This window comes from Telmatherina bonti, assembly GCF_933228915.1.
Source record: "Telmatherina bonti genome assembly, chromosome: 7".
Lineage (NCBI taxonomy): Eukaryota > Metazoa > Chordata > Actinopteri > Atheriniformes > Telmatherinidae > Telmatherina > Telmatherina bonti.
In genome coordinates, this window is record NC_136625.1 from 14,641,692 (window position 1) to 14,922,653 (window position 280,962).

The following is a 280,962-nucleotide window of genomic DNA, read 5'->3' on the forward strand; positions in this document are numbered from 1 at the left end:
GTTGTGTGTTGCGTACTCAGGTGCTTTTAATGTGCTACTATCGAGCCTTCACACACTCTTCTCCTAATTGCCCATGTCACCTGCGCCACCTCGCTGAGCTGCTCAGAGGAGGGAGAGACGTCTCAGGCATATGCGACACAAAATCCTTAAACACACCTCCTCATCTCCGAGTCCACACAGCTCCTGCGCGTCTTAAGTCCAAATTCTGATATCATAGGTGCCGCGCAGAGAGACTTGCATCCAGAGTGACGCGCAGTCAGTGACAGTGCAGGTAAATCTCGCTCACACATCTTTTAATGAAACACACGGGTTGCTGGCGTGGTGAAGCCCACTTCCAGTGTTTCCCTCCACCAGGAATCCACCTTTCCTTCATCTGCAGATATCTGCTTAATTCTGCCTCAAAATGGATGACTGTTGTCTTTTTTCTGCCTGCCCATGTTGAGCTGGGAGATTAGAGCAATCAGATTAGGAGTGCTGCTGACCTGCAGGGAGAGAAAAGGAGAGAGAGAGAGACCGAGTGGGCAGCCGGAGTCATCTGAAGCTCTTCTCCTCCCTGCTTAATGTTCCCTATTACTTCAGCTTGTTTGTGAACCTGTTTCTTTAGATGTTCAACTTGGTTACCGTTTGGTAAAAGGTAAGCGTCAGAATTAACAGTTATTCTTTCTCTTTGCAGGTAATTAGCTAATTGCCAAGGTTGGCATGATGTGATGACAGAACCCAGGAGGTGCTTTTTAAGGGTTTTTACTGAGCTACTTGTAGAAGTTATTTAATTGATACTAATCTTCCACAGAGCAAGATGTTTACTACTAAATTACTGCATTAATGCTGCCAGTCTTACACAAGAACATGCGGTTTTATGAAATATTTTGACATAATGATTGCTTTTACTCTCCTGTTTTTAGTCCTACTGTTGCTCTTTGTTTTGTTTTTTTTGTGTGCCTGTACCCTCAGTCTGGCAGTCTGTTGTAATCCACTGGGAATATTGCTAAAAACAAATGACTTTTCATATCCTGCATTTGCTGATGCGCCACCTGCATGTCACTTGTACATGTTATTGACTTTTAGCCGGTTCTCGACATCTAAAATTAATTTGTCTTTTGGTATAAATCGGCTTGACAGAGCAGCTCCAAATTGTTATTTTCCATCATGTATTTAGGGGTGGTGTGCGTACACACTTGATGTACTATTTGAAGATGAACATTTGTGTAACATAATAGTTTTTAGTAATGTTTACCAAGTTGCTAGTCCCATTGCGAGGAAATTGTGTCTGTGTCTTCATAGGCCCAAACAATAAATGAACTGATGTTTTATGGATTGCTCAGGAACTAAAAGTGATCTGAATGATGTCCATTCAAAAGTTTAACTCCAAACTACTACAAACAAAATCTCAGTTCTTATCTGGGCCACGTCTGGTCAAGATTGAGTCAAAGACAAAGGAAGTTCAAAGTCAGAGAAAAAATAACTTAAATGCCTAAAACTCAAATAACTCAAGTTATTTGTGTTGAAAAATTGCTTAAATGTATAACAATGAAATCTAGGTGGTCATTGCAAATGAGTTGCAGGGATACTTGATGCTTTTCATGTAAAATCTAGTTATTAACAGCCTCACCTTTATGCAAATACACAATTATATCATCTAAAATCAAATTCATTTCGATTTTTTTTTTTTTTTGGTTTAGTATATCATGATCTCTTAGACCTTAGAAATTGTGCCAATCAGCTTTCTAAAACTGTTGAAAGGATTAATGCAAAATATTGTTTTATTATGTATAACGGTTAAAGCATTATTTGTTAAAGTATCTGACATTTTATAGCATTAAAAATATGCATTCAGACAAACTCACTTTTTTTTTTTTTTTTTTTTACTTATACTTCCTGATAAAGTAACACAAAAAAAAACAACAGGTAAAAGTACAGACATGAACATAGCAGTGATGTTCTGTGTGTGTGTGTGTGTGTGTGTGTGTGTATACTACATGTTAATATGTTGTGATGATGTGTGTATATAAACTCCATTTGACCATAAATAATATCGAGTCAGCGAGCAAAGGAAAACAAAAGGAGATGAATAAAGGCACAAATACATTCAGGACCATATAACCATGACAGTAACCTCGTAATCAGCTGATCACTAATCTATCGTTCAGACATGTGCACAAAAATAAACAACGAAGTGGCCTGCTTCAATAAAGTTGGTCAACAAAAACCTAAATTAGTAGAAAGAGAGGGAAAGTGGATGGATATGTGGGAGTGTAGGATGAAATAAGACGCTGATGGAGTCAGATTGGTGATAAATGAAAGGTTTTGCCGTTTCAGATTGGCTCTTGTAGACGGGTGTCAAGTTGTGTTACTTTTCTGTGGTAAGAGAAAAAAAGCTTTTGTGCAAATTCCTGACGTGATAATGTTTGGGTAGAGAAAACCTCTTTTTCAGCTTCCTTCTCTCTCCTTACTGTTCTATTTTTAAGTGCTCTAGCTGACAAACAATCTATGCTGCAGCTCCACAGCAGGTCCACCACAACATGTTGAAAACACATGAGCCAAAGAAGAAACTGCAACGCTGCACGCTGAGCCGCCATTCCATTTAATCACTCGATCACTGGTGTTTGTGTTTGTATGAGCTGCCCGGTTTGTCCAGTCAAAACAAACCAGTATTGGGTATTATAAGATTAGTCCAAGATCTAATCTCTGCAACAGTCTCACAATAAGGCAAGTCCAGATCCCAGTTGTGCTGGGTCTGTCTGATCAGCTGTAATGGACAGCTGACTGTTTCATTAAAGGCGTGATTCACCCACAGTAGATCACGAGTGTCTTTACATTTTTCAGCACGTTGGTGCCTAACCCATTAAATTGTTTATTTATTTATTTTTACGATAAGGTGATCTGCATTAGTCTGATGTTGATAAATAGATGTGATCACTAATGCAGTTGTGCTTCTGCAGGTTTATTACAGTCTGATGACCCCTTCCAGGGGCAAAGCTGCAAAGCAATGAAGACAGGCTCTCAAATCCGCCTGTTACTATGGAAGAACTGGACTCTTCGTAAAAGACAGAAGGTAACAGTGTCTTCGTAAACTGGGTTGGACCAAACCCACAAGATACTGCACCGTAGCAACCCAAACTGCTGCCTCAAAACAATATCCAGAGTTACATATTAATCTGTTCGACACAGCAGTCGTAAGATAAACTGGATGTATTCATGCTGAGACTAAAAGTCTTACTTACATGCATTTAATATTGGTTTGTGCCAATCTTCGTCTTCCTCTTCCTCCTTGAAGTTGGAGTATGTAAGATTTTCAATATTTCTAAAACAAATTAACTAAAAAAATGACTACAATTATAATTAGATAGTTTTTTTTTTAAACATGTAGGTTCCAGTCTGTCCATATTTGATGTGTTATTAAATTACAAGTTTAATTAAAGACAAAGACCCTTCTTAAATGTTTGCCTACCAGTAAAAAAAAGTGCTTTTTGTCATTTGTCATTAATTAAACTTGTAATTTAATAACGCATCAAATATGGACAGACTGGAACCTACATGTTCAAAAAACTTTCTAATTGTGATTGTAGTTATTTTATTAGTTAATTATTTTTGAAAATATTGAAAATCTTACATACTCCACCTTTAACTGTACGTGACTATTTCACCTGGTTCTTTCCAGATCCGCTTTCTGGTGGAGATCTTCTGGCCGGTCTTGTTATTCATCGGTCTGGTGTGGCTGAGGAAGGCTAATCCACTGTACCAACAACATGAATGTAAGAAGATGTTCCTGGGTTTAGATCCATCATCATTAGCTCTCATAGCTTGAAGGCATAACCAGCTTCATTCAGCTGGAGGGAAGAATAACACTTTATGGGAAGTCTTTTACAGTTTCAGAGCCACTCACATGCCCTCTAATATCAAATATGTTTGTTCAGGTCACTTCCCCAACAAGGCCATGCCCTCAGCAGGGATTCTCCCTTGGATCCAGGGTATCTTTTGCAACGCAAACAACCCCTGCTTCCGATATCCAACCCGAGGAGAGTCACCCGGAGTTGTTTCCAACTATAACAACTCAGTGTAAGCATCGCCATCACAGTCCTGTTAAACATGCAAAACTCAGTAACAGAATTAAAAGCATAATTTAAATCCTTTTTTTTTTTTTCTTCTCTCTTAAATTTGGTTTACTTCAGACTGGCTCGGTTTTATGTGGATGCCCAGGAGCTTCTGCTCAATGAGACGGAGGTCCACCAGCTTGGCCGGCTTTGGCGCGAAATAACATCTTTCTCAACCTTCATGGACACTTTACGCAACAACCCCTCTGCAGTCTCGGGTAAAAGAGAAACATGAGAATGTATGATGAGCTCAGGCAGTAAGATTTCTCTGTGGAAACAGGTCCATAAAGACTACTGAGACCAACCAGCTTTCAGAAAAGATGCTGTGATTGATGCTTATCTTTGCCTGACATGTTCAAAGTTGATTTTCACACTGGATTTTGAGAAAAGAAAGGATTAATATTTTGCCCGCCATACATCTGCTATGAAGCATGTGACAGATTCATGGAGATCATGTAGAGCAGTGTTGTATAAGCTCTCTTTTCCTTTCTCTGTCATCCTGTTTGACTCCTCATTCCAGCACAATATTTGTATTATTGTGGTCATTCACATGCAGAGGATTTTTTTATGAACAGGCCTTGAAGGCACACATAAAAAAAAAAATCCTGTTCCCAGTGTTACTTCCAACTATATTAACTTTAGCTTTTGGCAGGGATATTTGTGTAAACACTGCTCTTTCCTGCCAATCTGTTTTGCTGTGAATCATTTCCTCTGAGCAACCCAATACTGCTCAGGTTAATATTGTTCTGCGTGGCTCTGACCTTTTGCTATCCGTGTGTACAATTTTCCGTCTAGGCCGTGGGCTGAAGGTAGACGACATTCTGAAGGATGATGAAGTCTTCACGGCCTTCTTGTTGAGAGATGCCGGCCTTTCCGAATCTATTGTTTACCAGCTCATCAATGCAAAGATACGACTGGAGCAGGTGAAGCTGCAATCTAAATTGAGTCAGATTGACATATTTACAGAAGTTAAGATAAGTTTTTGTCGTGCATTTGCCTGAGAGATCCCTAAAAACATTGCTTTTCTCTGAAGCATGCGTGGCATGATAACATAAATAACAAATTCTGACTTTTTTTTTTTTCTTGCTAATCGTATTGTTTAGTTTGCATTCGGGATCCCGGACCTGCAGCTTAAAGACATAGCATGCAGCCAGGCCCTGCTGGAACGCTTTATCATCTTCCCCAGTCGCATGGGACTCCACGGCGTCCGCAACGCCATGTGTGCTCTCAGTCAGCAGAGGCTGCAGAGGGTAGAGGATATCCTGTATGCCAATCTGGACTTCTTCAAGATCTTCAAATTGGTTAGTATCTGTTGTTTTTCACACAACTGCTCAACAGGACATGATCATTTAGTTTTTCTGCATGCTCATATAGAAGCCATTTAGAGCTCTATGTTTGTGTTGCTTTAATTTGTTTGGGAAGATACTTTGAATTCTCTGAATTGCAGTTTTAAAGAATTTCACAAAGCTTTTTGTCTCTTAGTCTGGAAGAGTCTGATCTCATGCCAGCAGAGACCAACGTGGCTTCACACTAGGGTCAGCAAAGCCTTATCTCTGATTCGGCTCATATTTTGGATTTAAAGTAAGGTGTTGTTGGACTGGCGACCTGTCCAGGGTGTAGCCTGCCTCTCACCAGATGATTACTGGGATAGGCTCCAACTTCCACGAGACCCTGACTGAACTAAGCAGTATAGAAAATGAATGAATGTTGCTTCTTATGGTTTGCACTTAATACTGCACAAATTAAATGAAGGTTTTTTTGTTTTTTTGTTTTTTTTTTTGACGTAATTTCATTCAAGTGAAGTTCTCATTGGAGATTTGTTGTTTATGCTAATGCTGTGTGTGCAGCTAGAAGCTCACTCTGGCTTACGAGTGTTTTGCCACATCTTAGCTTTAAGTACACATGCTCTATCACAATCTATTGACATTAAAAGCAAAGGGGGAAAACAGCATCTGTCATCACCTGCATTCATTTTTTAATGACAAAATTCCCATTTATTTATATACCTGAATCCTTATTCCAGTTATGAAATTTATAAGAAGGAGCTATGCTAAAGATATCACGACGAACCGAATTAGCTCTAAATGAGATCTAAATTGTGTTATATTCTTTTATCCTCTTTGACACCCTTTAGTTACTTTGCTATATGTATGAGTTGAAGTTCGGGTTGGGTGAATCAGCTGACTGGCTCAGGGAATTCATATGGCATTATCCGTCTTGGCCTGCTTTCTCTAATGGGCTTAGCTGAACCCTGCCTACAGCCTGTGAGGTATTCTGTAAGGAAGGATGCTGAGTCTCACGCGGTCACAACCTACATGTGTTACTCTGAGGAATTAGTTCAGTTAGCGTACAACAGCTTCTGGCTATCAGAAAGCCTACCTTTAGGGCCGAGTACAAGTGGCGGGCTTCTCTTTTTTACCCTCTTTCTTGAAGACATAGTCAATATTTAACAGGAAGCTGGTATAAAGGGTTTGTAAATGAGGTGTAATAATGAACAGATGAGGGGAAGGTAGCTGCATAACTTTAAGAAGCAATATATAGGTGAAATCTTGTATGTTGAGTTAGTTTTTGCTTGTTATATTTGCTCAGCTCAGCTTTATTTGGATATTTGTAGATCACTTCAAGAGATAGTCATGTCATTCCCAATTCAGTCAAGTTAATTGTGGTTCAATCATGATTCAGATAAAACAAATACATTGTTTGCATTTGTCCAGTTTTTTGAGAACTTTTTATATAATTCAGTTCATACAAACATAATTGCTTGGCTAAGAGTACCTATGTATTATTCAAATATTTATTATAATGTATTGACTTGTTTATATTCTATTGTGCAGCTCATGTGGAAACCATGTTGATCTGTTCCAGTCAGGCTCACGCTTAGACTGGAATATCTTAACTCCAACTAGTTGGATTATTATATTATTTGGCTCAAACATTGCTCCCAGATGATTTCCTACTGCCTTCCAGATTAATTTAAATAAATCTGAATATTAACATTTTAATCATTTGTCTGTACCTGTAACCTCTTATGCCTCTTGGCCAGAACACTCCATTTAAAAAGAGGGTTTTAATCTCTTTGGGGTTTTCCCGGTTAAATAAAGGTCAAATAAAAAATAAAATTTGAAAGAATTATTTAATGACTTAGATTTAAATGCTTTATTTAATAAATAGTGTTTCAGTATTTTGCATCTTGTTGGTGACTATCAGTTCTTAGCATGGCTTGTTTAGACTTATGGAGAAATATTCTCTTACTCTACAAAGTTTTTCAGCTGCTCTTTGCTAAAGTTGTGGTGTTGCGCTGCGCTTCTTTTAGAAATTTCCCAGAAGTACTCTGATTCAGGTCAGACAACGTGCTTGGCCAGCTCTTAGCTTTTATGTTTCTCTTCTTTAGAAACTTCAGACTCATTTGGATTATGTCATAAAACCCGTTCTGTGCCAAGCTGTAGGAGACTCCAAGTTGACTTGTCAGTCTGTATTTTATATCTGAGTTTATTCATGATGTCATCTAGAAAGGAATCACTTCCACATCTTGCGCTGACTGCATCATCACACTCGCCTCCGTGTCGGGACTGCATTCACTGTGGAGGTTCTGGCCACATTTTTAAAGCTGAATGGCATCTGAGTCAATCAAAATGATCGGCTTATCTGACCAAATAATCCACCCATCCATCTTCTATGCTTGCTTATTCCAGTCCAGGGATATCCCAGCATCTATAGGCGAGAAGCAGGGAACACCCTGGACAAGTTACCAGTATAACCAGTGTGCTGTGGTATTCATCAGGTTTCTTTTGCGCTTTTTTAAAAATTTAGTTTTGTTTCTGTCATGTTCTTGGGGTTTTGTTTTTGTAGTCATGCCATGTTTAGTTCTGGTTTCTTGTTTTATTTTGTATTTTTTCCCCTCTTGTGTATTCTGTTTTACTTTCTGTTTCCTGTCATTACTTCACCTGGTTTCCTTTAGCTAACCCACTTCACGTGTTTCTTGTTAGTGTTGCTCAGTGTATTTATATCTTTTTATTGCTCAGATTATGTCTCATAGCCTTATAATTAAAACCGCACCTCCTTCACCATTCTGCCTCCTGCCTTGTTCAGCCTGCACTTTGGTCCCGAACCACTGCTGCACTCTGATAGTTTCTTTGTTTTTTTTAAAATAGAAGTTTAATCATCCAGTTTTGTGCTGCAGAGAAAGCCCCCCTGGCCGGACTCTTTGTACAGGGTTTGATGCTACGCAGTGTCTTTTAAACAATCTGAGCTGTTACAGAAACCCTGACTTCAGCCGATAAGCCCTGTGCAGTCTGGAGCACAGGAAAATCACCTCCACATGTTTTTTTTTTCTTTACAAATTTTTGATTTTTTGTGTTTGTTTCTATCGCTTCCCTGAGAGGAATTATCCATTAGCTTTAAAATTAAACTCTACTATAAAAAAAAAACTATAAATAATAATAAAAAAAAAAAAAGTACAAAGTTTAAGTGTTCCTTTTTATTTTTTTCGTGTGTCTAGTCCAGCATTTAAGCAAGCAGAATGATGGTCTGGATGCTGTTCTGCTGAGCAAATTTACTTTGCCAAGGGAAGCTTTACTGGTATAATGATACTCTTGATTTTTTTGGATTCTGATTTTATTTCTCTATTTATTTTGCGTAATTGTTTGTAATACAGAGTTTATACTGCTGGACCGGAGCGGAGAGGATAGAAGAGAGACAGAAAGACAAAGGGAAAAAGGGAAGAGAAAGAAGAGAAAACAGGTCATAGAGAAAGAAAGAAAGAGAGAGATAAAGAGAGAAAGAAAGAAAAAACAGACAAATGCACATATATACGCATATACACCCATACACATTCGCCTATATAAACACATATATAAACACACATATACACAAACAAGCCAACCTTAGATTCATATTCCCCCTGCGGAGGACTAAGCTAGCAACGTTAAAACTTTAAGTGATCCTTTAAGTGTTTTTAGACATTAAACTGCCTTTCTTGTGTCATTCTATTCTTCAATGCTTCTTTTATTTACATTTCAGTAAATATGAGAAGGTTTACTGATAACATTATTTGCCATTTGAACAGATCCTCTCCATAGTTTGTATGAGCAAGAACAGGAGCATCTTAGTTGTGATCTCATCAGTTAAATTCAATTTGAAGCCCATTACTGCGTTGACCTTTGCCTTAACAACCTTTCTCCCCTCTGTATGCTCCTGACTCCCTTCTTTTCCCAACACCCTCCCTTCCTACTCACTTGCTTTTTCTCTTCCCTTCCTCATCAGACCGCCTCTCTCCTTCCTTCGTTCATTGAAATGCAGGCACTAGGAATGCAAGAGGAAGGATATCTCATGCATGTGTTTGTCTTGGCACTCAGAGTTTCCTCACCCTCAGCACTTTGCCATGACCGTGGGTTTTCTAGCACCTTCTGCTAATGCTTTCCCAAGAAGATAAAGTCACTTTAGGAGTTTTACAGTGCTCTCATGTTTGAGACAGGTTCAACGAAGTGCATGATTTATTTTTTTTTTATTTCCAAGAAAAGCATGTTAAATCTAAAGTGCATTAAAATGGACTGGGTGGTATCACCCAGTTGGCTGTTCATTGTAATTCCCATGAAGTCTTTGTTAGAAAGGGTGCAAAAAAAATCCTATCTTTCCTAAGTAACAAACACTTCTTGGAAAGTTCTAGCACCTAAAAGTTGTCGTTCAACTGGTTTCTTGCTACATATGAATGTGTTGATCTGTGTGAGCTTATCATGGGACAGGACTTATAAACTGCACAGATGGGTTTGACACAAAAGAACAAAGGAATACTTGTGTTCCAGTCTCTCATATTTATCTGTGTTCATCTCATTCATTCTGTATGAATATTTTCCTTGAATGCATCTTGTGACTCTGTTTCCACAGATGCCTCAGGTTCTGGACAGCAGATCCCAGGGGATTGACCTGCATTTCTGGGGTCGAGTTCTAAAGGCTACATCGGAGAACGTCCAAAGAGTAAGTGCTCCCAAAGCCATCAATCCTCTGCACTGCTGCTCTTCCACTTTCCTCATCTCCTTCTCCGTCCTGCAGGATCAGAGGCACTAGTATTTTTAGTCGTCCAGGAAACTCGCCTTTTCCGCTGCTCCCTGTTTAAGAACTGGTCACAAAGGAGACTGAGTGATGGTTTTAGCAATGTAGGAGTTACTTTTGTGTGTGTGTGTTCTACATAAGTCCCCATATGTCTTTGTCATTTCAGATTCATATTTGAGGCCTTGTGTATGTTGCTGCATGTGCAGTACATGTAGAGTATTGCATCTACATTTATGATAGAAAAATACACATGGACTGGAAATAACAGTGGAATAAGTTGGTAATGAAATCCTACTGAAGAGATTGTTGTAGTTATAGTAGAGTCATGAAAAAAGACAGTGAAACTACTGTATGGAGTAAATTCAAATAGATATCACAAACAGCGAACACTGAATGCTCTGAATAGAATAAAATAAAGTCTACAAAGTAGCAAAATATTCCACTACATTACTGTACCATTACATAGAATAGGATGAGAAAAAAAATAATATGAGCTACTGGTCATTAATCCATGAGAGAAGAAAAAAGAAAAGAAAACATAAAAAACAGAAAATATCTTATAATCCATGATATTTCTGTCTCACTAAATCTGAACAATAAATAAATGAAAATTCAATGAAGACAAGATCAACAACAAAAGAGGCCCGGAAATGTTACTGCAGCTGTCTGTCGCACGCTACATGTGTTTGCTACATGTGTTTGCTACATGTGTGTGCTACATGTGTGTGCTACGTGCCATGACATCATAGGCTGCAACAGGAGCCTCAGCAGGAAATAACTTCCTCTGTATCACTTGTTGTGATGGTTATTTTCCTGACAAAGTCTACCAACTGCTAAAATGTAGACATAATGGCTACAGGAACATTTTGTTTGCAGCTCAGCTGTGCAGGAGAAGAACATCATTGGAACATTGTTTTTTTTTTTTTCTCAATGCAACCCGAGTTCTGTTTCTATACTTGGCTAATTCTAACTGTTGGAGAAGTGCTGAAAAAGCAGCTTTTCCTACAAGATTTCCCTGCGCTATGTCAGGCTTTACAACACCTCCAGGGATGTTGCTTTGGTACCTGTGTTTAAGGAATTCCATCTTTCTGAACCTGTGATTGGCCAAATTCCACCATTAGAGTTTCTAAAGCTTGTAAACCCAGCAAAAACTTTCAAATCTCTCTCAGATCCCTCAAATTCCACTACCCTGGAAGGTATTCCTACCCCAGCTTTAATGCATTTGTGTTTATGAACTCCTGTACACACACTCACACACACAAATGCCTGCGACAAGATGTGGGCTTCGGCACGTTCACTGTACGTCCCAGGGGGAGCGTATCCCATCATCACCTTGGTTGGGGATAACAGAGAAAGAGAGGGGTGGGAGGCACACAGAGAGAGAAGAAGGCGAGGAAAAAGGGACATTCCTTTGAGGTGACACATCCTGTAGGTGGGACCTTTTTTGTCACCGTGGTGACAGAAAGGCGAGCCAAATATTCTCATTACCCACCTCAACTTCCTCTCAGCTCTGTGCGTGTATGCGTTTGTGTGTGTGCCTGAGGAGTAATAAATGAGAAAAATGAAGGAAGAGGGAGTAAGCTAAGCAGAAATTACGTGTGTGTTGTTACATGTTTGAAAAGTGAGAAACATTCAAGCAATGAGTCATTATAAGTGTAAAAATTCAGTGTAATTATGACTGCTGAACTGCGCTAAACAACAGCAATTCTTCCTGGAAGGATGTAACCCCACCTAATGTCTGTTCCTGAAGGAGATCATCTAAAAGATTTAAATTCACCTTAATTTGGTTTCATTACTGCAACGTCATATCTGAAACGATGCCTTTTTGTCCCCACCAGCACCCATTCTTGGGACCCTCCTTCATATTCCTTTAAAGAGGGAAATCATACACACTTGGGAGAGCTGAACTTGCATGAAACTATATTTATCCCGTCAATAGGAGGATATTTAGTCCACCCTGCTACTATCCTTATTATGTGAGGAGCGGCGTCTGTCCAACGTGTTTGCTTACCTTTCAATCTATTGTTTTCATGTGATCGTTTATATTATGAAATTCGCAGGGTATGAACGAATATGATAGATGTAAATATCCCTGCCCTGCATGCAATTACCAGTTAAAGGTCAAACAGCTCAAAACTAATTGTTTAGACTCCCGAGCAGCAGCTAATATTTATTTATCCTGTTGGAACTACTGTAGGTCAAAGGATATTTAGTCTTACTTGGCATGGATGACAGCTGGATGTGCTGTGGATTAAAGAGGCTGATAGCAGAGTGACTGAAAATAGGCAGTAAAAATATAAATTTAAGTTTAAGTAAAGCAGCTTTAATGTAAATAATTGATTTATTTAAAACTATTTTTTTTAGAGTTGCTATAAATCTGAGATAGCTACCAAAGGGTATTCTGATCCCTGAGAAGATGTTTTCTTTACGTCATTGTTGTGCATTAAGTGATGTGACTTGCATTAAAGAGTAGACGTGTAGCAAACGTGATAACAAAAGAATATTTTTTGTGTTGTGCAGCTGATGGAGCGGGAGAGTTCTCGAGAACTCCTGAAGGCAGTTTTCTCTCTGTTCCAAGCCGGAGGTCCATCCTCCTTTACTGAATTGATGTCCAGCGTGTCAAGCCTCTTCTGTGGATATCCAGAGGGAGGGGGTTCCAGGGTCCTGTCCTTCAACTGGTATGAAGACAACAACTACAAAGTGTTTCTGGGGGTCAACGGCAGCAAGAGTCGCGACTATGTGTACGATGACACCGCTAGTAAGTAAAAAAGCTGTCCTGAAGCAGTCCCAATGTTATGTACTAAAAATGATTTCAATAAATGTATGAAATCTCAGCTACTACAAGAAATTGGTATATTTTTTTAAACTCTTAGAAGAATCCATACACAGACACGCTGTTTTCTCTTGACAGGAACTGAGCTGTGAAGCACATGATATTCAGATGATTCAGTTTTCCCACGTTATGTTACTAGAAATGTCACTAGAAACTAGAAAGTATTTCTCTTATCTTGATGCAAAGCGTTGAAACATAAAGTGCATCACTGGAATTCACAGTCACAGGTCCAAGCTGCTTTTAGTTGTAGCTTATGATTGTGCCATGTTTTTCACTAGCAAGTTTAGCAAGAAAAGAGAAGTCAGCTATTCAGTTAAACAGAAAAAGAAACAAATTTGTGTATTTCCTTATGAAACTGAGCTATCTTGCTACTATGAAACAAATACATGTGTGTGAAGCCTTCGCTTGGGTTTATTTGCGACGTTTGCACAAGATGATCAAAACTCAGTGAGTTGTTCACACATAAGACATCATGAGCTAAATTAGGCGTCACAAGTGTGAGGTCAGACAGCCCTAATGTTCCATGGAGGACATTGTAGAAACCAATCCTCACTAGTAGAACCAGTTCTCACCAGTAGAACCAATCCTCACCAGTAGAACCAATACTCACTAGCAGAACCAATCCTCGCTAGTAGAACTAATCCTCTCTAGTAGAACCAATCCTCACCAGTAGAACCAATCCTCGCTAGTAGAACCAATCCTCGCTAGTAGAACAAATACTCGCTAGTTGAACCAATCCTCACTAGTAGAACCAATCCTCACTAGCAGAACCAATCCTCGCTAGTGGAACCAATACTTACTAGTAGAACCAATCCTCGCTAGTGGAACCAATACTGACTAGTAGAACCAATCCTCACTAGTAAAACTAATCCTTGCTAGAAGAACCAATCATCGCTAGTAGAACCAATCGTTGCTAGTAGAACCAATCCTCACTAGCAGAACCAATCCTGTCTAGTAGAACCAATCCTCACCAGTAGAACCAATCCTCTCTAGTGGAACCAATACTCAGCAGTAGAACCAATCCTCAGCAGTAGAACCAATCCTCACTCACAGAACCAATCCTCGCTAGTTGAACCAATACTTACTAGTAGAACCAATCCTCACTAGTAAAACTAATCCTTGCTAGTAGAACCAATCCTCGCTAGTAGAACCAATCCTCACCAGTAGAACCAATCCTCACTAACAGAACCAATCCTCGCTAGTTGAACCAATACTTACTAGTAGAACCAATCCTCGCTAGTAGAACCAATCTTCACCAGTAGAACCAATACTGACTAGTATAACCAATCCTCTCTAGCAGTGGGGAAGGCTGTACAGCTCATCTGCCTGGAATGTGAGGAACTGTTGAAATGAGAAGCTACACACAGCTATGAGGAGAAGTCGGCCGATTGTTCTGAGGAGCTGCTATCAGCCACAATAACAATACAGGTGGAAGGACTAAAATAGGATTTTTATTGTCATTTTGTCTTTCTTGTTAAAGAAGATTAGGAATGGACCACTTATTGGCCCGATGAGGAAGAGAGCAGCCATCTTGGCTCAGGGCAGCTAGTGGCAGCTGGCTCGGGTCTGTCCAGTCCAGCCGGCCTGGCAGCTCTGCCGTCCAGTTTAGCCACGAGATTAGCATAGTTAGAAAAATGTCATTCTCTGTGTAACGAAATAGTGCAAAGTCATAACTCAAGCTGTTTTAGGAAATGACAGATAAAATTTTCAGTTTTGAGGAAAAAAAAAGTCTGATCATTGTGAAATGAAGCTTTAAATAGGAAGTTTCCAGAACCTTGTTTTATCATTTATTAGAATATGTTCTTAATAAACTGATTAATCTAATTCATCTAATTTTATTTTGAAAGTGTTGAAAGTATTTTTTTTTGGTATTTTCCACTCGTAGCTCCCTTCTGCAATGCTCTGATGCAAACCTTGGAGTCCAACCCTGTCACAAAAATTGTGTGGAATTCAGTCAAGCCCCTGCTGATGGGAAAGATTCTGTACACCCCCGACTCCCCTGCCGTCCACAAGATATTAAAGAGCGTAAGACAGTCTACCTCCAATCCGACCCTTCACCTCTCACTTTTTCTCTACTCACCCTTTCTCTCTTTTTCTGTCTTTCAACACACACACTATGTCTATGTACTCTCACTCTCTGTGTCGACAACGTTCCCTCCACCCTTCTGTGGAATGAGCTGACTGCAGAGGCAAAGGGGAGCAGAGGGATGGGGTGGGGTGGGGGGGTCTGTAGAGGAACGGGAAGAGCAGGAGAGGATTAAACAATAAATTGAATGTGTGAGTGCAGCTGCTGAAGGACAAGGAGATCTGTCACAGCTCTCTCCCTGCACCTCACTCGCAGCACATTTCACTTGCAAGAAAGTAAAACTTGAAATGAAAATGGATAAATTTGAGTTTCCGAGATCTCATCCTTACCATCCGACACTCATGCTGTCATGAACAGGACCAGAGTGGGACCAGTTTTTAACTTGAGCCGTTCACATTCAAAACAAGTCCACTCCCGTTTATGAGGAGAAAAAAGAAATTAAACTAAAGTTGAGTCGTTTTTTTAGGTTTTTATTGGTGACATGTTTCCAAAGCAACAGTAGAGTTTAGAAAAGACCTACTCTTTCATTTGGGTTGAAGCTAAACTGAATTACTGTTGCATTGTTAGTGAACATGAGGATTTCATTTTGAGTACACAAAAGCATGAAAGCCTCAAGTGGTCTAGAGCAGAGTTTCCCAAACTGGGGGTCCCAAAATAATTTCAAGGGACCACCATATTGTTGTAAAAAAACAAAAACAACACAAAAGAAATAAATAATGGTTGGCAAAGAATAACGAACTTTAGTGTAAGGAAGCTGTCCCCATTTGAGATTGAGATTTTTTCTCTGTAAACAGCTCCTGCTTGAAATTTCTTTTTTTTAAAAAAATCTTTTCTCTCGAGGTCGCGTTAAAAGTAAATCTGCAACTGGTGATTTGACATTTTACTGGGCATCATGTCTGACAGCATGACAGTAATTACCACTCATTATCATCTCTTTCATTACCTTGTCCTTTTGCTAAATATTTCTTGCTTCCAAGCATTTCAATACCATCCAATTAATTAATTAATTAATTAATTAATTCATTCATTCATTGCTGGTAAGTAGTCAGTGTAAGTTTCGATCTGTTTTGACTGGCTATGAGACCCACCTGATGTATTGCAGCCCTGAAGCTGAGCAGCTACTAGTGTGTAAAACTAAAACAGTTCAACCCAAAGTTGCCTTTTTTTCTTTTGTTTGTTTTTTCCCAGTCAGGTACTGGTGAAATGGGACAGCTCCATTTCATCATTGTTACCGCAGGATAACAACATTGTTTCTTCTTTTCTGTTGTACAGCCTTGGTTGTATTTTTAAGTTTTAATAGCATGTATGAGTGTGTGTGTTTATGTGTCCAGGCCAACACTACCTTTGAGGAGCTAGAGAGGCTCCAAAACATGGCCAAGGCCTGGGAGGAGGTGGGACCTCAGATCTGGACTTTCTTCCACAACAGCGTCCAGATGAACATGATCAGGGTATAAATACTGTGCTATGCTGTGCATGATTTCCTGTCTATCTAAACTTATTTTAGTCTATTCTTATACAGTAGCACTTGTGTTGTATTCTCACGTGTCCGCTTTCTTTTGAAACCAGGATTAAACATACTGCCCTTGTACTTAATTTACTTTGTGTTTATCACAACAGACACAAGGCAGGAAAAATGTGCTTTGTCATGAGTTTAATGTCAAATCTTTTTTTTTACTTTTGCTAAAGCAAACAAACAAACAAACAAAAAACTGTTAAAAAAAAATCATGTTTTTGACTGAAACTGCAAAGCTTTTATGTTTTCGCTTCACATCAATACATTTTACAGACAGTTTGGAGGCACTCCTTGTATACCTGAACAGTTTATTTGTGTCGTGCTGCAGGACACTCTGAGGAACCCGACTGTGATGCACTTCATGGACAACAGTCTGGTGGAAACAGACTTCACAACCAGGGATATTCTCAACTTTCTGCACAGTGGGCCAGAAGAGGAGCGGGAGGCAGGAATGCCAAACTTTGACTGGAGGAACATTTTTAACAGCACTGATCAGATTATACGCTTGCTCAACCAGTACGGGGAGGTAAGGAGCCTGTTTTGCTGAGGCTGTGACTCGCTACAGAAATCCCTATTTTTCTCATTTATTTTACACACTCTCCCTTTTCAATTTAATCGTTCTATTAATTCTACGGACAAGAACATTATTGTCCCGGTGAACTCACATCACAGCCAGGCCTTTTTTGAGACAGACCCAAACTACTGCAGCTGGCCTCCTGTCAGCTTGGAAGGAGGAGACAACAAGCATACTGTCACCTCCTTCCTGTGGTTCCTTTGTGAAATCAGTGATAAAGTAGAGAGTTGATGGGAGAGCGTCAACTCCCCCCCCCCACCTTGAGCTCAGTACAGCTTTAGTGTACAGCTTGTTATTGAAACAAGCACTTCTTTTAAAAAAAAGCAGGCAAATCCTTCCATCCAGCCTTCACGCCTTCCCTCTCTACTTTCTCATCTGATTTAAAGGAAACCAAGGCTTGTGATTTTAGAAAGAACTCGTATCATTGCAGGAATCTCAATCTGTCTTTTGTTTCTAAATTCAGTGCCAAGACCTTTCAGAACTTCCCACGAAAAAAAGCCCTGAGCAATTTAGCCAATTAGATATAGCTGTCAGCGAGCATTTGGCCGATGGATAGCTGCTGCTGTTAGCACCAAGTCCTCTCAACCTATTGGGGAGGGGGTGTTTCTCACAATACAGTCCTGTTTTGGAACACGTACATCGGTGTGGCTCTTTCTCCCCAGTCCATCTTTGAGTGAGCATTATTGTGTTGTGAATGTATGGTCCCATAAAGATGAATGGGAAGTGGTCTCTTGTATTTAGCCAGAGCGCTCTCAGAGTATTGTACAGTAGCGTGAATGGAGGCATTAGACATGGTGCATATGGAGGGCAGTGCAAATATATCTGCAGGGTGAGATTTTCACATGCCACTTATGTGTGTGTGTTTTGTAAGGTGTGTGAAGAAATGACATTGTGTGAGAACTGAACTAATGTGTATTTAGATGCAAGTGGCGTTTCATGCATTTTGAGTTTATTTGTCAATGCAGAATAAAAAAAAAATTCAGTAGAGAATATCACTAAACTTGCCATCCTTTCCCTTAACAAGTATAACAAAGAAACAAACATCAATCATAAAATAGCTGATGAAATGATTTAAAGAAGCTGAAACAATCTGATACATTGGTTTGTATACCATCCTCACAGGTTTGTGAGGATGGTAGGTTCCCTTAGCTTCTTTTGTTTAATGCTAAATGATTTTCACACCTCATTAAATTTAAATGCTCACAAACAACTTTTCTTTTCCTTTCAATAACCACCTTCCACATGCTTTCTTTATTTTCCCAGGCTGATAAGCAGCTTCATGACCAAATGTAACCTGTTTTTTTTTCTGTACTTCCAGATAAAGTGATAGGATCAAATTTCAAAGTCATACTGTGTGATCCAAATATATTTTGGCAAGAGGAAAGTCATTGTTACATAAGTGATTTATTTCAGGGGTGGCCAAATCCACTAACTGGTACTTTCTTAAGATAAAAAAAAATTAATTATTTTCTTGATGAGGAAAAACCTCTTCAAAACACCCTGCCAAGTTGAGAACTCTCTCAAGCAGGCAGGTGGAACATTGTGAAAGACGATCTCATGAATTTAAATACGGAGGATTTTCCTCAGAAACTGAAAGACTTGGTTAAACTTTGCAAAACAGCATAAAAACAAAAAATGAAACATGCTCAATGGTGGAGCAAAATTCTTTGGAGAAATTAGACTGAAAGTGTTTGGAAGAGAAAAAAAAAACATGGAGGAGCCAAGGAATGCTGATGATTGAGAGCATACCACATCATCTGTCACATATGGTGGAGGCAGAGTCTGACTGCCACCGAGTGTACTGATGAGGTGACTGCTGAGAGAAGCAGGATGAACTCTGAAATGCATGTCAAATACTGTGGAACTGATAGGATGGAAATGTGTCATTATCCATAAGTTCCAGACCTCAGACTGTCCTTTAAGAGATTTATATCCAAGTAAAATTACAAAAGAAGAAAACACATCTAACAGTGATTAATGTTGCATGTTCAGCACCATTTGGGATTAAACATTTATGTTTATTTTCACTTTGTTTGTAAGTTTGTTTCTGACTATGAACAGTCACCTGCTCGGATGCCAACTTTTCCTCCCAGTTTGGAGGAACTATGTAAAAAATGGTTGTTGTTCTATGTGACGCCAACATTTTTATTTTTTTCCTCAACTTCAAGCTTAAAGTCTCCTTAACTGCCTTATTTCAAAGTAATTGTGATGGTTTACAGACAAAATTAGAAATATTATGACATGTGGACCTAACTGGCAATGACTTCACGTCACAGGCTCCCAGTTACCCTTGGCTGGACCACTGTATTTATGAGGCTTGAGATTAAGGTTGGCTGTTTTTCATTCGGCGAAAAAGGAGTAAAGCCAATTTAAACATCCAAATATCCAGTAATGCCCTAGCTGAAGAACAACACGGCCACTTTTCCTTGATATCTAGAAGAAACAAGGAGCTTTAGTTTAACCTGTCCAAAATGAAGAAGTAACACCCCAAGCAGGACCTATTGGGCCTAATAAAAGGCATAGAATTAACAAAACATGTTGTATTTGTCAGCTGAACACCTCATTTGACATTCTCCTCTGAAAGTCAAACTATCCAACCAATGTGTCTCTTTATTCTCTACACCTCTGTTTATAGTGCATTAGTCTGGATAAGTTTGTGGCCTACACTGATGAGTCCCAGATGATCCATCAGGCCTTGTATCTGCTGGAGGACAATAAGTTTTGGGCTGGTGTGGTCTTCATGGACATGTATCCTTGGACGGTCAGCGTTCCCCCGCATGTCAAGTACAAGATCCGCATGGACATCGACGCAGTGGAGCGCACCAACAAGATCAAAGACAGGTCAGCGAGAGCTTTGTGGACGTCTGCTTAGCTGTTTGGGGTTTGCAGTTTTGTGCTAAATGCTAGCTTTTGACCCCCTTGGACTCTACATTCCTCTGATTTAGTTCTTCCATAAAAGTCTTTGCTCCCTAACAACGTGACTTAGCTTTAGCCTGCTTACCTCCGTTTGCTGGTTAGCCCCCTTTATCTTTGGGTTAGCTCTGTTAGCTCTTAGCTTCAGAAAGCTAGGAGTTCGCTCAATGTCAATCATCCACCATGACACTCACGGCTCCCCGCTCAGCTCCACCTCTTTGCCCATATTTGTATTTTCCGGGCGAGACGACACGCATGACGCTGCCAAGATGGTGGTAGGAACCGCCCACCGAGCTTCAATTTAGCTCTTCAGAAAGCTATGGCTGACGTCACAGAGGCTACGTCCATCTTTTTATATACAGTCTAGGGTTTTTACACAAAAAAAGGGGAATTCCAAAAACTTTGCATTTCAACAGATTGGCTTGTATGTGCACTGAATAATGGTTCATTTCAACCATTGTCATTTAAAGCACCAAATAACCTTGGCAGCCCCCCTTTCCCGTGTGTTTTGTGTTATTACAACCACATTAATGAGGCTATTTGTATGGATTCGTTACATTCCTCATAAGAGGAAAATCTTCTCCAGCTGGCTTCATTGTGCCTTCCAAATTTTATTGGTGGTTCACCATTAACTCATTACCTGCCCTTTAATCCTCCCATGTGCAGCACTTACATGCATTTTCCTTCTCTTTGATCTTCCTTTCATAACCAGACAGTATGTCAATAGCCCCTGGTGAGCACGAGCACTTTTAGCTGTTTACAGCACACCAGCAGGCTGTAATGGACCCAGTGGGAGACCTGCCTCTATACAATTGAATAATCAGATTGTAACAGAGCTCGGACTTATCCGCTTAAGCAAAGGCAATGTACATGTGGTGTGTGTGTGTGTGTGGCTTAAGAGACTATGGCTTTGGGATGTTTTATTGTGAAAAGAAAATAAATTGAGACTGTGGCTGGGATTATTTCATACAACAACTACAACAAAAATGCTTGAATGTAACTGCTTGTACAAGGTCTTATGAGATGAATGATTTGGAAATAACATCATTTCTGTCTTTGTCTTCCTCTGTTCCCTCTCAGGTACTGGGATCCTGGGCCCAGAGCCGATCCCATGGAGGACCACAGGTATATCTGGGGAGGTTTTGCCTACCTGCAAGATATGATTGAACATGGGATCATCAAGCTTCACACAGGGAATGACTGGCCACTTGGAGTCTACGTCCAGCAGATGCCATATCCTTGTTATGTTGATGACCTGTGAGTTAAGCTGTGATTGGTGCAAAATTAAACTTATTTTAAATTCTAGCAATTGTGTTATTGACAGATATTGTACATTAATAATTCCCAGAGGGGGGAATTCTGAATTAATAATCAAAATCTTTTATAATATCACCCAGAATCTGTTCAAAACATTTTGAACAGACAAAAACAAACTGGGTAATGTTGATATTTCTTTGGTAAAATTAAGTTTTTTGGCACATTTGTGAGCTGAATAATAAGTATTCATAATTAAATATCTACTGAGAAATTTAGCTGAATTATACACTGATTGGCAGATGGAAAGTGAAGCTTTTTCTTCTTTTTTTCTTCTGTCTGTGCATACCTCCGTGTTTGTCAAGGCAAAATATGGTCCTGGAGACACCTACTGGAGCCTGCATGATTGTGGACAGAATTAGCCAAAATGATAAATAAAAGTACAGATTTTTGTAACAAAACCTTTTAGATGTGTTGTTCGGATTACAATTAAAGTTAAATCTAGACATAGAATTCTCCAAATCATTGTGATTCAAGATTCAAGAAGTCAGCAGGCCTGACTACTACATAACAATCTGTAGCTGACCACGTGAATGATTTGGAGTTGGTGTTAGTTCAGTGTTCCCATAAGCAAAAACAAATGAGTATCTTCACTTAAATTAAACAGAGAATAATAAGAGTTCATATTTTAATGTCTTTCCTCTGGATTAGACTTGATTTGGAAATGTTGTGGGAAAAAAAACAACATCAACAACATAAAATAAGTACAGAAAGGTTACTACATATTGAATATTAGTGGTAAAAGACTAACAATAAGTCTCCATCTGTCTCCCTCTCGCCACCCCCCTTTTCACCTCTCATGCAGCTTTATGATCACCCTTAACCGCTGCTTCCCGATGTTCATGGTTCTGGCCTGGATCTACTCCGTGTCCATGACTGTAAAGAGCATTGTGCTGGAAAAGGAGCTACGCCTCAAAGAGACCCTCAAAGCCATGGGGGTTAACAATGGAGTCATTTGGTACACATGGTTCATCGACAGCTTCATCATGATGACTGCCAGTACGGCTCTGCTGACCTCCATCATTATGGTAAGTAAACAGTGGAACTTTAAAGGGAGATGGTGAGAGAAGTATTTGGTGCAAAACAAGGGTGACGCTCTGGTTTTGTAGGGTGTAATGGCGCCCTCTTGTGGATGATGGAAAGACAACTCCTAGTTTGGAAAAATCACTTACCTAAATCACTTATGGCTTATTAACACTCTGTTGATACTCTCAGGGTGGGAAGGTGCTGAATTACAGCAACCCAATGCTCGTCTTCTTCTTCCTGCTGACGTTCACCGTGGCCACCATCATGCAATGCTTCTTGATGAGTGTGTTCTTCAACAAAGCCAACCTAGCAGCTGCTTGCAGTGGCATCATCTACTTCACCCTCTACCTGCCTCACATCCTGTGTTTTGCCTGGCAGGATCGCATCACTCAGAACATGAAACTTGCTGCGGTATGTTTGTCTGTTTTTTAACTGAACCGAACAAAGAGTTGTCATGCTGTGTAGTAGATATATTAGTAGTAGATATTTCTGACGTATTAAAGAGAAATTGTACATGTTAATAAAAAAATGGATTTGAATTTGAGCTGGACTGAGGATTGTTTGAGTGAAACAAAGTGAGGTTTATTTGTGCATCCCTTTGCTTGTGCAGAGCTTATTGTCTCCTGTGGCTTTTGGTTTTGGAACCGAGTACCTGTCGCGGTATGAGGAGCAGGGTTTGGGTCTGCAGTGGAACAACATCCAGACCAGCCCCTTGGAGAAAGACACTTACTCCTTCCTCACCTCCATCCTCATGATGATCTTTGATGCCGTCCTCTATGCCATCCTCGCTTGGTATCTGGACAATGTGTTCCCAGGTTAGCCAGCTAATATATTCCATGTAATTTATATTTTCTGTGTACTTTGTACATCTTTTGTTTCATGTCATTTTTCATTACTGCACTCAACATTGATTGTAATTTTTCTTTTTTACAGGACAGTATGGCATTGGTCGACCATTCTACTTCCCACTCCAGCCCTCATACTGGCAAAGTCCGACACCTTCACATACAGAGATGGCCAATCAAGGTTAGTGCACGGATGTTATGACTAGAAGTTTGACAATATAAAGGAGCCCTTTACTTTGCTTTGTAAAGCAGCTGGACTAGAAAGGTATCATATCACCACTAGAAGACTCTCGTTGCTCCACAGAGGTCCGTTTAAGTTAAGGTTAAATCATGGAAACAGTTTTTCCTTTGCAACTAGTGCATACCTGAATCACCAGTTCTACTTCTTAAGCAGTAGATTTCCTAACTCTAATGATAGTTATCCTAGCTAGAATAAAAAGAGATTAGGTGCTCTTTTAGCTTCAACTGGAAAGTGGAAGCAAAGCAAAAACCAACCTGATAGGAATTTTATTATATCATGGATCATCCTAGCATTTCATACTGTTAGCAAGGCCAACCTGCACACTTACACCCTTAAGCAGGATGCATGGTACGACACCATGCTGTTTAATCCAAGTTAAATGATTTCCAAACAATGCAAGCTGGGTGATAAGATTTTACAGTGGTGACTTATAACAAGACAATTTATTCTATAGGCCTTAAAACAGAACATTTTCTCACCCAGATCCTGAGAAACCTGAACCAGTGAACCAAGACAAGGATGTGGAGAGCAGAGGCACGCCTGAGACCTACACATGTAACGGCTCAGCCAGCAAGAAAGTCTGTAAGCACCAAAGTAAGAGAGAACGACTGGAAAGAGAAAGAGAGCTTCTGAAACAACCAGAAGAAGCTCAAATCCAGGAAGAGGAGCATCAGGACTGCAGGGACGAAGGTGAGGAAACAAAGAACCCAGACTGCACGTCTCTGAGGACATCTGGTGGACAGATAAGGAATTACAGCGCACTTATGTTGTTTGGACAGAAGGTGAAGCAGATGAGAAAATGGTGAATTCATAAGAATTAAAACCCCAAATTTGAACATGTATTAAATAATCTTATTTCATACTGATAATAATACTTTTACACTGTGTCAATATGTCAGAAAAAATGTGGCAAGTGCTTCTTCATTCACTGCCGGTACGGATATTTACCAATATTTAGGTCAACAAAGAGTAAAAAGACAGCAGAACATGGTTTCCCTGCAATCTTTAAACAACTGAGACGTCCCTGCTTTGTGCAATCTGAAACAGAATCTTCAATAATCTCAACACACCTCATATTATACTTTTATACATCTACTGCCGTTCACCTCCTGCACTGACTTCCATACACAGGTTGCATTAAAACACTTTTTAATAAGAGGAAAGTTCCAACACCCTCACTGAGCAAGGTTAAAGCATACAGGCCACAAAGTCCACCAAAACAGTGTAAAACATAGCTACATAAATATTTTAGCATAAAACATAAGTCAAAAAGGTGTTTTGTGATTTATTTTATAAGCGTACGTCCTTTGCTTTGCTGGATGAACCTTTGCCTCAGTTACACTGAATAAAGGATGAGACAGAAGTACATAGAGATGTGTGATTTGTTAAAAGAAATAACAAATAACAACAAAACATTACTGAGATGAAGTTCTGTTTTCTTACTTTTCAATCCCAGACCAGTTGTTCTTTGAACCCGACCCTGTGGACCTGGTTTTGGGGGTGCAGATCCAGGATCTGGTGAAGGTGTTTGATGGAAGCTCCCGTCCAGCTGTCAACTGCCTCAACATCAATTTCTACGAAGGACAGATTACATCCTTCTTAGGGCACAACGGCGCAGGAAAAACCACGACAATGTGAGCAGGAACAGATAATAAAGCAGCCACGTTTGTGTTGCTCTGAAGGTTTTTAACATCTTTATGAATAACTGTCTGAAAGAGTTTGAAAAGTTGCTGAGTTTTTCTTCAATTAAGTTTCCCTCTTCCTTCGCAACTGATGCAATATTTGATAACTGCACAGCTTTTATCTAAGCCTGGAGATATTTCAAAAGATCCTGGCAAAGACTTTCCACTTAAATAGGATATCATGTTTTATTACACTCCTCATAAACAGCAGTTTTCTTCATCTCAGATGGATTTTTATTAACTGCTATATGACACCGACGCTGTATTTATTTTCTGTTTTCAGGTCCATCCTGACGGGTCTCTACCCTCCCACATCTGGCACAGCCTACATCAACGGAAGAGACATTAGAACTGACATAGACATCATTCGGGCTTCTATGGGGATGTGTCCTCAGTACAACATCCTCTTCAATCAGTGAGCTGCTTGAACCGATTAAGTTTCAAAGAAAGAATGACCTTCATCCTCATGCTTTCAAACAAAGGAAATAATAACTAATCAGGAAGAGAAACTCTGTCATAAGAGCAGACAAATATTACGTATTGATTCAGTGTTTGATTTTGATATTTGTTTACAGAAATGCACAAAGGACAGTTTTGATGAAGTGAGCAGCAGGCATTGTTAGCAGCCAATGTCCTTTCATTTAATACTGCACTCAGCAGCTTTTAGGGAATTTGCAATGTCTTACAATGTCCTCTTTTGTAAATACCTTTATTTTTTACTGCTCTTTTTGTGTTGCAGTCTCACAGTGGAAGAGCACATCCTTTTCTATTCACTACTGAAGGGTCGGACTCGAGAGGAAGCAAAGAGGGAGGTGGAGGACATGCTGGTGGACCTTGGACTGCCTCACAAAAGAGACGACGAGGCTCAGAACCTCTCAGGTCAGTCGCCTTTTTCTTCCTGTCTGTTCACGAACATGCAGGGTACTTTGATTGCATGTCATTGCAACAGAAATCTCATGCATGTTGCAGGCGGTATGCAGAGGAAGCTGTCAGTTGCCATGGCATTTGTTGGAGGGTCGAAGGTGGTGATTTTGGATGAGCCGACCTCAGGAGTGGACCCCTATTCCAGAAGATCCATTTGGGACCTCCTTCTCAAATACAGAACTGGTAAAAAATATGCTGCAAAGTCACAATCAACACATAAAAATTCATATGTATCGATGGATACACTTTAATGTTATGTTTTAGCTGTCAGAGATGCAGATTTTCCACTGGAGACTGTTAGGATTGAAATGGTAAATTCAAGGCAAGGAATTAAGCACTGAGCTGATCAAATGGGAAAATTCAACAACAACTTTAACAAAGAGAAAAAGAAACAGTCTCAAAATCAGTAGCATCTGATGGTGAAAACATTAGAAAGCTGTGATCACTTCAGCTTCTTTGTTCACAAAGAATGAGCTGAAACATTAAAAGGCTGCTTCCCACGCAGGCCGTACGGTAATTCTGTCCACTCATCACATGGATGAAGCCGACCTGCTGAGCGATCGCATCGCCATCATCTCCAAAGGACAGCAATACTGCTGCGGGTCGCCCCTTTTCCTCAAAAACTGCTTTGGCGTTGGTTTCTATTTGACTCTTGTTCGTCGCATGAAGGATCTGAAGAAGCGAGAGGTGAGCTTAAGCTTGGGCTGAAGTTACAACTCATTTCTGCAGTAGACTGGAGTAGATCCTTGAATAGGGACACTGGAAAATACTTGATTTTCTTCTTTTTTTTTTCTGTCCATTAAGTTTAATTTTGCATTTTAAAAAATAGTGCTCCTGTTTTTTGCATATTTTGCCAGAATGAATGTGACTGTGCCTCAGACTGCTCCTGTTCCTGCTCCATCTGCACCAGATACAAAGATCAATCTCAGAATCAGTTCCAGCAGCTGGAAAGAGTTCTGGACGGTATTTGCAAACTTTACATTTACTTCATTTCAAGGTTTATTTCAATATTTATGTCTTCACATTTCCTGCCTAAAAAGGAGTTGGCAGAAGTACAAACTTATGTAACCCTACCCCAATACTGCTGCACAATGTAATTCTCCAACTCAATTACTCTACTTACATTTCCCACTTCACCATAAAAAATAAAAAAGCAAAGATTTCCTGAGAATATTTCTGTTTAAAAAAAAAAAAAAATCCCCATCCTCTTTTTCAGCTGTTCTGCAAGCCTATATGTATTAAATATCTACATTTTTAACCTTTTCTTAAACTGTTATATGTTTTAAATGTCATTTAATTGATCAGGTAAGCAATTCCATAATTTTTACCTCTGACACTGTAACACTGCATTTTTTAATTCAGCTTTCCTCTTAGACCATAACCCACCCCTTCTCTTGCTGAAAATAGATTCTCAATATTATTTGGAAGTAGATCATTTTTGTCTCTAGGCTACTAAGCGATAGATATAGTCCAGCTCAGGACTCGTAAAAGTCACCTTTAAGTCCAGTTTATTCTGGATGAACACCATCATCTTCTTCAACAGCTTAGTGTGATATTTGCTGTAGATATTTCTTGTCCTGTGATTTATTTTATTTATGTGAGATGTTTCTTCCCCCCTGTATTTCTTGCAAAGCCAGTTTCACTTTGAGAATAACAAAGATATATTTGACCTTCGTCTGATAGTGAAACAATCAATCCTACTGGAGTGAAACAGTAGTACGTCTGATCCAGTTTAGCACCAGTCTCATACTATAACATCCCCCTTCTTTTGGAGTAGAGCTCAACCCACTCAAACTGATGAGAACAAAGAAAAGGCGTGTGTGCAAATGAAGTAAAGAGCGAAACAAGCTGGACTTCTTAAGTTTAGCTGTGTCTCAGCATGTGAACTCTCCCTCATGCCTTGGGCAGCAGGGATCACCCGGGCTGTTGTTATAAACACTTTATAAGAAGATGCTTTACAGAAATGTGCCTCCTGTCAGAACACTTCTGAACACACATGCACTTGTTAGAATTACCATCACTGACCCACTTTTCCAAACTTTAAAAGAAAAAAAAAAAAGACATTATTTTTCTGGTATTAATTCTTCAGCTGTGCGATCGGCTCATGAGGGTTTTCCTCTGCATCTGCCTGAGGGCACAATAGTTACGATACAGCACTACAAAGTTGTTCCTGCACAGATCTGCTCATGCACTTTTGTGTTTGAACATTGTTGTTTGTTTTTTGCTTTGTCTTTTGCATTTTAAGCAGTTTGTCCTCTTTTGTTCTTGCTTCAGATTTAGCTGTTTTGGGAGTATTTTGTTCTTCTGTAGCTCCTAAATGTGCGTCATTCTGTCTCTTCCCCAGGGGACATAGAGAGCATCACAAGCCTTATCCATCACCATGTCCCTGAGGCCAAGCTGATTGAGACCATTGGACAGGAGTTGACCTACCTTCTCCCCAATAAAGGGTTCAAACACCGAGCCTATGCTAGCCTGTTCAGGGAACTGGAGGAGACGCTTGCTGATATGGGTCTAAGCAGCTTTGGCATCTCTGATACATCACTAGAGGAGGTGAGGGCATCACCAGCTTGAGACTTGATGACATCACCACCTATAACCTTTGTGTGCTCCTTTATTTTAAACTTAATAAGAAACCCCAATTTATTTTAGTTTTGTCAATTGTTTTAAAATCAATCTATCAGTTTAAAAACTCTCAAAGAACATCAATTTTTCCTATTCTAGCTAGGAACCAGCTCATCTCTTAAGGGCATAAAATGAAACACAAAAATATTGCTTCTTACGTCTTTTTGGCAGTAAAAAAAAATGAAGAGGTATAATGTTGAAATCTGGGAAGCCCCCCCCCCCCCCCCCAAAAAAAAAAAACCCCACAATCCACTTTATTAATCATCTCTGGCCTTAATTAGTGAGGAATATGAGAATTATGACTATCTTGATTTACCAGCTCAGCAGCCATGGTGTCCTCCAGGCAGGGGTCCTACAATTCAATTCAGTTCAGCTTTATTTGTATGGCGCCACTTCACAACAATGTTGTCTCAAGGCACTTTATAGACACATCAGTTCAGGCCAATTCATAAACAGCCTAGCTAATAGAAACCAACTGATTACATCGAATCATGACTTCGATCCAATCCCCCATCCTGAACATGTCTGAGGCAACAGTGGGAGGGAAAACCCAGGCAGAACCCGGCTCAGGGAGGGCAGCCATCTACCTCGACTGGTTGGGGTGGAGAGGACAGGAAAGACAGATCAACACGTAAAGCTGGCCTTATTCAGGAAGACCTGTGGTAAAAAGGAGAAATATGTTAGAGATGGCAATACTGTCATGTATTTAAAAATTATGGAAAAGGAGCAAGGTACTAGTCAGTGCATCAGGTGACATCCCAATGACCGCATAATTAATGGATAGCTAGACTAACCTGGACAGTTGGGCCACGTACATGCAGACACCAACTCAAAAGATGCTCGTCCCTGTGGCTGCATAACTAATAGATGGCTAGACTACCTCTAACAATGAAATCAGAACAACTGATTCCCACCGATTAGAGAAAAAAAGGGGAAGAAATAACTTTCAGGAAGTGTTTCCTCAAAATAAAATGCAGAATGGATTTTAACAGGAGCAGAGGGGGTTCATGTTGGGGTCTGGAAGTTAAGCTATGTCAGAGAGCTGGAAAAGAGCTTTAGGTGGGTTTATCAAACTCTGGAGTGATGGTGCACTCTTCTGATGTGCAGCTACATCTGAGAAATAAAACAATAAAAATAAAAATAATAAAACTTTTCTGAATTCACGCCGCAAAATTCAGCATCAGAGGGGGAAATGCATTGTTAAATATCTAAACAAGTCTGGTGCATTTAGGAAGCATTTCCAGTTGACTGATGGATGACCTCTGTGATCATTCAGCAGGGGTAGCCGACTGACCATGTTAGGCTCATGTTGCTGCCAGTGACACAAAGAGATCCTTGAGTTAAATAGCTGAAAATTGTCGAAGTAAACTCCACACTGTCAATAGGAACATGTAAAATAAAAGAAGATTGCTCAAACATAAAGATCATTATCCTACACACCTCAGGCCAGATTGAAAGGGGTACAGGTTGAAGAATCTTCCATCTAATTTACAGCCTCTTACTTAAACATGATTTTAAAAAAACAAAACTGTGGAAACCTCTTCATTTACACTTAAAAAATATAACAGAACTAGTTGTTTTTATGAGGAATATTGACCAAAATCCATCACATATAAACTGCCAGACTGCTACAAGCTGACACAAAGTGCATTTATAAGTGATTCCCACCCAAACTTTTCATCTTGGACTGTTTTTTTTTCTTCTTTTGTTATATTAAAACTTTAAAGTATCAAATCAAAAGGAAACCTGGCATAAAAGAAATATGTCACATTTAACTGCTTTGTGGAAATCAGCTCCCACTCTGGTATTCATAGCAGTGGAAGTTTTCCCCAAATCTTTGCACATCACTGCAGATAGAAGATAAAAACCTTTATTCATTCAGGATAGAAAGAAAGAACTTAGATTAAATGCACTGAAAGTTCGTAAGGTTTATGGAGGATCTCCTTTTTTCCCCCCCAGATATTCATAAAGGTCACTGCGGATGGAGAAGCAGCGAATAATGCCGCCACTGCTGGTAAATACCACCACTGATATTCTACCCAGCATTTTCCTGGAATTGGATTCCTGACCCATCGGCCTGTCTCTCAGACATGTTGTTAATCCATTAGCCCAACGCCTGTATTTATTATGTGGTTATTCATGTGATTCCCATAGCTTGAATTATACCTGTGACTAGAACTGTAGCTGCAGGTGTGGATTGTATATGTGGTGTGGTTTTAACTCTAGTCTGTGTGTGTTCTTTTCCCCCCTCTAGAAGAGTGGATGATACAGGGAAGAAAAAATGGCAGAGTTGGTGTAGGAGGAGATGAAGGTCAAGACCCACTGGACAGAAATCTACTAATAAAACTGCTTTCCCCACCCTTTTTTCTGTTGGATCTACTGGACTTGGGTCATTGACAATACATTTTTTGCCGTTAATGAGGCTGACTGTGTGGGCCTGAGGGCAACTTTATTATAATAAATGCTTTAAACCTCATTTATTTAAGTTTATAATCCACATGACCCAGGTCTTGAAGGTTCAGCTGGTATAATTAACAAATTATAAATAACATTTAGTGTTAAAATTTTTGCAAAAAAATTGCTTCAGCTTCACATATTTACTCCTAAGCCCACTAGTGTAGTGCTCTGACAGGAAAATCTAAATTTAGGCATCGTGCTCAGTGGGATCTCAGCAGTGTAAAAGATCAGAAGCCAACAAAAAAAAAACATATTTGAAAAATGCTTTTTCTGCGAGAGTTGTGATAGCTGTGTTTTGTTGTTGATCACAGACCATAATGGGGTAGAGGACACACACCATGCATCAGACAGCAGTGCAGGAAAGGGCTCCAGGCAGGTGAAAGGTTGCACACTGGTCCTGAAGCAGTTCTATGCTCTGCTGGTGAAGAGATTCCACCACGCCACGAGAAGCCAGAAAGACTTCCTGGCACAGGTACTGGATTTGATGATCACATGGAACCACTGATGAGTGGATGGGGGATGGACTTGAAACTGAAAGTTTCCCACTGGCTTTGGGTGTGTGTATTGGGCAAAACATTTAAATGTAAAAATATCTAAACAGACAAACAACTGGAAAAGGAGGAAGAGCTCCTGGGTGACAACAGCGAATGTTTTTTCATTTTTGTAATGCCAATTTGATGAAATGAATCTGCAATTATGAAGATTTCTCAAATCAAATCAAACTTTATTTAAAAAACACTTTTTCTACTAAAGACAACACAAAGTGCTTTACATAATGAAAATAATTCATGCATATTAAAGTGAAAAAACAGCCAACACACACTAAAGTAAAAAATATAGCTAAAACCACAGTGATCCTCAAGCATTTGCACAGACATCGTTGCACATGTTGCCCCCCACCCTCCCACTCCATTCTACACAAACATGAACCCACTTTTTTTTATGTCTCTGAAGTATTAAAATTTTGAAACTAATTAATATCTGGCTTGATGCTGCTGTGAGGAAACAATGTCTTGTTGAGGATCTGATCGCACCAGAAGCCAGCCCACCCATGTCCATGGAGGCCACCACCACAACCACCTAGATCAGGGCACACCTGAGTCAAAACCACAGCCATAGGACTGCAGTGCAGGACCCCCCAGCCACCCAGACAAGGGCAATCACAGCAGCAACAAGACCCAGACTGAGCAGGCACAGTTTCCGGTGCAAAGGATCCCTTTGAAGAAAACATTGGAGTTAAGAGTTAAAATAAAGATAACAAACTATAATAACAATAAAAGTACATAGATGACTTCATTAAATAATGTATCAAAAAAGTAATAAAATATGATTAATTAAAAAAATAAAACATGTATTAAATTAGATTCAAATGTGATTAAACTAAACTATAAAGGTAGGTCTTAAACCTTTAAAAAAAAAACACAAAAACAAACAAACAAACAAAAAAAACCCATAAACAGTCTCTGGTAGGTTGTTTTACTGACAAGACACCTTTTCTTAAGTTTTGGTCTTTTTTTTTGTTTGGAACAACTAAAAGACCAGAGGACCTCAGAGTCTGCAAGCGCTCATAATTAAAAAAGCAGGTCAGATAGATAAAAGCATCCAAGACCTTTATAAAATTTATAAATGATTACAAAACATTGAAATCAAATGAAATGAACAGAGAGCCAATACAGCCATTTTAGAACTGGCGTAATGTGTTCCCGCCCTCTGGTCTGCTTCAGAAAATGTTTCTCTTATTATACTTTTCTTAAACTTTTTATGTCATTTCATTGCCTAACTGTAATTTCAGATCGTTCTTCCTGCCACGTTTGTCCTCATATCTCTGATCTTCACGTTGATTGTTCCTCCGTTCGGAGAATATCCCAGTCTGACCCTGACCCCCTGGATGTATGGACAACAATTCACCTTCATCAGGTCAGACACAAGCTTATTTAATATAGCAACACAACACACACATGGTTTAAGTAAAATAACTTTTGTCATACTTAAAAGATTCATTTAGATGATTTTGCTTAACATAACTTTGTTTCTTTGTATTCTTTCTTCATCACCTTTAGCAACGAGCGACCATTTGACCCCAAAATGAGACATTTCACAGAGCGCTTGTTAACCCGACCAGGTCTTGGCACAAGATGTATGCAGGGAGAACCACTAGGGTGCGTATTAAAACACAACGCTGAATATTTGACTTTTGTCCCATTCTTCATGCCATACATTGAAAAAGCAGGTTGTACATCTTCACTCTGCTAAGTGCATTTAAGAACATCTCTGATCCTTATTATTTATGTAGAATAATTAAACAAAAACAAATCAAATGTTTATTTTCCCTTTAGGTTTATACATCCTACATCCTGACAGATTTGTTCCTCCTCTTCTCCTCTCCCTCCCTGCAGGATGCCCTGCAGCAACAGCACCTCAGCGTGGGAACAGCCGGACGCCTCTCCTGTGGTCATGAACATCTTGCAGAGTCCTGAGTGGAATCAGCAAAACCCATCTCCTTCCTGCCAGTGCAGCTCCAGTAAGAAGCTGACCATGATGCCCATCTGTCCCATCGGAGCTGGAGGCCTTCCCCCTCGTCAACGAGTAGAAGCCTCAGGAGACACCATGCTGGATCTGACAGACAGGAACATCTCCGACTACCTGGTGAAAACATACCCAGCTCTCATCAGAACCAGGTAAGTCTGAATATACTGGAGATAATTAAGCTGGGGAAAAAAAAAAAAAAAAATCTCCACATCACCATATTTTTCAGACCACAAGGCGCACTTGATTATAAGGCACAGCCTCAGTTACAGAGTCTATTTCTGTGTTTAAATCATACATAAGATACACCATGTTATTGGACGCATGCTAAATCAAAAGTAAAACAAAATAACAAAAGCAAAACAGTGAGTTTGGTTGAACTTCATTCAACCATGATATGTGTTTAAAAATATACACAAACACCCTGTTTACACCAATGTCCAGCTGTTGGAGTTCTTTTGTTGATCCTCCCGTAATGATGGGAGGCAAACTCCAAATTTATTTTCTTCATTTGATTTTTTACTGTGGATTTTGGAACTCAGTGCACACCTAAGGCACACCGTCAATTTTTGAGAAAAAGAAAGGCTTTTAAGTGCGCCCTATAGGGTGGAAAATATGATAATTCGGCTGTTAAAACTTTATAGCACTCTGGCTTGTTTATAAATGTTGTGATAATCACCTTTCTTCACAATGAAACTCTGATTTTGTCTCACAGTTTGAAGAGCAAATACTGGGTGAATGAACAGAGGTAATTCAATTTCTGCAAGTTTCCATCTGATCGTTTATTTCGCTTCGTTTCCCTCTTGAGCTCATTGTATGGAATAGTGAATGTGAATCTTCTCTATCATCAGATATGGAGGCCTGTCAGTCGGAGGGCAGCTACCCATCCTGGATGTAAACCCAAACGACATTCAGAATGTTTTCCATCAACTGGGACGAATGCTCAACATCACCGGGGTAACTTATCTTTCTTTATTCCTTTACTGCGAAGACAAAAGTAGCCCATAATATCCATCCAGTCCATTTACAGTCAGCATCCTTGTTCACAGGGTCACTATTGCAGACTTGCACTGAGGGATCTTGGGACTTTCCTACGATACATGGAGAGTGAATTTAATGTAAAGGTGAGATTTTCCATTCATGTAAAAGATTTGCTTTCCTCTTAAATGACTGATAAATGTTTGAATGAGGAACATAGGAACGGTCTGGCAGCTGTGAGATGTCTGTAATATCTTAACTCCTCTGTTAGGTATGGTATAATAACAAAGGCTGGCACGCCATGGTCGCCTTTATGAACGTGGCCAATAACGCCATTCTGCGAGCCTTCATTCCCCCATCCGCTAAACCCATTGAGTTTGGCATCACCGCCATCAACCAACCTCTGAACCTCACCAAAGAGCAGCTTTCTGAAGTCACGGTGTAAGTAAATCTGTTTAGTTATTTTCTATTCTAAAATTGGTTTATTGGTTAGCACTGGTTGCCTGCCAGTTTCATACTTAATTTGAACATTTCCTGTTTGTTTTTTAATCATTCAATGGAAAGGGACCAACTCACATATCAGAACTGATTGAACTACACACTCTATTGAGGGAAATGATTTCCTCCTAGTCATTACAAAATCCAGACTCAAAACCAGAAGCAATGAGGCTTTTTCTATACTGGGACTCACACTGTGGACTGAGCTGTCCTTCCAGATCCAAATGGCCTCCACTCTGGAAACTTCTATTTGTGTTTAAAACACCTTGTTCTTGGCATTTAGCACAGCATGAGAAGTGTGTGGTCTCTTTTTGTCTTTTAGTGTATTTAAGTATTTTAATGTCTCATTGTGTCTTCATGAAAGTGTTTTATTTTTTAATCATTTAAATTCTTTTGGTGAATTTTAGTCTTTTAATTGTTTGTAGTTTTGACATTTTTGGTGTATTCTACCTTTCTGTTGTTTCTTTTTTTTTTTTTTTAGCTTGTCTAAATCTGATCTCATATTTGAATCCATTTGATCTCTTATTGCTTTTAATACACATTGGTCTTTTAATTTCTTTTAGTGTAATTCAGAGTTAAAGATTTTTGTTGTTATATGTCAGGTACATCTGTGTATTTACTTTCTCATATGTTTTCATATCTTTTTGGATTGGACTGGCCTGGTTAAGGTGTAAAAACATATCCAGGAGGTAGTTACTTTTTCTGGCTTCAGAATCTGTCAAGCTGTCAGAGGGCAGCGTTGGTGTTATTTTTACTGTGGAGAAAAGTATCAGCTAAGAGGGTGCAGGTTCATAATATTCCCATAGCAGGACAGGAGTTTGGAGAGTTTATCCAGGAACTACAGCTGTACAGGGACTGCCTCCAGGTCTACTTCAGCCTGAGAAGGGAGCAATTTGACAGCATATTAGGGAGAGTCGCACAGAAACTCACAAAAGTGAGAAACACCTTGAAACAATCATCATTTTATACACTTCCTAACAACTTGTCTGAGATGGGGGATTTACCAGATTCAGTCCAACTGAATGGGTCACGGATTGCTGTGCTAAGTTCTTGCATTGTGGAACATATGAACCTCAATGGGTCTTAGATGTTGTGAGCACCGTGCTTCAGTGTTATTATCTGTAAAATGCCACAGAATTCAACCTGAGTTTTAATTTACTTACACAAGTTATCTTATCTAAATAATTGCAAAGATGACATCAGTTACAGAAACAAATTTACTTTTACATAGTCAGATTAGTTAATTGAAAGATTACAGTTTAAAATGATTTCACTTGCTTTGATAAAGACCAAATGGTTAAAAGAGCTAATATTTAATTCAATATTCTAGTACACTTTTGCTGTAACATCATTTTGGGTAACATTCATTTTATTCCAGAGTTTTAGTAAAAGAGTAGAACTGTTGCTTGGAATTTGCCTGTGGCCTCAGAGGAGGTGATGTACTGAGACCTGACCAACTAAAGCAAGCCCAGATCAAAACAATACCACCACAGACTTGCACTGTAAGTGCAGGAGGTTGGTGCAGTAATACGATGTTTCACCTTTATTCATCCATCAGGTTTTAATATTGCTCTGCATGGTTTGTTTAAGTAGTTTCAGCAACCCCCCTCCGTTGTTTTCTTTGCTTTATGCCGTCCAGTAATTTGACTGTTCAGAAACAGATTGATTTCTTTTCTACAACTGCAGCTTGTGTCTTATGAAATGGTTGCTTAAGGGAAAAGAAGCTATTCCCTGCATGAAGCATTAATTACAACAGAACATTTCCAATAGGAGGCTCTTGCCTGTGGTGACAGTTTTTGGCCAAGCAGCTTACCATTAAAGTGGCTGGTGTAGCACAGACCCTTCCTCTTGTTAAAGCATTTTTCCAGCTGTTATAATGAACATGGTTTCCTCTGATAATTCCATACAAGTGTCATTTTTCTTGGCTGAAATGTTGTATCATAGTAAAGAAACAGCAAGAAGTTTTTGTCTGTTTTTTTTTTCTCCAGGCTGACCACCTCTGTGGATGCTGTGGTGGCAATTTGTGTTATCTTCGCCATGTCTTTCATTCCTGCCAGCTTTGTCCTCTACCTCATTCAGGAGCGAGTAACTAAAGCCAAACACCTCCAGTTTGTCAGCGGGGTCAGTCCATTAGTTTACTGGGTGGCCAACTTCTTCTGGGACATGGTAAGTGAGGAAAAGATTGGCAGAAAATGCCCCAAAACTGAATTTTTTTACTGGATTTTATGAAAGCAATTCCAGTTTTGCAATGGTAAAGGTAGATATTTAAGGCTAAAGCAGAGGCTTGATATATAAACCACTTCAACCTTAAAAAAAAACCTAAACCTTATTTGTTGGAATTGTAAATATTTTATTATTGTATTTGCTCACTCTAAATGTTTGCCCCCCTCCCCCCAGTTGAACTACTCTGTCAGCACTGCAATGGTGGTCGGTATTTTCATGGCTTTTGACAAAAAGTGCTACACATCAGAAACCAACCTGCCAGCGCTGATAGCGCTGCTGCTTTTATATGGGTAAGCTGTTGCCTTAATTTATTTTGTTTAAGGTACATTTTGAAAACAATAAGGTTGGAGTCATAATTATAAAAAAGAGAAAAGACAGAAGATAAGCAATAAAATGCTAATTGTGCCTTTGGGATAGTTTGACGACGAGCGCGCCTAAACAGTCCCAGCAAGATGTCTCACTTCTGAGGAAAAACAAATATATCTTTAGTTATTGTTTTTAACTTAAAAAGACATATTTCCTGCCTTCAGGTGGTCCGTGACACCGATGATGTACCCCATGTCCTACATATTCAGCATCCCCAGCACTGCGTATGTGTCTCTGTCCTGCATCAACCTGTTTATTGGCATCAACAGCAGCGCCATCACCTTCATCCTGGAGCTTTTTGAAAACAACCGGGTAAGAACATGTTGACAACAAAACATTACAAGAAACTATAACAAATCAGGATCAATTCTTTGTTCTACTGAACTTAAATGTTTTCTGTTTTTCACTATCAATGATTATTTTAAAACTGATTCGCTTGTATTAATCAGTTTGGTACAGCTCTGGCAGTTAAATCCTTTTTCATGTGTATTATTTCTTTATGCTGCTTCCTTTGCTGAGTATTAGCATACATGGAAAGCGAACAGACAAACCACAAGGTGCATCAACAAATACTTTTTCTATTATAGTTGTGCTGATGTGACATGACAATCAGCGGTCATGTTGTCACCTTCTGACGTCATTCAAATGTTTCCTTTGACCATTATAAAAAAGTTTTTTATAGTTGAATACACTTGTTTGCATTTTATTACAAATGATGCTAATGTTTGTAGACATATGCCCAAAAAGAAATCGACAAATGAATGCTAATGTGAAAAGGTTTAGTTTTCAAAACATAGATTATTCATATTTGTCTGCACTCAAGCTGTCAGGAACGATAAAAAATGAATTATTTAAGAGTGCTTTGGGTGCTAGAAGGCAAATAAGTCTGTTGTAAATTTAATTTTTAAAAAAGCAATAAGAATGGTAAGTACAAGAAGACAAAGCCTGTGTGTGCGCTGAAATTTATTGCAGTAAATGTGGAAGACACAGCAGCGTTTCCACTTCAAAGCAGAAATGCACGACATGTGGAGCTGGACACCGAAAGAAGCTGGCTGAATTTCATCATTATTGCTTAAGGTTGTGACCTTCCTACTGTGACCAAAAAATACACAGCAAAAATCAAACATTACATACACACAGACTGTTTAATGAGGTCTGAGGAGAAAAGGACTCACAGATACGTAGAGTTGGTGGGAGGACAGAGCACAAACACGGGAGGTGGTCGCAAGGAAGCATTAAATCTGGATCATGGGAGACAAAGATGGCATCTGCTAAAATGATCTGTCAAGTGTTTTTAAAGAAAAAGAGGAGTGAGACAAAATTAGGTACAGATGCTGTTCTCATTATGACCTGATCAAAGCATGGGGAGGGGTTCTCCACCAGAAACCAGATGGTTGTCTGCGCTGCACACCTGTTCTTCACTTCTCCCACAACAGATGAATCACAAGAGAACCAATGGAAGTGTACTGAGCCATAGTTTTTATGTGCTGATATATATATATATATATATATATATATATATATATATATATATATATATATATATATATATGTAACAAACATTTAACCTTGTTGAACAAGTATACCAGAGATGTTAACATTTTCCTTTTTTTTCTACCTTTAAACTGAACTGAAAAAAATGAACATTTCTAACAGCAAATGGAGTCTTAATATAAGAAAATACTATTAAATACTATATAATACTATTATACTGGAGGTGCAGATCACATGGTGCACACATGGCCTGTTGGTTTTTGCTTGTTCCATACATTCATACTCAAACTCTAAAGCTTATATTTGATAGATTGATGTCATACATAAAATGCAATACTTTCCACTTAGAAAACTGATATTTAGCCAGAAGTACACTACCAGTCAAAAGTTTGGACACACTTTCCCATTGGATATAATAGAAAATTGTGTCCAAAACTTTGAATGGAAGAGTATTTCTGGCAAACTATTCTCATTTTGACTGATACACATGTTTACATGTTGTTGTAAATGTAATATTGGTGTGTTCTTGTGCTTCCAGTCTTTATTGGTGTTCAATGAGTGGCTGAAGAAATGCCTGCTGGTGTTCCCTCACTTCTGCTTGGGGCGAGGACTGATAGATATGGCCATGAATCAAGCTGTAACTGATGTTTATGCTCGGTTTGGTAAGTGCTTAGTCCTATCCTACAGTTCCACTTGATAAAATTCATTCCTGCATGCATTTTCCAGTGAAAACGACTGACCAAATGTGGCAACGCTGTCGCAACCATCCCGATGATATGAGCTTTTCTCATGACAAATGACTCAGTTAAGTTAAAGTAGCCCTCACTGTCAGGGGAAATTATGTTTGTTCAACTTGTGAAGTGCACTGTGCAAAATCTCATTTCATTGTCTGAGAAAAATTATTTCATTTTTATTTCCAGGTGAAGAGTACACGATGGATCCTTTCCGATGGGACTTTGTTGGAAAAAACATTGCTTTTATGGCAGTGGGAGGCTTTGTGTACTTTATCCTCAATCTTCTCATCCAGTACCGGTTCTTCCTGGACCATTGGTAAGAATCTCACAAAAAATATAAACCTTGAAATTAATATCGGAAAAGTAACCAGTATTTATTTTGACATGTGATCCAAAAAGTGATACCAGACAAAGCAAATCTCTGTTGCACAGAAACCTCCCATATACACTTTCCTTTATCGCTCAGGTTATCAGATTACAAACAGACTCCAACACAAGATGAGGATGACGATGTGGCAGCAGAGAGGGAGAGGATTTATGATGGAGGGAGCAAGACAGACATCCTGCATATCCGGGATCTGTCCAAGGTAACAACCAGACTCAACCATGTCACCTCATCAGGATATTTACATATGAAATAACACTTGAGACTGTAATAATATGAGTCAGACACATTATGAAATCCCCAGACAGGTGAAGAGAATAACATCTCGTTGCAGTGCAGTATTCTGCTGACATTTAAAAGGATGTTGCAACTGTACTTTGCAGCAACATTCACTCAGACTTTGCTCCACAGAACAACACTTGTTGAGGGCTGCAGCCCCCACCAGCAGGTCAAAGCTTCACAATGTTGCTGGAGGAATGAGACAAAGACTCCAACCTTAAAGTTTCCTAAATTGCAAAGTGGTCATGCACCTGTAGGGTGCACCACAAAACAAATTCCAAGATGCCCCATCTCATAGCCCACAGGAACCAAAAGATGTACTGCCTAAGTCCCAGGAAATGACAATACAATACGTCCTCAAAAGCAGCATCACATGGGTGAACAGTTTTAAGCTGGTTGTGTTATCATGGATTAGTATATGTTTCCAGGTTTTCTCAAGAACACTGGAATAAAAATAAATTATTCATCAATTTGAAATTTACAAATATATTCATATGTATACTTCTACTTTCTTCTCACTTTTGTATTTTTTTTAATAATAAATTTCATATATATATATATATATATATATATATATATATATATATATATATATATATATATATATATATATATATATATATATATATATATATAAATAAAAATTAGAATTATTGAAGAATGAAATATACTTCTACTTTTTTCTCACTTTGGTATTTTTTATAAATTTCCTAAGAGCAGATTATTACTGTTTCCATGCCTTCTCTGCACAGACGTATGTGGGCAGAAAGAGGGCAGCTGTGGACCGGATTTGTGTGGGAGTCCCTGCAGGAGAGGTAAAGTCACTGAGTTCATTTACTCTGTGATCTGCTTCTCTCTTGTCTGTTTGCCACATGCCTCTGTGTTTTTGTCTTTCCCCGGGTAAACATATATATTCATTTAGCCTCTAGCTAAAGAGTAAAATGCACTGTGCTGAATTTTTCTCCAGTCTTGTTTGATCTGCGAGACTTTGCTCCATTTCTGTTTTAATGTTTGCATATCTCTTACATGAGTGTTTGCACATGGTTATTTTTGGATATCTTTAGTCATGTGACGCAAGATCAGATACTAAAGTTTTACAGGAAGGTTGCTTTTTTTTTTTTTTCTTTTTTTCTGTAGTGTTGTTTTTTCTGCTGCGTGCATTGCAGTACTGTTTTAGCTTTGGAGTTTTTTTGTGTCCTTGCATTGAAAGCACGGTTGTCTTTTCTTGTTAGTGCTTTGGTCTTTTGGGAGTTAATGGAGCTGGAAAGACGACAACCTTCAAAATGCTGACGGGAGACACCGATGTTTCCTCTGGAGAGGCTACTGTGGCTGGTTACAGGTACATAGCGTCATAGTACCAAACAAGACAAAACCAAATAAATAAATAAAAACTTTTCCCTGCATGGTGACACAATCTCTGTTAAGAACTGTATTTATAAAAATACTTTCCTCCTGCGTCATCCTACTCACAGTTCTAGATGGGTGACTAACTACTGTAATGGTTAAGTGAGTCAGACAGTTTGAACACAGGAAGGTCAGTCTGACATAATCTGTGTGATAATACAATCTGACTATGATACAAACAAGTCATTGCTAAATAGAATATATACAAGCAAATCAGACTTGAGTGTGAAATAGTTTGGTAAAATGTATCTCTTTTAGGAACCTTAACGGCAACAGCAACGCATTAAATGTCATCATTATAGAGGATTTTTTTTCCTCACAGCTCTGTTTAAATGGCATTTAGCTCTAATGCCATTCAGAAATATTCTATAGTTTCTATTTCCCGTCATATTATATGGTTGTCATGTCACTTATATGCTTTTTGTGTGTCTCTCTGAAAGCATCCTGACAGAGATCCTTGACGTGCACCAGAACATGGGATACTGCCCCCAGTTTGATGCCATCGATGAACTCCTCACCGGCAGGGAGCATCTCTATCTTTACGCTCGTCTCAGAGGGGTACCCGAGTCAGAGATTCCCAGAGTGAGTGGGACTCCTGCTGCTTCACAAATTGATCTGTCTGAGGATGTTTTACTCTGCTACACAGATGACAAGATCTTGCTTTTTAGCTAATATTTTGTTTACCCTCCTCCCTTTTCACTATCTGTTAATTAATGCTTGTTTTGTCATTTTCACTTTGTTATAGCACTTTTTTTCTATGAAGATTTTACTCTTAGAATTACATTGTTGTGGCTTCTAAACACAGCTCCTCGTCTTGCTGCAGGTGGCAGAGTGGGGCATCCAGAAACTGGGCTTGTCAGAATACGCAGGCTGCTGTGCAGGAACCTACAGTGGAGGCAACAAGCGCAAACTCTCCACAGCTATCGCCATGATTGGCTGCCCAGCATTAGTGCTACTGGTGAGTTAGCCAATGATGACAAGCTCCTGAGCCCATTGTTTGGTTTTTTTGGGGGGTTTTATGCAGGGATTTATCAACGAAATGGTGTATGGATCCAGATGGGAAGCCATATGGGTTCAGTGGAGCCTGGCCTCGAATGTTTTATATGTTGGCAAGACACTGTGCAGTTCAATTCTGACTGGCATAAATCTGTGATTTTTGCCATATGCTGATAGAGATAAGGACTTGGTCTTTATTCATGTGGAATTATGTGCTCAGAAAGTCAAGTTTGCTGTTTGTTTTGTGGCTTTGCGTTTAGGATGAACCCACTACAGGGATGGACCCGCACTCTCGACGCTTCCTGTGGAACGCCATCATGAGTGTCATTCAGGACGGCAGGGCCGTGGTGCTAACATCACACAGGTTCAACATTTAACAATCAGATGAATCCAGCAGCAGCTGCTCATGAAATTGTGAATTGTGAAATTATGATGTATTTCTCATAGAAATGAAATAGCAACAGTAAAAAATAGAGATGGATTGTGTGTGTTGTCTACCAGCATGGAGGAGTGTGAAGCTTTGTGCACTCGACTGGCCATCATGGTCAATGGGACCTTCAAGTGTCTGGGTACCATCCAGCATCTCAAATATAAGTAAGAGTTTGTGTTTTTCTGGCTTACAAACACACTGCACACAAGAAATCAACAGTTACACTATTCTTACTGTGGCTGTAAATATTAACATGTTTTTAGTTTTCAGGATTTTTTTGGGGGGAAATATATTAATTTCATGTGCTGTGGTTTGTTGCTCCAGATTTGGTGATGGCTACGTAGTAACCATGAAAATCAAGGCAGCTAAAACTGGCTTGTCCCCAGAGCTTGAGCCTGTAGAGAGTTTTATGGAGAGCTCCTTCCCCGGCTGTGTTCAGAGGGAGAAGCACTACAACACGCTGCAGTATGAGATTGCCTCATCCTCCTTAGCCAGAATATTTCAGCTGGTGGTTGCCAATAAAGAGAGGCTCAGCATAGAAGACTACTCTGTTTCCCAGACAACGCTGGATCAGGTGAGGATGAGATACAACAGTGAAAACAATTAAACACAATGCCTTTGTGTTTAGAGCATAAGGGATTGTGTGCCTGGACAAGTAGAAATGTCTTTCAGTTCCTGAGGCACATATATGTATTTGAGTAAAAGTCTGAATCTTTAAGTTTATTATTCATGAGTAGATTAAAAAAGGTATTCAACAAATGGTTTACATATAACACACTGCAATGTGGATGTGTCATGTTTAGTATATTCAACAAATATGTTTAAAAGTTGTATAAACTATACACAACTATGCATGAATGCAGGACAGCTTGAATTTTTTTTATTTTTTTTATTTTTTTTTACATATCTGAATGAATAAGGTGTAAAAAAAATCCTGAGATTATCACATTAAAAAAATAGATAAAAAGGACCGAGTTTAACAAAGAAAAAAAATTTACTTGTTGGCATCCTTTTTAATGAGAAGACCAAGATCTGTTGTAAGATCTATCTATACATACTTCAGACTAAGAAATACTATAAAACCATCTTTATGCATGGTGGCATCTTGGTTAGCACTGTGGCCTCACAGAAAGAAGGTGGCTGGTTCGATCCTTGGCTGGGGCAAGGTTTGGACAGTGGTCTTTCTGTGTGGAGTTTGCATGTTCTCCCCGTGTATGCGTGGGTTCTCTCTGGTTACTCCGGCTTCCTACACACACATATGTATGTATATATATGTATGTATTTATACTTGTTTGTGGGATACATGTATATATGTCCTACAAATAACATAAAATATGAGGGTTAATTCTTGGCATTAAGAAAAAACTTTAATCCAATCCTAAATGGATTTTGTATGATTTCAGGTGTTTGTCAACTTTGCCAAGCAACAGACAGGAGAGGACGAGGATGCCACGTTAAACAAGCGAACGGTGCGTGCGAAGAAAGACATCAAGATAGCGCCAGTGAAGAGGAAAAAATGAAGTCACCTGTAAACATATGAAGAAATATTACGTTAGGAAAAAAAAAAAAAAAAAAAAAAAAATCAGCAGCCTCCTTAATATTTTACTAGCCAAGTTGCTTGACAGAAGGGGAGGCTGTCACACATCAGCGACAAGTAGAACAGATCATTTTTACAGCTACAGCCAAACTTGACATGCCTCTGGTTGCAGGTGGGGGTTATTTTCATATGATATAATAGAAAGGCAAGCCTGTCTGACTGCACTTTGACTTTATACAATGTTACTCTGACCAACTGACTGATGTAAACACAGCAACATATTTCTGCTTAGACCGACTGGGTTGTATAAATATGTACATATCGTATGACAAATGACTACACAAGCACGTTAGAGGCTGAATATTACCTAATTGTTTATTTATTTTTATCTATATCAATGCACACTTGTCAATTTTATGTACTGTGGTTATATATGAAACATTTCACATTGGGTGTCAGACTGAATGCAAACCATGTTTACTGTTACTTTGTTCTTTTTTAGGCACATTAAAACATTTCTTTGTCTGCTGTGTTTCATATTTTCATTGTCATGTTGTCTGGCATTGTGGACTCAAAATAATACATTTTCCTCTTACACAAATTACACAAATAGCTGCTTTGAAGAAAAAAAATCCATTTTAAGTCATGTTATACACATGCTGAGCAGTCCATTCCATTGTTTAACAATCCAAACTGTTCAATGTACATGTAAAGCTCTGCATTTCTTATTTAATACTTCAAGCGTCCCTTTGCTTCTTTTGAAACCACTCTGTGGTTTTGGCAAAAAAAGGTTGAAAGAGCAGATTAGTGCAGTGGCAAAGAGACAGCATTTGCATTGTGGGGCTACAGCAAGACTGCGCTGAGTAGCTTGTTACAACCTGGGCTTATCTGACACATGGTCCAATTACTCTTCTACTGCTGCAAATGCTGGTGTCATTGCCTGAGGCCGCCCACAAGCCTGAATTTCATTGGCCACCTCCAAAAAATTGAGGGATGTTGGCACTGTGCAATTGAGGGCTGCTAATGAATTCTCTTGTGAGAATCTCATGCTGCTCTCCACCCATATGGTCATCTGAATGAGGCTGATGAGCATGAATGGTGCCGCTGTAGGGGAGCAAACAAGTCATGCAGTTACAGCCTGCGCCATGCGTTTGGATAGTGCGGGCCACTTAAAAAGACTAATATTTTGCATATCCAGACAAAAATGAATAAATAAACACATGTATGCTATCATAAGCAGAAATTTGTTCGGCTTAGTGCAAGAGTTCTGCTCGGTCTCGACATTAAGGTCATTAGTTTGAATCAATGAACAACAGAACAAGAGATTCTAATGATAAAAAAGATAGAGCAAAATGATTCATCCCTCTTACTCTGTATTCTTGAATAGTTTCCTATTTCCCATTCATAAGCACTCTTACTCTCAGTAGCCAATGCTAAGAGTGGTTCAAGTTGGCTTCTTTCCCTAAAGTAATGCTGGGAGTTGGATGTTATTTAGGGAGCATATTCTTCCTTCTAAGGAAACGTTTCAAGTCTGTAATTGATAATACTGTTGGACCGTGAAATGTACTTAAAATGTGTGTTTTTAGAATCTAAACACCTGAAATGTTTTTGTTTTCCACTGTCAGCCAGAATTCAAAGTTTTTATGTGATCTTGTTTTTAGTATGGACGGAGGTATCTGCCAGAAATGCTGGACGATTGTTCTTGATTTCAAATTCCTTTGCTACTTCCACTTCTGCATCGTATCTATCATCTAAATGCCTGCAATTTGAATTAAATTAAGTATAATTAAATGTCATCTGCATGAAAGTAGCTTGAAACTTTTAGCAAAACAACACCCAGAGAGTCAAAGTGAATTTTACCTTTTGAATATTACACGTTCAAATATAAGTAGGCTATTCGTTGGCTGCAGCACACATTACACAGCTTAAAACTAAAAGCCAACCTGCATAATTCATGTAGCCAGATAGCTCCTAATATGAGGGAAAAATCCCTAACACTGTGTAAACAAGAGATAATCTTTTTCCACTGACATGCAATAAATCAGTTGCTGAAATATGATTTTAGATGAGACTTAACTGTCTGGACTCACCTGGAGTTGACAGTAGATGATCGATGCATCTGCCACCCCCTACTGACACGGCACTTTTCAGAGGAAGAAAGTGAAAGGTATTTCAATTATTAATGTGATAATATCCAACTCTCTGGCAACATGGTGTTGTCATGGTGCAATTATTTTGCACAGTGTTTTTCAAATACAGTATTTGAAGCTGTGAGCTGATGGTTACTCTGAGACAGAGAAACGGTGTGATGCACCCTGAGAGTTCATCTATAGTGAATGCAGCATATAAAGAGATATGACTAGACTTCATCTGATGCTGATTTCCACTTAGTCTTTGGTGTCAGATGAGCACACTATGAATAATGAACTATCGTGTAATTTCTGATCGAACGATAAAAGCCTATAAAAGTGTCATAAGTATATATTTTTTAATCAAATGTTTCACCAACTCATTTGCCACTGACATGGTTACACAAGAAATGCATTCACTCACTTAAACATGTCAGTTAATGGGACACAGGAAGTCTTACGTAGATGTTAAACATATAGAAATAGTCTGCTGTGGTTCTGGTGGAGCTTCATCACAGCAGCTAGCTCTCTGTACAAGTTCAGTTTTTGAGATTAAATTGGACAAAAAAGGTTTGCTAAATTGAGGAGATACTTTTAGAAGCATGCACCTACCTGACCAAAAGTTGCTCAGGCTATCCTTTTTATTTTCTCTCTACATTCAGTTTTATTTTCAAACTTGAATGAAAATACAAAATTAGAATCACTGCAGTAACTCATTAGGATCAGCAGGCTGTTAATTATGCATTATTTATATAATAATAATCATATGCTCTTTCAGAAGGGAGAGAATAGTCTTCAGCTGTGTTTTATTTTCCCAATACAAGGATTACTGGTTGAACCTGCTTCATAGAGGAAGTGGAAGCTGATCCATGTGGGCCGCAGCAGAGCTACTGAAGACCTTCATGTTGCCAGTAAAAGAAAGGAATAAACAGCTTGTGCTTGGTTTGCAGGTACAGACATGTAGATACATGGAGGAATAGAAAAAGTTGCCTAGGTCTCAAGAATGTTTTCAATTGTATAAAGTGAAAAATGAATCCTGCTTATTGTTTACCTGAGGAAGAACGACCATGAGGAAAAGTCAAGCCTCAGCTGCTTTATGTAGGCACATCTACACCTTAACTGCTGTTTCTTGATGGCACACTCACACACACACACACGCGCACAAATCTTATGTGTCAGGGAGAAATCTGAGTAATGCTTTTGAAAAAGATATAGGGGAAATGAAGGCTTTGAATGAGCCAACACATACTGATGGAAACTGCAGTATGCTCTGTAATATGGAAAAAGGAAAATCACTAAAGTATCCCATATGCAGCCTTATGTAAATATATCATTTCAAGTACTTTCACAATGACAAAGTTGGGACAGTTTGCCATAATTTTGCAGCAGCGTCCTATAAAATAGAATTGGGAACAAGGTGGATGTGGCGCTGATGTGTTTAAAACAAGCCAAGATGGCAAACAACACAAAACTTTAAAAAACAAGAGGTCAGGCAGCTAATTCCACAAGGCTGGAATTAACGAGGCTGGCCCACTAACCCCAGCAGTTAGTGGGCCAGAGGCAGGGTACACACTGGACAGGTCAGCCGTTCATCACAGACGTACGCTCACACTCACTCCTAGGTAGAATTTAAAGTGGTTAATATACCTAACACGCATGACTTTGGATGGTGGGAGGAAGCCGAAGTACCCAGAGAGAACTCATGCATACATGGGGAGAACATGCAAACTTCCCACACTGTTGGAACCTCCCCCCAGCTGAGGCTTGAACCACCAACCTTCTTGCTGTGAGGCTGTGGTGCTGATCACCACACCGCTCTGCAGGACCATGCTTAATTTAGCATAAGTTAAATAACTACAATCGTGCTGAAATAGTTGCTGTTAAAGAATTCATGTATACTCACATCAGAGGTGTGCAAAGTCGGTCCTAGGTGACCGCTTTCATGCAGGTTTTCAATATGTCCCTGTTTCAACAAACCTGCCTTCCCTTAACGTGATCCAACAGCCAATGAAGTTTTGCACAGTGAGTGATTATTTTCCGGTGTGTTGGAACTCTCTTGTGGAGAATGTATGTGCATGGGACAAAACACTGTGCCACATTTAAAGTAGTGAGGAACAGAATAAGGTTTTGGCTTATGTGGATGTGCAGAAAAAACAAGTCTGATTCAAAGAAGTTTTAACATCCTAATTTACAGTGTTATTCTGCTAAAGTCCTCCTGCTTTATACCACAACCGCTTCAGGAAGAGTCCATGCTTTCATGGGTCTAAAATGTTGAGCAGTATGAAAACTTTTGTGTGTGCAGTGAAACTGTGAATTTGTCGCACAGGTTCTTTTGATTTCGAGCAATTCCTCCTGCTGAAGGAGCAGGATGCCAGACGAGTGTCAGAGAGGAGAAAGTTCTTTATCAAATGTCCTTGGACAAAGATGGCCTCTCTGCTCACCCCATCCTTAAAAATGATCCCATACAGTCCTAGAAGTGGAGTAGCCTTTGATGCTCAAGCACTTAGAGTGGAGATCCTGCAGAAGAGATGGGGGCGTGTTCTCCTCGTAGCAACCTGGTGGATTCGCTGCTGCTTTCCTCGGTCTCAGCTGCGAGGTCACTAGCTCTCCGGCCTGTCATCGGTTCTTCTCAGTGTGCCGGTTTTCTTTCATAGTCCCCATCGGTCTCAGTGCTATCCCTCCTTGACACCAGCAGCGGTTCCCCGGTAATCCCACACCTGCTCCCTTTTATTTGGTGCTCTGCCAATCTCATGGCAGAGAGAGGGAATGCCAGCTGTGTGGCCAGTTAGTCAATCAGTGTTCTTGCCCATAAAATTAAACCACAACAAAAACCATGGAAAAATATAAAAGATATAAAACCAAAGTAAAACATAAAACCAAAGTAAAATATATGAAACCAAAACAGAGCAACACTTCCTGATTAGTGAGTTCTGTCCACTTTTGACATATTCTGAATAGAAAGTTTAGGTACGAGCAATTCCTAACTTCTTTTTCTTTACTTAAAGGATTAAATACTAAATCCATTTTTAATAGTTTTTAGTCTTACAGCATGTCGTGTGTCATAAGTTTAATTGAGGGCATTGGTTGTAGAGTGGAGCCAGAAAAGGTTACCTGTGTCATGTTCAAAGTTGGCAAAAAAAAAAAACTACTGGATGACAGAAAACTTCCTATCCAAGTTTCAGTTTTAAAATGATGAAAATTGTACTGAAACTGGTTAGCACAACTATGCACTATGTAAGAGAATGAAGAGAGATGGACGGACAAAGACGGAAACATTCAGCTGTAAATCTCTGTCCTTTCATGCAAACTGCTTCATTATTGATTGCAGTCTTATCTACAAGTACTCATCTGTTTCTTTTATTATTAACTTGTTTTATTTTTTATTTTTGCAATTTTAAATTTTCCCCAAAAACAACAACAAAAGGCAAGTAAACAAACAAATATGATTAAGAAAGAGTTGAATTTGAAAAGACAAATCAATGACCCCAACAATGATGGGCTGAAGCAATATTACATCCATGGAAACTGAGAGCAGTCGTGCTCACAATTTCTTGAACACTGTTTTTGGGATCATTTATCTTGTCATCTCAAGATTACAGATTCTTCCAAATGGGGGATCACTAGGATGCTGAAGCCTCATTCAGCTGTCCTTTGTCCATCGCAGGACCAACACAGAGAGACAAACAAGTCAGTTGCATCCGACAAATCAACCCATCCTGCATGTCTTTGCACTGAGAGAGGAAGCCAGGTGGGAACCCATGCTTGCATGGGGAGAACATGCAAATGCACACATCCCTCTCTAGAAATGTTGTTTAGATATAAGGATGATTAAAATAAAATAAAAAAGTATGTGCATGAATTAATTTTACTTCTGTCTTCTTTAGTCTGTCTCACCTGCCTCTTGCCCAATGATTGCTGGGATAGGCTCCATTTTCCCCATGATGCTTAATTAGACTAAGCAGTTAGGAAAATAATGGATGGATTTTATTGAGTGAGTTTGTGGTCTACTGGAAGCAGCTCTGGTTTCCAGTCTGCTGCAGGGATCTATGACCTGTGATATGGTTCCTTCTTGCTAAAAGTGCAACAGTCTGTTGCTGAAGGAGTTCTGCATTATCTTCTTCTCTTCATTTGGTGGGCCTGAGGGGCATCCCAGTAAAGAGCTGTTCTGTACTGGAATACCACAGTACAGTTAAGTAGGTAATGAAGGCAACTTGACATCTGATTAAAGAATATCCATCACTGATCAATACATTTGACTTTAATTTTATTACGAATGATGAAGGCTGAAATTGTCATGTGTCTCAAATTTACCTAATCAATTGTCAGAGTAACACAAATACACCATGACTGTAGGCCCTCTAGTTGTAATGGGGCCTATTATGATCAATAAATAAGGAGAACCACTTATTTTTGAGTCCTCCTTAATCATCTTGTTATTTATGCAAAACAAATTTTGTTATCTTGAGATAAAAGATTAAAACAAGAGTAAGAAGAGCCACTCTCAGCTTCCATATGTACCCAAATTGAATATAAAATATGCCAAATGGCTACACTTCTCTGACTAATTTTCAGAAAAACAAAAAAGAAAACAACAAAAAAACAAACATGACAAATTTAATCTGAGGATAAACCTTTAAGTTAGAAAAAAAAACCCCCACTAAAACTGTAATCACGCCTTGATTCTGTGTTTATAACTGATTTTTTGAAAAATTAAAAAAATACAGTCGTAATTTCTCATTACATTTACTCTACATGTTTACACCTCTAAAAGAAATACACTACCAGTCAAAAATTTTGGACACACTTTCACATCAAATCCAACGGGAAACTGTGTCCAAACTTTTGACTGGTAGTGTACATATTTTTCTCGTCTCGGTCTTCAACCTCTAAAACATGCTTTCACCTCTGAGTCAATATTTTTCTCCAATTTCAAACAACCTTTGAATATGATTTGGAAGAAGCTTATTTAGCGCTTTATGCATTATCAGTGGAGTACTGAGCTCAGCTAAATCATAACATTTGAAAGCAGGAAATTTGATAAATATTTTCTTGGTTGGTTCATAATAATCATATTCATTGGCAATTCATATAGTTTTCTTCTTCAGTGTGTAAACTGGATTAGTATTAGCTTACCACAAGCTTTGCCTGAACTCCACAGAGGAGGTAATAAGTGGAAAAATTAGGGAGCATTATAGCATGTAAAATGGTTTTGGATTTAATATATCTTCCATTTGGTGTTGTATTGCAATGGTTTTAGACTGATCTGATGTACTGCTACAAAGCTGAGACACATGCAAGGCACAAAAAGAAAGAAGAATGTTAACCAAGCACAATTAAACTTTATTCTTCTCAGTTTCACAATATATTCGTCCCTTTACAGCCTTCCTTTTTTATTTTGGGATGCAGGAACTGGAATGTACACAGTATGAATTGCCTTTAAAAATTACACCCATAATATAATGGATGTCCCTGAAGACCAGGAAATTCAGACAGATGACGTGGTCCTGTTGGCTGCATCTGGTCGTGATCTCCAGCTCTCACTTGAGCAATTCGCTGCAGAGTGTGAAGCGGCTGGGATGAGAATCAGCACCTCCAAATCTGAGACCATGGTCCTCAGCCGGAATAGGATGGTTTGCCCTCTCCGGGTCGGGAGTCAGGTCCTGCCTCAAGTGAAGAAGTTTAAATATCTCGGGGTCTTGTTCACGAGTGAGGGAAGGATGGAGCGCGAGATCTACAGCCAGAAGGCGAAGCTCTCGATTTACCAGTCGATCTACGTTCCTACCCTCACCTATGGTCATGAGCTGTGGGTCGTGACCGAAAGAACAAGATCTCGTATACACGCGGCTGAAATGGGTTTCCTCCGCAGGGTGGCCGGGCTCTCCCTTAGAGATAGGGTGAGGAGCTCGGTCATCCGGGAGGGGCTCAGAGTAGAGCCGCTGCTCCTTCGCATCGAGAGGAACCAGTTGACGTGGCTCGGGCATCTGGTCAGGATGCCTCCTGGACGCCTCCCTGGTGAGGTGTTCCGGGCACGTCCCTCTGGGAGGAGACCCCGGGGAAGACCCAGGACACGCTGGAGGGATTATATCTCTCGGCTGGCCTGGGAACGGCTCGGGATCCCCCCCGCAGAGTTGGCAAATGTGGCTGGGGAGAGGGAAGTCTGGGCTTCCCTGCTTAGGCTGCTGCCCCTGCGACCCGACCCCGGATAAGCGGCAGAAGATGGATGGATGGATGGTTTCCATCAGTGCTTATGATAATAATGTTTAGGCATGATTAAATAGCCATCTGTCTAGAAACAAAAGCTAGTTATTGATTAATAATTAGTTCAACACAAGCATGAAAAAAACACTAAGAAAGGCAGCGGTTTATCACATTATTACCCAACTATATGGACGTGTCATTAAATACAGACACATCAAAAATGCCGGTGAAAAAAAAAAGAAAATGCAGATACAACAAGATTTAGCCAGCGGCTAAATCTTGTTGTATCTGCTGGAGAACCTGCTGGAGACAGCTCCGGTTCTCCAGCAGGTTTTCCATGTATCCCTCTTCCAACACCAGACTTACTCAGCAGAACTTCATTGGCTGTTTGATCCATTTAATGGAACCCACCATTGTTGGAACAGGGATACATGGAAAACCTGCAGAACAGCGACCCTGGAGCGCTGACTTTGGCCAACCCTGGTGTAAGATGATGCTGAAGTGCTCTGTGTATGTAAGTCTTTAAATGAAAGGACCAGGTGAGTGAGGATTCTATCATGTGCGATTCTTAACGTCTTCATGCTGCTCATGCTACTCTGTGACCACATGATCAACCAGACTCATCGGTACAGAGAGGGAAGTTCCATCGAGGGAATAAAAGTGATAACTCAGAACTTTTGATTTACACTACACTCAAACCATGGCGGCCTAATGTAGAAGAGCAAGAGAAGAGAGGAGCACTGTCCTTTCAGTCTGCACATTCACTGTGTCATAATCCTTGTATTTTATTTTTAACTGTTCTTTTTCATGTATCTCTTATTTTACCATTTTATTGTTATTTTATTTTCTTAAGTTGTTTTGGTTCACTGTACAGCACTTTGGTCAGCTGTATGTTCTTTTTAAAGCGCTTATAAATAAATATAGTATGGTATGGTATAATCTCCACTGTTTTTGTATCACAGTTGTCTCAAATGTATCTTCATCATGGTAACATCCCTGCAACAGTTTATACACTGCAGCTCTACTACAGCAATGCTCTCTGTGGAATTGTCAATGATCTGCTCCTGCTGGTGGTAAAACCACATCATCCTGCGCTGACTGTCTCAGTCAGCTGACGATGACTACCTGCTGTTTCCCCTGAACATTTCACACTAATGTATACGCATCAACAAATGCATACCGCCGACCTCAATTTTCGACCCCATTAACCACAGACATTCCCACAGATTTACAAAAAGAAATTTCACTTAGTCTGATGTTCTGATGATGGCACGAACACGGCAATCTTTGCGACCAAAAGCCCCTGCCTGTAAAATCTCTTTTCTGTTCGTCCTCTTGATAGAAAATCAAAATGAGAAACAAGCTGCAAGGCAAAAATGCATGTTAACTGGTTAACTCTAACCTGAAATTTACCTCCCTGGATGCACTAGAATTTATTTAGGCTCGTCTGCACACAAAGATGAACAAACTTTTGCGTGTGTGGAAAACACAGACAAATAAGAGAAGCACACATCCATCAATAAAGTCTACTGGGCAAAAAGCTCAGCTGTTTTCTAAATTAGCCTAATTATACAGTTTTCCCTGAGAAAGCAGGGCGTTTGTTGGTTATTGATCAGCTACTGTACCACCTGGATCTTGTGGATTGAGTTGTACGGCAGGATTCAGCAGGTAATAAGTATTCTGTAAGACACGTTGACAAACTCAACAACTGCTGGCAAAGTTTCACGTTATTTTGAAGATGTTTGTACTACCTGTGACCCAGAATCCGCCACATGAGGGCAGCTGGTTTATGAAAATATCTAATGTCTTATGTCAAAGTAAAGTCTCTGCTGAGGCATCTCTGTGTCTAGTACCGACTCAGTTCTGTGCCCTGAACCTTCAGGAGTCGTCTTTTGAAGTGTAAAGGATGTATGGGCTTACAGAAGGAATTGCTGATCAAGAGTGCTTTTAAAGTGCATCAGAACCACGCAGCCAGTCTGCACCTTCTCGCCTGAACATGTGCAGTTTTGTTTTGACAGAAGCTGCAGGGCCAATCATTGCGAAATCTTAAACAAATACCTCTTCCTACTCTTTTTTCTTGTATGCTTAAAGAAGCTATTGTGAAACTCTTAAAACAGACACATGGAAAAACCCTGCAGTTTCATAAACTTTAACTTTCCCTCTTAGATTTCTTGGAAATGCATGATAATCCCAAAGATAGCTGTGCATGATATCAGTTTGCAAACACAACTGCACAACTACACAAATTTGTCCCGTGAGTGTTTTTTTTTTGTCACTTTCTCTGGCTTTGCTCTGGACTCAACCAAAAACCCCCCGACACGTGGTCATTTACATTTAGAGTGCATACGGAAGATAAAGAAATATGGGTTTAAAATGGAGTCACCTGGGACAAGTGCAAGAGGCTGAAGATCTGCCGGATGATTAGATTTTCAAGCTGAAATCAGGACAGGAACAATAAAGAGATACTGGAGTTGGTATCAGATAAGTATCTCATCATAACTCTAGAAAAAGCTGATTTTGTTGGTCAGGAGTCTCAGCCTGTGTGGGCCTCAGCGACTAAAAATAGCTCTAATCAGTTGCAGAGTTGACTCATCATTAGTTTGACATTCTTGCTCTTTTGATGGTGAGAATGCCAATTTATAAAACCCTGTGAGTTTAGGCTATCATTTCCTGTGGCATGCTGTCAACATTTTTGCTAGTTTGGCTGAGGAAACACTCCTGTGCTATGAGTTTAATGTTCTCCCGAGGTGTCTCATCAGCACTGCTGGGTTTGCAAAAACTCAACTGCTCCTCTGCAGTCCTGATTACCATAAATCTCAAGCTAAGGTGTTGTGGTAATATAGTAAGCCATTAGAGATATGAAAAATACATTCATTAGCCTTCTCAAAGCTCCCCCGCTCCAAGCTGTTACTCTTCAGGAGAAAGAGCGTGAATAGCTTTGTTGTTGCCAGTAAAAGGGGGTGGCATCAACCTCTGGGGTTATAAAGGAAAAGATGATTGAGAAATATAGATTGATGTGGCTCAGCTTCGAGTGTTGTTTTCGGCCTATTTAATAAAATAAATATAATGACATGGTAGAATTGCTTTGTTACACCTGTAGGTTAGGATGAAGAGAAAAGATCTAATGGGGACCAGAATACCTTTGTGTGTTAGTGTTTGATATGTAAAACAGATGCTTAACTAAAAACCTTTATAAGATATATGTTTATTCTTTAGGCGGGTAAAATTGCCGTGACAGTTTAGAGATGCTCTTCAAAGATTACAAGCAAGCTGGAGATATGTTTTTCAAGAAGGCTCTGTGTCAGTACAGATGATTCACACAAATCTGGTGGGAAGCAGCACTGTGCAAGTGGAAGAACAGGTATATAAAAAAAGGCTGTTGGAGCATTAGTGTTGGGGGGTCTGCAGTTACTATGTGTCATCTGTGACAGCACACTGATATTAAGCTTCACGTTTTTATTTTAGTCCAACTTTACTTAAATGGGAACCTGACTTGCACAGTCCTCCAGTAAGGCTCCAGAATACTCCCATTTATTTGACTTGTGACCATTTGGAAGAAAGTCTGACAGACTGGTGCATCTCAGAGTGGAGCTGCGTCTAATATGGCTTTTTAATCCGACCATGTTTAGGTTTTAACTTGAGGTTCACACTCTCACCCTCAAAAAAAGGACAAAGCGGGTCTGTGGCCAAATATTTCAGAACTCAAGGCATTAGTGAAGCACTGCTGAACTTTGGCAGATTTCCTCGATGAGACGCCCTCTAAAGATTGCTGATTTGGAAGCCACCTTGCACCTAGCTGCACTGTGACCGCTCAGCAGACAGTAAATGTTGGTCCAATGTTGTGAAGTGTGGTTTTTCAGAGTTGGGATGCTGCTCAGTAACAATGACTACATCAAGGGTATTCAACTAGGTCTTACAAGGTCCTGCAGGTTTTCCATGTATCCCTGCTCGAACACTGCTGCCTCAAATTATTAAGTCTGTGCAGAACCTGATTGGCTCTTAGATCCATTTAATCTGATTCAGGTATATTGAAGCAGAAATATATGGGAAACCTGCTGGATTGTCGACCTCGTAGGACCGAGATGAATACCCGTGGGCTAAAAAAAATGCAAATGGTAAATGTGACTGTCATCCATATTTTTCAGAAACAATAGTTTTAAGGTCATAAAGATACACAGTGCCACTTCAAAGAGCAGTTAAAAAACAAAAACTAAAAAACTGTGTCACATCATGACCTTTTCCCTTTTCTCTATGCATTTTAGGGTGCATTCACATCAGGATAGTCCGCTAGACTCGGTCTGATTGGGGACCCGGCGCAGTTGTAGTGGGGTGTAGCCATCAGACCAAGATCGCATTCAAGCTGCACTTTGGTCAAACTCACCAAAACTTTACAATAATATATCCACATACTCACCAAAGGTGGCGCTGCACTAGTATTTAGCAAAAGAGAGGACAAGACCCACCTGAAGAAGAAAACTCTGCTGCAAGTTAAACATAGAGCACAACACTATCGCTGTTTTGGGTTTTTAATTTGTCTCATGCAAGTATACTGCAGACACACACCGCAACAATGAGCGCAGTACGAACAACAGATGAGGCAGAGGACTCTTAATGGCATTGCGGTGTATTTACCCACAATGCAATGCTGCGTCAAATGCAAGAAGGGACTTTTTTTGTTGTCTGTTTCCTGTTTTTTTTCTAGACTTGCATTTGTAGGCAGACCGAGTTTGCTTATTTGAAATCAGAATCAGAATTTGATTCCCAGCACCCCAAACAAAGCAGACTTTCTGAGCAAACAGACTCTGATTCGAATAAAAAAAGACTCATGTGAATGTGTCCCTGAAGTTAAGTAACCTTTGACCTTATTACTCTTCTTTTAAAAAAGAAAGCCAACACTAAAATCATACATTACTCCTGACACATTTTTGGCTTATGAAGGAACACAAAAGCATTACAGAAGTACAAGGCATGTGAGTTGTACTGCATCAGTCGGCAGCAAGTTAAGGAGAGGAATCCACTGAAATGATCTAAAAAAGGAGGAGGAAATCACAGCGGGATTCAAAGCTGCTGGCTAAATTTATGCATCCCATTAAATGTCTTGTATGCAGTTGTGTAGATGTGATGTCCAGTGGCACAAACTGAAACCAACTGGATACCAACATGCTGTCTAGAGCAAAACAAGAATTACTTTACACATAACAAGGCCTCTTATTTTAAAAAAAAAAAAAGAGTATTTTTTAAGGAAAGAATTTTCTTTAAAGGAAAACTAATTAATTGTTCAGGACTAAAGATCAAATATCCACAATCCATCACAGAGTAAAACAAGAATATAGATTAGCTATGAGGGAATACGATTACAAAATAACGATCTGCACAGCTTCACATTATTGACTCCCCTGCTCCTGGTACAGCTACTGCATGACTTAAATACAAAACAACCTGACAATGTAACTAATACAGACAAAAACTAAGACTCTGACCACAAAAAAAAAAAAAAAAAAAAAAAAAAAAAAAAATAGAATTAGTTTAAACATAAAGAGTTAAAAAAGTGAATTTAAACCCTTTTGTTTGTGGTAAACTGTCGATGTTACAATACAGTTGCAACCATTGCCAGACAGGACTTATAGAACTTAAGTAAAAGGCTTTAGTAGATTGGTATCTGGCTGCACTTCAGTCCTAATGGTGCAGCTTGTCCCAGAAGGGGAACCACACAGCCAAACCAGTAATACTGCAATCTGTTGTTTCACACATACTCTATATACAGAAGCAAAAGTCTTAAAGCTGCAAAAATTACTTTTACTAAAGTACTTTTCAGTTCCTTAGTGGGATTACACTGTAAAATCATTTGCTTAGGGCTGAAAATGAAAACTGCTTTTTTAAAATAAAAAAAGCAGAAGATAAATATAACAAAAAGAAAACTTAAACTAATGATAGTAAAGACTTTCTCTACTGTAAAACTACATCTTAATGGATGCCCTTAAAACACTTTACATTCAGTAAGTTTCATGACCACTAAAGGTCACATATACTTTGTAATTATTTTCCACTATTACCTTCATAAACAAATGACCCATTAGATTATTTACAGTAACAAACAAATAAATATGTGGAATGAAAGCTTTGGGAGCAGAGAAATAACAAGTTCTACAGGGAGCCAGTCCACTGTGAATGCCAGTTTGCACTGTCTCACATACTGCAGACTGTGTGTCAAGTGATATCTGGTATCTGAAATTTGGAAGCTCCATTAGATCATTTGAAAAGTGTGAAAAAAGATTAGCGGAAGCATAGTGGAAAATTGACAAGACATGTTCGCATTTAAAAAGTCTTTCACGCCTCATTTACCGAACATAATTTAATAATTAGCCATGGGGAGACATGCTGGTCTCATGCATTTCTAATTGATTGAATGTTAGACCATTTATAATCATAAAAATAGAATCAGGAAATTTGACTAAGTAATTATCGCAGGTGTGGAGTACATGCATTTGCAAAATGTGATCTAGTTTGGTGTCTCAGGCAAATGCAGTTAAACATTGAGCTGGTAGCTGCCAAGTGACAGCTTTTAGAAATAGCTGTTGTACACATCCTCAGTCTGCTTCAGTGTGTTATAATGCAGCGCAGACTGAAAGTCTCTGACACAACAAACTGCCGCTGTACCGGGTGCAATTAAATCAGTCAGCTCCTTAATGTCAAAGACAATAATGTTGACTTTCTATTCTGGGTCAGGTCACTGTCAACCAGTGGCATAACAGACAACGAAGACCATCTCAGCATATCATGCACTAAAACATTTAATTTAATTCATGGTGACCCTTCTAGAAAATGCATGTTGTATAAATCACATTTAGGCTTCTGACCTAAAAAGAATTCTGTTTATTTTCTCAGTGGTATTTTCAGATTTTTTTAAAATATGTATTCATTCATTCATTAATTAGCTGTACAGCTTAGTCTGACTAAGGGTTGTGGGATGGCTGGAATCTATCCCAGCAGTCTTTGGGTGAGATAGGATTTATATTTAATAAAAACGATGATGACTCCTCCTGCCAGTGGCAGCATTTACAATCAAGTTCAATGAAATACATCCATAACATATTAAATTTTTGTAAAACGGATACTTATAATGAGAGTTTCAAGTTTTTCTTTATTTCCTCCGCAATCCTGACCGGAATAAGCTGTGTAGATAATAAATACAGTAAATCTACACGTAATCTACTGAGCTACATTCAGATTAAACATAAATAAACAACTACATTTATTCAATGTAATTAGCTCCACTGCTTAGCATTCTCACACACAAACATGAAACTGTCATAATCCGTAGGTTTGATTTGAGGTCTTGTTTAGGGTTATTGTTGTTATTAAAGTAGATGTCAATGTTTCCTCCATATTTTGCAGGTGTAGCTCCTGCTGTATTCTGTTCATCTTACTTCCTGTTCTCTATAAACTAAAGCTAAGCTAATTTCCTGCTCCTCGTCTAGTGTCAATGCATTTTAGCCTTTTGGTCTTATTTGTTCATTGCCTCATTCATTACATGGGTGTTTGTTGGTTATTCGGGTCAGTTCCTTTGTCTTCATTTGTATTCAGTTATGTAGGTCTGGAGCCAGTCAATGACAGAAATATACAGTTATAAATCTATAATAACACAAGACTTAGTATATTAACTGTGAATGAATAATTTCTTCTGCTGCTGACCTCAACTCGGGACATTGTGGGTCGGCGGAGGGAGTACTCCGAAGACCTCCTCAATCCTACCAACGCGTCTTCCGATGAGGAAGCAGAGCTGGTGGACTCAGGGGTGGACTCTCCTATCTCTGGGGCTGAAGTCGCTGAGGTGGTCAAAAAGCTCCTTGGTGGCAAGGCCCCGGGGGTGGACGAGATCCGCCCGGAGTTCCTTAAGGCTCTGGATGCTGTGGGGCTGTCCTGGCTGACACGCCTCTGCAGCATCGCATGGACATCGGGGGCAGTGCCGCTGGATTGGCAGATTGGGGTGGTGGTCCCCCTTTTTAAGAAGGGGGACCGGAGAGTGTGTTCCAATCACAGGGGAATCACACTCCTCAGCCTCCCCGGTAAGGTCTATTCAGGGGTCCTGGAGAGGAGGGTCCGCCGGATAGTCTAATCTCGGATTGAGGAGCAGCAGTGCAGTTTTCATCCTGGCCGCGGAACAGTGGACCAGCTCTATACCCTCTTTGGGGTCCTGGAGGGGGCATGGGAGCTTGGGGGCGCAGAGACTGGTTTGCCCAACCAGTCTACATGTGTTTTGTGGACCTGGAGAAGGCGTTCGACCGTGTCCCCCGGGGGCTCCTGTGGGGGGTACTCCGGGAGTATGGGGTACCGGACCCCCTTGTACGAGCTGTCCGGTCCCTGGACGACAGGTGTCAGAGCTTGGTCCGCATTGCCGGTAGTAAGTCGGATTCGTTTCCGGTGAGGGTTGGACTCCGCCAAGGCTGCCCTTCATCACTGATTCTGTTCATAACTTATATGGACAGAATTTCTAGGTGCAGCCGAGGTGTTGAGGGGATCCGACTTGGTGACCTCAGGATTGGGTCCCTGCTTTTTGCAGATGACGTGGTCCTGTTAGTTTCATCTGGTCGTGATCTCCAGCTCTCACTTGAGCAATTCGCTGCCGAGTGTGAAGCGGCTGGGATGGGAATCAGCACCTCCAAATCTGAGACCATGGTCCTCAGCAGGAATAGGGTGGATTGCCCTCTCCGGGTCGGGAGTCAGGTCCTGCCTCAAGTGGAGGAATTTAAATATCTCGGGGTCTTGTTCACGAGTGAGGGAAGGATGGAGCGCGAGATCGACAGACGGATCGGTGCGGCGTCTGCAGTAATGCGGACTCTGCGCCGGTCTGTCGTGGTGAAGAAGGAGCTGAGCCAGAAGGCGAAGCTTTCGATTTACCAGTCGATCTACATTCCTACCCTCACCTATGGTCATGAGCTGTGGGTCGTGACCGAAAGAACAAGATCTCGTGTACAGGCGGCTGAAATGAGTTTCCTCCGCAGGGTGGCCGGGCTCACCCTTAGAGATAGGGTGAGGAGCTCGGTCATCCGGGAGGGGCTCAGAGTAGAGCTGCTGCTCCTCCGCATCGAGAGGAACCAGTTGAGGTGGCTCAGGCATCTGGTCAGGATGCCTCCTGGCCGCCTGCCTGAGGTGTTCCAGGCATGTCGCTCTGGGAGGAGACCCCGGGAAGACCCAGGACACACTGGAGGGATTATATCTCTCGGCTGGCCTGAGAACGCCTCGGGATCTCCCCCGCAGAGTTGGCAAATGTGGCTGGTGAGAGGGAAGTCTGGGCTTCCCTCCTTAGGCTGCTGCCCCCGCAACCCTACCCCGGATAAACAGCACGAAGACGAGACGAGACGAGACACTTTCATCATTTTTAGCTTCTTCTTTCACTGATTTTGATAATGTTAACATAAGGTCTATTGGTTATACAAAGCAATAAAATGATCATTTTCTATTTACTTTATTTTTAAGCAGCCAGATTCACTTCAAATTCATGTAAAGTAAACCTTCAACAAAATGGAGCACCAATCATGTGCAGTCATCCTGAGTGCACTGAAAACTGTTCCCTGACCTTTTTGTTAAACATGTTTAAATTCCTCATTTTAATTAGTCACCTTTTTTCTTTTGCTGCAGAAAGCCAGCATGCAGCCCCCTCCCACCAGTCTCTGGTGTTCTAAGCAAGGCTAACTACTGCCAACTCCTTTCTTAAAGCCCATTTCACTGAATGTTTAACCAGGGTTTAAACACATTCATTAGGAAATTTACACAAAAAAACTATACTGAATGGTTTGTGGGAGAGCTGTTACCTCTAATTTATTTAGATTCATCAGAAAAAACAACACGATGTGAACGATGCCTTTCAGACACTGATCAAAAGTAAATGTCAGCTTATCTGTCTAAGAAATGACACCAGTTTATTTCTGATACTTTCATGAAATTTTAAACCCTAATATAAGGGAGCAATCCTGTTGGTCTAACTGAAATTATGGGCACAATCGTGATGGTATTATGATTTCATTTAATTCAGTGTGCATTAAAATTTGAAGCAATATTGTTTAAAGTGATCATTTTCCACACACAAGTGACTTATAATGAACTAAACAGTTGATTGACAGAATGTGTAACTTTCTCTTATGTATATAGTACAGTGTGTGTGTGTGTGTGTGTGTGTGTGTGTGTGTGTGGAGAGAGAGCTCCTGTGAACACATAACCCACACACTATTATTCCAAGTCATTTAATAAAAGTGCCATCTTTCTCTCTCTCTAGTTTAATCAGTCTTTTTTTCCCCACAACCCTGGAAGTCCTTGAAAGCATAAATCCAATCACTTTTTACAATCCCCACAACAAGGCCTTGGCAGTCCTTGGCACAGATCAATCTCTGAGGCTCAAGCGGTAGAAAGTTAATCTGGAAGAAGGGCTTGTTCGTCTATGCCCCGACGTGCTCGGTTGCCACTCAAAGATCTCAGTGCACCTGTCCCGGCAGATGTAAACGTTAACATCCTGAATGGCCCTCCAAAGACCCATCAGCTGTCATTTTTGTATCATTTGTCAACTGTGTTAAAACTCACTTGAGAAACTGAAACAGAGATCTGTGAGGTATTGCTAATGTGATGGATTTCACGTTTATATTTGAGACTTTTAGCTATCTCATAGCATCCCCAATGAAGCTTACAGACAATGCACAGCACCAAAGACTTGGATGCTTTCACGGCCCAAAAAAGCATTGATGAATGTCCTTATCAATGCATTACCTCTTTTTTTTCCACAACTGCCATTCAAGTTTATTTATGCATATTACCAGTGATGAAATGTTTCTGGGGACGGGGTTAAAAGTACGTACTGAAGAAAACACAGCATAAAGTTTTATACATTTGTGTTCTTTCAATGTATTTGAGATTTTGTGTGTTTTTTTTCTTATTTTTTTATTTGTCTCGAATACAACAAAGCAAATTTTAATAGTTTTTTAAATGTAGGTATCAAGACCCTCAATTGTTCATCATTTTGTTTAAGCCCTTTTAAAAACAATATATGGTCTATATACTGTATATTTTATGCAAAAAAATACTTTTTACATTTTTAAAACACACACACATCTATTTATATAATATATATAGATCTACAACCTGCACATTGGTCTGATAACAAATATGGAAGTTATAATAAGTAGAAAGACTCAGATGGTGTAGATCTCTACTGAGCCACTGTCATTTTCTTTTGCAGGTAATTTTGGGCATTATTTTTTCGTTATAATCTCTCTGGTTTTTTTGTATTTAAAAGTTGTAATTGCAATGAACCCTATCTCCCCATTGTGAAGAATGCTTTAAGAAATTCTTGGATCCAAGCGGTGATCTGGATAACCTTCAAAATTGAACCCGCTGTTTCTCAAATTTCTGAGATTTCCTTAAAAATGTAAATAAAATCCATCCATAACTTTATGAGTTTTGTTGGTAACAGACAGACAGACAAACCAACGCCACCGAAAACATAACCTCTGCCTTGGTGAAGCTACTTATCGTGTGAACAAATGCCTGAAAAAAAACAATAAACTGAGATGCGGCACTACTTGCTTTGCCAAAAGGTGATTAAAGTTTAAACAGATGAAGATCACTTCCAATTTAGGCAACTTTTATAATGGCTTTGTTATGGGTGGGTAGAACAAAGCCAAACAGAAGCTAATAAACAGGATGGATCCCCATAATGAAGTCAACAAGCCTGGTTTGTGACAGGTTTATTTAGCTGGGTCATTCAAACAGATGAATCCTTAGCCGATGTGCACACAGATGACGGCAGAGAAATTCAGCCATATGCACAAATTTAAGCGGAGTATAAGTAAAGTTCAAAATGACCTAGTATATCACTAGGATAACGCAACAGTGTAAAGCAGGGATCCTCAATCCTGGTCTTTGAGGGCCAGCGTCTTGCAGGTTTTACAACCTTTCGCAGACTCAGACAAGCTCTACTCATGTCTGCTAAATATGCATTGATTTTAATCAGGTGTGTTGCAGCGGGGACCCTTAAAAAACTTGCAGGTCACCAGCCCTCGAGGACCAGAATTCAGTATGCCTGGTGTAAAAGAACAAGTTCCCTCAGATGCATCCATCTTTGCCCACATAGTCATGTTGAAAAACACACAGCTTCAGTTTGTAAAGTTGCTCTGAACAAACCACAAAATGTCTGTGACAAAGTTCTTCTGACAGGTGAGACTAAAAATGGGATATTTGATCATGTGTACAGGAAGAAACACCTCAAACCAAATGTCAAACATGGGAGTGGAGAGATAATGATTTGAGCTTTTTTACTGACACAATGTAAGCAAGTTGCTTTCATGTTACTTTGATTTTTCCACATGCCCTTTTGGTTTCCCACGTCACCACCATGGTGCCCCTTCGCTCAAGGACACCACCCAGGAACTTTCAGACAACTGGATACTCTGAGTTCATGACTTACTGCTGCTCTTCTGCATCAAAAGAAGTTAGCTGAGGTGGTTCATTAGGATGCTTCCTCTTGGAGGTTCTCTGGGTAGATCCTACTGTGAGGAGATCTTGGGGCAGACCCAGGATTTGCTGGAGGGATTACATAGTTTATGTAGCCCCTTTGGTATGGAAGCACCTCAGCATCTCCAGTGTCATGAGAGAGAGGAACATCTGGGTAACCCTGCTAAACCTGTTGCCTTTGACACCAAACTTTGGATAAATGGTGGCAAATGGATGGATGGATAAAGCTTGGCAAAAAAAAAACAAAAAACGATGATGCAACAGGATTAGGATCCTCAACACGGAAGCAGATATACAACAAAATGGCCGAAAAGTTAAAAAATAAGGTGTTGCTGTGGTCCTATCAAGGTGAAGACCTCAACCTGGTTTAAATGCTTCCTTCAGAGCATTCAAAGAGCTTTTCTTAGCAGTGTCCACAATGGTTTATCTCACTGTAACATATCTTAAGAGTTTTAGATAGTTTTTATTGGATAGTTTGAAAAGTGTGACTTTAATTTACAAGGAAATGCATTTATTTTTAGAAGTGGTTACTTTGGAGGAACTAGTTAGCAGTAGGTCTTTAAATTAAAAGACTGGTGCAACAGAATACTGCATCTGTCTGAGGATTTAACCATCTCTGATGTTCCATTAAAGCAAGGCTAATAAAGAATCTGGGGATGACATTTGCAAACTGCAGTTATTAGTGTTTAAACAAAGCCGAATCGCCTCCGCTCCAGGAACAGAAGAGTATTTTGTAATTAAAAGAAGATGGAAGTTGTTGGCAAGCAGATTCAAAAAGAAAGTAATTTTTTTTTAAAAATGGGGTCACAGGGAGAGTAAAAATAATTAAAAGAAACAAAAAAATGAAATAAATGAGTAAAAAAATGATATTGAATAAAAATTAAAAGAGAATAAAACAAAATACATGGAAAAGATTGACGGGCAGACAGCTGTATTAGTTACGATTCAACTTCAGTTTCTATCTTTTAAATCCATTGCTGTCACTCATTACTCTGGATGAATGGATGGTTACTTTTCTCCATTCTACACAGAAGCTGATCACTTTTGGATGACCTTTTAACTAAGCATTACACATGAGAAAATTCACCGGGGTGATTTTTGAAGTCTTCATTTTCCTCTAATTTTCGTATCCACTTGATTTATTTTCCTTTCTGGCTTGACACTTGGAAAGTAATCTTGTGCAGCGGTACTTCTGGAATGTCTGAAATGCATCCATTGAGGCAAAACGGTGAGCAGTAAGAAGACCTGCTGTGGAGAAATGATCAAGCTGAAGATGAAGACTTTCAGTACCTCTTTCAAAGTTATCATGCAAGTTATCAAGAACACTGTTAATTTTTTCAAGGCTCTTAAAAAATAATAAATAGCAATGGATGGGTGCTCTTCACATCTGAGCTATGAGCTAAAACAGTGACCTTAAACTGGTTTATGAAGATAAAGTGGACATGTGGAGTTCCACAAGGTTCTATGTTGTTAAACATCTACCTGGGCTCACCCACTCAAATCATGAAAAACAACAAAAATATGTTACCATAATTATGCTGATGACACGCAAGTCTACATAAACATCTCACCAGGAGACTTTAGTCTGATCCAAAGATTGGATGTGCCAGAACTTCGTCCCAGTGAAATTGAGACAAAACTGGGAAAAAAAAAAAAATTGGAGCTGAGGAAGAAGGATTAAAAGTCACTCAGCTTCAAACTGTTTAGTCATGGAATCAGACCTGAATTTTAGCATTAAGATACTTGTGGAGTCATGCTTTTATAGGGAGCATATAATGGAATAAATGACTGATGTCGCTGCAGGATTTAGAAAACCTGACACATGCATTTTTCTTTAGTAGACTAAACCACTGTAATGTTGTCTCTACGTGTCTCCCTAAAAAGTCCATCAGACAGCTGCAGTTAATTCAGAACGCTGCTGCTCGAGTCCTCACTAGGACCAAGAAAGTAGATTGTATCAGTCCTGTCTGTCAAAGAATGAACTTCAAAATCCTGCTGTTAGTTTACATTCAGGATCTTCTGGTTTGTTATGAGCAGATGTCTCAGGTCCTCACATTTCAGAACTAAACACGGAGAAGCAAAACTGCAGGTTTGCTGAAACTCAGCAGTTTTAAATCAGGGTTAAAATGTATTTTTATTTACCACCTCTCATGAAACAACTGTAAATTCCTCACAATGGAACTTTTATTTCTTGCATTTTGTCCTTTTTACTTTGACTTTTTGTCTTTATTTAATTTCTTTTATTTCTGTTTAAAGTTTGCTTTGATTTACTTTTGAAGGCTTTTTCTACATGAACTCTTCTAAATACCAAATGTTCTCATTTCAAAGGAGTATGTTTTTGTGCAGCAGTATAAGCAACATGATAATCCAAAACATAGAGGGAAATCTACAGCAGAATGACTGAAAAGATAGTCAAAGTCTGAACTTTAGTGAAATCTTAGTGAAACTGAAAGTGAAACCACTATTACAATGTGTCACAGTGGGAACTGGAAGCTAGACCCAAATTCAGCACACCAGGCAAACTTACAAAGGGATGGAAACAGAGGTTAACAGGAGTACTAAAAGGGGCTGACAACTCCAGGATAAAAAAAAAAAAAAATTCCACTGAGGACAGAAATTCAAAGCTAAAGAACACAGGAGAACAAATCGGCTGGGATAAAACAGAAGTGACATATACACACTAATTAGGCGTTGCTGAAACAGTGGCAAGGGCGGTAAAAGAGAACAATGACAGGACATAAACCAAGCAAACAGAAACATAGAGAATGACCAAAACCTAATACCCCAATACTTCTGTCTGAATGGAAATATGTATGATCGGCACAAAATTACCTTCAAATAGTCACAGCTAATAAATCGACGCAATATTCATTTGTGCCTTTTTAAAAATTCCATTTTCTTTCCTGCTTTTCCTTTAGAAATGACTGCTTGTTAACCATTCTTGGAAGTGAACCTGTAATAAATGCCTCCATCTCAGAAGTACCAAGTTATAAAAGCTGGAGTCAAGATGAGATTTGATGCTGAGGGGTTATATAACCAACTCCCTTGGCACACTAATTGGTTTGAAATGGCACTTCATGTGGTGGACTCTCCACACAGATGCGTGCTCAAGACAATATGTGTGGTCATTAGGATCTAGTATTTGGACACATGGTCTAAGTGCACATTCATGTGACATGACATCAGGCAACAGACCAGAATTATGCTAACATGGTGCACTTGAACTGTACTTGATAACCACTATATGTGTAGTCAGAGCTGTGGACAGTATAAAATATGCGATGACTGACTGAATTTGATGGTAGCATTTATAAACATGCTGTTGCTTTAATAAGCAACACACATGAAGAACTTTTGGTTTGTGGCATGTTGGACTAAACATAGGTTTTTGCAAATCCAGATAGTTTAAATAACAAGACATATTTTATTAAAAAGCCAATCCCAGCTGCAAGCTAAATGGAGACAAACAAGAAAAACAACAAAGCCGAGTTTTAACCTATTTGCTGTGCATTTGAAGATGTGATTGCCAAATTATTGAAAGACACATCCACGGGATAGTAATTACTTTTACTTACGCACACATATACACAGGGGGGCTAACACCCTCTATTTAGAATCACTGTTGAGAGTTGACCTGTATCTCAGTACTCAATAAATAAAACTGAGCAAAAACACTGTGAAGAATTTTCTCCTTGATTTGCCCATAAATTTTCTAAAAATTCCCTCCTTAGAAACAGCATTTTAGTAAAGTGGATGTCTGCTTCATTTATTCATTTAACAAAGTCTAAATCACAGCTGTCCCAGAGGGCAACTTGCAATTTTTCTCAAGTGAAAACAAACCCAATTATGAAGTGTGACATCTAAAGGAAGGCTTTTGTGTTAGCCCTACTTTAAATGTAAAATTTAAGAGTTCACTCCCAGCAGTAGCTATTAACTTTTCCGACTTCAATCATCATAGCTGACTTGTTTTGGAGACATCAGTCTGCAGCTGTGTTCTGAAGCTCACTGTTTTCCACTGCCTCAGACGTGCCTCGATTGCACAAGAAAACAACTGAACTTAAGTTTCCTAAAAAAAGAACCAATCGCCTCTCTTGTTGAACAGGGAATTTGCCAACATTCAGGAAGTTTTGCTTTGTCTCTAAATAGCCAGAATCAGTTTAAAGTCAAGTTTGGATTGAATTAAATTTAACTGAATATAATGAAAGTGAACAGATCCGTTTCCATGCTTATTTTCTGATGTCACAGCTGTAAATCAAGCACAAAATATCTGATCTAACAAGTTTCTACACGGTTGACTCTGTAGTTGTGGTCCTGGACATTGTAACAGCCCCGTTTACATTTGGGTTGTACCGTCAGAAGCAAGGTGTAAGCACAATATTTATCGGTCTAGAAGAAAGTTTCAAGTTGTGCATCAAATTCTAGCTGTACCAAATTACCAACTGTGATCCAAATTCCACCACTGATGTAATGGTTATGCTTTTCACTAACTTCTTCTTTATGAAGCTCTGTTGTTTGTTAGTGTTAAAAGCAATAGTTTCCAGTATTTCTTATTCCGTTATCTCCCGGGACAACTGAACACCAGAGTCACTCATGTCCCACCTTGTAATGCAATATATATATATATATATATATATATATATATATATATATATATATATATATATATATATATATATATATATATATATATATATATATATATATATATATATACACATTTGGTTCAGTCACGCTTTCTGCCTGGCTGAACTGCATTTATCCGACACATAAGAAAGGTTTTGCTCCAAACCTGTCATAGATTGAGACGAGGGTGGTCAGTGCTCTCATGGAGAGTGGCACTGTGTTTCAGTGTGCATAAAACCTTGTGTGTAAATTGTGTGAAGACTCTACCTTTGCAGCATAAGAAGACTGAAAAAGTCCTCAAGGTCATCAGACACACACTCACACACTGTGCAATCACACCTCCTGAATGATGAAAGGTTCCCCGAAGAGAGAACAGTCCTGCGCCGCAAAGGGTGTGAATTCTGTGCTGAGCTGTAAAAGTATATCAGTGTAGCAGGTGTTCAGAGCTTTAAAAGAAAAACAAAAAGGAAAAAAAAGATCATCATTTTAAAGTTCAGGGTCTGTTGTGGATATTTACCTCAGATTTAACTTCATTTCATGAATTTATCTGCTTCTCCAAGATCTTATTTACAGTTCCAATAGGTGCTACAAAAACACGTATTTACTTCTCAGAAGTAAATAAAGAAAAAGGGAGGATAACAAACAAGACAGTTGAAAAGTTATCCTTAATTATTTACACTCATTCATTTATTCATTTATTCATTTTCTGTAACACTTGACCCAATTCAGGGTCATGGGGGTGCTGTAGCCTATCCCATCAATTTGCAGGCGGAAGGCAGGGTCTATCACAGGGCCAGTATGTGGCCATTATTAGCAAAAGATGAATTAAAAATTTTGTGTCATTAGATCACAGCAAAGCTCTCAATTTGTATATATGTATGTACAGTATATAAACACATCCACATGAACATAAACTAAACTAGAATTCAGGAGGAGAACGGACAGACAGGAAACTAGAAAGCAGAAGATCTGGTCAAACTATCTTTTTTTTTTTTTGCTTAGGAAGGTTCCTAACAGGACTCAGATGTAGCTGTATCTACAGTCTAATAAAAAGGGGTTTTTCTTGGAGTCAACTAATTTGGATAAACAGGACATGAAAATGTTTTTATATCTATTTGTATCCATCTTAAATGCTGGACAAGACAAATAAAAAAGGAGAGATGTGTCCCCAACTGTGATAATACAATCACATACATCATAGTTACCTTTAAACAAAACAGTAATACCCCCCCCCATATAAGACACATCCTACCATTTTAATGAAAACAATACTTTATTTGTTGTTATGAATAACATCTTATTTACACAAATGAATGTGTATTACATTCATTTAATGCAGTGTATAAATGGATCTGTGTCATGACAATAGCTAGAATGTAGGAGAATGAGATGTTGTGCAAATACAAAATACACAGATATAGAGTTACAGTAAAAATGCCAAGAGGATAACCAACATTCATGCACGAGAGCTGGTATCCTTGGGCTTACAGAACAAACTGCACTGAATAAGGCATACAAACTGTTGCTCAAGTTACAAAATACTTCATATCTTAGAGGACTAAGTTAAAGGCAGACAGATTTTGGGGTTTGCTGAGTATTTTGACTTGGTACTTCAAGATACCCTTAACCATGATGGCTGAGAATCTCCACAGACACAAAGAAAAGCCAAGTACATCAACTATACAGGTGCATCATGGGTCACCACATGTCTTACGGTCTTGTACAAGGTCAAGTACAAAATTTTTTAAAGTAAAAGTACAAAGACAAATTGAAAGTTAAATGCAGGCAGTGAAAAGCAGGAATAAATTAGCAGATTGTGATGAATTAGTGGCAAGGACAGAAAGGAAACAAAACGAACAATTAATGGACACAGTCAAAACGTGAATAAATTAGGAAGCGGGAATAAATGAGTAACAGAATGGAGAAGCCATTATAAACAAAACTTCTAACTTCTTAGAAAAGCTTTTATGCAAGAGAGAAAAGGGAGTGTCAGAAATTACTCACTTCATTTGTAGATGTGAAAACCAAAATTGCCATGTTAAAGTGCCATCATTTAGTCCAGAAACAGTTTGCAGTGGGTTTGAAAATGCCTTGAAATTACTTCCATGTTGTGCTGCCTTATTTTATTAGTAGAGTAGAGGGGGTGTGTTTCATCTTGGAATGAATCTCTCTCAATTTATTTTCCATATCAATAATTAAACTACTGCCAGTCAAAATAATAGAAATGAAAAAGTATTACATTGATTAGGAAGATGAAATAAACAAACGCAAATAAAATGAATCAGAAAGTTCAGGCACAACCTCGCATGTTTTCTCTTTTTCTTTTTACACGTTCGCTTTCTCCTTTAAGAGTCATCCTCGGTTTTAATTATGTGGAAAAGTGTAACATTAAAAAGGACCTGGTGGCCATTATTCCACCCATATAGGGCGCGGTCCCTGGCGTTGTAGTCCAACATGGACATGTGAAAGTACTGGTTATGGAAGGGAATGTCTGTATATTCGTATGTGGACGTTTTGGTGGAGTAGGCGTAGTACACCTTGGCACCGGTCAGGTGGGAGTTGGTGATGTAGAGAGTTCCGCATATCATAAATGACTCACCAGCATTCCTCTTGGAGTATTCTGTGTTCCATGTGTTGATGATCTGGAGTGTGTCTGGGTTCAACCTGCTGATGACGATGTTGCCAGCGTTTTGGTTGGTGGCGTACACGGCCCACAGGCCCAGCTCGTCTGCCATCAGGTCGATGTCTGAGAAGCCTCCCCAGGTGTACGGGTACACGTTGTGGAAGCCTGCCGACTCCAGTGCCCTCTGCGTGACCACGCGGCCTGTCTCGAAGCTATATCTCACAATGATGTTACTCTGCATCTTGTTGTAGTACAGAGAGCCGTTGTACACCACGTGGTTGGTCCCAGCCCATTTAAAAGGCAGGTTATAGGTTCTGGATTCCACTCCTGCCACAAAGTCTGCCATGGATTTGTACTCTTTAACTATCTTGTTATTGGTGTAGCTGTCCATGTACCAAACCTGTAGAGAAATACAGACAGGAAATGTTTCTGTAGTGGTCTTTTTCAAGAAACCAGTAACCCACAACACTGCTGTAAGCAACCAGTAGAACAAAAAAGCTGAGATCGCATTGACCGTGGAAGGTATGATGAACAAAACTGCTCCTCTAACAGAAGGATGGGAAAAGCTGGTCCAGGAAACACACTTTGGAATAGATGAATTAATACACCAGCTAAATGTTACAAGGATCTGTGGAAACTTTGGCTGACCCAGAAGGATGCTGTCCATCAAAAGCACAGTGTCACACCTTCAGAATCATTTCTTCCTGTCTGTCTGTGACTTTTCTCATCCATAAGGCGTTCTGTGAACAAGGCAAGGCAAGACTGTGAAACACTACAAGTTACACTCTTGTGAGGTATGGACGACTGAAACTGATAAAAGAAAAAAAAAAACCATTAAGGAACCTATAAAATAAATCAAATTTATATTTTGAGTGTAATTTTCAACTGTTTTAATTTAGCTTTGTAATAATACTCCTATTTATTTACATTTCTGTGTATTATTTCCTTCAATGTCACTGATATTCATTTATCACGTAGAAAATGTATTCATAGGTATTTTAACTAACTCTACAGTCAGTTGGTGTGTTTATTTACACAAAACAAAGAAAATACGGCCTGTTGGCAATAATAAGACTTGTGATTCCAGTTTGTCAAGTTCACACAGAGATCATTATGACACTGGGAAGTAAGAATTAAAACTCCATAATATATTTTCCTTATCTCAAATACTCTATGACAACATTTTTTGTAGGCTACAAATTTTCCTCAGTTTGATATATTCTTCCCTGAAGATGCGACATCCTTTCGGCTCATTGATCAGATAATTGCTGAAGTCCAAGGTCCCTCCGCCTTGTAGCGCTTAGAAATTCTGTAAAATGTGAATGAAAAATCTGTGGTCACTATTAACTACAGTGAAAACTCTTTGCAGTGGGTGGGTGTGTGTCATGCTTTTCCACTTTCTTTCCCCTCTACATACAGTTAAAAGCTTCCACATTTATTTGAGATGCTTTATGTGTTTTTTATGCTTGAACTCAGCTGTCAAGCGCACAAAAAGGTAAAGATAAGAAGAGGGACAAAATAGTTCCATCTAAAATGATAGCGTTGCTTTGAAAACCAGAGAGCCAAAGATGTGTGAATATGTATATTAGCTCTGGAACAGGAATTTTTTGGGCTGTATATTGCGTTGCAAAATGCGTTTCTTTTTTAAACGAACACATTAAAAGCATGTGAAAACCTGTTGCACTGAATCTTAGCAATTGCCTGGGTTGCAATCAAAATGCAAAGTTTTAAAGTGTATTATACAGGCTCATAATATCAATGCTAGCCTTAACATTAACTGATGCTCATTTTTCAGACATAAACTAAAAGTTTTTATCTGTTTATTTACATCTACATATTCATGCTGCATTGTGCAGCTGGAATATCTGTAATTATCACAAAGATCATAAAGATGTTCAAAGTTCTTTCAAAGTTTTTTTTTCTTTTTTTTTTTTTAACATAAAATCATAAACTATTTGCAGACAATGATTAAATGTTCACAAAGTGACAATATGTATCAGGTATCGGTCTGGTACTATGTGTGTATTTGCATTCATAAAAGGATTCCAATACTACAGAATCTGAAACCAATAAGAACAACCAAACAAACAAACAAAAAAAGGGCTGTTAGACTTAAATATTAATATTTGTTTTGATAACTCATTAATGCATAAACATACGTATTACTCACAACTTATTAATAATCTGAATTTGTCATGTGAACCTAAACCAGAGGTGCTCAAGTTGGGTGATTGAAATCTACTATCGTGCAACTTTTAGGTGCAACCAGACCAGGTCTCTGTAGAGCTGGATGACATGCAGAAGAGGGAATTCAGCTATTTTATTCAGGTGTGTTGGAGAAAGGTTGCATTTTTTTTCTCATTGTGTTCACTATCGACTTCAGCTTCAGTAGCGCAACAACAGTAGATGCTAGGTCCCTGATACATCACATTTTACTCGATTGCTTCTTAAATAAAAACCCAAACAGTCAATACACAGTGAATGAGCCTCCATGGCTCAGATTAAACTACCCTGTAACTTCCTGTAACTGTTTAATGGTCTAACTGTAGAGTACTTACTTAATAGCAAAGAAATGCACATTTGCTCACCCTGTTGCTTTTAGGAGAAGCCAGTGGGTCTGTCATCCAGGCTCCAAATCTGGTTCCCGAAGTTTTCACTGTCAGTGGCCCAGTGATCTTCATCAGTTTGCCGCAGGCTGTGAACACATCACACACATTCAATCAAATAAAGCCAACCAAAGCTTGTACTTTACCTTTATCAAAGAGACAATAGACTTATTGCTTTAAATAATTCACAACACGTTCTAATATTATCACTGAACCAGCCAGATCTGGCTAAATATAACAATGTTATAACAATGTCTCAGGCAAAATACAAAGCCATCCATGTGTCAGAGCCGAGGGAAACATTTACGCAATATGGTCTGATTTTTGATGCATCCAAGTTGCATTTATTTTATCTTTCCAAGCACTTTCAATGAGCCAGGAAGGACAACAAGGCAATCAACACACACAGATTTCCAGTTTCTATCGTTAAGTACTGAAATGCTATTTTACTGAATCAATCCAAAATCTGTGCAAAGAATGTGTAATCACTGCTCCTGAGCTTCAACACATTTCAGGACATGTCCTCTGAGGGTGCACATGTTAGTTATTTCTGTTGACACTGAGGGACATCGACAAGACTGATAATTGAGCAGCTGATAAACTGAGGCTTCAGTTATGCAACTCTTTAACAAAGGCAAGGCTGCTCTCAAGGCAGAATTGATCTGAGCTGGAGTAATGTAATTAATTGTTTTTCAGTGACTACAAATGTCAAAGGAGTGAAAAAAGATTGATTAAACTGAAAGAAAAAAAGACAAACTTGCAGGGAAGACAATCACAGATCACTCTCGATACGCTCTAAAGCTTTACAGTACAAAGCTTTAGTTTCACCACGGTATATCTTCGCATTGGAAATAAATAAATACATGAATAAACAATTTATGTATTTGGAAATTTTGGACTCTTTGCAAATTTTATAACTTGGGTAGAAGTTCTGTTGTGCCTCCCGGTGTGTATCCTGTCTGGCATGTCTGCCAGTGGCTGCAGGAGGCATGTCTATGCTTAACATCAGAGAGACTCACTGAGTTTGCTCATGCAGTTGTGGAGCCTATTCTCCAGGTTTACAACCCTCTGCTGCAGCTCCTCGTAGTCATAGGCTCCCATCTCCTCCTGGATACCCATTAACACGCCGGACAGGTTTCTGATCTCTTCTTTGAACTGGGAAATGAGCTTGGCATCTGTCTTATACTGCTCCAGGACAGGGATCAGTGGCTGCAAGGACTCCATCCTTCCCTTCAGCTCCTGGAACAGACAGAAAGGGTGTAGAAATAATAGCCTCAGTTTGGTAATACGAACTGATGCAGTTTCTGCATCTTTCCATAAGTACCGGTGCTTCATAAATTAAAATAAAAATAATTATCTCCCTTCTTTGGCATAAAAGGCATGTTCTCCCTTCTCGATCTGATTGATTTCTATTGTTAAGTGAAGCAAAAAAGCATCTTTTCATTCCATTAATGGAAAACCAGCAAAGAAAAAAATTATATTTAGCAGAGAAGCTTGCCGATAGCAAAGTTTGTCATGAGAAGGGCGCAACCAGAGAAACAGATGCACAAACATCTTAAGTATGAGCCCAAAACATTCTATTAGAAATACTGTGTGATGATTAAAGCTGGTGTCAGTATACAATGTCAATTATACCTGACAGGAACATGGTCCAATAGAATGGTCCAAGACATTAAACATCTATCTTCCTATTTTAATCCAATGTAAAATCATTCAATGAAAGCTGATTAGCTGGTTGAAACTAAGTTTGGAGAAACAGTATTTTATTTATATTGTTCATAATTCTTATCAGTCATTAAAAGTTCATTAAATGTCTCAATGTTAAAGTAGATTGTTTTCTTGAATTGCCTTCATTTGAACATAGTTTGTCTGTTTATGGGTTGGTGAAGTCCAAAATCTTCCATGGGGAGCTCATCCAGATGAAACTGTGTACTTTACAAAGCTTGCATTTTTGTGCAGTACTGGAATTGAATTGATAGGTGAAGTAATTACAATGTACTAGTTATACTCCCAAGCAGGTGTTTATTTAAATGTTGCATTTACTTTATTCACAACTACTGTTAAAATATGAATTGGTTGTCATTCTTACTAAATATAAGGCTGGACGACCTCTTAGTACCATTACATCTGATGTTTGCTACATAAGCAAAGTAAAGACCAAAAAGAAGCCTTTATGATCACGATGATTTAAACCAACCCGGGTCTTCAAGTACCACTGCCCTGCATAGAGGTAATCCTACTTTAACACACCTGAATTAACATTAACAAGCTTGTAAAGAACTTGGTTCATAACTGAATCAGGTGTGTTGGAGTAGGAATACATCTAAAACAGGCAGGCCGGTGGTACTTGAGGACAAGGATTGGAAAACACTGATTTGGATAAAATGTGAATACAATGATTGCAATGAGAAGGACATTAAGGCAAACATGTATATTTAATAAAAGTGTTTTCCTTGATCCCAGCTGTACAGAGTGTTTTTGCCTTTTTTTGGGTCAAACAGATCATTTGTGCACATTTGATGCAGCCTTCAGACTCTGACTTGACTTTTAAAACAACCTTGTCCTCGGCCAGCCAGCAGCAAACCTGCAATAATTTTATCCCGAATGACAGTTTACAGTTTAACATGCTTCTCAGGTATCTTTAGAGGAGATCCCCAGCCAGTTTTTCTTATGATGTTTTCCACGCGGTTAAACATCAAACAAAAACGCTACCTCAAAGTTTTTGTTGACGAGCGTCTTCCTGTCCGACTCGATCTGCCGGAACTTCGACCGGAATCCTTTGATCTGGTTCTCCATTCTCATGATATACTGAAAGTCTCTTTGCGTCCGCAGGTTCAGCACCTCGATTGACTGCGACATGTTCTGCACCTTTTGAAAAGAATGAAAAGGCGCAGCATTGATTTTTTTTTCAGTCCACCAACAGATTAAAATGTCCTTCCTGTTCAGCCATTCAGCTGCAAGCCGCGCTCCGACTTCCCGTGGAACAAATCAACAGTTTGACCTCCAACATGACCGTCTTTTCACAAACAAGCAGGTTATAGCTTCATGTTAATTTCACAAGGTTGTGTGTGAATATAATGATTGCAATGAGAAGAACATTAAAGCAAACATGTAAAGCTTTTTCTTTGGGCACAGCTGTAACACAACTGATTTCTAGCTCTGTTTTTTTCTCCACTTTTGAAACATGTTCCACAGATTTTCATATCTTAAACAGAAACTCTTTACTCTGCTACTTTTGAAAACATATATTTTACAATAGCAGAGACTATACAGTGCCTTTTTCTGGTTTAACAAAAACTCACTGGGAAATGGGGCATGTGAACAAGAAGAAATGTGGTCCTTTCTCTTCCCACTCTAGCTCTAATTATATATATAAAAAAACAGCATTATTGGAGCACATCAGCAGCAAAGTGGCACAACACTCATATAATGTGTTTTTCTTCTGGCTCTGGCAGAGAGATCCTGAAATGGCCTCACTGACGCCCTGAGGCAGCTTAGTACATTAGCGTCAGAGGGCCCTGAGAATGATAGAGCACATGCATTGGCAAACAACATCAAAATGTAAGTAACAGCAATGTTTCCTCGTAGTATATGTCACAGTCAATGGGGAAAGTGATGCCAGCACTGTGCTGTTTGTTGTCACAAGAAGGCGTAGGTCACGTTTGATGGCTCCACCTCAATCCCCAATGTTGTCAGCTGTGTGCCTGAATAATTTCATAAACGTGACCCAAAGTTCATGCCTTTTATTAACAAAAATAAACAAAGGAGGTTTATTTTAAAAACAATGACAAAGACCCTCAAAAAGCTAAATTTCTGATCATATAGCAAGACAGACCGCATTCTCATGCAATTTCACCTGCAAAAATGTCATGGTAGGATTGCGTTTGCTGCACAAAAAAAACAAAAAAAACAAAAAAAAAACAAAAAACTGAAAAGCTACAGCTGTGTTAAAGTGAGATAAAAACATTCTCATCTACACTGGCTGTCATTCAGCTGATGCCACTCATGTAATATATGCAGAAGAGAAAAATAGTGTTATGGCCCAGGCTGGTGCAATCTCTCTGAGGATTACAGCAGCAAAACGCCATGAATAACGATTGAAAATGGATGTGATGTCTGTATGAATTCAGGTGTGCTGGTTCCTTACAGTGAGTGTTTGTCCTAGAGTGTGAGTGTGTGCTTGTGCGCAAGGGTGTGCACATGCCTTCTCCAGGAGCTGACGGAGCTGTCTGCCTTTGGCATCTCTAGAGCACAGATTCTGTTCGGGCGCCACCACCGTGCAGACGCAGCGCCCGTCTGCATCCTGAGCTGAGCTGTACACCTGCCACCCTTCCTTTGGCCGGATGGTCTGCACACAAAGAGCCACAAAACAATTATTAAGTACACACCCAGATTGTCACAGACACACAAATACCCTGATGATGATGTTATTGTTGTGAAACTGCAGCACATGGCTGCGATATTCTGCTGATTTTTTTTTTTTCCCTCATGGATCATCATTCTTCTGCCTCATGAATCCAAAAGCTTTGACACCAACAAATTCCACTGACTTACAAAACAGTTTCTGCTTTGAAAGAACAAACTGCTTTTGCCGTAAGATGCTCACACTATGTTGTCTCCAGTGAATTGGTTCCTTAAGAATAAACAATGTTTCCTGGCCTTGATGAATAACCTGAGTGCAGAAATTCCTCTGTTTCTCCTTATAAGATCTTCCAGTGCCTTAACTGAAAAATCCAGCTGGGCCAAACAGATAGACCTCATTTGTGGGAACTTTTTCTGCACCTAATAACATTTTATACACTCCCTGATGCAAAAATGTGAAGCTCCAATGTCATAAAGTTGTGCATCATAATGCTGTGCAGGGTATTTGAATGCAACACCACATGCTTATATCAGATTGAAAACAGCTAAAGCTACTTCCAAATATGTTGAGCAAAGCCTGCTGGAGTGCTGGAATACTTTACCTCTCAGGCTCACAAACAGAGTTAGTTTTTGAAGAATACTGCTATTTACTGTCAGCATGGGAAATTAAAATAAGCCTCCAGCCAAATCCTGCCAACCTTTGATTGCGGATGGCAAATTTCTTTGTGCTATTTGCCTCTTTGCCAGAAAAACAGCGAGTATCTAGATTTTGTTAAATATCCTGAAGCTAAATCAGGAGGAAAAACAGCATCTGAAATATCCAAATGTTGGCATCCACTCATCCTTAAAAATAAAAATAAATAAATATAATGAAGGCATCCATTCATTTTCTCATCCATCATTTTCTGTCAGTCTGAGCCATTTAAAAACATTAGCCATTGGACATGGCACTGGCCATTAAAAACCATGCCCCCTATGAGCAGGCAAAAATGCCAGGCCAGGAAGACAGCTCAGCCTTTGACTCACCATTTTCACCCACTAGGAGGCTGCTTTTGGCTACTTTATTATCTCATCCTGACATAAAATGTAGTTTTTATCAAATAAACGGCAAGTCAACCAATACTTTCAACCCCGATTTCTCAGCCATATTTAAACATTTTCTCATTTAAGGTCTCATTTCTTAATTACTACAGCTTGTGCCACACCTTAACTCTTCAGGTTAGGTTGCTTTGCATAAAAATTAAAACTACAGTGAAAAGCAGGAGAAGAACAGATGACATTGCAGTGAGATATCTGGAGGTCATGTGAGTACATTGCTGTGGTGGTCTGAGGAAGTCTTAAAGAAACTGAATGGTGTGGCGCATCATCATGGCAGCAGAGATCTGCCTCCGTCTTCCCTTTCTGTAGATGAATGGGATCAAAGTGGGAGGGGAAACAGCATCTTTAGCTCTTCTTTCTCTTTCTTTGCCTTAAAAGGATCCTAAAGAGGGTGGTTTCACTAATCTGATAAAAACGGTCTTTCTCTTGTCTTATGAGTGACGCACATCCTTTCCCCTCTTCTCCCTCTCACATTTCCTCATATGAATACGATTCTGTCACTCAGCCAAGCCAGATGCACTCCCCACTTTGGCTTTACTTTGTGAGGAACTCTGTGAGAAGAGTTTTCTTCCTCATTAAATAATGCAGACAGCTGCTTTCTCTTTTGTTTTGAACATTCATTTGAACTTTTCCATCCAACTGAAGGAGTGTCTCTTTAGCTTGAGAACATTTCCTGTCGCTGAGCAAATGGGCAATGCTCTCTCTGCACACCTCTTCCAGTCGTGGCAAGGTGAGGAAACTGCTTTGCAATCAAGGCACTGGCAAACGGACTGCACTCTGCAATGGTTGGATGTACCTAATTGACCATTGTTCTTCTCCAAATGGCGTGCAAGCTGCTCCTTCTAATTTGTGATAATCCTCCCAAACACATTTCCATTTTAAAAGCTTAAACAGACATTTCCCCCCCTAACAGGCAGCAAGTTGGACTTTTTAAGACAAGAGGAAAAACTCCCCCCTTAAAAGAGAGTTATGTATCTGGCATCGCCCCAGTTTGATTTAAGCAATGCACAAAGTGATGTGTGAGTGTGGCTTCAGCTCAACCACAACTTAATAGGGATTATTTGTATCTAAAATGACTATTGTGCACAGATTTTTTTGCAAATTAGTCTAAATTCCTGTCAACATAAGCAACGAGTCGGGAAAGCGGGAAATGATGACAAAAAGAAAGTGAAATGACTCATCCTCGTCTATGGATCACTATGAAATCCCCCACCAACACTTAATAGATCTTAAATTCCCAATTGAAACAATTCTAACATGGCTTATCAAACCAAGCTTGCATATAAGTTTATTTAGCTTTTTCTGGCTGAAAAAAAAAAAGATCTCTTTATGGGAAACTCACCACTGTCGGGCAGTATCCGAACAGCAGCAGAAACATCAGCGGGTTCAGGACCACGGACAGCGGCCACATTCTGTCGGCTGATACGCTTAGCTCCTCCACCTCCGCCGCGACAACAGGGGAAGAAAAAAATCACGCAAGTTTTTGTCCGTGTGCTCGCGCCACCGCGTCTACTACGCTGTGGGAAAAACCGTGACTTCCTGGCAAGGAGGGGGGCACATCCATTCACTCGTCCCCGTCACGCGTGCCATCCGGGCAGCTGGGAGAAACCTCCTCACTGCAGGGAGGGGGGGGGGAAAGACAAAGTTTGTGGGAATGCATGCACGAATACTGGAGATGCGTTCACGGACCCTTCTTCATATGGATATGACATCATCCAGCCGACTCGCTCGACTTTAAAACAAGGCAGCTTATGTTTGTTCTGAGGAACCTCTGTCAGCTGCTGAAAGTTGCAGCTGGCAGCATTCATGAGGAAATCTGAAGCTACTGGCGCGCGAGCTCGGAGATGCTGCTGCGTTTATGTGATTACGCAAAGAGCGCGAGAGGTTTATGCCGATTACTTTTACTTTTACACCAGTTGTATAACAAAAAATCATCAGGCAAGCAATCAAACAAAAACCTTAATGCCTAAGCTGCAATAATTCAAACTGTTAAAGACTTTTTTTTTTTTTTTTTACACTTTTATCTGTTTGCAGTGTATGGAAACGCGTTGATGTCAAGAAAAGGAGAAATGAAGATTAAACAGGTTGGGACTTGTAATTGAAAAAAGGTTTCAAAACAATAAAATAACTATTGGAATAAGCTTTGAATACGTAAATGCAAAAGAAAAAACAATAAAATACAAAAATCCACATGTTAGCAGCTTTATCTAAAAGTAGGTTTGCTTATGAAAACCGTTGCCAGGGACACAGCATCCTTTTTTTTTCTTTTTTTTTTTAAAGTTGCAGTGTTCACAAACTCTAAACTTTAAATAACAAAACAAGCGAGGATCTAAACAAGATAATATGAGTAATGAGTATCAGCATCAATTAAGGAGTTTTTATTTTAAAGTGGCACTAATTATCTTAAGCAGATGTTTGTGCACGCCACCACCACCCAAGGAAGGTTAATTGGACATCATGCCATGTGATGGCAGGACAATGACAACTTAAGGAATGTACAAAATGAATGTGAGTGTGCCACCAAACAGGAGTCAGACAAGTTGGAAACATGTATTGTGCTGCCTTGAATGCTCATTGGTCAATTTTATCATGTGTTCTTAGTTGTTTTTAAAAAAATTAATCCAATAATTCTAGAAATACAAAACACTTAAATAAGAAACAGCAACATGTCACATGCCCCTTCCCTACAGGTAAGTAACCCCCACTGGCACTCACTGTTTTTTTTCTTTCTCTTGTTTAGCATGTATAAACTACAAGTTACACTTATGTAAATGACACCGAGTTGTTGGCTTCAGCTCCCTACATTAGAAATACAGTATCCACATGGAATTAGAGGTTGTTTTTTTTTTTTTTTTGTTTTTTGTTTTGCTGAGTGTGGGCTGAGAAAGCATGAGTTTAATTACAAACTTTACATAGAAGAAGTTAAACTAAAAGTAGCACATATAAGCAGAAACAGTCACTGAGAATTGTGTCAATGTACTAAAGTTGAGCTTTTCAATCATTTTAAGCCCTGAACGTTGCAAAAAATTAGCTGGGAAGTGAATGGCTCATTCTTGAAGCAGCCAGCACTTCAAAGTGGGTGTTTCTGTAAAGAGACACAACAGATCAATTTTACAAGTCTTGCTGCTCACTCTCAATCACATTGTGCAGGGCTGATTTATGCAGTCCACTCAAATATTATAAATGAGTTTTCTCGGAAAGTTATGTCTGTAATCACCTTCAGTCTGATGCAATGGACCGAGGTAGAAACCATAATTCTTGTATCCATGAGGTTAGCAGGTAAACATCATAAAAACCATTAAAAAATTCATGAAATAATCTTGATAAACAACATATGGGGAGATTCAAAACTCTTTAACATTGAATTTCCAAGTCCCTCTAACTGTGCAGCTATCCTGAAATGTTTGTAGAAAAATCAGCTTTTGTAACTTGAATAACTTACATGAGTGACACCCAGGAAATGTTCCTGATTACACTGATCCCATCATCACATAAAGAGATTTAAAACCTGTCATATCACTGAAACTAATGACACAAAGCTTTTTGTGGCTTAGTGCGATCTAATGTCCCTTGCTGGCCAGAAGCATTAGTCACACACTCCAGTATGACACATTGTTTTCAAATTACTGAGACAAGGTATTAAATAATGTGTTGATCACTCTTTGTGCATGCAAATGTAGTTCACAGTTTGGGCAGCGCCAAGTGATAGTTTATTCTTCAGCTTCTGTGCTCAGTCTCTCTCTTTTTTAACCTTAGTTTGCTTTTAAAAGAGACCTCTGGCAACTCCTTTTTCTAAACTTAAACCTTCAGATATTTGTTGTTTTAAACTAAGTCTGAAAATATTTTTTGGAGAGAGGAAAAACATAGTTTTAGGCTATTTTTTGTGTTTTAATCTATTTTCTTGTTGGAATTAGGGATGTGAAAGGGTGGGCGGTGGGTGTGGGGAAGGGAAGGGGGGTGCATTGGTAGTTTCTGTGTCATTTAATGTGCTTGTGTACCAAGTGTTGTCATTTTTATGCACAGATTTAATCACAGAGTCTGACTCTTCCATCCCTCTGACTAAAACAGGGTGTCTCTAATAACCCACACAAGGTGTTTCCCGGTGTCACAACAAAAAAAGCAGATTTGTCACAGCACCTACAGTGCTGTATTTAGAGGTTTTTCTACTCTACATATAAAAAGCTCCACATTTTCTCTGATTTAGCACTTTCAATCACCTTGATTGTTGAATTGTTTTTAACAAATAAACTTGCCTTGCCTTGAATTTCTCTTCCGCCTCTGTTCTAATGTTGCTTTCTCCTAATTTACATCTTTATTGAACTTTATTTTTGGGGACAATTTCCCACCCTTCTTTGTAAAATTCACTTTATCAAACTGCCTTTGATTTACTGAGGACATTTTATTCAGTTGGCATCGTGGTACACCAGAGAATGACTGTTTGTCTTTGTTTTGTTATTTCATCTTTTCATCTGATCTGGCTTCCTAAAATATGAAACAAACAAAACAAAATAAAGAAAAAAAAAACATACACACACAGACAGAGCTGGATTAAAAATGAGGTTCCTGGGCACACAGTATAAACTCCCCAATCAGTAACCTAAAGGACTTTGTGTATTTTGTCTATTATACAGGATTTACAACAAATGTTACAGATACATATTTCTCATCTGTTGGCAAAAATATCAAGACCTGAGACACTGTGACAAAATGTATGGGCTTATTTAAATATTTGCTGTTTTTTTGGCTGTAATTGCCGTACTCTTTTTATCTGCCTCTAACTGCTGCTGTCTCTGTCCTCCTCTGTCCCCTGGAGCATTTTTAATGCTCAGTTTTCCAGCAATGCTTGCATTTTTCCTCCCTTCTCTACTTCTCTGCTCTTTGTGTGATAAAGTGATAGAAAACAACAAGTTTAGCCGAACTAAAACTGTAATGTACCTGATATGTAATGTAAAAGAATGGAAAGCTGGCAGAGATTTGCTTTTCTTTGTGACTGGGGCAGTGAAACTACTTCATGTTGGTTGTCTTCCAACATACACCTGTAGCCTGGTTTCTTCTTTCTGTAGCCATTATAGCTTTCACTTTGTTTCCAATTTTAGGACTCAAGTCCTCCCATATGGTGGATAAAAGGCTGCTCCTGCCTTTCTAGTCCTGATTTTTCTTTAGCATTATATAATTATCCAAGCAATCAGCAGCAATCGATCCAGCATCAATCGCTGCTATTTTTTTATTTGTATCCTTCTAATGAGCATTTGTTAGTGTTATATAAAAAGCTTTTGTTGTATGTTATATTGCCAAAATGCATCTTTTAATTGCAATACATAAAATGAAATAAAGTACATAAATGAAACTAAATGGTGGAGCCTGTGAGGTATGCTTCGGAGGCAGGTGAGGTAACTGCAAAAAGGTCTCCGGACACCAACTTGATGAACAATAAAAAGGTTTATAACAAAAAATCAGGCATCAAAAACAGATTTGCAAAATCTGCGAGGATTCCTGAATCTAGCTGTGGAAAATCCAACTGACTAAGTATATCAGCTCCCCTGTAGAACACAGACAAAGACATTCCCAAGTTCACATCTGGACCAATCATAAAACTTGTAAGAGAAATGTAACATTGTTCATGTATGGAGTGTAAAGGTCATGGAAACTAACACAGCTGAAGTTAGTTAACACAAGCAAACTTGGTCATCATGCCTATGGGATGCTGCGATGAGACATTACACATGCGTAATCACTTTTTAGGATTACATTCAAGCATAATCCAACAGGTAAATAAATAAAATACAATTTTCAGAAGCATAAATCCAAGGATAGATATGGAAAAAAAAAGATGAAAATCACCTATAAAACTGCATTCCTAGTAACTTCCATTCACACACCTTGATAGTGCATTATCACATTAATTTCTTCTACATTCTGTCACTCTTAAAGACCAGACAGATGGATAGTTTCATCTGTCATGCATTTAATTTGTTCTATTTTCAAGTGGGTTAGCTGTCTGCCACTCAACACAGAAAATGGATCAGTACCAACGGAAATAAAAAGCACTTGAAGAAGAAGAAATTGAGAACAACAACAAGGCAAACAACTGTAGGAGCATTTAAAAAGACGAGTGTCTTGGTCCATGTTGCTCCTCTTGTTTTTCCTTCTTTCTTTTGTCACTGACAAACAGAAAAGTGCTTTTCAGTTTGATAAATCAATAAATAATAAATAAATCCACTCTCACATATTTGCTTACTTAACAGGCACCACTAATGGTAAGACCGAAAGGTGTAGCTGGACCCCTTTAGGGAGTTCTCCACTGGGTGGCCATGTCGTTGTCAACTCTCCACTCTGTCAGGGCTCTGCAGTGACCACACACTCGCCTGTATGCCTGATGGCAAGCAGAGCCGGCTTCAGAAGAAGTCTTATTTTATCTTGAGCCTGTGCCAACAACACCCTTTGGCTAATCCAGTCTTGCACCCCGACACCCACAAACATACACACTGGCAAGAGATGACCTCGGATATACTGCAGATCTCTGCTTTTCTGCCAGTGTTGTCCAGAACGCTGAACCACTCTGAATAAACCATTCTCTTTGTTCAGAAAAAAATATTTAAAAAATCTGAGAAGTCCCATAATATGCAGTGAAAAAAGAAATACTGTGTTTCATTGCAACCTGTTTATTGAATGTGTAAATATTATGTCAGAGAAGAATTTTTCTCTAAAAGAGATAAAGTTCTGGGTGTGAAACCCCGCATGTTTAATTAAACCAAGCTGCAGTATTGTAGATAAAAGTTTGGACTTTCTAACCAAATAAAACTTGAAAAATATATTGAAAATTCATGACAAACTCTGTGATGTGTGTCAACATTCCTCCTTGAAGACACAGAGTGCTGTAGTCTCAGAAACATGGTTTGTTTTCTGTAAACATGTTGACTGAGAGAAGAAACATGTTTGTTTCTGTTGTTCTAACTTAGCCAGACGGAAAACCAAAGTGGACAAAACTACTTTGGGAGTTTGAAGATGTAAATGGCTTGCTCTCAGGTCACAAGTCAGGCATTCTGAAGTGAATCTAAACTAATGAAAAACACACAGAACAACATTAAATCCTAAATGTTGCTCATTAATATAAACTATAAAGCAATGCTACATATGTATCCAACCCCATAAACTCTGTCTCTCGCTGTTTTGATTAAACATTGACATTGCTCTGCAGCCTCCCGAGGTCGAGAGAGTGCACTTCGTGAGATACCCCCCCCCCACACCACCACACACACACACACACACACACAAAACACACAAAATCACAGGAGAGTTGTCTTATTTTATTACACTGAAATGCCAGCAAATTGATATTAAACTTGCTGTTTGAAGGGAAGTAAACATGACAGAACATTATTGGAGGAAGTGAAGAAAATTAAGAGAAAAAACGACCGGAATTTTGATGACTTAAGAGAGGTCTGAGAAGAGACAAGATGCAAGACAGACACTGACATATCCTTCACAGGGCTGCCAACAAGCTAAAATCTGACAAAGTTCAGTAATGCCCCTTTAATTTATAATAACGCAACCTTCAAAGTATGCTGGATTTCTCTCCGCACTTCCTGTTGGGAATGGAAAAACCAATAACTGATAGAAAACCATGATTGAGGACTCTGGTAAAATAAACTATCTAAAGTGTAAAAAAAACTCTGCTGTGTGTTTATTTGGACACATACTGCGGTTTTGAGTAGCTAAGAGCTTTATCTTTGCATCAGTATGGTGGTGTCACATGCAGTTTTGCAGCACCTAACAGCAGTGTTTGGTAAGTGGGACAGATCTATAAACAATAATAATTTTCCACAGGCAGCCATTTACACACATCTCCTGAAACAGCACCCTGCATTACATGCAATAAACATTTTATTTAAAGAAAAAAAAAGTCATGTCAGATTGCGCTTAGATTTCGGTTCAGACCTTTTCCTCAGAGCTTTTTTACAGAGGCTGCAGCAGGAGCATCTCCTTTGCAGGAGTCCTCTCCACCCTCTGGAGCAATTTGTTTCTCCTCTCCTACAAAAATGAAATGAAGAGGTTATTCTCAAGAGAGTTAAGAGGATGCAAAGCTCTGTCAGGTTGAATGAGTTTGGACCCACTTTTGTATCCAGAAATGGCTGGGATGTGAGGCTTTTCCTACTGAAGGCAATGTCTGTGTATGACAGGCAAGCGTATGCTGGATATACGAGGAATAGGGATTTCCCCAGGCATTTCCCAGCTCACCAGTCAGCAGCAGGAATTAGCTGATGTGTGGGGTGATGAGGCACAGTACAGTGCAGTTGGAATGTTTCCCAGTGAAACAGGTTGAAGGAGGAATACTTGAGTGTCTTTGACAGGAGAAGGAGACACAAGTTTCCTGGCACAGTCAAACAAGAGGGGTTTGTATGATGCATCATACAGACCTGCATTCCTGGTGGGGTTCTCCACTTGCTTTGTGGCTCAGTCCAGTTCAAACTCACTATGGCTTATGAGTGCTCAGGGCATCTTTGGCATCTCAAATATACTTTGAAAAGAGCTAAAAAAAAACAGTATTTAAAACAAGGAGAGAAGAAAAAAAATCAGCAGAGAAAACGAACAGTTATCCTGCTACAAAAGAGACATCACTCAATACAAGCCATCATCAATAAATAACTGAAAATTACACACAGTTTGCTACTCTAAACAAGACATCTTTATCCTCCTTTTATTCATGTAAAGTGTGCCACTTGTTACTGTTGCTGTTGGACACAAAGCAACTCTGCAGAAGAACTCAGAGGATAAATGTTTTAATCAAAAGGAGCTGCAGCTTTGTCAGGGGTTAAGTCAATGCTACAAAAAGTATGATTTGTAAAACTAAATGTAAAGTATAAAAGTGTGTTGTGGTGCAAGGTGGGCAAAACAATCCTAAAAATAGGACTGTCAGTCAAGTTTGGGATATTTATAGCATAGCATATATTTATAAATAAGAGCAGAACCTTACATGGTTAAGGGCACCCATAACAAGCAAATTGCTAACACTTTATAATAACTACACACTATGAAGCATTGGTTAAGCATTAACAAATACTGAGTTCATTATTTACAAAGCATATATCTGGATTGTTCTTATATGTTTTTTGAGAACAATTGTAGATTAGTTAGAAGTCAAAATTCCTTAAATTATCATTTATAAAGCACATTTCTGACATTAATACTCATTGGTAGATACTTTGTAAACACATTTATGAATGTAGTACTACTTATTAAGAAGCTAATCTACAATGTGGTTGTATCCACATACTGTATAATGTGGATTCAAGCATTTCAGAATCTAGCATTGACTAATTTACCAACCAGTTATGACATTGTTGTGTATACTTGCACTCACATGGTTAAGGTGTGTGCAAATGGTTAGGAAATATATACAAAATCACAAATGTCTTTTCCAACCAATGTCTTATAAGCAGTTATTAATATATGAATTCATTATTGTAGGTAGTTACAAAGCACTAACTACTTATTTATTAAGTACAATATGGTGTAGGCTCATCTAAATATGAATTATAAAGCATTTACAAGTGAGATTGGTTGGTACTACCTAAAGACTCACAAAAGTGTCAAAGTAAAGACAGCAAGATCAAACAATTTGCATTGTTATTTATTGCTATTTCTCAGGATGAAGAACATGGCTCAGTAAATACTTGCCAACACCAACAACAGATCAGAAGGTTCAAGTACCAAATAAAGAAAGTGCAAAGTATAAAAAAAATTCAAGCAGTAAAAAATAATATCATTTTCAACATCATGAATAAAAAAAATACCACTGTGGCATAGTGGTTAGCACTGTGTCCTCACAGCAAGAAGGTCACTGGTTCAATCTTGCTTTGGAAAGTGGCCTTTCTGTGTGGAGTTTGCATGTTCTCCCCATGTATGCGTGGGTTCTCTCCGGGTACTCCGGCTTCCTCCCACCATCCGAAGACATGTATGTTAGGTTGATTGGTTACTATAAATTGCCCATAGGTTTGAGTGTGAGCATGAGTGGTTGTTTGTCTCTGTGTGGCCCTGCGATGGACTGGCGAGCTGTCCAGGGTGTACCCTGCCTTTCGCCCAAAGACTTCCTGGATAGGCTCCAGCTTCCCCGTGACCCTTCATTGGATTAAGCCGTTAGGAAAATGAATGAATGAAATAAAAAAAAATATGACCATCTCAAAACTCAAAACCTCTAACACAATAAAACAGACACAAAAAACTCAACATAATACATAAAAAATACAACAATAACAATAAAGAAACTTCAATTCTAGAAACAAACAAAAGTGTTACCAGAAAATCATATCTAAAAGAAAAGTTTAAACAATCTTTGTTTTTTGTTACTGCTAAGTGTCTCGCCTCATTAGGCTACTCAGTCCTCAGTGGTCAGCAGCTGGACCCTTGTCAACATTCAGCAGTGAATTGCTCTGTCGCCTCATGCGGTGGAATATGGGAATAATCTACTGGGTGAATCTGTGTGGCACAGCAGCCAGTAAATTACACATGCAAACCTTTCTACAACCCCCATTCCAATGAATCTGCGACATTGTGTCACAGTGTATGCAACAACTACACATTTAAACTACTGCTTCTATGTTGCTGCAGCACAAGACGAGGACAGATATATTGCATACTGTGAAAATAGTGCAATCTGACAACAAGATAGCATGGAAGAGTAGACCCCTCATGAATATATCATATATATGAGGAAAAATACCAGGTACAGTAATAGAGGTGTTGAGGTGGCTCAGGGCTGCTTTTTTTTTATTGAAGTGTTTCAGTGTGTCTGTATGTGTGTGTTGTGTTTCCTCACATTTACAAGCAACTAATTCACAGCCTCCAAAGTGTAATTTCTTTTTTAAAAACCTGATTGTATGTCTTATGAAGTCAGACATCAGAGAGTGGGAACTGTTGTTGTCCTCCGGCTTAATCTATGCCATTGTGATATTTAGCTGTTCATAAACCTGAAAGATCAAATAAGTAGAAAAGAGAGGAGAGAATGTGTAAAGAAAATAGTGTTAAAAAGAGTAAAAGGAGGGACATTTTCTTTAAAAATATCTAAATCTAAAATCTAATCAGATGCAACGGCAGCAACCAATATGATGCGAGCATACCAACTATGTAAATGGTTTGGCAGGTAGTTACAGTTAGCAACGACTTCCCCCAGCAACAGCCTTCAGACCAGGTCTGCATCTTTAGTTACCTTTTCTTTGATTTGACCCTGTTACCATTTAAATCTGTGAGGAAAAAGAAAAAACAAGAAACTAATGAAAACACAAAACTCATTCTGCTATCCGTGAAAAACAGGTGGCCCTACATTAGTTTAAAAAAAAAAACACAGTAGAAACAATTACTGTCCTTTCGCCGAGGCAAAATTGTCAGGCACACAAACTTAATGATTAGTCATCGCCGTATGTGCTTTTGCTGACCCAACCACGGTGACAGCTTCTACGTTTGAGAAGTACACAGAGAGCTCTACTAACAGATGTACTGATTCATGCAGGCGAGTGAAAACAGGTTGGACGGAGGCTGCCAAAACCGCATGTGCTTCTCACAGCATTGTTAATTAAAAAGCATTCGAAGCTGGTAGGCAGAGATTTGTAGACTATATTTTTCAGAAATGAGGATAAATAGAGATTTGTAATGTAAAAACAAGTCATTAAAAAAGTGAAACAACCAGACGACCAAGTTTTAAAAAGATCTAAACAAAAGATTGCATTACACTGCATTAACTATTAATATGTTTGCTTAAGGGAAAGTATTGAGTCTGATATGATTTTGAATTGACAGTTTGAAGTCACAAAGGGTACAACAATAAAACAAGCAAGGGCATGCTATTGTTCTTGACACTGTAATAACAGACTATTATTACAATACAAAACCACTGACATGTTTGTGAAGTGTTCATGACAAAGCTGCCTTAAGGGGCATCGGTGACATTTGTTGGGCAACAAAGAAATGGTCAGAAACATTTAGAAACTGTTGATGTCACAGCTGAGTCATAGAGGTTGCTATGTACAAAACAAAACTGTGATAAACAGGCAAAAAACATTGTAATATTTGTCTCTTTTTCCCAAAGGAGCTCCAGTCTGAACCTGAAGCTGCGAAGACCTGGATCATTTTTACAATAAATTCTGTTACTGTGTTATAGTGATAAGCTTAAACAAGTATATATGATTGTTTTTGCTTTCCCCATTTTTCTGATGCTGGAAATTATAATTGGTTTTCTGTCATATCTGTTTTGTAAAGTATAAGCAATAGTTGTCATGCTCTATTTCCACAGACTTTCATATTTGCCGCTGCCAAAATCACCAACTCCCTGGAAAGAAAAGATAATTACTGTCGATTTGCATTTTCTGTGGACACTTGAGCGGCTCAGATAAAAGCTGGAAGCCATTATCATGTCAACATTATGCAGATTGTGCTGTAAAATACTCTTCACATGATCTGTATGTGCATTTCGTTCTCAGTTAAGAATGGAAATCAACAGAGAGGCCAATTTATGAAAGCACAGCGGCTGTTTCTCCTGTTTTGTTTCAGACAAACTGCAAACGGAAAATTTGCAGCACGATGATAGAAACATGTGGTTGCAGAAAAGTTGATGTTTTATTAAAAGCAGTGTCTTGAAATGGACACAAACAACACTTTTGATCCCTGTAACAGCCAAAGTAGTAGTTTGTTTGCCACTGTGATGTCCCAAATTCACCATTTGAGCTGATAAAGACAAAATATGTCTTTTTTTGGGGTTTGTTTTATCTAATTAAACAAAACTTTTAAAGCATTGTATTTCCATACAATGATTTGTTCGCAGGAAGCAATCCAGGATAAGGATAATTTAATTTGAGTTTGTGATGTTTTCCAAACCTTAACCATCTTTCTTGTCAAATAAACCTTTAATAAAGTAGATTATATTGCCTACAACAACAGCTAAACAGTGACTGAATTAAATAAAACTTTATTAAAACTACAGTTTTATCAAGAGTGGATTGGAGTCAGTCGAAAGCTCAACGTTGTGTAGCATAATCCTCAAACGCTCCTGTCCTCCAGATGTGGACTTTTTTTTCCATCCAACAAAATGTGACACAACAGTGAAATTATGATACTTGGCTTCTCTGTGGAGTTCTTATAGTGGTCAGCAGCATGAAAAATTGGCTAAAAAATATATCTACATATATACTTAAAAACTTTTAAATACATGTCAGTATCACCTACCTACTTGCAAAAGCCAGGTAAATGACAGGTGTGAGGGATCTTTGTTGGTCAGCCCCCAAGATGGCTGTTGTGTAGTTAGCCGTGAAAAATTGTATTGTTTTGTGTTGTTAAAATCTCGTTGTGCGCTATGACAGTTTGCATTTTAACATTCATCAGTTCAGTGGAGTCACTTTGCTATCATAGTTTAATGTGCAAGTAAATTCAAATGATCGCAATGTGCACTTAGCAAAGCACCAAACATTTATTTCAGTTGTACATAGGTTGTAAACATGCTGTTATTACACAGGTTCGTCTCATGTCTTGGCTATCATAGCTTTAAGCTGAGGAAGTAAAGATGAAAACAGATCGAAGTCAAATATGAGTCAGAGGAAAAGCTAAAAGAACCAATGAAAGAAAATCCGAAAGCTCAGAACCGCTTATTCTCCTTTAATTATGCAACCAATGAAAGTGATGCGCACCAGGTGGCGCAGAATCACAAAAAGGGACCAGTTGTTTCTGCCTTCAGTTCGCCAACAAGCCAGTCAGTCAACTCAACATTTTTCAGAACACAGTTTTAATATTTTTGCATGAACAATTCAAGGCACATGAAAACATTTAGTTCATTGTTACAACGAAATATCCACAGGGCCTCTCTGTTTCTTTATTTTTAAACAACTGAACACAGTGCTGTGTGGTGTGAAACAGTTTTCTGGTTAGTTAAAAATCACAGAATTGCAAACGCTGACTGTGAAAAGTCAATTATTTTTATTTTTATTTTTAGGAAACCGAGGGATAACAATTATCTTAAAGAAGAGCCCTGTCTGGAATATTTATAATACCGTCTCAATTTGTTATGGTTTAACTTCCTGATGGGAATATTAACTGGTTTATCTGGATAATACATAGAAAATGCTTTTTGGTTTGAGTGTGTGTGTGTGTGTGTGTCTTCGGCTAAGCTCATAAAAGTCAAATGATGATACTTATTATTTACAAAAGGATTACTTCATACATACAAATTGAAGTTTTTGTCAATTGTATGTCCTGGGTGTCTTCAGACGACATATTTCTTATCAAATCTGTTAAGAGAAATTAAATAAGATCATAGGATTTATCCTAACATAGTTTAGCCAAATATTTAATCAAACTTTAAGAGCTGGCACATGCAAAGTTTTAGAGTGGATTCGGAGAGGAACAATATTGTACAAAATAATTATAATAATAATTACAGTTTGATCAAAAAGCACTTTTTGTAGCACCTTGAGTGTTTTGCGATTCTGCACAAAAGCACCTCTGTGGTTGTGTTCAGAGTAGCACCTGGAGCATCCAGAGAGGGAGGTGTGGTGGGAAGGACAAGGGGGGAGTGGATCCTCTCTGTTGCTGAAAGTGTGCAACTGTCCGCCACTGCAACAAATGTCCTTTTCCTGATGTCACTTCCATTACAAGTTAAAGTCATGTGATTCTGGCCCTACAAGGGCGAGAAGTAGTTTCCCCAGGGCAGCGCTTCCATGACAGGGCCTGAGGGTACTTCTCTTCTTCTTCTTCTCCTCCGGACTTGAGTGGAACTTCTTGGCAACAAAAGAAAAAAGGTTTTTGCTTCACTGGTAGAGAAGGTGATGGTTGTCAGATCTCAGCATGTGGGTGTTAATATGTACCCTCTGACCCTGTCCTTCAGCGGGGGAGAAGGATCGTGTCTAGCCGAGGAAACACACAGGGCCGACCTCGAAGCCAAATCTCTGGTTGGAGTTCCCAAAGTCATTCAGCATGACATCAATGATGGGCAGCTGGTCGATGCGGGGAGTGTTGATCTCCATCACTGTCTTTGAATAGCCCTGCCTCTGCTGCAAATACAAAGCATGAAAAACAATCAATTCTGTGTGCACATATACATACATACATACATACATACACACACACACACACACACACACACACACACACATATATATATATTAATATATTTGTAAATTTCAAATTGATAAATAATTCATTTTTATTATGTATGTGTGTGTGTGTGTGTGTGTGTATAAATATATATTTTTTGCAAATACTGTGATTTTGGCAGCTTAGCCAGCTTTTCCCTTCACACTTTCTGTCTTTTCCTTTCTTTCTTTTTTTCCCCCTCTTTTTACCTTCTCTTTCCCTGCCAGGTTCAGCATTGCCATATCAGGACTGATGATTACAATAAAAATAATAATAGAAAGAATAGTCAGAATATCAAGGGCAGCCATATATAAGACATGTCTCCCTTGGTAGAGCAAATCTGCCTGGCTAAATAGGTCACACAGATTGCCACTATGTATGCTATGATGCTGGACAGGACAGGGTAAAAAAACAAACAAACAAAACAAGCAATGAGAAGCAATTCTAACAACAATTTACAGCACATTTTCTGTGGTCAAATGTTTAAATCACATTGCAAGTATCAGTTATATAGGACCCAACACATTCTAGTTTGCCCGTCGTCAAGGATATGACTTGACTTGGGACCACTTCAAAATTTTGTGCGTCACAAGGTCACCAGCCTTGGTGTCACTATGGATGGTGATTTTAAGCTTGATAAACAGGTCAACGCCGTTTTAGAATCAAGTTTTTATCACCTTCGTCTTTTGTTAAAAATGAAACTTTTTTTTATCTTTTCATGTTCTGGAACAAGTTGTGCACGCTTTTATTTCTTCTTGACTGGACAACTTCAACAGTAATTATGCAGGTTAGGGCTGGGCGATATGACCTTTTAGTAATATCCCGATATTTTTATGCCATGTCACGATGTACGATATATATCTCGATATTTACCTCAGCCTTGAATTAATGCTTTGGTGCATACAATCACATCAGTAAGATGATTTTATGTCTCCATTAAAACATAATTGTTCATACTGCATTAAGATCTGCTGATTTTAAACATTTATGCCAAAAGGATGAAATTGTAACGACGCAAACTGATCAAAACCGTATTTATTGAACAGTTAAAGCAGTGGCAGAAACATGTCATTTTAAAACAAAATAAAGTGACTTTACATGATGTAATAAATGTAACGTATGAAAATAGGAGCTCTCGGGGGTGAATTTTCAAATGATGAACTATTATAAGGCTTTGCTTTATGGATACGTTTTTGAGTTGTCGTGTATTTTTTTAATCGCAGAGTTTAGCGTAGAAATCAGTCTTATAATACAGGCAGAATGTCCTCGTATCGTCTCCAATAAACGGCTTCAGCCAGTTTTTAATTCAGGGTTTGATTCCCACTCCTTTCTGTACTTTCTAGAGACATGACGAGCTAGATAAATATGCTTGTGTCACACACACAGTGGATGAGGTGAGTAAGTGACAGAGGCTGTGAATGTAATCAAATATAATTAATTATTTTTGCGTGACGTGAAAACTTTACATCCCACTCTGTAATCCGGAGCGGGATCAGTGGCGGTTTTGGCTGTTCATTGTGACTGTAGGTGGAGTCGTGCAGGTGTCCCCTCTGCTCCTCTGACTGGCTGCAGCTGCAGCCGGAGCGACTGAGCGCTTTAGGACGGGGAGAGACTCTCGTTCTGACAATAACTTTACAATATGTACTTTCAAGTCAGTCGCCAAAACACAGGAAAGTCTCCAATAACTCCAGTAAAAGTTGCTAGATTTGTCGCTTTTCACAAAAAGTCGCCAAATTTAGTGAGAAAGTGGCTACACGCTGCCTCTCATGACGTAGCACGTAGCTCACGTTATGTACGTAACGAGGTGCGCTTGCTTTAACTCTCTGTGCAAAGCGGTGGCGAGTCAAGGAGGAGGGAGAAAACCCCGCCCACTGCTAAAAACAACTGCGTGACAACAGGATACTCGAATATGATGAATATAGGCATTTTCTATATCGCACAGGGGACTAGCAACGATATATCGAGTATATTCGATATATCACTCAGCCCTAATGCAGGTATCAGCCAGCATGCACTTTCATGTTTGCTGTTAGTCCAGAATTCTGCAGCACGACTTCTGACTGGGACCAGAAAACATGAGCACATCACACCAATTCCAGCTTCTCTGCACTCGCTGCTTGTACATGTTAGAATCGATTTTAGGATCTTATTGTTTGTTTTTAAAGCTTTAAATGGACTGGGTCCTCATTACATTACTGCAAATTTACACCCCTGTGTGTACTTTAAGGTCTCAGGGCCAGTCCCAGCTTGTGATGCCTCAGACGAGACTTAAAACTAGAGCGGATAGGGCATTCTCCATCGTTGGTCCTAGACTCTGGAATGCTCTGCCGAATTTCCCCCACAGTAGAGTACTTTAAGTCTCGTCTAAAGTCCCACTTTTATTCTTTGGCTTTTAACACTGCATGAGTTGTGTGGTCCTCTGTGTCTTTTACATGATTTCATTTGTTCTTTTAGTTATTTTATTGGGTATTTATTTATTTTAAATTCTTTTACCTTGTCTTATTATTTTAATGACATTATTATTTCATTTTAGTTTTATTTTGTGATGTTTGACTTTGCGCAGCACTTTGGAGACGTTCTGTTTTTTAAAATGTGCTTTATAAAGCACATTATATTATCATTCTGTGTTGAACTGCACATTATAAATACAATAAAAAATCAAAAGATAATCATTGAAATTTAGATTAAAAAAAAAAAAGGTAGATTTTCCCAAAACCAAAAATAGAAAGATCTGGTTTACTGTCCAAATTATCAACATTTTAGTAATTTATGACATCTCTCAAGTTAAAAACCCTACTGAAAACATAAGAAAAAAAAGAAGGCAGATTGACACCAGTTAATCACACAACTAATTTTAAGATGCAGTACTGGGACTAAACCAGGGTTAAATTAACCTCTGAAGCTTCAGACAAAGATGTTTGTTTCTTTCCATAAATAATTCTTTTGAAACAGTTTTATTTATGCTGTGGATGCAAATAACTTATCAAGGACTCAATACAAAAAATGTAATCTAAAAATAGTGGTCTGTGCCTTTTAAAAGTTCCCACTTCAGCTATTGACCTGTGCTTGACTGAATCCTTACTGCTATGTCCTATATAAATACTCGCCAGCTCTTCCCTGAAACCGTCTACATATTTGGGAGGATTAGAGGGATTTCTTGGGCTTTAGAAAAAGTTTAATTGCAAACTCAAAGTTTGAAAGTGAGTGTTTACCGAGCAGCCGTCCATCAGCGGCTTGATGAAGGGATTATTGTCGTAAGACATTTCCTCATCGTTGGAGCCCAGGAAGCGCAGCGCCTTGTCGTAGGTGTCAGCCTTCGCGTCGTACCAGGCCACAGACTGATGGCAAATGTATGTGAAGTTCTGCCGTGCCGAAGAGCTCAGAAGCTTCAGGAAGGTCATCTGCACAGTGTTGATACTGTTTTCTGCCACATCGACGTAGTTTAACTGGGGACAAATGGAGGGAAAGAGAAAGAGTAAGAATAAGAAAAAAAAGGAGCTCAAGTTGCAGAAGTAGAAAAGTGAGAGTGTGGGTGCAGGCACAGGAAGAAAAGAAGAAAAAAATAGGAACAAAAATGTTTAGAAAAAGCATAAATTGTGCAAAAGGAAGGATGTCAAAGTTTCAGGAGTGAGATGTAGGCGGGGTGAAAAGGAAGAAGGCTGAGGGAAAGAATTACAATAATCAAGACATTGTGATGAAGGAGCGAGACGGAAAATTCTCTTTAAAACACGAACGCCTCCTGGAGGCAACATGAAATGAAATAAGAAGCTGTGTAGGAGAACTTACGATTTTTCCACGTTTAAATTCACTGAACCATGAACCCGGAGATTCCTTGGGCCAGTTCGATATTCTGACCTACAATAAAACATTAAAAGAAAACGTTAAGAATGCAGATGATGTAAATGGCAGCGTCCGACCCATAAGTGTTGTTTACAGATCAAACCAGAGCTGCCCTGATGATGTTTTCAGTGCTGATCACTTACGCCTGTGGATTTCTTGTCTGGGTAGATGCATGTCTCTCCACCTGCTGTGAAGTTACAGAACACTTTGATGGCGTCTCCGATGCAGCCCTGGTTTGGATCGATCCAGTATTCACCTGAGAGAGAAGCAGATCCATGAGACACTGCCAAGGCAACAGTGTAACAGCAGTCTTTGCCTTTGAGAACGTTTCTTTTTATGTTCGCCTCGCTAGTTCTGGCAATAAAACTCTTGAAATTATTCACCATTCAGTCGATCTTATTGTAGATACTATGACAGACATTTTACCATCTGGGAAGTCAGGCTGGCTGAGGTGCAGGTCGTTGCAGGTCCTTGCAGGGTTATCTTGGGTGCCCATGGGGAACTTCATGCGTTCAATGTCTTGTTTGAGGTTGTTGAGAGATCCGAAGACATCTTCCATTCCCTCTGTGCCCAGACTATCGACGCCGTAGTCGGCCAGCGCTTCGTCTCCCTGCACGTCAGCCTGCCGCCTGGTTTTCCTGGCAGCCTGCTGGATGGGCAGTGGCTGGATGATGTCACCAGGAGGACCCTGCATGATAGAAATAAAACAATAAGCTTTTTTTTTTCTTTTTTTTTTTTTAGTATTATTCATCCAGTTTTATCAATGTAGACTGTTGTATCTGAGACTAGAAGAATCTACATGGCTACAGCTGGAACATTATCCAAATAACAGCTTATTCTTTTCTAAATGAAGAAATAACACTGATGACTTTCTTCCAAATTGCTAGATTATGGTTTAATACTGTTTTACTTTCTGACCAACTGTCTCCCGCCCCAAAATGCTTAATACACAGTGAAAGCAAGAAACAGGTAGCTTACAGGTGGTCCAGGTGGTCCAATCGTTCCCGGATCTCCCTTCTGACCCAGCGAACCCTGACAGAAAACAATGTATGATAGATACGTGTTAAAAATGCAGCACACTTCTCTCAGGCATCTAGTTCTGTGTAAATGCTATCAAAATGCTGGAAGGGTGGAGAAAAGTAACTTACAGTCGATCCCTTAGATCCCTTCTGTCCTTGAGCACCCTGGTGAGAAATAAAGGGATATTTAGGGACGAACAACAGTTTTATAACAGAATGTGGAAAAACATGTTTTTCCAACAACAACTGCAACTTACAGGAATTCCAGGAGGCCCAGGAGGACCGAGAGGACCATGACCACCACCAATCCCCTTGTGAGACACAACAAAGACAGTTAAAAGCTATACATGGTCTCCCATAATTAATCATTTTATTGATTTATTTGTCCATTAAATTTAATTATGATCATTATTGAGCACAATATAGCAAAATGAGTGTACACAACAACATAGAAAATATCTCTTTTTGGGTAAGGATTTTATTGCAAACTTACAGGTTCACCCTTGCCACCTCCAGTGCCCTGAGGTCCAGGCAGACCCCTGTCTCCCTTCTCACCAGGTTCACCAGGCGGTCCAATGAGACCAATTAGACCAGGATGACCCTAAAGCAGACAGAAAAGTACATAATTACAAACAGACTCTCGATCCACATTCAACAACAAGTAATGTTCACAGCATATGTTTCATTTGTGTCCATTTATCAGCTGCGGAGAATAAAGGCACTTTCTTTAAATGAAATAAATATGCTAATTTACTTTCAAATTTAGATAAAATGCCTACCCAGATGAACTTTAGTATGTCTGCCTATAAATAATTAGTGGTTTCATTGTGGTTGGTTGTCATATTTAACAATGGTGGTCTGCCTCAGCACCTGCTGGTGAGCAGAGTTATGATCATCTGGCAGCTGCCTGCTGGCATTCAACCAAAGACCATCAGAAAGATGATATTATTGAACTTATACATATTCATTCAGCGCAATAAATCACTGAGGGAAAAACTCCTCAAAGAGGCCAGCTTCTCTTCATCTCACTGGGAGACAGTGAACAAAGAGAGAATAGTGAACAGGCCGAGATGTTTGCTTGCTTAGGAAGCTTCAGATAAGGCACACGAGCAGATATGAGAAATACACCATAAAGCAATTTGAGATTAGCATCTTAATAATGTCTTGCCTTCTCTCCTTTGGATCCAGAGTCACCTTTCATGCCAGGAAGTCCAGGGGGTCCCTGAGGATGGAAAATCAGCTTTTCAAGCACGACTGGAAGCAGCATGCCTATTATTTTACAGTGATATTGATACCATGGAAAAAATATGCCACTTTGAGAGCTAATTGATTAATGAAAAAGCATAAAAAATAGCCCTTTTTTTTTTTTTTTTTACAGGATTTAGGTAAGCATGATAAAACATCAAACAGATTTTTGGAAGAGTGCATTTCTATGTTTGTTATGCTCCAGAAGAGGTGTATTTGGGAGATGGAAGGAAATGCCTTACAATTGGTCCAGGAGGGCCATCTTGACCAGAAGCACCAGGGAGTCCTTGCTCACCCTGAGATTAAGAGAAACCATCACAGCTTTTGGTTTAGAAAATGACACAGTCACATAATTATCACAAAGCTGATTTGAGTCACACTTTTAAACCTCTAAGACATGATCTTGGAAACTGAAAAGAGACATCTTGAAAACTTACAACGGGACCAGGGATTCCACGCAGACCCTCAGCACCAGGTTTTCCAGGAGGACCTTGAGGTCCCACAGGTCCAGTTTTTCCAACAGGTCCCTCTGCTCCAGCTTCACCCTGAAAAACAAAGGAACATTTGCAATCTGTTTCTTTGTCATAATAGCAAAGTAAGGTTTATTTAAGGTAGATAATTCAGATTCTTTTTTATAAATAAAAGAGCATTAAATTATTTTTTTGCAGATGTGTATCCATCTATATAATCAGAATCCAAATCCAGTTTTAAAACACTTCAAACATCTTTATCTAACTTGATAAACTAAAATTTCCTTTATTCCAAAATTGCATCATTCTATAATCTTCCACAATAGTTAATGGTGGTTCAAATGTTTCCAGTTACTCCTGTCACGAGTTGCAACTTTTATATCTGGAAGCTCCAGAGACGACGTACTGACCTGTTTAATAGAAGATGGGGATTAAACTGCTCTGACAACCAATTAGGCCTTGATTTGACACTCTAGGATCATCCGGCAGGCTTTGCCTTGTCTCTGTCAAATCAACTCTATTCCTTTACCTCAGTGTAGATAGAATATGCACTTTGTGTCAGTCTGAGTGCGTGCATGAAGAAGAGAAACAACCGATCAAGAAAGGGGAGAAACAAAAAGAGAAAGGCTATTTCTGAGATTTGTTGGGTTTTTTGCATCAGCAGCTCTGAGCTGATTTAGTGTTAAAAACTTTTAGAGCCTTAAAAAGATTTCTTTCACTTTGATGCTCCTTGCAAATACGAGCAAATTGTGGGTTTTAGCGAAACAGTAACATCTGTTGATATTCTCAAGAAGCCTTATTTGTCCTCATGTGAGACTAATTTACCTATTTTTTGTCATAGATATGGGACGCAAGAGCAGGATATCAGGGGAAAGGAGCAGAATGTGTGCGCCAGTGGAGATCAGTGTTTCCAAAAATTTTATTCACTTTTTGTTGGCATAACTTTTTGTGAGATTACTTAAAGGCTTTTTGGAGCATTTTTGATTAAATGAGCCGATCCCTTGGGTAAAGTAACACTCAGAGTGCACCAAAGCTGAAATACAGCAGGTAGGACTGCTTAAAGACCGAGCTTAAAGATGCGATAAAGCTGAGTAAAGCTGAGAGGAGCTGCAGATTGAAGTGATGATAAGAAATCTCTTTCATATTGCACAAGCATCTCAACCCTAAATCCAGCAAGAATAATGCCTACTCAATAAAAAAACAAAAAGCAATTCATAAAATCTAAGTTTGTAGAACTTACTTTGGATCCCTTTTCTCCTTGTTTACCCTCCTGACCTGCTGGTCCAACGGGTCCCTAAAAAAAACCCAATAAAACATCATTATGTTTTTGTTTATTCATGTGTTTTACAAACCAATTTGAAATGGATCAATAAAAAAATGTTTTCTAAAGTGAAATCCACCAACATTTACTGACAAACAAAAGCTTCTAATACATACTCATCATTCATTTTCAATGCTCCTCTGACCTTGAGAGAGGAAAGGCTACGCAGGGCCATCAGTGTGAGCAAACTGTCCTACATTCTAAATATACTCTGATAAAAATGCATCAGCATTTTCAGCAAACCGCCTCTGGTCAAAAAACCTTGTAAGTGGGCTGACGTGCCATTAGAAACCATAATCAAATACACCAAACAAAAGCCACGGGTCTTCGGAGTAGGTTATTAGCCCAGGAAAATGTGTACAGGTTTGTGTGTGCGTGCTCTAGCCCATGTCTGTGTGCAAACGTAGCTGAGCAGATACATGCATCATTGAGCAACAAACCTGAATCATTTCCAAGCAGATATTGGGAAAGGGACTAACTCAGAATTACTTTTGTGAGGGATGAAAAATTATATGAGAAATTCTATTAATAATGGGGCAGAACTGGGGTCAGATGTGTTCCGCGGCCTACGTGCATACTAACCCATAGATAATAACAGTATGAATAAACAGCACTGTTTGAAATGCATCTTCAGCCCTGCCTGAAACCTAATATGGCTGAATTAAACATTTCTGGCATTGAAAAGGCAAGAAAAATAGATTTCTATCTATAACTGATCTTACATTTAGAATAATTGTAGTGTGAATTGTTCAGTGATCACTTTACATCCATTACCAGCAGGGCTAATCCCTATCCATTTCCCTAACCCCGGAAAATCTTTAGAAATTAATATAATTCAGCCTCGTGGGGATTTTTTTTTTTTTTAGCTGAGCAGATTATTGCTGAGAGAAATAAAGAAAAAAATTATGAAAAGGCTCACTGAACAGAAGAAATTAACTTTATGGCTGATAATATACTGTGCATGACAATATCAGGTTGTTATTGCTGACGTTACATGACAGGCATTGTACTGTTCGGTTCCTCAAGTTGGTTCAGATGTGTTTATTTTATGCACAAGCTTAACCCTGCTCCCAAATCGGGGGGGGGGGGGGGGGGGGGGGGGGGGGGGGGGGGGGGGTGTCCCAGAAGAGGTCATGATATTAATCTGGCATATTTAAACTTAATTGAAGGGTAAATTATGTAATATATTTCTTGCTATCATATGTCTGAAATTGCTTCTTTTTTTTTTTCTCTCCAAGAATTTTAATAGTTCAAATAAAGTGAGATCATATCTCTACCTCTTCAAGAATAGATTAATATTCCACCACTACAGTGGCATTAATTTATGTTATTTCATGAGAATATGTAGTGGAATAGAGAACTGAAATCCTGCAAAATGAAAATGCAGTAAGAAAGATGCATTTAAAATGCCAGTATTATAATGTCTTAGATTAATTCTCTTCCACAGTGGTGTGTTTTGTCAATATTTTTTTAAACACTTTTTGTATATTTTTCCTGATTTGTTGAGTTGCTGATTTTGGATGTGGCATGTTTGTTTGGGCCAGATGTGCTTGTCTGAAAATTAAAAAAACAAAAACAAAAAAAAACAAAAACCTGCTGATCAACCTGAAATTTCACAGACAACTATGTCTAGCTTCAGGAAATGGTCCAAAAAATATTAAAAACATGAACATAAACATCTTGTTGGACAAAACTCAATAAAAAATCTGGTTTCAACAAAGAATACAATCTCTGAAAATACAACATGTGAAATTCTTGAAGCAGATGGGCTACAGCAGCAAATGACCACACCGTGTGCTGCTCCTGTCAGCTAAAAACAAGAAACTTTCGACACAATTCACACAAACTCCTAAAACTAGGACAATGAAAATAAAAAAATCAATCATAAAATGTATCATCATGTAGGGAATATTTTCCTGTCACATTCTGGGTCCCTTAGTGCCACGTGGACATTGCTGAAATGCCACCGCCTGCCTGGGTATTGTTGCTGATCACATCCATTTATGACCACAGTGCACCATCTTCGAATGGCTACTTCCAGCGAGATAATACAGAAGATCATAAAACTCAACTCATCTAAAGCTGACTGTATTCTAATGGCCACCAGTCACCTGATACCAATCCAATAAAGATTCTTTGGGATGTAGTGGAACAGGAGATTCTCCTTGTGGATGTGAAGCTTAAAAATCTGCAGCATTGTGTCAATATGGAGCAAAATCTCAATGAATCTACTCCTTTAGGAATTAAGACAGCTCTGAAGGCGACAGGGGGTCCAACCAAGTGGTAGCAAGGTGTAACTAATAAAGTGGTGAGTTTTTATGAAGAGAACAGTGTCTCCTTAATTCCACTTCTTCTGCACCTCTTATTCCTTTACTTTCAAGACATCTTATAGTTGTGTTTTACATTTATAGTGTGATTCAGTGGAGCGGAGCCAGCTGATACTGATGCCTCGGGGAGGAATTTGCACTTTTAAAAGCAACATCTCCGCTAAAATAAACACATGCACACTGAACTGAGGGCAAATATAAAAGTGTCCTTTCTGTTTTGCGACACTGTGTCAGGCTTTAAAATGGTACATTGACTGCATGCTTTATTGTTAGCTGTGAATCATTATTACGGTAATTCCAAGGCATCGTAAAAATCACTTTGATAGTGAAATGAAGTAATCTGAGCTCAAGTCTGATGTGGCAGAAAGGGCACTGAATGCCAGAAATTAAAATGACAAGTTAATTTCCTGACATTAGCAACAAGCGGCAGTCAGGCTGCATTCACATTACTGCCAGTCACACTCTCAATCCATCAATATCCCCATACAGCATGATTGCTATACTAGTGGATATAATTTCCTGTCAAACATATGGAGATGAGTTCAGAATCTTCTGTATGATCATACATATGCATCACCTGACAGAGGGTTATGAAGCTGCTTGGGGCTTGTTAAGAGCACTTTGAATCTAAAAATAGAGAACATCTCAGGAACTGAACAGAAGTATCAACTTATGCAGCGCTTTGGAGAAGTACTCACCCTTTTGCCAGGAGGTCCTGGTACTCCAGCTTCACCAGATGGACCTGGAGGACCCTAAATTAGAGCAGAGAGAACACTTGACTCCACTTAATGAAAAATAAGTGGTATCTTACAATGGGATGTGCATGCTTTTGCAAAAAGCACTATAATAAGTCAAAGGATGGACGTGGGAAATCGGAAATACAACAGCATTTTGGTGTCTTTCTGAGCCTCTTCGTTATACTGCACCGTAAACGGTAAAGTGTTGTCAGATGACACTGCCAGAAATCCAATTAAAATGTTTCCCTTAGCTAGGTTTTAATTTTCCAATAGATATCAGAATAAAAAGATTATATATGCAAATGTTAATCCTCAATTCATCCACAAGTACAGTAAACCACTCTGGCAGGCAGAATGGGGCGAGAGGGGGGACATTTTTATTTCTTTACTTGGAAACTATTTTAGCTAATGTTTAACTTACTGGTTGTCCAGCTTCTCCATCATCTCCTTTATCACCAGGCAAACCATCAAGACCCTACACATAACACACAAACAAACCAAATATAATTAATTCAGTACAGAAGAGAAAAGTATTTTTAAAAAAATCAATAATAAAAACCCTACAAAATTAAAAATGAACTCTAATGACATAGCTGCATTTTTATTACTGCATTTATTTGAGTTATTTAAATATTAACTAACATCCAAAAATATGTATTGTAATAGCTAATTATTAAAAAGAGCATGTAGCAGACATAAACCTAATAACTAATAAAATAATACAGGACTTACACCAGCACCAGGCTCACCAGGGGGACCAGGGTCTCCCGGGAAGCCAACAGGACCCTGGAGATAAACCAAGACGTAGAGAAGACTGAGCTTCACTCACATACTTGACACTGTGTCAACAATAGCTGTGGCATCTGACAGCTCAAATGAGAAATATGACACGGTGATGGTGTAGATGACAGCCCTACTGATGCATCAGTCGATGCTGTGTGAGTCTCACTGCAGCTGACGTACAGGATTACCCTTAGGACCATCATCTCCAGGTGGTCCTCGGCCACCGGGGGGTCCAGCAGCTCCAGGGGGACCGGTTTCTCCCTTCTCTCCAGTTTCTCCTCGAGGGCCCTGAGGGAAAATGCATCACAGTCCTGTTATCATGAAGACCACACGAGGACCAATTATGGCGCTTTGGAAATGGGATGGTAGATACGGCACAAGACAAGCGTGCTATTTAATCTGTCACCACAACTGGCATCAAAAGACACAGAAATGGCCTGCAGAGGGAAAAAAAAGTGACATACAGGCTGAGCTCTAAGTGTATGTTTCAGATCATCTGCTGCACAGTTTGATTTGAAAATATCATTTTCAGCCACCTAAATGATGACACTAAACACTCCAGCCTCATTTTTCATTCCAGCAATAGCAGAGTGTGTCTTAAAGCAGTGGCTATGACTCAGTGGCAGCAGCTAAAGCATTACAGGCTCAAAATCATTAGTTGGCCCATTAGAGCTGAGCGCTTCCCTAGTCAATGCCAGCATGGCACCTTTAATATTGACCTTGATTTGATGTGCAGCACTGGCTCTATCTATCACTGTAAACAGATATGAGGCAGCAGACGGATCCGTCAATATAACCTGATGGACTCAGACTGAAGGAGGCTCACACCCATAACTAAGGTGGGGCATCCATGGTCTTATACAAGCAGCGGATCGATGAAACTGCTCTGATTTGAGGAATTTATGATCAGGATGCTTTCTGCGAACACTTGGCGCTCAAGACGCATTTGCAGGCAAATGCAAAATGCCACATTGTTAAACTGGAGAACATTATGTGGATTGATCTGAATGATGTACTACTACTAAATATAATCTTTGTCCTTTCTAAAAGGTTTGCTGCTGTTGTTTTGCTTTTGAGAGCCAAAACTACTCTTAAGGGTTTTCATTTTCCCCGCATAGCCTGGTACTAGATATTAGATAAAAAAAAATTTAAAAAATCCCAACACCTTTTTAGCAGACCAATTATCCACTTAAACTCCCTCAGGCTGACAAAGTCTTTGCATGTTTAATAAACTAAAGAAAAATACTTATTAGTTGTTTGTTATATGATATGCAGGAGTGTATGGTGACACTGCAGCCTCCCAGCAAGAAGGTTGCTGGTTGAAGCCCTGACACAGTGGCTGTGGGGGGGGGGGTTGTATGAACAGCAGCCTTTTCTGTATGAAGTTTTCCCTGTGTATGCGTTGCTTCTCTCCAGGTATTCAGGCTTCCTCCCACCGTCCATAGACATGCATGTTCGCTCAACTGATCACTCTAAATTCTACCTAGGAATGAATGAGCATGAATACTAGTTTGTCCCTCTGTGTTGGCCCCGCAATGGACTGGTTATCTGTCCGGGGTGTACCCTGCCTCTAACCTGATGATGGCTGGGATATTGGACTAGCAGCATAGAAAATGAATGCATATTATATATAAGAGATCATGAGCTGCGCTGACAGTTATGTACAGACAAGGGAGGAACTGCATGTGCATGATGTTAAATTGAGGGGCTTCATCGCTGATTTCTATGTACTATCTAAGTCTGTAAGCAGCAAGTTCTTAAATTTTCTGTCTGGAAGGAGACAGAAGACAGTTTTAGCATAATATTGAACTTACTCCAATTCCAGGCTCTCCGGGTGGTCCTGGGTTGCCAGCCTCACCAGTTTCTCCCTGTAAGGTAGAAAAACATTACAGGTAAAATAAAAAGTCTGTTAAAAGTCGAACATTACCTGTGAACTAAGTAAACTATTGATTGCCACTTCGACTGTTATTTATTTATTTATTTTTTTCGTTTTTGTGCTGCAGTACATCTAAATATAGAAAGGAAGCCTTTCCACACATCCAATATATTTTTAGGCAGGACAAATTAAAGGCAATGCTTAAAATGAGTTCCTACATAAGCTGAATGGTGTTGTTATTAACGCAGGTTCACTAGTTATTACCTTCTCGCCAACAGCTCCCATAGAACCAATACCTCCAGGAGGACCTTGTGCACCCTGCAGGTAAATAATAGCAACACTTATTAAGGAGAATATGAAAGAAAAACATTTTTAACAACATACATTTTGAAATAGAGAGTGTTGCCAAGTTTTAAGAAAAGAGTTGAAGTAAATATAAACTTACATCAGCTCCACTGGATCCCTGAGGACCTCTAGGACCAGGAGGACCAGGTGGGCCCTGTCACAAAGAGTTTTCTCAATAGTTTGATCTCACATTATTTATTATCACATTTGGTCTCTGTCTAACACTGCCATAAATAACTAAGTTGCAGGTAGAAGGCGGGTGTTTTATTAGGATGTGAAACTGAGTACTTACAAGTAACTTTAGCGAGAGAAAAGCTATTTTAGTGATGAAGAATGAAAGGGTTGTTTTTTTTAATTTAAAAGAAAATTCTCAGTTTGGTTAGTCAGCAAGCTGCCAGCTACTTAGAACAGAAAAAAACAATTAAATGTTTGCCGTGTGAAATAAATAAAATAAAAAAATAAAGCAGCTCTTTGGAAAAATATACTGATAATTTTCATGCTGCCTCAATTTTCCAGCATGGAGTTAAATGGACCAGGTCTGCAGTTTGTGTTGGATATTCAGCATTTCAGAAAATGCCACAACAAAGCTAATGAATCTGATGGAAAAGTGATGTGGTGTAAAAAATCAGCAATATATAGGGATTGTCCAAACCATAATGAAATTTCTGAGGTTTAATCTATTTCAGATGGTGAAAAATGAGCTCTTCTCTGATCACTGTTCTGAGAAGGTGGTAGCTTGGCTCCCATGAGGGAATTCCTTCATGCCTCTCTAAACTGAGAGCACTGACTGTATTTATAACTACTCTAAATTGCTTCACAAAGCCTGACTTCAGAAAAAAAATGAATGCAATTTAAACCTTGAGCCAAGTTTGGACTCTCACGTATTACTAAGTCGATGCTGTTACAAAGTCCAGAGCAAAAGAGGGTCATCTGTTGTGACTACAGAGGTGAAATCAGACTCCAATCCATTATTTTATTCACCCTAAAACATAAATATTACATATTTTATTTAGAATATTACACAGAATCCCAAATGTTATGGAATGGGGATGTAGGTTGGTTAAAAAAAAAAAATACTGATACAATATCAAGATCTTTTCAGACTAGACATCACTACTTGACTCACTCAGCGGTACTGTTAAAAAACAAAAAACAACAACATACTTCACACAAACAGAGCATGCAAAGTTTTCATAAGTGTAAGTGTTTTTATCAATATGTCTCCCACAATAAAACCATCTGCAATGCAGCTGGCGTTACCAAACACCGCCATAACTTTTAAACACTCTGCACAACATGCCGTTCCACCGGGATGGACATGCAGGCGATGCAAATCCTCATAACTTGCACTCACCATTGCTCCGACGTCTCCGTTCTCTCCCTTCTCACCAGGAGGGCCGGGCAAACCCTGCGAAGACGGAAAACGTGCATCAGAAACATAGAAACAAAGTTTATGTGAAGCAGTGCCTGAGACAAAACCTCATATTAGAAACACCCACTGACAGGAACATAGATACATTTCTGCTGCTCATTACCAGGTATTTTCAGATGACATATTTTAAATAGCAGCCTTCGGGATGCAAAGTGATGGAGAGTGCATTAATACGAGCAAAACCCCTGAGTGTAAACACACAATTAGTCAAAAGGGACACCTATTGTAATTAAAGGGTATAGGAGGCTTGGGTATAATCAGCCTGTGTAAATTGCAGGGTGGAAACTCCATCCATCTATGTCCACAGCAGAATGGAAACAAAGGCGAGTGTGCAGGTGGTATGTATCATCCAGTTTTGGGACTCAGTCATGCTTAACTAAAACAAGTTGAATAAACCTCAGGAAGGTGTATCTGTAATGAAAATTAAGAAGCTGTCACTTGCTATCGTAGCTTATTGTCTATCTGCATAATTGCAGACATTATGTGTTGTGTTAGCTTAACTCCAGTAATGGAGCATGCGCCGTCAAAAAGGTGTGTGAAAACCAGCAGCAGTGATAAGTTACCGTAAAACAAAAATGACACGGATATCAATCATTGCAGTAACATATGTGTAGTTTCAGTCCATTTTGTTGATTTACTGTCGCTCTGCAGTGACACGGAAAGCTAATTTATAACAGGTTCTAACTGGGCTTTTGTCACAGTAATAATGCATGAGGGTTGTAAGAGTGGGAGAATGAATGAACCACCAACTCAATGCATGTCTAATGTTTGCAAGTGACGTGCTCGATCCATATTTAACTTGATAGGCTTGTTTGCATAATACATGCAGGGATGGATAAAGAATTACAGAAAAAAGCGTCACATTAGGAGTTAAATGAGCAAACACCATATTCACATAGACAAACTCCCCCAAGCATGCACTAGAAGAAATCAATCAGCATTATGACTTGGCTTTCCTTCTATTTTCCACACTAGTCTTGAATTATGAGGACACTGATGTGAGCAAATCTGCTATTTACTCTTCTATATGTCCCTGTCTTAACCTCTTAATCTGAAGAATTCATCCGCTCAGCGAGGACTCCAATATTCCACAGCAAACAGCCTAAACTGATAGAAGGCTTTCAGACCGAAGCCATTCATCCCCCCCCGGTCAAAAATCATTAATGCTACAGATAATTGCATTGAAGAGCTGAGCTTGCAGCAGCTGCTGCCATGTATTGAAGGACAGCTTAGCCAAACATAATTAAAAGAGTGGAGATGGAGTGCATTATGCCCAATTAAAAGCCAATTGCACTTAATAACAATGTTATCTAGCCCTATTGACCAGCAGGGCTTTGCTCTAATTTCATCCTCAGTGAGTCCTTGGATAATTGACTTTGAGATATTCTGAAGAGTGCCATTTCTTTATTCAGTGCCACCAAGGGAGGTTTTCTGAACTGCAGCTCATTAGCCTTCGCACCGTTCCCTTTTTCACTCTTTTTACATGTTGCAATTTCGAGGAAAGAAGCGTTTCATAAAGGAAGTGAAGCAATGCAGCACTATGATAAAACTGATGTTAATTAAAGAAATGCCCACCAATCTCTTAACTGCAAAATGATTGTAAAAGCAGCCAAGTATCGTCCGCTAACATGTGTATCTGTGATCACATTACATTTACATCCTGCTAAGATGTTACAATATAATAAAGCACAAGGACTTAATAGCATCAGATAAATATTCCTCTCCTCCTTATGATAAATATTCATAAGGAGCTTAATAACTTGAGCTTGTCCTGTAAGTGTGAATCTGCAGGAGCTGTGATTGGACTGAATTGAGGAAGCATGCGTATTTTGGCCGTTGTGTTACGCCTTCATTTGCAAATGGACAAAATGTGTTATTGCTTTATTGATGATTCTAAGTTAAATCAATGAGCTGCTGCCATTAAAGATAAGAGAAACACAGATCAATGTGAGCTGGAATGGAAAACAAAATGTTTGATCAATTATTGATAAAAGCCCTGCGATATCCCTTGCCATATAATCTTTCATATGCAAAACCCGTGTTTCTGCTAATGGGGGTTTACAATATAGTGAATATTTGTAAAATGGCATGATGAAAGATTAACAATGATTGCCTTAGACTCTGAATGAAAACCCAGACTCTCAAGGTCCATTTCTAAACCGTCAGATGAGAAATATTTGAAAAAAAGAATTGTACAGTACACTGATAAAATAAATCTGTGAATAAATACAGAATGGTTCCTTATCTGAGCCAGAGGTCACTGCAAGGTAGAAGTTTACTGCATGAAAATGGTGTCGTCTTAGTGGAAAGCCTAATCCCCCCTCCACCATTAACGCTACGGCAAAACGCCAAATGCAAAATGTTTGCAATGGTGATGGATTTTTAGCACTGTCTATATGAGGAAAAGTCCTTGAGGAGGAAACGTATTATTTTCCCAGGAGCTCAGCAAAGTGCCATTAGGAGTCAAGGCTGCATTAATAAATTATGCTTTGTTGTGATGTAATGTAAATGATGCGAGGGGAGATGAAATGTTATAGGTTGAAAGGGGTGTGGAGGAAATCATTCTCGTTTGGTTGGTTTGACAGAGGGGGGAAGTTATGCGTATGCCAACGAGGCGATGCTCAACGTGACCCGGTTGTCATGTGTTTACAGAATATGAGATGGGGAATCAACATGTGCACATTAAAGTTGCTGTTTTGATCGAGACTTGCCTGCAGACCAATGGGTCCTGGAAGCCCAGGGAATCCTCGGGGTCCTTCATCTCCTTTCTGGCCAAACATACCCTGCTGTCCTCTCGGCCCTGGCTCACCGTCGGTGCCCTGTGGGGGGTCAGGGTTCACAAAATCTCATTAACTGAAGCTTCAGCAAATGCACCTCCACAAACACTTGGATGTACTTTTTCTGCTCTTCTCCTTTATTCTTAATCCTTCTCAAGGTTATGGAGTTTATTCAAGCTCACGTGGCAGAGGTTTGGGTCGATGGGCTCTACCACCTTGTTTCCTTGTTCGGGGTTGTGAGGGGTATGAGATTTTCCAAGCGATTTTGCTGGACAGGTTAGAGGTCCATCTCGGGGGTAACTTCTGAGGTGACATTTGTACAAGTCGAACCTTGATAGCAGAGTCTATTTAATCTCTTGGAGAAAATGCAATGACGCTTAAAACTTTTAATGAAAAACTGGACAAAAGGTGAAGTATCATCTCTAACCACCGACTTGCCCTCCTGCTAGGCTGTCTAGAGGAAACAGCCGCTACGCTACCAGAAACTCTCATCAGGGAAAGCAGGATACAGAAGTGTATAGCCAGAGGGTAATGATAAACTGTATGTGAAAGATGCTGACTTTTGTGAAGTCAGATGTGCATGGAGCTATGGAGGATAGAAAAAGAGACTGTGGGGAAAGACTGAAGTGCTGACAGACTGGTAGTATTCAGTTCAAACGCGCGTCAGCACTTGAAAGTGCTCAAGGAGCTCTCGCTGAGCCCTGGGACATGTAGGCAGCCTCAAGCGCTGCTACTGAGTGTAGAACAGTTCAGAGGGAAATAATAGGTGATTACAGGTAACAAGAATAGAGCTTTGATAAAAAAAACGAAAAAAAAACAGACAAGGTGGACTTAATCTTAGGTACGCTTCAACAAAGTCAGAACTATGACTCAGTCAAATGCTGCTCAGGGTGATCCGATTTAATTATTTATTATAGCCTTAAAGGAGGAGTATGTAAGATTTTCAATATTTTCAAAATAAATTAACTAAAAAAGTAACTAAAATCATAATTTTTTTTAAACATGTAGGTTCCAGTCTGTCCATATTTGATGTATTATTAAATTACAAGTTTAATTAAAGACAAAGACCCTTCTTAAATGTTTGCCTACCAATAAAAAAATGTGCTTTTTGTCATTTGTCATTAATTAAACTTGTAATTTAATAATGCATCAAATATGGACAGACTGGAACCTACATGTTAAAAAAAATTATGATTTTAGTTACTTTTTTAGTTAATTTATTTTGAAAATATTGAAAATCTTACATACTCCACCTTTAAGCAAATATATATATATATTTTATATCATAAAAATATATCATATTTTTTGACACCACTGCATGAAGTCTAACAACTATCACCGAAACTGTAATTTTGCAATTTATCTCACCATTTTGCATATTATTCAGCTCAGATGAACATCGTACGTTCAGAGGATTATCAGTATAATTGCAAAAGACTTATTTCATATTCAACCATCATGAGCATCAGAAGAAACAACCTTTCCTGTACGGTTCATCTCAAATAGAGGTTCAGTAAAAAATAAAAAAAAACAACCAAATTTTGTTTGCAAAAATTCTACTCTTACTGTCAACATCCTGCCTGCAGCTGTTCACATGCAGTGCTTTTAGTCTATCGTTCCTATAACATCCTTAGAACCAACCTTTAATTGTGTGGAGTTGTATTTGCAGTGCAAGTCACAAAAGAAACTCTGAATTCTATTTATGTACAGGGATGCACTTTTGACAGAATTAACAATTAATTTTCTGAAAACTGTATCTTAATATTCAGATGAAATATTCAACACAGACTGAAGTTCTAATTAAAATAACTTTTGTTGAGGCTCTTTTATCATAACAAGTATTTTTGCAGTTTCTTGCACTAAAACTTGCTAAGTGGGAGTATTCGCATTCACATTAAGAGGAACATTCTGGGATTTTTCATCTTGCGTCAAGGATGTTTTGCCACAACTCTGCCATAGGTTGAACACAATTAAATGATACACTGTCTCTTTAAAAATATGTTTTTACTGGAATGAGGCGTGGATCATAGTACAGAAAAGCTGAAAGTCTATTTATAAGGATTTGAATTAATAAAAGTTGAGCAGAAAATCTGAGTCAGTCTTCAAGACATGAATTCACATAAACAGACTGACTCACCAGGACAAACAACTGTTAGATAATTTGTTATTAAGCTTGAATGCACTACCTGCTGCTGGCAATGCATCTCGCCGGGTCTATTCCAGCCCCCATAGAGACCTGAGGAGGCTGAATTTTTGCTAGAATGTTTAATAAGGCTTTATAACTTACCATAATGAGCTGTAAGTTTCCCTCAGGCTGTCAGTTATTGTAGAAACAGGACTTTCCCTATTGTGTTAATGAGATGGATGAGTGGAGGATGTTCTGCAGCATTTTCAGCAAGTGCTTGTTCCACATCAGCCAAAATGTGGAAATGATTGGCGGTTGGAAGTCTCAGTGTTTTGGTACATAAGACATTTTTTTACCCAGCGAGTTACAAGTTTAGCTCCAAGTTTGTAATAGCAGTATAACTGATGATAGGAAACATGTTGAAGGATTTGTTGCGAAGACTGTTTACAAAAAAAAATTTTTTCTCCGGGATTAGTCAGTACTAATAAGTTACCTCAAGTAAAACAGTAATTAAACCTTAATCTGCGTGGACATTATAATCATGGAAGAAAAATTATTTTAAAATAAACAAGGACTGTGGCCAGTAGCCAGACAGTAAAAAGTAATACTGCTTGCATATTGTCCCCCCAACCTGGCTGGAATCTGACTTAATATCCGTTGATGTGGGATATAAAACGCTTTATTCAAATTGTGAATCTGGTCTTGATTTTTTAAAAAGGGGTATTCAACCAGGCAAGAGCCAAGAGCCAAGTTTTGCCTATCTATCTAAATCTGAAGGGCATTACCGTCCAGCTCCTAAAGTCCTCCCAGGCCATGTCTTCGATTTGATAGAATAAACATCATTACCTCGCTGCGATAGACTGTTGACCTGTCCCGGGTGTACTCTGCTTTTAACCTGCTAAATGCTGGGACAGGCTTCAGCTTCCCTGTAATACTGCATTGGACTAAGAAGTATAGAACATGGATGGATGGAAGCATATAAAACCTTTCAGGGTCATAGAGCCAAGAGCAAAACTAAAGCTGAACTCTAAGCAATGTGTTGTGACATGAAAAAAAGAGCTTTGATGATGAATTTAATTTACACTATTCTTTCTAAGTTTCATCATTTTTCCTTCTTCTTTTTTAATAGAAATATTTAGTTTTGGTTTAAATTTGAATGTAATAATATTTGGTTTTAGCAATCAAAGCCTTAACAAGGGATCATTCTGTATGAAGTTTTGGTTCAGAATAATATAAATGTATTTCTGTTATCATTGAGAAGTTATCTTTCCCTTTAATAAAATTATATTGCCTCCACAGACATTTCTTATAACTTCTTTAAGTCATCTGATCATTTCAAACTTGTCAAAACTTTGAATCTTGTCAATACTAATAATATCCAAGTTTGAAGGATGATTTAGAGTTGTACAGATGAAGCTTCAATAAGATATGAAGTAATGTTGTGGTAAAGGTGCAAAAAGTCTGTTTTTTTTTCTTTATACTGATGGTTTTATACTTCTAGTGGCTATAATAACATTTTCAATAATCTTAAAGTCTCAGGTATTGTGTCATTTATGTACGAGTGCACACTGCTCTTTTTGATACTTGGTTGAAACAGGTAAGAGTTGCAGTCCTGCAGGACAGCACATGATTGCATTTCATTGTCACAGAGCTGCGACTGTTAAAAGAACTTGTTGAAATTCTTGCAGCCTTTTGCTCCTGTGTTAAACGGCCGCCTTCACTATCTTCATGAGGCTTTGACTGGAGTAAACACTTCAAACTGACTACGCAAAGAGCTGTTTTTACCCCGTAGCCACTATGGTAACCAGTGGCTGACACTTGAACAGCACTGATATATTCATAGCACTAAATCTGTTAAAAAAAAAAAAAAAAAAAAAAAACTCAGGATCTGCCAGATCAAAGCCGTGAACTTTTTATATGTGAAGATGTCAAATGGGTATGTGTAGCACTCTTTAAATTCCAGTCGTTTTTTTTTTTTTTTTTTAAAGATTTTTTTTATACAAGATCTCTCCAGCCTTGCAAGTAAAATGTAAACATCTCTAAGAGTACAAGCTAATGTTTCATAGGTGAACTTTAATGTCATACGGTCAGACAAAAATACTTACAGCTGGACCGGGAGGTCCCACCACACCTTGGAGACCACTTGGGCCAGGTGGACCCTAAAAACATACAGAATTATCATGCAGTTTTACTCTCAGTAAATAAATGATGTACCATTTGTCAGTGTTAAACTCGAAAAACTAAGTACTGTCAATTTGGTTTATTCAAATCAAAATTTGTAATTACTCGCATGAAGTAATAAGTCACATGAAAGTTACTAATGTTCAACATGCAAAATACCAGACATTTGTATTTCTATCAGAAAGTCTGTACCAATCAATTCCACATTTTATTTAAGCTACAGTGTTTTAGGTAGGATAAGGCAGGTTTGCTGTTGCCAAGTCCTTTCTATACGTAAATATTCATATATATTCTGTTCACAGAAGCAATCAACAGCTGAGATTAATGTTTGTTATTTTTCAATCATAATTTATAATGCACTACTTAAACGAGAACTGTATGCAATAGTGAAAAATGCAACAGAAGACAAAATGAAAACAAAAAACTCACAAGTTCACCCTTGTCTCCTTTGCTTCCCTTTTGTCCAGGTCCGCCAACTTCTCCCTGCGTAGCAACACACACACACACAGACACACACACACACACAGACACACACACACACACACACACACACACACACACACACACACACACACACACACACATTCAGCAACTCTCCCATCTTTCCTTTGTAAAAAGCTTTTGCCTCTCATGTTTAGTCAAAGCCTGATATCTTAAAAGTGTCACCTTTACCATGATTGGGCAGTAAATATTTCTCAAGAGATTCTAATTTGATTGGCCCAGAAAGACCTTGGGCAAGTGTTTGCAATTAATTGATTGGCTCCCTGTCTCACCCCATTGGCACAGTGATTGACAAAAAGAGGTGATGGAAGATGTGACTGGGGTTAGAGATTTGTCATGATTGCAAATAAATATGCAGATCTGTGGTTCATTGTATCAGCTGTGGGTGTTGGGAAATTGTTTGCTTAAGGGTAAACAATGTGCGCAAATGCATCTGTTTAGTTTCTTGCAGCTGTAAATACCATTATGCTTCTCTTATTATTTCCCTAATGCAATATTTTAACATGGAATTTCTGCCTAAACAACCCCGAGTCAAAATTAATGAAATGACACATTTGCTTATGTTTTTGTAAGTGTATTTTCTATATGTGTAAAACGTATTAAGATAGGTTCTAATAAAAACAGTGCAACAGCCTGAATTTAACAACAGACTTGCTATTTCATACACTGCAAAAACTCAGCCTTAAAAAAACAAGAAAACAATATACAAAAATTAGGTAAATGTTGCTGAAAATAAGATAAATCTGCCAACAGAACAAGAAAATTGGCTGGTCAAGAATTCCCAAAACAAGTAAAAATACCCTTAAAACAAGAGGAATTCTCTGGCATAAAAACTAAGAATTATCTTATCTTTAAAAAATAAGCATATGTATTCTCAATTCAAGATTTTTAATCTCAATTAGATTTCAGTTTTTGCAGTGTAAGTGGTTAAACTTTTCATAGTGACAACTGCTAGCATGCATTTAAATGCTTTGATGTCAATAATCTTTTTCCTCTTGTGTTAAGAAAAAGAAAGAAAAACTTTCTTGCTCTGATCTTATAAAGGAGATAAAAGTTGCAGGTCTTGGAGTAGAATGCCTTTCACTTTCCTTCGCTTTGAATGTAATTACATCTTTTAAGAAGAATGCTTATATAAAAGACTCATTGTATTAAAAAATCGAGTATTGTACGTTTTCCCTACCTTGTCACCATCCTCTCCAGGTGGGCCCTGAGGTCCAGCTGGTCCAGGAAGACCTACAGGACCCTGAATGCCATCACGGCCAGCAGGACCCATGGGCCCTTTCTCTCCCTGTGGATAACATTGATTGTAATCACTTGAAAACACAGCAAAAGCTGTAACTTTTAAAGCTTTTCATGGAGCAAGACTTAGTTAGAACAACTCACAGGAGCTCCCTTTTCTCCAGCGGGACCAGGTGGCCCTTGTGGGCCATTGCGTCCTGTTTGACCAATGGGACCTCCAGGTCCGGCAGGACCTCTCTCACCAGGAGAACCCTGTAAGCAAAGAACCATCAGTTATTGCTGCATCAAATGAAAACTGACAGAAAAAAGCAGCATCATGCAGAAATAATATAAAATCCAAGTGTGATAAATTCAACTAGATTAGAAAAGCGGCATAATTGGGGAAATTATTGAAGGTATGCAATTTCCACAGAATATGGCTGCGATAATTGGAAATATTCTAAAAACAATAAAAAGAAAATGGCTTTGTTTTAAGGATGTTTTCTTCCGCCACAGACATTTCCAGCGATTTCCAACCAAATGACATCATTCTCTGAGGTTTGGAGGAGCCCGCATACATCGATTTGCCACAAGTCAACATGAAAAAATAAGGAAACTAAAGCTGTGATTGTTTACCTTATATTTGAGAAGTGACGACTATAATGTTGTAGCACATAATGTAACAACAGTACTGTGCATTTATGCATATCTCTGTGCTGACCTATTGTTAATATTTGACCTGTTTTCAGGACATACTTTTGTTCTCAAGACCATTGCTTAGCAACACAAAGCGGGCTGGATATCTGAAGAAGAAAATACTCATGGATTATAGATAGATAGAAAAAGGGTTATGCACAACTTCCAGCCAACTAAGGGACACTTTGCAGGAGGGATGGGTCATCATTCAAGCTTACTTGACCAAAGACTGTCCTCCATAAACAGCAAAAAAATTTATAAGCCTCAAAATTATAAAGCCCAAAAGCAATACTATCTGACAGTTCCTAAGGATGTGGAGCTGTTCCTGGCCATCTCTTCACCCCATCTACACATCTCGCCCTTCTGCTCCTCAGTAGTTCAACGATGGTGATATTTACTATGTAAGAAGTCAAAGTCAAAAACATATTTTATCAGAAGTTCATTGTGGCATCTCCATAGCCAAGAAAGGTCTTAGGCTGCTTCCAAGCTAGATAAAATGTGTGTGTTTACAGGCCAAAGTTTTGACCTGATTCACACACAAACACGGATTCAGCTGTTGATGGGAGCTGCCACCTGGCACTCGGATGCCTGGCCCATTTCATGACCGACATTGCTGGTGACACACGCACACACTTCCAAACTGTCATCCATATCCTGCCAACCTGCCCACCAGGATGAACACACACACACACACACACACATTGGCCTACACACAAATTGGTTTGACTCAAATATCATCGCATTTGTGGTGTGATACTTCCTCACATTTATTGACGTTTTTTTCCCGTATCTTTGATTCTTTGGCTTGGATCAAAACTGCAACACAAAAACATGTAGATACGCAATTCATTGCATTCATGCTGTTTTTTTATGGGTTTTTTTGCGCACTCCCGTCTTGGTTTGTATTTTACAGACACATGCTGCCCTCCGTAAAGACAACGAAAAAGCAACACACAGCACTCAGACTTTCGCACAGCACAACAGCAGCTCAATCTCTGGCAGTAAATCGATGGAGGAAAATATCAGATCTCTTGTGTGCGTGGGCACGGCACACAGACTTCTTCCTTTCTTTCTTTCTTTCTTTCTTTCTTCCAAATGCTACCAAAACAGTTCATCACCTGGATTCAACCAGTGGCTCACTTTCAAACCAATTTAAGAAAACTATCTCATTTCACACTGGAAATGGCTTCGCTCATTCAGACAGCATCCCTCTTTCCACTTTCATCATCTTTTCATCCCTGCTCTGCATATCCGCTGTCATCTAATCGGGTGTTGCTCTGTCGCTGGTGAGCATGGGGCAATTATCGGGAGCCTGCGTTTAACGCTTGAACAAAATGTCAGACAGTTCAAAGCTGCCTGTCAGTCAGATTTCTGCTCAGAATCTCAGCCAGGGCGGCTGGGGTTTTCATTGCACATATCTGTAACTGAAGGGGCTAGAGACAAAGTGAAAAAAAAAAAAAAGTGTCCTTCCTACTTCTGGATTACCCTGCCACTACAGTCTCTTTAGGGGTCACGAAAAATGCCATGATATGAGCAAGTCCGACACTATAATTTCAGCTTTAATATATGACAAGACATCCTTTAACTGTGATTCATACCAAATAAGAGAATTTTAATATGGGAAACCTGACTGGAAGAGAAAAAATTGTACACAATAGAACTAACAAGGTAACAAAAGTTTCTCTACAAGTAGTGGTCAGGCCAAAAAATAAAAAGGGTGGTAAATGAGACACAAACTAGCTCCATCTGTGCCATGACAGTTGCTATAGAAACTGTTGAGTGTGAGAGGAAACCATCGATGGCCAATCAAGCAAGAGGGCTGACACTAGTTGTTTTTCGATTAGACAGTTAAGCAATGATTAGGCCATGCTTCACTGTGATGTTGTTGGACAAAAACATGATGGATCAAGCAACATAGAGTCTTTTATTGAAACATGCTTTAGACAAAAGCAAGGCTGTCAGTTTGAGCAGCTGGAAATGTTTAAAAAAAAAAACCAACAATTGTTTATCTCACTCATAAGTTGAGATAAAATAAAATAAAAGTGAATATCAGAGGTAGTTTGCGAAAGAATGACCTAAATCTCAATTTAAAATGTAACTAGTAATACACTGCAAAAAGTGCTGAGTGTTAATGTCAGTTCACATCACACATTTTCAGTAGATGGAGGAAGTTGAGTTCAATCATGCCACCACACTCTGTTCAGCCATTCCCTACACTGCGGTTTGTATTGCATGAGCTGCTGAATGGCCAAAGAACGGAGCTGTGCACAGCATGTGCAGCTCCACTCTCTGAACGCATAAGTCACTTTTGTTGCAATCTGTGTGGCAATAGAGATGAGGTAACCATAGTAACAGGCTACTTACAATGGGGCCAGGCGGACCCTGAGGCCCTTCTCCTCCCTTTAAGCCAGCTGGACCCTGAAAGCAGAGGACAGGAGATTGTTAGATATTGCCTGCTGTGGGCCACCACTCAATGCTATTCAAAGAACAGCTGTCAAATGGTCCTTTAAATACCCTATGAGTGTACATGTGCCAGCTTGTGTGTATATATATATGTTTATATATATATATATATATATATATATATATATATATATATATATATATATATATATATATATATATACATATATATATATATATATATATATATTACTGCACGGCAGATAGAAGCTCAGCGGCTATGTGCAGATTGAAAGTGATACAGATTCACGAAGCATGTGTGCCACAGAGCAGTGTTTCAAATGGAAGACTTTTGTCATTATTTTATTGAAAGCTCTGTAAAAGTCTGAAACTCACATTTGTATATATGCGTCGGTTTCAATGCATGCAAGGCGAGGACCCACTTTTGTTGTATCTGAATGAGGGGACTGGGAGTTCTTTAAAAAATTTTTGTGATGTAGAAGAGCCCTAAGAATGACTCACCATCACCTTTTGAGTCTAATAAACAAAAACTGGTTTTACTTTATAGGGGACAGTATGACTCATTTTGACCCACAAAAGTATAGGTAGTTTCATTATAATAAAGGAATACTAGTACTGTTGCTTATAGTACTAGAAAAAACACATTTTACAATGTACTGTTCCTTTAATTTTTTTATCTTTATTATATTTTTATTTTATCTGTATCAAGCAGCCATAAAAAACTATTCTAAAAAAAACAATGTGAAGGTTTTGGAAAAAAAAACTAAGTCACCTTCTTTTTATTTGGAGACACTACACCACTATTCATAAAAAAAAAACAAAAAACAAAGCTTTCTTTATTAAAAGCCACTCATGTACACCAGAGATGTTCTGGAGAACTTGCTGACAGTTTGGTCCAGTTTGTTTCCACTGTTGCCGATTCACATCACAGTAGGCGATTTCATGCTGGAGAGGCACTCTCACAGCTGGATATATGAGGAGGCACTAATGTGGGAAAGTGTTTGAGACTCAGAGGAGGCCAATGTGATGCAAAAAGCGCACTGAAGAGTCCTTGTGATACTTCAAAACATGTCAAAAATAGCAAGTGAGACTCTGTGATGGCCATTGTTCTGTTATTAATTCCATGTGGATGAAAAAAAACCCAAACATGCCAATGTAAAGATTCACTCTCACAAGTGTGCAAGTTTTATTCTAATTATTGTCATTATTATTATGATTAATATTATTAAAAAGAGGTTTAAAAAGTTGCATTTCTGTGTGGAGTTTACATGTTTTCCCCATGTATGTGTGGGTTCTTTCCAGGCACTTTGGCTTCCTCCCACCACCCAAAGACATGTATGCTAGGTTAATTGGTCACTCTAAATCTGAGGTATTGAAATTAGTCCTGTGAGGTCCACAATCCAGCAGGTTTTCCGTGTATTTCTGCTTCAACATACTTGAATAAAATTAAATGGATCTAACAGCCTATCAGGTTCTGCACAAAGACTCAGTCATGTGAGACAGCTATGTTGGAGCAAGGATACATGGAAAACCTGCTGGATTGTGGACCTTGTAGGACAGTGTTGAATACCCCTGCTCTAAATTGTCCCTAGGAGTGAGAGTGAGCACGAGTCTTTCTTTGTATCTCTGTGTTGGCTCTTGGATGGACTGGTGACCTGTCCCTGCCTCTCGCCCAATGATTGCTGGGATTAAATTGGTTTGTGTCTGAATGACCCATAACATACTGGTAAACCAATTATCTTAGATAAAAAATACTTCTTTTAGAGCATGTATAACTAGTGGTTTTCATCTCTCTATCTGAGACACGTCTGATATTAAATAAATGATGATTTAGTCTAATCTGTAGGCATATTTATATTATTGATGTAAAGAGAGTCATTAAAAGCAAATGAAAAAGGAGGACTGAAGGCAATGTTCTGAGGGCCACTGTGTGTCACTAGTTAAGGCTTCGTCCATCTATCTTAGGTCCCTTGTCATCTCTTCAAATCTCTGGTCCTTGAATGACAACTGCTGGGCTGAATCACAGCGCAGGCTGTATAAGGTAACACAGCTCACAGGAGGCGGTAAAGACTTTTATTATAATAACTAATTTACAGGTTCCAACCGAGCCAAGGGGTGCGGAGGCTGCCAAGCTGGCTCGCCACCTCTCTGGCTTCCACATTTTTCTTCAGTGCATTAAGAGACTGCAGCATCTTTCCTTGCTGAATACAGAAAAAGTTATTTATTGGCTCATATATCCACACTGTGCCTTTCCTGAAGACTGGGTGATGTGATAAGGCGTGTGTGTGAGATCTGAAGAGAAGAACAATGTTCTGAATTGGTGTATTCTCTCTTCCCAAACAGAGTGAAATTTATGCTAGTTTTCATCTATACAATAGGTGCCCAGAGTCACATATTCTCCAATTGTGTTTGTGTATTCCTAGGCTGGATCAGTTTAAGACTGTATTTGTGTTTTTGGTTACATATTGTGTGTGTGCACTTCCATTAAGAAAGGAGAGCCATCTTTCTGCACACACGGGACAAACTCAATGGTTGTAATAAGTCTGGGCATTGCTGTCGTGTGCTCTCTTAATAGCCAACCTTGAAATGAGCTTTAGCCACAGTCCCCCAAGTTGATCCTCAGTCAGCCTCTAATAGCCATACACACTCACCTTGAACTTTTTCTAAACTCACACCCACTCCTTCTGAGATTCAACACAGGCCTCTCAGCAGGATAGAGTGCATCAGATGTAGTCATAATGTTGTGGGTTTGAATTGGAATCAAGAGGCTCTGACTCATTCTTTGTTTGGATGCAAAACATGTCTCCTTAAAGAAATGGATCAAACACCGAAGCAACAGCAGATGAAGAAACAAGCACCTCTGAAATGCAAGGCGGCTGACTGCCACGAAACAAGGGATGCTTTACAACAACGTAGTTATGAAACTTCTAATATTAATAATGAGAAAATGTGCCAACGTTGTGTTTGGCTTGACCCTCTATTAGTTTTACATGAGCCAGTTCAGTACCTTTTAGTCTGATGGACTGCCAAGTCTGACATTTGGCTTAACAGCAGGTTGTTAGGCTGGTAATTGGGGTTTGGAGCTATATTCTGCTGGGTACACACTTAGGATGTGGAACATATGAGGATGTTTGCACAAGTGTTTTGTCATGAGGATGGTGAGTGCATTACCATGGCCCCTGGAAGACCTCTTGCACCTTGAAAGCCCCTTAGGCCAGCAGGTCCCACTTTGCCAGAAGGACCCTGAGGACCTGGATCACCCTGTGGATCAAGATAGAATAATTCTAATCAGTTCCATGACTTTATAAGAAACAGAGATAAACTATAAAAGGGATTTGTTTAATGTCTGCTAAATATCTTATTATGTGGGAACAATGCCAAGTGAGTCATATTCATATTTTAAACACATTCATAGTAACATGCTAAAACACTTTTAAACTTATGATCCCTTTTATCTTAAATATTAATGTATATTTTTATTACTACTACAGTATAAAAAACATTAAATGTCAACACAGAAAAAAACATTTTAAAAGGTTTTTATAATGTAGCTAACATAGGTTACAGGTGAGAAAATAGATCTATAAAGTAACAGATTGAATAGAATAGAAAATAAATAGAAAATAGATCTCTAAATGCAGAAAATTTTATTAAAATTATATACAGAAGAAAGTACAGTAGACATAAAATAACATCCTGATTAAACAGTTGTAGAAGAAGAAAAAAAATCCTTTACCTTCCCACCCTCTTTTCCAGCAGCTCCAGGAAGACCTTGCTCTCCAGGTGGACCAGGGGATCCTGGGTGTCCTCGCTCACCACTTGGTCCAGTCTCTCCAGTTGGTCCCTAACAAGACACATTAAGATCAATGTATTGTGACCGCTAACAAGACAATTTACAATGTTTTTGTATTCTCCATAACAATTAAATCAAACTTTGCTGTGTGTGTGTACCTGTGGTCCGACCACTCCTCCCGGACCTGGAGGTCCAGTCTTTCCTTGGAATCCCTGAAAAGAAAAACAGACAAGTAATTGGTTGGGAGATATGTGTTATATATGCAACAATACATCAGGGTAAAAAAAAAAAGGGCCACATGGTACTCTCTACGTAAATCACATGACAGGACATCTCTACGCAGCCTACATGTTAAACTAGCTGGTTTGTATGGTGTCTATTCTAATAAAGCAGCTTAGTACAACCCTATTTCAATAAAAAAAAATTAAACCCTGTAATTGTGAATTTTATTAAAACAATAAACAAAAACAGTAAATTGTAAACTATTTATATTCTATATTTTAAAAGTTTAATAAAAACTTTGTTAAAATGAAGTTATACTCATGTTTTCATATATTATACTTTTGTTTAAAAAAACTATTTCGACTTTACTCATCTCCTTCAACCCTGTATTTTTGGGTGCAATAAACATCTAGCTTAGTTTAGCAGCAAGCAAAAGCTAATAAAACTTTTCTTAAACAAATCCTTTTTTCAGTTTTTTATTTACAATAAAACACAAAGAAATGCCTTTTTTTTCATAAAAGTTTTACAAAACACAAAGCAGCTAATCTTAAATTTAGCTCCTGTGTGTAAAATCCCATTTTAGCTGGTAAAATGCAGCTGTAACACGTTTCTGAGAGACCAAAGGACATGAGGGCCATAGTCCCAATGGTATGACAATGTATTTATGTTTTAAAATGTCTTCTCACCGTCTCTCCCCTCTGTCCTGGATGACCGGGCAGCCCATCTTTCCCTGGAGGGCCCTGGGGGTGAACAGGTAGACAGACAATAGATACGACAACATTGTGTGTATTAATATTTGAACAGCTTATAAGAGGCGTGTCAACATGGCTGCCCGCTCACAGACAGCTTGACAGGAGTGACTTACATTTGGTCCTTTGGGTCCGGGGAAACCAACAGGTCCCTGTGGTCCTTGTGGGCCCTTAAATGGAAGGAATAATAAAAAGAGAGAGAAGATGAAAGGTATGACGTGTGGCTTGTTTCACCTATCACTACTGTAATTGAGAAAAAGCTTTTTATATTTTATACGGTTTAAATGTGAAGGCGTTTTTAACACCAATAAAGTATCTGAAAGAAAATAAAACAGGTGATGGTGATCTTTGTCAGAAATTAGTTACCACTGGCAACAGCTGGAAGACCCCTGAATGTGATGTACGAAGGGCTAAAATTCCATTTGTTTCGTTTCAAAAGCAGTGTTACTGATGTGCTTTTGCTGTCACAGACTGTGTTAAGGTAGAAAAAAACCCAAAACACACTGATCAAACAAAATCCAATACTGACCCGCTCTCCTGGTGGGCCTGGAGGTCCATCATTGCCTGAGGTGCCCTGTGGAGAAAAGCACAGAGAAACGTTGTGAACTTTGTTACAACTGTCGGAGCGGGAAACGTGAACAAAATCTATGTGAAGTGTTGATATTTGGGTTCCACAGCAACTCATGTGCACATTTATATATTTATATTTCATTGTGATCATGATTGCAAGGCAACAATCAGTTGGTGTCACAGCTGGAGCAACAATTTTATCTAACATTCATATCAATGTTCCTAATAATTAGAATAGTCAAATCGCCATAGAGCTCACCTTAGCACCTGGTTTTCCTGTTGGTCCTCGAGCTCCTCGTCCCCCTCGAGGACCCTATATTAATTGTGTGGGAAGCAGTGCAACAAATAAAATGAAATAGTTACTATATACAAACACTTTCTTTCACTGTCTATGCCTCCTCAAAAATGTTGACCCATGTCCCTAAATAATAATAACGATAATAATAATAATGATAATAACAATAATTAAACCTTAAACATAAACTTAAATGTATTTTAATTTAAACTTGATAGATAATGTATGTGTCATTCTTAGTGTAGATAATCAGACAGGTGATTTTCTTACCGTTGGACCACGTTGTCCTCTAGGGCCTGATTTGCCAGCAATTCCCTGAAAAGAAAGAAGATGAAAGTTTTCATACAGAACAAAATCCAATCCCTTTGATGCATCATGTCCACAGTGGGCACCTATTTAAAGTTTGTTTTCTAGTGTATTCACTAGTGAGGATGGTATATTCGCAGTGGACACTGGGAAAGTCACCAATAAGTCCACTGCCACTCACTGAATTAAAAAAAAAAAAAAAAAAAAAATGTTGTAAACATTTTGGTTATACACAAACACCTCAGTGATAAACATGACAAGAATATTATACCAGTAAATTTTTATAGAATATTTATAGTGTATAAATATGACAATTATTATTATTATTTATTTATATTATTTTATAAATATTTCGATAGAATAAATAAAATGTCATATAATATAAAGACAAAGGAAAGTGTCTCTGTACATGTCTGTAGAAGTAAAATGATGCATGTGAAAAAATGTGGCATTGATGTTTTAATAATTCATGCATCAGAGGGTTAAGCTGAGTTTATTTCATAATTCCAAATATACTTCAGACAGCAGCAACTGCAGAGGAAATCCGTGTCGGAGATGAAATGGAGCCATCTGAACATCTTTAGACAAAAATAAATAATCAAACTGCTGGAGTAAGTGGTTCCCCACAGGCACCTGACAGCTTCAGCTACCTGCCAGTTAAAGCATTCAGAGGTCAGGTGTGTCTGCCTCTCAGCGCCTGAGCGCACAGATGAGCTTTTTCTGTCAGGAACAAACCCCATCATTCAACAACCCTCATCCCTTCATCTGTAACCCTTTGTGCTCAGGCTGCTCACACAGCAGAGCTCAGTGGTTTATCCTCCTGCCAAAGAGTTTGAAAAACTGTAATTAGACTTTGTGCAATAATATATACTGAGCATATGAGGTTATTTAGCAGAAGGTAGATTTTTTGATTGATACAAAGCTATCAATGTCCACTACACATGTTGTTTTGATATTTAAACCATTTATACATATGTCCATTTGATCATTAGAAAAAGCCGGAGCTGCACAAAGTGTATGTTGTTCACAGAATGTTCCTCACCCTTGCTCCTTTCTCGCCATTCGCCCCAGGGAATCCGGGGAAGCCATTGGAGCCCTGCAGGGCAAGTAAAGAAAAATAGGAATGAGTGACAGAAAAGAGAAATACATTAAACGTAGTTGAGGGCATAAAATAATAGATAACAGCTGTCTACATGATGGTGATTTGGAGGAAGAAGAAGAATTCCTTTCTCTGGGACAAGGCTAATTAACAGTGACACTATAAAGCCCTTCTCAGAAAAGACAAGCCTGGAGATTGGTATCATAGAGCCACGGCTCATAATTTTAGGCTTAACAAAGAAAAATGAGCATTTTCAAAAGACACCGGAGGGAAAATCTCCAATCACATAGCGACGCATAGACCGACACAGTTGTTGTAAGGTTGTTAGCAAAGAGAGGAACTGAAACATGAAGATAAAAGAGGCAGAGGGAGTAAATAGAGACAAAGGATGGGAAAACAACCGATCCCCTTTTGATACTCATCAGCAATTCAGTTCCTGGGCTTTTGCGGACTGTGCTCTCTGATGATGGCGATGGTGCCAGTCAAACAAACACGAGGAGAGAATAACACGAGCAGCTTACGAATTCAGCCTCACTTTTTGCAGATTTGAGTAGAATAAACAGGCTCAACCATTCAATGTCAATATGTCTTTGACTCGGCTGCGCCAAGGTCAGGTGCTTATCTGAGTGTTTGCAGCTAAACCATTCTTAGAAGCAGTGCTCATCTATAGTGCTCCATGCATGCACATATGCATACTGAGAATAATGCTGTGCAGCATAGGGAAGGGCATCGCAACAAGGTAGCACGGGGCAGAATTGCAAGAGGCAAACAGCTCAACATTGTGCAGACAGCAGGAAATGGGGATCTATGTCGCTTAATTTGTTTTTCACAGAGGTGCAGTTACGGTAAACTGAAAGGAGAGCTAGTACTGGACAAGCATGACTTGCGCCATGGAGATAAGACAGTCTGCTGAAGCTTTTGCAAATGGCATCCAGAATTAACGATGTGGGAAAGCTGTTAACAGAGAGTGATGGGGTGCAGCAGCCAAAAACACAAGCAGTGGAGGGATTTGTGAGCAGGCTGATTGAGGGGGATAAAGGCTGCTGGTGAGCCAAAACTTTGACCCTGAAGCTACACATGAGGACAACGTGACATTTCACCACTCTGGCAGAGCTTTGAAATAAAACCGTGAGGTGTTGTTTGTTCCTATTTTGTATGGCGAAAAACTTTCAGTCCTTTCGGTCTACAAAAGGTTTTCACTTGAGCTATAAAAGCACCAAAGTTACCACAAAATGTTTCACACATGCTTTGAAGTTAGAGAGGGTGGTACAGTTTTGAAATGGAGTAAATTGCCTCCTATTTTTTTTTAAACTTTTTAGACAAAAACTCTTCAAATGTATAAAAAAAAAAAGAGCAAATTGAGGCACTCTTCATCCCACACCAAAGTCAGGATGTCTTTGCTGTCTCTCTGAAACAGTTTATTCTTTATGCGTCTAAAGTCTAAAAAGGACATTTAATTGGGCGCTGCAGCGGAAATCTCAGCAGGGGTGGCTTCGTTTGCAGTTCTTAAAAACTGTTCCTTTTGTTTTTGTTCCTACTGCATCATTTTTGGTAAAAATCTATGACACTGATTAAAATTAAAAAAGGAAATTCACTATTACCAAACAAAACAGTTCCAGTGAGCTAATTAACAACACTGGTATTATTAGATTAGAAACTTAACCTTCACTTTTTGATTGCCTAAATTTAATCATTTGCGGGACTCTCTCGGCTTGGGTTAAGCTGACAGTGACATGCAGAGCAGAACGCTTGCCTATCTGGATGTTGTGAGAGTAGGTCATATCTCTGCCAAGGTGTTGGTGCTGACAGCAGCAGAGAGGAACCAGCTGCAGCAGCACATCCTGATAGTGGATAGTGGCAAAATAGTCACTGCTACAATGCAAGGAGTGCCAGGCTCTTTAGATAATGCCTGGAGTGTGAGGAGGGAAGACAGCTGATGACTACAGCAGATGACGATGCCAGTTCTGCGTCCTGGAATATTCACGGAGCGTGTGCAGTAAGTATTTGCTCGGGTTTGAATTTACAGCTCTGACAGTTAGTCAGCGAATTTTCTGGAGCGTGTGAGAGTTAGTGTAGAAAATGGGAGGATGTTGATATTAAGAAGCTCCTGGAGTGTTCAAAACAGATGCTGTATGTTTACCTGTGTAAAGATATGCAAGATGTGCTGTTAGAGAACAGCCACACATAAACGCAGCATGGTGAGTTAACACAGACAGAATCAGTCAAGCAGCAACTGCTATCAGCTGCGCTCCACCTAAATGATTAATAATAATCTATTAGTTTATTAAAGCGGCATTTTGAAAAGGTTTGAGAAAACACTGTTCTTAGCAGGACCAAGACACCAAACATCTGCAGCTGGTTCCAAACTTTGACGTGTCACTAGAAGTTGTCAGGATGTGATGTTTTGTGTTCTCTTTATTTCCTGGTTTCCTGTTTTAGTTTGTAGTTTTCCTGATTTAGTTCCCTGATGTCTAGTTTGCTGTCTCACTTTCCTGTTCATTAGCTCACCTGGACTCATTAGTTGAGTCATTCCACCTCGTCTCGTATACATATATAAATATATATATATATATATATATATATATATATATATATATATATATATATATATATATATATATATATATATATATTTATATATACATATATATATATATATATATATATTTATATATACATATATATGTATATATATATATATATACATATATATATATATATATATACATATATATATATATATATATATATATATATATATATATATATATATATATATATATATATATGTATATATATATATATATGTGCAGATCTAAAACCCTTTTAGGTCTGCATCTCTGGCTCCCTTCTCCTGCATTTGGGTCCGCACCTCTACCACCACCACTCATGACAGATGTTTGTCTTGTAAGACTTTCTCTGCTTTGATCAGCTGACTTTCTTCGTCTTCTTTTCTTTTTTTTTTTTTTTTCTTTAATCACACACACCTTGGGACCTTGTCTGCCAGGGTATCCAGGCAATCCGGGGACTCCAAGTTTTCCCTAAAAGTCACAAAAAATATTACAAAAAAAAAAAGAGCATTAAATTCTCCTTGTGCCCCCAGAGATTTACACATAAAGTTCACAGAGGCATTAAAAAAGCCATAAACTTATAACCATAAAGTTTTACTTCTGGTTTGGGGAAACTTTTTAATACCATGTTTATGAACATGACATCACCCAAACCAAGGTCTTTTCCTTTTTTTTCCAGCTAAAAGTGATGTCACTGAGGTCCATTTTTGTCATTTCAGGCCTTCAAAACGTTTAAGAGTCACACATGACGTGAGCATTTAAACTTTGTCTTATGTCAAAAACTTTTAAAATTAAAACATAAATCAACTGTAAAACATTGGTGCTGGTAAATGTTTAACTGTACTGCTGCTGCTACTACTGGACTATTTCTGACAAATACATGATGAAACATTTCATTTTATTGATAAGAGCAGTTTCCAAGACAATCAGGGCAGCAGCTGAACTGTATGAAAGTTCGCTGCATTTAGTCCATTGTAATCTCAGTTATACAATTACCGTATTTACATTTTTACATCAAACAGATTTAGAATTTCTATTGCATTTGTCAAAAGTTCTTAGTTTGAAATAAAATTTAATTGAAAAAAAGAACAATAAAACACATCCATTAATATGAAATAAAGAAAGCAGTCTTTCTTGCAAATGATCACTTACCTTTTCTCCAGCTGAACCCATAGGGCCAGATTCTCCTGAGGGTCCTGACTTGCCCTTGGGACCCTCAGGGCCATCCTCGCCTCTGGGTCCTTGGACACCACCATCACCCTGAATGTGCATATTATTTATTTATTTATTTATTCATGAAAGAAGAATAAAAAAGGAGTGATATCTTTGCAACCACAGAGCTCAGCTTTTTCCTGTTAGGAAGGTTGTCCTACCTTGTCACCCTTGATGCCCATGTCACCTTTGAAGCCAGGAAATCCATCTTCTCCCTGCAGATTAAAATGTTATTCTTGACAAATAAGCAATTACAAATAAATAAATAAATAAATAAAACCAACCAATTCTGTAAATATTTCCTACATCTAAACTTTTAAAATGTTAATATTTAAGTGATAGAATAAGATAACAAGAGAGTTTATTTTGGTGATCAATGCACTCCTTAAAAATGGTCTATATTTATCAAAGCATTAGAGAACAGTGCGAGAGATTAATACTGACATCTTGTGGCTAATTTAAAGCAGTGCTTTGGAACATTTGCCTGGTTGTATCTCCTTGCCTGTGTTACTCTGCTGACACCTTGTGGTTTAAACTCAGAATGCAAATATAACTCCTTTTCTACTTTGTTGATGAAAACTACTTTTTCTGTGTGATATTGGTTGTATTTTTTTTTGGACAAAACATGACACGATACTCAGACAATAAATTACAATAAACTAAATATGATTTACTAATGCTTAATGTGAAACTTGGAATTGGAGGAAAAACATTAATCCAAGTGGATTTTGTTGAATGAAATTTGTATCAAAGTAGAGATGTTTGACAAAATGTTTAGTTTTTTCATATCATCTCACTATTCCTTTATTTCCTAACAGTGGAATGGAGTATCTACACAGAGCTATCAACAAGTAATGCCCAACCAGTTCTAAAAAAACCAAACAAAGGCAATGGATCAGTCTGAAACTGCCTCACAAAACAACATCACTCCAGTTTAAAGTTTCACACTCCATTACAGCTCAGTGGCACAAGGACTTGATTGCCTGCCTGAAGGGGCTTTAATAGTTTTTCCACTTGTTGGATTCAAAGGAAGCCTCATTTGAGAAGTAATTACAACTTAAATGGGTCATTTTCTAGAGGACTAACATTTGTCAGCCACGATGATGATAAAGAGGAAGACTTACCTTTTCTCCTTTGTCACCTTTAAGGCCTCTTATCCCTTCAGCACCCTGGAGAGTGTGGTAAATACCGTCAGAAGAAAATAAAATAACTTGCTCCTATTAGTATTACCGTAATCATCATCACTTACTTTCACGCCACGGGGCCCAGGATAGCCAATGGATCCCATAGGACCAGGAAAACCCTAGGGTTTGAAGAAAATAAAATATATATAAATACTACTTGAAATTACTCTTCTTGCCTGTCATAAACACAAGTTGTGTTTTGCTTTGAATTGGAGCCATTTCTGAAATACAGAACCAAGTAATTTGGCATAAGCAGAGACACCCAGGTCAGTGCAGTGTGTTTCCATTCATTTTGCTTCACAGTATATACATTTTGTGGTCATTTTAAACGGAGCCCTGACACATGTTTACCTTCTGTTGTGCCACTTTGGATAAATCTATACAACCACTGAATTAAATTGGACTTACAGCAGCTCCTTTCTCGCCGGGAGGACCCTCTTTGCCTGGGTGACCCTGTAAAATTCAGATTCAAGAATTTTAGAACTTTGTCATTTAGATGTTTTCCGAATGAGAGAAACATGAAAAAGGCATTAGATGTTGCTGCTTACAGGGGGGCCATCAGCACCGGCAAGTCCAGCCAGGCCTTGTTTCCCTTGCGGTCCCTTACAAAGAGAATGTGATAAACATGGACAGACAGTCAGACAGACAGATATATGCTTTAAAGGTTGTCATATATCCCCAGAACCACAAATTCAAAATGCTTTCTGTCTGACAAGTGCTCATGTTTATGAAGTGCGCATACTTTATGTGTGTTCCTGTGTTCAGAGAAATCATTTACAGCATACAGCTCAGCCACAAATCTGCAGAATCACTTATGGGGTCTGGACTGAAACATGCACTTATCAGGGCTACAGAGTTGTGGGGGAGGACTTAAGCAGTAACTGGGTTCCCTCTTCACTCACTTTTTCACCAGGAGGCCCAATTGGACCTTGAGGACCAACAAGACCCTGAAAGAAAAGGAAACAGAAATGTAATGGCAGCAAAAGGAAGGGGCACATAAAGAAGGCGTAAGTCAGTTTTAAGGAGACCTGTTCTTAAATTTATGAAACTTGTTTTAGTAATAAAGCTGTTTCTAATACATCTTTCTTTTATTCATAAAATTAGTCTGATCTGATATGTAAAAGGGAGGTTTTTTTATTCTCTGCAGTCACTATAAAGGCACACCTTTTGAAGACTTGACAATTCAATAAATGAAAAAAAGAACTAACAGTAGTTAAAATAAGCGAGCTGTGTCTATGCTTTCATTAGAAACCACCAATGCTGCTTCAGCCAGGTATAACCAACACAAATAAGTTATTTATTTAACCCATATACCATCAGGATAGCCTCCTGTTAATGCTTCCCAGGTTAAGTTACGCCACCTGGTTTATAGTGTGAGAATCAGCAGGACTGAAACTCTTACCTGGCTTTGCTCATTTAGCTTGTGATATTAAAGACGACCCCAAAACGGTAGATACTGCGATTAACTGGACTAAATACAGTCAGGTCAAATGCTACCATGAATACCGATGTTAGCCAGACATAAAGGAAGATAGTTTTTTCAAAGAATGTTTATGTTCCCTTGAAACATTAAGTGAAGGATGAAAATGGAGAAAAGAGCAGAAGAGGAGCAAAAGACAATGAAGCCGATGGAGTTTTGATGTGAAAAAAGAAAAACAAGACATCGTCTGAGATTATAGTACTCCCTATCGCACAACAAGAGAGACAATTTGATAAAGACTTTTCATATAGAAACTGATTTGAAAAAACAAAACAAAACAAAAGAAAAGAAAAAAAAACTTACATGTGGACCAGGTAGACCTTGTTGCCCAGGAGGCCCTGGTTCTCCTTGTGGACCCTGACAGGAGAAACGTATTAATATTTCCAATAGGTTTAGCCAGTTCAATTTTAGAGATTCTGTCAAAAACTTTTATTTGTATCAGTATTTATAAAATCAAGCCAGATTTAATTCATGGAGCTAAGGATGTGCAAACACTAAAACATCATAAAGATGATCCAGTATGGTGAGTCTTTCTTGCTCTGCTGCTGACACAAAGTCAGCAGGGAAGCTTTGATCAGACAACAGACAAAAGCTCTGTGAAAACATTTACTGCAGTTGTTACAAAAAAAAAAAAAACAACACATGATCAATCTTTTTAAGAGAGAAATTTGGGTTCTTGATGCAAATGCAATCCCATTGTAGCAAATAATGCCTGAAAACATCCTCATGACTGTTTATTATTAAAGCTTAAACTCGTGGGAATCTCTGCAATAGTGGATATTTTCAAGTTTCCTTTTTTATCTCATTCTTCTGTTTAAATTATGTTGAGGTAAGTTTCAGCCTCGATGAAGTTGAGAGAGAACACATTTCTATTGTTCTCTACCTCCAGAACAGCTGCTAGTTTCTTTGGTTTGGTGACTCAATTACCCCATACAAAGTATGGACCTGTCAAAACTGCCTCCTGCAACTGCCAACTTCATCTAACAACCCCAGAAAAATCTGTTTGTTTTTTATTAAATGGAAAAAGAAAAAAGACTAATAAGACTGCAATTAGACAGACTCACCCTGCTTCCATCTGCAATCTTTATTCAATAGCTGAGTTATGACCTGCCTTCTTGTCATGCTAAGTTCATGTTAAAGGTCACTGAACTGCAATGAGGCAAGCCCATTGACAAACTTAGCTTAGGTGGTCCTGACAAATCCGAGTTTCTCCTTTCTTTTAAAATAAATAAAACATAAATATTTCCCACCATGTTTCCTTTGGGACCGGCTTGCCCGTCAAGTCCAGGAAGACCCTAAAGAGATCAGAATTTTGCAATGAGAGTTGCTGTTGAGCAAGAGTCACATAATGGGAAGCATTGGGATTGACTGTTAAAGGAATAGCATACTTACACGCTGTCCTGCAGGACCAGGAGACCCTCGGGGGCCAAGCAAACCTCTAGGACCCTGCATAGAAAAAACAGAAAAGAATGTTAAGGGAAGTCATTAAACCACACCGAAACACAGATTTATGATAATTGGCCTTAAAGTGTGCACACTCTTTAGAAATTACCTTGCAATAAAACATGACACATGGTAATATACTGCTCACTGGATACACTAACAGTCCCATGCAGTGACTCTTAATGATTGCCCTGAATATGTGAAACACCGCCCCCATGTGGTATTGCTTGGAAACTGCAGGTAAAACGCGCAGAAGAAATTTGTTCCTCAAAAGTCAGCACAAATACTTTGCTCTTTCCCCTTACTGCCAAAGTGTGATGAAAGGCTGTGCAACCGCTCATTTAAAAAAAGACTATGCCATTTTTGGGGTAATACAAGGAGCGAACAATTTCTCATGCAACTCCAAGGCTCATTTAAACAGCACTTGGCAGAATATGGAAATTTCTCACAGATAATCACAAAACACCACATTTCTCAGCTCTATCTTCTGATCCACTGTGTAAAACCATTTTGTCTTGGCAAAGTTTACCTTAGAAAAGCAATGGTCCTTTCAGAGAAGAATCTCATTACAGTTTTAGGGAAGAGCGGATGGCATGTGCTTAAATAACTACAAAAATAAATGCCTAAAGCTGTGGGTAACAACATCATGCTCACACTGTCATCAGTCTGAAATGTTTGCTACGGTGATGATAAAGCATTTGGGTATATACCCAACCTTTATGTGGCATCAGGTTACAGTAAGTATACTCACACTCTCTCCTGCCACACCTCTTTGTCCAACCTGCCCATCTTCACCCTTCGGATGGACAGAATGTTTTTAAACATATTTAGTATGTCAAGTAATTTTAAAGATAGTTTAGAGCAGTGGAGGAAAGACGGTGGCTGAGGTGCTGCTTACTCTTGGACCATCCTCTCCTGGAGGTCCTGGAAGACCTGTGGGGCCTTGTTCCCCCTGAAAAGACAAACATCAGTGAAGATTAGGAGTGGTAGAGTCCAACAGGCTTCATCCATGTACCTTAGAGGGAAAACGAACCCTAATTTGGAGTTTTTGAAAAAGTATGTCAGCCAGAAATTTGGAAAACTGACACTGCTTTTACAGCAACAAAAATAGGCAAAAGGCCACCTTTAATTTACAGTAGGCATGGTCACCACCACTGGCATGGAGCTACAATATATGTTTTCCCTCTTCATAGGGCTCTATAAGAAGTGCAGTACCTCTGGTGGCCCTGTAATTACTCAGTATAGGATGAAGCTTGAAAGCCTGTCTAGAAATACTCCTCTGTGATCTCTGAGTCTCTTTTTGGACTGAGTGTGTAGGCCCAGATTTGACAAACACTAAACTCAGCATTCTTCATTTGCCTCCAGGCTTGGTTAAAGGCTGCTTTAGTGATTCTGGTGTTTGCCCCACCTCTCATAACTGGGTCAAATGCCCTAATGAGTTCCACTGGTTCAGAACTCACATCTGTCAACACTGGAGAGTCTATGAGATGGATGGAAGGTCACCTTTGAACTATCAGTCAGCCTCAGTGCTGCTGTAGGGGTAGGCTACAATCCAATCAAGTATTTAGACTTAAAATTAACAGACAGTGGATATTATTTCTAAGACAGAAGCCTTTATTGATGTTTGTACTTTGACCTTGAACAAAACACGATAGTTTCTCCTCTTATACTTACTCTATGTCCCTTTTCCCCTGGAAGACCCGGGAGGCCATCAAAACCTCGATCCCCCTGAGAAAAGGCAAACAAAACACAGATTTATCAATGCCTACTAATAAATATCTTCATCAAACTCAGTAAATCCTAGGAAACATTACGAATATGGCCTAAATGACATGCAGCCAGGGGAACACTTTACCTTGGCCCCTGACTCGCCTGGCATTCCTCGTGCACCATCAGCACCGTTGCGACCCTGAAAAACATGCACAGATCATGTTAAGCCACATGACAATCACATCACAAAAGACAACGTTTTTCTCATGTACAGCTCTGCAGTTTTCCAACTTTCCTTAGGTTACATAAACATACATTCATGAATGTAAGCAACACAGAGTGGTATAATTGGGTGCAGATGAAGGACTTCAAATAGGGCCATTCTTAAACCTGAGAAGATTCTGGGCTGCAAATTAAGAGTTCTTATTATTGTAACATAAAAAGCCTTCAGGATTTTAAAATATTTCTTTCAGTGTTATTTTTCATAAAAATAGATTGCTATAAAAATGAGGCCTTTTTATTGTTTTTACCCTTTTTCCTGCTTTTCCTGGTGGACCAGTTGGACCCTGAAGACCTCTAGATCCCTAAAATGAAGATTTACATTTTTTTATTTGTTGAGATGTTCAGACAGTACAAAGGTTTTTACTTAAATGGAAATACTGATAAAATAGATGCTCCTCTCACCTGTGGCCCAGAATCGCCGCTGTCACCTTTAAGTCCAGGAGCTCCAGGACCTCCCTAATGAAAAGAATCAACACACAAATGTCCCTTTGGTGAATAAATACATCTTCGATAAACTCAAAAACTGTATTTTGTCATCTCATCATTTAGTTTGAAAACTTGAAAAGTCTAGTTTAGACTTTATAATTCAAACACCCAGAAAGCAACATTTTAATTAGCATTAATAAGAAGTTACAAATTCAGATCAATATTTATTTGTCATTTGAGAAAAATGGGATAACACTGGAAACTAAATAAATTCTTAAACTGCTATAATCTCACTAGATCTACTGAGAAATCACTAGGTACCATTCCTGCAGTATTAGAACAAAATGTTCTCCCTCAAATTCCTTTAATCATTCAAAAACAGATCAGTTTCAGCATCTTTCAGCTGTAAACTTCAATTACATTTCTTACAAGTTGTAAAACTGATGGATGGTAATGTGAGTCATGTATGCGTCTGCATGTAAATGTATGTAAAACAAAAACAAAGAAACTCACCACAGGACCGGATCTTCCTGTCATGCCCATTGGCCCTGGAGCACCTCTCATTGTCAGCTGTGGATCAGACCAAAACAACCCATAAACCACACTGTGCCAGTACCAGCTAGGATTAAGCAGAGAAACAATAACTTCCATGCTGCATACTGAAGTGGTAAAGCAGTTTAAATGGCCACTGTATCACTGTGTGATCTTGACATCTTTTCATGATCTAAAGGTGCTACTATGTTTTAAAGCTACCTCTAAAGAATTGTCCTTACTTTATGTCCTTTCAGTTGTTTCTATGATTAAACATCATAAATTCATTGAATAGCTTTATCTCTATTCTCAGTATTCTAACAAGAACATTTGACAAAGGATGCATTTAATAAAACAGGAACAGATTAAAATGGTCAGAACTGGTTTAAAAACCATAAAATCTGCAAAAAAATTTAAAAAAGGAAGAAAAAACACCCATAAATGTTTGTTATTTAACTCCTGTGAGGCATAAGGCCTAACTGTGTGCAAACCATATTTTCTTCCTGTTCACAGTTTACCACTCCTGCCCTTTTCCTGTCATATCTGACCGCAATGCAGAACAGCCAGAAAAGTTGTCTGGAAATTATTCACAGTGTGATTATTCAATGACAAAATTTTCAAAGTAGCAAATCAAATCATGCCCTAAAGCGTTCCACTCAAAGAGTCAACCACAGAGAACAGGAGGCACATACAATGTGGGCATTATGCTTTGCTTTGTTTTGCATGCTTGGAGAGAACAAGCTAATACAGAACTATGGAAAACATTTTTTTTTTTTTACATTTTCCCTTCTTCAGGCCAAACTCGTAGTAGGACGGGTTTGGTATGGAAAGGTGACAATGACTTTCTAGACATTACTAATCACCAGTCCTGGCAGCCCTTCAGCTGCATTGAGCGTTCTAAATGTGTAAATATGCAGTGATTTTGCAACACATAATGATTTCCATGTGTTCGACAAATAGATCACACCTTGCTCAAAGCACTAAAAAATCAATGTGTTTTTAACCAGCAATATGGTTTTCTGACCCCTGAGTGGGTGTGAACATCTGTTGTGGCTTTACATACGACCAAACCAGACACAGGTTTGTATTGTGGAATCTACACAACTTATATGATGACTGGAACTCATGAATAGCCATTTTCCTTTATAATTCGCTACTTCTATTGAAAATATGTCTTTTATTAAAACATGAGTTTTATAATGATGCGAATACATAAAATCTTTGATTTTTTTTCCACCTGCTTTTTACATCTGCTTAATTAAAGTGCAACTTCTGAAATACAATAAAAGAGATAATATTAAAAAAATATAAAGAAACAAATATAAAGAGAAAATAGTCATTTAAATAGTGTGCTGGGGCCAAATTACCACTGATACTTACTCTGGCCTGAGCTAGGATGGCCTGAGCTTGAGCTTCCTGCGCTGTCACCACAGGTCCTTTGTGTGCTTCACCCCCTGCACGGAACTGAAAGCCACAAAAATGAAAAGAAACACAATTAAAAATAAATAGACTCGTCTTGCTTTTACAGTGAGACATCTAATGGTCACCCTGGTGAGTGCTTTCAAAATTTTAAACCTGTAAAACCGTTCCGATGCCACACACACACACACACACACACACACCCACACACACACACACGCACACACACACACACACACTCACACACACACACACACATACACATACATGTCCACTCATACAAATATGTGTCACTGGGTGTTTCAAAGCCTCCGTCAATGGTTCCACTCCATTGAACTAGCTGACATTTACAAGGTAAGTGATTTGTAACCCAAAGAAAATAGGGTTGCGCTCCTTGGCCTACTGGTGATGCAATGAGGTAAATGCACAAACTGGAGTGAGTTCACGGACTAGTGCCTGAGATGAAGGGCGCACAGTATGTGAGGAAAATAAGACAGACAGCCGAATGGGCATGTGGAAAGCAGCAGGACTTACTGGAAGCATCAGAATGGTACCTGGAGGCCCAGGGACACCGTCTGAACCAGGAATACCAGGACGTCCTGGAGGACCCTGAAGAGAGAGAAGTGCAAATATATCACTTCTCAGAGAGAAATCCCAGCATGAAACCGCAATTGCTAAGGGCAAAATCCTAATTAAATGAAAGAAAATCTACGTTAATTATGTTAATCATATGGACACAAACTTAACTCAGTAGAGTTGTGGAAAAAACATTCGTTCAAATCATAAGTTCCTGCTATGTAAACTTGTGATTTACTATATCGCATTGCTAGAAACCATACACTGAATAAAATGTAAGTCATATAATTCACCTGTGTGATTATCTTGCTATTTCTCTACAACCCTTAAAGAGGGTCTAAGTGAATTAAAAGACCAGAAAACAGCTTCAGTAGCAACAAAATAGAGGCTGAATAACAAATCTGTCCACAAGGAAGCCCTTGTTGATAACAACAGTTTAAAGAAGAAAATCTTTTTGTTATCGTACCTTATTGTTTCTTACCCACTAAGAAGAACACAGCTGGGGATTCCAAGACAAAGCATATATTTGCATTTAGTTGGCTAAATGATGCTGCCTGTGTGGAGTATCTGAGTTTGCATAACTAAATGCCCGGGGAGAAAATTTTGCTCATTAAAATCCTTAATAAAAAAAAAAAAAAAAAAAAAAAAAAAAAATTCAGAAGATGAAAGAAAAATTGTGAGCTACCAGAGGAGAAACTATGATACCTGCAACTAAAATGATGAAAAAGTGCAGCTATTTGAAACAAGCTCCGAAAGGAAATGATTCCCCATAGATGTCAACTCAATCTGTTGGTTTCCTTATATAGGCTATTATGAATTGGCCTTCATTATGTTTTCCCCTCTGTCTGTAAAGCGTCTTGAGATGGCATTGCCGTGATTTGACGCTATATAAATAAAGTTGAATTGAATTGATGTCCCTGTTTAAATGCTAATCTTTACACATTTTAAGAATTTAGTTTTCTTTTGGTCTATTTAGAGACAGTTAAACTAATACAAAGAGCGACACAGCATCCTTTTGTACTCAGATCTGTCTCCTACACACCACTCCTGACTTCTGACTTTAAAAAGCTAAAGATGATGACCAAAGATATCATCCAAATGCTGAACTTAAGGCTACAAAACAGCACTCACCAAACAAATTGGTAACATCCCAGATCACATATCTTTTTTTTTTTTACACAGTCTATGGTTATTATATGAATTTAAAATAGACATGCTGTTTTTATGATGGTTATCTGAGGCATTCTCAGTCTGTCTGTAACAAATTGGGCGCCCGTTTATCCAAGATTGTGAGATATTGCAGGCAGTCCGCACAAGGAGCAAAACTATTGTATTAATACTTGTCATATTGAATAACAACAGTATAAAATTATAACATTGTACAATTTTGGTTAAATATAGGCATCAGTGTATTATGAACTCCATCAAACCTAAGCAGTGCACACTGCTTTCAGGGAAACCAGCATCTGCTTAGCAGTCTTGTAGTGTGCAGCAATCTCATACTCCCTTAAATTCATGCCATGTGTTCCCACTTGCTTTTTTCCCAGCAGTGGTGAAATTTCTATATCCATTGATGGGATTGTGAGCATAGCGGCATCTAGTGTTAATGATGCTTATACATGGCTGGGAAACTGGCGTTTGAGTGGAAAGAGAAATGAGCTGATCAGACACTGCGCAGGCGGATGCTACGCAAAGGAAAACCGCAAAACTACACTAACCACTCACTCCTAATACCCCTGTCAGTTCTCAGCAAGACAGTTTCTTATGGGAGGAAATGAGGGGAGGGGAGACTTTTGAAACCAAAAATGTTTTTTTTTTTTTATTGTGATTACTTAACCTCATAGAACAATAAACCCTTTTGTCCAATGATTGCACTAGAGGAGGCGGGCTTTGTGTAATCTTTGCTTGGTAGTTAAATGGTTAACTTACAGAGAGAAGGTGGTAAATGGTGATGAAAGAGGGGTGCAGGGCATCCCCTCACATTTGGAGAAAAAAAACAAAAAACTAACAAGCTGAGATCCAGCTTTATAGCCGGGGCAGGGACAGGCACTCATTTTGTGGTATCTAATCAATCAAATAAATGACTGGAGTCCCACAGTGCTGTGGGGGAAAAAGGGGTTTGAGATCTTCAGCCTCTGCATATTTCACAGCAACAACACAGCTGTTTCTCAGAACTTCTCTTTGTCGGTTTATTGACAGTTCGTGGGCATCTCATTTCCCTGAGCAACTCCTCAAACTTCCCTCCTACTGCAGTAACAAGCTGAGCTGAGTTGCATTATTTATTCCATGTCACCGAAACAATGCTCTGCAGCATGGTAGTAGTGTGTCAGTCTGTATATGCTAATTATGATCTCAACAAACATTTAAGAACTTATTTAGGATCTAAACTTATTGATGGAAATAGCTTTTCTCTTTGGTTAGGTATTGCATTTTCAACGTACAGTTTTATACTTTTTATAAAGTTCTTTTTTAAAATACATCTATAATCAGCTGTAAAATGAGGCCAGTCTTCACTCACCCTCTCACCAGCATCTCCATGGGCACCAGGGGGTCCTTGCAATCCTGGGGTACCAGGAAGACCCTGAAACCAGAGGTACATACACTTAGCATATTATCCCAAACTACTCCTAACCAGTTTTTTTTTTTAACCACAGCGGCTTCATACAGAGCTACACATGCAAATGCCAACAAAGACAGAAGCAAAGACATCAGTCTGAAAGAAATAAGCCTCAAAATAAAAGCAGCCACCAACCCCCCCCCCCAATTTCTTTCTCTTTTGCACACACAGTCACAGACATGCACGCTTATGCACAAATACACATTTTGACAGTTTCTCCCAACTCAGGCTTCACTGGCGATCAGGGCTGACTGTCTTTCCATAAAGACATTTTTTCCCTCTTTAACTGTTCTCCATCTGTGGAAGGCAGACAGGAGTGTGGGAGAATGTGATACTCACTGCTTGGCCAGGGGCTCCTTGGGGTCCTTCTATAAGCATCCCCTGCAAAAGGAAAAAAGTGGATACAGTAGCATTATAGGGCAGCCTGTAAATCCACAGGCAAGGAAGAATAGGGGGGAAGAAAAAATAATGGAGAGGACAGAGTGTGCTTTGGGTTTTGAGGTTAAGGATTTGACTTACTAAATGCTAACAATACTGCTGCTATGTTGGCTGGATCCTGTAATGTGTTTGTGTTAGATTTGGTGGCACGCCTGTGGTGGTATAGATGCTAAGGGAGGATCTTAACTGCAGCTGCTATTCCAGTCAGTGTTTAGCCGTATAACAGCATAAAATAACTCTCTGAAGAACTTCTCTGGCATTGTTGCTCAGTAGGTGTTTGCATTTTTTTGTGTCCGTCTGATAAAGATGAAGTCTCATCGGGAGGAAGGATAGATCCCCTGAACTCAACTGCACTGAAATAAAGAATAAATTGTCAATGGGATTTTGTTCAAAGGGTAAAATTGAAAGTATACCTCAGAAAATATGAAGCAAATCTGACTTAGCACTTTTATAGCCTAATAAATCATTCAGTAGAACTGAAATGGGAAGCAGACAGGCTAATTTAGAAAAAGAAGCACTTATCCAAACAACTTTCTTAGCCAAAATGCTTCACATCTCTCATTGGTCACAGCATGCAGAAATGATTAAAATCACAATAGCTCTTTTTTACTCCCTAAAATTTAAACAGGAAGCCTCTTAGGTTCATCGTGCCTCAGCTGTAGCTCCAGCTTTGCACGTTAGCTGGATAGCTAGCTTCATAGATACGTCAGTGATAAGTAGTGAGGAAGATGTTCTATTACATCATCGTATTTGAGTTGTTGTTCAAATGTGTTATTTATTTAGATAGATGACTACACAATTAACAAATAACTAGTTGATTTTCTTCAAGCTTAATTAGTCTTTTACCTATTTTGCTAATGAGCAACCAAGTGAGTCTACATGAAATCACCTGGCCTGGTCACTTGAATCCACGTGGATTTTACGTGGCACTAAAAAAACACTATAAATGTATATTTTTTTAAGCTAGATAAAGTGACGAGGAGAATGATGAGGAAGGCTGGAAAAATGGGAGGATAGAAAAGGAAGATAAAGAAGTTAATTAAAGAAAAAGGTTATAAACTATAATTGAAGGATCTACAAGGACTGCCCAAGATGTCATTTTTCCCGTGTAAAAGTAACAAAGTTGTCTGTTTTTCTGAAATATTAACCATCATGCTGACAAATACTCCTGGCCATAGCCTTGTAATAGACATATCATAAAGAAGTAATTAATATATTTGGTCTCTGTAAGAAATAAACTCAAATGAATAAACCTCTGATACATTCCCTGTTCGCTTAATCAGGTATGTTGAGGTCAAGTATCAGCACATTCGACTTTGTTCTGCCAGCTGATTACCCATAGTAAATCTACTAATATTGATCGTCACAAATTAGCTAGCTTTGGGTTTATTCATTTGGAGCCATTTGAACTAAGGATTGTCAATTGTGGCTGCAGTTTCACTGAATATGGACTATATGTATGGGGCCAGATTGTGGCAAGAAACAGACCAAGGTGAGTTAAAGTGGCCAGGTGTGGGCCATTGTATTTAAGCCAATGCTGGGTGGTTATTAATCCTTTGCTTATTTCCCCTAGCATGCAGGATTTGGGCCATTATTGAGTTTTTAACCCTTGAAACAATGTATCAGTCGTATTAAAGCAGATGGTATTGATACTTACTGGCTCAATGACAGCCGGTTCACCCTTCTCCCCCTTTTCTCCCAGGTAACTCTGACTACTATGCACCTGAAGACATATGACAGTGAGTTAATTAATATAAGTATAACTTTTATCTTTACAGATACATCCTCTGTGTGTTGAATTTAAAGATATGAATGGTGCAGGAGATGTCCTGCCTAGTATCAACTTTCAATAAAAACAAAAAAAGCACAACAAAATGCTACGTAATGTAGTGTTCTATTCTAACCCTAAAAGGTTGGATAGAAAAATACTTGTACTAGCCATATGCATTCTTCCAGCTTGATGTAAATAATCATTTTATTTGCAAAAAGCTATAATTTAAGATATTGCCTTCTATTGACTTCTATTTGTCAAGCATCCTTAAAGCAGTCAGGTGAACTCTGTATTAATATAGAAGTTGCTTCCAGACACTATCCACACAATGACTTCACTTGAAAAGAATTCACAAACCAACTATGAGAATTTTTCCAAAACCCACTAGACTGCACAGTTTAGGCTTTAGAGGAAACCGGTATTTAATAAAAAACTTCATAGAGATGGGCTGAGATTGCAGAATAGCAGGACAGAACTCAAGCCAACATCCAGATAGCTACTGTGTCACTTCCTATCTCTAAAACTGATAGACGCTAGCTCAGCAATTTCTCTCTGGTTGTCGAGATGGATTTGATGGGAAAACATTTACTAAGACTTTGTCAGTCACCAGAAAAACCAAACAGATTAGTGGTGGAATCTCCACAGATCGGCATGTTTCTGATAAACGGTAGAGGCCACTGAGATCGAGAGGTTATAGAAGGATCGCTTGTGCCAACAGCTGGGCCAACATCTGTTTATCTGTAAAGGACAAGGTGTGTATTTGTGTTGCACGCTTGTGTGCAAAACACTTGAAACTTAAATCACTAAAAACAACAAACGAATAGGGCAGCACAAGCAGCCTGTCAAATAAATATCATCAGTACCTTCCACATCTTTTCACATTCCTGAATACCACAACCCTGATACTTGACTTCTAGCCTTTCCAGCACTTACACTGCTCTCTCTGAAGTCTGTTTCTGCGGGAACTGCCGGACCAAACTCCTCCTCGTACAGGTCAGGTGTAGGCTTGGCATCAGTGGGGCCATAATCAACACCATCACCATAGTCGTAGGGTTTATCTACAAACTCTTTGCCATATGTGTATTCGTATTCCTTAAATTCTTTCATGTCAGTGGCAGGATCCACTTTCTCTTGGGTGTCCACTGGTCCAGCAGCTTCTACAGCAACAGTGGGGTCCACACCGACCTGTTCCACACCGGTGATGTAATCATCCACTATTTCCCCTTCATAAGTCTGGGATCAGTCCAGCCGTTGGAAACAAGTGAGAGAAGAGAACATGGAGCTGTGGTTAGTGAAGTTTAATCATGTAAAACAGCTCAAATATTTTATGTGTGTGCATGTTTTTTTTTAATGGTTTTGAATCAGAGCCAAACATTAGCAATTAAAAATGGCCATTTAGCTCCAACTAAACGTTTCAGCTTAGTTGTGTACACATCAGAGTAACAGCATTAGACAAATCCACATGTGAAAATCCATATATTTTAGTGATTGCATATTTGCGTCAAAAATATATGCCTAAAACTGTTGAAGATCAAATTGTTATACCAATAACACTTTTTAAAAACCAAAAAATAAGGTTGAAGTCATTATAAAAATGTAAATCACATATTATGTTGATGGCAGAGTAATATGAATGATGTATTCTATAATCTATCATTTCTTTGATTCTCCAGAAGCAAAATACAAATGTTCATGCACACACATTGTGAAGAACTGTTGCACTGAGTGATCTGCAAATCAGAGCTGAATGTATAAAACTGTTTAAACAGAAAATAAAATCCTTAATTTCACAGAATGGAGTGAAAAAGCAATTGCATGGGAAGATGTACAAGCAAGCTTTCTACAAGCTTTGCAAACAAACTTGTTGAGGGATAAATTTTAGTGTTAGAGCTGCACAATATATCGCCTGAGCATCGTCAAATCAACGCACGTGTGTGCAATAGTCACGTTGCAGATCCTGCAATATAGGAGGCAAATAAACCCAACATGTTCTAATCAGTTTCAAAACAACTTGACACACAAACCTTTATGGTGAAACATAATTCATGTATTAAGATTATTGAGCAAAACATTTACCCTGTAACTTGTGCAATAAAAGATAGTAAGAATAACTGTGAAATTCAGACAAATTCCATAATTGTAAATTTCACATAAAATGGAAGATGAAGTCCTTCATCATGCAAGTCTGTTCAAAATTCTGTAAACAATTCTTATATTTTTCATATTGCACTATATATCAAAGGGCTAGAAAATTTTGCAGTGTCATTGCTTTTTTCAATCTCGTGCAGCCTCATTGAGTGTTTTAGTTAATGCATTATTCCTTATCAGTAACTCATGGGAAAACCTTATAATCAGAAGGAAATATCCACTCCTCACATGCCAGGTTTTGTTAGTAGGTTCTTGAAGCTGCTGTTTACAACTTCATTGATCAATTTGCATAAAGTTGAGAGCATGGTTCAAAACATTTTGTAGGCTCTCTTTAAAGTCCAAGTCATCTGACAGACATTTCTACGCTTCCATTTCTAAACCAATAGCAAATCAAGTACATTTTTCAAGTATTCATGTACTAAATGACTAATTGCACGGTGGTAGGATTAAGAGCTGCAGCCTTTAACTAAATCTCCAACACACAAGACCAACACATGTTTCTGGTGAAGAATTGAGAAACAGAATGAGTGTCCCTGCTGTACACATATCTGTCTTAGTCCTCCTCAAGGTAGACCTCAATAAAATCTGCAGTTGTTTGTCTGGCAGAGAATAGTTTTTATCCTGTTTCAGTTCAGCTGTTGAATGTTCTTCATTATCTCATGTTTTATGTGATGTTTGAACACAAATTAAGATGACATCTGCCAAATTCAGGATGTGGCAGACACACAGGAGATGTTTCTGTCTACTGATTTTCCAGCAGTTACAGTTTATTGAATTAAGCTTTTCTGCTTTGGTCTTTATCCAGACATTGTGTGATCAAGGCAATTTCTCATGAAAACAAAGGGGTGAAATGTTTGTTGTCAGTGAGGCTTCATATTTTTTCAGCCTCCAAAGACAATAACAGAAAAAATATGAGGTTTTGTTGTTGATCCTTTTACAGATATACACTTATTATCTATACCTGCTACCAAGTTTTGTTGGAAATATGTTTAAGCAACCAAGCCATGCCATCAGTATTTTGTCACAATCAATCTGAAAACATTTGGCTTCTGTACTAAAGGACACAGCACATTTTCCCCACTTGGTAATATGTCCAGATAAAAACACAAACAGTTTACATATAAAAGAAAAATGTGTGACAAGCAGAGCCTCAACTGTTGGTCTTTAATGGCTTCACATCTGAATATTTCCAGAACAAAAAAAAATAGTTAAAACTCTCATATCTGCAATCATATCAGTAGAAAATGTGTCCTGTGATCTTGGGAAAAAAAAAAAAAAAAAAAAAAAAAAAAAAAATTATGATTTTAGTTTACCTGGCCTTGTTCAGCAGTCTCTGTTGGAGTTTCTGGCTGACTTCCATCCAATGTGGTGTAGTCGTACTCACCAGTGTAGTAGTCTCCACCCCCAGTTGTCTGAAATCAGAGCAAGTTTCAGGTAAGAAATGCACTTGTTATAATCAAGAACTCGTGATAATGCAGACATACCTGCACCACAGTCAGTTTAAAGGATATCATTATTCTCTACACCTGCATTTTATTGTTATAGAAAGATTTATTATGTGAAGCTTCCATGAATAAAAGTGACAATAAAGTCACACAGAAAATGAAGTTTTTAACCCCACTCTTGTTTGAAAAAATGTCTTACAGGACAAAATCAAAATCAACTTTTAGACATGTGCTTGGATGAGTTGATTTGAGAAGCTAGTATTAACTACAAGGAGATGTTTACTATTAGATAGCAGGGTCTTATAGGGGCTAATATGATCTTCTCTCTAGGTAAAAAGAGTCAGTTATAGGGACTGGGTCACAGTGCAACTGAGTGCAGGCTGCCATATTTAGAGACTTGGCCCCAGAAAAAGTGACAGGGAGACTGCTCACTATGGCAACACTGCCACTAACTTCCTTGTAACTTCTGCTAGATTATCATTTCATGGAATGCAAAGAATTGGTTGGGCCTAATTTGACATAATCATGAATATTTACTGATCAAACAAAACATTCCAGAGTGAAATAATTACAAAGTTGGCAAAACTCATATTCTTAAAAGTCTGAGAACACATGCAAATAATAACTACTCGACAAGGACTATAAGCAAAGGATGTAGTCTAGGAGGACTAGCAGAAAAGAGTGCAAGAGAGAGCCTGATGGAATAAGAACAAGAAGTAAACTGTTCACAATTCACAACATTAGCCATAATATCTAGTAATGTGTTACCTCAGTCTTTGCTCCATCAGTTGGGGGAGCATCAGTGGTTATCTCCCCTTCATTGTAGTCATAGAACTCACCATATTCATAGTTACCGTACTATAAGAAAAACCCAATAAAGGGCAGTTAGTAGGTGCCATCATGTAAACAAGGAAGCACAATGTCTAGAAGTCATATTGTGCATCATTTACATGGTGTGTGAGAACAGGCTTCACGAAACAGTTAAACCCAGAATTTAAACCATCTAATAGATTACAGTTATCAAGTAGTGTCAACATGCTACTTTAAAAGGTAGCGTGGTTCAAAATTGTGCATTCATATTGGAAAACTGAACAGTTTTATGTATGGATGTTGAATTAATGTCTTCCTAAGTCTCTTAGCTTCACATGAGAGAAAGTTTATGTATCCAAGCAAACGTTAATTAAGAGTAGTTTGCTTTAAATGGGATGTTAGAGGATTCATGCAATGCCAGTGAAAACATATCTGCCCCTGCTCCTGTATGCCAACAATGGCCTGCAGCTCTCATTAATGGCTCTTTAAAACAAAAGTCTCATGCTGTTCTGACTTACTGCATCATGGTAAATTAAGGGGAGCACACAGGTTATAAGCAGGAGGCAAAAACCACTATTGTCATACCATATGGCTCTTAAAAATGGTTTAGGTTAAATATTCTACCCATTTTTTTCAGATTTTTTATGTTATTCAAACACAATACTGTTTGTTTGGTGCATCATGTTGACGTTTATTAGTTTTTAGTTGAATGTGAATTTAGCCAAACTCATAAGGAGGTGAACTTTATTATAAACAACCCTAATTTCAGACTGATGGGAATTTGCTTCCTTTCTTAAACATCAGAACTGAAGCTTCCAGCGACTGTTTTAAATACTAAGTACAACACAAATGTCTTTTGATGGATATACTTTTTTTGTCCACACATTAAAAAGGGCTTTTTTTGTATCTCTTTACTTAGTAAACTAATTAAAATTTGCAATATTTTGATAAATTCCATAGTGGCATATGTGGGTATTTCTCTGGTGAGAAATTCGAACACTGCAACTTTTTATGCTTTTTTTATTTTTTTAAACCTTCAGTTTTCTTCCATCTGCTGTGTTTCTGTGCTGCATTGTCCTCTTCTTTGTTTCCCCTCTCTTTCTCTCCTGTTCTTCCTTGAGTCATATCATTACTGTCATCTGATTCACTTTTCTGTCTCAACTATCTTCTCCAGTTAGTTTATGGTTCGTCTTGTGCTGAAAAGGCAAAAATTAATATTGACAGTAAACACCAGCCCATTTCTATTAGATGGCCTATATGCTGGAGCCACACCTTTAAAATCTGCTGGTCATAATACAGCCAAATAAAAACAGGTTCTGGAATACAAACCAGAGCAGGGCTCTTCTCTAACCCTGTGGCAAACAGGTAATGGCAAAAGGATGAAGATTTAAATAAAGGTTTTGATGAGGCCGCCATGCAGGCAGAGACACTGACTGGGAAAAGGATGGCACAGCTGAGAACCCCTTTTTAAAATTCATTTTAAAAAAGAAATGTTTTAATTCAATGAAGAAATTAGCTTATTATTAGAGCTAAATGTATAATCAGATGTTAAATCTGTAAAATCAAACAGCCAGTTATGTTTTCCAGTATTAATATAGAAGAACATATAGAAGTACATTACATGCTCCATTCACTGATCCTTCGGACCTCTGAGGTTTACCTAAGTGAATGTTAATTTACACAAAATATCTAAGTTCATTTCCCCAAGTCATGCCTTCCTATCCAGATCCAGTCTTCTGATGGTAAAATTGTGATTTTGTAATATATAATGCCCTTTAGCAAAGATTCACATAGTATCTTTAACTCTTCATGAAAACCTGATCTAGCAGATGGAGGTTGACAAAGGCAGATGGGAATAAAGGACATTTCTGCCAAATAAGAAATTCTTTCACATTCTGTCACCACCTCTCATGATGGGATGAGCTGGGAACGTCTAAAGCCCTCTTTTATGTACCTTCAGACTCCCCCTGCCCTTCAGTCTGTCCCTTCTGGAAGCATTGAAAGACAATCAACAGATTCAGGCGTTGACCTCAAGAGGCATGTCTCAAATAGACCCAAAATGTCTGTGTTCCAATTGCTTCCATTTAGAAAGCATACTCTGCATATTCATTTGTCAACCTAGCAGCCATCATGACTTGTATTGAATGTTCTAGACCAGCTTAGCTTGATTTAGTGTGGTTAAGGTTTTTTTCCTGCCAATATCTCCCTTATAAGAAGTTGGTCTTCTTCACAGTAGAATATATCTGATAGGAAGCTTGATTGTAATACAGACCTACTGAGGTCTACATGCATAAAGGATGTCAGCTAAGGTGGAGCTGAGGTGGACAGAAGTGGAGTTTTACAAAGTGCCCCCTTTAAATCACAGCCTTTAAGGGGTGTTTGTCAGCACATTGTCAAGAATCCACATAACACAGTCTGCTTCAGACCTTTGTCAATAGATTTTCTACACTGTCAAAACAGAGGCAAGGTAGATTATGTTAACACAGCAGCCCCTGATATGCAATACCCTATCAGCACAGGGATAAATATTAGTCCCTTGACAACTGCTAAGCTCATAAAAATAATATAAGATCCACTGTCTGCTGTAATGCTGGCCTGGTCTCTTTTCCCTGTGTACCAGAGGGAAAAAGGTCACACATGAGAAAACCCTGGCCAGACGAACAAACCTGGCTGAAAAAGAGACAGAGCAGGAGATGATCCAGGAGAAATACAGATAAAGTTAAAGAATAAAGACAAGAATATAAAGTTTTATGTTGGTTGAGATGAAGGCCTTCACTCCAGGCTTAAATGAAAGACATAAATAATGAAGTGGGCTCATAAAATGAAAGGTTTCCCCTTCCTGCTACTGTATCACTCCATCTTTCTTCTTTTTAACAACTGCAAACGTTTGGATCATGACTGCAAAGATGGCATGCTTAAGCTGAAATGGCATTATTCTAGAAAAAAGTCACACTTTTTTTTCTAAGGAGTTGTAAATATTTGGCCCTGAGAATAATTGGTGAATAAACGAAACAGATGCAGTGATGTTGTGCAGGAGTAAGCAAGTTTGTAAAATACTTAGTTGGAATGTAGGGAGAACATTCCTGTTTTAACTGTACATAAACTGACAATGAATAAACCAGATTTACAATATTCTTTAAGCCAAATTTCTCCCTGATGTCTATTTAGAATCCAAAAGCTCCTTATGTTGGCAACGAATAGTAACTTAATAATGAGGCAATATTTTCCAGGACCTGTACCCACTGTACGGCCAGTACTTTTCAATAGAGAAGCAGCTCCGGATTTTTTTTTTTTTTTTTTTTTTTCTTTCTTGTACCAGAAATCTAAAATCTACTTTTCCAGGTAGTGGAAGTCTTGCTGGGGAAGGCAGAGCTTAAATTTCCCTGTGAGTCTGGGCAGAGCCTGCAGAACTCGTTAGTGATATGAATCACACGGCCACTCCAAAGTGGGCTCAGAGTTCCAGGCAGGGAAAAAAAGAAAAGTTTCCGAGGTGAGCTCACCAGTTATTTTGTGAAAAACTTAAGGAAAATGTCAACCAACAGAAAGGCTCACTCCAGCAAAATAACAAAAATATTAGGATGAAGGGAAAAATGAAGTTTTGACACAAAGCCCTGTATTTCAGTGACTTAACAGGCACCAAGTGATGATTTTCTGCCAGTGGCGATGAAACTACAATTTTACATGAAACTATGTATTTTGATATGTCAGTGTGTTTCCACTTGTAAAATCCAGACAACAGAGACAGATCAGACCTGACATAGAAGCAAAGACAAGCTGTTATACCCTGAAGTGTTCATAGCAGTCCTGCAGGACTGTTTATAGAACTGTTCACACCATTTTCAGAAAATATTGTCTTTTGTTTTTCTCTTTGTTTATTTCCAGTAAGACCAAAGGCGCACCAGATTAAACCAGGACAAACAATCGAAATACAATCACACAAACAGGGAAGTCTGAGGCATTTAGTGGACCAATATGAAACAATATGTATGAATTAACCCTGCAGTACGAGACAACTTCTGTCTTTAAACATATCACCATAACTTTCTACTTAATGTTAAACCTCAAATATAATACTGTTTATAATGAGAAACTCCCCTTGACATATTGCACATTTCATGATTTATTTGACTGAAAGCAAATCAAAATACAGAAGCAGTTCGAGAAAGGTTATGTGCATGATTTAATAGCTTAAAGAGACACTTGTAACTGTAACTTCTACTAATCGTTTTGTATGATGGCATCAATCTATCACGTCATGACTGAGAAATTTTGGCTGATTCTTAAAAAACTCTAAGTTCCTTGAGGTTTGCACTCATGCATTTATGCACAGCTCTCTTAAATTTCAGTCGGGTTGAGGTCTGGACTTGGGGTCATGGCAACAGAGTGAATATTTTCTTTTTCAACCTTTCTGTTGTAGACTTGCTGGTTTTTTTTAGATCATTGTCCTGTTGCATGATTCAGTTTATGCCAAGGTTTAGCTGTTAGACAGATTTCTTCATGTTTGGCTCTAAAGCCCTGAGGTATACAGAGGAGTTTAGAATCAGTTTGGTGACTACAAGATGTTCAGCTTCTTAATCTGTAAAAAAAAAAAAAAGCCTAAATCATCAAACCTACACCCCATGCTTGACAGTTTGTATGAGGCGTGTTGATTTGCCAAGCATCAAACTGTGATTTATGACCAAACATTTACACCAGCAGATATTCAGATTGACCCATAAGTCTTGTGGTTTGCTCAGATGCACCCAAGCTAAACTGGCAATCTTTTTCACATTGAAATGACTCATCAAAACAAGCCATTCTTGTTTAGTCCTTATTTTTTTATTTTTATACTTGCATCTGAGATGGTAATTTAAGCATTTTCCAATCATTTTCTCACCTTCGGTTGAACTTGATAGGAAGTCCATTGCTGGAGAGATTGGGAACTATGCCAAGTGGTTCTCTAAGTGAAGGATTTTTTTTATTCTAGACTACTTAGAATTTGTTCAGAATTAGCTCAAGTGCATTTGATTAACAACACCTGGTTGTTGTTTAACTTATTAATTCATATAAATAAGACTATGTGTGCACTTAGTCTTTCCCACACAGCTTCTGCATTTTGGCTTAATCTTTGTTTTATAACAGATGGCACAGTGTAAAATCCCTGTGTTGCTTTGCATCTGAAGTTGTTTTTATCCAATTCAAAGACCATTAAAGAATAATTTTTGTTTTTGTTTTGCACTGATGCACAAAACCCTATATACCAGAGGTGCCCAGGTCCCGTCCTGGAGATCTACTATCCTGCAACTTGTAGATGCAACCCTTCACCAATACACTTGAATCAAATGAATGGCTTGTTACCATGACATGCGGATGAGAGAATTGATTTAATTTAGGTGTGTAGGAGAAGGGATGTATCTAAAAGTTGCTGGATAGAAGATCTGGAGGACAGGACTTGGGCACATTTGCTATAACATAATGAATGAGTCCTTAAGATTTACTATTAACGTCTACAATAATTTAAATACCTTTGCTATTTCTAAATGCTTCTATTTTCCTTATTCATTCACTGAATTCAAACCTCCTGTTTGTCTTTTGTTAGCATGTGCCTTTTAGCTTAAAACACGAGAGTATAAAAATTCCTTCCAAATTCCTGTAATTATCTTTCCTAAACTTCATCTCTTCCATTCAACATCCGTGCTGTAACCTCCCTCCTTTTCCTTACAGCAATTATTCCTCCATCCTCTCTTTTATAACACCATCTGTAAAATCCTCCCAAGTCCTCCCTTTACGTTCCACGTCTTCTCTTCTTTTCCCCTCCCTTTGTGCAACCATATCTTCCTGAACATTATGGAGATTATCCTGATATCCAACACAGCCCCTCCAGAGACTGACCTGGTCCTCAGGTTCCTGAGCCTGTGGGGTGTCGTGATGACTGGGGGTTTCACAGTCAGGGCTGTAGTGTTCACAGTAGTCATAGGCTGCCCTTGGGTCTGCCACGATCAGCAGCTGCTGGATGTCTCCCTGGAAGCGAAAGAGAAGAGTGTAAGCACACCAGACATCAAAGCAAAAGTACCACGGCACATTCCCACATCACTGGTATCTTTTATCGTCAACATATAACAGGGAGTTTGCTGGATAATCCACAAATAGGGATTTTTCCAGTTGGGTTGGCAAACAGAGATTGGGCCTTAACCACAACTGCAATGGAAAAGCAATTAAGAGGATAAAAAAAAGAACTGGACTGTCCACTTCCCATTTGTACTTAGGAAGGAAACATCAAACTTTACTTAATTCACCCACAATTGCTCCATATGATTTAAAACTGTTTAAAACAGGTGCATTGTTTTGAACAGTATTCTGAGGGCTTTAACAGTTTTTGACAATTCAAGTTTTAGCCACTGTGAACACACAAAAAACTGACATTCAATGAATATTTGGACATGGTATAAATATATTGTGGACTGTAATTAACTTATAGGCAAGTGTTTATTCTATCATTGAGTTGTACCAAACTGGCTACTAGGCAGGTTTTATGCAAACGTATTTTGGTGCAGGGAAGCAAAGTAACTACCAATCATGTACTACAGTACAAACATGGTGTTGGGGGAATTTAGAAGATCAGTAAACTTCATTCTGGCCTTTTCTTGCTCTACATACACAAAATCAGGTCATTAACTTGTTAAGAAGAATAACCAGCCTCTTTTTAAGCTTCCAACCCGATCAGAATGTTTGGCACAATGTTTGGAGGTCGCCAACCTATGACCCAATGTCCTGAACGTAGCCTTTTGGGTTAGCAAAAACATTTCTAAAGTGCATACACAAAAAGTTACACAAGATGGGAGGTAAATAAAAGGAACAGCAACAAAAACCCCAAAATAAAACAAAAAAGTCTAACCAGTTGAGTGTCCAGGAAGTGTGCATGTGCTCCCTCTTTTTGATTGCCCAAGGTTGTGAAAAAAATGTGTCAATAAAACAAGAAGACAGATGTTGAATACCAGAGGCAGTAGTCTCTAGACTGTTTATTATATACAAGTTTATAGAATGAATCAAGGTTTCAGGAGAGTCTGCAAGCTTTTAGAAAGAACTACTCTACAATCTCACTCTGCCATTAGGGATGGCATGTCCCTGAACACAGTGGATAAATAACCAAGGTCTGAAGCCGTCTGTTTTTCATGAGTTTTTGGAAAAGGAAATTAGATCCCCTCTCCCAACCCTTCCATCAGCCAAGGGCTTTTTTTTCCATGATAGTATCCCAAGGAATTCCTAAATCAGGAAACTGCTATGCCACTGATCTTGCGACTGTTATCAATACCCATCGACCATATGGACACCTTAGCTGACCTCTTTCATAACCAACCTCCACTAGATAAAAACAGGGGAGTAAAATAAATGAGGGAAACAACTTAAGGGGTGACTGAAGGCCACGATCATGGTGGCCCCTTAAGAGGAAGCACATCCAGGCAACATCTGTACAAGCTTAGATCTCTGGAACACATTAGATACTCACTGCTTCATGCACCCGTCATACGTGACCAATAAATCTCAACAGGCTATTGAACAACCCAAACAAAATATAAGTACACTTGACATATGGGTTGATAGGACAGTTATCAATAAATTTCAGTCTAATATTAACTTTCTCACAAGCTTATGCATGGGTTTTTATGTGCATACTGTAACCTCTGTGGAGCTTTTTTCTCTTTTTTTATGGATCACTGTTGAGAAGTCTCCATAGCGTAAAAAAATTAACTGTAAATTATTGCACATGTGTCTGGAGGGATACACTTGTTACAACTGTTCATTGTACACATGTGTAACCTTCTACAGGAACCAAATCTCCTGTCATGAGCAAAATGTCTTGCAGTGTTGCTGCTGTACTGTCTTTTTTATGATTTAGCACAATCAGATTTAAAGTCAAAACCAGAAAGAGAAAAGCATTACACCTTTACTTTTCACCAGCAAAATGTGTGTCACTATGACAACACAATGGGATGACAACCTTCAGGTGTGTTTCTGATAATCATAACCCACAGACAATTAGGCTGGTTTACGTTTGACTGGACCGTGGACTGGACCATCACACAGCAGGGCAGATAATAAAACTTCTAGTTGTCTTGACAACAGGTTAAAAGAAAAAAAATGGTTGCTGTCAGTTTCAGCGCTTCTATGCAAGACATAATAGTTGGTGAATTTATTTTCCTGTAAACTTGTGTTCTGTGCTCAATGAGCGCAGCATCCTCAGTAAAAATGAGCAGTTAGCATACAATCTGAGGTCTGTGTAGTCGAAGATGAGGCACTTGGGGTTTTCTGTGACATTTCTGACTTTTTATAAAACCAGTCTAAGAAGAAAACATATTTAAAATAATGTGTCAAACAGACCTTTTTGTGTTTTCTATGACATGATATTGGTATATTATTAGTTATTAATCAAATTTATATTTTCACAGCAGATTTAGTGTCCTCTTCACCACATTCTAGCTATAAACACATTGACCATACCCTGATCATTGTTTGGGTTTTGGTTTCCTTAGAAAGTATGTTGTCTGTTTCCCAGGTGGAGAAGCTGGTTGTCTGTTTTTCTTTCTCTTGAGGTTGAAAATACAGTTGTGGTTGTTTTCTATCTTTCTATCGTTTCTCTATTTCTATCTTTACTTTTCACTCTTTCCTTTTATTTGTTCCCCCTGTCAGATCCAGCTTTAACATATTAAATAATCAATAAACACATAAAGAAAAGAATCATACTTTCCAACCAAGAACAGCCATTTATTTACAAAGTTTTATTGTCTTTATATCCATAAAACTTCTTTGGAAGAGAGCAGACCCTCATTCTATTGTCATGATGCTGGACAGGGCAAGGCAAAAAAAAAAAAAAAAAAAGTAATATAGCTGTGATATGTATACAGATGAACTTCATATTTGATGTTAAAGTGGACTAGATTTACCATGACATTGACCATCATTTGTCCTAAATTAGGAACTACAGCTTTAGCTGCACCACAGATGCTCGGTGGGAAGGGATTTGCACAAAGCACAACATCACAGAGTTAAAATCCCCCACCCTCTCAGCCCATTGATAAAGCTAAACAATGATTCAGTCATGCCCACACACCCGGATAAATTTCTTTTTTCCACCTCCCCTCCTTCAACCTTCCCAACATCTAAACTTTTACTCCCGTGCCTTCCTTGTCTGAGCTTTCGGTGGTGTTAATCACTGTGTTGTGTTGCATATCCTTCTGCCATGTGTTGAGGTTCCTTCTCAGAATCCCAGGAATGATCTACAGTAATGATGTGGATCTGCTCAGCACTGGCACAGACATAATGGGGTAAATTGTCAGTGTGTACTCTAATCAGTCTCCTCAAGCATCTGTGTTCAGTTGTGCATTTCTGTGTAACTACAACACACCTCATGTTAACCATGACAACAGCCATCTGTCAGAGAAAACCATAAACAGACAGACAGTGATGAGATTGATGAAAAAAGCAAACATCTGCTCATTCATATTTTACTCAAAGGCTAAATATTTAATGACAAAAACTGTTCTCATGTCACCTGTTAGGTGAACTATTTGATGAACCAAAACCCTGATCCATCATTAACAAACACTTAAAAGTGAGTCTGGAGCTAACCAAAAAAAAAAAAAGAAGTTTTTTTGCTGTATTCTGATTGCTGCGTATAATCTGTGGCAATAAAACTGTAAAATGAACACACAGCTTTGATTAGATGCAGATAGCTCCAGCTGGCGCCAGGTCACATATGATGCGCGGCATAGCCAGTTTTCCCACCCTGTCTATGCTAAGCTGATTTAGATCCACAAAGAAAGATACAGTTTGTTCTTTGACTCCACAAAATTAGGACCATACTTCACTTACAAACTTGATCAGCATGTGAGCTCAGGATGAAGTTTTTTTTTTTTTCTTTTTTTCTAGGAGACTGAAAGCATTTTTCAACCATAAATCAAACCTCAGGCAGACAGTCTTCTCAAGGATATTTTGCTGAGACTGGCAAGAATTCTAACACTATTTCTGGCTATGAGAGTGTGTCTATTTTTTTATATTTATTTGTTATTTATTCATTGCTTTATGCCAGTGCTTAACACCTGGTGCTGGCTGTAAAACTTTGAAGGGAGGTGTAGGGTGGTCAAACATAAAGAGACATCTACCAGAGCCACCTGATTGTGGGATAAAAATGGAGAAATGTCCAGAATTGTGTTGTAAAAACTGTCCAGCTTGAACTGGAACACATTCCCTCCCTTTGAAAAGCTGTTAGTTTAAGTTATTGTATTTGTCATACAACCAAAAGAAATGAAAGCACGGGGTGAGAACACCAGTGGGAGCTCGAACTCAGCAGAAAGGGAGAGACAGCTGCTGGATGTCACATGTATGAACTGATGGGGACACTTGTGCCAAAGGCCTTGAGGTGAGCCAACTTACTTAACCAAGTAAGACACTTTTTCTTCCTGCCTCTATTAAATGTAAAGCACTATGACTTTCAAGCCTTAAGACAAAAAGCATTTAAGAGTGGTGTTAATACTAATGTTTATGACTGGAGAGGTGATTTAACTTCTTAATAACTTTTCAACAGATTCACTGATAATTCGTCATCGAGTTTCCAAGAAAAATTTCTAATTGATAATACTTTATCAGTTTTGATACTGTGTTTATTTGCCGTTACAAGGGTTAAACAAATTAAATTAGTCATTTTAGAGAGAAGAAATACAGTTGAAAGGGTTACAAGGTCACCATAAAATAATTTGCAGAAGTAGTTTTATATTAGGTACAGATTCAAAGGATGTCCATACTATGTAAATCTCTATGAATCTGCTTGTATTAACCTTGGACTTGTCAAAACTGTTATTCAGAGGAAGCTGTTAATATCAGCAGAAAAGTAAATTAATTCAATTTTGAGAAGGAGAAATGGTCTAAACACACTTGAATGTGTCAGAGGCATCCAGTCTAAGAAATAAGTGGTTTAATCCATTGAGTTATTAGTGAGTCACATTAAAATGCATGCATGAAAATTGAAATATTTTACAGTTTTTAAGCAAAAATTCAAATAAAACTTTTAACATGTGATTTTGTGTGTGACATTAAACTTTAAGCTTTTATTGGTTTCATCTGCCAGACTGCGGACACTAAAATCAGCATTTTCAGAAGTGTTGATCTTGCAGGAGTTTTCAAATGGGAACTGTAAAAACATCCATTTCTGTAGCAATTTCCAGTGTTTTCTTTTATCTTCACTTTGAGCACACACCTCAACAATCTTGACTTATCATCTGAAACCCCTGCAAGCAAGTCCATCTTGAGAATACAAATAAAGAGATGGAATTTCAAAACTGCACAAGGACAGCAATTAAGCAAGCAGGATAAATGCATAATGTTTTCCAGATTTCTCTCCCTGTTATATGAAATGCAGCTTCAGCAGGGATAATGTTTCTTTTCAAGGACTGGGGGCATACAAATGGCTTGCACCCTTCAAATATTAAAACATTTTGCCTGCCAGTAGCTAACAAACCTGTTGAACTGTTTGAACCATCTGCTTGCTTTTCTGCCCTCCCCCTTTTTTTTTTTTTTTTTTTTTTTTGCTTTTCTCCATCTGTCTCTTTTTCCTTGCTCTGCTCGTTTCCATCAGCGAATGCTTTACCTTGAGTCTCTTCCCTCTTAACACTGCAAAGATCTTTTAGTGAGGGTCAAAGTACAAAACACAAGGGAGTCACATTAAGGTAAGAACTGACAAAGTGGCAGATTTTGACTCCATGATAAAGAGTAATCACACCTCATGGAGTGTTTTGCTGAAATATGGGTTTTAAAGAGTGGCATATGTAGTAACTGATGACAATCCCAGCAGCGGTGACACTAATATTCCAATCACACAATGTTCACCAGAAACACTGAGACAGGCACTGGAAGGTGAAAACTGACATGGACAGATGAGAAACAGTCGCTGCTTTCCTCTTGTTGCCAACTCAGCCATAAACAATGATTCACTTTAAGGCTACGAGCCCGTCAGACTTCTGCTATTCTTCTGCCAAAGACAGCTCTGCTCGAGGGACAGCATTTTGGAATGATCCGCTACGCAGTGATGACAGGCGCATAAACAAACTATCTCCACCTCCCTCTCCATCTGTCCCCCTCATACACACACAGACTCATACTGTGGTTATATTCCATGCAAACAAATAATCTATTATGGTCTAAGAAATAGATTAAAATAAGAAAAAAAAAAAAGGGGGGGGGGGGGGGGGGGCATGATATTCGCTTCAAATGTTATTAAAAAGAAAGACGGAATACAAAAAATACTTTAAAGAAAAAGAAAAAGGAATTTGGAGACCCTTCAGTGAGCATATCTATTAAACAGCTGTGCAATTCCAGCCAAAGCTAAGCACACACTGCTCATATTTTCCCCTAGCCCTCACTCCTCCGTGCGCTTCCAGCTTTGACACCTGCTCATGCAATCTGGTGCTGTAAGGTAACCATGTGCTCAAAGCTCAAAGTAGTTTCAGTGAGAAAGCTCACTGAAAACTTCGATAATTAAACCGGAGCTCTATCTTGATGGACTGAATTGTCTGGTTCTCATAACTGTATAGACACAAACACGTTACCTGGTGAAAAAAGAAGGAGAAAAAAATGGCATGTGCTTCAATATGTGCTTCAGCTATGAGATGCAGGGTCAGAAAATAAGTTAAAAGGGTTGAGCATATTGTAACACTTTTACAGACTGTTTAAGCCTTATGATGTGTTATGAAGAGGAGAGTTAAACCAGAAGGTGGAAAAACATCCTGAAAAAAAAGGGATCTATAGAGAGGAACTAAACATGGCTTTCTATGATGCACAACCACATATCAACAACTAAATGTTTTTTTTTCTTTTTTTTTTTAAAGGAAAATATTTCTTATCAACAATAAAGCATCCTTACAAAGTCCCTTTAATCATTTTTCCTTTAAATAATTTCACTTATTGTAAACATTGGTCTAAGCTGAATGGCCCTTATAGGTGTGTTTTTAAATGTTTCTGAAGGAACAATGTTCTCTGACTCAGCTTCCATTTTAAAAAATTTAAGATTTTATTGTACTTCAACATTTAGTTAAAATTAATGCAAAGAAAAGAATATCCGTGTTTTCATAGACAGGTTTATTCCCTAAAATGTCAAACTATTCTTCCCAGCTGACAGCAAGCTGTCAGTCTGTTTACTTTATCATCTATACAATGAATTCCTATGAATTAATATGAAGAAAACAACTTAAAAACTTCAAACACATTTACTTAAAACAGTAAATGATTAATAAATTAAAGCATTTATTTTCCACATTCCCTTTGTTCAGGGCTGTAGGATGACTCAAGCCTATCCACTGACCTTGTTGGATCCCAGTTCATTAGCACCACGGAGGCAAATAAGACAAATAACCACGCACACACAAACAAACACGCCTTTCTAATGCCAATATTAACATAAGTAATGAAGTTACCATGGACATTTTTAGATTTTGGTGGAACTCCAAGTACTCTGAGAGAACTGATGGATACATTGGGGGAACATGCACACTCCACAGAGAAAGGTCCCAGATGAGATTCAAAGCAGGAACCTTCTGGCTGTGAGGTCAAAGTGCTAACCACCCTGCAGCTGGATATCAATAAGACTTTCTGTTTTAGGGCTATGCTTTTCTTTTCCTAAAATAATACCTAAACCTATCTTAAGCCTTTTTCATTCTCATTTGTTAAAACAAGGGGGGGAATTTAAATGTATATGTATATTTTCAATGTATGTCCAAATTTAATCCCATAAGCAAATCTTAAACCAAACATCTGGCTTAGATCTATTTGGAAAGACAGTTTTATCTAGTGTGACATACATTAACTACAAATCTATAGCAAAATTTTGGCAGGTATTAACATTTAGAGTTAGCTTGCAGTTTTCCCATAAGCACCCATTTTGCTATCAACAATAATAAGGTTATTAGGGTTGAAGTGGGAATAATTATAGCTTATAGTATGGCAGCAATTCTACTTGGGTCACCACTGCATTGCTGTTGCATGACGCACAGATTAAAACAATCTAGCAATGTGAAACAAGCCCAAAATCTTGGAGAAAAAGGCATCATTTTCTATTCTCAAAAGAGAGCGAAACTAATTACTCTGTAATTCAACACAATTGCGTATAATGTTCAGACATTAGGAACTCACAGAACAAAATATCTGCTCTTGAATCAACACTAGAAACAGGAAAGTTTAACGTGAAAGTGAAACGTCTATGATTATCTTCTCTTCTTTTAATTACTTTAATTATGATCCAACATTGAACCATTGTGGTATTTATCTCACTTTATAAGGCTGATTCACTTTATAAAGTGACTATGGGAAAGAAAACATACTGTAAGACTATCAAGTCTGTCTTCATCATTACCTTAGATTGTTCGTTCATTTGAATCCATTCATCAATAATATCTCATTGGGCAAAACCTATCTGTGAAGAAAAGCTGTACCGCATTTTTAACTGTCTTCACAGTGGAAAATCATCTCTGACCTGGAGGCAAACATTTTGCAGGCTGCTTTAGTTAGCCAGCATTCCACATGCAGACATCAAAGAGAGCGTAATGTCTTCTATGCTTGCATTTTGTTCACATTTTCCACTGCACACAAAGCTACCTGTGCAAAACCCGGCAGCTACAACATCTCAGAAGCACTGAATAAGCAACCAGTAAATACGGATTCTGCAGTTTGGTTGACACACACACTGAAGGAGTAGAACTATTCAGAAATTGGTGGCAAAAACTTAACAGATCTCTGGCGACCTTTCAGAGTGAACTATCAACAATTCCAGCAGGGTGAGAGAAAAAGAACGCTTTGAACAGCAAACTGTGCGACTCCTAAAATGCCAAATTAATGAAAGAAAATAGAACGTCTGGCCTTAAAGTGTTGGACAGTAATCAGAAAAAAACACTAAAATTGCTCATTTTCATGATGGAAAATGAGATTCACAAGATTCCCAGAATGCTTTCAATTATTTCCAAGCTCAACTAAAATTGTGAAATCGGTGACATCCAGGCAAACTGGTTCGGGTGTGCTGAATTATAAATAAAGATAATATCTTATTATTATGACTTTGAGTTAAGTTGGAGATTAGATGCAGAAGGTAACTAGACGAGCCTTGCATCACGGTTTTCCAGAGGAAGCAACTAGTTCAAAAGCAAAGCTACGATTACTTTAAAAATTAATAAACTCCAGTTACAGAGTTAAATACAGTTTGTTTAATCTAAATATTGGAATAAAAAGAAGTAAATAGCATCTTTATCTACGAGCAGCAAGAAAGAGTAATCCTAAAGAAAATAGAAATTTCACATCAATTTTCAATAGGTCACCAGTATAGTGCTGATCTGCACTGATATGTTAAAATACCATTTAGACCAAGGTAAACCAACAACTCCATCATTATGGAAGTTAAACGCTGCTCTGCCAGTTTAGCTAAAATCTTCTAGCAAATGCACATTAATAAACACAAAAGGTACGGTCAGCTATCATAACCAGTATGCCTCTAGGAGCTACAACCAATCAGGGGTCTCTAAAGCAGCCAACGCTGTCTTCACGGGAGAAAAAAAAGCTGATGTTTGAAGATGTTTTCGAGAAAAGTGCCCTGGTTCTTTTCTTTTTTTTTTTTTTTTACTATTCAAGTAGACTGTATCTATATGACCACAAGGAGCCAGGAAAAAGTCAAAATGAGGTTTAATGTTGTATTTAAACATTTATTCATGATTGAATTCCAATGAATTGAAAGACACCTATATCAGAGATTCAGTCTTACCTCAAAAACCTCATCATCCAGGATTCTGGTACCAAAGACAGTAATGCCTTCTGTGCTAACTACCGCCTGGTCGCTTCTCTTGAGTGGTTTGGTCACTTTCTTCTTACAGTCCATAATGATGGTAACACTCTTCTTCTCCACGCTAATAGCAACTCGATGCCATCTGTGGAGCAAAACAAGGAGGACGTAAATTCACTAGAAACACTCTTCTATTTGATAATAAAGAGATTCTTTATTTTGTTCAATGGTTAAGAAAATAATTTTAGAAAAAAAATATTTAAAGGTGCGGTGTGAAACAAAATCACAGATCAATGACAGAAAGGTTTATTATGGCATTAAAAGCAATGTTTGTATTTGCTTCACTTAACGAAAATAACTGTTCTGTTTTCATTTACCTACATTGAGCAAGTTATATCTACTTACTGTGGGTCCACATACATGGCAGCTGCCATGTTTTTGCCCCCGTTTTTAATACGGTGTCTCTGAATGGACAAACAACGGTGTGAACTAAGAACCCTCTGCGCTTTCAAGCTTTAGTTCCAGCTTTGTTTAATAGCTGTGAGAGCACTGTTTGGGATAAGTAACACCATAAAATGATGACAGAAGAAGACAGTACACAGATATACACAACCATTATTTTTTGTCTTTGATATTACCTTTACTAGATGATGCCAGCAAATGCCACCAGATTGCTACATAGCTAATCAAGCTAGTTACTTGTTATGGAGCTAATTCTAAAGACTTAGACATGTTATTCACCTCTGTCTGGTCTTATTGCTTGAGTGTGTAACAACATAGATTTATAGGAAAAACTGAACAAATCAGATTTGTACAGCAGTTCCTTTATTAAAGATCAACTATATTTGACATTTTTGGTCCCTTTTTCTTCCTCTTGTCAATTTTTATTTCGGTCATTTTGGGATACCTACTACAGGTATCCCAGGTAATTCAACCTCCTGATAAGTTATGCCAGTAATCATTACACACTGTAAATTTATTATTGACCAGTTTGTCATTGTACAGTTTTACAACTTCATAGAAATAAATTTAGATTAACTGGTTGCACAGAAGGTCAAATAAGTTGGGTGAAACTTGAACAACTTTTTCAAGTACAGACTGCTCCTTTATTTCTTTACCTTAGTCAAGTTCCTGCTAACTTACTAGCTCATCATAACTTTAAGCTGGCACGGTCTCTGTTGTTGTAATACTTGGCATCTGTTAGCTGCCAGTGAGTCTCTGATCCTGCACATGGATGCTAAAGCTTTCAGCATGACTGCAAGTAAACACATTGTCCAACATGTTAGACTAGCTTTCTGAACGTCATCAGGTTCCTTACACATGAGTATGTATGGAAGTCGTTATGATTAAATATCGTTCATGTGGAAGCTTCATGCTTAGCAACAAGGAGACATCTGGAAAAAGCATGTGTCACTATTTCTGGCAACAGACCAGAGAAGCTCTTTTTCTGCAGCAAACTTAGCATCAAGATGCTCAGATCAGCAAAAGCAAGACAAGTTGGTGTGACCACTTTGGGAATCACAGGCTTGCTTCATTTCACCATACAGGTGAGTTAGTTTTTTACATGAACTGAACTCTCATTGTTTTTTTCTTTGTTTCTTCAGTACATTCTCATAAAGGATACTTTTCTAAAGGATTATTCTCCTCAGAAGTACGCTTTCATTAATTGATTCAATATGTTGATGTGAATCAACTAAAGCCTCAATGTAAAAACAGCATTTGTCAAAACACCAGTTTGACTTGAGCCTTTTCACACAGAAGCAGCTTTTTAGAATGAGTTTGAATTTTCAGCTATGTCTAAATACATAATTTACAGATTACTGAAAGATGTTTATTTTCAAATATTGTATTCGAAAAGAAGAATTTTACTGCACATTCACATTGTAATTTTTTGTACTGATGATTTATTACAGCCAAACAACCAGGCATGGGATCATTTTAAGGCATTTCTGTTCTATCAGTCATGTAAATGATTAATGACAGCTCTTAACAGAGATTTGTTCAGCTTCATTGAAGAGTTATGCAACATTTGAAGATTCTACCCACTTCTCCACATCGCTATATGACTGCAGTAAATAATATAGAAAAAACAAAGGCTGTCATTAAATTGCTGCTAGTAATTTATTTGCCATTACTGTCTGACTTGTTCCATGTGGTAATAATGACTGAACAAACATGACGATAGTAAATGTGCAGAGTTGTGAGTCAGTTCACCAGACCAGAGCATTTTAAAAAAAAAGTTCTGCATGTTTGAGAAAATACTTAAAGCAGACTGGTTCAGTTTAGCATAAATATTGGCCAATAAATTTTGATACAATAATGCAGCTTTGCTTTCGAGATAATCCCAAAAGCTGCACAATAAATTAAAGATATTTAAATCCAGCCTTAAATGCTTTAGCTCAGCCACCCACATTTTACCTCCAGTGCTTTAAAGACTTTTAGAGAGGCAGCCAGTCACTTACTTGCCATCAGCAAGGTTGATGGAGCGGAACAAAGGGTACTCCTCTGGGGCTGGCTTGCCATTCTGGTCCTCATACAGGAAGACAGGAGCTCGGCCCACTTCCACGCCAAGCTGCTGGATGCCTTGCTGGTTGTACACGGACAGAAGGAAGGACTGAAGGCCAGCCTTGGGCTTGATGGTAAACAGGATAGAAAAATCTTCTGGGAAAACTCCCCCTGGAGGTGGGACAAGATGCAAGCAAGAAGGCTGGTAAGATAGTGAATAGCAGTTGTTTCGGTGGTTTAAAAGAGTAGGGTAAATGTTCAATATTGCCCTGCTCTGTTTCATATTAATACAATTACACACAACTGAACTTCACTAGCAGCTGCAACACAAATTTAATTTAATTAAAGAAAATACACTTGTGAGTGAGGATGGGAATGGTAAAGTTAACACTTTATCAAGAACTCACTGAAATACTTGTAAACTTAGAACTTCAGCCATAGAGAGATATTAAAGGATGTTACAGGACTTTATAACTTGGCAACTCTTATGTGGAAAAGCAGAAAGTCTATCATGGTAAGTGGTCAATACTCAGTAGTTCAGCTCATTCTTATGTTAAATGCTAGTCTCAGTTAGGCATCTGGGACATAACCTGATCTTTGAGGATTGGTGGGGAGAACTCCTATGTTTAGCATGTGATCCTTCAAGCGATAAAAAATTGAAGTTAGCATATATGGGCTTGCTGTTTTCCCTTTGACATAAACATTTTGGCATTGCTTATTTCAGAAAGTCATGAGTGAGCTGTAGATCTGACCATTAGCTTACAACTTGTCAAGAACAAAGCCCTACCAAATGCAGACTGAGTTCATTAGCTCATTAAAAATTCTTACATCATTTACCAGATCACATGACTTGGACTTGGACCTTCCAATTTCATACAAACTCCAACTTTTCGCCACAGTGGAAGCTTTCCCTGCTGTCCATTACATAGAAAGAAGGTTTAAAGTGGATCACATTTCCCAAATTACCCTCCTTATATATATGTATGTATATATATATATATATATATATATATATATATGTATATGTATATATATATATATATATATATATATATATATATATATATATATATATATATATATATATATATATATATATATATATATGTATATGTGTATATATATATATATATATGTTTAAGTGTCTTTTGAGCTAAGTATTAACTGTATGTATTCGACTGTGAAACACAATGTTAAGAGAGTAATGGTAAGTTTAATAGCTTTCTAAATTTCTGTTCTCGCATCAGAATTCTAAGTCTAGACAACTGGACCTGAGGCAGTGTTTATTATGGAAGCTTAAAGGGGCCTTGGCTTGTCCTGAAAGAAGTCAACAGTGCTGATGCAACCACAATAATTTTACAAGGGTTGTAAATACAACAACTCAAACAAAAGTCATATTTTTAAAACCATAACAGTTTGGTTCAGTGAGAACATAACCAATCCTGATCATATAAAAGTCCCCTTATTCAGGCAGAGGACATTGTGACACTGACGGCAGCTCCAGTGTCTCGCCTCTTAGGATTTTATTATAGTTCTTTAATTTCCGTTATTGGACAAAAAAAAAAAGGTGTATTGGCTGTTTAAGCCAAAATTTACAGGCAACTTCTTTCTTATACCCTTACCTACTATGCTTTTCACTTTCAGGCTGTTCATTTCCATCTGCAGCCAAATTTAAAATGACTCGCCTGCACCGCACAGTCTGGGACAATTTATTTAACAGCATTTGCTTCCAAATAAATTTCGTTACACTTCCTTGCCAAGTAAGCTTTGAGCAAGTAGGTAACTTTGGGCTCTTTATACAGTTTGCCCCAGTAATTAAAAAGCAACAGACCCCAACATTATGAGAATTTTATTGCCATATATTTAAAGCTTTAAATATAAGCTTAGTATTATATTTTATTTTAGGTATATAAGCTAAATAACATAAATTGGAACTGGGAAAAAAGTTAAATAATCATTTGTCACTAGTCCTCTGCATTTTATCATTTTATACCCAGATTATCAGATTTTCGTTTCTCTGTTTGGAGTTCTTCTTAATTAAATACATATTTCTCATGACAACCCAGGCAGCAGTTCGTGAGCCATGTGATGCTTACACTGTATAATGAAAATCTAGATAGATTTCACAACATCAACCACAAATTGCATATTTTAGTATGCAAGTAAGCAAAACTTGAGGACTTGAGGAGAACCACTATACTGGACATGACCAATTTACATCATATCGGCAGAACTTCTTAATCTTATTGGATCTCCTTTAACAGATTGCAGTTTCTCCAAAATATCAAACAGGAAAACTCTGGTGTTGATCTTCAGACTTGATAGTTCAGATGAAGATTCAGTCATATGTTGAGTGACTTGATGTCTGTCTTTCATGGCTCACGAAACACATTTTTACACAACGTAAATTTACAGGGAGCCCGTAAATAACTAAAAATGTATGTCTGTCACTTTGGTCTGTAGGCTGAGGCATCTCTGTATATGCTTAATGATATTTTGTTCAGACATTCATGTTCTTACCAGATAAACTATAAAAAGTGAGACTATACACAGACTTTTCATCCATTACTCCGGTAAATTTTTTTTCTGTGACCAAAAGCCCCATTTTAATGGTATTTCCATGAATTGAAGTCTGCAATTACCTATGAATGCTAAAACAGTCATGCAGAAATCATAGTAAACAGTAAACCCACTTCAGTCGGCATTATAACACAGCTGAATGCTCAATCTTGTGTGTAGTTTACCTGCACAGACTTTCTGCTCTCTGGAAACACTCATATTCAATGGTTGCTGATTCAGTTTTTTTGTAAATACTGGTGATCTTAGATTTGTAAGGTGTTTGTTCACCAACCTGGGAAGAGCTGGTTGGTTGGTGCGCTGATCTGAACGTTTTTCCCCACTCTGTAAGCTACGTCGGGTTTGGATCCTCTCCGGACTGTGCAGAAGCCTGGTGTTTTCCGTACTCCTTCAGGAGAACTTTGGAAGTCTAGCACTTTCAGAACATCCACTGGTTCAGCTGAGGAGACAAAGGTTAAAATCAAATCACACTTAGGTAGTAAAATTAAAACCAAGCCTGGTGTTTCTCATATGCTGAATTGTATCAGTTGGTAAAATCAAATTGTAATATCCTGCATATAGGTAAATTAATTTGAGGGGAAAGAAGTTAGTAAATGGGAACTATCACATGCAGGTAACTGTGGGTACAAGCTGTTTGAAACTGCATCTTTGATGTTGCATTTATGTGAAACTGAGAAGCGTAGAAAAAGTTACTCTGTTCTGAGAAAAGCTTGTAAATGAGATATTGTTTCACTGTTGACTTTTAAAACTCTTAGACTATGGAAACACAAGGAAAGCCACACTAAATGCATGAGTTAATCCATTATAAAGTATGTTATTTAAAGTAAATGTACTTCAGTTAAACAGTGCAGTGCATGCATATATCATTTATATCTAAATTAAGATAATGCTCATGTGATTTTTGCAATACATAATCGCACTTCTGCAGGTAATGGCTAATCTAATCAGACCTGGCAAGTTGATGATAAATCAACATTTGCACCAATTACACCACTGGCTTTTTCAGAGACTTCTGGCCAAATCTGTCAGTTCGGCCTGTTGGTCGTTTATGAGCTGCCTTGGCAGAGCAGCAGTAAAAATGTTAGCAACCATTCAGTAGCTCTAATAGCCCCGCCCCTCCCCCCCCTCATGCAAACCTCCACTGTTAGCCCTGCAGTCAAAAAGCCACAGCATCGCTGGGATGATAAAACTCATTGCTACTGATCACCAAGTCTTCAGAATGACGAGAACACAGAAGGGGGTAGCTTTACAAGTTTCTTAACACCGCTGAGCTCTTTTCTCTCAATGGACTTGGAACCTGGCTGAAGTTACTTTGCAGTCATAAACGCTGTTTCTTAATTCTTTTCTCCCCTGCTGCTGCCTAACTCAGATTTTTGATTCGATGGGAAGAGTGGGGGTTAATGGCTTCGGCACAAATCTGAGAAAAGGCTTTAGGCTTGTAAATATTGCTACATAAGTCAGAATGTTTTTTTATGGTTCAACATTTCTGTTTTTGAACAAGGATATTTTACATGTGCCATATGTGTAAATGTGTCAAATAAGGTAAATCTTGCACCTCACAGCAGTTCTGCTGAAAAACATGGAGTTAAATTAAGTCTTAATCCTGGTTTTAAGAAATCTAGATATGCTGCCAGAAAACTGAAAAAAAAAAAAAAAAAAAAACTGGGACACAGTGGTATTAGAGTACTTCAAACAAATTTTTCTCAACCTTATTAAGTAATTATAAAAGTGGGAAATATAAAGAGAAATTGGGCTCAATTAAAAGCCTGGATACTTTAAATTTGGATTTAAAAGAATATTAATATATTTTTTTTGTGTTTTTTGTGTCAAAACACAAAAAACCTGAATCTTGTATACTATGTGCATGATATATATTTAACTATTGTGACACTCAGTGCACAAGCTAAACATGCTGATACTAAAAGTTAGTATCAGCGTCTGTTTTTACATATTCAGTACCAGTTAAAAGTTTGGACACATTTTGCCATTGGATCGAATGACAAAGTGTGTCCAAACATTTGACTGGTACTTTATATCTGCTGCCATAATAAAGTTCTGGTGTTGTATGTGATTTACAATCTGGATATGTACATGTATACATACATATCCAGATTGATAAGTATATACTCTGTATATGCAGTACAAGACACGAGTTTTAACACACCCACCTACTGAATCAGAAGATTTGCCCAACAATGTCATGTATGACTGTACCCCTGATCAAACTGCTCTCCACTTTGTTTTACTCTGTCAGTATTGCGACTGTTTTTCATCTTAAACCCCTTTGTTCTTCCTTCCTCGAGGCACATAATCAGTTAGAGTGTATTTGAGGAAGTCTAATAGTGTATGTTTTAATACTACTGTGTAAACAGTAGTGTTGGAGTCACTGGTGATTAAAAGCATGTCTGCCAGAGGCTGCATTTACTTAAAACTGCACAGTAAGCAAAGGCCATTATGAATCATTATAAACACTTTGTGGACTAAATGGGAAATTAACATCAACAGTTACTGATTGCCCTGTAACAACAATAGTTATCACATATTGCAATCCGCTCTGACTCCACAAACAGTGGCACATATGAGATGCTTTGGTTATTTTACATGACTTATGGTGGATTTTTGAAGCTGATGCCCATTTTAGCTGATAAAAACACAATGAGTTATTTTCTGTTTAGATTATGCATTCATATGCAAAGTTTTTGCATCTTAAACTTTACATTTAACCCATTCAGACATAAGGTTTAGTTTTCTGACAAACATTTTACCATTTCATACTTGAAATTAAATCAGTTTTTAATTTTAAACTTGAAGTTTTTATTGTTTACGTTTAATTTCCTAGTGTTTAGCTCAGCTTTTTTATTTGAAGTTGTTCGTTAGAATGTAAAATGATGCAGCATGAGTGATCTGAATGACATTTATCCATCTTAAGCGGCTAACATTGACTCTACTGAGCTGACCAAGCTTAACATCTAATTGGAGGAGATTTTTCTTGGCTTCTCATTCACCAAAACTGATATAATTGAACACCACTGCTCAGTCACTGCCAGCATTTAAATATGTGTACAATATTCACCTGTGCAAAAAGACAGCTTACCAGTGCAAAAGAATGTGGCATGCACTTTATGTAATTAGAGGAACTGGAAGGGTATAAACATGGCAGAAAATATTTTTGAATTATCATTATGAGTTAGTCTTCAGTTTTTTCTTTCCACTTGGTTGGTTAAAGTATGGCTTGTGCTGGAAAATTTGAGGTGAGACTCAGTATTATGTGTTACAGTAGCCATTGTCTTTCTATCAGAGCACCTTCTCCCCTGTCATGGAGACCTGAACAGCCAATAAGGGATCAGGTTTCCCACAAGCAGGCGTGAGAGGGATTCAGCTTGTTGTTTGTATCATTTTGTGGCCGACTTGTTGTATCAGTTACAAAAAAAAAATGTCAATGGAGTCTATCAATGGCGACAGAGCACACATAAAAAATAAATAAGAAACAGACATTGCTGATGCTCCAGATGTGCAAGGCTTCCAAATGTTGGAGGGATGTGTGAGAGGCCTCATCATAAATTCAGCTAAACTTAAAATGAACAGTCAGGACCTAATATTATGATTGATCATTCATTGTTCATGTTGGTTGGCTCTGAATTAAGCCTCTGAAGAACTGGGATAAAAGTCCGACTGGTCTTTTAACAAAGCCCATTCAATAAGATCTGTAACTTGTTGTGCAACAGTGAATCTGAAATAGGATTGGATAAAGTAGTCAAAAACACCTTTAAGAAGAGAATCAAAAGTGAAATGTCGAGTCAATCTAGAAGATAAAATGACCATCAGTGAAATCCCAAATCCAACTCAGTCCACTGGGGGTTGTGAAAGCAACTTCTTCACTGTTGCAGAAACCACAGTAACTGAAACCGTGCTTGTTCCAGTCCAGACATCACATGACTCATTTGTCTTTTCTCTGGGTCATAAGGCAGGATGTGTCTTCTTCAAAGACCCAGCAATGATAAACAATGTCTGACTGATCAGCTTAAAATCCCACAGAGCCAGCGTGGCCTTTACAGAAAGTCAGATAACAGACTCACTTTGGAATCTCCCTTTCAGAAAAGAGAAAGAACTAGATTCATCTGTTTGATAACCACAGAAAAAAAAACAACTTAGAGGCAAGGGATCTGACAAAAGCATTTCTGAACTCTAAAATCTATGAACCTTATACGGAGTTTTGGTAAAGATGGCTGTAATCCTTATGAACGGAAGAAGCTCAGTTCTCTCTTCTCCAGGAAACTATATATTGCAACCTACAACATACCAGTGTAGAAAAAACATACCTTTCTGAGCCATCAAAAACAGTTAAAGGAAATTTTTCCACAAAATATTCTACTGTACATTTTCCACTTTCTAAGTCATGTGACACCGGAAGACAGGAAGTGCTGATTGTGCAGCTCCTATTCGTTATTGGTAATGATGAGGGGTTCTGATGGGTGGAGCTATACATCCACATGCTGAAACCATTATGGTACTGGCACCACTCCCTCTACCCCCCTAACTAAAACATACATGAGACTAAAGTGAGAAGGCCCCATCCCTGTAGCTACTTCTCCTGTAACCACAAGAATAACAGCCTGAGATGTGAATCAAACCTGGTTGCATTGAGCACATGCTCAGAAGACTTTTAGACCATGTGAAGCTTTCCAGATTGGATCTTCAGTGGGAAGACCTGGAACTGTAGATTTTGGTACCACAGGTTGGATAAAAAAGGAAAAACTGCAAAGAACTGAAGCGATGCCTAAAATATTTTCTTTTGCTTTTCATCCCTACAGTAGTCCAGTAGTCTTTACCAACTTTGTGAATAAGAAAGAAAACGCTTTAGAAATGACACTGCCAAAGAATAATTTAATTGATCGTGTTCTTCTTTAAAAGGAAACAGAATAAAATGCATATTTTAGGCCAGGTTTGAAAGCTCACACAAAATGCCTTATGAAAAGGAAAATAGTCTGTGGCTTTTTCTGAATATCATCCCAAGTACAGCGCTACTGGTTCTTAAAAAAAAAGAAAAGAAAGACAGAGAGCTTGGACTGAAGGTCTCTTTGTGAGTTTCAGAATGCCTCTCTGCATTACTGCATACCTCAGGGCCTCATATATTCCAGATGTGCTGAATTGGCCAGGAACCCCCACAGACCCACCCACCAGCACCCCTCCAACTTTTTTAGCCCCCTCTCCGAACTATTGCTCCACAGAAGCCCTGAAAAGCAGGCAATATCCCAAAACCATTAAAGACCCCAAATCAGTAAGCATGGCATTTTAAAAAAAAGCGTTTCAGCCTCTGAGGAGGTAGAATCATCATGCTATTCTCTCAACACATCCTTGAAAAAAAGTCATCCTTTCACTCAGAAGAAAAAAAACATATTCTAATGATAAGGATAAGAAACCACAAGTGTGAGAAGATGTGTTCTGTCATGCAAAAGGTACCGAAGCTGTCTTTCCGCAGACTTGTCTGGGAGCTAATTAGTCAGTCTGATTTTTAATGACACATCTCCAAAGTCGCTGTCAACCATCAAGCTCACATGAAGTATGTGGTAAAATGGGAGACATCTCTAGGAATCATTGAGGCAGTTTCAGCAGACACCAGCATATTAAAACAGTGAAACAGTACTCTCACTTGTGCAGACAACATTTTCACAAACACTCTTCTCATCACTCATCACCATAGAGTTTGATGGTTAAGTTTAGTCCTGTGATTGTAACATTCTAAGTTAATGTCTCTGTGGCTCTGTGGTCATGCAGCAGCATCTTGGGATGTCTCGTCGGTCTTTTTAGTGTCACTGCCATCTACTGAGAGTTGGCAGCATAGGCAGCAATTACAGTGCACTGGATAGCTGGTAAACGTTTGCTAGCACATCATGCAATTATGGTTAGCTTAAATATCTGTCACAGTGGAGAAAGATGGGCAATGGGCAAGTATGCCACAGCAGTTTTTTTTTTTTTTTAATATCCTTTAATGAAACTTTTACTTTGAATTTCTGTGGTTTGTCCTTTTCTCAACAAATTCTTTGTGCATTCTATGAAATATACAGTATTTATAATCAGTAGAGCATGGTGGTAATAAGGACTCCTCTAGGATAATAAGCATTACATAATTGAGCAACTGTAGCTTCTGAATCCCATATCCATAAAACCAACTTACATGTATATAGTTTTATTACTTGAATTCTGTTGTTCTTAAAATTTGAATGATTTCAATGACTGTATTATTACTAATATGGTGCCAGAATACCATATAATTTTATTCTGGCAAAAGCTACCCAGTGTGGATCGCTCTATGATTTCATAAAGGAAAGTATTTCATGTGACCCACATATGTGTATTCAAAGCAAAGAAAATACTCCAGATTTTTTTTTTCCTTTTCTTTTTTTTTTTTTTTTTATTTTCCATCAACGCCCCTTCTTGGACTCAGTGGGAGCCCAGATAATGTGGAAAGATGGTGATCCTTCTGGCCAGAATATGAATTTCACTTAAAGAATTCCACTGTCTGAAGTCTAGTTATTATTTAAAACGCTCAGAATTAACCACAACACTTTTATATTTAAAACTAAGTCCTTTAGGCAGGTGTTAAACAATACTATAAAAAAAAAAGCAGCCCAGTGATTTTTAATCCAAATAAAATCAGAAAACTGTGACAACTTTGTATGTGAAGTGTCTATAATTAAGCAGATGGACTCTGTGTACTGACAATGTGTAAAAGTGTAATAATTAAGCTATTGTGGGTTGCTGAATTTATAAAGAAATGTGCGTAAAAGTCATGCCTAAAACCACTTCCACGTTATCCAACACTTTGTATACTTTATAGTATTTTATTACTACACAATCATAGCTAATGAGTACCACTGGTCTAGTAGCAATTTTGTTATCAGGAAATCTTTAGCTCTGTGGTTGCTGACCACACCTGACGGCAGACACTGTGCGCTTAGACACTCACAGGGAGGACAGCAACGTCTCCTAAATTAACTTGGACATGTTACACCTCACAGAGTTCTAATTTATTAAAGCAGCGTCAAGCTTAACCAGAGGACTGCGATTGGGACAGAAAAACCACTTCAAATGATCTTAAAAATTTTTATCCCATTGTAGTCATATGATATATTCCTGTCTTGATGCCAAACTATTTAAATAATTTTTTTCAATTACTTCGAAGGAAAGTTTTTGAATAACGCAGACTGCAAATAAAATATGTGCAAGCTATGGGGTGACTTAAGTGGCATCCAGTATATGGCAATATGTTGAGAACCAGCAGCTGTCTACCACGTTGGCTGCTGTAATCCCACTACCATCTATGGGCTAAACGCCAGCCTGTGTGACGTTTTGGAACCGTCCAGGATGCTATGGACTTGGTTCAGTGACAGATGTGTGTTGCAAACAGTCTCTTACCTGCTCTAACACTGGAAGCTTGTAGAATTAATAAGAACGTGGCCAGAGCAGCTATCGTTGAGTCCCATTGCCACCTTTTCGTTTTCCACCTGGTGGTCCATCTTTGCGTTTCCATCGCGAGCGCCCGCAGCTGCACAGAAAACGCGCGACTTTGTGTAAAATTCCCTCACTGGCAAAATCCACAGAAAAAATGTGCAAATACTACAACGCCATGTGTAAAAGTATAAGGATGCCTCTCTCAGCCAGACTGGGCCCTTCAGATCCGCTCCCCCTTAAGCCCAGCTCTCACACTGATGGCAAAGGGCTTTCATGAAAAAAGCGCAAGTGACTTCTCTCCCTGAGAGTTGCGCGCACCGTGAGGAGGCAGGACAAACCCCGCAACACTGAACCTGAACCGACAGAGGGATACTGACATTGGAAAATCCTCCACTCATCAAATCACCAGTCGGGAAAGTTGTCTCATGTCCCGCCCCCCCTGTGCAACGATAGAGCATCAGTCGGAACATCACTGCATCCCAGTAAAAGTTAAGACGAGAAAGTGTCTCAGGATTCCAACTTGACAAAAACAGCTGAAGAAAAATACAGTACCATTCAAAAGCTTAAAACTCATTTGCACATTCTGGATGAGAAGAAGTGTCTAAAGGTATGAGTGGTAATGTATGTAAATAATGTACAAGGAATAGTTTCCCCAGTTTTAACATAAAAAAAACTCCATGCAGAGCAGTAGAACACAGAAGTTTTTCCCTCTCATGATGCATTCAACTAAATGCAACACAATATGTGCAAATTAAAAAGTGGGGTGGAGCTGTTGGTTTAGACATTTCCTGAAAGCAAGTGGAGATTTAAATAACCCCTATGTGGGCCAGCAGCTAATAAAAAAGCGTCACTGACCAAGATGAAATTTTTTCCAGACTGGGAGTTTCCTTTTGACAGCACACTTCTGAGGCCTGATAATTCATGTTGAGAGATGGAACAGAGGCAAGAAGTGCAGGTGGTAGCTATAATGCTCTCCCTTTGTTTAGATATTAATTGATTGCAAAGATAGATGGATCTAACAGTGCAATAGCAGCCCCTGTATACAAAGTTAAACCACATGACAGTTTGTTAGTGACAATCTGTTTATTATAAGGCAGAAATCAGAACAGTGAGCTGGAGAGATTTTTAATTGAGCTGAGCTGAATTAGATTGAATCAGGTGGTGTGAGTTATTGGGGCAGGGGTACTCAATTCAGTCCTACAAAGTCTGCAGTCCAGCAGGTTTTCCATGTATCCTCTCTCCAACATTACTGACTCAAATTATTGAGTAATCGTGCATTGTGCTGTAAGATCCATTTCATTTGATTCAGGTGTGTCGAAGCAGGAATAGCTGGAAGACCTGCTGGATTGCAGACACATAGGACCAAACTGAGAACCCCTGACATAGGGTGTCAGCCGTTTTGATTCTTTACAGGCATTAGAACAAAATAATCCAGATCCCATGCAATAAAGTTATTGAGAAATACACTACCTGTCCAAAGTTGGAAGACGTCTAGTCATTCAGAATGAGAACATGTGTTAAGATCTTTGACTGGTAGTTGATAGACTATATATAAAAGTGACGCATGTAAAAGGAATAATTTAATTTCCCCAGTTTTACCATAAAAGAAAATCCTGACTTCCACGTCCACAACAGTTTTCAGGACATTTGTGTATTTACAGTTTGGTTCTGTGGGCCATTGTTTTCCAAGTCGATCGCACTCAGAGCACTTTGACGGTAATTGTTGGGCTCAAGTAGGGATGTCTTTCATTTCCTCTCAGCATTCCCTCCTAATTGGGAAAACAAGTTAGCCACTTCCAGCTTTATGGCTAATGAAAGCTAATGGTGGGACAGATGACAGCTGTTGTCTACAGCCACGCCAGGACTTTTGTTGTAGGTAAACAGAATGATGCAAATCAGCAGACTCACTATCACAGTTCTTATGTTATGATGCTTCTTTTTACCAAGTAAAATACTAAATGTGCAGGATTAATGATGTTTGGGTGGATATATTAAAATGAAATCCAATCAAATATTTAATACTTTAAATTACTTTTCATACAAAACTCTTAAACTTGACTTTTAATTTTCAGCTTTTACCTGCTACGGAGGTTAGGTGTTACAGTCACTCACTTTCAGGTGAAAGATTTAACGGCTTTCCTTACTTGCTTTGTCATGGATGATTTTATTTCCTTATGTTTACCTTCTGTTTAGTTGCAACCAAAAGTTCTTGTTAAGCAATTAATGCATTCATTCATTCATTAAATAATTAATTAATTCATTCATTCATTCATTCATTCAGTTTCTGAACCCATGTAATCCACCGGGGAGCTGGAGCCTATCCCAGCAGCCTTCGAGTGAGAGTTAAGGAATGCAATGATACACAATATGTACTTGGAAATATGTGGCTCTGACACTGGAACATGATTTCTATTCTCCTCAGAATAGTATTTCTCCGACATTTCTATGTTGCTTTTCATGCCAGTCTGGACAAGTTGGATGATTGGCAGAAAGAAAAGTAGGTGTATCTACAAACTTGCTTTGATACATAATGTTGTAACAATTCATGTTAGATTACAGTTTTACTACAAGTGTTTACAAGTGTACTACAGTGTACTACACTACAGGTGTAGTACACTACAAGTGTACTACAGTTTTATATGAGATTTACAAAATCTTCTCTTTGAATAAATAAAATAACTGATCTCCAAGTATAGCTGTACAAAGAAAAGTCACACATTTGCCATTATGATCTTCAGGGAAATATATATATGACTCCACCAAATTCAGTGTATGTTTGGGATCTTTCACTTAGTTTGAGCACTGCAGAAAATGTGTAATCATACAAAACCTGTGCAAATCACATGCTAATGCTTGTTTGCTAAAGCTCATCAAACTTATTTTGTTTTTTTAAAACACAATATCAAAACGTGAACAGAAGAGGTCACTTTTTAAAAATGTTTAAAGTGTAATAAAGAGTTCAGCATCTTTTTTGTGACGATGCACTATTTGAATGGCTTGTTACATTTCTCTGCGATCAGTTTGAATGTCATTCTGCTTGCTCAGCAGCAGAAAACTGCCTTGAGAGCAGCCTGGCTGATGGTTTCTGGCAGTGGACTGACTGTTTTGCTTTGTCTCATTTCGTTTCAAGTTGTTTGACGGAGTATGTCAGAACTTCTTGTTCACGTTGCTTCCTGGGAATGCAGCCCAAAATGTTTGGTTTAATTTCAGTCTCTGTGCACTGGCAGAAAGGAAACGTAAATAACCAAAACTGAAGTCCTTCGGGTTTTTTTTTCTCTCTCACAGCCCGGCTCAGTCAAAAGGCAACATGTACTGACAAACGTCCAGCTTCTTGTTTCTGGGACAGTCTGCAATTTTCAAGAAGGCTTGGCTTTGGAGTTGCCCTCTTTGTAGTTGAAAGTATATGATTACAACTGATGCATTTACTGAAAATTTGTGCCAAGATGACATTGTATAATTATTCTATAATAAGTCCCTTTTCTATGTACGGTTCAGACCACAGCAGCTACAAAAACAAAACTGTCTTCAGAACGTCGCCCATTGACTTTGTTTTTTCTTGTGGAAATGGCTTTTAATCAAAGTGCTTTCAAGTCTCAGACTAAAATTCTTCTTGCTGATGTCCAGAAACAGCAAACTGGCAAGCTATAAGGATTGAGTGTCGCATGAGTTCAGAATGAGAATTCTCTCAAATACAAACTATGAGCTGTGATCTGTAATTACTGTACAATGCTATGATTTGGACTTGATATTATTTTCTGTGGGAATGGTTCGTCTGTTCGTAGTCATACTCATGCAACCAAAAAAATAGAAACATGTTTGTAGAACACCTGGTCAAAGGTACATAAGCAAACGCTTTATGATTTTCTGGGTAACTTCTGCATATTATTAGAAGTGGTGAGCATTCAAACACTTCTTATAGGGTTGATGCTGATGAACTGTATGCGTGGCTGAAAAGCCACACACAGGATATACATAAAAAATAGAATGCAACTAAAAACCTGGAACTCTTGAAGAATTTTGATTACTACACCTGGTTAACAAAGATTCCTTGGCTGCAATACTACAGCTAAAGCTCAATATTCACTTTATTTAATGCATAAAAAAAGATAGATGTGTGCTAATTTGAATTGTCTTGTACGTTAAATGTGTTATACAATTAAAATCTTCCTGTCTGTCAATATTAAATGAAAAAAACCAAAAACAACACACAGATCTTAACACCATATTGGATAATGATATTTCTGCTATTTAAAGTAAATAATCAAAGAGGAGTTTTATCTTTGGTATCAAACTGCAATGAGTTCAGCTGCAGTACTAAGCACTTCGGGAACCAAATCTTTCTTACATTCATACAAAACAACATCAGCCACTCAAAAGTATTATAGACAACCCAATGGTCCTTGAGTGTACATGTGCCAGGGGTGTCATGTTTTTGCCATCCTGATCTCCTGGCGCTCATCACTGGTAACTCGATCCACCTGTTGGCTTCCTAATTGCCTCTGCTGTCTCATTCAGTTCACCTGGTTTCCTTTTCTCACTGCCTACTTAAGCTCCCTCCAATCTCTCCTTCTCTGCCAGATAATAATCAGACTTATGTCTAGTTGTGTTCCAGCGTTCTACGGATTGTTCCTCAGTTGCCGACCTTCTGCTTCATGCCCCCGGATTACCCTCCTTGCCTTGCCCTCGACGGACACCGCTACTTTTCGGCTCTTCTGGTTACCGACCCTGCTTGTCTTTGGATCTCCGAGCCTTGTCTTTGCCTGGACGAGTAATTTGCCATTCCGTTTACTTCCCAGCTGGAGCCTGGTTTCTTCTGCAGACCAGTCACCCGGATTGATCTTCTGCTCATACTCCTTTGCCAATAAACTGGTCATTTGTCCAGAACTCCTTGTGTGTGGCTGTAATTACGGATCCTCACGGTAACTCATTACAAGGGGTGCCCAAAGTTGGTCCTTGAGGGCCGCTGTTGGAACAGGGATACATGGAAAACCTGCAGGATTTTGGCCCTCAAGGACCAGAGCTGTTCACCCTGACATATGCACTCATATCTAATAGTAATATGGAGCTTCAGAATATGCCTGAAATGCACAATAACCACTACAGTTTAGATAATTGGTTGCTCTCTTGACTTTAAATGCACATGAACAACTTTTTAATGCTTAGGGATTTCTTCAGGATATTTTTTTTTTGCAGTTAGTCATCATGTTAGAGTTTAGTCACCTTGCAGTGTAAGAAGTGTCTAAAGTGTGAATTGACCATTAAATGTTCAGCTTTAAAAACAACTTTTATTGAAACCATCTTTTACTTCACACTGCCAGGCAAAACCTGACACATGACATGTCATTGAGACAATGATATTTTATGTTCTTGCATTCTGATATAGAGGCAGATGGCTGCCTGTCCTTGAGCCGGGTTCTGCCGGAGGTTTCCTTCCTGTTAAAAGGGAGTTCTTTCCTTCCCACTGTTGCCAGTGTGGTTGCTCAGGATGGGAGATTGAGTTGGACGTCCAACTCAATCTGTTAGTTTCCTTATATAGGTTATTATGAATTGAGTTTCATTGTGTTTTTTTTTCTGTTTGTAAAGCATCTTGAAATGGCATTGCCGCGATATGACGCTATATAAATAAAGTTGAATTGAATTGATATTAACCGAGGTCAGCTTTTGTCTGAGAAAAAGGAAATACTGTTTTCATGATACTAAATCACATACATGATATAAGTGTAGCAAGATCTTTCTGTATTTTCAGCAAACTTCACCTAAAAGTTGAAACTCCCTGTGAGTCGTGTACATCCAAATGTTTTCACGGAGCAGCGCTTCGGTTACAGTTCTGTTTGTTGACATACAAGAAATGAAGAAGCACCATTTCTGAGTGAAACAACACAAGTCAACATAAACTTGCTAATAATTGTATTAACAAGTTCCTATCTGATGGCAGAACAATTCCTAAATCTGGCGGCTGTAACGAGGCATTTCAGCCTGGAGTCCTGAACACAATTGTTTGGAAACTTCCCATAACTAAGCATTTCCTCATGAGACTCAGGATCATAGGTCCTGTGAGAAATTTTTTTTTTTCTTCCCATTTCTTTCTGCAACATAACGTTCAGCAACCATGCAGCATGCACGAGTTCAGCGGGTGGTCAAAATGATTTCACCTGGTTTAAAGAAAGCCTTTACACTCATGTCTTTTTGCTCAAATGATGGTTTTCTTTATGAATATGAAAAACAAAATCAGCAGAAGGAAGCTGAGCTGTTCTGCTCTCAGACATCTTCTGCCACATCACAAATACACATACGCACAAGGACTCTCCATTACTATTAATTATCCTGCTAAGAAGCAGTTTGCAGCTGGATGGGGGTGGAGAGGGATGCATACTAGACACTGTAGACCGCATAACCACTGAGTGGAATGTATGTTAGTCTGGGCATGCTTATTACAGGAACACGTGGCATCCAGATAGCTTCACCTAGTAATGATTTTTTTTAGTGACATGGGAAGGTTTCACTTCTTTAGTTTTGAAATGTCAACTGTTTGTGAACTATAAAGTGATCAAACACTAATGTAGACAGAAGACAAGTGGTAGGAAACTATAAGAAAGAGGTTGATAATAATAAAACAGCCATTGATAATAGTGCAGTCTCAAAAATGCATCGAAATTTCCCACTTTTTCATATTAGCTGTCATCTGAATGTTATTATTTTCTTCTTGAGACAGAAGTTATTGCAGCTTTGGTAATGATAGAAGTGTTATTGGTATCTTTACATAAAGCAAAATATTCAATGAATAATCGACTGTGAAGGGATCTTTCTTTGAACCACAGCTGTCTGTCTTTTAGTGGCACTTAAAGAAAACTCATGGGATCACAAAGTCATTCTGAAATGCGTGCATGTGTGTGCACAAATATTTGTGGATCGGATTTCATAAGCAACACAGTCGAAGGAACAGAAATCGTGAAACAAGCTCTCCAACAACATACTCTGTCTCTAAGTGATGCTTTGTGCAGCAGCAGCCAAGCAAGTTAGCACTTCTAGCTTTAAAGGGTGGTGGAATAAACAGCTGTGTAAATGGCGCTCTTTAATCTCTACTTCCATGTCAGACTTGGTGACATAGGGGGAAGGAGGGGGATGAGGGGGCTTTAAAGTGGCACTTTTTTCACTCTCATCCACTGCTTGGTTTGGTTTAGGTGGTAAAACTACTTGGTTAGGATAGGGAAAAGATATGGTTAGGCAAAAAATGCAGCTATTATAAGCCATGCCTATTTTTTATAAAGAGTTCTTTTTGATGGAAGACACCAAACACCCAAGCCATTGTTATTAGGTATATTCCAGGTCATTCATGGTATTAATTCCTCATGCAACTTTATGCAGAACAATGTTACATCCACTCCTGTCAGGCTTCTCTACAGTAACTCTCCTTATTACTGATTGACCGCATCTGCATTAAATTCCTGACTCAGCTTCTCATAGTCCTGCTCCACTCTCAGCCACTGTTGGACCTCGTATCAGCGGTGCTGGACCTTCCTCCCTTCTCCTTCCTGACTCCGACTCTACTGGCTGTTGTGTGAATTTGCAAGCTAACTCCTGCCATAGCCTTCATCGTAACACTAACCACAATTGTTATTAAATCCTGCTCAACTCTGATCTGTCTCCGTGAGGTCCTTCATTACAAACAACTTATAAGCACCTCATGATCATTTTCTCAATCTAAAGGCGACCTCATTTATGTTTCCTAGTTTAACATAATGTATGCATTTTGTTTTTGAGATTCTAAATCTCACATAAAGAGCCAATTTGATATTTCCCAACAAGTTGACTCTACTGGCTCAAAGACATTAGGCTCCAGAAAAGATGGCCATTATTTTTGTCCTTAATCATTTTGTACCTGTAACCATTATGGAAAACAGTGGACCTATATGAAACCCGAGAACAATCCCACAGAGCGGCCACACAGACCCTGCATAGCCATGTTGTTACATCAGATTCTTGAAATGTAACATGCTTTATACCAGCAACTGGACTAAGACAGGAGAAAGTTCTGCTAGTATCAGATGAAATGTTAAGATCAGTTAAAAGTTATTGAGATATTTCATTCTGATTAAACGTATGAAGTGACTGCCATGCAAACACAAACAAGCAATTTACTCAGTTAAACTTTCAACATGATCTTCTGTATGTGACCAATTTAAAGAGAAGGATGAGAGAGATGCATTTTGGTATGAAGTAAAGAGATAAGTCTGTTATTCCTAAAGCTGTGATCAGATATCGCAGCACTTAACCTGCAAGTGTACCAGAGGTGTGACACAGAAGAGGAGGGCCAGTCCTATTCCGATGTCTCCTGTCAACTTTGTGTGATGAATGCCTTTTCTCTCAGTAGTGAGCTGAGTATTGTGGCGAGTTAAGTGGAGAAGTCTGTGATAATCTAAACATGCCTCAAGCATCTCGTATTTCACAGGCCAAAGTCTCCCTGAGCCTTGTCTCCAGCTGTCAGCAGTAAAATTGATAGTGGAGGACTGGTTGCTGCTGATTGTGGAGGCTGAGAAATCTCACTAAGACAAAACTTACTGCTACATCGCATCTTGCTATCGGACTTGGCAAGAATAAAGAATAAGGTTGTCCAGGAGGCCAGTTTATTGAGCACTACTACTGACCTTTGGGTTTTTAAAGCTCTCAAGTCAAAGCAGACTGAAGTGATAATGTGAAAAAAATGAAAAGGGTAAATTAAAGTAAAACAGACAAAGAAACTAAAACAAAGAGAGTGAAGGACTTGGCGAATGCACACAGATGGCTTCTTGTAGGATTAAGAGCACTTTGGTAGATGCTGTATTCAAATAATATGAATGTTCTTCATTAGTCTTTATTGCTGCTGCCAAACATAAATCCGTGCCTCATCTTTGATGCGCTGTGTTAAAACTTTTATTTTGAGTATTCAGTTTCTTTCAGACATTTGTACAATAGCAATTGTTTGAGATTAATATGATCTCTTATGCCTTATATGTATTAATATGGGTGTGGATCAATATTCTTAGGAGACACATCTGGCGATGAAAGACAGTTGGAAGATGTAAACGATAAGTCACAAAATATCATCATCACAAAATGTCATCACATGTGAATGCAGAGGAAAAATGTTCAGCATTTCCAGGCTGCAGGGGTGTGTGTTTTACACTGAGCCAGAAAACAACACAATTCTCTTTTCATTATATGTTTGGATGCTGTTTCCACAAGTTACTGAAATAGTTTGGTAAAGAAAAGACACAGAAACTTCCAGAAGCACGTCTGAGGAGGGGTTTGCCACTCTGTGGAATTCCTTATGGACTAATAGTTTAAACTTAATATTTCCAATAGAAAAGAATTGATGATTTCATCATCTACTATGTAGAGGATGACAATAAAACTGAAATCTCTGTTGAACTGGGGCTCGTCCAGAAGCCTGATACTGAATATTTATGAGTGATTTCAGGCCCTCAGGCACCGCAGCATTAAACAAAAAGCCACAATTTGGTTGGTGGGAATTATTGTATGGACTCAAAATACTCCTGAAAACAATGACTGAACACAGTTCGCAGCAGTATCCAAAAGTGCGCATCCAAAATCTAAACAGATGTTTAAATATACAAAGTATATATTTCTAAAATCATTTGGATGATGGGCAAATGTGAATGGAAACAAAGTATTTCTGTAAAATAAAGTTTCAGATAATATATACTCTCATTTTGAGTTTGGATTTGATTTAAGGGGCACACTTTGCAAAAACTGGTACAGGAGTTTATTAACCATTGTGTTGCATCACTTTTCTTCTTTTAAAAGCACTGAAAGTCCCCACAAACTGCCTTTGTGACCAACAGTCTGGAGTTGTGAATTGGCTTACCCTTTAAGCACTTATTTAGCATAATTTTAGGCTTCTGCTTTAAGTTTACATAACTGAAAATAGTTTTTCTACAAACACAGGGCCTATGAAAACTTCAGCTTCATAGTAAAGGGAACACTTGCTGTATTTGTTAAGATGGCTAAGGATATGTTTTATTTACTGGTAAAGAATAAATGAAGATTTCACACAGTACAAATGAAAAAAAATTCCACCTTGCTTAAAAGAAACTTTCAGGATTAATATTAATATATAAATATAAAACCATGCATTTGTTGCTCTAAACCGCTATCCAATCACAGTACAATATACAAACATTATCTCTGCAATGGTCAGCTTTGATGTAACAGAACAAAATTAGATTGGTTTAAGTGGAAACAGCTCGTGTCTCCAAAATGATCATTTAGCACGTTTTGGTGTAATTATGTGTGGTCAAAGTCACTCACCTGAGCAACCTCAGCTTTAAGCGCTTAATAGTTGAAAACTGGCAAGTCAGTCAAATCTGAAGAACTTTTCCAGATGAGAAGTAAAATGTTTTTTTTTTCTAAAGAAGCAGTTGTCATCTTTCTAAGCGCTCAGATAATGTAAATCATTCTTTTGAATGATTTAAGTTTTCACCTACTGTGTAGTTCAAACCTTTTTTTATTTTCTCCTTTTTATTTCATAATGCATTTTCATTAGTTGGTACATAGATCTGGACTTCAGACAGGCTGAGATAGCACCCAGACTTAGTAACTACAGAGTCATGCTGGTGTAGTACGTGCTGAATATGGTTCGAGATTGTCTTGATGAAGTAAACAAGACTTTCCCCAAGGGGGACAACATCTGGATGACAGCACATGTTGCTCTGAAACCTCTATATATCATTCAGGATTTACTGTGCTTCACAGATGTGCAAGTTAAACCTGCCTCGTACACTTAGGGATACCATTGATCAAAAACTAAAAAAAAGCCCCTTATAACACTACACTAGCCAAACACTCCCTTTTACTGAAGATAAACTTATAAAAATCTCCTTTCTGCTTTGCTGAGAACTACCCAGGTACTCGGGTCACGCAGGGACTTCAGTCATGTTTCAGTTCTTTGCTCACAGTGTAGTCAGTAAGCAAACACCTGCTGACTTACTTTTTATTGCAACAGGTATATTCCCTCAGACATCTTAATGAGAGAGTATGCTTGCAGACTTTCCAGTCATAAAAGGAATCACTGGGGAAACTCCATTTCCAACCAGCCATCACAGTTTTAAGATAACAGTTCCACACAAATACATCTAGGCAGGTTCAGTGAACACATCTGCACTGGACCTTTTTCCTTTTTTAAACTAAGCTGTTTGGACACTTTTTGGGAGCAAAACGAGTGGGAATATGAATCCCTGGTGTCATAAAATCCAGCTAAAAACAGGCTTTGGCTTGATGCACTTTTCTAATGAATGGATGAACATGATTTTTATTGTATGACTAAGTTACAATAAAGTTTGAAGCTAATAAAATAAAAAGCTGTCCTTCTAAATTATCACAAAACATTGTTAAAACCATCTGATAATGTGGACTCTTTATCAAACAATCTGAGAAATCCTTCAAGCTGTTTGGTTTACGCCTTAAACTCAATAAAAGTTGACTCATTTGATCCTTTTTTTTTTTTTTTTTTTTGTTGGGCACTACTCGATCAGTAAAGTAATCAGATATCTGACTTTTAAATCTGTCTTTGGAAGAAACTCAGCCAGGACTGTGAACTTACTCACATTCCAATCACATGTTCAAGGACACATCAAATTAAAACCCAAAGAACGAAATTTTTTTTTTTTATTATTTCATATCCTTGGACCCAGCCTCCGTAGAAAGGATCACAATAGCAACAAATGAGATCATGACATTTTTTCCAAGAACAAATCCATGGTTTCTGCTTACTAATGTCTTTAAGGTTGCCTAGGTCTAAGAAGGACAATTCAATTCTGGAACGAAGCTTTTCCACTGACCTTACATCTGCTGTGATTTCTTCATTGGCCTTTATTCAATCTTAGTTCATCAAATGTGCTGTGTATGGAGATGCCTAAAAAGTCCATTAAATAGAACACTGAAATGATAAAATATGATTAAAAATATTCTGAATTGCTACACTGACAGCTCTGTGGCACATGGATAATGTCACTTCAAAGCAAAAGTAGTCCATGACTCATATCATGCTGCTTAAAATCCTTGATCTCATCAGTGTGTGTTTCCATTGTGCACCAAAGACACAAGTGTGGTCAGAGATATGGAAATAAAGCGATAGTCTGTAATCTAATGCTCTCATATCACCCATAATTCTTGGAATATGAATTGGCTACATTGTTCCATTCAATATGTTTACCTGCTGCTACGATAACAATAAATGGAGTCTAAACTACCATCAGATCTGTAAACTAGTTTGTAAACTAGTCCACATTTAACTTTGAAGACAAACGTTTTTATTTCCTCCATTTTGATTTTAACTGTGTTTCAGCAGACAGTTATAGTGGAAAAGGTAAACACAGTACCAGCAGTAGCTCACCATTTTTCATGTTCACCTCCCACAGTGTATGGATTGGGCGATTTCCAACATGCTGGTTGTGGCTTACAGTAACCACCAGTCTGATGTAGCGTTGTTTCCACAGTGCCTGTAATCTGTGGTGCCTATGCGTCCCTCCACAAGCTTCTTCAATTAGCCAACTGAAAGTGAGCATTCCTACAGATAGGAACAGGGGGGTCAAAGACTGGGAAATAGAAGATATGTGTTTTCCATCACTAGAGTCAGTGTCTTTTTTTTTTCTTTTCTTTTCTATTTTTCCTTTTTAACTGAGCAAGTAGCCCTGCAATGGATTGGTGAGCTGTCCAGGGTGTCCCCTGCCTTTCGCCCAAAGACTGCTGGGATAGGCTCCAGCTTCCCAATGACCCTTCAACGGACTAAGCAGTTGGGATAATGAATGAATGAATAAATGAACTGAACAAGTATTTCTGTATAATACAGATGGAAACTGTGCCACTCCATTTCTGGTGGGCTTGAAATTTTTGTCTTGTTGCAAAATACCATTTTAAAGGCACACTGCAGAACTACTCATTTTCCCTGTCATGCGCCCCCTAACGACGGCTATTTAGGCTTCCATCTAGCATCCTACCTGACCTATTAGCTCTCTCTAGCCATGATGAGCTCATGATGATTTTTGTTTTGTCCCTTTCTCTCGGTTAATCTCCTTGCATTTCTTTGGTGAATCATTGACATTGCATGTTCAAAACAGCCAGTTCCTTTTCTTTTTTTTTTACCCCTAAGTGAAACGTCGTATCTCAAATGTAAAAGTTCTATAGTACGGTTTCTCCGCCTCGGGATGCTGCTGCATAGCAGTAGCAGTAGAAATGCACATGATAAATTCACTGTGTCTTCAAACAAGTCCAGGACACTAAGTTTTAAGATAAAACAGTTACAGAATGTGTCATTAACCGTGTCGTTGGCTTTCAACTATATGGTCTCACTTGACTCTTGAATAGTTCAGAGGTCATAGTTGACATAATGAGTGCAAGGTGCTTTGGTATAGCATCACCTCTCTACTGCTGTGCTTGATTGTTAGTATAAGGGGTTTTATGTTGATATGTTGTTTTTCTGCAAAATGTGTTCTGTGTAATTTGAACAAATACTTCTAAATAGGTCACATCTGTCCAAAGACCATTATTCCAGCAGTCATGTAATTTAGTAAAGGTGTGTTGATTATATATATATATAAACCATTATATATATATATATATATATATATATATATATATATATATATATAGATAGATAGATAGATAGATAGATAGATAGATGGATATATATAGATATAGATATGTAGATAGATAGATAGATGGATATATATAGATATAGATATGTAGATAGATAGATAGATGGATATATATAGATATAGATATGTAGATAGATAGATAGATGGATATATATAGATATAGATATGTAGATAGATAGATAGATAGATAGAGAGAGAGAGGAAAGAACTTTTCCTTGCAACCCTTTCAAATGCTTGTTTAGTCTTTTCTAGTTGAACTGTAATCAAATTTTGTATTCAACTGCATACCAATATAGACAGCTACCATGCCAGGACAGACTTCATGCTTTCTCTTTCCTAAGTGGGGTCAAAGAACAGAAATTCACCTTATCAATCAGTATCAGCCTTTTAGCTATACACAAAACCCAAGACTTTGAGAGGAAGAATAAGGGATTTTCCAGGGTGGTGTACCCTTTGCTATCTCTGACTAAGACAGAATTACGGTCATGAAACTAACCCCCGTCATAACTCAGAGTAATTCATTCATTCATTTTCCGAACCGCTTATTCCAATTCAGGGTCGCGGGGAAGCTGGAGCCTATCCCAGCTGGCTTTGGGCGACAGGCAGGGTACACCCTGGACAGCTCGCCAGTCCATCGCAGGGCCACACACAGAGAGACGAACAACCACACTCATGCTCACACTCATTCCTAGGGGCAATTTAGAGTGACCAATTAACCTATCATGCATGTCTTTGGATGGTGGGAGGAAGCTGGAGTACCCAGAGAGAACCCACGCATACACGGGGAGAACATGCAAACTCCACACAGAAAGGCCACTGACCAAACCAGCCAAGGATTGAACCAGCAACCTTCTTGCTGTGAGGCCACAGTGCTAACCACTGCGCCACCGTGCAGCCCATAACTCAGAGTAATTGTATTATTAGTCGTACTGAAAAGCATGTGTTTGAATAGGGTCTTGCTGTAATTATCTCTGTTTACTTGACATTTACACGCAACTGCCTTCAGTGCACATTGCCACAATAGAACATGCTCTGTATGAAAGGAATCCTTCTCATGGCACAGCACCGGTTCTTTTACCTCAGTATTGAACCTCACCTTCTGTTCACTCCTTCAAGATTCCCTTGGAGTGTTGTAGAGTTTAAAAACCTCTACATGAGTTCCAAGGGAAACATCTGGGATTTTTAACTATTATGTTTCCACTGTCTGTCCCATCTAGTCACTTTGTTGAGCAGTGAATGGAAATTTCTCATAGGCCTTTTACTAAAATGTGTTTGCTGGCATGAGTAGGGCTGATGGAAATGGTTACAGTTTACCAAAACAAGTAACTTTCATGTAAACAAAATGATCCATAAAGATTGTCTGACCATATGAATCTCCATGACTTTATTACAAGCAACAATATTCACATTCCTCATATGAAAGTATTGACTGGCTAAAACCCACTTTAGCATTCTTTTATCTTTATTCACACCTATTCTGCTATGCTTTACAAAAAAAAAAAGAGGTTGGCATCTCTCAAGTCTCTTGTCTAAGTCCAACATCTGGCTGCCAATGAGTGCCGAATCCTAACGTTAAGGGAAGGAAGCTGTTGGGTGGACTTTCAAAAACATAAAAGACCATTATAAACATTTTTGAGTGACGTTGATCTATTGCCTTTTCCAGTGGAAGTACTTAAACCTTGAATAAGACTCAAACAAAGAGGTGACAGAACAGCTGGCTTTACATTCTCTGTTTAACTACCTTTTGGTCCCCGATGTATAATGCCATAACAGGTCACTGACAAGTGATGCTGCAACAAAAACCTGTAGATGAGTGGGTCAAAAGAGCCATAAATACATATGATGTGTAGAGGAAGGAGGAGGTGTTAGTGTGTATACATGTGTAATTTTGTGCAAGTGTATGCATATGCATGCTTGCTATCTGTGCATCTGCATCAGTTCAATAGGGTTAGCAGAATGTCTGGAATCATTTAAAAGAGAGCAAGAGCACATTCCCACATGTGGAATCACTGCTCCCAATAGGAGTGTCATTGTTTCCAAAGGCAGCTTTGCTTTTTACCATGATTCAGGTAGATTTTTCTTTCCCTGTACATTTCATTTTTCCTGTCAGCTACGAAGGTCTTTACAAAAATGCCAGAATTAGAAATTATAGTTGTTATTATCTGAGGTCTATGATGAATGACTCAGTTTAATGGAAATTAAAAGTGAAATGGTGTGATGAACCAGTTACATACAAATTCCTTCATATTCATTCTGTTACTCTTTACACCCCCGTAGAGTCAAACCCAACAATGACTTCTTCCATTACTCAAAGCTTTATAAAATTTCTATTCTTTTTATTCTTCAGGCAGAGCTTTTGTAGTTCCCACTGGATATTGAAATCACACAAAATGAAGTGTTTTCTAAAAGAAGAAGAAAACAAGTAGAACAAGCTATTTGTTTTTTGTCGAGACTAATTTAAACAGCAGTTATCAGTGTATCTGCTGGAGAAAACTTTCAGTCTTTTGATGTGCTTGTGAGTATTTACAGCTGCCGGATGTGTATGTAAGTTTGACCTCTGCAGTTCCCGTGTTTATTGTAACAAATGAATGTGTCACAGTACAACAGTGTCTTTCACTGATGTGTTTTCATTTGGCTGTTTGGGCAACAGGAGAATGAGCCACATCTGGAATTATCTACACAGATAGCACTTGTGTGTAGGATCGTGTCAATGTGGGTGTGAGTCTTTTCATCTATTTGTTGACATGAGAAAACACTTCCAGATTTCTCCATAATGACAAATATTTCAAGTTTGAAGAGGGTAATATCATCATTAATTTACTATATTTTGTTATGTGTATTGTGTGTATGTGTATTTCACATATAAGGCAATACAATGTGCTGCATGTGATTGAAAAAAAACAATGAGTTGCTGATGTTACAGTTTTCAACAATACATCATCATCATCAAAAATGTGGATCTTATGCAATTCAATTTAAAAAGTAAAAAAGAGGGAAACTGTACAAATTATGTTAAACCTGTACACCTATTTTAAGTGCTTTCGGCCATGCTAATTGGTTAATCAGAGTATGGCATTATGGCAGCCATACTCAAAAGCACACAATCAACAGCTCTAAATTATTAAGTAAATCATGCTTTGACAACTCCAGATGTTACTAAAACTCGTCTAATTAAAAGAAAAGTGAGACTTCTCATGTTTCAGCTACAGAAGTAACAAAGATAATTAATTTAATTGCCTTTTTTTTCCTATGGAAGGTTGCCATGTCATCATTTTGGGATGTCCAGTTTAGAAGTAGTTGGGTTGGATGAGCTGTTCTCACCAGGATGATGATTCCTGCTCCACACAAAGGTGGCAGCCAGTGTCATTCAGTAAAAAAAAAACAAAAAAAAAAAAAGAGTTCCATGTACTCTTTGGGTAAGATGTGGCTCCCCAAACTACGTATTTAGCTAAACCAAATTAAGAAATCTGGTTGCAGAGCTCCCCTGTGAGGACAGTTCTAGTGTAGGTTCCCTTCTCAGGACACCTCCACCACATGGCAGGAAGAAACAAAGACTTTTCAAAATAAGGGACATTCCAGAAATGTGCTGAAGACTTGTCGAAATGAAAAGCTAAAAACATTTAGAGCACTGATCAAACAAGCAGTTTCTGGTCCTTCTTTAAAAAACAACTTGTTTTCCAACTATCACAGCCGTCCTGAAGTCCACTTTTAATATGGAAAATATTCATAACTGTTTGATAGTAGGTGTGCTTGAATAGTAAGATCTTTGGCTGGATATTATGTTTATGTTATGTTTTTAATAATGACAACATTCCAGTTACAGTTTTGTATTTTTTACATTTTGTTGTCTGTTTTTGTTTTCAGTTACCATATCGTAGTTCTGCTTTGTGAAGTTTAGTTTTCACTGTTTTCAATGCCAAATTTATATTTTCATCATCATCCTCTTATTCGTCTGCTTGTGTTGGCCAACCTTCTTCATGTAGTTGCCTCCCAGGTAAAGTTGGGTGAGGGAGGGGTGGGTGCTGGAAAGTTTTTCTTGCTGCTGTATGGTGGAGGTGGGCTGGGACTGGAGCCTGCACTGGAACTGTCGTCACAGTGGAGCTCTGCAGCCAAACTCCGCCTTTTTTCCCTAATCCTAATCTGTGAATAAAAAAGAAGCAAATAACATGCTAAAGAATAAGGTAGCATTCTCTTGGTTAGATTTGACTTTGAATCGACTTTCTCTTTGCAATATTTCCATGGTAACAACGTCACGTAATGTGATGTTCATTCCATACATGATACCAGGTCGGATGCACATCCCATCCAATGCAGTGCTATATAAACTTTAATGTTTTTTCTAATGTTAGTTTTCAAATACCATACTTCAATTTGAACTATTTAAACGTTTTGGTTAATTAGGAAAAAAAAAACGTTTAACTTAAAAACTAACTCAATACATTGGTCTTACAAGTCAAGCCTTGTGTCACAATATGTGATGAAGACATAAAATTTTAGCCAGTTAAACTTAAGATTGCTTAAAGCTCTTTAATAGAAAAGAACCATGTAGGGTTCTTATTGGCAGGATTTTTTTTTTACCTTCATAAAACCATCAAATAATAGCTGTTAAATTTCAGTTTCACTCTAAAAGCTGACAGCTGAGTGCACCTCTTTGTGGATCTGTGTCAGGGAGTTGTTGTCGACCCGGGGTGACTCACACCAGTCAAATGTATGGCTGTCCATGTGGTGGCATGGGTGGCCGGCCACATACTTGCCTGTGGTGGAGGCCACTGCACAGGCTGCACTGGAATAGAAGTTTATTACTGGCCACCAAGTCAAGCCCTGCTCACCAAATTGATACTTTGGAACAAATATAACATAGAAAATCACACACATGCATAAACTATGAAGCAAACACACACCCATGCTGAGAGGAAGGCGATGCATACACACAACTCACACAAGTTAAAGGCTATACTTTAAAGTTCCTGTTTAGGTGTAAGTGGGTGAGAAATCTGGGCACTAGATTCAGTTTCGAAGAAAAGTTTCTACAGTTTGGAGATGAGATAAACTAAAATAGGACTTTGGCTGGAGGCTTTAAAAAAACATTTAAGCAACAAGGAAAGGAAAGAATTTTTGTATGAATAAAAGATAAGTATTATCTATGTGAAATCTATGTTTATACAACGTAAGTCATCCTGAAGAAACAACTTTCGGTTTTTATGAAGACAGAAATATCCCAAATTTCAAAGAAGGCTCTTAATCTTTTGACAAATCTGACAAGCCTGCGACCATCTCTACATAATTAAAGACATGATGTGACATGTAGCTGCGTTACAGAGACTGTTGTCACCCGCATTTCCCAGGACTGGGTGGTTTTGTTAGACAAGCTCCAGATATGCGTTACACACATACTTAATAGTAGTCTGGGCTTAGGTCTGGCTCCAGACGTTTGCCTAGAGCTCAATCACACTCAATAAAGCAGCAAAAACAACTGACTGACAGACCACTTTTATTGCACCATTCAGCACTTCTGACAGTATAAAAATTCTGAAAACGATGATATCTAAATTGTGATCCATTTTTACGCTTAATACTTGGAAAGATCTCTCAGCTGTATGTGTCAGGTGATTACCTAACTCATAAAAATAACTTTAATAGGGGTATTTTTAATATGGATTTAGCTCAATCCTGATGTTATTGGGATTACGATACAACACAATTTGTTTATTGTATTTTTGTTAGATTTAAGTGTAAGAACTTTAAATAATTTTCTCTATACCAGGATTTCCAGTCCAATGCAGATCCCTTAACATACCTGATTACAATGAGGTGCAACCCATCAATATCTTGTCAGATTCTGCACAATCCTGTTAATGAGTCATTATTTGGGCCACATAAGTAGGCTATAAGCAGGGGAAATATCTAAAACCTGAACACGTATTGAGAAAAATAGAACAATTTAACTGGAATAAATTTATTTATTTATTCATTTTTATTTAACTTATTTTATCTTAACTATATACCTTGGCAGCATACTACAGCAATGCAAAATATAACTAAAATTAAAAGTGAAACAAAGATACATAGCTTGGAAGGGAAACTGATTTTGTCTCTGGGATATGTTTGGTGCAGGATTTCTCCTACTTGCAGGTTGTGCTGCTGGAGCCGAGAGCCTGGAGGTACTTACACTCCAGACACTCAATGAGGTGACTTCAATGTGGAATCAAGGCTTTTTTCTAATTACAGAGCATCCAGCTGTCATTCTGCAAATCCTTAGAGAGACCTCTAGTGTTTGGATCTTAGAAGTACACTTCCAGGCCCAGGTGATGGTCTCCTGTGCCTGTGATCCGTTTTGAAATGAGCAAATAAAAGGCTGATAGTAGACACCCAGGGACAACTTGGACAAGATGAGTCTCATTTAAGTACAAACTCTCACAGCTCAGAGGCTTTAATTTCATTTGGCCTGAATTGGATCTTTCCACAATGGCTCATGGAAATGCTCCAAAATTAACTTCCTGGATATTCTACAGGGCCTCTATGTCTACATCCATTCTTATACCCGAATGGCACAGGAGCTGACTTTATGCTGGTGGTGTGTGTAAAAGTATTTGTCAAGGTTTTACTGAATTGTAGAAAATGGAAACTTGGCCTGAGAAAAATGTGTGAGAAGAATGAGGGAGAGGAGCAGGGAAAGGAGAAAGATATGACGGCAAATTATGCTGCGTAGTGATGATGTATGAAGTGTATTTGATAAGAGATTTATGAAAAACAGAAGAGGAAAGAAACATTTCTTCTGCATGTAAACTGTGTTTTGGTCTTATGAACTGTGAGGTTCTGCCTTTAATCACTGGGGTTAAAACTGCTTGTAGCCCCAACTACATTTGTACTTTTTGCTTTCAATGCATATGTTTTCAGTGGTTCAGTTGTTTTTCTGTGTTTCTTGTAAGGTAGAAGGGCAGAAAATAATCTTATCTTTATGATAAGTGTATTTAAATACATCCATTTTACTTTGTCCCTGGTTGATTTGTTAGCCTTTACTCTGCTGTTGTCACATGTATACAAGCAGCAGGCAGTCTCAATTTTCTGCAACAACTTTGTTAAGTTTATTTCAATGGGGAGCAAAGATCTTTTTTTCTTTATAACTCCACCTTCTTGTGTCTCCACTTCTGTGTCTCTTCGATTTCTCCTCCCTGTGTCTGTTTCTCCGTGAAGGAGGGCATTGTTTCTTAATTAATACACCATGTGGCGGGAGTACTGCAAATGGTGCAGTGTAGGAAAGAGTTACAGCTGAAGATATCCACTACATAAAACCATCTATTATGAGTTACAAGTACTAACTGCTTGGTTAATCTGTTTGGTGAAGAATCAGAAATAGCTGCATTTTTTTTAAAAGTGAAAAATAAGTAAGTATATATAAATATTTAAAACACAGCCGCTGCATTATTCTGGCATATTGTTTGACATTTGAAAGTGATGCCAAAATATATTTATTTATATTATTATTTAATTATCATTCATGGGAATATGAAACTATATCTGTAGCAGTGTCTTGCACGGAGGTGATGCTCGGCTACTGTTATGGCAGAGAGCATGGGAGGCAGTTATGTGAAGACAGGATCTTGGACAGATCCTGCAAACCTGCAGGTCAACTGTAAACAGTTTACGACTGAAAACAAATAAAGTCTGTACAGAACAAATGAGCATCTGCTGGCAGTGTTTATACAAAAGCTAATTAGTAGGAGATCAGGATGAGGTTTATAGCCAGCTTCTTCCCTTTGCATGCCAATGCTACACACTGTGGTTATTCCTCACATTAAAGTATAAACCAGAAACCCACTGCACACCATCTTTGTGCTTAAAGACTTGTTGCTATTTTTTTCTTCAGGGAAAAGTTAGGAGTGTTTTAAGAGATGATTTCAGTACCTCCTGCACCACAGACAGACATCTGTGTCACACATTGCTGCAGTTTTGCAAGGGTATTCATCATCTGGTGAGCCTTTAGAGGTTCTAGCTGGTTGCCAATTAAATACCTTATATTTCCATTCACCTAAACTTTTAATGTTATAACAGTGGTGTCTCACTCCTGCTTTATTCCAATTAGCCCATGTAGCTCTTTAGAGATACTGTATAATCAATGGAGTGAAACTTCTGTGGTGGGTTATATATGTGGGCTGAGTCACAGAGATTTTAGGTAAGATTTAGGCTGTCAACTCTTTACAGGGCACTCAATGAAATACCTTCAAATTAGAAATTTTAACCTAAAATTGTCCTTCTAGTATGTACCAAGACCTTCATTCTGTTGTTACGGTAACAAAAAAAAAATAGTTTAATGTTGAATATGAAAGAAAACGAAGAGATCAAAAATAGTCACTTGCCCCATAAAGGGTTATAGTGTCAATATGTTCTGTATTGACCTAGTCAGTGTCCTCCTATTGCCCTCATATCTTCCTCTGACGATGCAGATAACAGTAAAACAAAAGGACAGCTTTGCATCTTCCAGCCAGCACTGATATCATGGAAAAAGCTAACAGTCAGACAGGTGGGAGAAAGGGAATAGACAAAAAATATCTTCATGTTGATTTAACATTCAAAAGGAAATAATCCTGAGCTTTTCTTGTTTAACACCTCACAACATAAAAAGCTCAGGAAATCTATAACGTTGTCTTCATAACTCCTGGCCGTCATTACTGTGTTTTTGTTGAAACATCATGATAGTTGCATGAAACAGCCCGTCTCAGAAAACAAAGAAAACAAGGGGAAAAATACTTCCTCAAATCTGCACCCCTTAGTTTCCTTTTTTATTAGAGTATAAAAGGTAGCAAATGTCTGAGGAAGAGAGCATTTCAGGAAGAGTCAGATCAGGGGTGCTCAGGAATTTTCTTCATGGTAAAATTTCTGCTTCGCTGAAAGGCAAAGCTCTCATTTCCCGCTGACTACTGTGAAAGAAGATCATAAAATTAACTCCATCTGTAATTTTATGGTAAACTTTCCAGTTAGCAGTTCTAATAGGAGGGGTCTGAATGAATGTACTGCTCATCGTGTCAGCTGTGCTTTCCACGAGTAGCTGTCTCATATTTCCTCTTTTAAAGTTTTAATAGTCAATTTGGTCATCTCAGAAAGACGAGGGTAGATGTAATCTGCAAAGTTGATCCATACCCACAGCATGACAGCTACATGCCAACATATGCTGATTTCCTGACAGTTTTAGTTCTTGTTAATTGATTTATAGATGAAGAGGAGCGCCACTCAGCTTGTGTTAATTGTTATATAATGTCCTATGGGCCACTGGAGAGAAATTTATACGTTCTGACACAATAACTACTGATGTAATCAGATTTATGCCTTAACCTGGCAACAAAATACATCATAACAGAAAAGGTTAGTACACTCTGGAGGAATTTTCACTGTTTGATGTAACACGTCTATAGAAAATAATAAAATATGTTGCTGTTTTTATTTTTTTAATGCGAGATGCAGCGATTATAGACTACTAATGTGGTAGTGTAATCATAACATCTTGCCATTCATTATTAGGAGAATTATGGTATGTACATGACATCACTTCAGTCATTTTAAAAGTGTTTAAAAGAGAAACAAAGTTTTTTTTAAAAAAACCCAAAACATTTCAATACAACTTCATCTAGTCATTTTTTTCAACCTACTCTGACACATTGTGAATCTTTCACCAAATAAAGTTCTATGAACAGCCCTGACTTTGGCTCCATGTGTCCTTACAGGTCATTTATGCTTTGGGGAACCAATTTAATGAGATGTTGGAAAGTGATAGAAAGTGAATGATATTAGCATAAATCCATTTACATGCTATTTGAATGCAAAATGTAACAGAAACAGGAACCATCAGCTCACCATCAGTGGCTCAATATGTGGATGTGGTCAGATAATCATATTAAAACACAAAACAAAAACTTGAAAATGTATGAACTTAAAGGGGAAGACAGAATCATTTTTCGGCCACACTGATGGGACATTCATTGAAAAGAACACAAGGGCAATAATTCCAGCTGTCCGAAGACATGCATGTTGGGTTACCTTGTGATTCTCTATTGATGCAACATGAGTGTATTTGTCTGTGTTGGTCCTGTGATAGACAAAAAAAAAAAAAAAAAACTTTTTCCACCCTCCGCAGCAAAGATAAGTCTCACTTCATCATCCTTTTAAAAATATTTATTAGCTCTCCTCATAAACCTATTTACTTTAAAGTACAGCTGTAATGAGTTCGAATTGACAGACTTTAATCATTTAGGAAACATGCGAACACACATTATCAGGATATGCATGTTTCCTTAAAGTTTCAACATGAAACTGCGCTTCTTTTACCTCTGACCGGACACACGTGAGTCAGAGAAACCAGAGAGCATCTGATTCGATGACTTGTCGAAAAATGCAGAAGTATTTGGGTTTGTGTCTGCAGCTGGGTGTGCGCGTTCCCCAGACGTGTGCACACGTGTCTGACAGTGCGAGTGTTTTTGCAAGTTTCAGAGTGTGGAGCTCTCCTGGGGGACTTCCGCTGCTGCTGTTATTCTTTGCAGTGAGATGGAAAGCTTTCTCAACATCTGCACAACATATCATCATGACAGAAAAAAAAAAAAAAATTTAAAAAAAAAAAAAAGCAGAAAAGGGAAAAGAAGGATACTGGGTTAAAATTTTCCATTGGAGCAGTCTGTGCATTTCACATTATAGGACTTTTTCCTTCCTAGTGTGCCTAGTTCTCCTTGAGGAAACCTGAAACTTTCCCAGAAAGCAAATTATTTATTGAAAGTTTTACTATAGTACAAGGAAAACTGTAGTGACAGACTTGTTGCCAAGGCAACAACCTACACATGATAGCTTTATAGGAATAATTAAAAGAGTATTGGGAATATATTTTTGCAGTCCTGTAGTGATGCCACACTGTAGATCATCACTGGATCAGAAGTTTTTGCATTTAATATAATATACTGTGCATTACAATATTTCCAGAATCAGTGAAGGATGCATCTTGATATTAGATTTGACCTTCCTTTTTTTTACTGCAATGTCATTACATAAGATCTTAATCTGTTTACCCGCAGGTACTAAATCTTAACTGTCTGCCTAAGAAAAAGTCCTACAAGACTCATTCTTTCATGTTTTTTTTTTTAATCTTCCTGTCTTTTTTCATTCCCTCCTCTGTTCTCTCTTATTTGCCCAACAGCCACACCTCAAGCATCTCATACACTGTCTCTGCTCTCACTTTCCTTATTTATCCTGCATCACACCTTTCACTCTTTTCTCCCTTTGCTTGCTTGTCTCTTTCAACTTGCTGACCTCATTCCTTTACCTTTTTTTTTTTCCTCCCACTCCTTCATACATGGCAGCCCCCAGCCCTGCCTGCTTCTTTGCCTCTTCCACTTTCCCATGACAGAACCAAGGGTGAGAATCAAATGACCGACTTATTTCCCTTCACCTGGGCTACGAGCGTGAGCTGTGAAAGAAAGCTTTGTCTCCCCCATAACCCTTCATCGCCTCCGGAGGTATGTCTTGTGTTGTCCATACAGGAAAGGACTTTGGTCTGACTGGAATTTTTGGGGCCCATGGGAAAATGTGAGCGAGATGGAGACTGAAGTCTCTCTGACATCTCCTCCAACAACTCACTACGTCATAAGGGGGAGAAACCTTGTGCCAGTAATTCAAAGGACACTTCATGTGGCTATAATAACTGTTCATATTGTAACAAAATCTTCAATGACAGCGTAATTGTGTGAGCAGGTACACTTGAGGAGATGTTAGCACCTAAAATTGAAGCTTTAGTTTTATTTTTAAGGTAGTTCAGATTATTGCTTCTCTCGCTTGTCTGCCTTAAAAAGAGGAAGAAAAAAAAGGGAAAACATTTAGCCAGCTGTTTTCCACTTAAGCCCATTCCATACAAAGTCCTAAAGGCCCTTTAAAAGACAAATAATTTGTGACAAGCTAACTTTTTTCAAGATGAAAGAAGCAACTGCTAAAAGGTCAGACACTCCCCCCAGGATTTAGGTAAGACCAAGCACAGATGGATGATAACAGCTGGATATATAAATGAACTGTATGCTAAAAGGTGATAATAAGTACATGTTGTACTTTGTATTTCTGCTGGCCCCTGGTGGCACACTTATTTATTTTATGGCCTTTAAAATGTTCACACACGTTCACCAAAGAGCACAAAAGATAAAGATGTCTTGAACATATAATAAGAATGAACTTATATTTTATCATGACAAAATACACGCAGATATCATCAAACATATAGGTAAGAATTAATAATAATCCCTGTCATGTGGCACATCCCACACTGCAAAATGTAATAATGGCAGAGAAAAGTATTCAGCTGTTAACTGTATTAAAATACAAATAACACATTCTTTAACTTTTGTTGAAGGAAAAGGAAGAAGATCTCATCCTAACTTACAATTAGATCAAAATTGTTAAGAGGATCAAGTAAGACAAATAGCAAGTATATATATATATATATATATATATATATATATATATATATATATATATATATATATATATATATATATATATATACACACTGTGATGGGCAAGGCAAGTTTATTTGTATAGCACCTTTCATGTACAAGACAATTCAAAGTGCTTTACATGAAACATTAAAAGCATTACAGAAAAAAAGCACAAAAGAAAATACAAATGAAGCCGGGTTAGAAGGAGCACACAAAGCTTCAAATACAGCTCGTCTTTGTGAGGGTCTTGATCTCCCGTATTTTTATTGCCAGTGCATTTCAACTCTGATTAACAAAAAAATAAAAGAATCCACTAACAGACTTTAGGCACATTTAACAATGCCAGATGATTTCCAATATGTGGAAATACTTGATACATAAGAAAATATTAAATATGGGTATTAATTTGGTCTTACAATACGGCAGTGGCACCTAAATGGATAAATAAAAACAAGAATAATCACCACACTGCCTCATTATCAAAATACAATTTGCTAAATTGCTGTCCAAACATAAAAAAAAACTATCTTTACATCAAACCATCTTATACAATAACATGTTACCCATGCAAAATTACAAAACATTTAAAATAAAAGTGTCCTACCTAGCACATGCAATGACATCCAACACACATGTGCTCTCTCTTATTAGCATCAACACTCCTAGTACTGCAACAACACCAACATATACATTAAAATCAATATATTAAACAAAACTCAGTCCTTATAAAACAGGATTGTGCAGATTGCTTATCAAATAACATAGGATGGTTAACAATTTCTTTCCTTACCATTGGCATGTGCAATCTCCCCCTTCCAGAGTACTTCCTGGAATTAGTTTCCCATGAGTCCTGTTAAAAGACTGTTACAGTAATCCAGTCTGCTGGAGATGAATGCATGGATGAGTTTCTCCTGATCTTTCTGGGAGACTAAACTTTTAATTCTGTTGATGTTTCTCAGTTGGTAAAAAGCTGTCTTAGGGACAGCTTTTATGTGGCTGCTGAAAGTCAGATATGAGTCTATCAACACTCCAAGGTTACAGACTTGATTGGTGGTTTTGAGAGCTCGAGTCTCCAGGTGTTTACCAACGCTGACCCTCTTCTCTTTGCTACCAAACAGAATAATCTCAGTTTTGTCTTCATATAATTGAAGGGAATTCTCTCTCATCCAGGTGTTTACTTGCTCCAAACACTGGCACAATAAGTCTATTGGACTGTGGTCATCTGGTGACAAAGACACATAAAGCTGCGTGTCATCTACATAACTGTGATAATTTATGTTAAAGTTCTGTATTATTTGACCCAAAGGGAGCATATACAAGTTGAACAGAAGAGGTCCAAGGACTGACCCCTGAGGTACCCCACAAGTCACGGCCACTCGCTCAGATTCATAGCTGTCAATTGTAACAAAATAACTCCAGCCTTCTAAATAAGACCTGAACCAGTTAAGGGCCAGTCCAGAAAATCCAACGCAGTTTTCCAGCCTGTCCAACAGAATTCTGTGATCTACAGTATCAAATGCAGCACTGAGATCCAGCAGAACCAGGACTGACACTTGACCAGAATCCATATTCAACCTAATATCATTTAAGACTTTGACCAGAGCCGTTTCAGTACTGTGATGAGGTCGAAAGCCTGACTGGAATTTATCAAGATTTCCACTTTCATTTAAGAAGACATTAAGCTGATTGAAGACAACTTTCTCAATTATCTTGGATATAAAAGAGAGGTTAGAGACAGGTCTGTAGTTGTTCATTACAGAGGCATCCAGGTTGGTAGAAGTGCTTATACTGTGAGTGGAAACTGAATCTGCACTACAATCTTAGATCTTTATCCCTTTAGTCCTTATGTGTCAACATATGCTGTCCTCACACAGATGGGGTCGTAGTGTTTGTTTTCAGCACAAGTGTGTCACGGCCCTTTCACTTTAACATGCCTGTTACCCAAAGACTCGCCAAGGGAAGTGACCTGGAACAAAACTCAGAAAAGAAGGTCACGTGTTTGTTTGACACGCTCTGCAGAAGGGCGTGCAAGGGCCTGGAGTATGATGGCAAGCAGGCGGGTCAAGGCAAATCGTATTGACAAAAGCTTCAAGATAGCATTAATCCTGACAATCTTTTTTTAATGCATACCGATACCATGTGACAAAAACATACTCCTGGTTCATGCAAGTTGTAAGCTCTGAAAGCTGAAAATCTGCAGCCAACGTTGAGCGGGTGGTTAGTTTCCCAGATTTACATTATATAATGTTCATGCAATTTCTTAATTCTATCTACCTAATTCTATCTACCTACCTACCTACCTACTTACCTACCTACCTACCAACCAACAAAGTTTAAAAAACACACACACACACACACACACACACTCACACACTAATAACTGTATTATTTACTACATAGTGCCCACCATGTTACATAATAATACAAACTATTATATTGGATATATTAAATATCCATATGAATAAACACATATACATGTATAGAAATATATAAAACATATGTTATCTAAATATCTAATACAATATATACTGAACCCACACAACACAACAATATATAAAACATATATGTGATTTCTTCCATTAGTTTGATTGATGCCAATGATGTGGATCTACATTGACTTTCTTCAATAAACTTGTTTAATCTGTCTGCAGATTCATTCATTTGGAGAATTGCCGGTGTACAGAAACTGGCCTGTCGCTTGTAACATGGTGTCTAGCCCCAGTTTTAAACAGTGGTATCACTTTGCTTTTTTCATTTTGTCCATAAATATACCTGGTTGAATGGAGAAGTTGCGGGTCAGCAATGTTTTTTTTTCTTTTGTAATTTGTTTTTTCTCTGTTTAGCTTCTTGTGTCCTGTTCATTAGTTTCATCTTGCTCATTCATTCCCCCTGTGTCTTGCTGTGTTCTTTTTTGCGTTTATGTACCATTTGGTTTCAGTTTTATTTGCCATTTCATTCTTTAATTACATCCTCTAGTATTCTTCCATCCATGTATTGTTGTTTTGCCAAGCCAAGTCAAGTTTATATTAAACATCTTTTTCTGCATCCTGCCTGCCTTCTGGTCTGCCTTTGGATTCTCACTGCTCCTTCTCGACAGTTTCATCTGTTGGACAAACGTAACACGCATGTTATATGTTACATATTACCTTGTGAGACAGCCTGGCTGTGTAGACCACACGAGGATTCTGATTGTTAACCAGTAACCATTGCTAAGTTGCAAGGCAATGATGAAGCAGTGTGGAGGGTCATCAGCTGTTCAGCAAAGTAAAAGTTAAAACAGGTTTCCTTTCATGTATCAGTTTTCAGTTTTTTGCATAATGCAGCAACTAATACAGAGCTAGTTTTACCACTTAAACAGAAACAAAATAATTTTAAATAGAAATAATGAAATATATAAGGACAAAAGAAGAAACTCAGTTTTCCTTTACATATACCAATCAAAAAAACAAAACAAAAAAAAAACAGGATCAGTGAACAGTTATATTTGATTTTTTTTTTCTTTTACTTTTTCACAGTTTTGTTTTGTAAAAACAACTTTAGCACTGAAGTCACTCATAACCAAATACCTGCAAACTTGTTTTACATTATATATTTAACTTCCAGCCCATTTACATCTTATCTGCTTTGGCTTGCTGTCCTTCAAAGCTGATCACACCACACGTTACATAACTTATGTTATATAATTACTACACTGTTTATAGTTTTTAATTATTTAAACACTACAATTGAAACGTTCCTTGACAAAATACCAGTCATCTAAACTGTAATAAAATATAATAACGCATTGTTAGAATGCAAAATTTACATTACCTTCCAGACTAATATTATTATTATTGTTGTTGTTGTTGTTAGTAGTAGAAGGAGTAATAGTAGTTGTTGCAGTAATGGTAACATAATCCAATTAAAAAAGCGACTCAATTTAAACAGTCTGCTTATATATAAAAAAAAAGAGATCAAATAAAATATCAGTTTGAATGGAAACATTATCACACCACATGTTACATAACTTATGTTATGTAACTATTACACCTTTTATAGTTTTTAATAATTTAAACACTACAATGGAAACATTCCTTGACAAAATACTAAACAAATAAACATAGGGCAGGTGGCTTTTGTTCAGCAGAATAAGCAGAGATTGATTCAAGGATTCCCCTGACTATGTGCTGAAGTGTCCTTGGGCAAGAGACTAAAACCCCCTGTTGCCCCCCAATGGCACATCGGGATATGAGTGTGTATGTAAGTTGCTTTGGATAAAAGCGGCTGCTAAATGACTATAGAATAGAATAATACATTGCTAGAATGCAAAATTTACATTACCTTCCAAACTCAGTATTGGTATTAGTATTAGTAGAATTAGTAGTAGTAGTAGAAAAAGTAGTAGTTATGGTAACAGTAATGTTGTTAGTTTACAAAAGCAACTCATTCAAGCAGTCTACTTATAAAAAAAGATCAAATTAAATATCAATTTAAACAGAAACACTGTAAAGGATTTTCAGATTACATTGTGTGTCAGTTTCCATATTCATGCAAAATATGTGCAATATTTTCCCTGTTTGGTTTCAAAGTATTCCAAAAAAAAGTCAATTTAGATCTATAGTCATTATTAAGGTTTTCTCGTAAAATTTTGTGATTTTCCATTTTTAAAAGCAACCTGATGCAACTCTGACTGTTTACATTCGGGTGAGAACTTGACTTTCTGTTGTCAAACTTGTACTCTATTTAAGGAAACTTGTTAAACACCACTGCACTCATGTGATAGCATGTTTAACTAAATGTTTTTTTATAGTAACTAAAAAAAGGAGTGATAACTGTCTTTGTTCCCACACAAACCAGTCCCTTCATCCCACAGTCAGTAATGCACGTCATAAATGTATTGAGTAGTGAGCATTGATTTCCCAATGAAGGATTTTATCACAATTCACCAGCTTTACTTTTTTTTTTATTATCAATAAAACTTACCTCATACTTAAAAAACAGATAAAAATTGTTCGTTATCTTATGAAGGTATCCAAAACAGTTACATAAAAGACAACCAGATACTAATCAGGGTTATGCAGTGTGCATAGATATTCCAATAGGATTTTAAACACTGAAAGGGTTTTTGAAACATGTGAAGAATTAAATCTAACTCAGACTTAGACATCTGCACCTGCAACCATAACCCACAAACAAACAGAAAGACGCAATGCAGAGTTTTTGATTGAGATTCTTGTACCAATGCTGAATACATCATTATTTGCTTCTCAGGTGATCAAATATCAGAGCAGAATATCTAAACTTTTGTTTTCTGGGCTTAAAAAACATTTTCATGTACCTAGAAAAACAAAATCATCCATTAATGCAATTAATTAGTTGAAAAGGTGATATTTTAAGGTTTAAAGACATGATCATATTATGATGGTGGGTTAGTTGTTGTTGTTGGTAAGAGTTTGTAGATGTTTCAAATTGTAAAAAGGACCCCCATGGCCAAATTGGCATATGTGACTGCACAGATGTGGGAAAGAAGCACCTGTTTAAACTCCAAACTGATAACTTGAAGGTTTTTCATTGGTCCAGAATGGAGGAGATCGCCTTTATATACCCCAATGACAAAGCAAAGTCAGTACGGTTTCTTTCTCATCAAGGGAAATGATGAAGCTGCTCATTTTGGTCGCCCTGTTTGGGCTGAGCCTTGCCCAGCACAACCCCAATACCAAGCATGGAAGAGCAGCCATCGTCCACCTGTTCGAGTGGTGTTGGGCAGACATTGCAGCAGAGTGCGAACGCTACTTGGGTCCTAATGGCTTTGGTGGTGTTCAGGTATGTATGTCTGTGCACGTGCAGTTGTAACTAACTGAGAAGTAGAGTATCTTTTGCTACGCTGCCATCCACTATATTTTAAGCATGTGAAAGAGCTGCATTCCTGCTCTCCTGCCTTCTGTCAGAGGTTCATGTCCTGTTCTTGTAGATGGAACTGGACTGACATGGATTTGGGCTGGATTTGCTTAATGCTTGGACCCTCTCACAATTAAATATTTCGATTCTAGTAGTATTTCTGTTCTGCTCTAATGGGTCAGGATTTTCATTTTTAATTCATATTTTAAATTCTTTTCTCTTTTTTTAAATTTATTTTTTGAATTTTTTTAATGACCAGATCTTATTGAAGAAAAAAACGTTACATTTACTAAAGAAGTCAGAGACATAATGCAAAAAATGCAAATGCTAAGCTTAAGACTGGATAAGTTCTTTAACATTTACAACACATTTCCATGAGCTTAATAGTGCTCCTCGTGATGGTTAAACTGAATCCTGTACGAGAGCGTACCCCTGATAACATTATCTGCAGGTCATATCTGTTTCAAAAGCAAGAATTATTGTGATGTTTTTTCCTCTGTGTTGCTCAGATTTCTCCTCCAAATGAACACATTGTGATTGACAATCCCTGGAAGCCCTGGTGGCAGAGATACCAGCCAATCAGCTACAACTTGTGCTCCAGATCTGGCAGTGAGAATGAGCTCAGAGACATGATCACCAGATGCAACAACGTTGGGGTAAACACTGCACAGTTTCAATGATTCAGAAACAAATGTCATGATTCTTGATCTTCTTGATGGTACATTGTAAATCTGCAGCAAAACTGACGACACAACATACTCTATTTATGACATACGTACTTAGCATGACTGAAAAAAAAAAATTAGGAGAAGCTCAAAGAAGCAACCTACAGCCTTTAAGGAATATTTGCTGTTATTCATTTCATTTAGTTGCTGCATGGTAAAGTATCATGTTGAAGCAACTGCATTATGATGATGACAACGAATTAAGAAAAGATGATATTGCTCTGAGTTCCTATCATATGATACTGATGTTTACTTGCAAATGAGAGAGAAACATGATGTAATGCTAACCTGTGTCTGATCACAGGTCAACATTTATGTGGATGCTGTCATCAACCACATGTGTGGATCTGGCGGTGGTGAGGGAACCCACTCTTCATGTGGAAGCTGGTTCAGTGCTCACAATAAGGACTTTCCCAGTGTCCCCTTTTCTTCCTTGGACTTCAACGATCACAAATGCAGGACCGGCAGTGGAAATATTGAAAATTATGGTGATCCAAATCAGGTAATTAACATCACTATGAAAGATGATTTATTGATGAAGATAGTTTATAATTAATGTTATTAAGTTTGTCTCAGTAGCTTGCCATTGCTAGGTAATTAAATTTTAAGTTTGGGCAACAATTAATCTGATTAAATAGATGTTTTGTTTGTGGCAGTACAACTAATTAATAAAAGTCTGAACACCCTCTTTTGTGCCTCCAGATAATTTAAATTTTATGGCTTTAATTTCACTTACATTCAGCATATAGCTTAAAATGACATCCTACCCTCACTTTGGTAGACTTTATTTAATTAATACATAAATCTGTATGTATAGACAATCCCAAGTTTGTTGGAAACGATAATATTATGAACTCACATCTATGGACATATTTTAATTAATAATGTAGATAATGTTGCATCTGTTGCAACACCAATATGACACAACTTTTGACATATTTTGTCATTTACTTCCTGCAGGTGCGTGACTGCCGTCTGGTTGGTCTGTTGGATCTTGCCCTTGAGAAGGACTATGTTGGGGCAAGGTGGCTGACTACATGAACAAGCTGATTGACATGGGTGTAGCTGGATTCAGGGTGGATGCCTGCAAGCACATGTGGCCCGGTGATCTGGATAATATTGACCGTCGTCTCCACAACCTCAACACAAAGTGGTTCCCTGGTGGCTCCAGACCCTTCATTTTCCAGGAGGTAAGCTTTTTGAGTTTGCATTGTTTTGTAGGAGGTTGAATAATTTAACAATAAAAACATATTCAGCCACAGCATAGGGTTAAATGAAATACTGAAAACATATTATTCTTCAGTGCTTAGGCTGCCACATTCTGCCAATATTCAAACTCAAATCTTCAATCATATATTCTAAATCAGTAAAATTAAATGGACATTTAGCTGAATTCAAATATGGTGCCAGACTGGGAAACATCTTTAGAAAATGGAACGGCGAGAAACTGTCCTACACAAAGTAGGTTCCTGTTTGGGAGCTTTAATATTATGACATATGTTTATGATTAAGGGAATTAATTTGCCTCCAACAAAAACAATTATCAAATTAAAAATTGATCAAAATAATTGTTTCGCTAATATTTTGTTCAGTTTATGGAGTTTTAGCAGTGGATTCCTCAATTTTAGAAAATGTATTTGTGTGTCCAGGAACTGGGGAGAGGGATGGGGCTTCATGCCTGATGGCAATGCACTTGTCTTTGTTGACAACCATGACAACCAGAGAGGTCATGGCGCTGGTGGTGCATCCATCATCACCTTCTGGGACTCTAGACTCTACAAGATGGCTGTTGGCTACATGCTGGCCCACCCTTACGAAGTGACCAGGGTCATGTCTAGCTACCGCTGGGACCGCAACTTTGTGAATGGAAAAGTAATGGAACCCGCTGTTGGATTAATAATGCTTTGTGATTGTACAACTGTGCACATTTCAAACATATTTTTACCTATGATTGCAGGATCAGAATGACTGAATGGGCCCTCCCAGCCATGGCAATGGAGCAACCAAACCTGTTCACATCAATCCTGACCAGACTTGTGGAGATGGATGGGTGTGTGAGCACAGATGGCGTCAAATCAAGTGAGTTCTCAGAGGATGCTGTTGACCTCGCAAAGCATCATTTCTTTTTGACTGGTGTAATGGATCATAAATACAACCTACATAAGTACAATCTATATACTTTACTTTTTTATTGGATAATTATGCTGTCTAATGTAACTTCACTTTGTCACACCTCTCAAGGAACATGGTCATGTTCAGAAATGTTGTCAATGGACAGCCTCATGCCAACTGGTGGGACAACCAGAGCAACCAGGTTGCCTTTGGACGTGGTAATCGTGGTTTCATCGTTTTTAACAATGACGACTGGTAAGGATTTTTTAGTGGTTTTAAAATAATATAAAATTTGATATCATTTTAAATGGAGAATATAGTTGAAAATATAGAAATGTAGTTAAAAATTAACCATTTGCACATATTCATGTACTTTGGGAATGGCTACTTTTTAACACTCATCTTTTTAGATTCCCATTTCGAAGCCAATGTCAATGTTTAAGAATAATTTATTGTTATCTGTGGTCACATATTTTTTGTAGTGTACTTAACAGTAAATGTGTTGCACACCAATCACACGATCCTTTCACCATTTTTTAATATGTTTTGTGCTTTGTATTCACTTTCAGGGACCTGGATGTGACCCTGAACACTGGCATGCCTGGTGGCACCTACTGTGATGTCATTTCTGAACAGAAAGAAGGAAGCCGCTGCACTGGGAAGCAGATCCATGTTGGTGGTGATGGCCGTGCACACTTTAAGATCAGCAACAGAGACGAGGATCCATTTGTTGCTATTCATGCTGAATCCAAGCTGTAAACCGTTAATTAAAAATAAAGCTCGCTTTACATCCTGAATGATGAATGGGATGTTAACTTTCTTTTTTGTTCACATAAACCAGCAGTTTAAGAGGATAAAAATAATTAACAAGCAGTAGAAACAAGCAGTAGAAATATGCACCCTATGGCTGTAAATCAATCCATTTCTCTATAATTTCACAAAGTTATGCTTAAACTAAGCATAAAGAATTCATCTAGTCTCTCTTCTGAGCTCTCACCAGCAAGTAAAAGTCAGTCCGACGATGACTTATGCTCCATTAGTTTTTATCTGTTTTCCATGCTTCCTTCAGGAATGTTCTCTTGCATTTATTTGCTGAATCAGCCATTTTTAAAGAGAAAAAAACTTACTACTATGTAACATACAAAGAATATTTAAAGACAGGGACACGGGCTATAATCTAAGGCATCAACTAAATTTTAGAAAACTATGTGTCTGTACAACACAGAAGAGGATGTGCATGACATTTTTTGGTGTGGACTAAACGGGTTGAGTGAGGGACAAATAAGTTAATTGAGCAAGTAATAAAAAGAAATGTCAAAGAAAAGATTTTTGTGATTGTAAACACAAATTGGCTCAAATCAACCAAGGAGGAACAAATCTTTATTAATCCAGTAGATAAAGGCTCATGAAGTGGGGTAGTAGCATTTAATATTTAAAGAAATAACATATCTACCAAACCATCCTGTCCCTTTTTTAAAAAAAAAAAAATTGTACATGTTTAAGTTGTGTTAAAAAAAATATATTGAATTAACTGTAATGAAATGAAAATGCGCCCTGCGATGGACTGGCGAGCTGTCCAGGGTGTACCCTGCTTGTCGCCCAAAGCCAGCTGGGATAGGCTCCAGCGACCCTGGATTGGATTAAGCGGTTTAGAAAATGAATGAATGAATGAATGAATGAAATGAAAATGCCACACATTGATGAAAAAGTAAAACATTGAACTTAACAATAGAAATTATACACAATGGTTAGTGACCAACTAAAAATGAAAGAAAATACAGGTGTCAACTGGAGGTTTAAAATGGACTATACAACCATTAATCATACTACCATCGGACTTCCTCCTAAAATGATTCAATAGAAGACCTATTTTGCACAGCAAAGCTCTGAGAAACAGGCCAGGGAGTGCTTTATCTCCCTACCTCATCCAGAGATTATTATAGATTGAAATCTCTTTCTGGGACAGGCCAGCAGTGTGAAGGCTAATTTGCAAAACTTGAATGGCTTTTATTTCTTTTGTTTCTTGCTTACTCATAAAACAAGGTTAAACTTAGCTTCGGACCAAACACAAGTTGTATTTTGCACCTTGTCATCAACTTCATTGCATATTACTGCAGTTTCCAAAGCATACTGGCTGGACTCTCTCCTAAGGATACAATACATTTGGTCATAGGAAAAGGAGTTCTGAGTAGAGCCATATGAGATGAACCAGAACCTGGTTAGGTGTTATCACTGAAAGAATTCTTGTGGAAAATCCATGACATGCTGATGGGACTTTGGTCTGAGATCATTTTAGGATATCTGTATGATCAGGAAGAAGTGGACAGAGAGAGGAAAGTATGGGCTTGTGCTGTTACCCCTGATGACAGGAATAAACTTCCCTCACAAGGAAAATATTAGGGTTATTTTCCATTTGTCTTTTAAACTACGTCTTAATAAGGATTAAAGCTACAAACAATGCAGACCAGCCATGCACATAAAACAAGCAGTGATTTGTCATAAACCTAATAAGGTTGTTTATTTTGTTTAAAGGAGTTACACTGATTTATTCCCTCCAATTTTGCCCCAGGGGCTATTTTAATCAGTGCAGTGCTTCATCAATTATCTACTTTAGAATTCCTAAAACATTTTTGTGGGAAAACATTAATGAACTTAATTTTTATAAAGCAAAAGATGGCCTTCATTCACAGCACTTGGCAGGAAATTGACCATATAAGGCGTACCAACATGAAGAGAAGACAAGGCCAATTTATTCATTACATACATGACGCAAACTAATGTATCGAGATTTTTTTTAAAACTCTAAACTAGTGGAATTTATTTATTGACATGTAGGCTACAATAGAAAAATGGAAAATAAAAGAAAATTATTTCAAAATGTTGGGTTTAATTTTTTTTCTCTTTTCTATAATCAAACTTACTTCACAATCTTTTTATTTTTAGACTACAGCAACAAAACACCAACAATGTATTTACATTCTTAACAGGTTAGTTCCTACTAAATAACCCAAGAAGTCACTGGTGAAAGCATCTTTTGAAAAGAGAGCAGTGGCCTGTGTCTTTTGATGTTATGGCGCCTCCATGTGACAGATTTATAATTAGCTTCTGAAAGGTTATAACAGCCAGATGATAGTGGTAAAAAAAACAATACAGTACTATATATATATATATATATATTACTAATGCTATGATCATTGTATGGTCACTGAAAATTTTTAAAAGATAAAGTACTTGTACTTGAGTTGAAAACTGTTATTGAAGATTTGGGTATACACCTAGATTTGCAGCCCTTTATTTACTTAACAATGCAGGGCTTTTATTGTTTTGTAAGTATATCTATCTTGAAATATTTATTATTTTTCACTCATGAATGTGTCAATAAAAGTTCATAGTAACTTTATAATTAAAACAGGCTATGGCATTGATACTGAGTTTCATATTAAATAACATCGAAATTCGGTTTTACAATAAGGCTGAAATAATCCAGGTCCAAGTTTATTCATAAAAAAAACAAAACAACAAAACAATAAACAATAAAAGCAAATAAAACATTTAAATGTCATTCTCTACCCAGGGAGAAGAGGCGACTCTGCAGTTGTGATTTAAAAATATCTACAGGCTGTGCAGTGTGTATATGGGAGGGTAGGTTGTTCCACAGATTAGGGGCAGCAGAGTCCATCTCGAACTCAATCTCAATCTCAGTTTCAATCTCATTCTCTTTGTATTCATTCTGGATCTGGGAACATCTAAGAGCAACTGACTGGGGGACTGCAGAGCTCAACTAGGAGTATGGATGGGAATCAAATCTTATAATAAGATGATACTAAACTATTTAAAACTTTGAAAGTAATGAGAGAAATCTTGGGCTGCAAGGTGGCATAGTGCTTAGCACTGTGACATCACAGCAAGTAGGTCGCTGGGGCGAGGTTTGGACAGTGGCCTTTCTGTGTGGAGTTTGCGTGTTCTCCCCGTGTATGCGTGGGTTCTCACCGGGTTCCCACTTTCCAAGGACATGCATGTTAGGTTAATTGGTTGCCTTAAATTGCCCGTAGGAGTGAGCGTGAGTGTGAGCATGAGTGGTTGTTTGTCTCTATGTGGCCCTGCAATGGCCTGGCGAGCTGTCCATTCTGTACCCTGCCTTTTGCCCAGAGACTGCTGGGATAGGCTCCAGCTTCCCTGTGACCCTGAATTGGATTAAGTAGTTAGGAAAATGGATGAATGGATGGAGAGAAATCTTAGGGAAAACAGTTGGTATAAAAATTGAGATTTGTTACCAGGGAAGGATGAAGCTCTTTATGTTTTGGACCTTGTTTGGGCTCAGCTTCACCCTGCACAATCCCCAATTCAGGCATGGAAGGACAGCCATCGTGCCTATGTTTGAATGGCGCTGGGTTGACATCGCTGCAGAGTGTGAGCATTTCCTGGGTCCAAAAGGATTTGGTGATGTTCAGGTATGGAAGACTTAATGCTGATGTGTAACAAATTCTAGTCATTGATAATAAAAATTTATATTGATCAACCAATTTGATCATCAACTCAGGTAGTAAAAACACATTCTTAATATTGTACTATAAGTATTACATTATAGGTTACGGAAAGTAACACGTTGTGAAAGCAGTTGTATTTACAGAGTAGAAATAGAATCCATGACAGTCATTGTTCAGACATGTTAAAAGAAAAATAGTTTGATTTCTCACCTGGATGGATAGTTAGACAGATACTTTATTCATCCCCATGAAGAAAATGTATGCATATTTACATGAGAGTAAGATGCAACCATAGCAACCAGTAAAGTCTTGCTGTGAAGTTGAGGGATGCACAGTAAAAAGAAGATTTTGTAGCTCAGTGTGGTTCTTCCTGTTGTAGTTCTTAACAATCAGTCACATTTATCACTATAAACAACTTGTGAACATTTCAGCTACAGGAATTGTAAAAATGGACCAGGAAAATTATATAGAATACAGAAACTGAACTGATTCGACTTAACCAATGCAGGAAGGATATCTGCAGATCTTGGACTGTTTAGACTGATGAATAATGGACAGTAACAACAACATTAGTACTTGCATCGGTAAACCAACATCTATTTCCCCCCCCCCCCCCCCCCCCCCCCCCCCAAATGACCACATTGTGTTGGACAGTCCCTGGAGGCCATGGTGGCAGAGATACCAGCCAATCAGCTAAAAATTATGCTCCAGATCTGGCAGTGAGAATGAGTTTAAAGACATGATCACAAAATGCAACAACGTTGGGGTAAACTATACTGTTCATGTAGTAAACAGCAAAACTAGCAGTGCTTTTATTTGTCAGCACATGGTGACTTGATAGCCTTGTATTGCAAAATCATTTTTGTCTTAACAAATACTTAAGCCTAATGCAGATTTTCACCACTCAGACGAACCAATGAAACTGAAAAATACAAATAACATTTTTAGAAGTGATCCCTGATTGTAAATTGACAGTTTTACATGTTGGATATAGGCACATGACAGGTCAACATCTATGTGGATGCTGTCTTCAACCACATGAGTGGAGCTGCTGGTGGAGAAGGGAACCACTCTTCCTGTGGAAGCTGGTTCAACGCTGGCAAAAAGGAATTCCCGGATGTCCCCTATTCCTCATTAGAGTTCAATGATTCCAAGTGCAAGACTGGCAGTGGAAACATTGAGAACTTGTTGTGATCCTGTTCCCTGGTGGGTGTGTCTGGCATCCTGGCACCTGGATCAGCACCTGATCTTCATCTTGGCAATCAGCAACAGCACTATTTAAGACCTGCCCAGCCTGCTGTTCATCGCCAGATTGTTGAATGCCCTGCGGTACAACTCTTGGCCTCAAAGATTCTTCCCAGTGTGAATCACAGATCGATAACCTGTGTGTTTTTTCCCCGTCAGAGATCCTGCCCGCATGCCCGATTGCTGCCCTACCGCTTGCCTGCCTGCCCGCCCGCCTGCCTGCTCGCCTCTCTGCCAGCCGGTTTCCCTCGCCATACAAATAGATAACTGGCTACGGGAGAGGGACAGGGAACGGCAATCCAGATCCAGCCGAGACTCTTAGATTCCCTCGGGAACAACCACTTCCCCTCTGCCTTACACAACCCCACCTACGGAGGAGCACATGCAACTGGGCAGGGCTCACCTCTCCCCAGAGGAGCGGCAGAGGAGAAGGGACTCAGGAGATTGCTATTACTGCGGAAGATCTGGACACCGGATATCTCTCTGTCCCAATCGGGCAAAAGACCAGGGTCGTCAGTAGCGGTGGGAGTACTGATGACCACGTCTTCCAATGAGATCCCCCACACCAAGACACTTATCCCTGCAACCCTGTTCGTAGATAACACCCCCCATTCTGTTGAAGCCTTAGTTGATTCTGGAGCTGAGGCCAATTTTCTGGACGAGACTTGGGCCACCACTCTTGGGATATGTCTGGAGGCTCTTTCTTCCCCCGTGTCAGCACAGGCTCTGGATGGTAGCCATCTTTATTCCATAACCCGACAGTCCATCCCTGTTAGACTGATAGTCTCTGGTAACCACCAAGAATACATCCCTTTCTTCATTGTTGACTCACCTAAGTCTCCACTGGTCTTGGGTCACCCCTGGCTGTCGTTACATAACCCGCACTGAGATTGGCGTACTGGGAGAATTATCAATTGGAGCACCCTTTTTCATGCCACCTGTCGTGAGTCGGCTATTCCCTCGACCTCATCCATTTCTGGTCTTCAACCCGTTGCCCCAGACCTGTCTGCAGTACCTACAGTATATCACGACCTAATGGAGGTTTTCAGCAAAGACAAGGCTTTAGCGCTGCCACCTCATCGACCTTATGATTGCGCCATTGATTTGCTCCCAGTTGCCCCGCTACCTACCAGCCGATTATGCAACATATCCCGACCTGAGATGGAGGCCTTGGAGGGGTACATCTCAGATTCCCTAGCAGCTGGATTAATTAGGCCCTCATCTTCACCCCTAGGAGCTGGTTTCTTCTTTGTCTCCAAGAAGGATGGCTCACTTAGACCCTGCATTGGCTACCGGGGTTTAAATGCAATCACCGTTAAAAACAAGTACCCTTTACCCTTACTGGAGTCAGTTTTCAATTCCCTTTATGGCTCCACAATCTTCACTAAGCTCGACCTTTGCAACACATACCACTTGGTCAGGATAAAGGAGGGAGATGAATGGAAAACAGTGTTTAGGACTCCCTTGGGCCATTTTGAGTACCAAGTTATGCCGTTCGGCCTATGTAATGCTCCTGCCGTGTTTCAGGCCCTGGTAAATGACGTATTGCGAGATCTCCTTAACCGCCTCGTCTTTGTCTATCTAGAAAACATTCTCATTTTCTCCCAGAACCAGTCTGAGCACATTCAACACGTCCGACTGGTCCTACAGAGACTTTTGGAGAACCTCTTATTCGTCAAGGCTGAGAAGTGTGAGTTTCATAAGAGTACTGTATCGTTCCTTGGTTACATCTTTGAGACTGGGCAAGTCTGAGCAGACCCGGAGAAGGTCAAGGCGGTTGTAGATTGGCCCACTCCCACCTCTGTGAAAGAACTGCAACGCTTCCTGGGATTTGCTAATTTCTACCGCCGTTTCATACGTACCTATAGTCAGATTGCAGCCCCTCTCACTCGTCTTACCTCTCCATCAATTCCCTTTACCTGGTCTGAACCTGCAGATCAGGCTTTCCTTAAACTGAAGGACCTATTCACCACAGCCCCTGTTCTCCTCCACCCTGATCTCAGTCGTCAATTTGTGGTTGAGGTCGATGCCTCAGACAAAGAAATTGGAGCCGTGCTGTCTCAGCGATCACCTAAGACTCAGAAACTCCATCCCTGTGCTTATTTCTCTCGACGCCTCACCCCAGCTGAATAAAATTACCACGTCGGAGATCGCGAGCTCCTAGCCATTAAATTGGCTCTCGAACAGTGGCGTCACTGGCTGGAGGGCTCTAGGGAGCCATTCCTCATTTGAACAGACCATAAGAACTTGGAATACCTGCAGTCAGCCAAACAGCTAAATCCCCGTCAAGCCCGTTGGTCCCTTTTCTTCAACCGCTTCAACTTCACCTTATCATACAGACCTGGTTCCAAGAACCAGAAGCTGTACTCTCTTTCTCGCCAGTCCACTTCTGAGTCCACAACCTCCACGGACACTATGCTACCTGCATTGTTGCAGCCGTTACCTGGGAGGTGGAGGATAAGGTCCTCGCAGCCCAGCAACATCAACCTGACCCAGGTACAGGACATCCTAACCGTCTATTCGTTCCAGATGCAGTCCGTTCCCTGGTCCTCCAGTGGGGTCACTCGTCTCGTCTGGCCTGCCACCCTGGATCCACACGCACTCTATCTCTCATAAGGCGTAGGTTTTGGTGGCCCACGATGGAGAGGAATGCTCGGGAGTATGTAGCAGCCTGCACCACCTGTGCCCGGAGTAAGGCTGCACATAGACCACCAGCCGGACTTCTACGCCCCTTACCTATTCCTAGCCGGCCATGGTCCCACATTGCCCTGGACTTCGTCACCGGCCTTCCCGTCTCCAGAGGTAATGATACCATCTTAACCATTGTTGACCGCTTTTCCAAGGCTGTGCATTTTGTTGCACTCCCCAAACTCCCTTCAGCTAAGGAGACGGCGGACTTACTGGTTCATCACGCTTTTCGGCTCCACGGACTGCCCGCAGACATCGTATCTGACAAGGGGCTCCAGTTCACATCACAGGTATGGCGAGCCTTTTGTCAGTCTATTCGAGCCACACTGAGTCTTTCATCAGGATTTCACACCCAAACCAATGGTCAGGCTGAAAGGCCCAACCAGGACTTGGTTGGCCCTTCGGTGTGTGGCAGAAGCAAACCCGTCATCTTGGAGTGAACATCTGGACTAGGTTGAGTATGCGCACAATTCTCTCACCTCCTCAGCCTCTGGATTGTCCCCTTTCGAGTGCTCTCTAGGGTACCAGCCTCCACTATTCCCCGCCCAGGAGGATGAGGTTTTGGTGCCATCGGTTCAGCTTCACATCCGCCGCTGTCGACGGGTTTGGCGGAATGCTCGGGCCGCGCTTCTCTGAACGGGTGAACGGAACTGGCGGCAAGCGGATCGTCATCGGACTCCTGCACCCAGTTATTCCCCTGGTCAGAAGGTTTGGCTTTCATCCAGAAACATTCCCTTGAGGACTGATGCCAAGAAACTGACTCCTCGGTACTTGGGTCCCTTTGAGATCCAACGGGTCATCAACCCTACTGTGGTTCGACTGAAGCTCCCCAGTTCCATGCGGGTCCATCCCTCCTTCCACGTCTCCCAGCTTAAACCGGTTTTGTCCAGTCCTCTATACAATTTGTTCAGAGTTTTTTCACAATGATGCATGTTTTTTAACATTTTCCATAACTGTTATTACTGTTCCAGGTACTTTTGTCATCTGGTCAGCCTTTTAGACCTTGCACTGGAGAAAGATTACGTTCGGGGGAAGGTGACTGAGTACATGAATAAGTTGATTGACTTGGGTGTGGTTGGATTCAGAGTGGACGCCTGTAAACACATGTGGCCCGCTGACTTGGAAAATGTTTACCGTCTTCACAACCTCAACTCCACATGGTTCCCCAGTGGGTCCAAACCATTTATCTTCCAAGAGGTTTTTCCCTCGACAAATTACTTGTTTCATGTATTTATTTACCAAATGCAGGAATATTTTGAAGTTTATTATAATATACATAATTTATTCCTGGTTTTCTGTCACCAAATTAATAACATAATAAAACATGTAACAATGAAATTAAACTGCTGCTTGAAAAGGCATATTTACATTTGAGAGTGTACATTGACATATTTAATTTTAAGATTTACATTTAAGCTCTAGCTATAATGTACATGCAAGTGACTGGATAAGTAGCAATGCCTAAAGGTATCCCTGATAACATGATGCTACAGTCAGGTGCAATTTGATGAAACAAAGAAAAGGAAATGTCAACATGAATCAGCAACCACCATGAAGATGACAACCATTGCCAGATGTGTTCCCTTACCTAGACGCGGGGCACCAGTTCCCTTAAGAAGGGCTTCTTCCACTCTGGAGTTGCTCATGGTGAGAGGCGCCGAGCAGGTGTGGGCATTCTTATTAGCCCCCGGCTGTCATGATGTGGTTTGATTCGGTGCCTTAGTTTCTGGTTTCCTGTTTTATTTTGTAGCTTTTCCTGTTTAGTTCCCTTGGTTCTTGTTTAGCTTCATTGATTTCCTATTGATTTATTTCACCTGGGTTCATTTAGTTAATATGTTTCACCTGTGTCTCATTTTGTCCAGTGTATTTATATCCCTCTGTTTCAGTTTGTGGTTGTTGGTTCATTTTGTTAGTTTTGCCCTCGTCTTGTTCTGGAATAAATCTATCTTCGACTTGCATCCTGTTTTCCCTCATCTCTGCATTTGGGTCCACACCACATCTCCGCTGCCACCGTGACGTAATGAACCAACCAAACGAGGACCCCGTGAGGATGATCACGCTGTTTGAATTTTTTCATCGGAAGGCGGCCAAACACCCCCCGACCTACGAGCATCTGGACCTGGAGCCTCACCGGACCTCACCAAAAAAGAGACACTGCAGGCGCCGTAAGCATAAACCCCCAGTGAGCATGACATGTGATGAACTGGTGGGAATGCTGCTGGGGCTAGACGAAGAGCTGGAGCCATTCGACACTGAGGTCCAGTCGCGGTCCTGTGGAACCAGACTGGCTATCAAGCCACCAGCTCCACGGTCCACGTCATGGTCATCACCGCCTGGTCCATGGTCTACGCCGCCCGCGTCCCAGCCCTGGTCTACGCCGCCCACGTCCCAGCCCTGGTCTACGCCGCCCGCGTCCCAGCCCTGGTCTACGCCGCCCGCGCCCCAGCCCCGGTCCACGTCTTCAGCGCGGCAGGCTCCCACGCCAGCGTCAAGGTCCACGTCTTTGGCGCGGCAGGTTCCCAAGCCAGCGTCAAGGTCCACGTCTTCGGCGCGGCAGGTTCCCAAGCCAGCGTCAAGGTCCAGGTCTTCGGCGCGGCAGATTCCCACGCCAGCGCCCAGAAGCCGTCCGGTGCTGCAGGCTCCTACGCCAGTGCCCAGAGCGCCCTCTGCTCCGTGTTTCTGGGACGCTCTTCCTCCGACCCATGTTGCAGAGGCGGTCTCAGGTCGGGACGCTCCTCCTCTGACCCATGTTCCCGCCGAGGGGGCCGCTCCTCCTCCACCGGCCCCAGCGCCCGCCGAGGAGGTCGCTCCTCCTCCTCCTCCGTCCCCAGGGTCCGCCGAGGAGGTCGCTCCAGAGCCGGGCCTGCCCCCGTTGTCTCGGCCTCCCGGCCCTTTGGACTCTTCCCCCGGCCCTGTGCCCCTGGACTTTGCTTTTCCCCTGGTCCCTCCTCCGGGCCCCCTCCTCCCGCCTGTCTCTGGACTCTGGACCTTTTTGGGCCGTCCGGTGGCTGGCCCTTGGGGGGGGTACTGTCATGATGTGGTTTCATTCGGTGCCTGAGTTTCTGGTTTCCTGTTTTTATTTTGTAGTTTTTCCTGTTTAGTTCTCTTGGTTCTTGTTTAGCTTCATGGATTTTCTGTTGATCATTTACTAGATTTGTTTCACCTGTTTGGTTTTCCAGTGTATTTATACCCCTTTGTTTCAGTTTGTGGTTGTTGGTTCATTTTGTTAGTTCTGCCCTTATGTTGTCCCGGAATAAATCTATCTTTGACTTGCATCCTGTTTTCCCTCATCTGTGCATTTGGGTCCACAGCACATCTCCACTGCCACCGTGACACATGTCTGATGAGGATTCAACACTAACACTGCAGAAAGCTCAGAAAAACTCAAAATACCATAATAGGACCCCTTTAACTTTCTACTTCAAACTACCTTATGAATGATTTGGTGTGGAAGTTAAAAGTACAAGGTGGGGTTGTAACTTTAAACAAAACTTCCTGTGACAGGCCACATGTATTTACATATTTAATGATTACTCCATCTGAAACAGATGCTGCGCCACACAGTTAGCTCACAAGCTTTTACCCTGAATCCATGGTAACAAGTTGTTTCGATCAGGGTTTGCAGTCTTTGTGTTGCCTTTTGTTCTTGTTTTATTTTGTAATTTGTTTTTTCTCTGTTTAGCTTCTTGTGTCCTGTTCATTAGTTTCATCTAGCTCACTCATTCCCCCTTATGTTATGTAACTATTACACCTTTTATAGTTTTTAATCATTTAAACACTACAATGGAAACAGTCCTTTACAAAATACTAAACAAACTAGAAAAATTGCTGTTCTTGCAGAACAGCAGTGTGAATGCTTTCATGCTGAAAGCTTGAACTGTAATGCTAAACTGTAATGCACATAGGTGTAGAAATTGTTTGAAGGTTGTAAAATGAGTGCAAGACAGTTGAACATGGCAAAAAATAAGAGAAAAACTGTTAAAAATAGCTGAAATATCCTGGTTGAAGCCTTTAGCTGAACTATCTATGAAGATGAAGCAAGCAGTAGAAGTGTTGAAGCCTGAAATGGTGTTTAAAAGGAGTAAAAAGGGGTTGTAAGTTGAACTGAAAACAGTGGAAGACAGTTGAACATGGCGGAAATGTCCTGGTTGAAGCCTTTAGCTGAAGTATATCTGAAGCTGAAGCCATTAGTACAAGTGTTGAAGCCTGAAATGGTGTTTAAAAGGAGTAAAGAGAGTGGAAAGTTGAACTGACAATAGTGGAAGACAGTTCAACATGGCTGAAATGTCCTGGTTGAAGCCTTTAGCTGAAGTATATCTGAAGCTGAAGCCATTAGTACAAGTGTTGAAGCCTGAAATGGTGTTTAAAAGGAGTAAAGAGAGTGGAAAGTTGAACTGACAATAGTGGAAGACAGTTCAACATGGCTGAAATGTCCTGGTTGAAGCCTTTAGCTGAAGTATATCTGAAGCTGAAGCTATTAGTACAAGTGTTGAAGCCTGAAATGGTGTTTAAAAGGAGTAAAAAGGGGTTGAAAGTTGAACTGAAAACAGTGGAAGACAGTTGAACATGGCTGAAATGTCCTGGTTGAAGCCTTTAGCTGAAGTATATATAAAGTTGAATCCATTTGTACAAGTGATGAAGCCTGAAATGGTGTTTAAAAGGGGTGAAGAGGGTTGAAAGTTGAACTGAAATGAGTGCAAGACAGTTGACGACGGTTGAAAAATGAGTAAAAGACAGTTAAACGTGGTTAAAATGTTCTTGTTGAGGCCTAAGCTGGACAGGAGACATAAACAGCTCTGTATTAACAGTGCTGAATCATCACTGAACACCTTTGACCTATTAGTTGTCATGACAACGGCCCCTCCCTTCACCCACTGCAGTTCCAAAATGACACGCTGAGGCTGAGAGGGGGAGACTTTTTGCTTCGCAGACCCTCTGTGAGCCTTCCGAACTGCTCGACGTTACACGAAAACCGTAACAGATATCGAAATAATTCTTTCACCGTGAGTGGCATAAGGCTTTGAGGAACACAGGGATGTAATTTATTTGATTCTAGAGCGAACTGAATTTAAATGACAGCGAGTTTTTAAAAAAAAGTGGAGCTGAGAGGACATTTTTTCTGTTGTCTATGAGAGCTTGAATGGGGAAAAAGCAGACTTTAGGTCGCTTGGAGGGCCGTAGTTCAAAATCTGTAGATCCCAGCTCTTTCATTCTTTGACTACGTTAAAGCCAGGAAGATTTGCTAGGTTTTGATGTATAATATGTGTCTGTAGGGCAAAACCTTCAGGAGTTATGAGAATTTGTTCGAGGAGCGAAAAGTTTTAAAAATTTAGAGTGGAGCTAGAGTGAGAGCAAAAATCTGATTTTGAAAAAAGTTGTATGATTTTAAAACTGCGATATTTCAAAAATGGTAGAACATATGGACAAAAAAAGTCATTTTTAAATAGCTGAATTTCTTGTGACTTGTTTAAAGTTGGAATGGTGTTTCTAGGTGAAAATTTGTGGAAGGAGTACCGTTTTGAAAAGGCGAAAGTTTTTGTGGAATTTTCAGCTGTACGATTGATTTTTTGGTCGTCTTGAGGTTTTAGACATGTGTACCGAATTTCGTCGTCCTACGTGAAAGTAGACTTTTGACACCCCATTTTATTTTCCATCTTTGGTGTTTCTAGAGGGCGCTGTCGAGACATTTTTGCATTGGCATGCATGCAGACCCTAGAATATTGCTATTTTTGCCGGGCTTGAGGTGTGTGCCAAGTTTCGCAACTTTTCACGGGGTCTAAGGGGGTCAAAAATGGCCGAGTTGTGCTTAGAATAAAAATAATAATAAACATTACAATAACAATAGGGCCCTGCCATACTTCGTATGGCTCGGACCCTAATTAAAGCCGCAAGCGGCATCCATCGGGTCCTCGCCTCGTGCCGAACCCTCCACCCGAGTCCTGGTTCTCCTAATGCTAAATGTGAAGGACCCGCACAGCCAGTTCATTTTAATAGAGAAATACAATTCACATATTGAGAAAAGAATGTGTGTAAACGCCAAGATGGCGGACAGCCCGTTACCATGGCAACATGTGTTTCATTGACTTTTTAGCTTGTCTTGGGATGATACACATGTGTGCCGAATTTCGTAGCCCGAGATGAAAGTAGACGATCGGGCCCCTTGGGGCCCCCCCAAAAAGTGTCCCCCCCACAATACATTCTATAATGTGTTAAGGACCTACCAAATATGAATAGTTACAGTTTTGGTGCACATCGTATGAATTTGTGCAAAGATATAAGCAAACCGTGTTTCATGGCGAGAAGGTTTTTTTCAAAGATGGCGGACACTCCGTTACCATGGTAACAGGTTGGTAATTGAGTTTTTTGCTTGTCTAGGGTTGATACACATGTGTGCCGAATTTCGTTGCCCTAGGTCAAAGTAGACAATCGGGCCCCTAGGGCCCCCCCCCAAGATGTGCCCCCTCCACAATACATATTACAATGCGTGAAGGACCTACCAAATATCAATTATCAGAATTTTGGTTCCGATCGGATGTATTTCTGCAGGGATATGAGTGAACCATGTTTCATGGCGAGAACGCTTTTTTCCATGGGTTGCCACGGTAACACGCTTTCTCCTATCAGAAAGATTTGAATAACTTTTGGTGTCCATCTTGTCACGAAGCTCCATGGCGCATGTGGAGCCAATAGCATGAATCCCCTCAGACTAGTTGGTTCAACTACGATGCGCTTAAAGTGATAAAAAGGGCATAAACGGCAAGATGGCGGACACCCCGTTGCCATGTTAACGGCTGCACAATGAAGTTTTTTGCTTGTCTTGGGTTGATACACATGTGTGCCGAATTTCGTAGCCATAGGTCAAAGTAGACGATCGGGCCCCTAGGGGCCCCCCCCCAAAATGTGCCCCCCCCACAATACATATTACAATGCGTTAAGGACCTGCCAAATATGAATTATTGGAATTTTGGTTCCGATCGGATGTATTTCTGCAGAAATATAAGCAAACCGTGTTTCATGGCGAGATCGCTTTTTTCCATGGGTTGCCACGGTAACACGCTTTCGCCTATCAAAAAGATTTGAATAACTTTTGGTCTCCATCTTGTCACGAAGCTCCATTGCGAATGTGGAGCCAATAGCCTGAATCCCCTCAGACTAGTTCGTTCAAATACGATGCGCTTAAAGTGATAAAAAGGGCATAAACGCCAAGATGGCGGACACCCCGTTGCCATGGTAACAGGTTCTCAATAGAGTTTTTTGCTCGTCTTGGTTACTTACACATGTGTACCGAATTCCGTAGCCATAGGTCAAAGTAGACAATCGGGCCCCTCGGGGCCCCCCCCAAAATGCGCCCCCCCCCACAATACATATTACAATGCGTGAAGGACCTACCAAACATGAATTATCAGAATTTTGGTTCCGATCGGATGCATTTCTGCGAAGATATGAGTGAACCGTGTTTCATGGCGAGAACGCTTTTTTCCATGGGTTGCCACGGTAACACGCTTTCTCCTATCAAAAAGATTTGAATAACTTTTTGTCCCCATCTTGTCACGAAGCTCCATGGTGAATGTGGAGCCAATAGCATGAATCCCCTCAGACTAGTTCGTTCAAATACGATGCGCCCAAATTGACAAAAACGGGCCAAAAAATGGCCGCAAACGCCAAGATGGCGGACAGCCCGTTGCCATGACAACAGGCGTTTCAATGAGTTTTTTACTTGTCTTGAGGTGGTAGACATGTGTACCGAATTTCGTCGTCCTACGTCAAACTAAAAAATTTTTTCCCCATTCTAGATGCCATTTTCGGCGTTTCTAGGGGGCGCTGTCTAGGCATTTTTGCATTGGCATGCATACAAACGCCAAATTATCGAAATTTTCACCGGACGTGAGGTGTGTGCCAAGTTTTGCAACTTTTCACGGGGTCTAAGGGGGTCAAAATTGAGTGAGTTGTGCTTAGAACGAGAACGAGAATAATAATTAAAGCCGCAAGCGGCATCCATCGGGTCCTCGCTTCATGCCGAACCCTCCACCGAGTCCTGGTTCTCCTAATGCTAAATGTGAAGGACCCGCACAGCCAGTTCATTTTAATAGAGAAATACAATTCACATATTGAGAAAAGAATGTGTGTAAACGCCAAGATGGCGGACAGCCCGTTACCATGGCAACATGTGTTTCATTGACTTTTTAGCGTGTCTTGGGATGATACACATGTGTGCCGAATTTCGTAGCCCGTGATGAAAGTAGACAATCGGGCCCCTAGGGGCCCCCCCAAAAAGTGTCCCCCCCACAATACATTCTATAATGTGTTAAGGACCTACCAAATATGAATAATTGGAATTTTGGTTCCGATCGGATGCATTTCTGCAGAGATATAAGCAAACCGTGTTTCATGGCGAGAAGGTTTTTTTCCAAGATGGCGGACACCCTGTTGCCATGGTAACGGCTGCACAATGAAGTTTTTTGCTTGTCTTGGGTTGATACACATGTGTGCCGAATTTCGTAGCCCTAGCTCAAAGTAGACGATCGGGCCCCTAGGGGCCCCCCCCAAAATGTGGCCCCCCCACAATACATATTACAACGCGTGAAGGAGCTACCAAACATGAATTATTTTAATTTTGGTTCCGATCGGGTGTATTTCTGTGAAGATATGAGTGAACCGTGTTTCATGGCGAGAACGCTTTTTTCCATGCGTTGCCACGGTAACACTCTTTCTCCTATCAGAAAGATTTGAATAACTTTTGCTCCCCATCTTGTCACGAAGCTCCACGGCGAATGTGGAGCCAATAGCATGAATCCCCTCAGACTAGTTCGTTCAAATACGATGTGCTTAAAGTGATAAAAAGGGCATAAACGTCAAGATGGCGGACACCCCGTTGTCATGGTAACAGGTTGTCAATAGAGTTTTTTGCTCGTCTTGGTTACTTATACATGTGTGCCGAATTTCGTAGCCCTAGGTCAAAGTAGACTATCGGGCCCCTAGGGGCCCCCCCCAAAATGCGCCCCCCCCACAATACATATTACAAAGCGTGAAGGACCTACCAAACATGAATTATTTTAATTTTGGTTCCGATCGGATGTATTTCTGCGAAGATATGAGTGAACCGTGTTTCATGGCGAGAACGCTTTTTTCCATGGGTTGCCACGGTAACACGCTTTCGCCTATCAAAAAGATTTGAATAACTTTTGGTCCCCATCTTGTCACGAAGCTCCATGGCGAATGTGGAGCCAATAGCATGAATCGCCTCAGACTAGTTCGTTCAAATGCGATGCGCCCAAATTGACAAAAACGGGCAAAAAAATGGCCGCAAACGCCAAGATGGCGGAAAGCCCGTTGCCATGACAACAGGCGTTTCAATGACTTTTTTACTTGTCTTGATGTGATAGACATGTGTACCGAATTTCGTCGTCCTACGTCAAACTAAATTTTTTTTCCCCCATTCTAGAGGCCATTTTTGGCGTTTCTAAGGGGCGCTGTCGAGGCATTTTTGCATTGGCGTGCATACAAACGCCAAATTATCGAAATTTTCACCGGACGTGAGGTGTGTGCCAAGTTTCGCAACTTTTCACGGGGTCTAAGGGGGTCAAAATTGAGTGAGTTGTGCTTAGAACGAGAATAATAATAATAATAATAATAATAAACATTTCAATAACAATAGGGCCCTGCCATACTTCGTATGGCTCGGACCCTAATTAAAGCCGCAAGCGGCATCCATCGGGTCCTCGCCTCATGCCGAACCCTCCACCCGAGTCCTGGTTCTCCTAATGCTACATCTGAAGGACCCGCAGAGACAGTTCACTTTAATAGAGAAATACAATTCACATATTGAGAAAAGAATGTGTAAACGCCAAGATGGCGGTCAGCCCGTTACCATGGCAACATGTGTTTCATTGACTTTTCAGCTCATCTTGGGATGTTAGACATGTGTACCAAATTTCGTAGCCCTACGTCAAAGTAGACGATCGGGCCCCTAGGGGCCCCCCACAAAATGTGCCACCCCCAGAATACATATTGAAATATGTTAAGGACCTACCAAATATGAATGTTTTCCACTTTGGTGCAGATCAGATGCATTTCGACCAAGATATGAGTGAACCGTGTTTCATGGTGAGGAGGATTTTTTTCAAGATGGCGGACACACCGTTGCCATGGTAACAGGTGCTTAATCGAGTTTTATGCTTGTCTAGGGTTGATACACATGTGTGCCGAATTTCGTAGCCCTAGGTCAAAGTAGACGATCGGGCCCCTAGGGCACCCCCCAAAATGTGCCCCCCCCCACAATACATATTACAATGCGTGAAGGACCCACCAAATATGAATTATCAGAATTTTGGTTCCGATCGGATGTATTTCTGCAGGGATATGAGTGAACTGTGTTTCATGGCGAGAACGCTTTTTTCCATGGGTTGCCACGGTAACACGCTTTCTCCTATCAGAAAGATTTGAATAACTTTTTGTCCCCATCTTGTCACGAAGCTCCATGGGGAATGTGGAGCCAATAGCATGAATCCCCTCAGACTAGTTCGTTCAAATACGATGCGCCCAAATTGACAAAAACGGGCAAAAAAATGGCAGCAAACGCCAAGATGGCGGACAACCCGTTGCCATGACAACAGGCGTTTCAATGACTTTTTTACTTGTCTTCATGTGATAGACATGTGTACCAAATTTCGTCGTCCTACGTCAAACTAAAAAATTTTTTCCCCATTCTAGAGGCCATTGTTGGCGTTTCTAGGGGGCGCCGTCGAGGCATTTTTACATTGGCGTGCACGCGGTCCCCAGAATATCGCTATTTTCGCCGGGACTGAGGTGTGTGCCAAGTTTCGCAACTTTTCACGGGGTCTAAGGGGGTCAAAATTGAGTGAGTTGTGCTGACAAGAATAATAATTAAAGCCGCAAGCGGCATCCATCGGGTCCTCGCCTCATGCCGAACCCTCCACCCGAACTCGCAACAAAGCTTCCGGGTGGATGTGAAGTAAAAGGCACAAATCCAAAACTAGTTTGTGAAAAAAACAATGCACATACAGTGCTAAATGGGCGTAAACGCCAAGATGGCGGACACACCGTTGCCATGGTAACAGGTGGTCAATGCACGTTTTTACTCGCCTTGGGTTGTTACACATGTGTGCCGAATTTCGTAGCCATAGGTGAAAGTAGACGAACGGGCCCCTGAGGGCCCCCCCAAAAAGTGCCCCCCCCACAATACATTCTATAATGTGTTAAGGACCTACCAAATATGAATAATTACAGTTTTGGTGCACATCGCATGAATTTGTGCAAAGATATAAGCAAACCGTGTTTCATGGCGAGAAGGTTTTTTTCCAAGATGGCGGACACTCCAGTGCCATGGTAACAGGTGCTTAATTGAGTTTTTTGCTTGTCTAGGGTTGATACACATGTGTGCCGAATTTCGTTGCCCTAGCTCAAAGTAGACGATCGGGCCCCTAGGGGCCCCCCCAAAATTTGTCCCCCCCACAATACATATTACAATGCGTTAAGGACCTACCAAATATGAATTATTGGAATTTTGGTTCCGATCGGATGCATTTCTGCAGAGATATAAGCAAACCGTGTTTCATGGCGAGAACGCTTTTTTCCATGGGTTGCCACGGTAACATGCTTTCTCCTATCAAAAAGATTTGAATAACTTTTGCTCCCCATGTTGTCACGAAGCTCCATGGCGAATGTGGAGCCAATACCCTGAATCCCCTCAGACTAGTTCGTTCAAATACGGATGCGCTGAAAGTGATAAAAAGGTTCTCAATAGAGTTTTTTTGCTCGTCTTGGTTACTTATACATGTGTACCGAATTTCGTAGCCATAGCTCAAAGTAGATTATCGGGCCCCTAGGGGCCCCCCCCCAAAATGCGCCCCCCCCACAATACATATTACAATGCGTGAAGGACCCACCAAACATGAATTATTTTAATTTTGGTTCCGATCGGACGTATTTCTGCGAAGATATGAGTGAACCGTGTTTCATGGCGAGAACGCTTTTTTCCATGGGTTGCCACGGTAACACGCTTTCTCCTATCAAAAAGATTTGAATAACTTTTGGTCCCCATCTTGTCACGAAGCTCCATGGCGAATGTGGAGCCAATAGCATGAATCCCCTCAGACTAGTTCGTTCAAATGCGATGCACCCGAATCTACCAAAACGGGCCAAAAAATGGCCGCAAATGCCAAGATGGCGGACAGACTGTTGCCATGACAACAGGTCTACAATTGACTTTTTTACTTGTCTTGAGGTGATAGACATGTGTACCGAATTTCGTCGTCCTACGTTCAACTAAATTTTTTTTACCCCATTCTAGAGGCCATTTTTGGCGTTTCTAGGGGGCACCGTCGAGGCATTTCTGCATTGGCGTGCATACAAATGCCAGATTATCGAAATTTTCACCGGACGTGAGGTGTGTGCCAAGTTTCGCAACTTTTCACGGGGCCTAAGTGGGTCAAAATTGAGTGAGTTGTGCTTAGGAGAATAATAAACATTTGGAAAACAATAGGGCCTTGCCATACTTCGTATGGCTCGGACCCTAATAATTAAAGCCGCAAGCGGCATCCATCGGGTCCTCGCCTCATGCCGAACCCTCCACCCGAGTCCTGGTTCTCCTAATGCTACATGTGAAGGACCCGCACAGCCAGTTCATTTTAATAGAGAAATACAATTCACATATTGAGAAAAGAATGTGTGTAAACGCCAAAATGGCGGACAGCCCGTTACCATGGCAACATGTGTTTCATTGACTTTTTAGCTTGTCTTGGGATGATACACATGTGTGCCGAATTTCGTAGCCATAGGTGAAAGTAGACGATCGGGCCCCTGAGGGCCCCCCCCAAAAAGTGCCCTCCCCACAATACATATTACAATGCGTGAAGGACCTACCAAATATGAATTATTTTAATTTTGCTTCCGATCGGATGTATTTCTGCGAAGATATGAGTAAACCGTGTTTCATGGCGAGATCGCTTTTTTCCATGGGTTGCCACGGTAACACGCTTTCGCCTATCAAAAAGATTTGAATAACTTTTGGTCCCCATCTTGTCACGAAGCTCCATGGCGAATGTGGAGCCAATAGCATGAATCGCCTCAGACTAGTTCGTTCAAATGCGATGCGCCCAAATTGACAAAAACGGGCAAAAAAATGGCAGCAAACGCCAAGATGGCGGAAAGCCCGTTGCCATGACAACAGGCGTTTCAATGACTTTTTTACTTGTCTTCATGTGATAGACATGTGTACCAAATTTCGTCGTCCAACGTCAAACTAAAAAATTTTTTCCCCATTCTAGAGGCCATTGTTGGCGTTTCTAGGGGGCGCCGTCGAGGCATTTTTACATTGGCGTGCACGCGGTCCCCAGAATATCGCTATTTTTGCCGGGACTGAGGTGTGTGCCAAGTTTCGCAACTTTTCACGGGGTCTAAGGGGGTCAAAATTGAGTGAGTTGTGCTGACAAGAATAATAATAATTAAAGCCGCAAGCGGCATCCATCGGGTCCTCGCCTCATGCCGAACCCTCCACCCGAACTCGCCACAAAGCTTCCGGGTGGATGTGAAGTAAAAGGCACGAATCCAAAAGTGGTTTGTTCAAAAACAATGCACATACAGTGCTAAATGGGCGTAAACGCCAAGATGGCGGACACCCCGTTGCCATGGTAACAGGTGGTCAATGCACTTTTTTACTCCCCTTGGGTTGTTACACATGTGTGCCGAATTTCGTAGCCATAGGTGAAAGTAGACGATCGGGCCCTTGAGGGCCCCCCCCAAAGAGTGCCCCCCCACAATACATTCTATAATGTGTTAAGGACCTACCAAAGTGGAATATTTACAGTTTTGGTGCACATCGTGTGAATTAGTGCAAAGATATAAGCAAACCGTGTTTCATGGCGAGAAGGGTTTTTTCCAAGATGGCGGACACCCCATTGCCATGGTAACGGCTGCACAATGAAGTTTTTTGCTTGTCTTGGGTTGATACACATGTGTGCCGAATTTCGTAGCCCTAGCTCAAAGTAGACGATCGGGCCCCTAGGGCCCCCCCCCCCAAAATGTGCCCCCCCCACAATACATATTACAATGTGTTAAGGACCTACCAAATATGAATTATTGGAATTTTGGTTCCGATCGGATGTATATCTGCAGGGATATGAGTGAACCGTGTTTCATGGCGAGAACGCTTTTTTCCATGGGTTGCCACGGTAACACGCTTTCTCCTATCAGAAAGATTTGAATAACTTTTGGTCTCCATCTTGTCACGAAGCTCCATGGCGAATGTGGAGCCAATAGCATGAATACCCTCAGACTAGTTCGTTCAAATACGATGCGCTTAAAGTGATAAAAAGGGCATAAACGCCAAGATGGCGGCCACCCCGTTGCCATGGTAACAGGTTCTCAATGGAGTTTTTTGCTCGTCTTGGTTACTTATACATGTGTACCGAATTTCGTAGCCCTAGGTCAAAGTAGACTATCGGGCCCCTAGGGGCCCCCCCAAAATGCGCCCCCCCCCCCCCACAATACATATTACAATGCGTGAAGGACCTACCAAACATGAATTATTGTAATTTTGGTTCCGATCGGATGTATTTCTGCGAAGATATGAGTGAACCGTGTTTCATGGCGAGATCTCTTTTTTCCATGGGTTGCCACGGTAACACGCTTTCGCCTATCAAAAAGATTTGAATAACTTTTGGTCCCCATCTTGTCACAAAGCTCCATGGCGAATGTGGAGCCAATAGCATGATTCGCCTCAGACTAGTTCGTTCAAATGCGATGCGCCCAAATTGACAAAAACGGGCAAAAAAATGGCCGCAAACGCCAAGATGGCGGAAAGCCCGTTGCCATGACAACAGACGTTTCAATGACTTTTTTACTTGTCTGGATGTGAAAGACATGTGTACCGAATTTCGTCGTCCTACGTCAAACTAAAATTTTTTTCCCCCATTCTAGAGGCCATTGTTGGCGTTTCTAGGGGGCGCCGTCGAGGCATTTTCACATTGGCGTGCACGCGGACCCCAGAATATCGCTATTTTCGCCGGGACTGAGGTGTGTGCCAAGTTTCGCAACTTTTCACGGGGTCTAAGGGGGTCAAAATTGAGTGAGTTGTGCTTAGAACGAGAACGAGAATAATAATAATTAAAGCCGCAAGCGGCATCCATCGGGTCCTCGCCTCATGCCGAACCCTCCACCCGAACTCACCACAAAGCTTCCGGGTAGATGTGAAGTAAAAGGCATGAATCCAAAACTAGTTTGTTAAAAAATAATGCACATTCAGTAATAAATAGGCATAAACGCCAAGATGGTGGACACCATGTTGCCATGGTAACAGGTGGTCAATGCACTTTTTTACTCGCCTTGGGTTGTTACACATGTGTGCCGAATTTCGTAGCCTAAGATGAAAGTAGACAATCGGGCCCCTGAGGGCCCCCCCAAAAAGTGCCCCCCCCACAATACATTCTATAATGTGTTAAGGACCTACCAAATATGAATAGTTAAAATTTTGGTGCACATCGCATGAATTTGTGCAAAGATATAAGCAAACCGTGTTTCATGGCGAGAAGGCTTTTTTCCAAGATGGCGGACACTCCAGTGCCATGGTAACAGGCTCTTAATTGAGTTTTATGCTTGTCTCGGGTTGATACACATGTGTGCCGAATTTCGTAGCCCTAGCTCAAAGTAGACGATCGGGCCCCTAGGGGCCCCCCCCAAAATGTGCCCCCCCCACAATACATATTACAATGCGTTAAGGACCTACCAAATATGAATAATTGGAATTTTGGTTCCGATCGGATGAATTTCTGCAGAGATATAAGCAAACCGTGTTTCATGGCGAGAACGCATTTTTCCATGGGTTGCCACGGTAACACGCTTTCACCTATCAAAAAGATTTGAATAACTTTTGGTCCCCATCTTGTCACAAAGCTCCATGGGGAATGTGGAGCCAATAGCATGAATCCCCTCAGACTAGTTCGTTCAAATACGATGCGCTTAAAGTGATAAAAAGGGCATAAACGCCAAGATGGCGGCCACCCCGTTGCCATGGTAACAGGTTCTCAATAGAGTTTTTTGCTCGTCTTGGTTACTTATACATGTGTACCGAATTTCGTAGCCCTAGCTCAAAGTAGACGATCGGGCCCCTAGGGGCCCCCCCAAAATGCGCCCCCCCCACAATATATATTACAATGCGTGAAGGACCTACCAAATATGAATTATTTTAATTTTGGTTCCGATCGGATGTATTTCTGCGAAGATATGAGTGAACCGTGTTTCATGGCGAGATCGCTTTTTTCCATGGGTTGCCACGGTAACACGCTTTCACCTATCAAAAAGATTTGAATAACTTTTGGTCCCCATCTTGTCACGAAGCTCCATGGCGAATGTGGAGCCAATAGCATGAATCGCCTCAGACTAGTTCGTTCAAATGCGATGCGCCCAAATTGACAAAAACGGGCAAAAAAATGGCCGCAAACGCCAAGATGGCTGACATCCCGTTGCCATGACGCCAGGTCTACGATTGACTTTTTTGGTCGTCTTGAGGTGGTAGACATGTGTACCGAATTTCGTTGTCCTACGTGAAAGTAGACTTTTGACACCCCATTTTATTTTCCATCTTTGGCGTTTCTAGGGGGCGCCGTCGAGGCATTTTTACATTGGCGTGCACATGGACCCCAGAATATCGCTATTTTCGCCGGGACTGAGGTGTGTGCCAAGTTTCGCAACTTTTCACCAGGTCTAAGGGGGTCAAAATTGAGTGAGTTGTGCTGAGGAAAAAAATAATAATAATAATAATTAAAGCCGCAAGCGGCATCCATCGGGTCCTCGCCTCATGCCGAACCCTCCACCCGAGTCCTGGTTCTCCTAATGCTACATGTGAAGGACCCGCACAGCCAGTTCATTTTAATAGAGAAATACAATTCACATATTGAGAAAAGAATGTGTGTAAACGCCAAGATGGCGGACAGCCCGTTACCATGGCAACATGTGTTTCATTGACTTTTTAGCTTGTCTTGGGATGATACACATGTGTGCCGAATTTCGTAGCCCGAGATGAAAGTAGACGATCGGGCCCCTAGGGGCCCCCCCAAAAAGTGTCCCCCCCACAATACATTCTATAATGTGTTAAGGACCTACCAAATATGAATAGTTACAGTTTTGGTGCACATCGTATGAATTTGTGCAAAGATATAAGCAAACCGTGTTTCATGGCGAGAAGGTTTTTTTTCCAAGATGGCGGATACCCCGTTGCCATGGTAACGGCTGCACAATGAAGTTTTTTGCTTGTCTTGGGTTGATACACATGTGTGCCGAATTTCGTAGCCCTAGCTCAAAGTAGACGATCGGGCCCCTAGGGGCCGCCCCCAAAATGTGCCCCCCCCACAATACATATTACAACGCGTTAAGGACCTACCAAATATGAATTATTGGAATTTTGGTTCCAATCGGATGCATTTTGGCAGAGATATAAGCAAACCGTGTTTCATGGCGAGAACGCGTTTTTCCATGGGTTGCCACGGTAACACGCTTTCTCCTATCAGAAAGATTTGAATAACTTTTTGTCCCCATCTTGTCACGAAGCTCCATGGGGAATGTGGAGCCAATAGCATGAATCCCCTCAGACTAGTTCGTTCAAATACGATGCGCTTAAAGTGATAAAAAGGGCATAAACGCCAAGATGGCGGCCACCCCGTTGCCATGGTAACAGGTTCTCAATAGAGTTTTTTGCTCGTCTTGGTTACTTATACATGTGTACCGAATTTCGTAGCCCTAGCTCAAAGTAGACGATCGGGCCCCTAGGGGCCCCCCCAAAATGCGCCCCCCCCACAATATATATTACAATGCGTGAAGGACCTACCAAATATGAATTATTTTAATTTTGGTTCCGATCGGATGTATTTCTGCGAAGATATGAGTGAACCGTGTTTCATGGCGAGATCGCTTTTTTCCATGGGTTGCCACGGTAACACGCTTTCGCCTATCAAAAAGATTTGAATAACTTTTGGTCCCCATCTCGTCACGAAGCTCCATGGCGAATGTGGAGCCAATAGCATGAATCGCCTCAGACTAGTTCGTTCAAATGCGATGCGCCCAAATTGACAAAAACGGGCAAAAAAATGGCCGCAAACGCCAAGATGGCGGAAAGCCCGTTGCCATGACAACAGGCGTTTCAATGACTTTTTTACTTGTCTTGATGTGATAGACATGTGTACCGAATTTCGTCGTCCTACGTCAAACTAAATTTTTTTTTCCCCATTCTAGAGGCCATTTTTGGCGTTTCTAGGGGGCGCTGTCGAGGCATTTTTGCATTGGCGTGCATACAAACGCCAAATTATCAAAATTTTCACCGGACGTGAGGTGTGTGCCAAGTTTCGCAACTTTTCACGGGGTCTAAGGGGGTCAAAATTGAGCGAGTTGTGCTTAAAATAATAAACATTACAATAACAATAGGGCCTTGCCATACTTCGTATGGCTCGGACCCTAATTAAAGCCGCAAGCGGCATCCATCGGGTCCTCGCCTCATGCCGAACCCTCCACCCGAACTCGCCACAAAGCTTCCGGGTGGATGTGAAGTAAAAGGCACGAATCCAAAACTAGTTTGTCCAAAAACAATGCACATACAGTGCTAAATGGGCGTAAACGCCAAGATGGCGGACACCCCGTTGCCATGGTAACAGGTGGTCAATGCACTTTTTTACTCGCCTTGCGTTGTTACACATGTGTACCGAATTTCGTAGCCCTAGGTCTAAGTAGACAATCGGGCGCCTGAGGGCCCCCCCCAAAGAACTGCCCCCCCCCACAATACATTCTGTAATGTGTCAAGGACCTACCAAATATGAATAGTTAAAGTTTTGGTGCACATCGCATGAATTTGTGCAAAGATATAAGCAAACCGTGTTTAATGGCGAGAAAGTTTTTTTCCAAGATGGCGGACACCCTGTTGCCATGGTAATGGCTGCACAATGAAGTTTTTTGCTTGTGTCGGGTTGATACACATGTGTGCCGAATTTCGTAGCCCTAGCTCAAAGTAGACAATCGGGCCCCTAGGGGCCGCCCCCAAAATGTGCCCCCCCCACAATACATATTACAACGTGTTAAGGACCTACCAAATATGAATTATTGGAATTTTGGTTCCGATCGGACGTATTTCTGCGAAGATATGAGTGAACCGTGTTTCATGGCGAGAACGCTTTTTTCCATGGGTTGCCACGGTAACACGCTTTCTCCTATCAAAAAGATTTGAATAACTTTTGGTCCCCATCTTGTCACGAAGCTCCATGGCGAATGTGGAGCCAATAGCATGAATTGCCTCAGACTAGTTCGTTCAAATGCGACGCGCCCAAATCGACAAAAACGGGCAAAAAAATGGCCGCAAACGCCAAGATGGCGGACAGCCTGTTGCCATGACAACAGGTCTACCATTGACTTTTTTGGTCGTCTTGAGATGGTAGACATGTGTACCGAATTTCGTTGTCCTACGTCAAAGTAAACTTTTGACACCCCATTCTACGGACCATCTTTGGCGTTTCTAGGGGGCACTGTCGAGGCATTTTTGCATTGGCGTGCAGGCGGACACCAGAATATTGCTATTTTCGCCGGGCTTGAGGTGTGTGCCAAGTTTCGCAACTTTTCACGGGGTCTAAGGGGGTCAAAATTGAGTGAGTTGTGCTGACGAGGAGGAAAAAAATAATAATAATTAAAGCCGCAAGCGGCATCCATCGGGTCCTCGCCTCATGCCGAACCCTCCACCCGAGTCCTGGTTCTCCTAATGCTACATCTGAAGGACCCGCAGAGACAGTTCATTTTAATAGAGAAATACAATTCACATATTGAGAAAAGAATGTGTAAACGCCAAGATGGCGGAAAGCCCGTTACCATGGCAACATGTGTTTCATTGACTTTTCAGCTCATCTTGGGATGTTAGACATGTGTACCAAATTTCGTAGCCCTACGTCAAAGTAGACGATCGGGCCCCTAGGGGCCCCCCACAAAATGTGCCACCCCCAGAATACATATTAAAATATGTTAAGGACCTACCAAATATGAATGTTTTCCACTTTGGTGCAGATCAGATGCATTTCGACCAAGATATGAGTGAACCGTGTTTCATGGCGAGGATTTTTTTCAAGATGGCGGACACACCGTTGCCATGGTAACAGGTGCTTAATCGAGTTTTATGCTTGTCTAGGGTTGACACACATGTGTGCCGAATTTCGTAGCCCTAGGTCAAAGTAGACGATCGGGCCCCTAGGGGCCCCCCCACAATACATATTACAATGCATGAAGGACCCACCAAATATGAATTATCAGAATTTTGGTTCCGATCGGATGTATTTCTGCAGGGATGAGAGTGAACTGTGTTTCATGGCGAGAACGCTTTTTTCCATGGGTTGCCACGGTAACACGCTTTCTCCTATCAGAAAGATTTGAATAACGTTTGGTCCCCATCTTGTCACGAAGCTCCATGGTGAATGTGGAGCCAATAGCATGAATCGCCTCAGACTAGTTCGTTCAAATACGATGCGCTTAAAGTGATAAAAAGGGCATAAACGCCATGATGGCGGACACCCCGTTGCCATGGTAACAGGTTCTCAATAGAGTTTTTTGCTCGTCTTGGTTACTTATACATGTGTACCGAATTTCGTAGCCATAGGTCAAAGTAGACTATCGGGCCCCTAGGGGCCCCCCCCAAAATGCGCCCCCCCCCCACAATACATATTACAATGCGTGAAGGACCTACCAAACATGAATTATCAGAATTTTGGTTCCGATCGGATGCATTTCTGCGAAGATATGAGTGAACCGTGTTTCATGGCGAGAACGCTTTTTTCCATGGGTTGCCACGGTAACACGCTTTCTCCTATCAAAAAGATTTGAATAACTTTTGGTCCCCATCTTGTCACGAAGCTCCATGGCGAATGTGGAGCCAATAGCATGAATCGCCTCAGACTAGTTCGTTCAAATGCGATGCGCCCAAATTGACAAAAACGGGCAAAAAAATGGCCGCAAACGCCAAGATGGCGGACAGCCTGTTGCCATGACAACAGGCGTTTCAATGACTTTTTTACTTGTCTTGATGTGATAGACATGTGTACCGAATTTCGTCGTCCTACGTCAAACTAAAAATTTTTTGCCCCATTCTAGAGGCCATTTTTGGCGTTTCTAGGGGGCGCCGTCGAGGCATTTTTGCATTGGCGTGCATACAAACGCCAAATTATCGAAATTTTCACCGGACGTGAGGTGTGTGCCAAGTTTCGCAACTTTTCACGGGGCCTAAGGGGGTCAAAATTGAGTGAGTTGTGCTTAGGAGAATAATAATAAACATTTGGAAAACAATAGGGCCTTGCCATACTTCGTATGGCTCGGACCCTAATTAAAGCCGCAAGCGGCATCCATCGGGTCCTCGCCTCATGCCGAACCCTCCACCCGAGTCCTGGTTCTCCTAATGCTACATGTGAAGGACCCGCACAGCCAGTTCATTTTAATAGAGAAATACAATTCACATATTGAGAAAAGAATGTGTGTAAACGCCAAGATGGCGGACAGCCCGTTACCATGGCAACATGTGTTTCATTGACTTTTTAGCTTGTCTTGGGATGATACACATGTGTGCCGAATTTCGTAGCCCGAGATGTAAGTAGACGATCGGGCCCCTAGGGGCCCCCCCAAAAAGTGTCCCCCCCACAATACATTCTATAATGTGTTAAGGACCTACCAAATATGAATAGTTACAGTTTTGGTGCACATCGTATGAATTTGTGCAAAGATATAAGCAAACCGTGTTTCATGGCGAGAAGGTTTTTTTTCCAAGATGGCGGATACCCCGTTGCCATGGTAACGGCTGCACAATGAAGTTTTTTGCTTGTCTTGGGTTGATACACATGTGTGCCGAATTTCGTAGCCCTAGCTCAAAGTAGACGATCGGGCCCCTAGGGGCCGCCCCCAAAATGTGCCCCCCCCACAATACATATTACAACGCGTTAAGGACCTGCCAAATATGAATTATTGGAATTTTGGTTCCAATCGGATGCATTTTGGCAGAGATATAAGCAAACCGTGTTTCATGGCGAGAACGCGTTTTTCCATGGGTTGCCACGGTAACACGCTTTCTCCTATCAGAAAGATTTGAATAACTTTTTGTCCCCATCTTGTCACGAAGCTCCATGGGGAATGTGGAGCCAATAGCATGAATCCCCTCAGACTAGTTCGTTCAAATACGATGCGCTTAAAGTGATAAAAAGGGCATAAACGCCAAGATGGCGGCCACCCCGTTGCCATGGTAACAGGTTCTCAATAGAGTTTTTTGCTCGTCTTGGTTACTTATACATGTGTACCGAATTTCGTAGCCCTAGCTCAAAGTAGACGATCGGGCCCCTAGGGGCCCCCCCAAAATGCGACCCCCCCACAATATATATTACAAAGCGTGAAGGACCTACCAAATATGAATTATTTTAATTTTGGTTCCGATCGGATTTATTTCTGCGAAGATATGAGTGAACCGTGTTTCATGGCGAGATCGCTTTTTTGCATGGGTTGCCACGGTAACACGCTTTCGCCTATCAAAAAGATTTGAATAACTTTTGGTCCCCATCTCGTCACGAAGCTCCATGGCGAATGTGGAGCCAATAGCATGAATCGCCTCAGACTAGTTCGTTCAAATGCGATGCGCCCAAATTGACAAAAACGGGCAAAAAAATGGCCGCAAACGCCAAGATGGCGGAAAGCCCGTTGCCATGACAACAGGCGTTTCAATGACTTTTTTACTTGTCTTGATGTGATAGACATGTGTACCGAATTTCGTCGTCCTACGTCAAACTAAAATTTTTTTTCCCCATTCTAGAGGCCATTTTTGGCGTTTCTAGGGGGCGCTGTCGAGGCATTTTTGCATTGGCGTGCATACAAACGCCAAATTATCGAAATTTTCACCGGACGTGAGGTGTGTGCCAAGTTTCGCAACTTTTCACGGGGCCTAAGGGGGTCAAAATTGAGTGAGTTGTGCTTAGGAGAATAATAATAATAATAATTAAAGCCGCAAGCGGCATCCATCGGGTCCTCGCCTCATGCCGAACCCTCCACCCGAACTCGCCACAAAGCTTCCGGGTGGATGTGAAGTAAAAGGCACGAATCCAAAACTAGTTTGTCAATAAACAATGCACATACAGTGCTAAATGGGCATAAACGCCAAGATGGCGGACACCCCGTTGCCATGGTAACAGGTGGTCAATGCACTTTTTTACTCGCCTTGCGTTGTTACACATGTGTGTCGAATTTCATAGCCATAGGTGAAAGTAGACGATCGGGCCCCTGAGGGCCCCCCCAAAAAACTGCCCCCCCCACAATACATTCTGTAATGTGTCAAGGACCTACCAAATATGAATAGTTAAAGTTTTGGTGCACATCGCATGAATTTGTGCAAAGATATAAGCAAACCGTGTTTCATGGCGAGAAGGCTTTTTTCCAAGATGGCGGACACTCCAGTGCCATGGTAACAGGTGCTTAATTGAGTTTTATGCTTGTCTCGGGCTGATACACATGTGTGCCGAATTTCGTAGCCCTAGCTCAAAGTAGACGATCGGGCCCCTAGGGGCCGCCCCCAAAATGTGCCCCCCCCACAATACATATTACAACGCGTTAAGGACCTACCAAATATGAATTATTGGAATTTTGGTTCCGATCGGATGTATTTCTGCAGAAATATAAGCAAACCGTGTTTCATGGCGAGAACGCTTTTTTCCATGGGTTGCCACGGTAACACGCTTTCTCCTATCAGAAAGATTTGAATAACTTTTGGTCCCCAGCTTGTCACAAAGCTCCATGGCGAATGTGGAGCCAATAGCCTGAATCCCCTCAGACTAGTTCGTTGAAATACGATGTGCTTAAAGTGATAAAAAGGGCATAAACGCCAAGATGGCGGACACCCCGTTGCCATGGCAACAGGTTGTCAATAGAGTTTTTTGCTCGTCTTGGTTACTTATACATGTGTACCTAATTTCGTAGCCCTAGGTCAACGTAGACTATCGGGCCCCTAGGGGCCCCTCCAAAAATGCGCCCCCCCCACAATACATATTACAATGCGTGAAGGACCTACCAAACATGAATTATTTTAATTTTGGTTCCGATCGGATGTATTGCTGCGAAGATATGAGTGAACCGTGTTTCATGGCGAGATCGCTTTTTTCCATGGGTTGCCACGGTAACACGCTTTCACCTATCAAAAAGATTTGAATAACTTTTGGTCCCCATCTTGTCACGAAGCTCCATGGCGAATGTGGAGCCAATAGCATGAATCGCCTCAGACTAGTTCGTTCAAATGCGATGCGCCCAAATTGACAAAAACGGGCAAAAAAATGGCCGCAAACGCCAAGATGGCTGACATCCCGTTGCCATGACGCCAGGTCTACGATTGACTTTTTTGGTCGTCTTGAGGTGGTAGACATGTGTACCGAATTTCGTTGTCCTACGTGAAAGTAGACTTTTGACACCCCATTTTATTTTCCATCTTTGGCGTTTCTAGGGGGCGCCGTTGAGGCATTTTTACATTGGCGTGCACATGGACCCCAGAATATCGCTATTTTCGCCGGGACTGAGGTGTGTGCCAAGTTTCGCAACTTTTCACCAGGTCTAAGGGGGTCAAAATTGAGTGAGTTGTGCTGAGGAAAAAAATAATAATAATAATTAAAGCCGCAAGCGGCATCCATCGGGTCCTCGCCTCATGCCGAACCCTCCACCCGAGTCCTGGTTCTCCTAATGCTACATGTGAAGGACCCGCACAGCCAGTTCATTTTAATAGAGAAATACAATTCACATATTGAGAAAAGAATGTGTAAACGCCAAGATGGCGGACAGCCCGTTACCATGGCAACATGTGTTTCATTGACTTTTTAGCTTGTCTTGGGATGATACACATGTGTGCCGAATTTCGTAGCCCGAGATGAAAGTAGACGATCGGGCCCCTAGGGGCCCCCCCAAAAAGTGTCCCCCCCACAATACATTCTATAATGTGTTAAGGACCTACCAAATATGAATAGTTACAGTTTTGGTGCACATCGTATGAATTTGTGCAAAGATATAAGCAAACCGTGTTTCATGGCGAGAAGGTTTTTTTTCCAAGATGGCGGATACCCCGTTGCCATGGTAACGGCTGCACAATGAAGTTTTTTGCTTGTCTTGGGTTGATACACATGTGTGCCGAATTTCGTAGCCCTAGCTCAAAGTAGACGATCGGGCCCCTAGGGGCCGCCCCCAAAATGTGCCCCCCCCACAATACATATTACAACGCGTTAAGGACCTGCCAAATATGAATTATTGGAATTTTGGTTCCAATCGGATGCATTTTGGCAGAGATATAAGCAAACCGTGTTTCATGGCGAGAACGCGTTTTTCCATGGGTTGCCACGGTAACACGCTTTCTCCTATCAGAAAGATTTGAATAACTTTTTGTCCCCATCTTGTCACGAAGCTCCATGGGGAATGTGGAGCCAATAGCATGAATCCCCTCAGACTAGTTCGTTCAAATACGATGCGCTTAAAGTGATAAAAAGGGCATAAACGCCAAGATGGCGGCCACCCCGTTGCCATGGTAACAGGTTCTCAATAGAGTTTTTTGCTCGTCTTGGTTACTTATACATGTGTACCGAATTTCGTAGCCCTAGCTCAAAGTAGACGATCGGGCCCCTAGGGGCCCCCCCAAAATGCGCCCCCCCCACAATATATATTACAATGCGTGAAGGACCTACCAAATATGAATTATTTTAATTTTGGTTCCGATCGGATGTATTTCTGCGAAGATATGAGTGAACCGTGTTTCATGGCGAGATCGCTTTTTTCCATGGGTTGCCACGGTAACACGCTTTCGCCTATCAAAAAGATTTGAATAACTTTTGGTCCCCATCTCGTCACGAAGCTCCATGGCGAATGTGGAGCCAATAGCATGAATCGCCTCAGACTAGTTCGTTCAAATGCGATGCGCCCAAATTGACAAAAACGGGCAAAAAAATGGCCGCAAACGCCAAGATGGCGGAAAGCCCGTTGCCATGACAACAGGCGTTTCAATGACTTTTTTACTTGTCTTGATGTGATAGACATGTGTACCGAATTTCGTCGTCCTACGTCAAACTAAAATTTTTTTTCCCCATTCTAGAGGCCATTTTTGGCGTTTCTAGGGGGCGCTGTCGAGGCATTTTTGCATTGGCGTGCATACAAACGCCAAATTATCGAAATTTTCACCGGACGTGAGGTGTGTGCCAAGTTTCGCAACTTTTCACGGGGTCTAAGGGGGTCAAAATTGAGCGAGTTGTGCTTAAAATAATAAACATTACAATAACAATAGGGCCTTGCCATACTTCGTATGGCTCGGACCCTAATTAAAGCCGCAAGCGGCATCCATCGGGTCCTCGCCTCATGCCGAACCCTCCACCCGAGTCCTGGTTCTCCTAATGCTACATGTGAAAGACCCGCAAAGACAGTTCATTTTAATAGAGAAATACAATTCACATATTGAGAAAAGAATGTGTGTAAACGCCAAGATGGTGGAAAGCCCGTTACCATGGCAACATGTGTTTCATTGACTTTTTAGCTTGTCTTGGGATGATACACATGTGTGACGAATTTCGTAGCCATAGGTGAAAGTAGGTGATCGGGCCCTTAGGGGCCCCCCCCAATAAGTGCCCCCCCCACAATACATTCTATAATGTGTTAAGAACCTACCAAATATGAATAGTTACAGTTTTGGTGCACATCACATGAATTTGTGCAAAGATACAAGCAACCGTGTTTCATGGCGAGAAGGTTTTTTTTCCAAGAATGCGGACACCCCGTTGCCATGGTAAAAGGTTCTTAATTGAGTTTTATGCTTGTCTCGGGTTGATACACATGTGTGCCGAATTTCGTAGCCCTAGCTCAAAGTAGACAATCGGGCCCCTAGGGCCCCCCCCCAAAATGTGCCCCCCCCACAATACATATTACAATGCGTTAAGGACCTACCAAATATGAATTATTGGAATTTTGGTTCCGATCGGATGCATTTCTGCAGAGATATAAGCAAACCGTGTTTCATGGCGAGAACGCTGTTTTCCATGGGTTGCCACGGTAACAAGCTTTCTCCTATCAGAAAGATATGAATAACTTTTGGTCCCCATCTTGTCACGAAGCTCCATGGCGAATGTGGAGCCAATAGCCTGAATCCCCTCAGACTAGTTCGTTCAAATACGATGCGCTTAAAGTGATAAAAAGGGCATAAACGCCAAGATGGCGGACACCCTGTATCCGTGGTAACAGGTTCTTAATAGAGTTTTTTGCTCGTCTTGGTTACTTATACATGTGTGCCGAATTTCGTAGCCATAGCTCAAAGTAGACGATCGGGCCCCTAGGGGCCCCCCCAAAAAGTGCCCCCCCCCCACAATACATTCTATAATGTGTTAAGGACCTCACAAATATGAATAGTTAAAGTTTTGGTGCACATCGCATGAATTTGTGCAAAGATATAAGCAAACCGTGTTTCATGGCGAGAAGGTTTTTTTTCCAAGATGGCGGACACTCCGTTGCCATGGTAACAGGTGCTTAATATAGTTTTTTGCTTGTGTAGGGTTGATACACATGTGTGCCGAATTTCGTAGCCCTAGCTCAAAGTAGATGATCGGGCCCCTAGGGGCCCCCCCAAAATGTGCACCCCCCCACAATACACATTACAATGCTTTAAGGACCTACCAAATATGAATTATTGGAATTCTGGTTCCAATCGGATGCACTTCTGCAGAGATATAAGCAAACCGTGTTTCATGGCGAGATCGCTTTTTTCCATGGGTTGCCACGGTAACATGCTTTCTCCTATCGGAAAGATTTGAATAACTTTTGGTCCCCATCTTGTCACGAAGCTCCATGGCGAACGTGGAGCCAATAGCATGAATCCCCTCAGACTAGTTCGTTCAAATGCGATGCGCCCAAATTGATAAAAAGAGCATAAACGCCAAGATGGCGGCCACCCCGTTGCCATGGTAACAGGTTCTCAATAGAGTTTTTTGCTCGTCTTGGTTACTTATACATGTGTGCCGAATTTCGTAGCCCTAGGTCAAAGTAGACTAACGGGCCCCTAGGGGCCCCCCCCAAAATGTGCCCCCCCCACAATATATATTACAATGCGTGAAGGACCTACCAAACATGAATTATTTTAATTTTGGTTGCGATCGGATGTATTTCTGCGAAGATATGAGTGAACCGTGCTTCATGGCGAGATCGCTTTTTTCCATGGGTTGCCACGGTAACACGCTTTCGCCTATCAAAAAGATTTGAATAACTTTTGGTCCCCATCTCGTCACGAAGCTCCATGGCGAATGTGGAGCCAATAGCATGAATCGCCTCAGACTAGTTCGTTCAAATGCGATGCGCCCAAATTGACAAAAACGGGCAAAAAAATGGCCGCAAACGCCAAGATGGCGGACAGCCCGTTGCCATGACAACAGGCGTTTCAATGACTTTTTTACTTGTCTGGATGTGATAGACATGTGTACCGAATTTCGTCGTCCTACGTCAAACTAAAATTTTTTTTCCCCATTCTAGAGGCCATTTTTGGCGTTTCTAGGGGGCGCCGTCGAGGCATTTTTGCATTGGCGTGCATACAAACGCCAAATTATCGAAATTTTCACCGGACGTGAGGTGTGTGCCAAGTTTCGCAACTTTTCACGGGGCCTAAGTGGGTCAAAATTGACTGAGTTGTGCTTAGGAGAATAATAATAAACATTTTGAAAACAATAGGGCCTTGCCATACTTCGTATGGCTCGGACCCTAATTAAAGCCGCAAGCGGCATCCATCGGGTCCTCGCCTCATGCCGAACCCTCCACCCGAACTCGCCACAAAGCTTCCGGGTGGATGTGCAGTAAAAGGCACGAATCCAAAAGTAGTTTGTCCAAAAACAATGCACATACAGTGCTAAATGGGCGTAAACGCCAAGATGGCGGACACCCCGTTGCCATGGTAACAGGTGGTCAATGCACTTTTTTACTCGCCTTGCGTTGTTACACATGTGTGTCTTATTTCATAGCCATAGGTGAAAGTAGACGATCGGGCCCCTGAGGGCCCCCCCCAAAAAACTGCCCCCCCCCCACAATACATTCTGTAATGTGTCAAGGACCTACCAAATATGAATAGTTAAAGTTTTGGTGCACATCGCATGAATTTGTGCAAAGATATAAGCAAACCGTGTTTCATGGCGAGAAGGCTTTTTTCCAAGATGGCGGACACTCCAGTGCCATGGTAACAGGTGCTTAATTGAGTTTTATGCTTGTCTCGGGCTGATACACATGTGTGCCGAATTTCGTAGCCCTAGCTCAAAGTAGATGATCGGGCCCCTAGGGGCCGCCCCGAAAATGTGCCCCCCCCAAAATACATATTACAACGCGTTAAGGACCTACCAAATATGAATTATTGGAATTTTGGTTCCGATCGGATGTATTTCTGCAGAAATATAAGCAAACCGTGTTTCATGGCGAGAACGCTTTTTTCCATGGGTTGCCACGGTAACACGCTTTCTCCTATCAGAAAGATTTGAATAACTTTTGGTCCCCATCTTGTCACGAAGCTCCATGGCGAATGTGGAGCCAATAGCCTGAATCCCCTCAGACTAGTTCGTTGAAATACGATGTGCTTAAAGTGATAAAAAGGGCATAAACGCCAAGATGGCGGACACCCCGTTGCCATGGTAACAGGTTCTCAATGGAGTTTTTTGCTCGTCTTGGTTACTTATACATGTGTACCGAATTTCGTAGCCCTAGGTCAAAGTAGACTATCGGGCCCCTAGGGGCCCCCCCCAAAATGCGCCCCCCCCACAATACATATTACAATGCGTGAAGGACCTACCAAACATGAATTATTTTAATTTTGGTTCCCATCGGACGTATTTCTGCGAAGATATGAGTGAACCGTGTTTCATGGCGAGATCGCTTTTTTCCATGGGTTGCCACGGTAACACGCTTTCGCCTATCAAAAAGATTTGAATAACTTTTGGTCCCCATCTTGTCACGAAGCTCCATGGCGAATGTGGAGCCAATAGCATGAATCACCTCAGACTAGTTCGTTCAAATGCGATGCGCCCAAATTGAGAAAAACGGGCAAAAAAATGGCCGCAAACGCCAAGATGGCGGAAAGCCCGTTGCCATGACAACAGGCGTTTCAATGACTTTTTTACTTGTCTGGATGTGATAGACATGTGTACCGAATTTCGTCGTCCTACGTCAAACTAAAATTTTTTTCCCCCATTCTAGAGGCCATTTTTGGCGTTTCTAGGGGGCGCCGTCGAGGCATTTTCACATTGGCGTGCACGCGGACCCCAGAATATCGCTATTTTCGCCGGGACTGAGGTGTGTGCCAAGTTTCGCAACTTTTCACGGGGTCTAAGGGGGTCAAAATTGAGTGAGTTGTGCTTAGGAGAATAATAATAATAATAATAAACATTACAATAACAATAGGGCCTTGCCATACTTCGTATGGCTCGGACCCTAATTAAAGCCGCAAGCGGCATCCATCGGGTCCTCGCCTCATGCCGAACCCTCCACCCGAGTCCTGGTTCTCCTAATGCTAAATGTGACGGACCTGCACAGCCAGTTCATTTTAATAGAGAAATACAATTCACATATTGAGAAAAGAATGTGTGTAAACGCCAAGATGGCGGACAGCCCGTTACCATGGCAACATGTGTTTCATTGACTTGTTAGCTTGTCTTGGGATGATACACATGTGTGCCGAATTTCGTAGCCCGAGATGAAAGTAGACAATCGGGCCCCTTGGGGCCCCCCCAAAAAGTGTCTCCCCCACAATACATTCTATAATGTGTTAAGGACCTACCAAATATGAATAGTTACAGTTTTGGTGCACATCGTATGAATTTGTGCAAAGATATAAGCAAACCGTGTTTGATGGCGAGAAGGTTTTTTTGCAAGATGGCGGACACCCTGTTGCCATGGTAACGGCTGCACAATGAAGTTTTTTGCTTGTCTTGGGTTGATACACATGTGTGCCGAATATCGTAGCCCTAGGTCAAAGTAGACAATCGGGCCCCTAGGGGCCCCCCCTAAAATGTGCCACCCCCACAATACATATTACAATGCGTTAAGGACCTGCCAAATATGAATTATTGGAATTTTGGTTCCGATCGGATGCATTTTGGCAGAGATATAAGCAAACCGTGTTTCATGGCGAGAACTCTGTTTTCCATGGGTTGCCACGGTAACACGCTTTCTCCTATCAGAAAGATTTGAATAACTTTTTGTCCCCATCTTGTCACGAAGCTCCATGGGGAATGTGGAGCCAATAGCATGAATCCCCTCAGACTAGTTCGTTCAAATACGATGCGCTTAAAGTGATAAAAAGGGCATAAACGCCAAGATGGCGGACACCCCGTTGCCATGGTAACAGGTTCTCAATAGAGTTTTTTGCTCGTCTTGGTTACTTATACATGTGTACCTAATTTCGTAGCCCTAGGTCAAAGTAGACTATCGGGCCCCTAGGGGCCCCCCCCAAAATGCGCCCCCCCCCCCACAATACATATTACAATGCGTGAAGGACCTACCAAATATGAATTATTTTAATTTTGGTTCCGATCGGATGTATTTCTGCGAAGATATGAGTGAACCGTGTTTCATGGCGAGATCGCTTTTTTCCATGGGTTGCCACGGTAACACGCTTTCGCCTATCAAAAAGATTTGAATAACTTTTGGTCCCCATCTTGTCACGAAGCTCCATGGCGAACGTGGAGCCAATAGCATGAATCGCCTCAGACTAGTTCGTTCAAATGCGATGCGCCCAAATTGACAAAAACGGGCCAAAAAATGGCCGCAAACGCCAAGATGGCGGAAAGCCCGTTGCCATGACAACAGGCGTTTCAATGACTTTTTTACTTGTCTTCATGTGATAGACATGTGTACAGAATTTCGTCGTCCTACGTCAAACTAAAATTTTTTTTCCCCATTCTAGAGGCCATTTTTGGCGGTTCTAGGGGGCGCCGTCGAGGCATTTTTACATTGGCGTGCACGCGGACCCCAGAATATCGCTATTTTCGCCGGGACTGAGGTGTGTGCCAAGTTTCGCAACTTTTCACGGGGTCTAAGGGGGTCAAAATTGAGTGAGTTGTGCTGAGAAGAATAATAATAATAATTAAAGCCGCAAGCGGCGTCCATCGGGTCCTCGCCTCATGCCGAACCCTCCACCCGAGTCCTGATTCTCCTAATGCTACTTGTGAAGGACTCGCACAGCCAGTTCATTTTAATAGAGAAATACAATTCACATATTGAGAAAAGAATGTGTGTAAACGCCAAGATGGCGGACAGCCCGTTACCATGGCAACATGTGTTTCATTGACTTTTTAGCTTGTCTTGGGATGATACACATGTGTGCCGAATTTCGTAGCCCGAGATGAAAGTAGACGATCGGGCCCCTAGGGGCCCCCCCAAAAAGTGTTCCCCCCACAATACATTCTATAATGTGTTAAGGACCTACCAAATATGAATAGTTACAGTTTTGGTGCACATCGTATGAATTTGTGCAAAGATATAAGCAAACCGTGTTTCATGGCAATAAGGTTTTTTTCCAAGATGGCGGACACCCTGTTGCCATGGTAATGGCTGCACAATGAAGTTTTTTGCTTGTCTTGGGTTGATACACATGTGTGCCGAATTTCGTAGCCCTAGGTCAAAGTAGGTGATCGGGACCCTAGGGGCCCCCCCCAAAATGTGCCCCCCCCACAATACATATTACAATGCGTTAAGGACCTGCCAAATATGAATTATTGGAATTTTGGTTCCGATAGGATGCATTTTGGCAGAGATATAAGCAAACCGTGTTTCATGGCGAGAACGCTTTTTTCCATGGGTTGCCATGGTAACACGCTTTCTCCTATCAGAAAGATTTGAATAACTTTTTGTCCCCATCTTGTCACGAAGCTCCATGGGGAATGTGGAGCCAAAAGCATGAATCCCCTCAGACTAGTTCGTTCAAATACGATGCGCTTAAAGTGATAAAAAGGGCATAAACGCCAAGATGGCGGACACCCCATTGCCATGGTAACAGGTTCTCAATAGAGTTTTTTGCTCGTCTTGGTTACTTATACATGTGTACCGAATTTCGTAGCCCTAGCTCAAAGTAGACTACCGGGCCCCTAGGGCCCCCCCCCAAAATGCGCCCCCCCCACAATACGTATTACAATACGTTAAGGACCTACCAAACATGAATTATTTTAATTTTAGTTCCGATCGGATGTATTTCTGCGAAGATATAAGCAAACCGTGTTTCATGGCGAGAACGCTTTTTTCCATGGGTTGCCATGGTAACACGCTTTCTCCTATCAGAAAGATTTGAATAACTTTTTGTCCCCATCTTGTCACGAAGCTCCATGGGGAATGTGGAGCCAAAAGCATGAATCCCCTCAGACTAGTTCGTTCAAATACGATGCGCTTAAAGTGATAAAAAGGGCATAAACGCCAAGATGGCGGACACCCCATTGCCATGGTAACAGGTGGTCAATGCACTTTTTTACTCGCCTTGGGTTGTTACACATGTGTGCCGAATTTCGTAGCCATAGGTGAAAGTAGACGATCGGGCCCCTGAGGGCCCCCCCCAAAAAGTGCCCCCCCCACAATACATTCTATAATGTGTTAAGGACCTACCAAATATGAATAGTTAAAGTTTTGGTGCACATCGCATGAATTTCTGCAAAGATATAAGCAAACCGTGTTTCATGGCGAGAAGGTTTTTTTCCAAGATGGCGGACACTCCGTTACCATGGTAACAGGTTGTTAATTGAGTTTTTTGCTCGTCTTGGTTACTTATACATGGTTACCGAATTTGGTAGCCCTAGGTCAAAGTAGACTATCGGGCCCCCAGGGGCCCCCCCCAAAATGTGCCCCCCCCACAATACATATTACAACGTGTTAAGGACCTACCAAATATGAATTATTGGAATTTTGGTTCCGATCGGACGTATTTCTGCGAAGATATGAGTGAACCGTGTTTCATGGCGAGAACGCTTTTTTCCATGGGTTGCCACGGTAACACGCTTTCTCCTATCAAAAAGATTTGAATAACTTTTGGTCCCCATCTTGTCACGAAGCTCCATGGCGAATGTGGAGCCAATAGCATGAATCGCCTCAGACTAGTTCGTTCAAATGCGACGCGCCCAAATCGACAAAAACGGGCAAAAAAATGGCCGCAAACGCCAAGATGGCGGACAGCCTGTTGCCATGACAACAGGTCTACCATTGACTTTTTTGGTCGTCTTGAGATGGTAGACATGTGTACTGAATTTCGTTGTCCTACGTCAAAGTAAACTTTTGACACCCCATTCTACGGGCCATCTTTGGCGTTTCTAGGGGGCACTGTCGAGGCATTTTTGCATTGGCGTGCAGGCGGACACCAGAATATTGCTATTTTCGCCGGGCTTGAGGTGTGTGCCAAGTTTCGCAACTTTTCACGGGGTCTAAGGGGGTCAAAATTGAGTGAGTTGTGCTGACGAGGAGGAAAAAAATAATAATAATAAACATTACAATAACAATAGGGCCTTGCCATACTTCGTATGGCTCGGACCCTAATAATAAACATTACAATAACAATAGGGCCCTGCCATACTTCGTATGGCTCGGACCCTAATTAAAGCCGCAAGCGGCATCCATCGGGTCCTCGCCTCATGCCGAAACCTCCACCAGAACTCGCCACAAAGCTTTCGGGTGGATGTGAAGTAAAAGGCACGAATCCAAAACTAGTTTGTTCAAAAACAATGCATATACAGTGCTAAATGGGAGTAAACACCAAGATGGCGGACACCCCGTTGCCATGGTAACAGGTGGTCAATGCACTTTTTTACTCGCCTTGCGTTGTTACACATGTGTGCCGAATTTCGTAGCCATAGGTGAAAGTAGGCAATCGGGCCCCTGAGGGCCCCCCCCAATAAGTGCCCCCCCCACAATACATTCTATAATGTGTTAAGAACCTACCAAATATGAATAGTTACAGTTTTGGTGCACATCACATGAATTTGTGCAAAGATATAAGCAAAACGTGTTTCATGGCGAGAAGGTTTTTTTTCCAAGATGGCGGACACTCCGTTGCCATGGTAACAGGTGCTTAATAGAGTTTTACGCTTATCTCGGGTTGATACACGTGTGCCGAATTTCGTAGCCCTAGCTCAAAGTAGACAATCGTGCCCCTAGGGCCCCCCCCCAAAATGTGCCCCCACCACAATACATATTACAATGCGTTAAGGACCTACCAAATATGAATTATTGGAATTTTGGTTCCGATCGGATGCATTTCTGCAGAGATATAAGCAAACCGTGTTTCATGGCGAGAACACGTTTTCCATGGGTTGCCACGGTAACACGCTTTCTCCTATCAGAAAGATTTGAATAACTTTTGGTCCCTCTCATGTCACGAAGCTCCATGGCGAATGTGGAGCCAATAGCCTGAATCCCCTCAGACTAGTTCGTTCAAATATGATGCGCTTAAAGTGATTAAAGAGGTCATAAACGCCAAGATGGCGGACACCCCGTTGCCATGGTAACAGGTTCTCAATAGAGTTTTTTGCTCGTCTTGGTTACTTATACATGTGTACCGACTTTCGTAGCCATAGGTCAAAGTAGACTATCGGGCCCCTAGGGGCCCCCCCCAAAATGCGCCCCCCCCACAATACATATTACAATGCGTGAAGGACCTACCAAACATGAATTATTTTAATTTTGGTTCCGATCGGATGTATTTCTGCGAAGATATGAGTGAACCGTGTTTCATGGCGAGAACGCTTTTTTGCATGGGTTGCCACGGTAACACGCTTTCTCCTATCAAAAAGATTTGAATAACTTTTGGTCCCCATCTTGTCACGAAGCTCCATGGCGAATGTGGAGCCAATAGCATGAATCGCCTCAGACTAGTTCGTTCAAATGTGATGCGCCCAAATCGACAAAAACGGGCAAAAAAATGGCCGCAAACGCCAAGATGGCGGACAGCCCGTTGCCATGACAACAGGCGTTTCAATGACTTTTTTACTTGTCTTGATGTGATAGACGTGTACCGAATTTCGTCGTCCTACGTCAAACTAAATTTTTTTGACCCCATTCTGGAGGCCATTGTTGGCGTTTCTAGGGGGCGCCGTCGAGGCATTTTTGCATTGGCGTGCACGCGGACCCCAGAATATCGCTATTTTCGCCGGGACTGAGGTGTGTGCCAAGTTTCGCAACTTTTCACGGGGTCTAAGGGGGTCAAAAATGGCCGAGTTGTGCTGACAATAATAATAACAAGCGGCATCCATCGGGTCCTCGCCTCATGCCGAACCCTCCACCCGAGTCCTGGTTCTCCTAATGCTACATGTGAAGGACCCGCACAGCCAGTTCATTTTAATAGAGAAATACAATTCACATATTGAGAAAAGAATGTGTGTAAACGCCAAGATGGCGGACAGCCCGTTACCATGGCAACATGTGTTTCATTGACTTTTTAGCTTGTCTTGGGATGATACACATGTGTGCCGAATTTCGTAGCCCGAGATGTAAGTAGACGATCGGGCCCCTAGGGGCCCCCCCAAAAAGTGTCCCCCCCACAATACATTCTATAATGTGTTAAGGACCTACCAAATATGAATAGTTACAGTTTTGGTGCACATCGTATGAATTTGTGCAAAGATATAAGCAAACCGTGTTTCATGGCGAGAAGGTTTTTTTTCCAAGATGGCGGATACCCCGTTGCCATGGTAACGGCTGCACAATGAAGTTTTTTGCTTGTCTTGGGTTGATACACATGTGTGCCGAATTTCGTAGCCCTAGCTCAAAGTAGACGATCGGGCCCCTAGGGGCCGCCCCCAAAATGTGCCCCCCCCACAATACATATTACAACGCGTTAAGGACCTGCCAAATATGAATTATTGGAATTTTGGTTCCAATCGGATGCATTTTGGCAGAGATATAAGCAAACCGTGTTTCATGGCGAGAACGCGTTTTTCCATGGGTTGCCACGGTAACACGCTTTCTCCTATCAGAAAGATTTGAATAACTTTTTGTCCCCATCTTGTCACGAAGCTCCATGGGGAATGTGGAGCCAATAGCATGAATCCCCTCAGACTAGTTCGTTCAAATACGATGCGCTTAAAGTGATAAAAAGGGCATAAACGCCAAGATGGCGGCCACCCCGTTGCCATGGTAACAGGTTCTCAATAGAGTTTTTTGCTCGTCTTGGTTACTTATACATGTGTACCGAATTTCGTAGCCCTAGCTCAAAGTAGACGATCGGGCCCCTAGGGGCCCCCCCAAAATGCGCCCCCCCCACAATATATATTACAAAGCGTGAAGGACCTACCAAATATGAATTATTTTAATTTTGGTTCCGATCGGATGTATTTCTGCGAAGATATGAGTGAACCGTGTTTCATGGCGAGATCGCTTTTTTCCATGGGTTGCCACGGTAACACGCTTTCGCCTATCAAAAAGATTTGAATAACTTTTGGTCCCCATCTCGTCACGAAGCTCCATGGCGAATGTGGAGCCAATAGCATGAATCGCCTCAGACTAGTTCGTTCAAATGCGATGCGCCCAAATTGACAAAAACGGGCAAAAAAATGGCCGCAAACGCCAAGATGGCGGAAAGCCCGTTGCCATGACAACAGGCGTTTCAATGACTTTTTTACTTGTCTTGATGTGATAGACATGTGTACCGAATTTCGTCGTCCTACGTCAAACTAAAAATTTTTTTCCCCATTCTAGAGGCCATTTTTGGCGTTTCTAGGGGGCGCTGTCGAGGCATTTTTGCATTGGCGTGCATACAAACGCCAAATTATCGAAATTTTCACCGGACGTGAGGTGTGTGCCAAGTTTCGCAACTTTTCACGGGGTCTAAGGGGGTCAAAAATGGCCGAGTTGTGCTGACAATAATAATAACAAGCGGCATCCATCGGGTCCTCGCCTCATGCCGAACCCTCCACCCGAGTCCTGGTTCTCCTAATGCTACATGTGAAGGACCCGCACAGCCAGTTCATTTTAATAGAGAAATACAATTCACATATTGAGAAAAGAATGTGTGTAAACGCCAAGATGGCGGACAGCCCGTTACCATGGCAACATGTGTTTCATTGACTTTTTAGCTTGTCTTGGGATGATACACATGTGTGCCGAATTTCGTAGCCCGAGATGTAAGTAGACGATCGGGCCCCTAGGGGCCCCCCCAAAAAGTGTCCCCCCCACAATACATTCTATAATGTGTTAAGGACCTACCAAATATGAATAGTTACAGTTTTGGTGCACATCGTATGAATTTGTGCAAAGATATAAGCAAACCGTGTTTCATGGCGAGAAGGTTTTTTTTCCAAGATGGCGGATACCCCGTTGCCATGGTAACGGCTGCACAATGAAGTTTTTTGCTTGTCTTGGGTTGATACACATGTGTGCCGAATTTCGTAGCCCTAGCTCAAAGTAGACGATCGGGCCCCTAGGGGCCGCCCCCAAAATGTGCCCCCCCCACAATACATATTACAACGCGTTAAGGACCTGCCAAATATGAATTATTGGAATTTTGGTTCCAATCGGATGCATTTTGGCAGAGATATAAGCAAACCGTGTTTCATGGCGAGAACGCGTTTTTCCATGGGTTGCCACGGTAACACGCTTTCTCCTATCAGAAAGATTTGAATAACTTTTTGTCCCCATCTTGTCACGAAGCTCCATGGGGAATGTGGAGCCAATAGCATGAATCCCCTCAGACTAGTTCGTTCAAATACGATGCGCTTAAAGTGATAAAAAGGGCATAAACGCCAAGATGGCGGCCACCCCGTTGCCATGGTAACAGGTTCTCAATAGAGTTTTTTGCTCGTCTTGGTTACTTATACATGTGTACCGAATTTCGTAGCCCTAGCTCAAAGTAGACGATCGGGCCCCTAGGGGCCCCCCCAAAATGCGCCCCCCCCACAATATATATTACAAAGCGTGAAGGACCTACCAAATATGAATTATTTTAATTTTGGTTCCGATCGGATGTATTTCTGCGAAGATATGAGTGAACCGTGTTTCATGGCGAGATCGCTTTTTTCCATGGGTTGCCACGGTAACACGCTTTCGCCTATCAAAAAGATTTGAATAACTTTTGGTCCCCATCTCGTCACGAAGCTCCATGGCGAATGTGGAGCCAATAGCATGAATCGCCTCAGACTAGTTCGTTCAAATGCGATGCGCCCAAATTGACAAAAACGGGCAAAAAAATGGCCGCAAACGCCAAGATGGCGGAAAGCCCGTTGCCATGACAACAGGCGTTTCAATGACTTTTTTACTTGTCTTGATGTGATAGACATGTGTACCGAATTTCGTCGTCCTACGTCAAACTAAAAATTTTTTTCCCCATTCTAGAGGCCATTTTTGGCGTTTCTAGGGGGCGCTGTCGAGGCATTTTTGCATTGGCGTGCATACAAACGCCAAATTATCGAAATTTTCACCGGACGTGAGGTGTGTGCCAAGTTTCGCAACTTTTCACGGGGTCTAAGGGGGTCAAAATTGAGTGAGTTGTGCTTAGGAGAATAATAATAAACATTACAATAACAATAGGGCCTTGCCATACTTCGTATGGCTCGGACCCTAATTAAAGCCGCAAGCGGCATCCATCGGGTCCTCGCCTCATGCCGAACCCTCCACCCGAGTCCTGGTTCTCCTAATGCTAAATGTGACGGACCCGCACAGCCAGTTCCTTTTAATAGAGAAATACAATTCACATATTGAGAAAAGAATGTGTGTAAACGCCAAGATGGCGGACAGCCCGTTACCATGGCAACATGTGTTTCATTGACTTTTTAGCTTGTCTTGGGATGATACACATGTGTGCCGAATTTCGTAGCCCGAGATGAAAGTAGACGATCGGGCCCCTTGGGGCCCCCCCAAAAAGTGTCTCCCCCACAATACATTCTATAATGTGTTAAGGACCTACCAAATATGAATAGTTACAGTTTTGGTGCACATCGTATGAATTTGTGCAAAGATATAGGCAAACCGTGTTTGATGGCGAGAAGGTTTTTTTGCAAGATGGCGGACACCCTGTTGCCATGGTAACGGCTGCACAATGAAGTTTTTTGCTTGTCTTGGGTTGATACACATGTGTGCCGAATTTCGTAGCCCTAGGTCAAAGTAGACGATCGGGCCCCTAGGGGCCCCCCTAAAATGTGCCCCCCCCACAATACATATTACAATGCGTTAAGGACCTGCCAAATATGAATTATTGGAATTTAGGTTCCGATCGGATGCATTTTGGCAGAGATATAAGCAAACCGTGTTTCATGGCGAGAACTCTGTTTTCCATGGGTTGCCACGGTAACATGCTTTCTCCTATCATAAAGATTTGAATAACTTTTTGTCCCCATCTTGTCACGAAGCTCCATGGGGAATGTGGAGCCAATAGTATGAATCCCCTCAGACTAGTTCGTTCAAATACGATGCGCTTAAAGTGATAAAAAGGGCATAAACGCCAAGATGGCGGACACCCCGTTGCCATGGTAACAGGTTCTCAATAGAGTTTTTTGCTCGTCTTGGTTACTTATACATGTGTACCTAATTTCGTAGCCCTAGGTCAAAGTAGACTATCGGGCCCCTAGGGGCCCCCCCAAAATGCGCCCCCCCCACAATACATATTGCAATGCATGAAGGACCTACCAAATATAAATTATTTTAATTTTGGTTCCGATCGGATGTATTTCTGCGAAGATATGAGTGAACCGTGTTTCATGGCGAGATCGCTTTTTTCCATGGGTTGCCACGGTAACACGCTTTCGCCTATCAAAAAGATTTGAATAACTTTTGGTCCCCATCTTGTCACGAAGCTCCATGGCGAACGTGGAGCCAATAGCATGAATCCCCTCAGACTAGTTCGTTCAAATGCGATGCGCCCAAATTGACAAAAACGGGCCAAAAAATGGCCGCAAACGCCAAGATGGCGGAAAGCCCGTTGCCATGACAACAGGCGTTTCAATGACTTTTTTACTTGTCTTCATGTGATAGACATGTGTACCGAATTTCGTCGTCCTACGTCAAACTAAAATTTTTTTTCCCCATTCTAGAGGCCATTTTTGGCGTTTCTAGGGGGCGCAGTCGAGGCATTTTTACATTGGCGTGCACGCAGACCCCAGAATATCGCTATTTTCGCCGGGACTGAGGTGTGTGCCAAGTTTCGCAACTTTTCACGGGGTCTAAGGGGGTCAAAATTGAGTGAGTTGTGCTCAGAACGAGGAGAATAATAATTAAAGCCGCAAGCGGCATCCATCGGGTCCTCGCCTCATGCCGAACCCTCCACCCGAACTCGCCACAAAGCTTCCGGGTGGATGTGAAGTAAAAGGCACGAATCCAAAGCTAGTTTGTTCAAAAACAATGTACATACAGTGCTAAATGGGCGTAAACACCAAGATGGCGGACACCCCGTTGCCATGGTAACAGGTGGTCAATGCACTTTTTTACTCGCCTTGGGTTGTTACACATGTGTGCCGGATTTCGTAGCCATAGGTGAAAGTAGACAATCGGGCTCCTGAGGGCCCCCCCCAGAAAGTGCCCCCCCCCCACAATACATTCTATAATGTGTTAAGGACCTACCAAATATGAATAGTTAAAGTTTTGGTGCACATCGCATGAATTTGTGCAAAGATATAAGCAAACCGTGTTTCATGGCGAGAAGGTTTTTTTCCAAGATGGCGGACACTCCATTGCCATGGTAACAGGTGCTTAATTGAGTTTTTTGCTTGTCTAGGGTTGATACACATGTGTGCCGGATTTCGTAGCCCTAGCTCAAAGTAGACGATCGGGCCCCTAGGGGCCCCCCCAAAATGTGCCCCCCCCCCCCTACAATACATATTACAATGCGTTAAGGACCTACCAAATATGAAGTATTGGAATTTTGGTTCCGATCGGATGTATTTCTGCGAAGATATGAGTGAACCGTGTTTCATGGCGAGGAGTATTTTTTTCAAGATGGCGGACACCCCGTTGCCATGGTAACAGGTTCTCAATAGAGTTTTTTGCTCGTCTTGGTTACTTATACATGTGTACCGAATTTCGTAGCCCTAGGTCAAAGTAGACGATCGGGCCCCTAGGGGCCGCCCCCAAAATGTGCCCCCTCCACAATACATATTACAATGCGTTAAGGACCTACCAAATATGAATGATTGGAATTTTGGTTCCGATCGGATGCATTTCTGCAGAGATTTAAGCAAACCGTGTTTCATGGCGAGAACGCATTTTTCCATGGGTTGCCACGGTAACACGCTTTCACCTATCAAAAAGATTTGAATAACTTTTGGTCCCCATCTTGTCACGAAGCTCCATGGCGAACGTGGAGCCAATAGCATGAATCCCCTCAGACTAGTTCGTTCAAATGCGATGCGCCCAAATTGATAAAAAGAGCATAAACGCCAAGATGGCGGCCACCCCGTTGCCATGGTAACAGGTTCTCAATAGAGTTTTTTGCTCGTCTTGGTTACTTATACATGTGTACCGAATTTCGTAGCCATAGGTCAAAGTAGACGATCGGGCCCCTAGGGGCCCCCCCAAAATACGCCCCCCCCACAATACATATTACAATGCGTGAAGGACCTACCAAACATGAATTATTGGAATTTTGGTTCCGATCGGATGCATTTCTGCGAAGATATAAGCAAACCGTGTTTCATGGCGAGAACGCTTTTTTCCATGGGTTGCCACGGTAACACGCTTTCTCCTATCAGAAAGATTTGAATAACTTTTGGTCCCCATCTTGTCACGAAGCTCCATGGCGAATGTGGAGCCAATAGCATGAATCCCCTCAGACTAGTTCGTTCAAATACGATGCGCTTAAAGTGATAAAAAGGGCATAAACGCCAAGATGGCGGACACCCCGTTGCCATGGTAACAGGTTCTCAATAGAGTTCTTTGCTCGTCTTGGTTACTTATACATGTGTACCGAATTTCGTAGCCCTAGCTCAAAGTAGACGATCGGGCCCCTAGGGGCCCCCCCCAAAATGCGCCCCACCCACAATACATATTACAATGCGTGAAGGACCTACCAAATATGAATTATTTTAATTTTGGTTCCGATGGGATGTATTTCTGCGAAGATATGAGTGAACCGTGTTTCATGGCGAGAACGCTTTTTTCCATGGGTTGCCACGGTAACACGCGTTCTCCTATCAAAAAGATTTGAATAACTTTTGGTACCCATCTTGTCACGAAGCTCCATGGCGAATGTGGAGCCAATAGCATGAATCGCCTCAGACTAGTTCGTTCAAATGCGATGCGCCCAAATTGACAAAAACGGGCAAAAAAATGGCCGCAAACGCCAAGATGGCGGAAAGCCCGTTGCCATGACAACAGGCGTTTCAATGACTTTTTTACTTGTCTTGATGTGATAGACATGTGTACCGAATTTCGTCGTCCTACGTCAAACTAAATTTTTTTTTCCCCATTCTAGAGGCCATTTTTGGCGTTTCTAAGGGGCGCTGTCGAGGCATTTTTGCATTGGCGTGCATACAAACGCCAAATTATCGAAATTTTCACCGGACGTGAGGTGTGTGCCAAGTTTGGCAACTTTTCACGGGGTCTAAGGGGGTCAAAATTGAGTGAGTTGTGCTTAGGAGAATAATAATAAACATTACAATAACAATAGGGCCTTGCCATACTTCGTATGGCTCGGACCCTAATTAAAGCCGCAAGCGGCATCCATCGGGTCCTCGCCTCATGCCGAACCCTCCACCCGAGTCCTGGTTCTCCTAATGCTAAATGCGACGGACCCGCACAGCCAGTTCCTTTTAATAGAGAAATACAATTCACATATTGAGAAAAGAATGTGTGTAAACGCCAAGATGGCGGACAGCCCGTTACCATGGCAACATGTGTTTCATTGACTTTTTAGCTTTTCTTGGGATGATACACATGTGTGCCGAATTTCGTAGCCCGAGATGAAAGTAGACGATCGGGCCCCTTGGGGCCCCCCCAAAAAGTGTCTCCCCCACAATACATTCTATAATGTGTTAAGGACCTACCAAATATGAATAGTTACCGTTTTGGTGCACATCGTATGAATTTGTGCAAAGATATAGGCAAACCGTGTTTGATGGCGAGAAGGTTTTTTTGCAAGATGGCGGACACCCTGTTGCCATGGTAATGGCTGCACAATGAAGTTTTTTGCTTGTCTTGGGTTGATACACATGTGTGCCGAATTTCGTAGCCCTAGGTCAAAGTAGACGATCGGGCCCCTAGGGGCCCCCCCTAAAATGTGCCCCCCCCCACAATACATATTACAATGCGTTAAGGACCTGCCAAATATGAATTATTGGAATTTAGGTTCCGATCGGATGCATTTTGGCAGAGATATAAGCAAACCGTGTTTCATGGCGAGAACTCTGTTTTCCATGGGTTGCCACGGTAACACGCTTTCTCCTATCATAAAGATTTGAATAACTTTTTGTCCCCATCTTGTCACGAAGCTCCATGGGGAATGTGGAGCCAATAGTATGAATCCCCTCAGACTAGTTCGTTCAAATACGATGCGCTTAAAGTGATAAAAAGGGCATAAACGCCAAGATGGCGGACACCCCGTTGCCATGGTAACAGGTTCTCAATAGAGTTTTTTGCTCGTCTTGGTTACTTATACATGTGTACCTAATTTCGTAGCCCTAGGTCAAAGTAGACTATCGGGCCCCTAGGGGCCCCCCCAAAATGCGCCCCCCCCACAATACATATTACAATGCGTGAAGGAGCTACCAAACATGAATTATTTTAATTTTGGTTCCGATCGGGTGTATTTCTGTGAAGATATGAGTGAACCGTGTTTCATGGCGAGAACGCTTTTTTCCATGCGTTGCCACGGTAACACGCTTTCTCCTATCAGAAAGATTTGAATAACTTTTGCTCCCCATCTTGTCACGAAGCTCCACGGCGAATGTGGAGCCAATAGCATGAATCCCCTCAGACTAGTTCGTTCAAATACGATGTGCTTAAAGTGATAAAAAGGGCATAAACGTCAAGATGGCGGACACCCCGTTGTCATGGTAACAGGTTGTCAATAGAGTTTTTTGCTCGTCTTGGTTACTTATACATGTGTGCCGAATTTCGTAGCCCTAGGTCAAAGTAGACTATCGGGCCCCTAGGGGCCCCCCCCAAAATGCGCCCCCCCCACAATACATATTACAAAGCGTGAAGGACCTACCAAACATGAATTATTTTAATTTTGGTTCCGATCGGATGTATTTCTGCGAAGATATGAGTGAACCGTGTTTCATGGCGAGAACGCTTTTTTCCATGGGTTGCCACGGTAACACGCTTTCACCTATCAAAAAGATTTGAATAACTTTTGGTCCCCATCTTGTCACGAAGCTCCATGGCGAATGTGGAGCCAATAGCATGAATCGCCTCAGACTAGTTCGTTCAAATGCGATGCGCCCAAATTGACAAAAACGGGCAAAAAAATGGCCGCAAACGCCAAGATGGCTGACATCCCGTTGCCATGACGCCAGGTCTACGATTGACTTTTTTGGTCGTCTTGAGGTGGTAGACATGTGTACCGAATTTCGTTGTCCTACGTGAAAGTAGACTTTTGACACCCCATTTTATTTTCCATCTTTGGCGTTTCTAGGGGGCGCCGTCGAGGCATTTTTACATTGGCGTGCACATGGACCCCAGAATATCGCTATTTTCGCCGGGACTGAGGTGTGTGCCAAGTTTCGCAACTTTTCACCAGGTCTAAGGGGGTCAAAATTGAGTGAGTTGTGCTGAGGAAAAAAATAATAATAATAATAATTAAAGCCGCAAGCGGCATCCATCGGGTCCTCGCCTCATGCCGAACCCTCCACCCGAACTCGCCACAAAGCTTCTGGGTGGATGTGAAGTAAAAGGCACGAATCCAAAACTAGTTTGTTCAAAAACAATGCACATACAGTGCTAAATGGGCGTAAACGCCAAGATGGCGGACACCCCGTTGCCATGGTAACAGGTGGTCAATGCACTTTTTTACTCGCCTTGCGTTGTTACACATGTGTGTCGAATGTCGTAGCCATAGGTGAAAGTAGACGATCGGGCCCCTGAGGGCCCCCCCCAAAAAACTGCCCCCCCCACAATACATTCTGTAATGTGTCAAGGACCTAACAAATATGAATAGTTAAAGTTTTGGTGCACATCGCATGAATTTGTGCAAAGATATAAGCAAACCGTGTTTCATGGCGAGAAGGCTTTTTTCCAAGATGGCGGACACTCCAGTGCCATGGTAACAGGTGCTTAATTGAGTTTTATGCTTGTCTCGGGTTGATACACATGTGTGCCGAATTTCGTAGCCCTAGCTCAAAGTAGACAATCGGGCCCCTAGGGCCCCCCCCCAAAATGTGCCCCCCCCACAATACATATTACAATGCGTTAAGGACCTACCAAATATGAATTATTGGAATTTTGGTTCCGATCGCATGCATTTCTGCAGAGATATAAGCAAACCGTGTTTCATGGCGAGAACGCTGTTTTCCATGGGTTGCCACGGTAACACGCTTTCTCCTATCAGAAAGATTTGAATAACTTTTGGTCCCCATCTTGTCACGAAGCTCCATTGCGAATGTGGAGCCAATAGCCTGAATCCCCTCAGACTAGTTCATTCAAATACGATGCGCTTAAAGTGATAAAAAGGGCATAAACGCCAAGATGGCGGACACCCCGTTGCCATGGTAACAGGTTCTCAATAGAGTTTTTTGCTCGTCTTGGTTACTTATACATGTGTACCGAATTTCGTAGCCATAGGTCAAAGTAGACTATCGGGCCCCTCGGGGCCCCCCCCAAAATGCGCCCCCCCCACAATACATATTACAATGCGTGAAGGACCTACCAAACATGAATTATCAGAATTTTGGTTCCGATCGGATGCATTTCTGCGAAGATATGAGTGAACCGTGTTTCATGGCGAGAACGCTTTTTTCCATGGGTTGCCACGGTAACACGCTTTCTCCTATCAAAAAGATTTGAATAACTTTTGGTCCCCATCTTGTCACGAAGCTCCATGGCGAATGTGGAGCCAATAGCATGAATCGCCTCAGACTAGTTCGTTCAAATGCGATGCGCCCAAATTGACAAAAACGGGCAAAAAAATGGCCGCAAATGCCAAGATGGCGGACGGCCCGTTGCCATGACAACAGGCGTTTCAATGACTTTTTTACTTGTCTTGATGTGATAGAAATATGTACCGAATTTCGTCGTCCTACGTCAAACTAAATTTTTTTGACCCCATTCTAGAGGCCATTTTTGGCGTTTCTAGGGGGCGCCGTTGAGGCATTTTTGCATTGGCGTGCATACAAATGCCAAATTATCGAAATTTTCACCGGACGTGAGGTGTGTGCCAAGTTTCGCAACTTTTCACGGGGTCTAAGGGGGTCAAAATTGAGTGAGTTGTGCTTAGAACGAGAATAATAATAATAATAATAAACATTTCAATAACAATAGGGCCCTGCCATACTTCGTATGGCTCGGACCCTAATAAACATTACAATAACAATAGGGCCCTGCCATACTTCGTATGGCGAGGACCCTAATTAAAGCCGCAAGCGGCATCCATCGGGTCCTCGCCTCATGCCGAACCCTCCACCCGAGTCCTGGTTCTCCTAATGCTACATGTGAAGGACCCGCACAGCCAGTTCATTTTAATAGAGAAATACAATTCACATATTGAGAAAAGAATGTGTAAACGCCAAGATGGCGGACAGCCCGTTACCATGGCAACATGTGTTTCATTGACTTTTTAGCTTGTCTTGGGATGATACACATGTGTGCCGAATTTCGTAGCCCGAGATGAAAGTAGACGATCGGGCCCCTAGGGGCCCCCCCAAAAAGTGTCCCCCCCACAATACATTCTATAATGTGTTAAGGACCTACCAAATATGAATAGTTACAGTTTTGGTGCACATCGTATGAATTTGTGCAAAGATATAAGCAAACCGTGTTTCATGGCGAGAAGGTTTTTTTTCCAAGATGGCGGATACCCCGTTGCCATGGTAACGGCTGCACAATGAAGTTTTTTGCTTGTCTTGGGTTGATACACATGTGTGCCGAATTTCGTAGCCCTAGCTCAAAGTAGACGATCGGGCCCCTAGGGGCCGCCCCCAAAATGTGCCCCCCCCACAATACATATTACAACGCGTTAAGGACCTGCCAAATATGAATTATTGGAATTTTGGTTCCAATCGGATGCATTTTGGCAGAGATATAAGCAAACCGTGTTTCATGGCGAGAACGCGTTTTTCCATGGGTTGCCACGGTAACACGCTTTCTCCTATCAGAAAGATTTGAATAACTTTTTGTCCCCATCTTGTCACGAAGCTCCATGGGGAATGTGGAGCCAATAGCATGAATCCCCTCAGACTAGTTCGTTCAAATACGATGCGCTTAAAGTGATAAAAAGGGCATAAACGCCAAGATGGCGGCCACCCCGTTGCCATGGTAACAGGTTCTCAATAGAGTTTTTTGCTCGTCTTGGTTACTTATACATGTGTACCGAATTTCGTAGCCCTAGCTCAAAGTAGACGATCGGGCCCCTAGGGGCCCCCCCAAAATGCGCCCCCCCCACAATATATATTACAATGCGTGAAGGACCTACCAAATATGAATTATTTTAATTTTGGTTCCGATCGGATGTATTTCTGCGAAGATATGAGTGAACCGTGTTTCATGGCGAGATCGCTTTTTTCCATGGGTTGCCACGGTAACACGCTTTCGCCTATCAAAAAGATTTGAATAACTTTTGGTCCCCATCTCGTCACGAAGCTCCATGGCGAATGTGGAGCCAATAGCATGAATCGCCTCAGACTAGTTCGTTCAAATGCGATGCGCCCAAATTGACAAAAACGGGCAAAAAAATGGCCGCAAACGCCAAGATGGCGGAAAGCCCGTTGCCATGACAACAGGCGTTTCAATGACTTTTTTACTTGTCTTGATGTGATAGACATGTGTACCGAATTTCGTCGTCCTACGTCAAACTAAAATTTTTTTTCCCCATTCTAGAGGCCATTTTTGGCGTTTCTAGGGGGCGCTGTCGAGGCATTTTTGCATTGGCGTGCATACAAACGCCAAATTATCGAAATTTTCACCGGACGTGAGGTGTGTGCCAAGTTTCGCAACTTTTCACGGGGTCTAAGGGGGTCAAAATTGAGCGAGTTGTGCTTAAAATAATAAACATTACAATAACAATAGGGCCTTGCCATACTTCGTATGGCTCGGACCCTAATTAAAGCCGCAAGCGGCATCCATCGGGTCCTCGCCTCATGCCGAACCCTCCACCCGAGTCCTGGTTCTCCTAATGCTACATGTGAAGGACCCGCACAGCCAGTTCATTTTAATAGAGAAATACAATTCACATATTGAGAAAAGAATGTGTGTAAACGCCAAGATGGCGGACAGCCCGTTACCATGGCAACATGTGTTTCATTGACTTTTTAGCTTGTCTTGGGATGATACACATGTGTGCCGAATTTCGTAGCCCGAGATGTAAGTAGACGATCGGGCCCCTAGGGGCCCCCCCAAAAAGTGTCCCCCCCACAATACATTCTATAATGTGTTAAGGACCTACCAAATATGAATAGTTACAGTTTTGGTGCACATCGTATGAATTTGTGCAAAGATATAAGCAAACCGTGTTTCATGGCGAGAAGGTTTTTTTTCCAAGATGGCGGATACCCCGTTGCCATGGTAACGGCTGCACAATGAAGTTTTTTGCTTGTCTTGGGTTGATACACATGTGTGCCGAATTTCGTAGCCCTAGCTCAAAGTAGACGATCGGGCCCCTAGGGGCCGCCCCCAAAATGTGCCCCCCCCACAATACATATTACAACGCGTTAAGGAGCTGCCAAATATGAATTATTGGAATTGTGGTTCCAATCGGATGCATTTTGGCAGAGATATAAGCAAACCGTGTTTCATGGCGAGAACGCGTTTTTCCATGGGTTGCCACGGTAACACGCTTTCTCCTATCAGAAAGATTTGAATAACTTTTTGTCCCCATCTTGTCACGAAGCTCCATGGGGAATGTGGAGCCAATAGCATGAATCCCCTCAGACTAGTTCGTTCAAATACGATGCGCTTAAAGTGATAAAAAGGGCATAAACGCCAAGATGGCGGCCACCCCGTTGCCATGGTAACAGGTTCTCAATAGAGTTTTTTGCTCGTCTTGGTTACTTATACATGTGTACCGAATTTCGTAGCCCTAGCTCAAAGTAGACGATCGGGCCCCTAGGGGCCCCCCCAAAATGCGCCCCCCCCACAATATATATTACAAAGCGTGAAGGACCTACCAAATATGAATTATTTTAATTTTGGTTCCGATCGGATGTATTTCTGCGAAGATATGAGTGAACCGTGTTTCATGGCGAGATCGCTTTTTTCCATGGGTTGCCACGGTAACACGCTTTCGCCTATCAAAAAGATTTGAATAACTTTTGGTCCCCATCTCGTCACGAAGCTCCATGGCGAATGTGGAGCCAATAGCATGAATCGCCTCAGACTAGTTCGTTCAAATGCGATGCGCCCAAATTGACAAAAACGGGCAAAAAAATGGCCGCAAACGCCAAGATGGCGGAAAGCCCGTTGCCATGACAACAGGCGTTTCAATGACTTTTTTACTTGTCTTGATGTGATAGACATGTGTACCGAATTTCGTCGTCCTACGTCAAACTAAAAATTTTTTTCCCCATTCTAGAGGCCATTTTTGGCGTTTCTAGGGGGCGCTGTCGAGGCATTTTTGCATTGGCGTGCATACAAACGCCAAATTATCGAAATTTTCACCGGACGTGAGGTGTGTGCCAAGTTTCGCAACTTTTCACGGGGTCTAAGGGGGTCAAAATTGAGTGAGTTGTGCTTAGGAGAATAATAATAATAAACATTACAATAACAATAGGGCCTTGCCATACTTCGTATGGCTCGGACCCTAATTAAAGCCGCAAGCGGCATCCATCGGGTCCTCGTCTCATGCCGAACCCTCCACCCGAACTCGCCACAAAGCTTCCGGGTGGATGTGAAGTAAAAGGCACGAATCCCAAACTAGTTTGTTCAAAAACAATGCACATACAGTGCTAAATGGGCGTAAACGCCAAGATGGCGGACACCCCGTTGCCATGGTAACAGGTGGTCAATGCACTTTTTTACTCACCTTGTGTTGTTAGACATGTGTGCCGAATTTCGTAGCCATAGGTGAAAGTAGACGATCGGGCCCCTAGAGGCCCCCCCAAAAAGTGCCCCCCCACAATACATTCTATAATGTGTTAAGGACCTACCAAATATGAATAGTTACAGTTTTGGTGCGCATCACATGAATTTGTGCAAAGATATAAGCAAACCGTGTTTCATGGCGAGAAGGTTTTTTTTCCAAGATGGCGGACACCCCGTTGCCATGGTAACGGCTGCACAATGATGTTTTTTGCTTGTCTTGGGTTGATACACATGTGTGCCGAATTTCGTAGCCCTAGCTCAAAGTAGATGATCGGGCCCCTAAGGGCCCCCCCCAGAATGCGTCCCCCCACAATACATATTACAAAGCGTGAAGGACCTACCAAACATGAATTATTTTAATTTTGGTTCCGATCGGATGTATTTCTGCGAAGATATGAGTGAACCGTGTTTCATGGCGAGAACGCTTTTTTCCATGGGTTGCCACGGTAACACGCTTTCTCCTATCAAAAAGATTTGAATAACTTTTGCTCCCCATCTTGTCACGAAGCTTCCTGCTGAGTATGGAGCCAAAAGCCTGAATCCCCTCAGACTAGTTTGTTTAAATACGATACGCTTAAAGTGATAAAAAGGGCACAAACGCCAAGATGGCGGACACCCCGTTGCCATGGTAACAGGTGGTTAATTAAGTTTTTTGCTCGTCTTGGTTACTTATACATGTGTACTGAATTTCGTAGCTCTAGGTCAAAGTAGACGATCAGGCCCCTAGGGGCCCCCGCCAAAAAGTGCCCCCCCCACAATACATTTTATAATGTGTTAAAGACCTACCAAATATGAATTATTGGAATTTTGGTTCCAATGGGATCTATTTCTGCAAAGATATGATTGAACCGTCTTTCATGGCGAGGAGTATTTTTTTCAAGATGGCGGACACACCGTTGCCATGGTAACAGGTGCTTAATCGAGTTTTATGCTTGTCTAGGGTTGATACACATGTGTGCCGAATTTCGTAGCCCTAGCTCAAAGTAGACGATCGGGCCCCTAGGGGCCCCCCCCAAAATGTGCCCCCCCCACAATACATATTACAATGCGTTAAGGACCTACCAAATATGAATAATTGGAATTTTGGTTCCGATCGGATGAATTTCTGCAGAGATATAAGCAAACCGTGTTTCATGGCGAGAACGCATTTTTCCATGGGTTGCCACGGTAACACGCTTTCACCTATCAAAAAGATTTGAATAACTTTTGGTCCCCATCTTGTCACAAAGCTCCATGGCGAACGTGGAGCCAATAGCATGAATCCCCTCAGACTAGTTCATTCAAATGCGATGCGCCCAAATTGATAAAAAGAGCATAAACGCCAAGATGGCGGCCACCCCGTTGCCATGGTAACAGGTTCTCAATAGAGTTTTTTGCTCGTCTTGGTTACTTATACATGTGTACCGAATTTCGTAGCCATAGGTCAAAGTAGACGATCGGGCCCCTAGGGGCCCCCCCCAAAATGCGCCCCCCCCACAATGCATATTACAATGCGTGAAGGACCTACCAAACATGAATTATTTTAATTTTGGTTCCGATCGGATGTATTTCTGCGAAGATATGAGTGAACCGTGTTTCATGGCGAGATCGCTTTTTTCCATGGGTTGCCACGGTAACACGCTTTCGCCTATCAAAAAGATTTGAATAACTTTTGGTCCCCATCTTGTCACGAAGCTCCATGGCGAATGTGGAGCCAATAGCATGAATCGCCTCAGACTAGTTCGTTCAAATACGATGCGCCCAAATTGAAAAAACGGGCAAAAAAATGGCCGCAAACGCCAAGATGGCGGACAGCCCGTTGCCAAGACAACAGGCGTTTCAATGACTTTTTTACTTGTCTTGATGTGATAGACATGTGTACCGAATTTTGTCGTCCTACGTCAAACTAAAATTTTTTGACCCCATTCTAGAGGCCATTTTTGGCGTTTCTAGGGGGCGCCGTCGAGGCATTTTTACATTGGCGTGCACACGGACCCCAGAATATCGCTATTTTCGCCGGGACTGAGGTGTGTGCCAAGTTTCGCAACTTTTCACGGGGCCTAAGGGGGTCAAAAATGGCCGAGTTGTGCTGACAAAAATAATAATAATTAAAGCCGCAAGCGGCATCCATCGGGTCCTCGCCTCATGCCGAACCCTCCACCCGAGTCCTGGTTCTCCTAATGCTAAATGCGACGGACCCGCACAGCCAGTTCCTTTTAATAGAGAAATACAATTCACATATTGAGAAAAGAATGTGTGTAAACGCCAAGATGGCGGACAGCCCGTTACCATGGCAACATGTGTTTCATTGACTTTTTAGCTTTTCTTGGGATGATACACATGTGTGCCGAATTTCGTAGCCCGAGATGAAAGTAGACGATCGGGCCCCTTGGGGCCCCCCCAAAAAGTGTCTCCCCCACAATACATTCTATAATGTGTTAAGGACCTACCAAATATGAATAGTTACCGTTTTGGTGCACATCGTATGAATTTGTGCAAAGATATAGGCAAACCGTGTTTGATGGCGAGAAGGTTTTTTTGCAAGATGGCGGACACCCTGTTGCCATGGTAATGGCTGCACAATGAAGTTTTTTGCTTGTCTTGGGTTGATACACATGTGTGCCGAATTTCGTAGCCCTAGGTCAAAGTAGACGATTGGGCCCCTAGGGGCCCCCCCTAAAATGTGCCCCCCCCACAATACATATTACAATGCGTTAAGGACCTGCCAAATATGAATTATTGGAATTTAGGTTCCGATCGGATGCATTTTGGCAGAGATATAAGCAAACCGTGTTTCATGGCGAGAACTCTGTTTTCCATGGGTTGCCACGGTAACACGCTTTCTCCTATCATAAAGATTTGAATAACTTTTTGTCCCCATCTTGTCACGAAGCTCCATGGGGAATGTGGAGCCAATAGTATGAATCCCCTCAGACTAGTTCGTTCAAATACGATGCGCTTAAAGTGATAAAAAGGGCATAAACGCCAAGATGGCGGACACCCCGTTGCCATGGTAACAGGTTCTCAATAGAGTTTTTTGCTCGTCTTGGTTACTTATACATGTGTACCTAATTTCGTAGCCCTAGGTCAAAGTAGACTATCGGGCCCCTAGGGGCCCCCCCAAAATGCGCCCCCCCCACAATACATATTACAATGCGTGAAGGAGCTACCAAACATGAATTATTTTAATTTTGGTTCCGATCGGGTGTATTTCTGTGAAGATATGAGTGAACCGTGTTTCATGGCGAGAACGCTTTTTTCCATGCGTTGCCACGGTAACACGCTTTCTCCTATCAGAAAGATTTGAATAACTTTTGCTCCCCATCTTGTCACGAAGCTCCACGGCGAATGTGGAGCCAATAGCATGAATCCCCTCAGACTAGTTCGTTCAAATACGATGTGCTTAAAGTGATAAAAAGGGCATAAACGTCAAGATGGCGGACACCCCGTTGTCATGGTAACAGGTTGTCAATAGAGTTTTTTGCTCGTCTTGGTTACTTATACATGTGTGCCGAATTTCGTAGCCCTAGGTCAAAGTAGACTATCGGGCCCCTAGGGGCCCCCCCCAAAATGCGCCCCCCCCACAATACATATTACAAAGCGTGAAGGACCTACCAAACATGAATTATTTTAATTTTGGTTCCGATCGGATGTATTTCTGCGAAGATATGAGTGAACCGTGTTTCATGGCGAGAACGCTTTTTTCCATGGGTTGCCACGGTAACACGCTTTCACCTATCAAAAAGATTTGAATAACTTTTGGTCCCCATCTTGTCACGAAGCTCCATGGCGAATGTGGAGCCAATAGCATGAATCGCCTCAGACTAGTTCGTTCAAATGCGATGCGCCCAAATTGACAAAAACGGGCAAAAAAATGGCCGCAAACGCCAAGATGGCTGACATCCCGTTGCCATGACGCCAGGTCTACGATTGACTTTTTTGGTCGTCTTGAGGTGGTAGACATGTGTACCGAATTTCGTTGTCCTACGTGAAAGTAGACTTTTGACACCCCATTTTATTTTCCATCTTTGGCGTTTCTAGGGGGCGCCGTCGAGGCATTTTTACATTGGCGTGCACATGGACCCCAGAATATCGCTATTTTCGCCGGGACTGAGGTGTGTGCCAAGTTTCGCAACTTTTCACCAGGTCTAAGGGGGTCAAAATTGAGTGAGTTGTGCTGAGGAAAAAAATAATAATAATAATTAAAGCCGCAAGCGGCATCCATCGGGTCCTCGCCTCATGCCGAACCCTCCACCCGAACTCACCACAAAGCTTCCGGGTAGATGTGAAGTAAAAGGCATGAATCCAAAAGTAGTTTGTTAAAAAATAATGCACATTCAGTAATAAAAAGGCATAAACGCCAAGATGGCGGACACCATGTTGCCATGGTAACAGGTGGTCAATGCACTTTTTTACTCGCCTTGGGTTGTTACACATGTGTGCCGAATTTCGTAGCCTAAGATGAAAGTAGACAATCGGGCCCCTGAGGGCCCCCCCCAAAAAGTGCCCCCCCCACAATACATTCTATAATGTGTTAAGGACCTACCAAATATGAATAGTTAAAGTTTTGGTGCACATCGCATGAATTTGTGCAAAGATATAAGCAAACCGTGTTTCATGGCGAGAAGGTTTTTTTCCAAGATGGCGGACACTCCAGTGCCATGGTAACAGGTGCTTAATTGAGTTTTATGCTTGTCTTGGGATGATACACATGTGTGCCGAATTTCGTAGCCCGAGATGAAAGTAGACGATCGGGCCCCTGGGGGCCCCCCCAAAAAGTGTCCCCCCCACAATACATTCTATAATGTGTTAAGGACCTACCAAATATTAATATTTACAGTTTTGGTGCACATCGCATGAATTTGTGCAAAGATATAAGCAAACCGTGTTTCATGGCGAGAAGGTTTTTTTCCAAGATGGTGGACACTCCAGTGCCATGGTAACAGGTGTTTAATATAGTTTTTTGCTTGTCTAGGGTTGATACACATGTGTGCCGAATTTCGTAGCCCTAGCTCAAAGTAGACGATCGGGCCCCTAGGGCCCCCCCCCAAAATGTGCCCCCCCCACAATACATATATCAATGCGTTAAGGACCTACCAAATATGAATTATTGGAATTTTGGTTCCGATCGGATGCATTTCTGCAGAGATTTAAGCAAACCGTGTTTCATGGCGAGAACGCATTTTTCCATGGGTTGCCACGGTAACACGCTTTCACCTATCAAAAAGATTTGAATAACTTTTGGTCCCCATCTTGTCACGAAGCTCCATGGCGAACGTGGAGCCAATAGCATGAATCCCCTCAGACTAGTTCGTTCAAATGCGATGCGCCCAAATTGATAAAAAGAGCATAAACGCCAAGATGGCGGCCACCCCGTTGCCATGGTAACAGGTTCTCAATAGAGTTTTTTGCTCGTCTTGGTTACTTATACATGTGTACCGAATTTCGTAGCCATAGGTCAAAGTAGACGATCGGGCCCCTAGGGGCCCCCCCAAAATGCGCCCCCCCCACAATACATATTACAATGCGTGAAGGACCTACCAAATATGAATTATTGG

The 280,962-nt window shown here is 40.1% G+C and overlaps 3 protein-coding genes and 1 pseudogene across 5 annotated transcripts; 2 read left to right on the top strand and 2 right to left on the bottom strand.

Moving 5' to 3' along the window:
- Positions 1–2,986: 2,986 nt before the first annotated feature.
- Positions 2,987–45,002, top strand: LOC306758429 (retinal-specific phospholipid-transporting ATPase ABCA4-like; the record flags this gene model as incomplete). The annotated part of the gene is made up of 48 exons (XM_079243757.1): positions 2,987–3,052; positions 3,659–3,752; positions 3,915–4,056; positions 4,170–4,309; positions 4,887–5,014; positions 5,195–5,392; positions 9,975–10,064; positions 12,660–12,897; positions 14,858–14,997; positions 16,390–16,506; positions 16,900–17,097; positions 19,781–19,986; positions 21,139–21,315; positions 22,178–22,400; positions 22,588–22,809; positions 23,009–23,213; positions 23,332–23,424; positions 23,968–24,174; positions 24,941–25,118; positions 25,450–25,581; positions 25,906–26,273; positions 26,596–26,777; positions 26,948–27,053; positions 28,435–28,640; positions 30,672–30,726; positions 30,967–31,023; positions 31,481–31,641; positions 32,962–33,086; positions 33,230–33,328; positions 33,566–33,847; positions 34,411–34,443; positions 34,547–34,652; positions 34,745–34,819; positions 34,945–35,114; positions 37,160–37,337; positions 37,569–37,684; positions 37,925–38,072; positions 39,793–39,916; positions 40,175–40,304; positions 40,455–40,575; positions 41,405–41,467; positions 41,885–41,991; positions 42,497–42,638; positions 42,880–43,014; positions 43,313–43,416; positions 43,554–43,646; positions 43,807–44,056; positions 44,886–45,002. The coding sequence occupies 48 exons, from the start codon at positions 2,987–2,989 to the stop codon at positions 45,000–45,002; spliced, it is 7,047 nt and encodes a 2,348-aa protein (XP_079099883.1).
- Positions 45,003–72,815: 27,813 nt separating this feature from the next.
- On the bottom strand, positions 72,816–82,570 carry LOC306758224 (noelin-3-like; the record flags this gene model as incomplete). The annotated part of the gene is made up of 6 exons (XM_079243466.1): positions 72,816–73,493; positions 75,682–75,788; positions 76,719–76,938; positions 78,412–78,567; positions 79,904–80,047; positions 82,502–82,570. The coding sequence occupies 6 exons, from the start codon at positions 82,568–82,570 to the stop codon at positions 72,816–72,818; spliced, it is 1,374 nt and encodes a 457-aa protein (XP_079099592.1).
- A 12,338-nt stretch (positions 82,571–94,908) lies between these two features.
- col11a1b (collagen, type XI, alpha 1b) lies at positions 94,909–181,353 on the bottom strand. Of its 2 annotated transcripts, XM_079244037.1 has the most exons (68): positions 180,975–181,353; positions 173,833–173,997; positions 170,939–171,152; positions 168,459–168,621; positions 158,558–158,686; positions 152,645–152,734; positions 151,745–151,843; positions 149,217–149,516; positions 148,170–148,235; positions 146,414–146,455; positions 145,976–146,038; positions 143,416–143,490; positions 142,843–142,926; positions 141,445–141,501; positions 140,908–140,961; positions 140,754–140,807; positions 140,369–140,422; positions 140,188–140,241; positions 139,412–139,465; positions 139,265–139,309; positions 138,463–138,516; positions 138,321–138,365; positions 137,374–137,427; positions 136,493–136,537; positions 136,139–136,192; positions 135,999–136,043; positions 135,656–135,709; positions 135,531–135,575; positions 134,568–134,621; positions 134,347–134,454; positions 133,612–133,665; positions 130,568–130,621; positions 129,490–129,534; positions 129,184–129,237; positions 128,884–128,928; positions 128,471–128,524; positions 128,292–128,345; positions 127,542–127,595; positions 127,327–127,434; positions 126,762–126,851; positions 123,531–123,584; positions 120,636–120,743; positions 120,433–120,540; positions 119,181–119,234; positions 118,676–118,729; positions 114,380–114,487; positions 111,591–111,644; positions 110,337–110,390; positions 110,156–110,209; positions 109,830–109,883; positions 108,196–108,303; positions 107,965–108,018; positions 107,654–107,707; positions 107,194–107,247; positions 104,088–104,141; positions 102,815–102,922; positions 102,620–102,673; positions 102,301–102,354; positions 101,626–101,733; positions 101,390–101,443; positions 101,262–101,297; positions 101,092–101,145; positions 100,540–100,801; positions 100,257–100,369; positions 100,060–100,128; positions 99,486–99,719; positions 96,006–96,191; positions 94,909–95,918 (listed from the first exon to the last, which is right to left on the bottom strand). In XM_079244037.1, the coding sequence occupies exons 1-67, from the start codon at positions 181,087–181,089 to the stop codon at positions 96,045–96,047; spliced, it is 5,466 nt and encodes a 1,821-aa protein (XP_079100163.1). In that variant the 5' UTR covers positions 181,090–181,353; the 3' UTR covers positions 94,909–95,918; positions 96,006–96,044. The 2 variants fall into 2 exon arrangements, with proteins under 2 accessions (XP_079100163.1, XP_079100162.1); XM_079244036.1 differs by having other exon boundaries at positions 94,909–96,191.
- Positions 181,354–212,757: 31,404 nt separating this feature from the next.
- On the top strand, positions 212,758–216,596 carry LOC306758141 (alpha-amylase-like; annotated as a pseudogene). Its single transcript has 9 exons — positions 212,758–212,925; positions 213,510–213,656; positions 214,030–214,227; positions 214,686–214,915; positions 215,053–215,186; positions 215,375–215,597; positions 215,683–215,804; positions 215,967–216,092; positions 216,407–216,596. The product of its transcript is annotated as an alpha-amylase-like (transcript).
- The last annotated feature ends 64,366 nt before the right edge of the window (positions 216,597–280,962 follow it).

Bases quoted from the DNA above. Each gene is read 5' to 3' on its own strand.
- col11a1b (XM_079244037.1), bottom strand. From the start codon at position 181,089: ATGGAAACGCAAAGATGGACCACCAGGTGGAAAACGAAAAGGTGGCAA. The intron at 139,466-140,187 runs GTAAGTATAAGA...TTGTCTTTTCAG, and splicing joins CAGGGGAAAAGGGACATAGA to GGGGAACAAGGCCCCACAGG. The intron at 100,129-100,256 runs GTAAGTGATCAG...GTTTTATTGTAG, and splicing joins CAGACAAGAAATCCACAGGC to GTCAGAATATCGAACTGGCC.